The sequence below is a fragment of the Uloborus diversus genome, chromosome 2 (genome assembly GCF_026930045.1).
Source record: "Uloborus diversus isolate 005 chromosome 2, Udiv.v.3.1, whole genome shotgun sequence".
Taxonomy (NCBI): domain Eukaryota; kingdom Metazoa; phylum Arthropoda; class Arachnida; order Araneae; family Uloboridae; genus Uloborus; species Uloborus diversus.
Genome location: NC_072732.1, coordinates 57,087,814 through 57,376,171, shown reverse-complemented (window position 1 = coordinate 57,376,171; position 288,358 = coordinate 57,087,814). Strand labels below are relative to the sequence as shown.

Below are 288,358 nucleotides of genomic sequence, written 5' to 3'. Positions count from 1 at the left end.
TACAAATTAATGATGTTCAAATGCGATTTGCATATAATCCAATGATCGGATATGGAGCAAATTCTGATAAACCAGTGATAAGCAATCGAGTGAATATTTCAAATAATTTCAGAATAGAATGAACTTTTTAAATACTTTTACACAAATCTTTCGATTAGACTCAACACTGCCACCATTGGAGAAGCAGCGTCTCACAAAGGATAGTTTTACTAAGTAATTAGCAAAACGTAAAAGATTGGCATAACTTATATGGCAATATTAGCTTCAAGTTTGCAGGAGGAGAAGAATGGGCAGTAGTCAAAATATTTTTAAAGGATTAAAAGCTGAAAAAAGAAAAAATCTCCGAAAGAGTAAGAAAAGCTGTACATTTTGCCAAAAAGAAGAATCTCGATACTGTGCAGTCAGGCCTATCATTTGACAAATTTCCAGGGAGAAGCAAAAGGAATATACAGTAAGCACCGCTTAATGTGATCACTTTGGGACAGACGCAGTTTGATAACAATAACCGAAAAGAATCCAGGAGACACAAAATGATTAGTTTTTCAATTATTTCAAGCATTTATTTTTACATGCAAATTAAAATTACAATGTCTCAACAAAACGCAGTTTTAAATTATAAACTAGCAGAATGAAACAGTTCTTTTTCCCATTGATTAAACGTTGAAACATCCGTTCGGTTTGACAAATTTTTTTTTTGCCCACTTTAAAAGCAAGATCTTCTGCTTTTGCAGCATTAACAGACCATTTACGCACATCCTTTTCCCTGACATTCGTTAACCAGTTTCAAAGCAGCTTCAACTTCACCATCTTGTCCAGCATGGTTTCGCTTGATGTTCAATAAGTTTTCATTTAGCTTCACTTTGTTTTCAACCTCCTCACGATTTTTTAGTAACATACAAAGTAATGGCTGAGAAATGTTTTTTTGTTCTGCGACATTTCTCTGACTCATCACAGTTAAATTGTCAAAGCGTTTTAAAATGTCAATTTTTTCCTGGCCAATGAAATTATTGCCCTTTTTCTCCAAGCTTAGCTAAAATGTTGGACCGTTTAGAGTGAAGTTTTTAGAGTAACTGACCAGGGAGAAAAATTCTTCCTCTTTAAATTCTTGAGAAGGGAACTTGTTTTCCCAGATGCCTTTCTATTTCTTTTGATTGAGGAACAAAAAAAGAGAAAAAATTTGAAACTTTATGAAAAAGTGATAACAATAAACGAAGACGCTGATTACAATATCCGACTTTTTTAGCACATGTTAACACACAAGTGCTTCAGGACTTCGTGATTATGATAACATTAAGCAAATTATAACATTTACCGTGATCACATTAAGCGGCGCCTACTGTATGCTTTTTGCTTCTTTCTGCTTTTGATTTTCAATATCGAAAAGCAATAAAAATTAGGCTCACATATATGTAAATTCATTCAATTTCTCAAAGTAAGGAGAGGGGATTGCCATCTCCCGAATCGCCTAGATAACAGGAATGCAGGTATTTTAGAATTGTTTTACATTTCAAAAAATTTAATAAAATATTGCAGTTAAAAAAAAGATCACTTTATGCATTAAAATAACTTAAAAATCCCCTAACAAATTTGGTTTGATAAACTATAAAAAGGGGTGACCAACTATATATATATATATAATCTATTGTATAGATTGACTTATTTTAATTTTATTAAAATATGTCTCTGAAATATTTCATTCAGTTAGTAATGAAGAGGTAGGAATAAAAAAAATTGTTCTAGTAGCAACCATACAAAAAATGTAACAAAAACAAACCTTTTGTCAGTAGTTGAGTAAAGAAGACGTGTAGTAAAATAGTAATTCAACAGCTTATACTGATCCACTACAAATTTTCCTACAATCTAATTGTTGGTTGCCACTTGAACTATGAGATCAAAAGGAAAAAAAGAAAAGTGGAACACAAAAACTATTAAATTTGATAACTAAGAAAAATAAAATAAAGAACCCAATACTTTAGATTTTTCAACACATTAGGAGTTTGAAAACTGGCTTAAATATAATGAAACTGTAAACTTAATGGAAAACTTGAATGGGTAACAATAGTAGAAGAAAACACAAATGTAAAATTATCATAGAGAACAAACCATGTGATTACATTTGCATAATTTAAAAATATATTTGGGATAAAAATAATTCAAACAATCCAAGAAATAATACATTTAATATTCATACATCACAAGTCATATCAGTTAAAAATTCTTTTGCATTTGAAATTGTAATTGAGAATATTCTTGAAGCTTTAGAACATGCTTTGATTGGCATGTTTCACAAAATATAAAGTTTTATTTACAAAATCGTAATGGCTATTTAATTTAAAAAATACATCAAAGATTATTAATAACTATGGAATTTCACATCATACATGAATGCCTAATTATGAAAAGACAAAGACCTGCATGATTTACACTATTTTTGTGCAAAACGATGAAAGTATATAATGAAGCATCAACAATGCATGAAAATTCAAGCATATTACTTGAAAAATCTTGACACATTCACATGTATGTTTTAAAGTCAAGTGCAAAGTAAACTTGTGAAAAGCGCTTGTTTACAATTGTACTTTGATATCATATAATGGCAAATGATATTGCAGTTTTAGTACAAAATTCATTGAAAATTACACATATACTTTACTTAAAAATGTTCAGTAAATACCACAAACATTAATTTCATTTTAAAATGCATCAATAAGACATCTAGCTATGAGATGGAATTCATAACCTCAGCACTGGGGCAAGAAAATTTATAGAAAAGCCAGCACCTAATAAAGACCAAATGAATACCGTTGGAGCAATAGTTTTAATATAGGTTCTGATCTTGAATAAGGCTTTTTTCAGGAATGCATTTGTCACTCGCAAGTACCGAGTCTTCTCCTAAAAAGAAAGATTTAAATTAAAAAGCTATATAATAAAAGTTAAAATGAAAGAGTTAGTGGAAAAAATTCAAAATTTTAAAGAAAAACATCATGAATTTTTCAAAATTCACAATTCTAAATCATGGGTACTGAATCATACTGTAGCACTAAAATTTTAGGGGCATTTTTCTTTTTGGGGAGCTCTCCTTTTTTTTGGTGGTATTTAGCAAAGGAGTGAGTGATTGGTTTTGGGTGGAGTGGGGGCACCCTGAATAAATTACTTAAATGTGTTCTAAGAATAGGAACATAAATGACTTTCTCATTAAAAAAAAAAGTTTAAAAAAAAAAATTAACAAAATAAGATAAAATCAAGAATCAATTAAGAAATTTTTAAAGCTTATAACATTATAACAGTAAGTTATGCATTCAAAATTACTGAAGTTGATGTTTCATCAAATATTTATAAATACAACAATATTCAGGCAAGAGGGGGGGGGGACCATATGTCCTAAACCGATAAAACAGTCATAATTACACAAGTTTTGTAGATTTATAAATTCAAATAAGTCAGTCAAATTCCATTCAAAACAGTCATCACAGTTTGCATATTAGTCTTTGAATTGAGAAAAGGGGAGAAAGAAACTTCACAAAAGTGCAAAAATGTTCTTAAAGTTGATACAAAACACCCTTAATAAAGTCTTCATTTCTGTGTTTTAACAGTCACTTTGAAGCTTAACTAGTGTTTTTCAATTTTACGAAACAAACAAAAATTTAGAAAGAAAAGTTCTGGCAAAATCAATGTAAAGCAAAAAGTCTTTGATTTTCTATAATGCAACACTCCCATTATACAGTTTTAACAACTTCAAATTAAGCAATTTCATAAGTTGAGATACTGACTGACATGAATTCTAAATGGTTAGTTATAACAGATTAAGTGCATGGAGTTTACAGTCTATGATATGCAGCAGCAGAGAGTGATTGAGTTGATTGAGTTTGGATGTTAAAGGCAAGTGCAAATGCAAGGTTTTTTTTCTCTTTTTTTTTTCTTGTCTGTAGATCTGCCACTGTGCCAGCTCCTTTTCAAAATGTCTTCATGCACCGGGTTAGCTAGTTTTGAGAGGATTTTTTTTTCTTTTTTGACTCTTCAAAATTTGTTAGTAATTATTGAGGCTCATGATCCTTCTTTTGCCTACATGCAAACACTAAATGCATAAAGTTGCTAATTAATCGAGGAAGCTTTTTCCACCGAGTGGCCTGAACAAGATTGCTTTACTCTGCCTGATTAGCTTCAATTGCAACTCTTGTTAAAAGTGCCAATTTAAAGCAAGACTACAAACTAATTCATCAGCAGTTCCGTAAAAATTTTCCTCTGGATACTGAAGCTCATCAAGAAAAGTTCCAGCCATATCTAATCAAGCTTCTTAAAGTACAGATTGACTCTTTTGTTCTAAGAGCAAGCAAAAATCTACAGAAGGATTTGTTACATGTGTTAAGCACTAAATGTATATCAAACTTTTGGAGATGATAAAATAAATGCTAGTACTAGCCGTTGCAACTTTTTGTAAGGAAAAGGATATTGTAGCAAAGCAATTCATAGTTGACAAGAAGCAACACTAGATATGCCAAAATATTGGCTGTTGAGGTTTGCTATGTCATAGCACTCAGTGAATCATGTGCCATTTTCAACTAACACAGCAATCTACTTTGGTGCTAAATTTGATGTTGAAAATAAAGTATTTAGAAATAACTGCTAGTATTATTGCCACAGAAAGGCAAGACTTACGAACCAAGACTTTTGATAACTTTATGATAAAATTAAGCATTAATTATGATAAAATGGGTCTAGCTCTATTTTCCACCCCTTTTTTTTGCAGGATTTCTCTAACATGGAATCATATAAAAATACTTTAAAGCAGTACTTGAATTCTTACCAGTGGAATTCCTGCAGCACTCAAAAATTCAGTCATTTGTTTATCATCTAGATTAGCACTGTTGAAGTATTCTCGTACTTTACGGCGGGTCCACCAATCAGAGTTTTTCCTAGAAAAAGTTACAGTCACTATAGTAAAATCAAGTTTAGAAGTCTGCATACCAGATTGGCAAGGTTTTGGACACTACTGTAAAAACCGTGGTTTTCCTGTCAAAACCCTTGAGTCCAAAACTATTCAAAAGTGTCCAAAACTAAACTTTCAGAAAAACTGTATATTGCAATAAAATATCAAAATCAGAACAAAAATGTTTTATATTGAATATTTATTCAATGTGAACATTAAAGCATAAATATATATGTAACTTACTTATACAGTTGATTCTAATCTAGTTACATAGAATTTGAATTCTTCAATCTGTATGCATGATTTTTTTTCCCATAATAGTAACCCAATTTTTTGACATTTATGCATGTGCGCAAATGAAAGTGTTCAAAATATAGTGCAATAATTCATTTAAATGCAATAAATGACAATTTTTTGTAGTTACAGGTTAAATTACATTAAAAACATGAATTAAAAAAAGAAAGTGCACAAGTTTTAAACTATAAGTGCATACATTCAATCATCAATTTATTGTTCTTTAATCTGATTTAAAAAATAATTTTTGTTAAAACATCAAGTAAAACTTATACGCAAAAATGAAATTTTTTTAAAGCCTTTTTTTTACACCTAAATATTACACATTTAATAACATTCCTTCGAGTTATAAATGGAACTGAAATTAGTCGTTTTGGTACTGATGTGAATTTCTTTAATTCTACCAACTGTTACATAGGGAAGTTTTTATGTAACCAAGTTATTGGCGTAAAATATTTTTAAATGAAAATTTTGGAGAATAATATTTCAAATACTCATTACGACAATTGCAGTAAATACGAAAGGATTAGATTGCACTCCTTTAGCTTTAGCACACTTTTGGAAGGTAAAAACCACTTTTCTCGTTCTAAAACAGTTTTGGAAACTGGAGAGATGTCATTTATGTCATTATATTCCTTTTCAAAATAAAACAACCTTTGAGTTGAAAAATCAAGTTTCGCTGCAGAAACAAATCCTCAATCTCTATGAAATCCAAGTGGTATGTTACTTAAATGCTAAATAGCTGATAAGATAAAAGTAAAAGTAATGCACTTGAGTCAATTCAATTTATTGCAAACAGATAAGGTGGGAAAATGGTTCTTTTCTGGAAGTTTTTAAGAATTATTCCGTTAGAAGTCAGTAGACTTCAAAACATTTGAATGGACTCAACACTGATTAAGTTTTTAAAGGCTCATACATAAAAACTACTTACTTTCCTGATTCATTTGGAGATGTATATGAGTATTTATAAAGTATTGCTCTGATATGTTTAGGAGGTTTGTTGGCAGGAAAAGGTAGACGATCTTTATCCAAAAGTTCTAAAACTGTAATAAAAAAATTCTAAAATGAAATATTTTTTATTTTTGTTTCATTGAATGAAATGATTGAGAAGATTATAAAATCTTACCACTTTTTTCTCCTTCAAGCAAACGATAAATAAAGCTGACAAACCATGGATTGTGCTCATAAGTTCCCAAGGCAGCAAACCACATCTGCCAGTCTAGTCGAGGCTGATGAGGAACTGTTCAATTATGTAAAGAAAAAGTCATGGAAGAATCAAAACGAATACAGTAAAACCTGTGTAAGTTGACCACTTGCGGTGCAGTACTTTGGTGGTCAACTTATGAAGAGGGGTAATGATTTTTTTTTGTCATTTCTTACACCACATATTCTTTTTTTGACTAATTGACACTAACTCTTTCCGCTCAACTCACTTTCATTGTTTAACATTACTTTGAAACAATAATTTAAAATGCTATTCAAATATTTTTAGAGGTTATTTTCTCAGAATGACGTATAATGTGTCATGTAAATTTAAAAATTTCAGTAAATTGATCAAAAAATAAATAAATAAAAATAAATCATTGTTTATAAAAAGTTATTTGGTATTAATAGTTCCTAAAAAATTATTGCTAATCAAAAATAAAAAATTTTTTGCTTATTATTTTTTTTCTCATATACATTTAATACATTTATAACCATGATGACCTACTTTTCAACAAAATAACTCCCTATTGAAGTTTGTAGTTTTGGAAATTCCATATGTGTCAGCTAATTTTCTCTGGATTTCTCCCTTTTCAATTAATTTTAATACTTCATATTTTTTTATCAATCTCAAGTTCAACTAACTTTCTTTTTGAAGCCATTTTATGTAAAACTATAACACAAAGAGCAACAAGCTGGACTCTTAATAGTTCTAAAAGGCAGTTGAAAATAAATGTCCTAGTTCTTAATCCCTTGCACCAGAAATACTGCAATGCAAGTAACTTTTACTTTAGCACAATTCCAGTGCTGCCACAAAATATTGCAACTGGAAAAAAAATACTTTGTACTTTTCTACTGACACATGTTTTCATTGAACAGAGAGTACAAAAGGTAATCTCAAATAGAACAACAAAAGAAAAACAAGTTTGGAGAATAAAAGGGTTCTTAGTATTTTTCCAATGTGGGTTAAACTTACAAGGAGCTTTAGTTATGCTGCTGTTTTATTTAGTTGGTAAAATGCTGGTCTGGCATCAAAAATATTCTTGGAAAGCTATAAAAAAATAATAAAATAATTTGCTAAATTAAGTTTTAAAAAACAATCCAAGTGGTCAACTTACAAAGGGTTTTTTACAATACTCCAAACCAAATTTGAGGTACATTAGTGGTCAAGATAGACAGGTGGTCAAGATAGAAAGGTGGTCAAGTTACAGAGGTTTTCCTTCATTATACGAGAAAGGACTAATTTCGTTCCTGACAAAAGCGGTCAACATAGACAGGTGGTCAACTTACAAAGGTGGTCAACTTTACAGGTTTTACTGTAGCATCAAATTAATGCAGAAGAACATGCTAGACAATAACTTACTAAGGACAGGTGGTCTTTCAGACACAGCTCCAGGTTTATACAAAAAGTGATATTCCTTCCATCCAGTAGTGCCTGTATAGCTACCTTCTATCACAATTTCTGGTCGACCATCAACACCAGTCATCCTTTACAAAATGGAATCATTTTAATTACTCATTCTTTAAATTTGCTTTCTAATGTTTTGCCATTTGAAAAAATAAACTAAGCAAAGAATTGTACATCCAGGCAATGTAAATGGAAACAAATAACATATTTATTTTCTTGAAATTATAAAAGAACTGTGGTGATCTGTTTTAACACATCCCATAAAAAGGAAATCCCCCCCCCCACCACCACACTGCCCCTAAGCCAGGGCCAAGGCAGAACTACATGCGATATACCAGACAGCCCAGCTATCATATCCTCAGGGCCGATCCTAGCAGGTGTGCAGAGTGTGCACCGCACAAGGGCAGCCAAAGCAAGGGGCGGCCGCAGGCCGCATCATGTAGTTCTTATATTCAAGAAAAAATCCTCAAGAATTTCTCACAAGATAACTTATAATAAGTCAAATAAATATGCTGAATTTTTAATGTTAAATTATCAAAGTAAGTGTCGATTTTCCGATAGCATATAGCATAGCTTAAGAAAAATAACATGTTTGGGAACATTGCGTTGGTTCATTGTCCATTAATATTTACTCTTTACACACATGCTTCATTTGGTTGCAAAATTTGTGACAGAACCGGCATGGATACAGGGGAGGGGAAATGAGGGAAATGCCCCCTCCCCTGAAGCAAGAAAGGGTGCCTTTTGAAAGGAACACCGAGGGCGGTCACTAATGTTTACCCGGCAAGCTTTTATAGACCTAAACAAGACATTTTTTATTTATTTATATATTATATATATATATATATATATATATACAGGGTGAGTTCGATCGAATCTGCCATACGAAAAGGGGTGATAGATGAGCCCAAGTGGAGCATAGAACCACCCATTATCGTGTCCAATCCTTAACCGTAACCGAGTTTTGGTAAATTTAAGGAAAATGAGGGAAAAAACAAAATTCTGAGAAAACGGCCGATTCCTGAAATTCTTGTAGGACATACAAGGAAAATAAGTACATATTTGGAAAGAGCAGACTAAATCCTACAAAATGATACCTTTCGCATTAAGATAGTCGCATTTTACCGAGAGCTACAAGCTTTGAAATATTGGACACACTCAGAATTAAAATGGTGCCAACATTTTTAATCGGCATTTTCAAAAACAACCGTAAGAGCTACAATCGGGCAAATCTAACAAAAACCGGCCTATTCCATTAGCTTTCAGATGATACAACAACAAATCATATTGTGCTTCATGTTCAGCTGAAATTCAGGCCTTTTGTTTGAAACAGTGTAAAAATCTGCATTCGTTAAAAAAAGGAAAACCAGCGAAGAGTCGCACTTTTCTGTTTTGAATTTTCTGTTTCACGATAGCATGTTGCTTTCTTTGTTTAAGAAAATAATATTTTTATATAAAAATAACAGTTTTAACAGTTTAATAAAAAGAAAAAACACACGAGATAACGATTCGTAGAAATAAAAGAAGCATTACTTTCCCGTGCTTTTCACAAAGGGAAAATCAAGAACAAAAAATGTTACACCAACTTCAATTAGTACATTTAATAAACCTACAAAATTTGCAATAGCTGCTGAAATTGGTCACCGCCACACCTGATACACGCTCTTGCCCTTTTGCGAACGGAAACAACCGTTGCTCTTAAAGAAATTTCATTCCTTAGTTTCCCTACTGCTTCAGCAAGCCGGTCGCTCAATCCTTGCAAACTTGCTACTTCTGTTTTGTAAACTTCTTGTTTTAAGAATCCCCAAACAAAGAAGTCCACTGGCGTCAGGTCTGGGGATCTAGGGGGGCAAGGGATGGGGCCCATACAACCAATCCATTGGGGATACTGTTCAGTTAGAAATTCCGGAACGGCATTTGAAGAATGTGCAAGGGCTCCATCGTGTTGGAAAATGATTTCCGCTCTCTCCTGAACAGGAATAGTATCAAGAAGGTCAGGCAAATGATGTTCAATGAACTCTAAATATAGAGCTTCCTGCATTATAAGACCTTAAAACGTATACAGACCCATCAAAAGACTTCCGATTACGATTTATGATTGTGAAAAATATCGTCTGAAAATAAAAAGCATTTGTTTAACAAAACAATTAATGATAAAAACTAAACAGAATTATTCATTTGTCATAATATTTTATGTATTGTTTGCTTCTTTCTGATATTTTGTAAATGTGTTTTGAAAATTGCTAGAATTATGATTCTTTTTACAGTAAGTCAGTAGAGAGTGTGTTTTTAGTTTTTGAAAGTTTTCGTTAAAGTTTCTAAAGATAAGTTGCTATATTCTTTTCTCGATTTTTGGGTATGTCTCGATTTTTTAACGAAGAGTATGCTGATATGCATTTCGTGTACGGATTTTGTGATGGTAATGCTCGCAGAGCCGAGAAAGAATACTGGCTCCGTTACCCACATCGTTCTGCATCTAATAGATGTGTTTGCCTCTATACATCGAAAGCTCAGAGAGACAGGTTCATTTGGTACGTTGTTCGAGAGGGGACAGGATCACCGTTCTGCCAATGTTGAGGAGTATGTGCTGTACCGAGTAGTGGAAAACCAAAATGTGAGTTCACGCTCGATTGCTATAGAAAATGGACTATCACAACGTAAAGTGATGAAAACATTGCACCAAAACAAGTATCGCCTGTATCATTTTACTCTAGTACAAGAACTGTGCAATTCAGATTTAGAAAAGCGGGTAACATTTTGCAGATGGCTACTAGCCCGAGACACTGAAGATCACCATTTTCTAAGAAAGATATTGTGGACAGATGAGTCGTGTTGGCCTAGAGCCATTATTTTTTTTTCTTGGAGAAATTCCTAAAGTTTTAGAAGGATTAGAAAAGTTTCCAGAACTTACTTCCTTCTTTTTTCGAACTTTGAAAGTCATCCCGTTATTTTACCGGCGCTCGAATCGTTCCCCAGAGCCAACATTCCCTGCATGTGTAGCATGCGTTTGTTGACCCGCCACGATGATGTGACGTCATAGGAAAGATGTTGAGTAGATTCTTGCTGTATGCATGTGGGAAACAATTTTAAAGAATTTAGTTTTAAACTGTAAACTGTGTTGAGTTGTTTCCTCAATGTAATTTATGCATGCTTTTTGATATACGTCACGCCATCGCGTAGGGAGATAGGGAATGCTATTTAAGTGTGAACTCTCAATCAATCATTCTCTTATTGTTTCACCTCTTGTTTTACTATGTTGTGACTGCAGTCCGATGTTTTTCTGAGGTGCTGAGATTGTACCTGGGAGCTGTGTGCTCCGGAGTTCCACGTAGTATAGTGGATTCTTTTTAAAAGATGTAGGAAGTTTTGTCGTTGAGCCCAGCTAGAAATGCGGGCATGTTCCAGCTGTTGCCTTGAGATGAGTTTCTAAGTGAGGGATTTTCTCTCTAAAATTGAGAGTTTAAATAAAGTTGTTTTTTTTTTTGCTGTGAAAAGGCCTAACAAACAGGACCATGGAAGGTCCACGCTCGAGAGCTGGATTGGATGTTCATTAGATGGACGGATGGTTCCTGTTGTCCAGGAGGACAGGTTTCTTTTCTGAATTCAGCATGGTGGCATGGAATGGTCACGGACAATTTTGATATGGGATCCAAATTGGTGGATCGTGCCCTCACATGTTGTGCCAACTTTTAAGGAAGGAATAGCTTGTTTGGTATGAACTTTTTAACTCGTTCGTATGAATTATTCTGTTTATGGCATTGTACTCAAGGTTGTACTTATATTAATCAAGTCCTATCAATTTTACTGGAACTTTAAACGATACTATTTTTAAGAAATGTTTCCTACTGATATTTTTGGGGGGATTTTTTATTCAATCGTTGGGGAATGTGAATTTTATTTACACTTGTTATTATTTCCATGTTTTGACATATTTATTGTTTAATACAATGTTTATTTAATTGTTAAATATGTGTCTGTATGTCCTTTCTTCCCGAGCAGATCATTCCACAAATTTTCAGTTGGGTTTGCTAGCTTAAAACCTACTTTTAGTTCTTTGAACTTCGGGTTTTGATTGAGCTATCAGTTTGAATTGCCCAACAAGTCGTTGTTCACTACAGGGGGCATCATATATTTGCATAACTGGCATCATTATACTGAACATAATCCTTTCTTAACCCAAAACTCATCATTCCAAATTCGATTCAGCATAAATGTTTGGATTGGCGTAATAGGAGATCATTTAATTGGTACGTATGTGTTTCGAGGTAACCTAAAAGGAAACACATATTTAGAGTTCATTGAACATCATTTGCCTGACCTTCTTGATGCTATTCCTGTTCAGGAGAGGGCAGAAATCATTTTCCAACACGATGGAGCCCCTGCACATTCTTCAAATGCCGTTCGGGAATTTCTAACTGAACAGTATCCCCAATGGATTGGTCGTATGGGCCCCATCCCTTGGCCCCCTAGATCCCCAGACCTGACGCCAGTGGACTTCTTTGTTTAGGGATTCTTAAAACAAGAAGTTTACAAAATAGAAGTAGCAAGTTTGAAAGAATTGAGCGACCGGCTTGTTGAAGCAGTAGGGAAACTAAGGAATGAAATTTCTCTAAGAGCAACGGTTGTTTCCGTTCGCAAAAGGGCAAGAGCGTGTATCAGATGTGGCGGCGACCAATTTCAGCAGCTATTGTAAATTTTGCAGGTTTATTAAATGTACTAATCGATGTTGGTGTAACATTTTTTTGTTATTGATTTTCCCTTTGTGAAAAGCACGGGAAAGTAATGCTTCTTTCATTTCAACGAAACGTTATCTCATGTGTTTTTTCTCTAAATTAAATGTTAAAACTATTATTTTTATATAAAAATATCATTTTCTTAAACAAAGAAAGCAACATGCTATCGTGAAACAGAAAATTCAAAACAGAAAAGTGCGACTCTTTGCTGGTTTTCCCTTTTTAACGAATGCAGATTTTTACACTGTTTCAAACAAAAGCCTGACTTTCAGCTGAACTTGAAGCCCAATATGATTTGTTGTTGTATCATCTGAAAGCCAATAAAATGGGCCAGTTTTTGGTAGATTTGCCCGATTGTAGCTCTTACGGTTGTTTTTGAAAATGTCGATTAAAGACGTTGGCACTATTTTAATTCTGAGTGTGTCCAATGTTTCAAAGCTTGTAGCTCTCAGTAAAATGCGACTATCTTAACGCGAAAGGTATCATTTTGTAGGATTTAGTCTGCTCTTTCCAAATATGTACTTATTTTCTTTGTAGGTCCTACAGGAATTTCAGAAATCAGTCGTTTTCTCAGAATTTTGTTTTTTTACTCATTTTCCTTAAATTTACCAAAACTCGGTTACTGTTAAGGATTGGACACGATAATGGGTGGTTCTATGCTCCGCTTGGGCTCTTCTATCACCCTTTTTCGTATGGCAGATTCGATCGAACTCACCCTGTATATATATAGCTATACTGTTTAGATACTCTCATCATAAGCATTTCAAACAACAAAATCTGTGTTCAATAATCGTGGATGCATGTGAAGAAAGTGGAAAATTGCGACTCCTTTGAGGGTCAAACATATATGAATGATAAACTAAACTTTTGTAATTTTCCCACTTTACTGCAATTTTTTCTAATTAAAATCCCGAATGAACTGCCCGGTTTCAAATCAGGTAGGAGGACAGGGCTCTTAAGGATGCCATGACCTCCTTGGTGAGACTAAAGAAGACTTAAAATTGCGTTTCTAGGACTTTGATTTCGGAACATTTCACTGGTTGAACCACTGATCTTAAGAATCCAATTAAGTCTCTGATTCATCCCTTCCACCTTCACTTAATCAAACATAGCCTAAAAATGTTGGCTTCGAAATCTAAAATGTGATTTTAGATTACAGCCTTTCCTAATGTTTTTAAAAATTGCTTAATGACATTTTTCGGATTTCGTTTTCGAAATTTTTGCGATGGACTTTTTGCAATTACTACCGAAGACAGTCTTTCGAGAAGCCCCTAATCCCACCCCCTCTCACTTAATTTATTGAAAAACAAACTAAAATTGCGTTTTTCAGACATTAGTTTCAAGAACTTTCGAGGAAGGACCCCGGATCCCCTTTTTCTCCAATGCAATCATTATACCTCAAAATTTCGTTTTTAGACTGTTCCGTGGAGCCACAGAACATTTCCTGCCTAAAATAGCCTGAAATTGACTTCAGTTTCTAAAAACAGCTCGTGAGAGCGTACTGAACCCCCGCACGCTCTTAGTCCCATCGTTATCAAACAATGACTAAAATACATTTTTGGATTTTCAATTTCTAAAAAATTCCGGAGGAGAACTGCTTGGCTTATGTAACTTTTTACCGCGCTAGTGCATATCCATCAATCGTCGAGGTAAGGTGGACTATAGTTTTATTTTTCAGATATTAATATCGAAAAATATCCGCAAGATCCACCAAAGCTTCCCAGTTTCGCTAACGTCACCAAAGTTAGTATAAAATTGCTTCTAGAAACATCCGCTTGGAACCCCAAAACCCATCCTTCTAACAAATAGCCTATTCTGGATTTTAGTCCCGAAAAATATTTCGGTGCGGAATATTTTCACGTTTCCCCTATGGTTTTCAAATATAGCCAAAAATGGGTTTTTGAAACAATAGTGCCGAGAAATTACCGCAGGAAAGCCGCCAGATCTCCTACCGTCACCAAAGACAGCCTAAATTTGCGTTTTAAACTTTAATTTCGAAAACCTTTGATGAAAAACGATTGAATCTCCCTCCCTCTAGCAACGTCAACAAAGATAACCCAAAATTGCGTGTTTAGAACTTCAGTTTCGGAAAAAGCACCGATCCTTCTTACGCTGCGGTCACAAAAAATAGCTTCAAACTGATTTCAATTTGGAAAGAACTTTAGGAAAGAGCATCAACATTACTATCTCCTGAAGTCTCGAAAAAGTTCCTAAAATTGCGATGTTTGACGTCAATTTCGAAAATTTCTCTTTGCACCTTGAGTATACCCGACTCTTTTGTCTTACAACCGAACACAACCAGAGATTAACTAAAACTATTTTTCATACACCAATTTCAATAATTTTCTTGGAGTACTCCCCCCTCCCCTGATTCCCCCCCCCCCCCCGCTTCCCCCCTCCTCCGTCCTTCCTCTGATGTCACCGAAGACAGCTAATAAAATGGGTTTTTAAGACTAGTAAATTTTGGTATCTATTACTTTCTTCAAAGATATACGTAAATTATACCTAAGGAGTTTCTTACTATAAAACTTTTCTTCCTTTCTTTTTTATAAGTTAATCATTCTTCTGTTTTTTTTCTCCTTTCTTTTTTAAATTAGAAATTGGTATGAAAATTTGAAGAAAGATTTATATGGAGATTAAAGATGAGTCAAAACATGCAAATTACTCTTGAGGGGTGGCATGTTAGGTCTTTGCACACGGGCGGCCGATACCCTAGGATTGGCCCTGCATATCCTGAGACTGCAGTTTCGTTCTTATTACTTCTCATTTAAGGAATAGTAAAAAAACTGAGCTGGAGGCAGATGTCCTCTTATTGAAGCTGGGAGTGTCAACAAACTGGTGGATAAAGTGGTAAATTCACTTTATCTGCCATTTTGTTGGCATAAATTTGTTGTAAAAATTTTATTCAGAACAGATTTCTTCATGACACAGACTTGGAGCACTTTTCAACAACTTAATATGCAATTTCAAATATCCATCGAATTAACTTTTTTAGCACTAAATGAATTTTCAAACAAATACTAAAAAAATTACAGCAACAGCAATATATATAAGCACAAAATATAATTAGCACTTTCAAATTCATGAAACTTACCTTCTGAATAGACCATAATTATTTGACAGTTGGAATTCTTCAACTCGCTTGTGCCACTGGTAAATGACAGGCCACAGGTTATCACGAGTCTGGGTATCAAGAGCAGAATGAGGCACCTAAAATAAAATTGTATTATTACACTCAAATTACAATCTAAACTTTTGAACTTGATGCCTTTCTTTATTAAAAAATCAGACAGTATACAGGGTGTCCACCCTTAAAGTGGATCAACAGCCGATTCCTAAACCGTTAGAGATAAGCAAATAGTTGCATTTTGAAAAAATCTTTAAATTAGGCAAGGACTCAAAATTCATGAAATTTGTCAAAAAATCAAATTTTGAAAAAGTTAAAATTTAACTTTTTATACAGTCCCCTAGTTTTAGCAATGATATTTAGTAAAACATTCCAGATGCACTAACATTTACAACTTAAAAAAAAAAAAAATCGCTCTTCTACGACCAAAAACCAAAATTGACTGAGTTATGAAGTTTTGTAAAATCGAGATTTTCACGTCAGCAAGATAGCTCTTAAGGGAATGTATGTGAATTGACAAAGTGTGTTAATAGGTTTGAATTCATTTTGGTTCTTGTTATCAAGGGGCAATATTAACGGTTCAAAAGATTAAGCATGCACTATTTATAAGCTCAAATTCTTTATTTTTAAAAGGGTAGGGGGTGGGGTATCGAAGTGGTTTGTCGTTTTGTTTTAAGAACCTCTAATTTCTATCCCCCAAATATCGTTAAGTAAATGGACATTTTTTTTAAAACTCAAATTAATTATTATTATTATTTTTTTTTTTTTACAATTATATTCTTTTTTTATTTTTGTTGCAAAAAATGTTTTTCTTTAATATCAGGAAATTTTTTAGGCAATCACGAGTTCAAAAACATTTTGTTTTCGTGCAAAATGCAGCATTAGCATTATCATTCTGAAAATCAAAAGCAGACACAGGGTTGATAAAGTAAATTACAGATCACTCCCCCTCCCCCACTTATCGATACGTCAATGAAGTTATCAGGGAACTGTTTTTTCGGACTTAAAAACATGCTGATTTCATAATTCATTGAAGAATAAATAAATATTCAGAATAAATTTTAGAATTAGCAAAGCATTTGAAAACATAAATTAAATTTGTTTCAAACAAAGTTTTTGCAATAAATTTTTTTTTTGAATTTATTCAAAGTACAGCGGATTTATCTATATTTTTAAAAGTAATAGTTTTGAAAAAATTTCAGGTTTTCTTTTCAGATATTTTGTTTACGCTAAATGTTTCACGAAGAACCTAATGAATTGAAACAGTGCAAAAGTAAAACCATAAGAACAGTGATTAATGAGGACTATAAAATAGCGCCTTTTTCTATCTGTAAACTTCAACAAAATGCATGTAAATAACGTTTTAGCGAAAAAAAATCAGTAAGATGTGGGTGCGTGCTCCTCCCTTCTGGGAACATGACAATTCTAAAAGGGGCATGAGCAAAAAAAAAAAGGTTGAAAAATTGTTAAATTTTCTGAAGGAAAAGTAAAACAACATATATTCTGACGTAATGAGATGTCAAACACATATTCACATTTATAATAAAATAATCCTCCTATTAACTACCAGATGGTCTAAAAATGCATTCCTAACAAAAAATTTCAGGGAGTGCCTGCAAACTCTCCTACTACTCTCTTACTTATGAGCGAATGTTAAACAGCTCAAACAAAAAAATCAATAACTATCTTCAAATTTTATTTACAAATGCAATATTTGTATTTCATTGTTGTTCGATACAAAGACTGGTAGAAAAGGAGCCATCTTGACACTGCAACCTTTCGTTCATAAGGAAAAAAGTACAATTGAGGACCTAAATGGCTACTGAAAATACTTCACGAGTCCTCAAACAAATTAAGAAGTTGGAGGGTTTAATTTGGATGATGGATCCTGATCCAGACCAGTATCTAGAACATTAGTAGGAGAAATCTTCCTTTTTTTTCTTTCAATTTATTATTCTTCGTGCTTGAAACACTTACAACTTTCTTCAAACCCTTCGAATCATTACATATTTTGAAAAAAAAAAAAAAAAAAAACCACGTCATGCTTCAGTTAATAAAGTTTGGGAAAATTTTATTTTCAAAGGTCACCTCCCCCCTCTATACTACATGACTCATTCATCGCTCCCAACAGGATCGTCTGGATCCGCTACTGAGATCATGCGGTATGTATTTTATCACTCATTCGAATGCTATGAGCGGCCCCCAATGACAAGACAACACAACTTACCCCCTGTCAATTTCAGGGGAAAAGACTGCACTTGTACCCCCTTGTGGACCCAAATCAGAAGTATTTCCCCAGATGTCTCTCAAAATGCTATGGAGCAATGCTATGGTGACGACCCGGGCAACAAGACCCCCCCCCCAAATGAGATTTTATAAATTTTTAAAATCTCTCCCCCTCAAGCAATTTCTGCCAGGAGTCCCCATCGTGGCATTCCTATCTTTTTCCACACAGAAATGAACTATCTCAAGATCATACATCTTTTTATCAGAACCACTCTTCAAGTTTTTAGTTTTACCTTTTTAGATAGTACAGGATAGATATAGCGTGGGATTTGTTAGGAGAGCCCACTGGGGCTCATAACTGAGATTGCACTATAAAAAGCCTTCAAAAGTTACCCACCTTCCCTTCTCCGGAAAATAATAAGATCAATGAGGCAATCTCCTTTAATAACCCGCTTGCTTTAGGAGGGTCATTTTAGAGGGTTTGGACAGCTTTGTTCTTTGGGAGTGTTTCATAGCAATTGAGAGGTCTGTATAGGGCGGATGGGCTTTGTAGTAGCAGTAAAATAAGATTGAAAACCTTCTAAAATTACCCCCCCCCCCAAAAAAAAAAACAACAACTAAGAAACAGCGGTGCTGTCTCTTTGTGTCAGAAGTGCCTATGAAGGGGGCACTCATGGTGCCAATTCCGGCATTCTAATTTTGAAGGAGGATAATTTTATAGGGGAGCTAATTCCATCAGTCCTGTAGGGGGGGGGGGCGTTGGGATCCCTGTGGCCATGTATATGTACTGAATAAAATTGCTTAATAACATCACATCTTATGCTTTGGCATAGGCTTTCTTTTAAGCTCTAAAATTCAAAATGTATTTAAAATAAAAAATATTCGCACCTCTTTAAAAACATTAAATTTTAAGGGGGGAGCAGGAGGGGACGATCATCCCGCTAATTTAGTAGAGAGATTTTACAGTTGCTTTTCTGTTTCTCCTACCCTCTGAAATAGCGGACCTATCAAGATAATCAAAATTTTCATTTTTTAGTGAGAATCCAAGCCAATCAGGGGTGCCCCCTCCCCCACTACCAAATTAAAAAATCTCGACCCTTTGTTCCTTTTTTATTGCTCTTGTTTTTTCCTGAAATTTATATATTTTTTTGAATATTTTTATTTACTTACTTATGAGTAATGTACTATTATAATTATTGCTTTATTCGAAAAGTTCTGTGCCAATGACATACCACAAATACCGGCACACAAACACGCAAACTAAAAAATTAAATGAAATAAAATGTAAACAATAAAATAAAAAAATAAAATGGAGTAATAAATAAATAATTAAAAAATCCCCCCTCGATGCCAATTACAATTAATATGACTAAGACACACAGTTGAAATTATCTATATTTGCTTTAGCTCCCAAAGAAAAATTTACACTTTAAAAGTGGAAATCTATATATAATCTTAGCATAGATTTGGCTCTAGGCACTAGAGTCAAATCTATACTAATATTATAAAGAAGAGGACGAATTTTTGTGTGTTTATATGTTCAAGGTACTCTGCGGAAGTATTGCAACTATTTGAAAAATTCTTTCAATGTGTGAAAGGTGCCTTCTTACTGAGTAACATAGGCTATAATTCGAAAAAAATCCGATAAATAGTTCTTTTTTTATTTCAATTTAGGCCCAAATTTCACGTAAATTGCCTATTATTGGCTATTAAAGGGGTGAAAAATTACTTGCACATATTAATATTTTATATTGTTGGAAAGGGCAGAATTTTCCACGTTTTATGTTCTTTTTTCCACGTTGTTTCAATGCTCTAACTTTATTACGACGGGAGCAATTTGCGTTTTTATCTTAAACTTTTTTAGGCTTAGCTGAAATTTTGGCGATACTTTCTTCATTAAATCTATCAATAAAAAGTGAAGGAATTGTCCTACAGTTTTCTTTTTGACACCGATGGAAAAAGCGACATTTTTTACTCCAGAAATATCTTGATTTTTGGTATAAAAATAACCTTCTATCTCCAAAGGAAAAAAAAGTTACAAGTCGTTAAAAATAAAGTTCGAATAAATCTAATCTCCATTAAAATTACTGATGTTTTGTTTCGCATTGCCATGGTTATGTCTTTTAGCTTTGCTTCATTTTCATTTCTTAAAGGTCCACAAACTTGGCGTCACGGAATTATAAGCAATGGGGAAATGTTTTCGCCAATTCTGCATATTTTATGATCTACGTTATGATAATTGCCCCAGACAATGCAGAAATTGCGGGAAGAGTTTGAAAACTAAGAGTCTTAGAAATTTTCCCAATTGTCGCCAAATTTCTGGAGGCCAAAAATAAGGGCTAATGCACTTCGGCCATGGCTTTGCTGATAGTGACAGAAGCAAACAATTGTAGCCCATAACTGACAATAGCGTTACCCCCCCCCCCCCCAGTTATTGAAATATCTTCGAAATTACTAATGAAAAGAAACCAGGGCATCATAAAAGCAGGGGGGATGGAAGTTGTGTTTGTATGCGCTTTTACATTTAACTCTAAAGAAGAACATTACTATTATTTAGCTTTCAAAACTTAATGATATCCAAACAAAATATGAATGTGAAAAGTAGCCAAGTTCGATCGAAATAAGGTTATGGGTAGACGGTGTCATCGACAAGATTCTAATCTCAACGGATAACAAATTCCATAACAGTTCCTCATGGAAATTGGACTGCCCCGTGTCCTTCAATTCATTTTGAAAACATTTTTTTACTTTCTTTGATCCCAGATTTAAACTTGGCAAGTTACTGTATAATTGAAGCAGTCAAATGTTTTGGAAATTGTTTATTGATGACCAAAACTTGCCGCAAGTTTAAAAAAGTCAAAGAAAAATGATCATTTTACATCAGAGAGAAAGGGGGCGTCAATTTTTTTTATTCAACGAACTTCCATTAAATTTTTAGCACGGGCATCACTGTGCGGGTAATGCTAGTTATCAATAAATTGAGAAATTGAAACAAATGTCAATTATCAATTTTTTGAAAATTCATGCTTTATTTTAAAACATGTTTTCCAATTTAAAGGTACGGCTGTCCTCCCTTGCCGCCCTCTAGATACGCTCATAGTAATAATGCAATTTGATTTAAAATATGTTTTTATTTTACGTAATTTAAAAATGTGTAACGGGTTGGGTCTGATAAAACATTTCCTTTAAAGCACTATTTAAAACTTATTATGAACATTATTTGGAGGGATATTCTTTTATTGACGTACTTTCGAAGCTGAACTTTAAAGTATCCAACAATATTTCCTTTCAGCTTCAATTTTATCAATTATTTGCTCTTCAAAGCGAAAGCAAAACCTCGTTTTTTAACACGCAAACAAATGCAATAGCGCGGTTTGTTGGTAACGCTAAAAACTTCATCTATCGGTTCAAACTGAACTATATTTCTGGTCAAATTTCAGCTTCGGAAATCGGTCGAAAATTGCAGGCTCCTCAAACAGCGCAGCGTTGCATCCTCGTAAGCTATGGAAGTAGTCCCTATACACTCCATTTTGATGAGAAAAAACTTATGTGAATTCCTGAGTATCAAAGGACCTCTCTGCCATATTTGGCAAAAATCTGACGAAACTGAATTTGCATTAATAAAATCGTTATTCGGTTAATTAAAATATATAATAAATTGAAAACTATTGTGTTTTAATGATACACATATTTTAATATTGATTTTTAAAATGCAATTAATTTTTCTTCAGCAGATCCAATCTATAATCCATATTATTAGGTAAATCAATTATCTCATCAATGTCATTATTTCACAAGCAATTTAACCCAAAAACGAATACGAAAATTTCTTCACTTTTTCAATTCCGGTATTTGATGACGACTCTTAAACGGAAGTCAAAAAATACCAAACAAAAGAGCTGCAATGAACTACCGACGTAAAGTAAAACCGTAAGTATGCTTGGATTCGCTTTGCTATAATATTTATGACTTCAAATACGTTAATGTGTAGAACTTACATAAAAACCTTATTTTCGTGCATGCCCCAGAAGTTCTGTCAACTCATATGTGCGACTTCTCTGGCGAAATTGGAAAGTTTCAGTTTCGTGGTTGCAAGTGAAACAAGATTTCTTCAGCTCGTTCGTGTGTTATGAAGGGCATTAATATTTTTTCTCTTAATATCAAAATTAAAGTTATATTCCTTCGAAATTCAAAAAATTGAGTTGCGCTCCCTTTTGTGCGATAAATGTGCGACCAAAGGATTCTTATTAGGATTTTTTGTTTTTCCTTTTTTTCAAATGAAATACTTCTGTTTAGTATTTTTCTTAAACATTTTATTCAGCGCAATATGAACAGTTTATGTTTTATTTGAACTATGAATTGTGTTGATACCTCGATGGTTAACTTTTAATTGTTGCATTAGGATGCTTTCTTAACCAATACACGTTCACTTTTATGGGCCTACGAGAGGCCATGTCAGCTTTGTCAGAAAGAGAGCAGGGGGTCCTTGGAAGGACCCCGTTCTGAATGGTAGTAGTATAAGTTTTGAAAACTTTATAGGGGAGGGTATCCGGAGACCTAACTGACAAAGGGGCCCACATTTACCTTTGGTGGAATTGTGAATTATTCCCTTTTACTATAATTCAAAATTAAATCATTGTTTAAAGAATGCAGAAAATATCTTGAAATTTAAAACACTCACCCATCACACAGAGCCATGAAATATTATGTATTTTTAAGTCAGTATTTTAATTTCTCCGCAATTAAGTCCCTTATTTTATTTTCAAACGATATATCGGACGGATAGAAATCTAAATATCGTTATCGAGGTGCTAGATACATATTCATATATTGCACAGCCCTAACTGGACAACCCTGAACTGAATTGGGAAAGAGGGCAGGAAGTCCTAATTAAGGGTATAAATTTCAAGTATGCTTTTCAGCTGATGAGAGCTAGAACTTTTTCTGTATTTTATCTAATTTTCACTCGTTTAATAGTTACAAAATTAAGAACAAAAAACTTTGTTATTTTCCTTTTCTGACATTAGAAATGAAAAAAATATTTCCTTCTGTTATATGGTACAAAACATTTTGGTTTTCCCGGGGGAGGGGTGCCGGGCTCCCCCTCTGGATATGGCCCTGCTGATCATAATCATTACAATTTCAGCTAAGCCTTCCCATTGGGATAATATATCCCTAATATTATTTAAATTAATCTCAATTTACAAGTAATCTCTCAGGTGAATTCTTCTTAAATTTTTCCAGGTTCTTTACATGTTGGTTCGGTTAAATATTACTCGTTTACCGATTTTTTTTTAAATTTTTTTTTCACAGATGCTTTAAAAGTTAATTAGAAACACTTCAATTTTTCTCCCTATAGTCTTTATAAGTTGATTTATAGCTAATTCAACATTATTTTTTGTGGTTAATATTGAGTATAATTTTACTATGCAAATAATTCTTTCTAGTCACATGTTTAACAACTTAAACTAGACAACAAAAATCAAAGTTAAATGGGTGTTAATATCCACTGCTTGACAATCTTATCAAAAACTATCTTCATAGAATAAATTCAACGGATGAAATAATAAACTTACCAAGCTAATAATAAATAGCCATAAGGAAGCACAGGATACAAAAATTGTTCCTGTTAGGGCAAATAATTTTCTAAACACACCAACTTCTGTGATTGATCTAATGGGAGAAAAAAAGACAAACAGTCAGACCTTGATATAACAGGGTGGCAACAGGAACTGAAAAAAATTTCCTTGACTTTCCCCTGAAAGTGTTCACCAAATTTCGCTGATTTACGTTACCAGTGATTATGGTTTCCTCTCTTTGACCTACTTGAAAACCATTGCATGTTTATATGAAATGCAATATTAAAATGGTTTAAGCTGATAATTAAAAATATATTTCAAAATGATGCTTTTTTTTTTTTTTGAAGAAGTAATTCAAAAAAAAAAAAAAAAAACCTGTCAAGTGAACTTTATTGGGGGGGGGATAAAACTATAAAATAGTCTATTAAATTATCTACATGAAAATATTGTATCATATTTAAAACAAATGATTTACTTCCAGTAATCATTTAGCATAAGAATTCTAAGAAACTATTAAAATCACTCTCAAAGACATATGTCTGATTATAATAAAACTAAAAATTTAATCTCTACATAGTGTAAAATGAAGTCTCCAAAAAGCGTCTGTTTGTTTAAAAGCACAAAACTCGAGAACTACCCAGCCAATTTCACTGAAATTTTCACAGTATCTTTCTTTCAGCACCGGAAAGGTTTATAGACCTGTTCAAAAAAAATTCGACGAGTAGTTCTTTTTTTATTCCAATTTAGGCCCAATTTTCACATTAATTCCCAAATATGGGAGTGAAAAATTATTTGCATATATTAATACAGTCGACGCTCATTATAACGACCACACATTATAAAGACCGTCCCATTATAACGACCAGTGGTAAAAGTCCCAACTTTGTTCCTATGAACTCTACGTTAATTTGCTTTCGTTATAACGACCGTTTTGTATCGTCTAATCCAATACAACGACCGAATTCACGGACGCTATTTCTGGTGTTCTTTCCAATAAAATAAGTTTGTAGCTTGAAATGACCTTGATTATTGTTTACGGACATCTGCCTGAAGTTTTCAATGTCAAATACAACTTTTAGAGGGGGTGGGGGGAGGAATTACCATTTACCACAACTAGCACAGAAAAGTAATGGGAGGAAAAATCGAGAAATTTCCAGATTCCTAAGAAAAGGGAGTTGACAGACGTGTTGGTAGTTTGGTGTTTAAATCTAGTGGTTTTTAAGATTTGGGGTTCTCGAGGGACTTTTAAATGTTTCTTAGAAAAGCAAAAAAAAAAAAAAAAAAAAAACACAATTTATCACCTATATCTGAAACGGAAAATAATGTTTTGCAAAAATCACGTCTGCTAAAGAGGCAAACGTCTGTTTTATCTTCAGAAAGTGTAGTGGTAGCAGATTTGTAAGTGTGTAACATTTTCCTCCCTATATTTTCTACTTTAAAAGTTCTTTAATATCCTGTCATAGTATTTTGCACACGATTTTTCTAAAAAACCTATGATAAAAATAATTTGGGCATTTAACTCGAATGTTTGAAAAAGTACCTTTTTTTTAATGGAACAACGGGGCATGCATGATGACTGTGTTTATTTTTTAAAATTACACCTCTTATAACGACCACTCGTTATAAAGACCTTTTTATCTGGAACGGAGATGGTCGTTATATCGAGCGTCGACTGTATTACATATCATTGGAAAGGGTAGAATTTTCTGCATTCTACGTAATTTGTTTTAATGCTCTAACTTAATTACGGCAGGAGTTATTTAGGTTTTTAGCTTGAATTTTTTTAGGCTTAGCTGAAATTTAGGCACTACTTTCTTCAATAAAAATTTTTCAATAAAAAGTGAAGGAGTTGTCTGATAGTTTTCCTTTTGACAACATTGGAAAGATCTGCTTATTTTACTCCAGATCTAACTCGACCTATGGTCGAAAGTTTAACCCTCTATCTCCATTAGAAAAAAGTTACAAGGGAGTTTAAATGGAGTTCAAAAATCTATTCTGTATTCAAGTTTTTAATCATTTTATTTTGTGTTTTCACAGTAATGCTTTTTGAATTCATTTTTTATTTCCATCTTTCTCATTTTATTTTAATTTCTTAAAAGTATTTTAATATCTGTCGCCATTGTTTGGAGTTGAAGTTTTGCAGGATGTTTTTTTTCTTTTCTTTTATTTAAGCCTGATTTTTGAATATACATCACTTGACACAATTTTATTTTTCAAGTAGACAGGGCAAAGCTGGGCAACGCAGTTAGAACTGAAATAATTTTGAATTAAATTTTCAAGCAATATAAGAACTTCTGCATAAATTAAAAGTAATAGTGAAAATATAGAAGTAATGTAATTGTGTAATTTTACTTATGTATATAATAGATATATTTATGTAAAACAAATTGAAACTTTTCATAGGGAGTTATTTAAATCAAGAACTTAGGTTTTAATGACTAAATACAGCATTTTACCTATTAAAAAATAAAAGATTTTACATATATACACACAGTAACTCCATTTCAAACGATTTCATTATGTAGTGAAAAAAATCTTAGATTACGTAGATAACAAAATACTTCGAATTGTAAAAATATATAACAATTAATTTCTATAAAAGAATTTTTAAAGTCTGAAGGGAAAAAAACCTTTGTATAATCTGCGGCGGCAGCAAATAATATGATCAGTGATGCTCCCATCTGTTTTTTTGACGGTATACTCCCAGTAATCCATCACGCACAATATGTGTTTGTGATCATATATGTAATACTAGCTGCGTTGCCCGGCTTTGCCCGGTCCACCTTAAAAATAAAAATTGTGTCAAGTGACCACAATCAGGCGTAAAAAATAAATTAAAAAAAAAACATTATATCCTTTCCAAACAACGACGGCAGATATTAAAATACTTTTAAGAAATTAAATCCAGAAAGATGGATTTAAAATGCGTAACCATGGAAACACAAAATAAGTTTAAGGAATTAAAATGCGAAAGAAAATGGTTCACAATTTGAATGGAATCGAGATTTCTTAAATTTGATTTAAAAATGCTTGTAACTTATTTTCCTTTCGAGATAAAAGCTTATTTTTTTGACCAAAGGTCGAGTTATACAGTCGACTCCCGCTACAACGTGATCCATCTTACGCGAAATGGCTATAACGCGAGTTTTTCAGGAGCAACCAATTTTAGAGCTAAAGCGAATTTCTTGCTCTCAACACGAAAATATTCGGAAAGGAATTATGATGCTGAATTTCGGCTTTGTTATTAACTACCAAACATTGACTTCGTGAATCTACTTTCATCCTTTCAGCATCCCTGACTGTGCAATCGCACTATAAACATAGCTTGATTAGTGTATATATATTACCACTCCTCATTTTACATTTATTTATTAGAAATATGAAAGGCGATGAAATATTGTGGCACCTAGGCACGCTGTTTCATCTAAAGTTTGAAGATGAAAACAAAATGCGAAAGTTGGCGACGATTTAAGAAAAGGTAAAGATTTTTGATCTAGAAAATGGATCGAAGGTAGCACGACAATTTATTGGGGCATGAGTGAATCTTTCATATACGTATAGTTAAAAGTCAAGAGAAGGCAATTTGTATAAGTTCAGACCTTAGTTTTAATATGATGCTCGCAGAGTAGCTTTTAAGCAAAATGCAAATATGAAAGTGGAGTCTGCTCTTGTATTGTAGATTATAGAGACCCAGAAAGAGGGGTGTTACCAAAGATGTAAATGTTATAAAGGTAAATGCGAAGCTGTATTTAAAAATATATTACAATGACGATCAGAGATTGCGCAGCATAAGTCATCTTCAATTTTTAAGACATAAATGTAACTTATTGTATCTACTGTATCTCTCTACTGTAAAACTCTTACAGTGCAGTGCTTTATTATTGCTACATACTGTACGTACCATACTGTTTTAATGTCTCTCTCTCCCAATGACAACTGATTTTGTGCATTGTAACAATATTTTAGGTTGAATAATGCCACTTTTTAAAAAATACGGTCAAAATTCAGCTCTTTATATAAGAAACGGTGATATATAGTTAAAAACGGTCTAAAACAGTTTAAAAGGTGTTGGAAATGTTTAAAATTATTGGGTTAGTTAATAAAAAATCATATACACAACACTTTTCCACAACGCAAAATTTCGACTTACGCGAGGAGTCCTGGAACGCATCCCTCGCGTAAGTCAGGATTCAACTGTATCTGGAGTAAAAAAGGTCGCTTTTTCCAATGGCGTCAAAAAGAAAGCTGTGGGACAATTCCTTGACTTTTTACTGATTTGTTTAATGAAGAAAGTAGTGCCTAAATTTCAGCTAAGCCTAAAAAAATTCGAGCTAAAAACGCAAATAACTCCTGCCGTAATAAAGTTAGAGCATTGAAACAAATTGTGTAAAACACGGTAAATTCTACCCTTTCTAACGATAGGTAATATTAATATGTGCAAGTAATTCTTCACCCCAATATTTGAGAATTTATGTGAAAATTGGACGTAAATTGGAATAAAAAAAGAACTATTCATCAAATTTTATTCGAACTGGTCTGCAAACCTTTTCAGGACTTAAAGGAACAAACTGTGAAAATTTCAGCCCAATCGGCTGGGTAGCTCTCGAGTTTTGCGAGTTCAAACACACAGAGGCTTTTTGAGGTCTTCATTTTATACTATGTAGAGATATCATTATATGGAAATTTTTGAAGCTTGAGAGTATACGCAATATGTCTAAAACATATTTGAGAGTATATGGCATACATGGAGTATACACTATGGAACACCACTGAATATGATAGCAAAAAACAAAGTTAATTTGGATTTAACATTTAGTTTCAGCAATTAAATTTAAAAGGTAAAGAAGTAATAACTGTAAAACTTATATCAAAATTAGTTTAAAAAAATTCTTGAAATTGTGAGCATAGTACGCTAATTACTTTAAGAGGGTGAGCAAAGGCACTAAGGCAGTAATGACCGCTTCTTCTTTGCCTGTAGGGTTCTTTATTTTAGGTAGCATAAAACTTATGAAAGGAAAATTCAAGCTATTGTAAAATAAACAACCCTAAAAGCATGGAAGCAGTCGTAGTTATCGAATCCTGGTAGATTGAGGTTCAATACTTAAGACGTTGAGGAAAAAAAGATACACAAAGATAATTGGTGGATAAAGAGCAGGGAATTACAGTACTTAATTTTTCATAGCATGAAAAAAAAGGAAAAAAAAAACAATCGAATTTCCGTGTATTTTTGTTATTTTTCGCAATTTCCTGACATTTCTCCAATTTTTAGGTTCTGTCGCCGCCGTGTAATAGGTCCCTTGCACATAAAGTTAGTTTACTTTAATCCCGTTTCATTGAATAGCAATCCTATGTTATTAATGAATTATAGGATATATAGCATTGGTCAGGTCTTGAAAACCGTAATCACTTATAAGATCACTTTTGTCTGACTTTCTTCAATGATTTCAGTATCACACAGATTCAATTTTAAGACTTTTCTGTGGTACATGATCTTCTAGAGGTGAAAAGTTATTTTTTCTACAAATGTAACATAAAGTGCAGGTAATGTAGTAGAAGGTGGATATAATGAAAGTGATACTGAAGTGTTGACACAAGCAAACACTCACACAAACCATAAATGTCTTAAGACATTTTGTAAAAATCAAATACACAGTCGAGGCTCGTTATAACCACTCTTGTCCTCCAAACAAAATAGGTTGCCATAAAGAGAGGTCGTTATAATGTATTGCATATTATTCATTCATTTTTTAAAATGCACTAATAATTTCTCATAGTCATGCATCCAAGGGCACCCATATAGGGGGGCAAAGGGAGGGGGCTCAAGCCCCCCCCCTTAGAAATGAGAACTTCCTTGCTTTTAGAGCTTTTTTCTTTGAAAAAATGTATAAAAATATTTCCAGCCATTAATGAATAAGTTATTAAAAATGTCAAATTTTAATATCTCTAATCTGTACTGAAATTGATATTCATTGGTAAAATATTCTGTTAAACAACGGGGAAAATTTTTGAGCCCCCCCCCCCCCTTTAAAATTTTGCATATGGGCACCCTTGCTTGCATCATTTTAAAGAAGAATATATAAAAAAAAAAACTAATGAAAAACTTTTTAAAAAAAATTGCTAGTTTCTTTTTTTAAAAATCTTATTCTGCAATTATTGTAGAAGCTTTCCACTTTTTTGACTTTTTCAAAAGAAAAATATAATTTGTAATGTTTACCATTTGTCTGTGGTACTCATCACTTCTTTGATTGTATACCAACAAAATTCTTTTCAAATGAAATATTTTACCTTTAGAAACATAAAATGTTTAACTATTACTTTTCGAATAGTTAGTTCTGAGGATAATACAAAAATTGAAACTTAGTTTTGGACCTTATATTGGAATGAACGGTTCAGTTTGGACGCTCTAATGGACGGTAAAATAATCTTGCATCTATGGAATGGGAAATGTGACTTCATGTATTGGTCGCTATAACGGAAGGGTCGCAGTAATAGAAGGATGTTCTATAGAGTTGACAGTATGGAGGTATTTTTTTACTTTAGAAAATATGAAGCTTGGAAACATTGTACAACAAATGGAAAAATTGTGGCAGTCCTGTATTTTGGATCATTTTGAGTAAGGCAAGTTGTACTTCAGTACTTTGCTTGAACAATCATATACACCTTGATTCTAAGTTAAATTAAAAAAAAAAATTGATTTTGTTACTTTGAATTGGCTCAACTTATTTAAAAGTTATAATAAACTGATAGTTTTGAACATTAAATTTTACAGAGAATTATATTATTTATATGCAGTAAAACCCCTCTAAAGCAGCCACTAACAGGACAAACATTTTCGTCCATAACAGAGGGGTATCTTCAGGAGAGAGATTTTGCAGTTTTATTTGTTTACTTTACAGTATTCCAGGGTTCATACTCTATTTGGATGAAAAAATTCCATGACTTTTCCAAGACTTTTTCATGACTTCAATGAAAATTTTCATGACCACGTTACACGAAGAGAATAGCACTGTTTAATCTCAAACTTGGTAATATTTGGAAACTACCATTAGCAAAATGTCTATATGAATGCCATAGCCTCATTGAAGCACTTACTTGTAATGGAAAAAATATAAGTGCACACTTAAAAAACTAAACACAATTCTTATTTGTCTTCATCATATAAATTAAAGTAAAGCAAAAATGCTGTGAAGCAAATATGATGATGCTTAAATGTCTGATATTTTTTTTTAAAAACAGGCAGAATGATATTGAATAGGACAAAGGTTGAATGAGTCATCACTAAGTTTCAATAAATTTGCTTCAAAAGTTACCTTTTAGTGTCAACAGTGCCTGTAATCATCCACGTAACTTGACAGTATTTTGGTTCTTTAAAGTAAAGTCATATAGTTTAGTTCTTTATGTTTCTAAACCAGATCTTTTTTGAAAAAACCATTCAGTAATGAATCAATCTTCTGATTCAAAAGTATATTTGTTTTGTTTACAAATTTGCATATTTTCAAATGCATATAATTTACTAGGTTTAGAAATTCCAGAACACGTTTAATTCCCGACATTGAACGTAGCAGTGGGTCGCATGGATTAGTTTTGCGTGCCGTACGTTGGGCACTACTGTTTTAGAGATTAGAATTCCTCTTTTTCTGTATTCTATCGCCTGACTTAAGATCTTTATTTCCTAAAACATTCAACAAATTAAGAAAAACTCTGATAAATTTGATAATAAATTCCTTACGAGTGATGGAATCGAACTCGCATGCAATTGAATTGTTTTTTTTTTTTTTTTTTTGAGTGGGCGTGGCAAAACTAAGATCGTGAAATTTTGCTACTACAGAATATGAAACATAAGAAAAATTGAAAATAACAGAAAATTCAAAATAAGTGATGTCCAGGCAGTAAAATCACATCGCAAAAAATGGCACGTGGCTGTGACAGAAGTGGATGCAATGAAATTTCAAAATTCAGATTTGATTTTTGGATCGTTCAATTTTCCACTTTTAATAGCTTTTATGTGCTATACTGTTAAATCACTCAAGATTTCTAATGCTCCTTTAGCTACTGTTCCTTATTCTCTTTGTCCAGGACATTTTTTCATGACTTGGAATAAATTTCCATGACTTTCAATGAAAATTTCAATTTTCCATGACTTTTCCAGGTCTGAAATTCTGTTATTTTTTTTCCATGACTTTCCAGGATTTCCATGACCCGTACGAACCCTGGTATTCATTTTTTACACCCAACTTAAATATTTTTATAATATACACTTTAAGGTGTCTCTAACGAGATAGTAATGATCTGGCGACGAGATAGTAATGATCAACGCTATTTTATCAGATAACGTTACATCAAGTTGTGTTTATAAAACTTAATAGATGCACTATCGACTGCAAACTTTCAGATTTATCATCGCCACAAAATTTTCCACTCTGACAAACTCTTTTTTTGAACTCAACACAATGAAAGCAATTTGCTATTGTTTCAGTTATAATCCCCCTCCAACTGTATTTTACACAGCTGATTGCATGCGAAACGTCAACAGTTTTGAGCACTTCACTCATTCTTTGTTTTGTTGGTCAAATGCGTTAAATCTAGCATATTTTTCTAGCATTAAATTCCGCCGTCCATAAGTTGACATTTTGAGGTTGTGTTTGCTAACAATAAGATAGTCTCTATATTGTTAACCAATGTGTTGAGTCTCATTGGTCTATTAAGATAACATGCCTCTTTCTATAGCAATTATTTTATCCAAAATCAAATGCCAATCTGACAAAATACTGGTTCACTGGTTGTCATCCCTCCAGGTTCATTCATTTGAATGCCAGTCAATTTGTAAATGATTTAAATCCAGACATTTAAAGCACTGGAGTCTGGTTCTTTCTGGATGAAAAAAGGTTTCAATTTCATGGTATTTATGGTGCTCATAAAAATTGTTAAATGTCTTTAGAAAATTTTTCACCAGAGTAGCTTTTTGTCTGCTAAGATGGTTTTATCCTGCCAAACTCTATAAATCAATGTGTCAGGAGGGATTTTACTGCACATGCTTATGATATGAATTGGTTATAAGGCCAGTTTTGGGAAGTCCAGAGGGATGATCTTATGTCGAGGTCCAACTGTATGTGGCATTAATTCAACCAAACTAAATGTGGAACATTTTTCAAAATATGTTATCATTAAAGTATAAAAAAACTTCACTTACCTGTACAGAGCTATGACAATGTTTAAAGAAAGGGATATTACTCCAATGGATATGGAAATAGGAATAATTTCTTTTAAAAAGGTACGAAATTCAGCTGCAGAAAATGCTAAGGGTAAAAAGAAAACATATATTACATAACTAAACAGATAAAATTAGAATGAATTAAGAATGCAAAGCTAGAGGAGTTATTGCATTTCTTTAAAGGATAGCATAAAATTAGATGGTAATTTTGACAGAAAACATTTTAAAGTACACTCTAAGTATCGTATTACCTCGCATTATCCGGCATGCCGCAAAATTCGGGGGTCACGAGATTTTCTATAACACTTGCCTAGTCTTTTCCGGTATGCCGGAAAAATTGAGGTTAAGGGGGAAAACCCATAAAATATATATGTTCAGCTTAAAAATAATATAAGTTCTACACATATCTTATTAGTATTAATAAACAGTTTAATTTTGTAAAATATTTACTAACAATGCCATTTGTTATTTTAACAAGAAAGATATTTTTTAATAAAGAATAATTTGAATTAATAAAAATTAAATTAAATCTAAGCAAACATTTAAGCAGTAATTTACCGCCCCTAAACCAGTGTTAAAGAATTCACCATAGCTATTCAATAAATAAAAATGAAACTTACCTGTCTAAAAGGAATCACCTAAAATAATTTATTAAAAAAATTTTGAACATTTTGCAGTACAATCATTTTTTCTGAATTGATTACTTTACTGGCATATAATTAAATCCATTAATAATGACCTACCATAAATAACAAGCACATATTTAAGCAATACACAATTTTTTGAAAGAAGGTTACTTTCGGGATTTATTATTTTTTCCTTACAGGGGTTTGCTTACTGATTGGAACTGAATAGGGAAGTTTACTTTTGTTTTGTTGCAAAATAAACCTCAAATTATCGGGCATGCCATAAAATTCGAAATTCCTGGCATGCTGGTCAACCTCGCTTTTTTCCGGCATGCTGGTTAATGCGGAGTAATACTGTAGTAACATATGGAACATCTGCAGTAGTAAAAATTTTTAAAATATATATCCATAATAATAGAACAAAACCAAATAATTATATACTGATCTCATTTTTAAGATTTGATATTTATTTTGACTTTAAACTTAAGATAGAATCACGCAGAAAACAGAATTCACTTTCAAAATAACTACTTATATTAAACAAAAACAACAAAAATATATACGTATATTAGAACTAAGGAACCTTTGTTTTAAAAAGAAAAATAAATATATATAATGTTAAATAAAGACAAATTTTTCCTTGCAAAACACATGCAATCTGAAGATATGCACCCCAATAGATGAAACACATTAATCAAACTCATTTTGTTGGTTGTCTACATCTAAAAACTTACATCTAGCGATTGCAATACAGGAACAAAAATACAATACGATATTAGGTATTTTTTTAATGTGATGCCAGAATACAGATACTAGAAATTTCTCTCTCTCAAAAAAAAGGGGGATAAAAAATATACATGTTTTGTTGCCACATTTCATAATTTTATGCAAAAATGCATAAAACTATGCAAAAACTATTTTAATGCGATTAAATATAAAATAGGAAAATCTCTCAACAGCTGCTTGCCAGTATCATGGGGAAAATTATTGGAAAATTATGAGGAAAAGCATTACGAAAAAAAGAAAAGTGCTCCAAAGAAGAACCGATAAGAGAGAATATTAGGTTTTTAATCTTTTAATAAATACTTCCGCCAATTTAAGCTACACAGCTATACCACATTGCTAAACATGTAGCCTAGAAAATTACGAAGCTGTTGATACTTAGTTTAATGCTCAGTTTTCTGTCGTTCACCAGGTGTAGCAATGAGATAGTCACATGAATCAATGTTTATTACAGTCGAACCTGTCTATTTCAAATTTTACGGGAAAGAAAAAACATTCGAGATATAGAGGTTTTGAGATACAGAGGTTTTGAGAAACTTATTGAAATTAGGAATCTGATGATGAAAATTTGAATTTTATACATGCGAAAGATTAAAATTCTTCCGTATTAGTTTTATAAGGAATTTATTCTACTATTTTATACTAAGCACTTTATTGCAAGTTTAAGGAATCATTTTGACAGTAATGAAATTTTAAGCATACCTTTTGCAAGCAAAATAGTCTTTTATTGTTTTTCGGTGCCTGATTGTTTTAGATTCAACCATCCTCTTGAGGTTGGCAATGGCTGAAAATCCATCTTGGCCTATACATACTTCACTTTGGCGGCAATTTCATTTTTCTTATTAATAGATTGCCATCCAAAAATTCAAGAATTTTCACTTTTTCGTCATTTGAAAAAATCTTAAGCTTTCTTTTCAAGCCTATCATCTCGGGTTTTCTACGCAATCACAACTTCAAGCAAGAGATCAATCACGGAACAGTACCTAAACCAGATAGTGAAACGGGTTTTAATTTGAATGACCTTTAACCACGAACTTGAAAAAGTCACCCCACATGTCAAATCTGTCAAGCCAAGGCCTCTCCTCATTGTCCCATTCTCTGCCCTCTGCTCTGCTACCAAGAAAGCGCTCGAAATGACTGTCCCTTCGTTAGTCTTCTTTGAAAAAATAATACCTGGGCGCATTTCTCTTTTTTTACACTGCCCTCTCTGCCCTTGAGGACAATGCTACTGTTTCTGTGTTTAAGGAAAGTTGTTGTTTTGAAGATTGCTAGACTTCGAATTCAAAAATGTCAACATTGCTGGAATTCAAGATACAGAGGTATTCGGGATTTTTTTCGAGATAAACATGGGAAATACATTGAATTTTAGCTGCAAATGCAGGAAAATTAAAAAATTTCGGCACGGCTTTGCACGTAGTAGAAAATTAAAGGGTATTTTCGTTCGCCTGTATATTTACAAAAGATGCACGGTGAATTTTTTGCTGAATGATTTGCCCATGTTACGGTTCCACGTAATGATAACTTGGTAATTTACTCGTCCATCTTATGATAATATTGCTCGGGAAAATGTTCTTAAAATTGGAATAGAAAAAGAATAAAATTGAATTTTCGAAAAATTGCTTTGAGGTGCACACCCCCATACTACAGACTAACTTTGTGCCAAATTTCATGAAAATCGGCCAAAGGGTCTAGGCGTCATGCGCGTCACAGTGATCCAGACATCCTCCAGACAGAGAGACTTTCAGCTTTATTATTAGTAAAGATAAAGAAGATGAGCAATACCATGGGTAACTGATTGTCATTTTTAGAGCAAAATTGTATTTTTCAACATTCAATGCGAAATATACATTATGCAACCCAATCTTTTCTCCTGGATTATTGTATTTTTTAAGCTGAATTTAATGGTATAATTGAAGTCTTGATATATACGCAGGTCAGTCAGAAAGTTAGTTGCACTTCTTCGTAAATCTGTTCCATCTAAAACAATTTTGACGAAATTCTGTGGCAATACTTCAGACATGTACCTTTATTGTGTGATGTAGCCGCTTCTCCAAGACAAGTTCAGTTTTTCTGATTATCAGTCGCAAACATGTCTCGACAGCTGCAAGTAGTGTCCAAATTGGAAATGCGTGAAGTGATTCAATTTTGTGTGGACGTACAGATATTGATAAGGCTGAGCGCGAGAAAAGACCAAGTTTAGGTGGGAAGTGTGGGATCACCTTCCCAAGTCAACCTAACCTTTCACCTCCTGACTTTGACGTTTTTGGTCCCATAAAACAGGAACTTTCAAAGTGATGATGCCATTCCGATGACGAAGTGAAAGCTGCAACCCAACAATGGGACATTGGACGGGATTTCTTTGCAAAAGGCACCTAAAAACTTGTAAGCCTCGACAAATGCTTAAATAACTGAGGTGGTTACGTTTAAAGGTAGATTTTGAATGGGACTTTAAGATAACAATAAGTTATTGTAAAATTTCAATCCTGTTTTTGTTTTCTTGAGCAATGCAACTAACTTTCTGACTGACCCTCGTATTTTGGATGAAATATATATAAAAAGCACGGTAACTGACTGATATTATACTTTTTAAAATGTCCATCAATTACCTAGTTTTTAACAAATTTTTAAAAACCAACCAAAACACATTTCCAGAATTCAATTATACCATTAAATTTAGCTTAAAAAATAAAATAATCCAGCAGAAAAGATCGTTTGCACAACGTATATTTACTTATTTGCTCTAAAAATTCAGTCAGATCCCCATGGAATTCCCCATATGCAGTGGACTCTCTCTATTCTGAACACTCAGGGGACCAAACAAAAATGTTCAGATCATAGAGGTGTTCATTATAGAGGGAGACTAGATAATGCATATGTATTCACCGGGACCATCAAAATGTGTTCAGAATATTGGGGCGTTCACATTAGAGTGTATTCTGATAGGGGAAGTCGATTGAATATGTATAATAATGAATTGCTGTATCGTTGTAATAAGTTATTCATAGTACAAACCCATTTGTAATTATACTTTAAATTAACTTATACTGAAGAGTAAGTGAGTAATCAAGGAAGTGGAAAAAAATTTAAAAAAAAGGTGCACATAAACCCACGAAAATGAGAGACATCACTTGTATTCTTTACCACAAAAAACAACCATCAAGTAATATCTCTCTCTCTCTTTTCTTTGCAATATAGTACATTGTGTGAAAACTTTCAAACTACATTATGACATTCGAATAACATACATACCTATTTTGCTATCTACAGACCAATCTGGTAAAATTTTCAATGAGAAATATTTCACAGTTCCATAACAAATAGCAAGGATTACAACAGTTTCTACAGCAAAGCATAGAATTCTTTTAGTCCACTTTAATGCTGTACTTCCACTTGTTTTGCTAGCTAAATAGAAAGAGAAAATGTTTTTTTTCTCTTTTTAAATCAAAATTTCTAAGTTATTTCCATAAATTCTTTGGCATGATATAACAGGAATGGTTAAAATCAATTCCAACTAATTTGTAAAAGTAAAATTCAACCCAAAACTACAAAACAACAAAAACAATAAACATTTTAAAATAAAATTTAAGAATTTCCAACATTTTGTGCATAAAACATCATCAGAGCAATTAAAAAGATTTTCAAGGAATCAGACAGTGAGTTATTGTGAACTATTCATGTGACTTCTTGGACAAAATTTAAGTTTCATGATTTTTTGACCTGAACTCACGTTAATGCTCTTTGTACTTTTCCACATTGAAAAGTATGTTAAACAGTTCAAGTTTTCACGAATGAAAAAAAAAAACTTAAAACATATTTCAAATAAAATATTTTTAAAAAATACAAAGCATGCAAAAAAGATTAAATGTTTTGATACAAACCTGGAGTAGGTCGCCCAACTAAACTTAACAGAAAGTCATCATCAACCAAGGAAAGACACATTACAATGGTTAATAAGTTGAAAAAATTGAAGTTTCCAGTTAATATTATTAGAAATTGGAAAAATATCTGAAAAAAGAAGTAAGCTTTAGATTTCGAAAATCAAAAAAATATTAATAAAATATTTCAGCAACAATAAGACATTCAAAATATTTAAGTAAATTACTTTTGTATTTTTATAAGTGTAAAAGAAAAAAATCTTACTACTATTATATAAGTGAAAGTTTGTCTGTATGGATGTTTGTTACTCTTTCACGCAAAATCTTACTACTATTATATATGCAAAAGTTTGTCTGTATGGATGTTTGTTACTCTTTCACGCAAAATCTTACTACTATTATATATGCGGAAGTTTGTCTGTATGGATGTTTGTTACTCTTTCACGCAAAAACTACCGAATGGATTTTGATGAAACTTTACAATAATATAGCTTATGCATCAGAATAACACTTAGAGTATGTTTCGTCCCGTTATGGGGGGCAAACCCCCATTTGTGTATTATTGCCCCCCATAGGGAGGCAATAATACACAAATTTCATACAAATTCTCTAATATGAGAGTGAAAAAATACTTGCACATACTAACATTATATGTCCACCGAAAGCTCTGATTTTTCTGCTGAAGATGGCACCTGTTCCAAATTTCTAAGTAGAATAAAAAACTAATTGTGAGCTTTTTAGCTCCATGCTCGAAGGCTTTCCTCAACTCAATATAGTATTTAGTGTATCATCTCAACTCCGTGTCGATAGCGAAAATTGTATTGTCGACTATTTTTGCTTTTCGTCTGACTGTTCAAGGCTTTTTTCAAGTTAAATCTTAAAGTAACATCTTTGCACAAGATTAGAAAATGATACATGGATTTGGCTGATTATTTTCCAGTTTAACGCACCTTTGAGGCAATTAATGTTTTTTTTTTTTACTTTATTTGTGTTGACTGGGTGCTTGATCGACCAACAGGAATTTCGCCAAACTTTTTTCGCGGAATCATTTCAATAGCTAAAGCATTAGACAATTTTTTGAATTGTCGCTGTTTTTGAAGCTAAAAACTATGCGAATACTGTTTCTCGGTTTTCCCCATGTAACCAAAACATCGTCATTTCATTAATATTTCTTTCTTTATATTATTTGTTAACATGTAAAATGATCCACCAACTAAATTAGCAAACTCATAATCAGCACACATTTGCGCACCATTTCAAATAATTGCCAAATTTTACTACTTATTTTGGAAACATTTCAGGTAGCATCATTTTATAGTCACCAGAAGTATTTCAGTATTTGGCGACACTATCTCTTCGGTGAAAATTAGTAACACACAGTTTTACAAAATAGGGAGGGGGAAAATTATCAAAGGTATCCCAAAACGATTACCGCAAATTTGTTAACATTTTGAATCACGGTAAGGGATTACAGGCGGCTACATTTTTTTTAAAGTTTGTACTTCAATAGCAATATAGAGAATTTTAGAATATGTTCAAAAAAAAAAAAAAAAGAATCTTTTGAAACAAGTGAAATTTAATTTCATATTTTGGAAATTTCTCAAATTTGTATGTTCTTAACTGTCGTTTTTTCATTTCTAAAAGAGTACAATTTTGTTCTTCATACTTATTGCCATTTTACTTTTATGGGTAAGGAAGAAGCTCGATTCATAATCATGTCAAACCGGTGTGCTTTGATTTTATCAGTTACAGAAGAAAACGAATAAAAGTAGCTATTGTTTTTCATAATTATTACTGACCCAGGCAACGCCGGATATTTTTGCTATGCGCAATAATCTGGTAACTAAATAAAGAAAGTTATTAAACAGTCTGCCCCACCTACCCCCAGTTACCGTCGAAAGAAGATTTATTTTTCGCCAGGAACTGCCAAATGCATGCAAAATATTTTCTTCATAGCGTCTTCTGTTCGGAATTAAAAATCATTCTTATGAATATAGATTTTAAGCAAACATTTTACGCAGTTTTATAAAGTTGGCAAGTCTCTGGCAAATGTCTAGTTGGTGTATATATTTATTTGTGGTCCTTTGGCGACAAATAATGGATTTATTATTTTACATTTTACACTGCTTTTAATTGCAAAAATAGAAAATGAAATTAAACAAAATGATATTTTAAAAACTTATTCGATAGGCAGAGTTATGATAACGTGGTCGGGACGTGTTCAAAAATCTTGGCGTTACAAGCATCACAAAAGTTGCATTAAAATGTAAAAATTTTGCAAAATTAATTTTCGTTAAAAAATTTCATTAAATACTATGTGTCAGGTATTGAAGTTAAAATTAATCCGCCAAATTAGTGAAACAACACGCTCAAATGACATTAAAACTACTAATCAAATGTAAATTAATTCGCCAAATATTTTTTTATCATCTCCAGTCTCATTAGGCGACTACTTTAGCGCATTGCCGAAATATTGTAAACTTTTATGAAACTTTTAAATTTCCTTTTTTCATTTGTGTGTGTGTTTCTGAGGATAAATGATGTTAATTAGGATGTTGTGGACTTAATATCCCTACTTGAATGACAACAATGGATAATATTGTTCTGTCTTTTTTTTCCCTTTTTTAAAATTTTTTTATTTGTTTTTTACGCTATCGGACCTGTACTGATGAAGATTTTTGGAATTAATCATGACGGAGATCTTCAGAGGGAGATGTTATTTGAAAACACTGATATCATCATTCTAATAGAGATTTTAGGGAATGTTTCTCTTTACGAAACGAAAAGATTTTTGTACCAATGTACTCATTTAAATGGGAAATTAAAAAAAGAAACTTACTCTGATTTTAGTGGTATTTTTACTCCGAACTTTTTAGTACTTTAATCAGGACCGTTTACGTTATTTAAAAACAGTTGATTTAATTCTGATGGGGATTTTAAAGGTTTGATGTTCTCACTCTAAAGGGAAATTATTTAAATCCGGATTTGTAGTGACTGTTAACCCTTTTTCGAGACGATTTCTCCGGTAAGAAGCTATATAGTAATTTAAATAGCCGGTGTAGCGTTGAACATCATTTGATGGGGATTGGAATTATAAGGGAAATGTTCGACTTTATTCAAGAATTTTTGACCTCACCAATTGGAATTTTTGAGAATTACCCAAACTAACTTCTTTAACAACTCCTGAACTTTTTCCTAATTTATATTGTGTGGTTTTTTTGGGTGTCTTCCCAGTTTTGCTGAAATTTCATTTGTCCCTCCCCCCTCCCCCCTGATTTTCAGTTTTAATCGTACCTTTTGATATATTAAAGGGGGGAGGCAATTTGAAATGTCGGCGAAACTGGGGACAAACCATTTTTTGGTAACTTCTTGACCTCTGCCTGTGTTGATTATGAACTTGAATCGATTGAAAAAAAAAACTACATCGACATGAGCGAAGCCGCGGGTAAAAGCTAGTTTTATTTAATCTAAGAAGCAGAATTCTACTTTACTACAACGTGGTCCTTGACTTGGTATTTTCGTTTCTTTATTTTTTTATATCACTTGTTAAGTTTGTTTACGTTTTGCAGCTCCATATTGAACAGTTATTGTACATTGCAAAAAACATCAGTGTTGGAAATCTTCGTCGTCGATTTATTTACAATTAGACATTGCCATGCAACAATAAGTACTGAGCTCAAACACTGTGGCACATACATTACAGAAATTCACAGATATATTATTAGACAATTTCTGGTTTCAAGGATTCAGTCCACACAAACTTTTAAATTAAATATAGTTTGTGTATACCTTAACAAACAATATTTTATGTAACTAAAATTGCCAAATGAACATTCAGGTTACTGAATTTTCAGACAGGTTACTGAAGCTTTGTTCTATTTATAATCAAAATGTTTCCTTTTAAAACTTTTCACACACCATCTTTTGCTACAATATAACACTAAGGCTGAGAATTTCTAGCAGTCAAAATAATTATCCCATGCACATGCCTAACTATGTTTTGTTGTTTGCTATGTGGTTATGGTTTGAGGGCTCAAAAACATGCGAATTTATAAAGCAATTTCCACTGTTACAAGGTGTAACTGCAGCCCACTTTGTCTAGTGGTCAGTGGAGTCTGACTGCAATAGGGAGGCCCTGGGTTTGAATCCCGACTCGGGCATGGATGTATTTTCTCTTTCCTGTCCTTTTCCTTTCTTTTTTACTGTGCTGTGAATGGTTGTTTACCCTATAAATGGGTCCTTATCTCTTTATGGCTGGTGTGTGTACTGTTACTGTGGAAGTCGAACTTTACACTAAATTACAGTACAGTAAGAAAAGTGAACCAGCGCACCACAAATTGCAAGCCTAGCTGTCACACGTCAACAAGAAGTAATCTTCAGAGAGCTACTCCGAGCTAGATTTATATTTTCAAACTTTTCAATTTTTATTCCATATCATACCTCGCTTGCAAAAGGACACAGAGTTTCCTAGCTCGGTAATAATCACAAGTTTTTTTTTTTACTCCTTGCTAGTATACATATCATTGTTTCATAAAGAAAAAAATGGAACCAAGAAAACTTACTTACCTGAGCATAAAAGCTGAATAATCTTAAAGAACGAATTGGGGAAAAAAATAGGAATGGCAGAGGAATTTCAGTAACATAAGTTGCAACTACTCCAAACTTCAAAAGCCAGGTTGGTAGATGGTGAGCATACCAAGCAAGAGGTGTAGGAATGCACTGACTTTCAAAATGATAGTTCAGAGCTATAAAAAGTTTAAAACAATATGCTTAAAATACTAAGAATAATTTACAGCAAGTTTGACATTATGCATGAAATAAATTCAGATACAAGCAAAATTTTGCTTCAACACTGAGAAAAGGTCTACAAGCATTTAATAGAATCAAATACAGTTGTAATAATAAGTTCTATCTATAACAAAACAAGTCTACTTTCCTGTATACCAAAATCTATTTCCTAGCATCAGATCAGTATTCGCTCAACTAGCTAGGGTTGTATATTATTTCAAATATACCTTTTTATGACTTAAAACCAAAAGTATGATTTGCTCATTCAAAAAACTACTTCAACTTATTTTATGAAATTGTTAGGCATTAGGGTAAGATCACCACTAACAAACAGACAAGGGTCCAATAACAGACAATCACTAGTCTGGATTTAAATAATAAGCCCTTTAGGTTGTTGTGGCTCATCAATATGGTGCAAACAACCAGTGTTATCAGAGTGAATTTTATGAACCAGTTGGTATTTACAAAGCAGTGGTGGAAGGTTATGAACAGCTACCTCGAGGTCAGCTGGTGTTTCATGTTCATTTGAATTTAATAAGATTTTAGTTCTAAAAATAAAGAACTTTTCCATATTTTGAAGAGAAAAAGGGAATTTTGTCTGATGCTCATCCTTTTCTCATCCTGTCTAATGCTGGATATCATCAGATTTTTTGGTGGCTGTTACTGGGGGTTGGATCGTTTTTTGAAATTGAGCAAATAAAAATAGAATCAATTGTATCAGAGGACCCAGAAGTAGCCAAACGTTGGATGAAATGTTTTTGCACGAGAGAAAAACAATTTAAACAGTCTAAATTCACTCAAAGGCTGAGAAAATTGAATTAACCGGAGAGCAATGTCTTAAGTATTCTGCAATTTTGTCTAAAGCCTGGGCATATGATTCTACATTAGACATACAATTCTACATTAAAAAACAGCATTACACAAACACATTCCTCCCAACGTCCCAACATCAAATTTTAAGTCGGAATAGGTGAATAATAAAAAGATTAAACAAGAGCACTTTTTGTAAAATACCAAACAAATTAATATTTTAGACTTTTTGTATTGAAAAAAATCTTTAATGTTTTCAAAATAAAAAAGAAAAAAAATACTTTTAAAAAGTACTTTTCATCAAAATAAAATCATTTTCAGCTCTTTGAGTAAACATAAAGATGGATATGTAATAGCAGTTATTTCTAATTTTAGTTTATGATGCTTATCCTTATATTAAGTTTTTATTTCATAAATTCTGATAGTGTTATTAAAAAGATGAGAACGTATTTACTTGAGCCTGCTTGCTTCAGAGTTATGTTTATAATTTTTGATACATTAAATACCATAATTTATGCAAATATTGCTACTTCAAAGAGAGAAATAGATTATGTAGCAGAAGGAATCATGTATTCAAAATTACTAGTGTTTGAATGAACAATAATTATATTTATGTTCGAGAAAACCCCGATTATTTTTTAAGTGGTCCGTTTTTGCGAATTTCTGTTATCTGTCGCTTTTATGTTGTACTAACATCAACACAATATGTACATTGTACAAGTTTTTCATTTTTTGCTTCCTTATGTTCCTTTTATGGTTTTTCACTGCCTTTCTGTTTAAATAGAGCTCCATTTCACTTGTAATCATACAAAAAATTGGCGAATAGGAAATTCAGTTTTTCCCGCATTTTTTGAACAGTCTGCTGCTTACTTTAATTAAAGCTTCTAACTGATGGGTAAATAACATATAATTGCATAAGAATGTCCAGTATCTATTTTTTATAGTTTCGTTAAAACAGTAGGACTAAAGTCGGGGCAATAAAAAGAAAAGTCGATCATAAACACCGCAACAGCAAAAAAGTCACTTGCGAAAATTTAACTTTTAAACACACAAACGCCGCGGCATTCCTTCCAGAAATTCTGTAGTCATTCAATGGAAAGCTAAGGATCCGTTTGGTCCTTTTACTTTTCAAAATCAAAACATACAGAAAATTATCGGTGCGGCATTGTAAAAATAAGAATCAGTGCACAATTAGAAGTGCTATACTAAAGAAAGAAGAAGTAGGAAAAAAAGGGAAAAAGTAGGAAAATAAGGAGAGAGCTCAAAAAAGTAGGAAAAATAGGAACTCTTCGGGGTCTGGAAATTTTAAAAGCATTTTTTCTGAAAGAGCATGCTAAAAAACATAGGTGTTAACCATTTTTTAAGTAATTGGAAAAAATTTAATATACTTTTAACAATTATTTTAATTGATGTGCATATTAAAATTTATTTCTTACGCTTCTGCACATCGCACCAAAAGCGATGAAATGCCATTCACTGATGCCATTAGCGCACAGCACAAATCATAACCTGGAAACGAGGTTGACAGCAAAGCGTAAACATTTAGTGTGGCAATAGAGTAGCGCACCAAAGTACACCCCTTGTAACATCATAAAGACCATGCTTTATTTCAAAAATCAGACACTTTAAAAAATTAATAAAAAATAACTGTCGGGAAAGTAAAAGTTTTTTCTGGCTCCACGCTTTTTTTTTTTACTTATTCTATCAATTTCAGTGATTAAAAGTAGTACTTTTGACTGAAGGAAAGAACTCTATTGAGAAATAGGTGTGGTTGTCAAATTCTTGGCTTGAATAATTTTATTTTGGATGCCATGCTGCTGTGTGCTAACCCTATGCAAATAGATATTACCCTACTCTTAGTTTATGTATGCAAATGAGAAACAGTCATTGCACTGGCATTGCTGCCAAAAATATGATGCCAATGGATAAAAATCGCCAATTATCCAATATTCTAAATCTTTCCGTATGAAGTGAAGCATCACAAAATTCAGTTTATGTGTAAAACTTCTTTGTGAACAATATTACTCATAAAACGTCTACTATTTGAGTTCTTTCAGTTAAAACAGAAAACGAAAGAAAGTAGAGATTGTTTCTTACATTTATTACTGACCCTGGCAACGCTGGGTATTTTTGCTAGTTAGAAATATAAATTTCCAAGTATCAAATGAATGAACTCTATGCGTGGCAACATATAACTGTCCGTTCGAAAACATTGGACGTTGCAATAATAGTACAATTTTTTAAAAAAGGTTGTCTTTGTGATTTGCTTATGGTTAAGGACTGTGCATAACTGATGTTACACTTTTCAGCTTTTTTCACTTCTCACTTCACCATACCCCCTCTTCTCCTTGTCACATGTCATGCTGTTTTTATAAACATTCCTATTAAAAAAAAAGCTTGTCGTCACATTCTCTCCCACTGTATGTCCCAATTGTCATTTCTTTCCTCTCCCTTGTCACAAACTGTTACTGTTTCGTGAACTCCACCTTAAAGCGAGACTTCATTTGTGGACAGCCCGTTTAGTGGTAACCGTATATAACCCAAATAACATATATTTCCCTGCTCTTTGTTTACGTATTCAAAGAAAAAACATTTCTCTTGCTGCAATTGCTGCCAAAAATTTGACTCCAATAAATAACGAGTGCCAATTTCTCAATTGTCGAAATCTTACCGAATAAAATGAATAAATTAGATTATACGTAAAACTTCTGCATGAGCAATATTTCTTTTAAAAAGTTCAATTTTATTCAGTAAGTTACCTTGACCTCTGCCATAAGAAATATATAATTTCAAACAATCAAATGAACGAATCCTACTTGCTACATTAAAAATTGTCCATTCAAAAGCACTGTATGTCGCAATAGCTGCAATTTTCTTTTTAAAAAAATCATTTTTTTGATTTGTTTACGGTTTAGGGGATAACTGACTAATGTACTTTTCAAAATTTTTGATCCTTCTCTCCTTTGTCGAAGTTTCACACTTCACCATACCCCTTCTTCCCTTTTCCACACATCATACTGTTTTTAATAAATGAACGTTCTAATCAAAAAAAGGCTTAATGTCACATTTTCCCCATTGTATGTCCCTCTTGTCATTATTTCCTTCCCCTTGTCACAAACCGTTAATTTAATGAACCACTTCATTTGTAGTCAGTCCTTGCAAATAGACATTTCTCTGCTCTTTTTTTACGAACGCAAAAGAAAACTATTTCTCGCGCTGGTATTGGTGCCAAAAATTTGACACCAATGGATAAAGTTTGCCAATTTCACAGAAGTCTTCCTAGATGAAATGATACCGCGAAACTCCTTTTTTACGTAAAACTTCTGCACAAACAATATTCCTAGTAAAAGTAGGCATGACTTCAGCCGTTAGAAATATAAAATTTCTAACAGTCAAATAAACGAACTGTACTCACAGCAACATATAAATGTTCATGCAAAAGCACTGGACGTCGTAATAATAAGCCAATTTTATCAAATGTTTCAGCTTGAGATTTGTTGCTGGTGATAGCAAATGCAAGTATTATTGTGAGAAGAAGGTAATGTTATCGAAACTGAAAGTCCTCCCACACTCCGTAAAATGATTTAAATATTAAAATCGCAATAACATAATCAAAATGAAAATATTTTAAATTCCCGTAGTCACCCAAAAACCCTCAATAATAAAAACAAATGCAAGAATTTCATTTCTTTGGTGCTCAAGCGAGAAATGGCAATGCATAATATTATCCAGCAATTTCTTCACGCTAACTATGTCGCATGAAAAAGCAAATAAAAATGAATTTTTGCTATTTTATAATTGCTTTTAGCTCATCTTCGAATTTTCGTTTCTGGGTCGTAAAACGAAGGGGGGGGGGGGGGGGTCAACGTCTTTTGAAGTATTTTTCAGGATCCTTTCCAACCATACCAAACTCGAAGCACTAAAATGCATTTTTCATGTAGAAAAAGCAGTTTTTAAAATGAATTAAAACTTAATGTTTCACGCTTCCAACAATGAGTTTCAACAATGGAAAAGAGATAAATATAAAATTATAGAGTTTTGCTAACTAAAAAACGCTTAAAACTTTTTCTAGTGGATTTAGGTTATTGGACCTCGGGCGCCCTGACAATTTCTTCGGTAGGAGTATTTTTTAAAGACCTTTCCAACCATATCAAATTCGAAAAAATTGGACCATTGTTCGCGTAGAAAGAGCCATTTAGGATGAAAATGCATTTTTAATCAATATCTCCGTTAATTAGCGTTTGATTTGAAAATGTTTTATTGATGACACTAAAAATCGTCAATAGCTACTGAACAAAAAAAGAATGAAGGAAATTGGTTCACAAACAGAGGAGAAATCGGTACTGAAAGAAAGCGGCTTGCCTATTAATATATAAAGATTAGTACTCATTATAATTTTCTTTTAACTAGATAACAAAGCAAAGCAAATTCAAATACCTGTTAATCCCCACCATGTAGGGCACATGTTTGTGAGTTTCACAACACCAGAAGAAAACATGAATCTAAACAGCAACCATTTCACAAGCCACATTGAGATTATATCATGAGGACGATGCGGTAAGGATGACAAAAACCCACTTTTGATGGAGTTTTGTAAAAATCCAAGAGGAGCAAGTATTATGGCTACAAATCCACATTCTAATAATAAAACATCCCTGAAAACGATAATGGTATTATGAGTGCCAAATTATTTAGAAAATGGACTGAATTGATGTGCTTATTTACACTGATGAAACAGTCAGCTTATTGGAAGTAGTCAGGTCGAACCTATATATATTGAAGTAGCAAATTGCCAGAACATTTTTTAAACATAGAAGAAGTTTTAATTTTGACATAATTACTCATAAAACATTAAAAACAAGGCAAATTTTTTGGTACAAAACTTCATTCAAATGCTAATCACATTATATGTAAGTTACTAATTAAAGTACGAATTATAAAAAAATTTTGAGAAGTACTGGAATTTTTTTCATACACAATAATTGCAAAAGTGATTATTCTTAAAAAAAGAAGAAAAAAAAGAGGCAAAAGGTCTAAAGTGAAATAAAATCTGCAATCTTAGGAAAATTATTTTGATGCATAGAGAATTTCTTTAATGTAGGGTTTTGCCAAACTGGGCCCAACTTGAAAAGTTAAAAGGTTTTCTTTGGGTTGGCCCACTTGAAAAAACCCACCATCCAGGTAAAGCGACTTTTTTTTACAATTAAATGCACATTAACTTCAAAGATAAAAATAATATTAGTTACAATATTTATCATAACCAAGACTTGAAATTACCATTTTCCTGTTTGTGGATGATTTAGCTCTTTCTTGTGTAGGTATTTATAAAGTTATTAGGGATAAACTTTGAATATTCATGGAGATTTATTTTATTCATTTATTTATTTTATCATTGTTTCAACTATGGGAAATTACATAGATTTTACAACTAATTTTTTTTATAAAATACTTGTAAGACCAACTATTTCATTCAAATTAAAAAAATTAAATTTTTTTTTTCCACTGATGTGAAAAATATCCTATGATTAACTGTAACAGGGGATCTTTTTTTTATTAATAACAGTTATGATGCAAGCTGCAATGTGGAAAAGGCATTACAATAATTACATGAATTTAATCAAACATAGCCAACCTGTGTGAAAACTACATCATCTTCCTTATATTTTAACTTTACTTGAACAATAATCGGTGGTGGATCCACAGGGGCTGGGGGTTGGGGCGATTGCCCTCCCTCAAAAAATCTTGAAAATACGAAAAATTTCTGGGAGAAGACCACCAAACCACTCAGAGAGGTTTCACTATATATTCCTTGTACAGTAAAACCTGTGAAGTTGACCATCCTTGTAAGTAGACCACCTGTCTAAGTTGACCGCTTTTATCAGGCACGGAATTAGCCATTACCACATAAATCAACCTCTGTAAAAGTTGACCACTAAAGTAGTGCAATGCAAGTAGTCAACTTAAACAGGTTTCACTGTAATTTTAAACCCAAGATTTATGCTGTGACTTAATATTATTGGTTTATTATTGCTATCTCCCCCCCCCCCCCTTATTTTCTATCTTCTCAAGTAAATCACTTTTTAAATTACTTGTTAGTATCCATGTTTATGATTTATGCTGTAACCTTTTCCTTCATTCTTAACCTTTGTCATAAGTTGTTAGAAAACCACATAGTGAAGAACAAATTCCTGAACATAGTATTACAATAATGTAATCAGGGAATCACTTTTTCAAAGTGTTATTCACATAATTTGCTTTCAAACAAAAGTAACTGTTTACCTCTTATACAGAATTTTAATTGAAAAATTTATTTTAGTACACAGTTCGTATAAATTTTCTACTGGTTTAAATTTATATTTGATTTTTTTTTATTAATTTAATCACGTTTACCTATATTTGAGTAAAAATTAGATACATAAATTAAAAATTATAACCAGGTTAAAAAAGTTAAAAAATTCTAAAATATTTTACATACCACTGAAACCACAGGAATGTTTGCCCAACCTACAGGAGAGAGTAATTTAAAAAAAAATTACACAAAATATTGTTCATTCATAACGCATTACAAAATATATACTTAAAGCAAAATAGTAACTGTTTATAATGAAACAGAAAAGTAAAATAGGAATGTTGATTTTTTTATTTTTAAGAATAATGTGTTAAGTAGACTTTGAAAAAGACTCTGAAAAAGTAAAAGCAGACATTGAAGATATAAAATAGGGAATATTTTAATATCAATTCTCATGGACCAGCAGAAAAACAACTTTGGAGATACGGATAATATGTAAAAAATACAATGTAAAATCGAGGCTCATTGTAATTCACATTTGAATATAAAGAGAAGTAGATAATAAATTCACTCAATAGTTAATAGACAGCAAAAAAATACAAAAAGAATTTTTAACTTTATAAACAATAATGTGGCATTTAAAAATATTTTTTCATTTTGTTTTATCTTTACACACGCAAGAAAAGAGGTGGGGGGGGGGGGAGAGAGAGAGAGAGAGAGAAAGAAATGAACATTAACAACATTAACATATTGTCGCAATAAGTAGAGTAAAACAATGTTTAGTAGCATAAGTTAAAATAAATTTAAACTTCAGAGCAATTTAAAATACTTACAGGATGCAAAAGGATTGAAATCTCAAACACAGAAGCAAATTTTCCATGAAATATGTGTTTAATGTGGGCATATTTCCAAAAAACAATAGGTTTTTACCAAAAAAGTAAACTTTTCCTCGACAACAATTTAATAAATCATATGAAAATTCAAAAAATCTGTGTTTAATTGAATGTTAGTATTTTATAACTCTATCCAATATGTAAATTTAGCCTTTCTTTTTGTTCATACTATTTGGGTAAAAAACTGACTTTGACTTATAGAGTTACGTTAGTAAGGAAAATCTAATAAAGGTCATGAAATAAAATTCGGCTTATCGAATATTTCGACTCCATGAAATTTGGCTAATCGAAAAAAAATAACAATAATTCCCCATTCAGTTAGACAGGAATAAAGATTCACTTTGGCTTATCGTAGTTTTCAGCTCATCGATGTTCAACTTATCGAAGTTTCAATGTAGTTTTAAGTTTCTCCTGTTACATTTATATCAATTATTTCCTATCCAGGAAAGTATAAATTATTCCTTTTCCTTGACAAATGTAGATCAATTACTTTACACAGAATTGTTCTAAAAAGAACCTGAAAGTATCTTTGATTACCTGTGACATTTTATAAAAATACTAACCTGAAACAGAGAAAAATAGAGCATCCATAACAGCGTAAAGTTTGTCATATCTCTCATGCGACCCCATACCATGCAACCAAATGCTACAATGATTCCAAGAAGTGCAATGAGGTCCATCATCAGAGGCACATCTATACCCAATGCTGGAGCTAACCATAGTAGTGTTGGAATTTCTTTTGCCTTTTCATGAACAATATCAGCTTCAGCTTCTGCATTTAAGTTAACAAAAGGCAAAAATTAGATTGGAACTATAGTTACTAGATGCAGAAAAATCCAATACCCATTTTTTATTCTTGGGAGAAAAAATAGAAACAGCAGATTTTCCAGAAAAATGGAATGGACAAAGCCACTCGGCAGCTGCTACTAGGCGTTATTCTAACCTTGGTCCATGGACCAAAAAAGCTTGTACCACAAAAATTTGGTCGTAAAGAAAGGTGGCCGCTAAAAGTTTTTACTGAGGTCAAATTCTGAAAAATGATACAAATTTGTTTTTACTGGAGTTCTCAAAGCCAGTTCAGAGAAAGTATATTAATCACATGAATAAGGTACATAAAAATAATACTTTTTCAATGCAAAAAGATGCAAGTTATTAGATGTAAAGACATCTGACAAAGTTTTTAACAAATATGACAGTCAGCAAGAGGCTCTGTGCCCAGCTAGGCTGGTTGGTCCTAGTCAGTTTGTTAGCCCCCAATAAAGATCAGGGCTGGCTTTAAGGCCCTCACTAAAGTAATATATTTTTTTTAATTTCTAGATTAGCCTAAGATTTGAATAGCTTAACATAATGACCCCTCATTCTGTTTTGCAAGCAAAAATTTAACCTATTAATACCTTTCATTTTGATAAATTTAAACAACTGAATCATGTCCACTCTGGCCTTCTTTTGATCCAGGCTATATATATTAAGACTCCCAAGTCTGAAATAATAGTCTAAATCTGAAGCCTATCAATCACTAGTCTAGTAACGTTAAAAGAACAAGTCATAACTTCTGCTTTACACTGGGGGAAGGTTACTATTGCTTGCCTGATTCAAATATGTGACGATTTTTATTTCAGCCCACTTCTAAAAGACTTTATTTTAAAGATTTCTGATCAGGGCCAGATAAGGCATGGGCACATGAGGCACGGGGCCCAGGAAACCAACATCTGGGGGGGGGGGGCACCAAATCTGCGGGCAAAGTTTTAATTGGCACTTAAAGTTGAAAATTTTCATATTGCACTATAGCAAGAAGTAAATATTAAGTCTGAAAAAAATCCCCTTAAAATTTTAATCTCTTTCGCAAATTACAAAACCATTACAAGTTTAGCCGATATTTACGGCTTACTGCAATGGGCAAAGTTTGACGATATTTTATATTATGTGTAATTGTTATATACTACAGGGTGGGGTGCAGAAACTTCCTTTTGGGAAAATAAAACTTTTTTACAAATCTAAAAAATTTTTTTTTTTTTGATCTTTTTCCTGTCACGCATTATGGGAGATAATGCTATACTGTTTGGAAAACAATATCTTGTAAGTGTTGCCCTCCATTGTCAATACACTGACTCAGTCGAAATCGGAAGTTTTGATCAACTATTTGAAGCATGTCAACCGGTATATTGGCTTGTTTCGGCTTGGATGCGGTTCTTCAGGTCCTCCAGGGTTTGTAGACGATCGTTATAAACCCGCGACTTCAGATAACCTCACAGAAAATAATGACAGGGGGCTAAATCAGGCGAGCGTGCAGGCCAGTTTAAGTCCCCATTCCAAATGAGCGGGTGTTAACAAAATGTGCCTCCACATAAAAGCGTGATGCTGTCTCGACCAAAGCATGTTGGCAACTGAAAGCATGATGTAACAATATTTCCCATTCAGATCTTTTCGTTGAGCCTCTCCCCACCACTCTGTGATGCTCCACACTTTTTTGTGCACCAAATTTAAAAAAGAAAGTTCCTGCACTCTACTCTGTATAACACTTCTATTTTTTTGTAATGAATATAATCAGAGGGCCTGTGCACAGGGTCACAAGGGGTACCCCCCATGTGGCTCAAAAAAAAAAAAAAAAGAAAGAAAGACGAGAAGTCCAGAGCACCATATGTTTTGCTGTAATGTGCAGGCTGCTGAAATGAGACTGAGGTGATTCTATGAAAGCTTCTCATAACCAGTCTTCATCATTTCTTCTTCAAGTATATGCGTTTCAGTTATGTTGTATTACAGACTTTTTGATAACTTTGTTTTTAAAAAAATGTCTTCATGAAACGATGCTGTAGAGAGGAAGAACTTATATTTTGTGTGAAATAAAGTCAGGTTCTAAATTTTAATGGGAGCTCTTTTTGACATCCTTCAAATGCATGTCCTCGGCTGAAAATGATTGAGCTGGCGATGTATTTCATGTCATCATACATTATTTGTAAATATACAGACGAACCAAAAGACCTTTTAATTTTCTACTACGGGCAAAGCCATGTGGGTGCCACTAGTATAGAATAAGTACTGGGGAAGGGGGGGCACCAAATAAATTGCATCCCCAGTGTCTTCCAAAATCATAGTCGGGTTCTGTTTCTGATTTAACTACATGAACTAAATTAACACACAGTGCAATCCTCTTAAAACATACTAATATCTGTTTCAGTGAAATCAGTTTTCATTCCTGATTTACTTGTCAATGAGGCATTCCACGGTATTTTTGACATTATGTAGAGTCCGTAACGTGACCTTTTTTTTTGCCATAACTTTTAATTTACCGTTTGATTTGCAAATTATTTTAATATTGAGCTGGTGTGTTGGTAGGAAAAGATCAAAATAAAATAATATGCTAATCAAACAGTAAATTAAAAAGTTATGGCAAAAAAGGTCACGTTACGGACTCTACATAAATGTCAAAAATACCGTGGAATGCCCCCAATACATTGCTTGAATTTCATTACATTCAATGAAATCCCATTACAATGGGGTTTCATTCTAAAGTATAAAATTTGAGGTCTCTAGAAGTTCATTGTAACTGGATTTCACTGCATTTCTACATTAGAAAGCAATATTTTTTAACACTTCAAATTTTCTAAAAAACCGAATTACTATTATTTTCACTTTTTTAATGGAGACCTTTTGAATCCATTCCCCCCTCCCCCCTTTTTTGGAACCATGAACATAAAAGTTAAATAAATTGACATAATGCCCTAAAACAACTTACCAATTGATATTATGGCTCGAGCAGGCAAAATACCACTGTCCCCAAAAAGACCTAAAAGAAATTTGAATCATTAATAATTTTTAATTCACTTCATTAAAAGCTTTTGAATCAAGAATAAGAACTAAGAAGAGATAGAATTATATTTATCATAATTTCAAATATCTATCAATAGCCCAGTAGCAGAAACGACAATCCAAATACCTTAAGAAGTTTTGCAGACTATTTCTTAGTTAGGGACAGACTTAGATAAAATGAAAAGCTTTCTGTGAACGCAAATCCTAACTGGAAAATATTCTGCAAATAATTATTTTGCCTAACTCACCCTTGAATAAAAAATTAAATTCATATTCAAATATGAAAGAGACAAAAAAAAAAAAAGTGCTTTAAATAATTTAATTTTTTTTTATACAATAACATATAGGCTACAGTAAAACCTGTAAAGTTGACCACCCTTGTAAGTTGATTACCTGTCTATGTTGACCACCAATATGCACCAAATTTGGCTGAGAATCATATAACAAACCCTTTGTAAGTTGACCACCTGTCTAAGTTGACCACTTAAGTACTGCACCGCAAGTGGTCAACTTACAGGTTTCATCAAGTGTAGAAAACTGCCAAAACCATTTTTTTTACACATCTGCTTTAAAAGGCTTTTGGAGAAAGGCTTTAACAGAAATAAACTCTGGGATTTTCTTAAAAATTCCCTTAAAAAAAATAATATTTTTCTTTAAATCAACGTTAGCAGTTTGAAAAAAAATTTCTGCAGAGCCAAAAATTTTCTGCGAATGCCGTTCGCCTATATTATGCAAGACTGGTTAAGGAAAAGAATAAACTATTTTAAGCAAAAAAAAACTTTTAGAATAGAGCACCATATTAAACTAAGAAGGGAAAAAAACTAAATATTAGTGGAATACTAAAAACAAAATCTGCAGAAAACTTTTTAGTGGCATAATTGGAACTGCATATTGCGACTTGTTACTAAGCACAGGGGTGCACAAGTAGGGGGGAGCAGCTTTTGCTTTTTGGGGGTGGGGTTTCTGCAATTTAGTGGGGATGTATTTTTACCCAGTGGCGGATGTAGAACACGAGGAAAGAGGATGCTAACCTCGGTCCAAATAGGGAGTCACCTTTTTAGAGGATTTTTATCCTCGTTTTTGGGGATACTCTCAATCTTGGGGGAGGGGGGGGGGCATCGCTCAAAGAGGGACATACACCCTTATTTAAACAATTGGAAATTTTCTCTACAAGGCGTCCCCTCTCCCGAAAAATTTAGGACTTTATTATACGTTTTACTTGAAATAAATTTATATAGTGTACTAAAGAATATAACTAATTTCGCGAACATTTTAAAGGTCTGAAAACACTATATGCACCTCAGCTGGATATAAAACTACAAATTACTGCCCCATGGCCAGAGCTAAGACAGAACTGAAAGCAAACACCAAAAGTGTCGGTTACAGCATCCAGAGATTGCAGCTGCACTCTAGCTTTATGCTCATGAGTCTGGAGTAGCTAAAATTAGCTCAGGCAATAATCTCTTATAAAGCTGAGTAGATTATGACATTGGTAGATAAAATACATTCGCATAACAGAAAGAGGTGTGCAAACATGGTATGGCTCCCTTTCGAAAAAACAAAGATACAAGCTAGGGTATAAACATATAGCAGCCCCAGCTATTGCTAGAGAAAGGTAGCAAAAAGTAGCGGCTGCGTGAAGGGGTCAGGACCCTCCCATAGAAAATAAAAAAATTGATGCCAAAAATGCAATTTTCGGAACGTTTTGGTGGTAAAGTTAGGTGAGATGGGGTTGAGGTTGCTTCCCGAGTATTTTCCCTTACTATAGTCCAATTTCAAGCTTTCCTTTAGAGATATTAGGGAATCGAATGCTCTTTCCAGAAATTTGCACAAATAAAAGGTTAAAAACGCAATTTTATGCTATCTGTGATGGCCCAAAGCAGACCCGGATCTACGTACCCGCAGGCCCCGTGGTGCGGGGTACGTCCTTAAGGGGCCCAACGGCCTAAAAAATTGAAAAAAACTAGCATTAAGACTTCGTAACATTGCAAATATACACTGCTGGCCTCTGGGGAGGGGCCCTAGATATTTTGGTGCAGATGGGCTCAAAATTTGTAGATGCGGGCATGGTTTTTTAAAACCAAACCAACTTTTTTTTTTGGTTTTTTGGTGGTTGGAAAGTTTTTTTCTGTAGAACTCGGGAAATCACGATTATAAACTATCTTTGGGGATGTTAAGAGAGGAATTCTTTGGTGATTTACTTTGAAAATTTTTCAAAATTTGAGTCTTTAAGAGTTTTACGCAACTTCTGGAGAATTTACATTACTAAGCCACTCTCCCTCGGAAGTCTTCTGACATTGAACACTCCAATTTAGGCTGTAACTGGGGACGTTTGGGAAATGAAGAGGGTTTGGAGACCCTCTCTTGAAAAGCTTCGTCAGTGAAATCTGAAAGACGCAATTTTAGTGGATGATTGGTTAAGTTTAGAAAATGGGAATTTTTGGAGGCTCTCTACGGAAATATTTTAGCATCAAGTCTTCAAAAGGCTGTCCTTGGAGGCGGTTTTGTTTCAGAAACAGAAAAAGTTCACGTGCTATCTATGGAAGTTTTATGACCCTAAAGATTGAAAAAAACTCGACTTTACGCCTTCTTCGACAACGTTAGAGGGATCTCTTGCTTAACGTCACAAAAGTGATGTCAGGTCTTTATTCCGAGTTTTTTCAGAATTGATGTCCTACCTAAGGGTGTGACTTAAGGTTTAGGTTTGGGAAAGATAGAGGAAAGAGGACCCTCTGCCTCTTCTCGACTCTATCGGCCACCTTCCCTCCCGAAACCTCTTTCAAGAAGTAATTTTTAGGTTGCATGTGAAGAAAAAAGGTTTGAGGATTCTCCGAACCCCTTAAAGCTATCTGTGCTGACCCCTGGCTACAGTCTCCTAGCCCCTTTCCATTAACATGCTGCTATACAGGGTGTTCCGTCTTAACCTGCAAGACCTTTATTTTCGCAACTGTTAGTCCTAGATGTATACTTAAAGTTGCAAAAATGTTCAAAATCAGATGCAGAGTTAAGATATTAAAAGTTTGAAGCGAAAATAAAAATGAGTTAAAACATACAAAATTTAACTTTTTATATGGGCCCTAGGTCCCCTAAGTAATATTTAGAGAAGTAATCTCCATTGAAAAATAATTCCAACAGAAAACGTTTGACATTAGTACAACCAATATTCACCGAGCTATGAAACAACGCAGCATTTTCTGACTTACACCACTTTATACACGCCATCACAGGGGTCTGTCCAGGATTTTTCACAGGGTCCGTTTTTTGTGAAAAATCAAAAAATTTCGCAAAAAAAAAAAAAAAATTGTTAAAACGAAATTTTAGAATTTAGAGATGGCACAAACTGCATCAATTAAACTTAAAGTTGAGTGTTTTCCTCTTCTATGACGAGAAAATCATTCTGGATTTTTTTTCTGCTATTTTTCGGAAGGGGTGGGGGGCATCGCTCTTTCAAATATCAATATTTATCTACCATTCTGCATTATGTTAAATTATACTAGATATATTTCTGTACAGTATTTAAAATAATTGTAACAAAAATATAAATAAATAAAACAAAATTCAGAATAGGGTTCAGCATTCAACTTGACCCAAGACACTCTTAAAAAGCACAGAATTTCGTTTAAAACTTATAAATTCCGTGATTTTAACAAAATTAAAAAGATATTGCAATTGTTTACCTCTTAACAAAGCGTAATAATCATCAAAAATTCGAAAAATCGGATTCCCATAGCGGATGCAGAGATCGCAATTCTCAAAGTGAAGGCATCAAAAGTATAAAAACGGCTTGTAAAAGAAATATTTTTGATAAAAATTATTTTAAATTGCATTTTAGAGTCCTATGATAACATATCATTAATATCTGTGGACACAGTTGACCAAAAAAAAAAAAAAATAAAATAAAATAAAAAAATAAATAAATAAATAACAGAAATAAAGAGACTTTTCATTTATTTGAATCCTAATAAAGCGAAGTTAGCTTGAAAAAAGAACAAAATGTGATTCTCATATCGGATGTTAAAAGATTGCGTTTTTCAAAATGTAGACATCTTAAGAAAAAAAAAACGGTAATTAAAAGAGTTAATTTAAAGTTCATCATCCTTGTTAGCATCGAAAAATCAAAACCCATATAATTTTCTCCCAAAATAACAATTAAACATCGCACCCGCACCGTAAAAACGCAAATATTGACAAGCCAACAAAATGATGAGAATATTTTCTAATCAAGTCATTATAAAGGTTCAACGCCAGACGCTAAGTGGTGATAGTTTTAAAGTTGGTAACCCTATCTGAAGCGATCATATTTTTTCCTCACCCTTACTATCCCTTTGCAGTTCTAAGTTCATTTCGCAGATATATATTATTATTGTTTATTAAATCATGAGCGGAGAAAAGTGCTTACCAATGCCTTTTCAAAAAAGTTTACAACAACACCGCTGCTAATTAGCTGTGATAAAACAAACAACCATTATATTTACTTGGCAGTAGCAATTATTTATCGCTTGCAGGAGCATCGCAAGAGTGCCGATTTTTTTTTTTCAAAATTAGCCGATTTTGTATAAGCTGATCCCTCTAATTTGACTTAAAAAAAGGTTCCAAAAATTATCGGTTTATACACAGAAATATGCATTATTTTGCTTTCAGATTTGCTCTTTCAATAAACAATTTGTGACAGATCCGATCTTGTTTATCAGAATTTTGTGAAGGGTCCGTTTTGTTTGATCGGGATTTTGTGAAAGGTCCGTTTTGTTTGATCGGGATTTTGTGAAAGGTCCGTTTTGTTTGATCGGGATTTTGTGAAAGGTCCGTTTTGTTTGATCGGGATTTTGTGAAAGGTCCGTTTTGGTTGATCGGATTTTTGTGAAGGGTCCGTTAACGGACCCAAATATCCTCTGGCCAGACCCCTGCATCAATAATACCTTTTGGGGGAAACTATAGCGGTTAACAAGGGTTTAAAATTATATGAGTGCATATAGTGTGATCTTTCATTTTGCGCGAGGTTTTGAAGTATGCTTTTCCGTATCATGGCATAACATTTGCATTTATTTTTGGATAGCAAAGAAAAATATAAATACTTATTTTATTTACTTTGAAAACCTGACATTCCTCTGAAAGGGCGATAAGTTCCAATCTCATCTTCTGTATGATCCCTTAAAATTTTAAATTGGAATATCTCCTTGAGTTTTGATCGCACAAGTGTCAAGTTTTTTGTGTCGGTGATAGGTTTCTAATGGAGTTAATTTTTCTAAATATTAGAAGACCTGGGGCCCCTTTAAAAAGTTAAATTTTTTATTTTTCGACCCTTTTTTTTACTTCTAACTTTCAATACCTTAATTCTGCATCTGATTTTGAACATTTTTGCAATTGGAAGTATACATCTAGGACTAACGACAAATGCATATACGGACTGATGCATATTTTAATTCGCAAATGTACACAGCAATATTAAACGTCTCTGAAATTTCGATTTTATTTAGTGTATGTTCGGATCTCAAGGGGGAGGGCTATAACCCCCTCCTTGGATCCGCCATTGTCCTTAACCCTTTGGGAGGGGGGGGGGGCACCCCTGCTAAGCATACCAGGACAAATTTTAATGGGATTTTTTAGGGCAATTGCCCACACAGTCAAATAAAATTGGCCCCACAGTCAAACAAAATTGCCCACCTACATTTTCCTAAATTTTTCCATCGGTTATGTGTTTTTATATATTTTTAATTTTTCTGTAAAAAAATGGAAACGTGACCCCTAACCATTCCCACAAGCAAAAGTTTTTAAAATAAATAAAAGTATTAAACAACGATGTCTTGCACTGCAAAGCTCATAGATGGCAACACGTAAAACATAAACAGAGTTTTATGGATTAACGTAGCGTAATCTTCCGTAGCCATTTTTTTAGATGACACCGGCCCCATGTGTCCTGTACAAAGCTTGTAGTACGTGGTCATTTGAAGCATTGGTTTTTACGCTCTCTATTATATTCTGTGTTGCAGTTGCATTCAATAGAGTATACAAGTGAGAGTGCTAAAAGAAAATCACAGCAGCAAATTTCTATTAAAGATGCCTTTTTCGGTGAACCTAAGAAAAAGAAACTAGATTCAAATGGTTCTAATGAATGGTTCTTTACTCTTTTCCTATCGAACAAAACGACCATTAGCAATAATTTCCCTAATTCCAATTTTCACACCCCAACTCTTTTTCGACGATTATTCAACTAACATAAACTGCACATTTACAACCCCCCCCCCCTTCCGAGAAAGTTGGAGTTGCCCACACAGTCAAATTTCCTTAAAATATGCTCTGAAGCATACCAATACTTGGAATAAATAAGTTGTACCTACTTGTTCTGAAAAAAAGCTTTGCTACACAATTCAATCATACGAATAAAAATATAATGCAAGGCATGAACCCAATTTCAAAATTTGTACTTTCAAAAAGTTTTTGGAAAAAAATATTTTCCTTTTCAAGAACATTTGGAGAACAAATAAACTTTCCAGAACAGTAAAATTTTCAAAATTTCAGTAAAATTGAGGCCTTTGGGATCCAACCAAAGCAAGATCCTCCATTCAACAATAAGGACTGCAGTTTCATTTTTGGCCTTGAGGTGACATATCCACAATTTAGTCATAGTTCTGAAGGTGAGGGTAACTCTCCATCTCCAAGAACCTTGCATTTATAGTAACTATTTGTGACTAGCCATAGATTTAATAAGCGCGTATTCCGTTCCGTATATGTTCTTTAATTGGATATTTAGCTCTCTACCCAGGATTCGCCAACTCCAAGTTTGATGCCCTTTACTGTGCTATCTAAGGCTCAAAATAGTGAACAATTATATGCAGGGGTCTGGCCAGGGGATATTTGGGTCCGTTAACGGACCCTTCACAAAAATCCGATCAACCAAAACGGACCTTTCACAAAATCCCGATCAAACAAAACGGACCTTTCACAAAATCCCGATCAAACAAAACGGACCCTTCACAAAATTCTGATAAACAAGATCCGATCTGTCAAATTGTTCATTGAAAAAGCAAATCTGAAAGCAAAATAACGCATATTTCTGTGTATAAACCGATAATTTTTGGAACCTTTTTTTACGTCAAATTAGAGGGATCAGCTTATACAAAATAATTGCTATCGCCAAATAAATATAATGGTTGTTTGTTTTATCACAGCTAATTAGCAGCGGTGTTTTTGTAAACTTTTCTGAAAAGGCATTGGTAAGCACTTTTCTCCGCTCATGATTTAATAAATACACATAATAATATATATCTGCGAAATGAACTTAGAACTGCAAAGGGATAGTAAGGGTGAGGAAAAAATATGATCGCTTCAGATAGTGTTACCAACTTCAAAATTATCACCACTTAGTGTCTGGCGACCTTTATAATGACTTGATTAGAAAATATTCTCATCATTTTGCCAGCTTGTCAATATTTGCTTTTTTAAGGTGCAGTGCGATGTTTAATTGTTATTTTGGGAGAAAATTATATGGGTTTTGATTTTTCGATGCTAACACAAGGATGATTAACTTTAAATAAACTCTTTTAATTACCGTTTTTTTTTAGATGTTTACATTTTGAAAAATGCAATCTTTTAACATCCGATATGAGAATCATATTTTGTTCTTTTTTCAAGCTAACTTCGCTTTATTAGGATTCAAATAAATGAAAAGTCTCTTTATTTCTATTAGAACTCTCATTTCAAGTTTTTAAAGCAAAATTCCATTTTCTGTTATGAGTCAAAAATTAAAATGCTAAATAGATGGTTTTATTTTATTTTATTTTTTGGGTCAACTGTGTCCACAGATATTAATATGTTTATCATAGGACTCTGAAACGCAATTTAAAAATAATTTTATCAAAAATATTTCTTTTACAAGCCGTTTTTATACTTTTGATGCCTTCACTTTGAGAATTGCGATATCTTTGCATCCGCTATGGGAATCCGATTTTTCGATTTTTTAATGATTATTACGCTTTGTTAAGAGGTAAACAATTGAAATATCTTTTTATTTTTGTTAAAATCATGGAATTTATAAGTTTTAAACGAAATTCTGTGCTTTTTAAGAGTGTCTTGGGTCAAAAAGTTGAATGCTGAACCCTATTCTGAATTTTATTTTATTTATTTATATTTTTGTTAAAACTATTTAAGTATTGTACAGAAATATATCTAGTATAATTTAACATAATGTAGAATGGTAGATAAATATCGATACTTGAAAGAGCGATTCCCCCCCCCCCCACCAAATATCATAAAAAAAAATCCAGAATGATTTTCTCGACGTAGAAGGGGAAAACACTCAACTTTAAGTTTTTTTGATGCAGTTTGTGCCGTCTATAAATTCTAAAATTTCGTTTTAACAATTTTTTTTTTTTTTTTTTTTTTTGCAAAATTTTTTGATTTTTTCACAAAATTAATTCATTTTTCACAAAATTATTTGATTTTTCACAAAAAACGGACCCTGTGAAAAATCCTGGACAGACCCCTGATATGCCAGACAAAATGTTCCCATCAAGTAATAAGTTAAGAAGGTTATAAAAACGTTAGAAAGCACAAATAGAAGTCAAAGTTGCAGAAATATCTCGGGGTTAAAATGAACGTCTTTTCAATGTAAAAAAATTAGCTGATGGATGATAACTTTTCGTAATGTACTTCATTTTATAACCTTTCTCTCCCTTTTCGTTCCCTTTTGGGAACTTTAACCCCGAAAAAGTCTGCATCACATTGTTATTCGAACAATTTTAAGTGACTTAATTTTTAATTTATGTTCTTCTCAAACATTTGTGAAAGAGTTTTAAGTTTGAAAAAACTCACCAGGAATTTGGACATATAAAGAACTAAACGCCGACAAATATATGACAGACATGCACCATAAAAAGAAATTTCTAGTTAATTTTATTTCCTTCATCATTACAATAAAGTAACTTTAACGAAGGAAAGCAAATGTATTTCAAAATTTCAAACACATGAAAACACGTAAATCTCCAGAAGAAGCCTTTCACCGGAATTTTCTTGAAATTGATGCCACAGCATTTAAAACCCCCATCAAGTTTCGTGTTGACGTGTTTGGCGGTTCCCGAGTTTCATGTTTCGTATTAAATTTCACTGTGCAGAAACTATCTTTAATGAAACTAATCAATGCTCTAAATTCACAATAGCAATCTTTGGTGATATTTTTACTAACATTAGCAAATAAAATACAATATTTAATTATTTATTGTAACTGCGGTCACGAGTTTCGTTTTTAACTGCAGCTAATTGAGCCGGCAACCACCTGGTTAAATAGCCTGACTATTTTACATGAGAAGAAAATACAGCGTTCTTATTGGCTGAACTGAACTGATCACGCGGTCATTGTACCCTGGCAGAAGAGAAATCTCGCCAAACGTCAGGTAAAGTTGTCTTCTAAAAACAGTAAACATGCGGGCAGTGCAGTAAAAGCAATATTGTCGGTCGGTTCACTGTCGATGTTGATGGTGAAATTTATTTTTGTTGATTAAGCGCGGTTTTACATGTTATTTCAGTTTTAAAAAAACTGCATTTTTGTGTTAAAATTTAATACTTCAAGATTTCATTTGCTGAAATTACGCCAAAATTTGTAAGTTTCTTTTTTGTCAGAGTAACATTTTTCGTCTGCTCAGTTGAAAAGAAAAATAATTTTGCACAGTTAAAAAACATTTCTCTGTTTATACTTATTCTGTTGTTTAGAAAATACTGCATCGAATGTTTCCAATTATTTTTTGGTTTTTCTAGATTTTTTATGGATTTCTTTCTTCCTACATTTGTCTCAATCAGTGAATAGGCGTGTCTTATTGATATAATCACAGAAGTATGATTCATTTAGTTGGTTTTTGGTTTCCTATTCCCATAATTCTTATGACAGGCAGTAGCGAATTCTGAGGAAGGGAGGAGGTGTGCCCCGAAATATTTGGTTTTTTACTATTAACATAACACAAATTTAATGTTAGAGTATGAAACCCCTGATAAAAAAGTGACAATATTTGAAGGCGTATAATTAATCTTATCTGAACAGAACAATCCGAGGGCTATGCATAATACAAATTAAACACAAAACACTGAATCTGTTGTGTTAAAAATCCAAATATGTATCCAGTAAAATGTTATCCCACGAGATAAAAACAAACAATTAAAACTGAATTAGTTACTCATATTGATGAAGCTAAGAACACGAATAAATTATTTGCTGATAAATGTATTTATCAAAATAAATTACATCAAAATTTAATTTCGGTCTGGACTCATCCAATCATTCTTTTCAAGAGTTTTTTGGTTTTACTTGTGCAAACTTAATACCAGTTTTCATATATGTTAAAAACAAAGGTGTCATTCTTTCGATCAAATATTTGTAAGTTTTAGGGGAAAGTCCCCTAATACTCAACAACATCAAAAATCGTTCAGAATTGCGTTTTTGGAGCTTTAATTTCTAAAAAGTGTTGGCCCTAATATTACAAAATATGGCCTTACAATTGTATTTTAAGTTTAACAAAATATTCGGGCAAGGGTTCCCTTACCGCCTATCTTTAATGTCACAAGCAATGGGTTTTTAAACGACGCTTACAAAAAATATAAGTGGTATAGCCCTTGAATGTAAAACATTGCTTAAGTTTTTGGACCATAATTTTGAAAAAAATTCCTGGGAAATGCTTCAGACCCTCCTTTCCATAAAATCTTCACAGTTTAAAGTTGCGTTTTTGCAACTTAAATTTCGAAAATTTGCAGGGTTGACAAAGAATTGATTTCAATCTATTTTTTGCAAAAATCAATCAGAAACGGTCTCTGAGCTCCCTTCCTTTCCTTAACGTCAATAAACATGGCATACAATCATGTTTTTAAGGCTTCAATTTCTAGAATTTTCCACTGAGACCTTTCTATCTCCCTACCCCCCCCCCCCCCCCCTCCCATAGCATCTGAGAAGAAAGCATAGCAAAGAAAGTATAAAAATGCGTTTTTGAAACTAAAAGTTTAAAAATTTCGATCGCCCCCCACCCTCCTTTTTTATCAGATCAAGAAGAAATTTTTTTTTTGCTTTTTGCTTGCCCACTAAAACTTTTTCCGGTTACGTCACAGAACACGGGCAGATTTCCAAGAAATTTCGAGGGAGCTAGACATAAGAGATGTGTCTTTTGTTTGATTCTAAGCAGTTATTTTCTGAGGAATTGTATCTGCTTGAATGATACAAAGGAAATGAATGTTTTGGAGATAGAGAGGAATATTTTCATGCCCTTGGAAAAAATAGAGAATCATTGCAATGATTTTTTATTTTGTGTGTCTATGACTGTGCATCTGTGGTACAGGAATGAGGGAGCGCCTTGGGGCGTCCAATCATTTCATGGCACCTGGGGCGGTGCCCCCCCCCTTTGGATGGCCCTGAGTAAAGGAAAACTTGATATGTCTTTCACTCTAAGCTACTCTTAAATTATTTGAAAGAAACTAATAACTTTTCACATTGAAAAAGATATTTCTTGCAACATTAAAACACATCACTTTAAAAGATAAAAAAATACCTTTTTGCTAAAAAGTAGTGTAAGAAATAACTTCAAAAAAGCACAAATTGCTGATTATTGCAGACACATGTTTCGGCGTTACAAGGAACGCCTTTTTCAATGCAAAAAGTAATTAGCTTATGGATGAAAATACATCCGACAAAAGAAGCTCGTTACTTTTTGCATTGAAAAAGGCGTTCCTTGTAACGCCAAAACATGTCTGCAGTAATCTGCAATTTGTGCTTTTTTGACGTTGTTAATTCTTACATTACATCACTTTATATCTTGTAATATTTATACCTCAGAATGTCTCTTTTAACAATCATTGTTTGTAACTTTTCAAATCATTTTACTAACAAATAACAATATTTAAAAGCACAAAATTTGCAAAAAATAAAAGGGGTGCACTCATGCTGTAAAAAGCAGTGAAAAGCTTATAATTCTTGATGACGTCCAACACGTTTTTTTTTTTTGAATAAGAAAAGGGATTTCTTCTAACCTTGAAATTTCTTGCAAATTTGCATTCTTAACATGTTTTATATGTTTTCTTTTTGCTCAAATGTATTAAAAAACATTTTTAAAATGATTCTTGCTGGCAATATCCATAATTAAAATCTAAATTTTAGCAGGTACAATTATTTTTCATCATTTTTTTTCAGTTTTCTTGTTGAAAAATATCTCAGTCTTACTAAGATGTGGCGAGACAGGATTGGAATTTTTCCAATAAAAATCATATGGTAAATGATTAAAATCTGGCAACAACTATTAATCCCTGTTCATTTACTGGAAAACAGTTTTTTATTATCTTTAACTAATAAAGCATGAGGCAGTAGTAGCATACATGAACTTTAGTGCACCCTCAGGCAGGATTTATAAGTTCGCCCTCCTCACCCCATACAAATTTTAAATTTTAACATATGGTTATTTTTCAGTGTGCTACCCAGTGGCGGCTCGTGCCTTAAATTAGTGGGTGGGCCTGCAGTTATGTTTATGGGTCATTCTTCAAAAAGTGTAACTTTTCTGTCACACGGCTTTTACAGTAAAAACTTTAGGGAACAATTCATTTAACGATGATTTTTAATGTCATCAAAAATATATCTATTTAAACCTGACAACAATTTTTTAATTTTTTTTTTATTTTTTTAGAAAATTGTTGGTTCACAACCTTTGTGGCGTGTCATACACTTTGTGCGACTGTTTTTGTTGCTTAATAACTTGTTTAATTAAAAGCAGTGATGTTCCCATCAATTTTCCTGAGAGTATACTCCCAGTAATCTACTAAGCACAATTTGTGTAATGTGAACATATACATAGTACAGTGGCGTAGCTAGATCCGACTTTCGGGGGGGGTTACTTCTTTTATATATATATATATATATATATATATATATATATATATATATATATATATATATATATATATATATGTATAATCGCTTGGATTTTTTTCCTTTTCTTCTTTTTTTTCTTTCTCTTCTCTCTTCTTTTTCTCTTTTTTTTTTGAGACTAACTTTTCGGGGGGGGTTTTGTCCCCAAAACCCCCCCCTTAGCTACGCCCTTGACATAGTATGTCATAATATGAAAATTTATGATTTTTATTTTTTTTATTTATGAGTAAAATAATTGGAACTTAGCTGGGCCATTGTTTATGGTTATTTCTAGAAAGTAACAATTTCTTGTAAGAATGAAAAAAAAAATAGAAAACAAAAGGTTTCGAAATTGAAAAATATTTGCGTTCAAAAGTTACGTTTTCTGGAGAATGACCCTTATATGTTTACACAGATAAAATGATGAAAACAATGGTTGGTAAACTAATGCTGAGGAACATAAAATGATACTTAAATCAGTTAATATAAACTTCGGATAGCCCTACAAAATTATACCACTTGATTTAATACTCCCAAACCTGTTTTTGTGCAGTGGATAAGAACCTCGTAAAAACAAATTGTTCGTTTTAAAGATAACTTCATTCATTTTAAAAAACATAACTTCATTCATTTTAAAAAACATTTTGTCTGTTTCATAAATAATTTCATCAATTGAGTCCCAATCTGATTGAAATTTTCATATATCGCGGGAAAAAAAATCACACAAAAAAATTGTACAAAAAGAAAGACCGCACAAAAACAGGTTTGTGTGTACATAGATTATACAGGGTGTTCCGTTTTAACCAATAAAGACCTTTTTTGCAACCGTTTGTCCAAGATGCATACTTCTAATTGCAAAAATGTTCAAAATCAGGTGCAAGGTTAAGGAATTGAAAGTTTGAAGCAAAAATAAGAATGAGTCAAATGATACAAAATTCAATTTTTTTTACGGGCCCTAGGTTCTCCAACTTATATTCAGGGAAGTCATCACCATTAAAATGTAATTCCAACACAAAAAGTTTGACAGCACGACCAATGTTCATCCAGCAGCGTTTCGTGACTTACACCACTTCACACCCTAACATCTATGATAAAACACGACCTTATTAAGGCCCCTGGTGGTGCTGGTTATAAAATCCTTTCTGTGATTATCACTGAGCCAAAACTGACTGGTGACCCAAGAATTACTCGTTGGAACTTAAAAAAGGCAAACTGGAAGCAATATGCAGAGTTAACAGATTCTCTTTTAGGAAACTGTCCTTTGAATGAAAATATTGATAAGGCCCTTGACCAGATTGTTTTCACAATTTTGGAGTGTGCCAATGTTTGTGTCGCTAGGGGTCATATTAAAAATGCAAAACCTTTTTGGAATGATAAGCTTCAAGACCTTAAAGAAGATAAAGACAGAGCAAGAGCTGAAGCGGAATCTACTGGCCTTATGGAGGATTGTATTGCTTTAAGAAAAAGCCAAGCTATTTTGAAGAAAGAGATTCTAAGAGCAAAACGCTCATCTTTTGGCAAGTTTCTGGAGGGCATTGACTACCGAAAAGACGGACCAAAGGCCTTTAGATTTTTACCTGCGTTAAATGGTAAGCACACATAGCCTTGCAAACAACCTTTGAAAATTGGCACAAGAACTTTGATCTCAGAGCAAGATATTGCTAAGGGGCAATTCCATTGTGACGGGTGTGACGTTGAGACGCTATTTTTAAGAGTTGTATCCGAGTTTTACCCAATTAATAACTTAGTAAACACCAACAAACTTTTAAATGATGTTAACCTATGCATTTGCTTAAATAATTAAGCTAAAATGAAACTGTGGAAGTTTTCAATTTTTTTAAAACAATATTTTAAATTTTGTGACGGGTGTGACGTTTTCGGGACATGAGTTTTCACTTACCTTTGCATTTGTACAATTTCCTGTGAATTTAATGTTTCATTTCTGTAGCATTTTTTTATCTATTGAATGAGATTCAGATGAAACTTAAAACACAAGATTTATAGTACAATTAAATTTTTTTACCTCGTAGGAATTTTTTTTCTGGCGTGACAGGTGTGACAGAATTTGTGACAGTGTGCCAAGTTGTGAATTTGAGAAGCAAATTTTTGAAGACCAGTGATCAGTACAACTATTAAACTGGACAATACTTAACATATACTTAAATTTTATTGGAAATAACACCTATATAAACATACATATAACTGTTTTAGAACTTTCACTAGCCTGTACTTGTTACAAGAGCTTGTGGAGCAACTTTTTAAAGAAGAGTACACACAAACAGAAGAGCACATACAAATAGTGAGCTTGACAATAGTTAATATATACTTACATTTTATAAGAAATTAAATCCTATAACTATATGTACCATTGTTTTAGAACTTATACTGGCCTCTACTTGTTACAAGGGCTGGTGGAGCAATTTTTTTAATAATTACCGATATTTTTCCAGATGAAATATATAATGATCTTTTTCTGGCAAAATCCAATGGGATCCACTAGCCTGCATATATTTTAAACTTACTTCTTCTTTCGTGATGTCAATGTCCAAAACAGTAGCATAATAAAATTTATTTATGCAGTGCTTCGTACTGCTGCCTGTAGTGGTAAGTGAAACCAAAACAAAATCACCAATTGTAAGCTCAGGTGGTTGTAGGATCCTGCTAGGAGGAAGATCTACTGTTTTTGAGTTGAAGTGACAGCTATTTTTTTTCAATGTAGACTTAGCAATCTTTCCTATTAAAAGATTTGTAGAATCGCACACCTGAAAGTGGTGAAACGATTTTATGCCTTCTATTGCGATACATTTGTCCCATCTTGATGACAACATTGCCTTTGAGCTGTGACGTAAAAAGATGTAATACCTTTTATCTTGACAGCACAATTGAAAAAATCAAGAGCAGAATCTATGATTACTTGTCTCGATTTAATCATACACCAAACTTTTGACTTTATAAGCCCCCCAATGCATCAACTGCCCCTTTTCCATGTGAAGTGGCGAGAAAGTTCCACTCGCAGGACAATTTAAAATCTTCTTCAAAAAAGCACAAGTTTGAAGCATTATATTTGTTTTTAAATTGTGCTGATGAGCCATCAGAAAATATTTTTACTTTTTGCAGTAGATGAAACTCTGTTTTCAAACTTGTTAAAATAACATTCAAATAGGCCCATACAGCACATTTGTCATGCTGTAGTTCATCACTAACAACTACAATGGAGCGAATCACGTTATCTTTTAACCACACGCAGCATGTGAATAGTGTATTTTCTGGCTGAGCCCTGTGGGCACTTTGAATTTCATCTTGAGCAATTGTAAGATAATTTTCTGCGAAATCTACTTGTAGCACTGCTTCACTGTCCCCAATATTATTTTTACTCTCTTCAAAATAGCTTGATTGCGCTGTTTTTACAAAGCAATGTAGCTTATACAAAGGCAGCTGCTTTCAGCTCCTTTAGAGCATCTAGAACCGAACAATTAGTCTCTACTACTTTTTAACCGACTTCAAAATGGAGGCGGTAATCAGTTCATACCGTATGTATGCTTTTTTTTTTTGTCCACTCACAGCGTCTCACCTAGTGAACCGATTTTGATGATTCTTTTTTTAATGCATAGGGGATGGGTCAACTTAGGTCCCCTTACTTTGTTTGACCATATTTGTTCTTTAGAAAAAAAGTTATGGGCAAAAAACAGTAAATTTCATTCAATTTCCTTATTAAATGATTAAATATGAAACCCATTGTTATAAAAGTTTGGTGCCAAATCAGAGAATGGATATTTTGGGTGTGAGGTATACTTCTAATAATGATATCCCGTAAGTTCTCTGAAATTGTATGTAGAATTTCATGTTAAAAAAAAAAGAAAAATGCTTGCACAATTTTGCTTAATTGATTTAAAATTCTCTTAAACAAACATGATTCATTTTAGCGACGGTGGGTACAAAAATTCATTTGCTTTCTTATCTGTGACTCATGCAAAATAGAATTGTATTGATACTGGTGCTCTGTTTTTTTATACAGTGCTCCAAACATATTATATGCTACACTTTTTTGAAATTCCTATATATTTTTCTACAAAACTCCTATATTTTTCCTTTTAAACTCCTATATTTTCCTTTTAAACTCCTATATTTTTCCTTTTAAACTCCTATATTTTTCCTTTTAAACTCCTATATATTTTGCTATCAAACTCCTATATATATTTTTTTAAACTCCTATATATTTTTCCCCGCTTGCTATGAGCCCTGTATTTACCTATATCTTTCACAGAAATTTCCTCCAAACCTAGTTCAAGTGTTCAGGTGTATTCTGCAGATAACGTATCAGTCATTAGTTCGTTTATTTCATTTTGATATTTTGACTTTCTCTTTTTATTATATTTCAAGCATAGTGTGAGAAAAAATAGAGATGTTACAGCTGTTTTACAATTTTTTCATTTAAAGAACAAAATAATTTAATACTAAAAATAAATGCAGTACAACATAAATATTAGCATAAAAATACTTGATCATTCCTTTTTCAGTAAAATGTGTTTGGAGATTACGGTTTATGTTTTTTAAAAAGAAAATCATCACCTTTTGATACCACCTTATTTTTTTTTTGCAAAATGCGCAATTACTAGGGGATTTACCCTGCCCTCGGATAAATACCCAAAAAAATATTGACTTTCCCATCCTACATTACTATTTGCGTGTATTAAAAATAGTTTGAATAAATTTTCATCATAAAGTACCGAGGAGCAAATGCAAAGGAGCAAGGCAACAAAAAACAATATTTGATTTTTTTTTTTGCTTATTAACTTTATTTTGCTGTAAAAACTGTTTCTATGTTTGCCACGTTATCACTTAAACAGCAATAAAAAAAATAAATAACATCATAATCTTAATTTTCATTTTATTTCAGTTTATTCTTCCAAACATCCTTCATGCTCCTTTTTTTTTTTTTCCTTTTGTATATGACTAACCAAGATTGTGATTTTGAAATCTTGAAGTTCATCATTGAATTGCTTATACTTCTCCAATTATGACATTGAACAGAAAGATTCTTTGTTTCACCATATGTTTCTTTCATAATTTCATCAAATCTTTCAATAAAAAATATTATAAACTGTGTAATACATATGTATGCATCAGTTTTACCAATTATTTCATATTTAGATTTTTAAAAAATATTTCCCATTCACATTTTGCATTTTTTTGTAAAATACCCAGTTTTTGGGTATTTACCCAGGCCTTGGGTAAATACCCAAAAAATATTTACCTACCCGCTGGGTATTTACCCAATCCACATCACTACCTCAAAACAATAAAAAGTAAAAATCCTTTTACTTAAAAGATTAGCAATCAAGGTCAAATCTAAAGCAAAATTTATCATAAAAAACAATGGTACTTCGTTGTGAACGAACTGCAGTCGGATGAATTATGTAGGCTCATCTGTGCTTTCAAAGTTTTTTGGCGGAGGGGGGAGGGACAATGAATTCAGCTCATTTTAAAGGAAAAAAGCATCAAAATACAAGCAAAAATGCCTAATTGCATTATGTTGTCAAAATCCAGCGGGGTCAATTGCCCCCCCCCCCTCTGCCCCCATTGATTGCCAAGTGATGGGCTTGAATGTAGGTAAATTGAAAATTCAGACATTTGGGGTGTCATGAAGATAATCATGCATCCTTCAACAAGAATATTAGTGAACGATGAATGAACTAAAATGAAATTAGTAGTTACGTAAAGTAATTTTGAAGCTAAGTCAGCATTATTTTAAACAAGAAATAAATTTTGATTTCCTGGAGAAGAAAACTCAAGGAAATAAATATTTCATTATGGAAGCAGTAATAAAAAGTGTTACCAACATTTAAAATAATTAGCCTTAGTAAAATCAAACCATAAACATAAGATGGTTTGATAAGAAAGACGATAAATCACCATTTGGTAATGGCATGTTAAAAGTAATAGAACCTTTATTCTAAACCCAACGACGAACTGAATTTACAACACCAGTTTTCAAGAATTCTAAGTTAAAATCAACATTAGAGGCAATACAATGACAAAATAACCCCTTTTTGTCAAAAAAAGTTTGGGCAGAAAGTTTAAACATTTTCTTTAGAAGAAATAACGTTAGAAAGGGAATTTTTTCTCAAAACAGCTAAATTGCCGCTAAGTCAATATTTTATTTCAAATAGTATTTGATGGATATTAGAAAATCCATATTAGTTACACAGTTAACTATTGGGTAGATCAACAAAACGGTATAGAACCAGTGGTCAATCTGCCATAGCCGACTATTGGAAATGCATAAAAATTCAGTACCCAATGGTCGGCCACCCCTATAAAAAATAATTGAGTCAAGGAAGTAGTTTATTTTTCAATTGAAACGTAATGTTACACTCTCCATTAAAACATAAGTAAAAGCAAATTTACATCTGATTGAAAAGAATAAGGGTACTTAACATTTAAAGAGGAAGTGTCTTCTTAAGAAAAAAATAAGCAGAATCGCAAACTAGGATGATGGGTACACCATTTAAAATTAAATAACTCATTACTACTTTATAAAACGTACTTACAACTTCACTGTTGTTGGATGGTAGTTGGGGACAAGTGAAGGAATGTGGGAATGCATCATATCCGATTTTGAGTTATACATATCTTATTTATAGGCAGTTTTATGTTTTTCTGGCCGATTACTGGAGCACTTACCCTACTTAATGTTTCAAAATTTAAAATTTTTTGTTTGGCAATAAAACATTTAAACCTGGTGTCTTAAACAGTGAAGTGTATAGTTTGAAAACCAATTTCATTAAGCAACCCTTAAAATCGACTACCAAAAAGTGGAGAATTTAATTTGACCATTATTAGTTAGTTTGTTTAGTTTCAGGGTATAATAAATTGCCAAACATCGGCTAAACTAATGCTTTTGAGTTTTTTCTAGCCAATTGTAATCAGAAATAGCCAGCGGTTGGTGGTCCCACGAACCACTGATTTTTTTCTAATGGTGGTCCGAGGCAAGTTTCACTGGTCTGGGACCAGTGGACCAGCACTAATTTCTAACACTGTTTAAAAGTTTAAATTTTCTTTTAAAAATTATCAGTTTTATATTTCATGTATTTGTTCAACAATGCTCTAGCATTTATTTCATTTGTGATGCAAAAAATATTTAAATTTTTAGTAACATGCATGATCTCTTTCAGGAAATATATTTTTACTTTCTAACACAGCTGGTATATTCTTGCATGTTGGAGGAATCAAGCCTTATCATTCCAGGGAGGAAGATTCTAATACTCATAGCTTTGTGTTGGATTATTGTACCAATTTCATGTTCTTATGGAGACAGATCAAATTTATTCCAAAGCTGTATGCATTGGTGTGGTATTAAAAACTGCTCAAATACTTCCAGTTTGGCTTATTTCAAGGCAACACGACCATGGTATCTAACTTTACTGCAGTGGGAATGTTGGGACGAATGCGATTATTATTGTATGTGGCATGCTGTAAAAATATTTCAGCATAATGGTCAAGTTGTACCGCAATTTCATGGGAAAGTAAGTTGAAGTACTAATCATTTATTTTGCTAAAGACTTTATTAAATGCAAGTGTAATTCTGTTTTCCTCTTGATAAACTTTTAGACAGCAGTTTCCTTTGTATAATTTTTGATTGAATATGTTAAAAAACCGTGATAGTAATGCATAAATGACAGGCACGTGTGTTTTCCTAAGCAGCTGTAATGTATCCAATTGTCTTTATACTATTACTTATACTTTATAATATTTGTCTGTAGTAAATCTGTTTTCGGAGTAAAGCGGGTTAATTCTAGTAACTGCCAGGGGCGTGCAAAAGGGGGGGGGGAAGGGGAGATAGGGACGTAACTAGAGGGGGGCAGACAGGGCTTGTGCCCAGGGCGCAAGATTTTAGGGGCGCTGAACTGACAAAGTAAATGCTCAAATTAATTTAAAAAAAAAAAAAGAAAAAAAATTATTAGAAGTCCAAAAAAAAAACTCAGTGCGGACGAGGCAGAAAGCTTGCATGGTTTAATGTGGATAAAGAATGGTAGAGGTAGATCGAAAAAGAGTGAGGAGGGTGCAGTAAACAGCATGAAAGTATTTTCTTAGAGTGACTAGTACCTGTTCTTTGGTTATATCTTATTTAAAGAACCTGCCTCTCGGAGGAGGAATATAGAAACAAAGCTATGCGAAGTACAAAACAACTGAAATGCTCAAATATCATTTTTCTACAATTAAACGTCATAAAAGCTGCCAACATGATGTCTTCCTCTCATTTACAATGATGAGAGCTTGTCTACTCCACTGGCCTAAGGGAAAAACGTTACACTGTTCCATTGGCCTAGTTTAGTTTACAATTTTTCTCATTCTTGGTGAAAAATCTCGTACTATAATAATGGAGATTCAATTTAAATTGCTGCCCAGTTTTCTTTAGAAAATACTACGGTATTTAGAGATAAATTTAGCTAAAATGAGAAATTTTAGACTTAGTTTCGACATGTTTTTGCCACCCACACAATATTTTAAATATGCTTAAATCATCTACTTCAATTAATGTGTTAGAAATCAACTATTTTTTACACCTCTCAAATTTTGCTTTACTACTTTTGATGCATATTTATATTTACAGTAGAAACTCGTTTATCTGGCTCCCGTTGATCCTGACCTCCGGCTTATCCGGATCAAATTTGTAGAGTTAAAAAATATATTCACTAAAAGGATAATTCCTAAATTGATTGCAGTAAGAACAAAACTATAAATGTGCCAAATATTCGCTTATTTTGATTAAATACACAACTGCTATAAGTCGTGCAATAAATTATAGGCATCTAATGAATTACGTGACGTATTTGGAATGTCAGCCTGACACCACTGCAGCTGAACTATTAATGACCAAGTATTTGCAAATTAGAATCCTGTGTAATTTTGCTGCAAAAAATCGTTTTTCGCTGCTAATAAAAGATTGCGAATTAATTACTGCTTATTATCCGTACTATCCGGATTTTTGTTTATTCAAATTGCCTTCGGTCCAAGTTAGTCCAGATAAATAAGGTTGTACTTTAAATGGAAATAACCTGAAAAGAAACTTACTGTGTGTGAAAACATGTAATGTTAATATGTTTAAGGTTTGTGTTTTTTAAAAGAGGTTAGTAGAAAGAGTTTTGATTTCAAGCACATTAGGTATCTGTTTTTCTAAAAAATGTTTTTCAGATGTATACTAAATACCAGAGTTGGGGAACGTGCATCCTTTATAAAAATTAGCTTTTTTAATAATTAATTCTAACTATACAGATTGCGACAATTTAAAATGTGTTGAACATAAAATTTTCAAGATAATATTTAAATAAGATAATCTGTTCGATTAGAGCTATTGTAAGTTGTCGGATTAAAGTTTATATACTAAGTAGTAGCAATATTCAATTAATTTCACGTGAGAAACAAAAACAAATAGCCCACTAAATTTTTCATCGGAGTTGAAATTATTTCACACGTTTTTGCGACATATTGTTGAATACTGTTGTTTTTCTTACAAATTTCTTCACAGTAGTATAATATAAATACTTAAAAATAAATGATTGAAAACATTTCTGTTTTATTGTTTTCATTTGAAGTAGTAATTTTAAATTCGCATCTCGATACATTTATTAAAAAAGTAACGTCAAAGAAATTCTGAAAAGATGCCTGTGGTGGGCCTGCGTCCAGGAGACCTCAGAGCACCTACAGTCTTAAAATTTTGTACAAAATTACTTCGTGCCCCAAGGATTTTAACCTGGGGTTGTTTACTTCAATTTTCTAATTAGTTTTTTCTTTTTTATTGTATTTTTTAAGCTAAAATTTCACATAAATTGCCTTTAAAGGGATGAAAGATTTCTCACATCCCTTAATATTTCATGTTGTTCCAAAAAGATTTTTTCTGCATCAAATAAAGCTTGTAACAATTTTATCAATAAATTAGAACAGCAGGTATAAGGGTTTCTATTTAAGCAAAAAGTCCTATGCCCAGTCCGGAGCTAAAGAGCAAAATGTATTACCACAGACCACGAACTTAAAAGCAGTTTTTCAAGCGTACAAAACTGCGGTTTGGCAATGCTCAGGAGCCCCTTTAGCACCAACACCTATAACTGTGCAAGTTGGTTCAAGTTAGTTTGGAACGAGGGTAAATGCTGTTCAAAGCGATTTTTTTTTTTTTTTGAAATATCATCCCATTTATGCATATTTCTATCAAATTATTTTTATATTTTCGGGTAGGAGTGGGATTATGTTCAAAAAATTATCTCCTCTCTTAAACTCTTATTTTCTATGGGTGAGAAAGGAAAATTTTCAATTTGTTCGAAACGGAACTCGTAACTTGTTTTTCAATCTGCTTCTTTCTGACAGACGATTTAAATCTTCGCGAATCAAATAAGGTTGCGAAGCAATCTTCGGGGGTTGGTATGCGTCAGCGAGCAGGGGGCAGAGTCACCTGATAAAAAAAATAATGCAACAAGTTGTTAATTACTCCCTAGTGGAAATACAAAATAGTTTTCCTTGAAAAACTTTGTATGTAAAATAATAAATAAAATATTTAATTTTTTTACCCACTATCGAAATTTTACAAAATGCAATCCAGTGATAAAACTGCATAAAAACTTATAACTACATGAAAGTCGCAGTTATAGTCTTATCAACACATGCAGTCTCCTTATCACTGCCTAATTTAAATTTATATTTTAAAAATAATATGTTTTTTTGTATTTTTTTTATGGGGGGATGGGGGGGGGGGGAGCGCCGAAACGAGGTCTTGCCCCTGCTCGAAAATGACCTAGTTACGTCCCTGAGGGGAGAAGGGGCACCTGTTGGCCTGCGCAAGAGGATGAAGGGGGCTTGTAAAAGGTATTTTTGACAGGACCCAAAATTTCTGTGCTCGTCCCTGGTTACTGCCATGTTGAATAGAAAATATTTTATGCAGCAAAAACAAATATGTAATACATAATTCTGATTAATTATAAAAATACATTAGAAAGACATGTAGAGTATTGCTCATTAGAGTGAACTGTAGAGCAGTTGTATTATTTCAGAAAGGCCACTTAAGCTATGAAAGCATGATGGGATCTAACCAGTGGTGTAACTACAGTGTTTGCCGCCCAGGGTGATTCCTCAATTATCCACCCTTCTGTTGGAAATAACTAATACATTAAATTGTCAAAGGTGTTAAAACTGAAACCATAAATCTAATTAAAGAAAAAAAAGACATAATTTCTATATACTTGCAAAAGAAAAGAAGGGGTAGGGATAAGGGCTCACTAATGGAGAAAACTGCTAAATTTAAGTCAAAAATTGCACTTTTAGGCAATTTTTAGTAAAATTAAGAGAAATGGAAGGTTAGGTTTGTTTTCGATTTTTTTTCAAAGTTAGTCTCTTTTAGTGTTTCTTTGTTGACGTAGGGTGTCGGCAGTCACCAAAAGGAAATTTTCTGAAATCAAAGTTTTAAAATGCAGCTTAGGCTAGTTTGAAGAAGTTAAGGAAATCAGAAATGGTTGGATACTCAATTCAAAAATTTTAAGCTCTGAAATATGCAATTTTAAACTAGCTTTGGCAACCCAATTCCAATTGCATGCATATTTTAATGCAGTTGTAGGCGTTAGGGAAGAAATGGGCGCTGAGCTATCTTACTGAAATATTTTTTTTATTGAAATCAATTTTAAGGGCATTTTTGGTTCTTCGGAAATTTTTCGCACCGAAGTCTCAAAAACCTAATTCTAATCTATTTTTAGTGACGTTAAAGGGTTCCCTAATGCCTAATGGCATCAAAAATGTTGTGAAGTCAGGCAGCTCTCTCCTGGAGAATTTCCGTAATTGACGTCCGACTAGGCTTTGTTTGATTATGTTAAGAGGGGGCAGGAGGAGGTTTCCCTCCCAAAATCTTTCTTAAAGCTGAAGTTCATTTTAGACTATCTTTCAGAAGGAACAGTTAGCGAACTTTCCTACGCACGTAAATTTCTAAGAACAAAATTTTTAGAAATCTTTGGGGACGTTAGGAAAAAGGACGAGGAGCGGCGTTCTCCTCCCTCAGAAAATTTTCAAAATTGAAGCTTTAATAACACAGTTTTAATCTTTGGAGGCATTAAGGGAGAGGGGGAGGGCGATTAAAGCATCTTTCTCAGAAAATTTCCGATATTGAAGTCCTAAAAACGTATTTTAGGCTATCTGTGATCACGTTGGGAGATCAAGGGTACTCAGGATTCAAATGCTGTTTTCAAATTGATATGGAGGTACCGATGTTTTAAAAGCACAATTTTAGGCTATATGTTGAGGCTTTAGAAGAGAGGGTGGGAGTTTTCTCCGGGAAATTTTTCAGAATTAATGGCCTAAATATGTACTTTTTGGTTGTGTTTGCTACATTGGAGGAAAGGGCATGGTTAGGAGCCCTGTTCAGACATTTTTTAACATTGAGCTCTAAAATCATATTTCTGAGCTATCTTTGGTGATATCAGGGAAAGGGATGAGAGATTCGAGCGCTCTTCGGCCTAAAAACATTTTGAAGCTATCTGTCACAATGTTAAACTATAGGGTGGGGGTGGGAGAGGTTCCTAACAACCTGGGAATTATTTGAAACTGAATGCGATAAAGCCCATTTTTAGACTGTTTGGCCAAGTTGAGAGCATAAACCAAATATTGAAAAGTGAAGTTCCCTTACCTTCCATAAGGCTAAACATGTGATGTAGGACTAACATGTGATCCAAAGTTTTCGGATAGATTTTCGACTCTCAAAATCGAGAAAACAGAAATAAATCCATTTTACTTCTTTTGAAGTAGAGAACTCTTGTAATGAATGAGAAATCAAAGGAAACTGTGAAACATATTAAGCCGTCCCTGTGAAAAGCAATAAATTTTTTCGTGTACCATCATTTCACACCTCCTCCTCATTCTTAACCTTGTTACCATTTTCCTGAAGTTAAAAGAAAAAGGAAGTTTTTGTTTCACGAAGAGGTTTTCTAGAAACTCTCTTAAAATCCAGTGTTAACTTTTTATTATAATGAAAATTGTAAAAATTCATTGTTTTCTTTCTCATAGTGTTAACCACTACAGTTAAAAAGAACATTGGTCCCATGAACTTTCCACTGCAGATCCCTCAGAGAAAAAACAAGGAACTGTACTGATATGTTATAAAGAAAAACACTTGTTCTGTATCAAAGTTATTTAAATCTGGTAGTGATACAAAAGTCCTAGATTTCGAAGAGATTTTCTTTTTACCTGCAGGAACAGATTAAAACCATAATTTCCTCATTTGAAAAATGGGTTTATTTTTTCCACATCAAAAGGGTCAATTTGCCGCCCTTAGGAGTGCCACCCAGGGCTGACCGCTCCATCCTAGCTATGCCACTGGATCTAACCTAAAAATATCTAATTTAGTTTTTGCTATTGTGCTATCTTGCTTTTTTCAAAAAAAGTTCTTTTTTCAATACACTTCATGTCATGTTATTAAAAAAAACTTTTGTTATTTTCTCAGTTTGTTGCTGTTTCCCTAAATGCATGGGCCATTTAATTTTTATTGGAAAATGACAGCTGGAGCATACTTTTTATGTGACAAAAGTTATAGAACAAGTAAGGCAGTGAGCAGCAAAGGGGTGTAAATGGACTTTTTAAAGTTTTGAGTAAAATGCGTTGAAAGTTCAGGTCCTAGGTAGGCTTTCATTGAAATTTTTTTCTAAATCACTGAATATTAGCACCTACCTGAGCTTGAAAAGCGATAGCTCTGTACAAGGTAAATTGAATAAAAATGAAACAACGTTTAAAAGCACAGAAAGGATAAAAAGTTTATAAAAACGCAGACATGTTTTGGAGGCAATAGCCTCCTTCCTCAGTGCAAAATGTACAAATGGATGAATCAAGGTCAAGGGGAAAGTTTAAATTGCGTAACCGGAAAAACATTGACCAATCAGCTATCAGCGAGTGCTGAGGCAAAAGATGACGTATTCTAACATGTAAGATTGAATAAGATTGGAGAAAAATGCGGAACAGCAAAAGACTCATTGCAAAGATTATTTAAGTTTTTATGAATGTAAAAGGATTTCAGAAAATCTAATTCACCTACTGTTGTAGGTCTGCAAATGATCTTGGCTTCCGAAAAGAGAAAATTGTGCCGTGTCCCAACAATGTTTAGCAATTAAAGATTTTTCAGTTCCTGTTTTTTAACGTGGTTTTCATGTTCTTTCAAACGAATTTTAAGTGAACGCCTTGTCCGTCCCACGTCCTGATATTACATTGACAAGGAATGTGATATATGCCCCACTGATCAAGTGGTTGGATTGGGTCCTTCAGTTTGGAAAAAGAAAGTTTATTTATGGGTCTGTAAATTACGCAAAAGTCAAATTTACTGAGAATTCTAGAAATTTTTCTAGATCAATGTAATATCGGTTACGTGGGACAGATGATCACTTAAATTTCGTTTGAAAGACCATGAAAACCACGTTAAAAAACAGGAACTGAACAAATCTTCAATTGCTAAATATTGTTGGGACACAGGGCACAATTTTCTCTTTTCGGAAGTCAAGATAATTTGAAGACCTACAACAGTAGGTGAATTAGATTTTCTGGAATCCTTTTACATTCATAAAAACTTAAATAATCTTTGCAATGAGTCTTTTGCTGTTCCGCATTTTTCTCCAATCTTATTCAATCTTACATGTTAGAATAGTCATATTTTGCCTCAGCACTCGCTGATAGCTGATTGGTCAATGTTTTTCCGGTTACGCAATTTAAACTTTCCCTTGACCTTGATTCATCCATTTGTACATTTTGCACTGACGAAGGAGGCTATTGCCTCCGAAACATGTCTGTGTTTTTATAATTTTTTATCCTTTCTGTGCTTTTAAACGTTGTTTCATTTTTATCCAACCTACCTGAGCTACTAGTACTGTCTCTTGCCCCAAAGCAAAGGAGTTCTCCTAACACTTGTACTAATTGTCTCCAACTTTTTAATTTTGACACTTGCATCCCTTTGCTACTCACTTACCTCGATTGGTCGCTCATTTTTGGAGAAACCCATAAAAATATGAATTTTTGAAAGTGTCCTAATAATTTTTGGTGATATAGTGTATTATTTCACTCTAGGTTGATTTTCATATGACATACTGTGCGTTTTCCCCTGTAGTGAAAGTGCATTACTATTGAATTTATATTAAACTGAATTTAAATTAAAAATCCAACTATGTTTTAAAAAAAAACATGATTTTTTCACACCCTGTTGAAAAGATCTTTTTAAATACTGCCTAATGTCAGGAGCTCAAATATTTTTCTACATTGTAAAAAAGCTTCTTATAACCCTGAAATTTTATAATAAAGTATAAGTAATGGTATTCAATATTCAGTAATGAACTTAATAAATAATTCTGTAACTAACATATAATTATTTCCTTATTTAACTTATAAATAAATTATTTGAAATGTAGTGTAATTCTGAAACATTCTTTTATTTTCACTAGTGGCCTTTCTATCGTTTTTGGGGCATTCAAGAACCAGCGTCAGTTTTATTTTCTATCCTAAATGGACTTGTGCATTTTGTTATGTGGCAAAAGTTTCGACAATCTGTAACAAACTGCCCATTTTCAACTTTGTGGAATGTACAAGCTTTGGTAAGATAATTCTACACTTGTATCTTGTAATCAACATTTTCAATGTTGTGACTAGAGATCAATTTTTAAAATGGAAATCAGATCAAATATGTTTGTAAAATTTGCTTGTTTTAGCATGAATCATTGAATAGTTTTTATTTCATTGATAAGCAAAAGTAATAAGTGCAGATATCTAAAAATGTTAATGATCCTAATAGCTACTTTTTATGTAAATGATTTTTATACAAATTTTTCAATATGAGGTGGGTATATTGAAAAACTTTTAAAATATAGTATTCAACGAAATACAATAGACTCTCTACCTGAACACTCTCTAATGTGAACACCCCAATATTTTGCACACATTTTGATGGTCCCGGCAAATGCATATGCATTATCCAGTCTCCCTCTATAATGAACACCTCCATATGCTGAACATTTTTGTTTGGTCCCTTAAGTGTTCAGAATAGAGAGAGTCCACTGTATATTTATATTTAAACTCAATTACAATATTTATGCAATTGATCCTCGTTATCACAACACCTTTGGGACTGTCAACAAAGTGTCGTCATAGCCGGAGCGACGTCATAACCGGAATAGTTTAAAAATTCGTAATTAGACATTAGTTAACAACAAAATTAGATTTAATGAAGAATATAATAGTGTTTATGTTTTTAATTAGATTAAACTAATGCAAATTTGAATTATTGGTACATATAACAAAAATTATTTTAAGAAAAACTTCACTTTTTTCCCCAAATTCTAAAATTCTTTCCAATAAGTGTTTGCTAAACTTTTGAATAAGGTAGAATCTATGTCAATTCAACAAGGCCTGTAGCATGATGTCTCAGATTTTTTTGAATTTAACATATGTTAAAATTCAGAAAAAATTAAGAAATACATTTTTTTTTTTGCCTAAAAAAAATCTTGGGCTGAGATACGGGCTGCCAAAGATGGCTGTCCTCTCATGATTTCTCACTTGGGATTTTCGTCAAAATTTTTAAAGTATGTTATCTCAGGAACAGTAAAACATATTTTGTTGCAATTTTTTTTATTTAAAAAAGTATTTTTTCTTGTTTAAAAAACATATGCAACATTTTGAAATATGTGCTTTATTTTTTTTCCCACAATCTTTTGAAAAAAAAAAAATTAAATAATGTTTTTTTTTTTTTTCAAATATGTCAATTTCAAAAACTTTTTTTTTTACAGTTTGTAAGTACTACTCATACAGCACTAAGTTCCCTGAAAAGGAAAGCTTCCACTTTTTCGTTAAACAGATTTTAGAGGCACTTGAAAAAATAAGGGTTTTTAAGGAACTCTTTACGTAAATGTAGACCTGAAAAGTCAAAAAACAAAATTTCGCAGCAAGTGGCCAGAAAACTTTTAATTAAGTTATATAAGGAAAATTTCATTTTGAGTCTCTACTTTATCCAGGAGTTTTATTTTTTATGAAAAAAACGCGGTTTCCAGTCGAAAAGCTGTATTTCCCATCACAACCTTTCAGCGTAGTGCCGAAAGTATCGGTAAGCGCAGTGCCATCTTGTTCTCACTAAATTTCATATCCTGATAAAAATGGCGACTCAAAAAAAAAAGTTTCGCTATGTCACTGTATTAGGAGTGTGTTCTGACCACTTGTTGCAAAGTTTTTTTTTTTGAAATTTCAGGTCTGCAATTATGTAAAGAGTTCCTTAAAACCCTCATTTTTTAAAATGCCTCTAAACTCTGTTAAACAAAAAACTCTCCTTTTCAGGGAATGTAGTGCTCGGTAGTGCTAATAAACTGTAAAAAAGTGAATTTTTTTAAAATTGACATTTTTTAGAAAAATTAAAAACATTATTTTAAACTTTTTGTTTTTTCAAAAAACTGTAGAAAACAAACTAAAGCACATATTTCAAAATGTTTCATGTATTTTTAAACAAGAAAAAATATCCTTTTAAATACAACAAACCACAACAAAATATGTTCTACCGTTCCTGAGATAATGTACTTTTAAAAAATTTTGACGAAAATCCCAAGTGAGAAATTATGACAGAACCGCCATCTTTGGCGGTCTGTATTTTAACATATGTTAAAATCCTTTTCACGAAATTATCAGCAAGAAAGAAACCAATTCAAGACTCTTCACTTTTCTTTGCAATTTGATTAGATTTTGACGGCTAAGCCTCGCCTTTTGAAGGTGAAAAAACCCTTTGTAATTCTTTTATCCACTTTAGAGTTGTGTGTCCCTTTTCAATCTAATGAGGAGCTCTTATCTCTTTTTCTCTCATGGGAGAAGCTTTTAGTGACCACCTACAGCTTCAGGTAGCTATGGTCTTTCTCTTCTTCTGCTGTTTCCCTCGTCCAGTATTACAATCCACTTGCTTTGAATTCCTTTCTATTGTCCCTCATCTTGCCAAAATCTGAAACCTGTACCTTTCAGAGCTTATCTATTTGCCCCCGCCATTCTCGAGGTGTCATGCCTGATCAAATCTCTTGTCAGAGTCCGAAGTTCCTACAACAAACATTTCCAGGTGTTTTCATTATTTTACTGAAAATTTATCTGTTGCAAAGAAATATTTGATCTAGTCTGCGCAGCTCCACGTGTCGTCGTAACCGGAGTTGCACCAAAAAAAAAAACTGTCATAAAATCCGGAGCCACTTAATATTAAAATAATACGCATAAGTTTAAGGGACTTTGAAAATGTGACGTGACATCCGGAGTGTCGTGAAATCTGGGTGTCGCGATAATGAGGTTTAACTGTATATAGTGAAACAACATTTACACCAGAAATGTGCCGATTATTTGGCCACTTTGCTGATTATTTATAACCGGCGGAAAAAATAATTTTCAAAATAATATTTTTTTTAAGTATAGGGTAACAGCACCAGTAACAGACAGGCTTAAGACATCGTTCTCAGGTTAGCTCAATTTTCTGAGCCTTCTAATGTATTTGAACTTTTTAAACTATTTTTCTTGACTGCTTCTGGATCCTCTGAACTAGTTTTTATTTTTATTTGCTCAATTTCGAGAAAGGATCCAATCCTCAGTAACAAATACTGACAATTTACTGATGATACCGGACAGGTAGGATAAGTAATGGAAGAATTTCCCTTTTCTCTTCAAAATGTGCACAATTTCTTTATTTTTAGATCTAAAACCTTATTAAATTCAAATTAGCATGAAACCAGACCTTGTGGTGGCTGTTCATAACCTTTCACCACTGCCTTGTAAATACCAATTGGCTCATAAAATTCACTCTGATAACACTAAATGGTTACACCGTATTCATGGGTTGCAGCAACATCAGTTTTACCCACCTAAAATTCTTATTATTTAAATCCAAACTTACGACTGTCTGTTACTGGACCCTTGTCTGTTACTGGTGCCGTTACCCTACTTTCAACAAGAAACTATGATGAATATATTTGTTAACAATAAATAAATATAATTCTCTGCAAACATTACTACAACATGTAGTATGAAAGTGTACAGAGTAAAAATAAAACGAATAGTTTAGAAAGTGCAGAAAATTGAATGAAATATAGAATGAATAACCCTCACATCTGATATTCACATGACACAATTATGAATAATTATATTCCAGGACTTTTAAATTGCAATTTAAAAAACCTGAGTAAGACCCCCCCCCCCCCCCTTCAGCCGCATATTTGCAATGAATGGAAGAAACTTTCAATCAGCATCCATATAAAGTCAATATTTATCCTCTCCAAGGCATTGCTATGCCTCCTTCTTTCTTTTCACATCACTTGCCCTGCAGCTACTGTTTGATTTTATGTTAAATGTTTTTTTCTATTTATCTTTTGAAGAACAGAAATGTTACAAAAATAAACAAATGAGTATATGATCTCAATGCAACCTCCTCTTAACTCTAACAAAAAAAAAAAAAAAAAAAAAGCTTCCTTGTTCTATTTCTCAAAGGAAATCTGGATGATTTTTTAGGTTCATGTTAGAATACCCTAACACCTGTGTTTTACTGTGCGTTTTTTTTTTTTTTTTGTATTTTGTTTCTTATCACTATACATATTTATTACGATTACATTATACATTTTACAACTTGCTCTTTAAATTATTAATTTTGATTCAACAAAATTTTTTTATTATTAAATATAATTTGATTTTTAAAAAAATCACCCAAATTTTTTTAAAATTATGACACATGTCACGTAAAACAATTTTACTCATTTGCTCTATACTACAGATTTTAGTGACGCAATGAAATTTTTGAAAATGAAATTACGCTTAAATGTTCTGTTACTGGTCGGTTTGCCCTACACCAGCGATTCCCAACCCATGGGCCGCGGCCCACTTGTGGGCCGCGAACAGCGTGTTACTGGGCCGTGGACACTGGTCTAGAATCTGGACCAAAATAAATCTTGGGATCTTAATTTCGTTCTCTGCGAAAATTTTGATGCACCGTCGTTCAAAACCTCTCCCTAGCTCATCGCCAATAAGGAACTTTAAGATTAAGATTTTTCATATTTCTTAGGAACTTTCCCTTATAATTAAAAATGAAATCTAATGAATCAGAAACTCCTTTAAAGAGAATTGCCAAAAAAAAAATAGTATTAGTTTCAAACTTTGAAGTTAAAAATGCTCCTCCTTTACTGAACTGGCATGACTAACCAATGAATTGAGACACTTAAGGGGCTTTTCGAGAACTTACCTATTTGAACGAGACTTTTCGTTGCAATTAAAAAAAAAATGTATAGAAATGCATTTAATGTTGCGAGTTATTTGAGACTAGAACGATTCAGTTTCAATGCAGATATCAGTTCCCTTGTTTTTTTCCTTAAAAATTAGTTAGAAAATTGTTCTTGTGCAGGACGTTATTACCAGTAGTGCTGCATTAGAGGAGAAAGGTATTAACATCTCCGGAACTTTTGTTTTTAACACTTTCAGGCCTAGTACGGTATATTATTTACACTTAAGTGGCAGTTATGTGAGCAGATTATCCCCCCCCCCCTCCGCAGAAAGTACATTTTGGCTGTACCAGTAATATCTAGTAGTTAGTGGGCCTCAATGATATTTTCTACAAAACTGGAGGGCCGCAAAACTAAAAAGGTTGGGAACCGCTGCCCTACACAATTAGTAAAAATGAACCTCCTCGCCCCAGTGTAAAGTTTCTTGCTATGTTACTGGTTCAGCTATAATAAAAAATGTGACATTTTGTTTATTAACTATTGACAGCTCTTTTTATTTTTCACAGCTTGTTTTTGTTTATGCTGAAAGTTTTATTTCTTTTAGCTTTCAATCAATGCTTGGTTTTGGTCAGCAGTTTTTCATACACGTGATACTCCTTTAACAGAGGTAGGTTAACACTTTCTCATAACAGGTTTTTTAGAACTGAAAAATCTTCATTTTTAACCAAGGTATGATGAAGACAAAAAGTACTAGGCGGCCATCTTTGATCCGCCATTTTGGATATGGAAGCTCCCATTCGAACTTAAGGGATTTTTTAGGATTTACTCTACACACTATGCTTACGTTCGACGAGCTCGACCGGTAGCGCCCGGTTAGTTAATCACGTGACTGCTAAAAATCACGTGCTCCAATCCACCAATCAACAGCTTAAAATGGTAACTGGTGAGGTAACCGATAGATGATAGAACGCTGCAGTTTCGACCAGTGAGGTCCGGCGGTCGACCGGTGAGGTTCGTCGAACGCAACCTATGAGGAACTTATTCTGAAAATATTTCTTATTTATAAATTTGTGGTGCAAAAAATCCTTAATTTACTGGGCTATTATTTTTTATCTCAAAATATTGAAGCATAACTCAGAACTGTAAACATGTTTTTTTATGCTAGCCTTGATTGAAGACTCATAAAATTGCAGTCAATAAATAAAAGAAAAATTTGTGATTGTCAACCCTTAATCTTATTCTTTTGAAGCATTTATCTGGTTTTTAGGGAACAGATGATACTTCCTTCTGATAATTATCGGGCACTAATAAAGAGTTTGTCCAAGTTATTTATTGGGATCAAGGGCGTATATAAGGGAGGGGCTGAGGGGGCCCAGGGCCCCTCCAAAATGTGGAAAAATTTTAAATAAAGGTAGTTATTTTTGCTTTTAGTTGCTCACAAGCAATTTCCAAACTACAAAAAAAAAAAAAATAAATAAATAAATAAATAAATAATAATAATAATTAATAAATATGATAGTGTCCATGGTAACATAATGATATATATAATATACAGTATAAAACTAGACTAGGATGCCGTGAGAAAATTCTAATTCTTCAAAGGGTGCTGCAAATCGTTATTTGAAGTTTGGGAATTCAGCGTTAGAGGGCACCAGGCAATGGTGTACAGAAGGGGTCAGGGGATCCGTATCCTTTACTCAAGAAAAGAACGTGTCTTGGGAAAGCAAAGTTATTTTAACAAAAAGAAAAGAAAATAATGTTGGGAAAAAATCTTAATTGTATCAAAAATAAATCTTTAAATTAAAATTTTTTTTTAACAGATGCAGTTAATTGCTTAGCAAATTGAGTTCCCCTCTCTTTCTTTCACACCCCTCCCCATTTTTTTTTCTTCCTAGTCAGTCTGAAAAGAAGGGTCTTCAAAATGTTTCTCTCCTTAACTCTCGTCCCCTGCAAGAAATTTAAAATTGTTCGGTTGGAGCAATAATGAAATTGATGTCCTAAAAACGCATTTATTTAGGTGTTTTTCGGACATCAATTTCAAAACATTTCTGGAGGAGGGTCCCCGAACCAACACCTTTTCACTAAAGTTACTACCAAAAATGATCTGAAATTGCACCTTTTAGATTTCAATTTTGAAAAGGTTTGGAGGAAGATCCGCAAAACCACTTTCTACCTCTAAACGTCTACAAAGATGACCTGAAATTGCGTTTTGGCTTTCAGAGGAGGATTCTCGAATTCTTCCTTAGTTCCAAAAATTGTCTAATGTTGGAAAAAATCTGAACTGTTTTTGAAAAGAACCTTAAAATGAAAAATTTCAAAAGCTACTGACTATTGATCAGGTAATTACGTCCAACACCTCTTATTTCTTTTACAACCCCCCCCCCCCCCCCCCCGCTCCCACCCCTTTCTTTTCCTTTTTTCTAGTCGATCTAAAAATAAGAAAGTTTTCAAGATGCTACACTTCGAAGCCCCCTCCATCCACTAAAACCATTAAAGAGCTTCTCAAACCTCGTTTTCAAGGCTTCAATGTCGAAAGATTTTCAGGAGATAAATATTAAACGCCTTGCCTTCTGAAAGCAGCGAAAATCGTTTAAGATTGCTTTTATAGAGCTTCAGTTTTGAAAAATGGACGAATCCCTAACGTTACCAAACATGGTCCACAGTCGCACTTTTAAGACTTTAATCATGAAAAAATTTCAGAGGAGGGTCCATCGAAGTTAGTCTGAAACTGCTTTTATAGAACTTAAATTTCGAAAAACTGGGCGGAGGGGTGATGGATTTCGCTCTATTTTTGAAAAAAATCAAGCGGGGGAAACTTTAAAAAGTCTCAATCCTTTCATTACACTAACATCAACAAATATAGCCTAATATGGCAATTTAAGAATTCAATTTCTAAAAATTTCCGCAGAAGGCCCCTCAATTTTTTCTCTCGTAGCATCACCAGAGGCCCTATAAAACTAGGTTCTTACTGTTACAATTTCGAAAAAATTCCGGGGGAAAACCATCGCCCCCCCCCCCAACTAGAAGCGGGTATTTCCTAACAGTGTCCTCCTAAAATTATTTTTTGGTAGCGACACGGGATGACAGTATGAAGTCTTTGCCCTGCCTCGAAAAAAAGGAGAAGATCAGGGCACTGTTGCTCCTCCCCCCTAAAAAAATTAAAATTACAAAAAAAGTGAGGGGGGGGGTTATCTTGGTTATATGGGCCCCCTCCAAAAGAAAAACATATATACGCCATGATTGGAATGGACTCCTTTTACTTCTCAGGAATCATTATATTTTCATGCCAGTAAGAATATTTGAAAGAGAAATGAAAAAATATCATTGCTTTTTTTCACCATTCATGAAAAGTTTGATATAATTATCGTCATTAATGAGGTAAAATTTTACTGATTCCTCCGTTGACTCACGGCATGTATTTGCTAACTGATGTTTCGCTAAAAATTAATGTTCTAGAAGGAGCTTACATATTTGGTTTGTATTTTAGGATTTTGTTATAAATTTATTTTGTTTTGACCTAATTTTAATTTTCATTGTGTATTTGCTATTTTTCAATATCTGCTTGTTAAGTATCATTGCTTGTTAAGTTCTCACATTGTTAAGCAAAATAAATTTTTATAATGCATTCAGTGTAGGTTTTTCTATTCAGAAAGTTAAGATTTAACAAAAAAAAAAAAAAAAAAAAACATGATCTAATCTGATCTCCTTTCTTTTGAAATGACATTTTACCTTTATAAGCTTAAAAAATGATATTATAATAATTTTCTTAAAAATAAGTTTTGTTTACACATTGATTTTATGTTTCCTAACTCTTTGCAGAAACTGGACTACTTCTGTGCATTTTCTCTAGTGATCTATTCATTTTATTCTTTATTTGTAAGGTAAGATCATTTTAACGACATTACTTTTACACCAAAAGTAGCAACCTGAAATTTTTATAAGAAGTTTTAAAATGTGTCAAAATATTTTAGTCACATTTTACTTAATATGTGTATATTTGCAGGTCATGCTCAAATGTTCGAACTTGGATGCCGCTAACAATAGCTGTGCCATTTATTTCTTATTTTGGATACCATATTTATTATTTAACCTTTGTTAGATTTGACTATGGATACAATTTAAAGGCTAACATCATTATTGGTAAGATCTATTTGTTCTGAATTTCTCATCATAATACTGCTATGTGGCTATAGTGATGTAAAATACCCGGGTATTTATTTTTAGGGGTAAATACCCAGGGTATATACCCGGGTAAATACCCAAAATGGGTATTTATTTCAAAAATTTATATTCAACTAACAAATACTTTTCTGGAGGTATTCCACTATGTATATATATATAGGGTCTATTCCAAAAGTAATGCAATTATTTTTTAAAGTAATTTATTGAATAGAGTTGCACAAAACACTTAAATTTCTTCAAAGTAATATCCTTGGGCTTCCGCGCAATTTTTTCTTTCTTCTCTGCCATGCCTAGTAAGTGCCCTCAAAGGCATTTTTGAGGGCCTCCCCTAAGGTCTTCATCACGGCTGATTGGATTTCTTCTAGGGATGAAAAATGGGTTCATTTTAGGCCTGCCTTAATCTGAGAGAACAAAAAGAAGTCTGCTGGGGCAACGTCAGGACTATAGGGGCTGGGACAGCGTTTTCACCTAGTGTTTAGCCAGGAACTCATGGATTCACAGTGCGCTATAGCAAGGTGCTTCTGCATGAACTTGCCTCACACTTCTCTCATCGCTAAATCTTGAGGAATGCGAAGCACAGCAGTAGATGACATGTTCAGTTCCTTTTAACCATCTTTATAGTCAATTAAGGGTAAAAGTCCAACAATTGAGGAACACGAGCCAAATTGTTGTCGGTTTCACTGGTTGACGGCCGCCCAGAGCGTTGTTCACCTTGAACCTCTTCCCGGCCCTCTTTAGAGGTCTTTAACCACCTCAAAACTTGTGAATAGGACACAGAAGAGTCGCTGTAAGCCTCACAAATCATTTTGTTAGTCTTCTCAAGAGATTTTATTGGTTACGCAACAAAACTTAGTTGCGTACCATTTTTCCCGTGACACGGTCGATGTGCAGAGGTTAACATTAACTTACGTCCGGCCACTTCCACAGCTCGGAGAACATTGAGACTGGTTTTCAGGAAAACCTTAGGGTTCCCCTGTCCCCTCACTTAAACCAAGTAATTCTATTACACTCCGACCAATAAAAGCGGCCTGGAAAAAAACCATTGCATTACTTTCGGGAAACATATTGTATAACCAACCATATACAAAACAATAAATTTTTGCCCAAAAATTATATTTTGTTCTCATATTTAAAGAATTATTGTGTGAAACAAATTAGCAATCTAATATGACATTTACATTAAGTGTGTTGGATATGCCTAATCAATGTTGATAGCCAAATTTCAGATATAAAAAGCCATTCTAGAAAAAGTAAAAAGCTCAACTGGTTACAAAAAAAAAGCAAACATCTACAATTATGACATTGAAAAGGAAGATTCTTTGGTTTACGATATGTTTCTTTCATAATTTCATCAAGTCTTTCAATAAGAAATATTATAAACTGTGTAATACATATGTATGTACCAGTTTTACCAATTTTTTCATATTTAGATTTTTTTTAAAATTTCCCATTCATTTTTTGCATTTTTTTTGTAAAATACCCAGTTTTTGGGTATTTACCCAGGCCTTGGGTAAATACCCAAAAAATATTTACCCACCCGCTGGGTATTTACCCGATCCACATCACTATTTGGCTAACTATTTCTTGTAAAATTTAATGTTGTTGAAATGGAATCATATTGTTAATGTAATATAAAATTTGAGGTTTTACACTCTCCCTCATTTTTTTATAAACCTAAACAGTAAATAATTTTCTGATCCTCCCCCCCTTGCCCATTTGTTACTGGGATTTCCAGGAACCAGGTAAAAATCCCCATGATACGTAAAGTATAAAAAAAATTGCACATGTTGATATTTCAAATGTATAAAATGGTAGAAAAGTAGAAAAATCATATAAAATTGGTTTGTGCAGTTGATACTACTACATAGTTTGGTGCATTGCTTGTAAAACAGCTGTTTGTTGAGTTTTAAAACTATGTAATGGACTTAAGTATTGTTGTTTTTTTGAAGGCTTATTAAATTCTTTTGGTTGGATCCTCTGGTGCTACAAATATCGCCAAAAGAAATATGTATGGAAGTGTGCGGCATCAGTCATTGCAGTAAACATCCTTCTTCTCTTAGAGCTCTGTGATTTTCCTCCTTGGAAATTTCTAATAGATGCTCATGCTTTATGGCACTTGGGAACCATACCAGTGCCATTACTTTGGTACAGGTAAAAACATATTATGTACTTATATTTCATGAATTATTTGTTTAGTTACTAGATATGTCAATCAATAATTTTATTTTTAGAAAATCAACCATAATTGGGTGTAAATATGTTGGTAATAAATGAAGTTTCTAAAAAAAAAAAACTCAACACCATCATGCAAAATGTTTTTTTTTTTTTTTTTTTTTCAGGGTTGATGAGTTTGAGGAATAAATATTATTTTATTTATTTATTTAAAAAAATATTCAGCTTTGTTGAAAGGCAAATAAATAAAGCTGTTTTTTTTAAAATTGAAATTTCATTATAAAAATTTCAAAAGTGAAATTCAGAGTTGCTACTGGTGAAGTTATCTTCTTGAAAGTATGTATAGCATTTCAAGTTAGTCAACATGTAAATACCTTTTGTTATTTATTGCATAATACACATATACTATGTAATAACTCTTTTTACACAAATAAACACTTTCCTTTTTCGATGTTTAGTTCATAAGAGAGACGAATTGGCGCAACAACATTTTGCTTGCTTGAATTTAGTTCCAAGTTTCCCTCATGGCGCATTCGCTGGAGTTTCGAGACTGGGTTCAAACTATCAAATGTTATAAAATAGAATACTGAAATGCTGGTTTAACTTCATTTTTGTTACAACTTATTAAGCTCTGTAATGTTTCAAAAATGTTTCTAATTGTTAAAGAAAACTTGAAATGAAGAATAAAACTGATAAAAATTAGTACTTACAAATGAAAATATTAAATTAAAAAAAAATTATTTAAAAACATTATTTAATCTTAATAAAGATTAAAATATTACAGAGACCCTTGTTTTATGCGAGGGTTACGTTCTACGGAAATTCCTTATGAATTAAGACTTAGTACTGTTAAAATGGGGACTCAGTTCCATAAAAGAAAAAAAAACTGTGTTCTAGTGATAGATAAATATATCCAGAACATATGCGCAATGTGTATAAAGATAACATGAACTCACATAGGATTTATGAAAAAGAGCTGGGAATGATATTCGTCTGGCAGTCATCAAATTATTTTTCTTCATATTTCTTTGTTGGGCATTAACACTTCCGGAATCACTCGGGTCACTTTTATGACAAGATCTTTCTTGACTAACAAATCAGATAGATCATTTGCCATTGTCAAGGACTGCCTCAAAATTTTCAGGGTGAAAGCTTTCGGTTGTGTGTCATTGATGTCAGTATCCTCGTTGGTTTCGTTCTTCTTTGTCACTTCTGAAAGCTGTTCTCCAGTGGGCTCTGAATTGTTTGAGTTCAATGATTTTACTTCTGGAAAGAGATCTGGAGCCAATCTCAAAAAATGTCTCCAGTGGCCCAAGCTCACCAAAAAGCAGTTTATTACGGGTTATCTGCAAGCTCAGGAATTTCAATGCCAAAAAAGAAGAAAATTTTATTTGTTTGCAATGCTGCATCCGCGTAATATAAAAGTTCATCCGCGTAAAATAATATTCATTTAAGGTGTCAAATCTTAAACCAGGTATAATCAAATCCGCGTAAAACGAATGTTTACTGTATTTGTCTTAAAATGTTTGAAAATAAACATCATTGACTCCGTACAAGCTACTTCCTCATTGCAACAATCATTCTGAAGATCATGTATTCATCAGTATTAAATTGCTCATCTTAAGAATCCATTAAATGTCTGATATTTGTCATTAAAAGTTAAGGTTTCTTTCAGTTATCTTCAATTTTGGACTCAATTATCATTCTATAGATTAACAGATCTGCCTATTGCATCTACTTTAATGTTGTTACTATGTATGTTCAAAAAAATGTAATTTAATGCATCTGAAAGTTTATATTTCCAAGCATTTTTTTTTTAGAATTTTGCATTTGCTGTGAGGATGAAATTTTTTAAAATTTAAATTATGCACATTTTTTGAAAACTAGTTCTGGAAACTTCTAAAACAACCATCTATCTTCATTCAGTATTAAGAACAATTACTGTATTTTCGCAGTGAAATGGTTAGAAATTGGTTTCTAGAATATTCTAGCATGTTGAAATAATAATAGCAAGTTTTGATTCGTAATTTACCTCCTTTTTTTATTGTTATTTAAAAGAGAAAAAGTCAAATAAATTTAAGTTTTGTATGTGTTCTGGCCTGCAAGCTTCATCTTAAAATGCAGTGCGGCCCTCTGGTAAAAAAGGTAGGGTCCAATGCTCTAAGGTTTTGAATGATTTCAGTTGTAAAATGGCATTATTTTACAGTGAATGTTAAATAATAATAACAATAATTCATTTCACTGTATTGTTATCCATTATGATTAAATTCTTATACTAAAGTCTCCTACCGTAATGTTCCCTGTGGTTCATATATATTTCCAAATTATACTTCTTAAAATATATAAAATTGCTGCAGTCTTTTTGTGTTTTATTTATATTGTTTTTTATTATCTATGTTGAATGAAAAAAAAAATCTTGATTTTATTTAGTTTTCTGATAGAAGATTGCCTGAGTGAAGTAAGAGAGCTTGATTATTGCATCAATGTGTTGAAGAAAGTTGGCTGAAAAGAGCTTCATTGCTTTGCTTACTTGTGATATTGTTAGGTCCCTTTCTTGTGCCAATATATTGTTTTATCTTGAAAATTTTATATATCTGCATTTGCCTAAGTGCCACTGATCAAAATTTATACATAAAAAAAAAGTTATTACGTTACATATTATTCATATAAAAACATGTCATAAAAAATGTTTCTGGAAAAAAAAATACTGAGGAAGGGTTTTTTTTTTTTTTAATGTTATTTATTGAATTCAGTTGGTGAAAAACAGCTTTGATTGCGGGAGGTTGTAAAGAGATTCCTTTTTTCAGTAATCATTCCTTGAAATTTCTTTGAAACTCTATAGCCTTTTGAATTGAGGGTATAAGTTTAAAAAGATATAATTTATAATTAATTTCTAGTTATCTTGGAGGGTTAAGGATGATAGTTTTCTCTCTTATTACTAAACGTTAGCATAAATATATTGCTTCATTGTAAAAAGTATTTATTTATAACCAATGCACACACATTTTTGTTGTGACTTTAGTGGTGCTGATATCTTTAGCTTGTTAATTATTGTTGCACATAAAAAAAATTGTTGGATTCATTTTATTGTTATGATGTTAATGTTCATGGCAGTGATAGTAAAATATTGAAATTGTTCTGTACCTGTATAAAGATTTATATATAAATTTTATTAGTGTTATGCAAGTTCCCTTAACTGTGCAATATGATACATTTCGAAATGAATCTTCAACATAATTACATATCATGTAATAAGCAATAAATTTTCAAAAATATTACACATTAATGGCATAAACTAATTTTACTGTGATAAAATCATCTGTTAAAGTTTGCTTTTTCTTTTAAATACATTCTTATGTGAGCAGTTTCAGGAGTAGAAAAGTCTTTTTTACTGTTGAAAAATGGTTTGGAAATACAGTGGCGGCCGCTTATATGAATCACATTTGTTCTAAACTGTTTTGATTCTATAAATAAGCTGATTCAATAAAGCGGTTAATCCAATAAAGCTGGATTGTGCTCTGTTTTTGACAATTTGATTCATTAAAGTGGTTGATTCAACTAACCGGTGTCCACTGTATATTAACTACTGAAGTATTTTTGGGGAATTATTGCTAATAAATGCATTTCACCACTAAGCAATCTCAGCTTGATGAAAAATATGTTGGATATTTTTTGTAATTTAGGCACTAGGTGCCGAGGAACGATATATATTTATGTAATATTCACTGAAACAATATAATACTATACGCTATTTTAAGGACTTTCGTAAACATTTAGAAATTATTTTGATTTATAGAAAGCTTTCTCCTTTCTTTCTCTTTGTCATACAAACTGTTGAGAAAGATATTTAACTAACTAGATTTAAGCATTGACATAGAAATAAATATCAAGTGTTCATAAAAAATAAACAAGAAATACAAATAATTTAGAGGCTTAGAGAAAAAATGATTTAAATAAGCATAAAGGCTGCAATATGTTAAGTAAAGTCAATGAGAAAACTAAAAAACTGGATTGCAAAAAATACCCAAGTACTTTAGTTACAAATTTTTGCTTTTCCTTTGGAAGAATGGTCCCACTGCAAAAGTTTATTGGAGAAAAATGTGTAAGTTGTTTTTTTTTTAGAATATACACAGTGACTCAACTACAAAATACGATTCTATTTTAAAACTAAACGTGTTCAAGTAGTAAACCTAATATTGTACATAACAAATTATAAAAAATTGCAACAGTTTTTGGTATTTATTTATTGCAAATTTATTTTAAAAAATGTTAACTGCTGTTATAGTTCTTAATATACAAAGAAGAAAAAAAAAACCTTGCCATTCAAAAATAACTCACTGAGTTAAGAGTTTTTACACATACTTATTTTTTTGATTTGATACATATTTATGATGGCTTTATTTGTTAGTAAATGAAGGACATAACAAGTTAATATCATTGACATTTTAAATGAGCTTGCAAAAAAAAAAAAACACCTTTGCCTGGACATCAAAATTTAGCCTTAGTCTAACAGTAGGTATGCTTTTGATTTTGTGCCTAAATTTAGTTACCAGTAATTTGTGTATCAATTCAAACAATATATTTTGCTGTTAGTCAAATGCATTTCATTTAAATTAGATTAAACATTTGATATGAGATTTCACTTTGTATAGGGTCTGGTGGGGGGAAGTGGTCAATGGGGTAAAGTGGTCATACGTCAAATAAATAGCTATAGCTTGGAAATACATGTTTGAATGAATGTGAAAATTTTATTTTAGAGTAGCACAGTTTGAAACTACATTTTGAATACAAAATTTTTCAACTGGCAAATTTTTTTTTTGCATAAGCGACCATAAGTTTATGATTCTTGGCTTCTTATCCTCCTCTCTCACACCCCTTAGATTTTCGCCCAAGAACTTGGATTCACCCTGTAGGCATATATGTATACAAGCATATATACTCGCGGTATACATACGTGCACTAGTGTATACACGTCTGTACAGGTATATAAGCATGTTTACACATATACGTACCTATATACTCGTGCTTCCATACATAATATATGTATAAATGTGAGAAGACACGTACCCCCCCCCCCCACCAAACATGCACTGGATGTATCCAGGAATTAACTCGTGTATACCCGTATATGTATGCATACTTATATATGCGTTTATACGTCTGCTATACACGTATATACTCAGTTATGCTTGTATATTCTCGAGATACCAGTGCATACACTTATATCACTTTCATTTATACGCGTATATACACGTGACACGCATATACTCGTGTAGAAACGTATGCACTCCTGGCGGTAATCATGTATACATGCTTATATACTCGTGTATTCACGCATATACTTGAGTAGGCACGTTCATGCATGTATCTGACTTATACATGCATCTTCTCATATATGAACGTGTTTACTCATGTTTACACAACACGTATATATTCGTGTATACACACATCTACTTGTGCATTTACTTGTAACTATAAAAATAACTGAAATATACAATGGTTATTTATAATGGTTTTGCATCTATTTTTAACTATGACCACTTTACCCCCATGCTATAACCACTTTCCCCCCACCCCATGGGGTTGAAGTGATCATAAATACATAGGGAAAGGATAGTTATAAAACGTAAATTAATATTTTTTTCTTAAAATTCAATGTACCATGTTCTTTAATAATGCAATGTAAAATAACAGCAAAAAAATTTGAAATGTTTAAAGAATTTATTGTACTTATTATCCACCTAAGTCGAAAATCTACGATTTTCTGATCACTTTACCCCACCAGACCCTACTAGTAATAGGTGGTAAAACGGTAATTTTGTAAATTTTCAGTCATTTTGGACATACATTTTTTTATTTTTTTCTAATGCTAAAGTTTTTATCACTAATGCATTTTCTTTTTCGAATATCTTTTAAAAATGTTTCAAAAATGGTGCAGTAGAACTCCAACTATCCGAATCGCTGATTAATCTTAATCACGTTACTGGTAAAATTTCTCAAAACTTCTCTTAGTGTGCTTGTTGTAATGTAAATTTTAATGCTGTCAGACTGCAATTGTTATGAATATTAATCAAAAAAAAAGAATTTTAAAACTTTGTTATGTTTTGCATCGCAGTTTAAAGGAAATATTTCAAATAATGTTACTTTGTTAATATTTTCTTCATGATGTGCAGAAAGTGATAAAAAATCTCTTATTTATTGATTTAACTAGACTGCACTGTTTGTAATTTTTTTCTGAAATCATTTTGTTATTCACATGAAATACTGTAAATAGTAAGACTTTCTAATAAAAGATTTTAGTAACATATTTGGTTATTGTTTTGGAAAAATATTAAAAGGAGAAGGATATAAAAATGCAACTTGTTACGAAAGTGATTGCAGTCTTCATAGCCAAAAGTCACTGGAAACTTCCAACATTACACATTTGCTTAAGACAACTGCATAACGCATTGTTATGTAGTTTAATCATTCAAAGCGAATCCTTCTGCTCAGCACTTAGCTATAAAAATTAAATCATGCATACATTTTGGGGATAAAAAACAAAAGGAAGAATGAATGTTTTCCTCCTTCATGTAAAAATTGGAAATAAGTTGTAAATTTCATAAAACAGATAACTATTCTTGTACTTTCTTAAAATATATAATCAAAAATAGCAAATTGTCGAACATGCAGTTTTTCACCTAATTTCTCGAAAATTCTCAGCAAATTTGAAAACACACAAAAGAAACTATACTGTAATTTGGAATAAAAACACTGAATAATTGATAGAATATGAGGAATAAAAGGAATTAATATTTAGCACATGCAAAAAATTTAGAAATTGTTATCTTTAATGAAGTACATATGAGGCAGTGAGAAGCAAAGGGATGCAAGTGGTAAAATTAAAAATTTGGAAATATGGTAGGTGAACCCCTCCTATATCTTGGGCAAGATAAAGGATCCTGGTAGGTTCCGGTATACAGCTTAATTTAGAAAAAAATTTCAACGAAAGCCTACCTAGGATCTGATCTTTAAACGTGTTTTACTCAAAATTTCAAAATGTCCACTTGCATCCCTTTGCTTCTCACTGCCTCATATGGCAACTGTCGGGTGTCCCAAAATTAATGCAAGATTTGAATTTGCCTTAAATTGTGACATATATAAATATATACAAGTTGTTTCCAAAATAATGGAAACACCTATGAATAAAAGTAACATTTTTAAATGTGCTTCGTAAGTGATGAAGAAAAAAAATTAGGTATCTTTTTTTTATATATATAAATAGCAATAAACATATTCTTGTGGTACAGGGTGACTTAATTAAAGTTCTGGAAGACTTGCATTTTTTTCAAGCATGTGAAATGTTCAGAACTCTCAAACTTTAAATGAGGCCAAATTGTTGGAGCGCATCTAACTGGAGCAAGTGCAACTGAAATATCTCAACTTTAAGGTGTTTTAAGAGGTACAGTATGACAGCATACACACAACACGGTACGACAAGCTCGGCAAAGAAAAAGAGAAGCTCAAGTAAAAGAAACAGATGAATATTGAAGCGACTGGAGCAATTTTGATCATTTTTTTTTTTTTTTGTGTAGCATGGTAGTTTGTGGTGAGCATGGTTTATATAGAAGTGCGATAAATCGAATCGGAAACGTTTTTCTTAATTAATTTAAACATTGGATGGTTATATCTCCCAAATGATCGATATTTATTTTAACTTATTATTGAGCGAGAACTGAAATAAATATTCAACCCTTTGCCAAAGGACAATAAGAAAGCCAGCTCTGTTTTTTGTAACGAAATTTCCTACTGTCATATGTCGATTGAGAATAGATAAAATGTAAAGAGAAAGTGAAGCCTTCATTTTTTGAAAGCAACGATTTTAGGAATAGGTGGATTTAGAACTGAGTTTCTGGGGGGGGGGGGCAGCTCTTTTTTTTTTTGAGCATTATTAGTTGTATTGATTACAACTGGCTGGATTTAGACTTAGCGTGCCCCAAGCTATTTCAGGGTTTCAGACTTTTTAGTAATTTAGTCAACTTTTCAATCGGTGGCAAAAAGGGCCATTTTTTAAAGCCTCCCCCCACCCCCCTGCATTAAACATAAGGTCTAAGGTGGAAAATGGAGTCCTTTTTAAGTAGGGGATAGGATATCTCCAATTTTAGGGGGTCCGGGGGTTTTTGTAAAATAGATATAAAATTCTGCATTTTGAAGTCTTAGAAGAGGTAATTGGAATTACTCAAATCTCGAAGACAAATAGCATAACACTCTTTTGCAAATTACGATAATACACAGTAAAAATTGTTTTCGGGTTGACAAATCAATTACAGCAGTCCTCAGAGAGAAAGAAGAGAAGATTATGCATTGTTATTTGCTTACTTTGGCTGTTGGTTCAATTCAATCAGTTTTTGATCACGCCTCCAAACCACCGACAAATACAACAATGAATTAAATACAAAATGATCAATAATAAAAAAAATGCTTTAAAAGAAATGAAGTATAGATTTAGAAAATAGGCCTATTTGGAAAATTCATAATTTATACACTTGATAAGAAATAAAGTTGAAGTACACTTTGCTTAGGAATTTCAAAGACTCATCTAATCTGTTTGAAGGACTCGAGAACAATTAAAATTATTTAAGGCACTTAAATTGGCCTTTCCAGTCTCTGAAATTTAGTACTTGATTGTACTGTTTTACAGTATTGTTCTAACTTTGTAAGAAACAACTATTTTAAGTTTGGGGCCTAGGTGGCCGAGCGGTATTGCTTAGCAACTGCTTGCCTGCAGAGAGACACGGGTTCGATTCCTGCCCACTGCCCTGAGTGTTCTCCTGATTTCCTTGTATTGTAATAAATCTGAATTATGTTATCTGTCCTATGTGTCTGAGCAAAAGTTGGACTTCCACCTAAAATGGGGCTCAGTCAAACGGAAGCCGCTCATATTAGCCTCAAAAGCGGATTAACGCCTTCATTATTCATTACCTTGGGTGCTCCAAGGGGCATCAGGAACAACAACAACATTTTAAGTTTAAAAGAAAAAAAAACTTCAGATTTCTCACCACAAAAACTTTTTATTTTCAATTACAAGTAGTGCACAAAACGAAAAAAAATAGGGGGTAGTGTTTTTTTTTTTCCCCCATCTGGGCTGAACAGATTAACAATGTGCAGAAGAAGAAAGATAAATGCAAGTAATACAAAAATAATTTTCAAAATTACTGCATTCGGGATTAAATAAACAACAATATATGAAAAATGTGAGTCATAAAAATTTATCTCAAGTAATATGCTACAGAAACGTGAGAACCGTGATTTTTATATTTTTGATGCAGGATGTGGCAAGGAGCTCAATTGGATACATTTCGGCATTTCTACCCCCAACCCCTCATCATTTGCTATAACAATTTTTAATTTATGGTTTGTATGCACACTTTTCCAAATTTTCAAGCACTTTAAAATGAAATTTATTTTTTCAAGTACTTTTCTTCTTTTCTTTAAAAAACAAATCATGAAATTTTACGGAGTTGGGGGCCTTCAACAAAGCGGGTGCCCTAAACCATAACTTGTTTAGTTTCTTGGAAAATCCTTTTTTTTAAATCTTTGTTTTAGTTTCCAATTTGTTGAAGCAGTCGTTGATTATTTTAAGTATTGCAGCCGATTACTCATATTTTCACTCATATACTTGCTCCAATGGTTTTAAATTCAAAGTAGTCATTTTCAACACATTTCAACAACCGGTGACAGCTTTACTCTTTGTAATACAGTGTACGCTGCTTCCCCCCCCCCCCCCCCATCAGAAAAAGACAGTCGCCATTCTCTTCATTTTGACTTCTGAACTTTTCAAAAAAGGGAAAAAAATCATGATCTTTTCTTTTCACATTTTGGAAGGCGTATTGTTACCATGTATAAAGTCCTCCCAAGACTGGGGGGGGGGGGCATTGACCCCCTCCCCCCCATAAATCCGCCCATGATTTTAGGGTCCCGTGATAAAGTTAAAGTACTGGAAGAAATTGGGGTTTCTTTCACTAACAAAAAGTACCGTACCTAGCAACATTTGTTTCTCGTCTCAAATCCATCTGCTTTTGAAACCAATGGCAAGAATACTTTAAGGATTATCAAACTAATCAGTATATTATTAAAGGAAAAGACGGTGGAATTTAAAGATGAAACAAAGTTTATTTTTGTTCAGATAAATTACAACAGGGTAGTTCTGTACTCAAAAGATCAATGCAGTGGAAGATTTTTATCTATGCCGGAAAGAACAAATTAGGCAATGTGTGAAGATTATTCAAGTACGCAAGGAAAGATAGTGAGACAAATGCTCAGTGAGAAAGCTGGATTAAAAAAATTTTCCTTCAAAAGATCGGACTGCTAATTGGTTGGAGTTCGCTTCGCTCACTGATTGGCTGGATTATAGTAACGTGGTGGCTTAGCGACTTTGGCCATAAAACAATAGTGTTGTGGGATTATTTGTTTGCAAGTTAAAGCTAGTGTAATGTAATTTACTGTATTTTTTTTTGTTTACTAGAGGACCCGAAAAACATTGTTCTGTTCAAACTGTGCAAATTGAAAAGTTAAAAAATTCAATAAACTATCAAGTGTTTGAACCGTTTTGTTAAAAAAAAATAAGTAAAAGGAAAATGATTTAAGCTGCTTGGTGTCAGAATGCATATATTTATTACAACCTGATTTATCTAATGCCCACTGAGCAGTTCTTTTATTAACTACTAGTGGTACCCGCACAGCTTTGCCCATAGTTGAAAATTAAAAGGTCATTCAGTTCGCCTGTATATTTACAAATAATTAATACGAATTTCTCGCTAATTGGCTATGTTCATTCGCTCTCCCCATTCCTTGTCATGCTAATGTCATAATTTACTCGTTCATCTTATTATAATTTTGCTCTGGAAAATGTTCTTAAAATTGAAATAGAAAAAGAACAAAATCGAATTTTGGAAAAATCGTTTCGAGGTGCACACCCCCATGCTACAAACTAACTTTGTGCCAAATTTCATGAAAATCGGGCCGAACGGTCTAAGAGACTTTGAGCTTTATTTATTAGCAAAGATTTTTTCTCCCGTACTTGATAGCTTGTTCCTTCAGCCATACTCAAATAATAAAAAGCGTCCTCAGATACTAAATGTAAAAAACTAACTACCCATCTAGAACAAAAGGGGAAATCCCACTGCAACATCCCCCATATGAAAAAGAATAAAACAATCAAAAGTATATCGTTTTAAAAAAATCCGATCTTTTGAACAAAAACTTTTAAAACTTCATATATTGCCTAATAATTTGTTCTTTCCACCAAAGATAAAGATCTTCCACTGCACTGATCTTTTGCGTACAGATTTGCTTGTTGTAATTTATCTGGACGAAAATAAAAATTGTTTCGGCTTTAAATTCAATCATCTTTTCCTTTAATCATGTACTGATTAGTTAGATAATGCTTAACGTATTCTTGACATTGATCCGATAGATTTGATCCGAGAAATAAATGTTGCTAGGTATGGTACTTTCTGATCATTTGGGTTAGGAAAACCTCAAGCAACGATCCGGTCACATGTTCAACTACGACGACAGAACACACATTTTGCTTGAACCTTCCAGTACTTTACTTTAAAATATTCGCAACTCCAATAAACTATAAAGTGCGCAGCAACCACTGTCTAATGGCAGATGAAAAAGGTAAAACAAACAAATTCCGTATCTTATAACTTGTTTTGACGCTTAGTGAATTTTTTTCAGGAACATTTCCGTGAAATTGTCAAACTTTATCCATTGGTGTCAAATTTTTGGCACCAATTCCAGCGCGAGAAATAGTTTTCTTTTGCATTCGTAAAGAGCAGAGAAATGTCTATTTACAAGGAGGTGATTATGAATGAAGTCCCTTTTAAAGGTTTGGTTAATTAAATTGTAACCGTTCGTGACAAGAGGAACAAAAGAAATGACAAGAGGGACATGCATGTTCAATGGGAAGAATGTGACAACAAGCATTTTTTTTAATAGGAACGTTTATGAAAAACAGCGTGACATATGACAAAGGGAAGAGGGGGTATGGTGAAGTGCAAAACTTTGTGACAAAGAGGGGAGAGGGTCGAAAATGTTTAAAAGTGTGACATCAGTTATGCACCGCCTTTGACCATAAACCAATCACAAAGATGACCTTTTAAAAATTGTACTAGTATTGTGATGTCCAGTGTTTCTGAATGGAGTTATATGTTGCCACGAGTAGAGTTTGTTCATTTGGTACTTGGAAATTTATATTTCTAATGACGAAGAAGCAACTTACTCAATAATAGTAAACATTTTATAAGTAATATTGTTCACACAGAAGTTTTACGTATAAACTGAGTTTTGATGCTGCATTTCATACGGGAAGATTTCAAAAATTGGATAATTGGCAATTTTTATCTATTGGCGTGAAATTTTGTGTTTCAAATGCTAGCGCGAAAAATGCTTTTCCTTTGCATACGTAAACAAAGAGGAGGGAAATATCTATTTGCATAGGGTAAGCACAAAGCAACATGGTATCCAAAATAAAATTATTCAAGCCAAGAAATTGATGACCATACCAATTTCTCAATGGGGTTGTTCCCTTCAGTCAAACATACTACTTTTAGTCACGTGGTCTTTATGATGTCACAAGTGATGTACTTTGGCACGCTACTCCATTAACGGCCTAAATGTTTATGCTTTGCTGTCAACCGTGTTTCCAGGTTATGACAATTTGCGATGTGTGCTAATGCCATCAGTGAATAGTATTTCATCGCTTTTGATGCCATGTTCAGAAGCGTAAAAAATGAATTTCAATCTGCCAACCAATTAAAATAGAATGTTGGAAATATCATTTTTTTTTTCAAATTACTTAAAATGTGGTTAAAACCCATGTTTTTAAGTATGCTCTTTCAGAAAAAATACTTTTAAAATTTCGGAAACGACCCGATTACCGAAATTCATTTAATATATTTGTTTTCATCCATTTTTTTTATCCATTTGTTTTGAGATTAACAGACAAAAAGCAAAATTGGAATAAATTATTACTGTTTGGTATTGTGTGTACATATAAAAATTGTATGTTTCCAGATATGCAGTAAACATGAGTAAAAGTAGAAAAAAAATGTTGGAAATAGTTAAATTTATACAAGTTTTCTCAAATATTCATTTATGAATGTGGTCGAATTTCGACCACTAGGCGAACACTAGTTGTTCATAAAGCAGCAATATTGAACCTGCAGCCCATTGAGCTTTTGCAAGTCGCCTCGATAAAAAAAAATCTACATTTTATGCAGATTCTCTTTTAATAGTAAGGGAATATGGGGCAAAATGAAAAAAAGAAATATTTACTCTGAAATACACCGCAAGCTCAGTCATTTCCAGTTGAGAACTGCAGTTTCATGCTTATTAACACTCATCAGCCCGGCATAGGAAAGTGACTGAGCTGGAGATGGAAAACCTCTTTAGGAAGCCAAGAGTGCCAAAGGAACTGGTAGCTAATATAGAATTAGCGGAGACCAGACAAGTGACCCTTTAGCCCTGGCTATTGGGTGGTAATTTACTGAATATATTTACTCTGAGTTTAGCACCACCTATCTGGTAATATTTTATTAATGAAATTGCACATGTAGAGTACTCTAGTCAGGATTAAAACACCACCAAATACAAAGCATATGATAATACAGGCAATTTTCAAAAATTGATCCTCTTATTATAATAATTGTTGAAAGTCCAAAATCATTTTTATAATTTAAAATAATGAAGTTATTGTGATTAACATTAAAAGCATTAATTGAGACCTTCTACTACGCAGTGCAATATTTATTTAGTTAATATTAAGCTTATTTGCGTTTTAAATAATTTAGTCAAGTAGTCGAGTACATGTGGGGCAAAGTGAAATAGCTTATTTTGTTTACTCACTCAACCATTGACTAAAACATTTACGTACTCATGTATTAATTGAATTATTTACATTCCTTTCTTTAGTAATTCACTTATTTATTCATTCATTCTCTTATTTTCTTATTCATTCACTCTATTATTCACTCAATTATTTTTTTCATATATTAATTAATTAACTTTATTATCCATTTATTGTTCCATTTTCTTTGTATTTATTCATTCAAAATTTTATTTACTGATTAATTTGATAAAAAGTACTTTTTGCAATTGAATAGAAAATTTTTCATTATACAAATATTTCATTTTTCACTTTGCTCCATGAAAAAAAAAAAATTTTTCCACTATTTTTTTGAAAGCTCAAAATTAATACCAAAAAAAAAAAAAAGATTTTACAATGGCAGTTTTATTACAAAATACAATGTTCCTTCTTTTTGGACTGTAATTTTTGAAACAAATTTCTAATTTGCTCATTTTGAAAAAGCTCAGACTTCTTTGGCATTTCACTTTGCCCCACATTCCCCTACATTTTTTTTGCTTCAACCGAAATGATTGTGGATTGGTTTAGCACTGAAAAGGACTTTGATGTATGAGTTCAGTGACAATACCAAATAAATTCAATTAATTCTCATTATTATTTATTTCGCAAAAAAGAAGAAAGTTAAATTGTTGTGTAAAATAATTTTTGAGCACACAAGCACTCATTTTTCAAGTCTTTAATTTTTGAGAGCTCATCATAATCACAGACATTTAAGCCTCATTAAATTTTTTACGCAGGTGATTTTTCAACTCTCAGTTATGTTCATATAAACTTGTGAAGCTTGAGCTTGCTAAGTCACCGGTATCTTCGTTTTTACAAAAATGAATTGCTTTTACAGTATCTATTTAATAGCAATAATTTTGACGAATTGCAAAATATTTCCCAAGAAAAAGCTCAACAAAGTTATTTAAAATAAATTACAATAAAAATGCTCCTTTTATAAAGAAATATTTAAAACTTAACATAATTTAAAACAGTGAGAATATACAAAAATGTAACTTTGTTACACAATATTGCATGCTTTGTAGTACATATTTTATTTTTTAATATTATAACTTTATAAAACAGAAAGTCCTCATTCAACAATAAAAATCAAAGACACTACAAACACTTACATTTTATCTAAAACATAAATACATGAATTTGTGTAATACTTCAAACATAAAATAAAAAGCAACAAACAAAAACACTTGCACAGTTCCGCAAATCAAATAGTGAATAAATATTTTGATATCGATTTTATACATTAAAAACAGAAAACAGTGCAAGAAATGTATCTAACAGTAAAACCCTCAACTTTGCCAATTTTCAAAGTGATCAAGATTTAAAAAAAAAGAACTGGTTATTTTTCCTTAGTTTGCTGAAATATTTTAGCTAACAGTATGAAGACGTACTCAGTTTCACAGTCCGAATCAGAGTCGGAATGAGTCAGTTATTTTCCCTCCGAGTCTGTATTTCTGCAAAGGTTGCAGAGTCAGAGATGAAGTTGAGAGCTGAAGGTTTTAAAATGCAGAGTCAGAATCGGTCATTTTTCTTCCGAGTCTGCAGATCAGAGTCTGAATCAGGCCAATTTTGTGGTAGAGGAGTCGAAGTCGAAGGCCCTAAAATTCTAAGAGTTGGAGTTGGGAGATGGATCTTTTCCCACTCTGCAGCCCTGGTAAAAACATTTGTGCTGGGTATTTATTTCATTTTGATTCAGGCATATTTATCTCTGACTTGAGTCAATGTTAAGTTTACAGAGCATAGTGTTTCAACTTTTATTGATACAATTTATTTTTAAAATTTTTAAAATCAAAAATCGAGAATATATATGTAGAATCTGCAATATTTTTTCAATTTTTTGGGGCTAAAAAAATTATTTTTCATGTTGTTGTCAAAGCTAAAAAATTTTAAATGGTGCAAAAAAAAAAAAAAATATTTTCAATACATATTTTTTATCAAGAGCTTTTTTCAACAAAGTTTGTTCAAGCAAATTCACCTTTATGTTTAGGATAAATATTGTCAGTTAAGTTTCCCGTTAGGATTTTCTAACTATTCGAAACTGAATGAAAAATAGTTCAAATCAAAGAGATCTTTTTTTTTACATGTCATCATCAAGAGATTTTCAAAACAAAGTTTGTTTCTAGCAAATTGGCTTTTAAGTTTGGTATTCATATTTCCCTTAATTTCCCAGTAGGCACTATTCCTAAGTTCTGAACTGCTCTGAATTGAACAAGAAGTTGTTCAAACCAAAAAGTGAAATATGGGAGTGAGGTGTCTTTGCCGAGATCTTTCAAACATAAAAATCTGTTCGAATTGATCTCTTCACTCAAAAGGATTAGGCTTTTGAGGGGGGGGGGGGGGTCAGATTGACAGATACACATTTTCTCCCATTTCAAAACTTTTTTACCTTCTATTTTTTAATTTTTTGATATTTATTTCATTACATTATTTTCGACTCTTTTTTGATTTTAGCGATATTTTTAAAATGCATTAAGCAGGGTTCCCATTAGAGGGAAAAATGTGGGTGAGAAAATCTCCCCCTTTTTGTTAAAATTAAGAACAAGCTTTTTAAAAACTGAGAGATGTTTTTAAAAGTCTCATTATTCAATAAAACAGACATGACAAAACTGCAAAAGCCATGCATCAAAACATTTTTTGAGCGAGATTTCTTTTAAAAGTGCACGATTCTCACGATCAATCGGGAACCTTGCATTTAGCCTTCTTTTGCGCCTATTTCCTTTATTTTTATGGTAAAGTAGGATAAAACAAAGTATAACAAGTAAAATTTGTCCCCATAGGTATTTGCCACTCTTGGCAACTACCTAAAATTTAGCACTAACTTTTAACAACGTTTTTGAAACCATTTCTAAGTACTTCTGTAAGGTTGAACTGTTGTAAATTATTTTGGCAAAGACTATCTCTTCAATATAATGCACACACACACAATGAAAAGGTTAAATACTTTCTCTCTGAAACAGATTTTAATCTCCCAGAAATTCAATCGTGAGCAAAATACTCACATCAAGAAGAAAAAAAATTTTCGTTTTCTTTTGTTCCATAAAATATTTCATTTGTTTCAGCAAGTGCTATTATTTCGTATAACGTGCAGTGCTTAGGATAAAACGCTAATGAAATATATTTTCAACTGAAAGACATTTTGCCAGATCAATAGGTGGTGTGAAAAAAATTCTCACACACAGAGTTTTCTAGTCTCTCATTTTGAGGAAAGCTCTGTAGGTTTAACTATGGAAAGTTAATTAATTTCTGTGCTGAAATTAAGGAAAATTATAACATATATCAGAATGAACTTCATAATTTTATATTCAACTTGCGCCTGGTAATGCATATCAAAGTTTAATTGTTTTCAATTTTCATTTTTATAAGAATTTGTGATAGTATGAAGAAGACCAATATCTCCTATAACGTTTTTAAATTTAAGCATAGAGTAATACTGTCGTAACTTTAGCAAAGGAGCATTATCATCTTTTTAATTTTTTACTAAAAGTACAGTTGGAATGTGTAGTCATACTAAAACTATGGACAGAAAAAGAATAATAAATAAATTAGACAACAACATATGGTATTCGTTAACAACAATGAAGAACAATTCATAGCTATAAAATTATAAAAAAATATACACAACATTCGCTTTTATTACACTATTTCTTAACAATACTTTTTAAAAAGATGAGAGTGTTCTATTTACATCAGAAATCAAGGAACATACAGAATTCAGAACCAAATTACTCATTGTCCACCTGGCCCGCACTTTTAAACAGCGTTTTCCTGTGCAGGACTGTCTTGCAATGCTTCTTCTCTTTCCTGTTTTTCTTGCTGCTGAGGTACATTGAAGCTTGACCACCATGATGAGACCACAGATTTTTGCGCTAGTAATTGCACCACCTATCAATTATTTTAAAAGGTTTTAAGCACATACATTAGAAATATTATTATGATAAAGAAAAATTTGTCTTTGATTTTAAAACCAGGTTCTTTATTCCAATTTATACCGTATTACCCTGCATTATCCGGCATACCGCAAAATTCAGGGGTCACCAGATTTTCAAAAACACTTGCATGGTCCTTTCCGGCATACCGGAAAAATCGAGGTCAAGGAAAAAATTAATGCTATTAAAAATATATGTTCAGCTTAAAAATGAATATAAGTTCTAAACAGTATAATTTTGCCAAAAATATTTACTAACAATGTCATTTGTTATTTTACCAGGAAAAATATTGTTTAAGAACGAATAATTTTATAAAAATTAAATTAAAACTTCGAAGCAAACATTTAAATAGTAAGTTACCGTCCCTAAACCAGTGCTAAAGGATTTACCATAGCTATTCAATAAATAAAAATTAAGCTTACCTCTCAAAAAAGAACCTAAAGTAATTTATTTAAAAAAAATTATGAACAAATCGCGGTAATGATGATTGCTTCTGAATTGATTATTTCATTGGCAAATGACTAAATCCATTAATAATGACCTACCATTAATTACAAGCACATATTATATGCAATACAAATTTTTTTGGGAAGAAAGTTATTTTCAGGATTTGTTTATATTTTTCCTTACAATGGTTTGCTTTCTGATTGGAACTGAATGCTGAAATTTACTTTTGTTTTGTTGCTAAATAAACCTCGAATTATCCGGCATGCCGGAAAATTCGAATTTCTCTGTATGTTGGTCCACCTCGCTTTTTTTTGCAGCATGCTGGATAATATGGGGTAATACAGTAATTAAAAGGGTTTCTTTTTCCTCCAATGGCTGGCAGTAAGAAGAAGTGACAAAGAACAAAATAGAAAATACAAACACAATACACAGAACAAAGAATGCAGAAATATTAGCTGCCCATACACTCTCTTGCCTTCTAATAACGGTTGCATAGGCTCCGCTTGAAAAGCCCAGTACAAGTGTGCAGGTGGCGAATGTCCATTTCTTGATTTGAGTTACAAAGAGGACAATTGGGACTATCAACAAATCTCCAACTGCTGTTCAACAAAACTTCTGCTCTTGGAGCTATTGGGGCAAAATTACGGTTTATAAACCAAATTTTTTGATTGCTTGTACATTTGAAGTCTTGCCAAAAAACATACCCTGATTTTTTTCTGATATATAATTTTATTTCATTAAACGAGGCTGGCTCATTTTATATTTGAATAACACCAGACCCCTTCTTTGCTAGAACATCAGTTTCCCTTACTGTAGTTTAAAGTGCATGAGTAGTAAAATGTCTCTATCTTATGTTTATCAGCCTATGCAAATCATCAGTTTTTTTTAGTTTTAATATTAATTAATTCGGAAATCATGTTAGAGATTTATTCAATGCAACATACTTTGAATCCTTAGCAAATGGATGCCTTCACAACAGTATTCAATGATATTTTAAAAAAGGGTATACTGTCCTGCTATGCACAAAAGTCACATTTTTTTAAAAATCAAAATTGAGTTATTGTCACGAAATGTTTCTTCACAACATATTTAACCTATATAAAATGTTTTATGGTCATTTCTGAATGGGAAATATTTTTACAAAGTTTCTGAAAAAGTAGAATCTGAATCAAACATATGGAGGAATAAAACTTTAAATAGCAGTTTCTCATTTTGAGCTCAACCACTTTTGTGCTTCTCACGGCAGTATAATGTTTTTCAAAATAGTCAGTAAGTAAACAATACTTTTTTCATTTTCATTATCCATCAGATGAGATATAATTTTGCAAAACTAACACAAGGCATAATAGGGCAATTCCACGTCAAATCAACCAAAAAACATAAGTTTTTGACCTCATTATTTCTGATTTTTACGAAAATTGATGTGAGGGACACATATGACAAGATGAGTAATCCAGCCAATTTTTAGAATTCTACTTTAGAAATTTTACAAAACTGAAAAACTGTTAAAAACTTAAAAAACTGAAAAAGTACGAAAAAAACGAAAAGTTGTGACATACAAATGACTAACTTCTCTCCCAATTGTAATAGAATAAACATTCAAAAACCCTTGTAAAGCTATAGAATAGAGCTTTCTATTGATATAAAACATGACTACATGACTTAAGTTTCAAGGTCATTCACCGTGACTTTTGACCTTGAATATCTCAAAACATGCCTCCTTAGATTTTTTTCAAAAAAATATATTTTATAGCTCTAACACTTTTCTTTCACTACACCAAAACTTAGACTGGGATTGCAACGGCAAGGCACTCAAAAAAAAAAATCAGGAATGTTCAAATGTTTTACATTGCGGAATTCCATATGTCACATACTTGACCTCCTCATCATTTCCGATTTTAATGAAATTTTGTGTGAAGGACACATATGACAAGATAAGTAATCCTGCCAATTTTCAGGACTCTACTTCAAAAATTTTACAAAATACTGGGCTGTTCAAAACTTAAAAAAGTGCGAAATAAACGAAAAGTTGTGTAACATCTATCCTAATTATAGTAGAATAGAGATTCAAAAACCATTGCAAAGATAAAAAATAGAGCTTCCAATTGATATAAAACAAAACTTTCTCACCACAGGTTTAAGTTTTAAGGTTATTCACCATAACTTTTGACCTTGAATATCTCAAAACATGCCCAAGATTTTATTTCCAAGATTTGTTGCTAAGTACAGATAAAAAAGTTCTGTCATATTCTAGCTCAAATTTAAGAAACCTATCGATTTGTCAAAATATGCATACTTTATGAAGAATACGCCCAGAAAAAATAAAACAATAATATTATTACAGAAATAATGTAATATATCTTATAAAAATGTGTAAACATTCCTGTTTTTTTGCATTCAGTTGCCATTGCGGTCCCAGCCTAAATTTTGGTGTAGTGGAAGAACGGGGTTGGAGCTATAAAATATATATGTTTTTTTAAAAATTCTAAGGGGACGTGTTTTGAGATATTCAAGGTCAAAAGTCACAGTGAATGACCTTGAAACTTAAAACCTGTGGAAAGAAAGTTATGTTTTATATCAATTGAAAGCTCTGTTCTTAACCTTTTCAATGATTTTTGAATTTCTAATCTACTATAATTAGGATAGAAGTTACAGTCATTTGCATGTCACAACTTACCGTTTATTTCCCACTTTTTAAGTTTTTAACAGCCATGTATTTCGTAAAATTTTTGAAGTAAAATTCTGAAAATTGGCATGATTACTTATCTTGTGATATGTGTCCTTCACACAAAATTTCATTTAAATAGGAAATGGTGAGGAGGTCAAGAAGGTGACTGACCCGACTTATGGAATTTCACAATGTAAAACATATGAACATTCCTGATTTTTTTCCAGTACCTTGCTATTGCGATCCCAGTCTAAGTTTTGGTGTAGTGCAGGGGTGCCCACAGGGGGGGATTATGGCGCAAGTTGCGCCATCAACATTTTTGGGGGGGATTTTTTTTCCAGAAGGTTTTTCTTCTTTAGAACATGAAATTTTTGAATTTTGGAATGAAAAAATATTAAAACTCATTCAATAATAAATAGATGCATTGATAATACTTTTTTCACGTACTCTCTTAAGGGCCGTCGCAGTAGCTAGCACCCCCCCCCCTAGTTTTTTAGAAGTAGGGCTGCCAATTTCACTTTAGCGATGCAACTAACGAAGAAAAAGGGAAACCCTTCGTTGTTTTACAAAATTAAAACTAATTATAAATGAACAATTGAAATAATAGTGAAAAAAAGTATTTTTTCTGTAAAATTTGAATAGCAAATGTAATCTTAAAATACAATTTAGGAGCATCCATGATTCTCTTTTATTAGGAGTATCTAAGTAAAGGCCGCAAAAATGTACGCTTCAAACATTTTTATTAACGCAAAAAAAAAAGTATTCAGTACAGTACACTCTTCACTTGGCAGCAGAGTGGGTATTTCTACCTAGTCGGAAACTATGGGCTCGGCTCAGATTAAAGTATTGCGCATAGAGTAAAATTAGCTTAATGGGAGGGATGACCGGCGACAAAACTAACATGGTGCACGCCTTGTCTCTCGGAGGTCCTGGTTATACAAAATCATGCTTCATGGTTCTTCAGTTAAAAAAATAAAAACAAAACACATAAATAAATAGGACAGCTTCATTAGGACAGCCCAAAGGATAGGGGTCGCCGAAACATTCCCATGTGTATTTTTTTTTTTGATGAAAAATGTTGTAATGAAAATCATTGCTAAGTGGAGAAAAATGTATGGGTCGCCGAAATAAATTTCAAATAGAGAGAGAGTGAGGAAAGAAAAACAGTTAAATGTAAAGAGAGATTAAAAGTATTGTAATGAATACTCACACCAAAAGTTCTAAATGTTTGAATGTAAAAATCGTAAGTAAATCAAAGCTTGATCAAGGGATGCAAGTTGCATATTTAAAATAAAATGAAGTGGAATAGAGACCTAAGGTATCGCAGAAAATTACCACATCCCGTTCAAATTGTTAAAAGTCCTTTCTCTAAAGCCGCAAACGCTTGTATTGCAAGGAAACAAAAATATATTCGGCGGGAAATTGAAAACTTTATTATGGAAAATCCAAGCAAATAATCGTGTTTCGCAAAGGGAAATTAGAAAAAAAAAAATCACAATGTGTTTATCAATAATTAAAATTTACAATGAAGATAGGAGGGACCATACTGAAAGGAAGAGTGGAGAACTCCAAACCCTTCTTTTTACCTCCCCTAAGCTGGCCTGGAAGTGAGTTTTTAAAAATTTGGTTTTGAAACCATCCCGAGAAAACGTTCTCCAACCCAAATTCTTATCCTAACGTCATTTAAGATGGCCTAGACCTGAGTATTTAGGACTGCAATTTCGAAAAACCGTGAGAGAGCTCCCAACCTAACCTCCGAGAAACGCCCTCTCAATTAATCATTCACATCATTCAAGGTCGAATAAATTTCGTTTTTGGACTTTAATTAAAAAAAAAACTTCCTAAGGTTTTCCGAAACTGTCGTCCTCCAAATATTACCGAAGATCCTCAAAAATTTCATTGTTAAGGCTTAAATTCAGAAAATTTTTCGGAAGAGACCTACAAAACCTTCTACCCTTCTAACAGTATTTAAAATCGTCTACGATTGCGTTAATTAAATTTCACTTTGTAAAAATTTGCCAGGGATTACTCCGAATATCTCCACCCATTAACATCAACAAAAATCTTCTAAAACTGCGGTTTCAACAGATCGAAATTTTTTCAAGAGAATGCCTTCCCCTTCAAAACTCCCCCCGCCCCCTTTCATCGAAGGTAGGCTTAAATTCGTCTTCGGAGCTTTAATTTCAAGAAACTGCCGGTGCACTAAATTTTTAACAAAAAATGTCTCCAATTGTGTTTTTAAGGCTTCAAATTTTCGGGGGGGGGGGGGGGGCACATCCCTCTTCTCCTTAATATAACTATAGATCGTCTAAAACTGAATTTTTCGAACAACAATTTTGAAAATTTTCCCGGGGGTGAGCCCCCGGATTCCCCTTTACGTAATCAGAAATAATTCCCAATTGGGAATGCGTGCTTGAAGTTTACATTTTGAAAAATTATAGAATGATGACCCCGAGTCTCTTCCTCTCTTAACATCACCATAGATCATCTAAAACTGTACTTTTTAAATAACAATCTTGAAAATTCCCGGGGAAGAGACCCCGAACCCCTTCTTTGTAACATAGTTAAATATAACGTACGATTGTGTTGGGAACTTAAATTTGGAAAAATTATCGGGAAAGGTTATCCTGGACCTCCCTTCCTCACAAACTTAAAATATACTCTAAAACTGCATTTTTTATATCTTCAATTTCAAAATGATGCAAGAAGGTAGCCCTCCGACACCCCCTAATTCTGATTGAATATTATCCTTTACGATTAAATTTATATTGCTAGTAATGAGGTCTAGTAATATGACTATCATTGCTAAATCAGAAGCCAAATCTTCTCTCTCTCTCTCTCTGCGTATTGGAATGGAACATGCGTTCGAAACAATTAAGGGGCCGCCAAAAGCGTCGCCCCCCCCCCCCTTTTTTTTGACCTAGCGACGGCTCCGGTACTCTTTCCAAAATTTAATAACCTTGTCTCCTTTTCAATGAAGGGAATATCACAGACGGCAATGAGTTGGTGTCCGTTTCAAAGCTGGAAAAGACGATTTGATATCTTTTCAATTTTTTATAAATTTTCTGGAAGTAGCACAATTTTGCATGATGGATACGTGTGACAGTGATGAGAGGGAGAGAGGTTAAAAATATTTTAGTGTTTGTAATAATTCTGACTATATGCTCTAGTTACCATTGATTCATTTGCACCTTGACAATCGTTAAGAACCAGTTTTGAATTTTGCGAATAACGTATTTTTTATCACTCCAATCGATAATTAATATATTTTATTCATTAACTATCTTAAGCTTATAAAGAATTTTTCTCTTTTCACTTTACTCCCATCTTCTCTACCATTTTTAAACTGATTGTTTCAATTTATCATTAGATCATTTTTATTAAAACTTTCAGTGATGTTGGTTTTCGCTCATGGAAGTAGAAGTTAAGTGTTTAAATTATTTTTCGTAAATCATATTTACTTTCTTCCATATCTGATATGTATAGAAGGATATTTGATTCGTTAAAATTTCCGAGTTCTGATTTTCGATTTATGCTGAATAGCTGAATCCATTTTTGAGGATTTCCGACAAAGATCTGTCATAATGTGTGTGATCCATCTTTTTTGGCTATGCGACTTCAATTTTGGAAAACTTCCAGAAGAGCTCCCCCACTGTAACGCCAGAATAACACTCTCTTTATCATCAAGAGTCATCTAAAACTTCGTTTCTAGTACTGCAGTTTTGAAAAATTTATAGGAGAAAGCACCCGACTCCCACCTTTTTTCTTAGCACGATCAAAGAAAAGCCTAGTATTGCGTTTCTGGAATATCAATTTTAAAAAATTGCCGTAGGAATGGCACTGAAATTCACCTTTCACTAATATTATCAAGATGTATCAAAACTACGTTTTTAAAGCTACAAGTTCGAAAATTTAAGTGGAGAGCCCCTCTTCCCCCCCCCCCCCCAATCTCGTCAACATTATTTAAAAAATCGTCTTATATTTGGTTTTTAGGGCTTCAATTTCGAGAAAATTACGGGAGAGCTTCCGAAAACTCTTTTTCTTAACGTTACAAAGGTCAGCTACAATTGCGATTTTAGAGCTTCAATTTCAGAAAACTGCTTTTCCCTCAACCATAGATAACATTTTTAAGACTTTAATTTTAAATATTTTCCTGGGGCGAGCCCTAGGATCTCTTCTTTATCTAACATTACCACAAATAGTCTAAAACTCGTTTTTAGAACCACAATTTTGAAAACAAAGGAGAGCCCTCCTTAACACAACGCTAAATTATCTACAGTTGCACTTTTAAAGTTTCAATATTGAAAAATTACCGGGAAGGGGTAACCAACCCTTTTGTCCCCCTAACATCACCAGAGATCGTCTAAAACTGGTTTTAAAACTGCAAGTTCGAAAATTTTCCGGGGGAGAAACCCACGGGCTATCTAAGTGACAATAACATAGGATTCATATTGTATAGATTCATATTATATACATTTAATAATGACTCCATCCCAAGCCAGAAAGTTGAATCCACTCTCCCTGTAATTATTCATACGTTTGAAAAAAAAAGGTGAAGCAAAATTCAGAGGCACCCAAAACTTGTTTACTCAAGGTCCACGTTGTAAAATTTGGGGAGGCAAGGCGGGTCAGTAATTCAATAATATTTCAGTTCAAATGGTATTTTTTAGCGCTAATCCCTCCCCCCCCCCCTTGAATTTGACTGGAAATTATACACTCCAAAAACTTATGTTTGACCCAATTCGAAAGTGAGAAAATTTTTGGGGGGGAATTTGCGCCATTGCGCTTGGGGGGGATGGGCACCCCTGGTGTAGTGGAAGAATAGTGTTAGAGCTAAAAAATATATTTTTTTGAAAAAAATCTAATGAGGCATGCTTTAAGATATTCAAAGTCAAAAGTTACACTAAATGACCTTGAAACTCAGACCTGTCGTGAAATAGTCATATTTTATATGAATAGAAAGCTCTACTCCTTAACTTTACAACAATTTTTGAATTTTTATTCTACTACAATTGGGAGAGAAGTTACAGTCATTTGTACAGGTTTCAATACTCTGTTTGGATGAAAAAATTCCATGACTTTTCCAAGATTTCATAAAATTTTTCATGACCTTGTTACAAGAAGGGAATTACTATTTAATATCAAATTTGCCAATTTTTTCAGAAAAAAGCATTAGCAAAACTCCTACGTGAGTGCCACTACCTCATTGAAGCACTTGTAATTGCAAAATTATTAATGTACATCTAAAAATCGATTGTTATTTGTCTTCATCACATAAATTTAAAATCTCAAAGCAAAGTAAAGTAAAAATACAGTGAATGGAATATAGTGATTCTTAAATGTCTCTTAATTTTATTAACAGGCAGAAAGATAATGAATGGGACAAAGGTTGAATGAGTTATTATTGAGTTTCAATAGATTTGTTCAAAAGTTACCTTTTAATGTCAACTGCGCATTTAACCATGCACATAATCTGACAGTATTTTTGCTTTTTAAAGAAAAGCCACATTCTTTAGTAAATTGATGTTTCTAAACCAGATATTTGTTTTTGAAAAAAAAAACTTTTTAGTAGTGAATACATTTTCCGATTCATAACTACTTGTTAACTTATTTGCAAATTTTTAAATGCATATAAATTAATAGGTTCAGAAATTCCAGAACATTGTGTTTGATTCCTGACATTGAATGTAGCAGTGAGTAGCAGGGATTAGTTTTGTGGGCTGCATGTTGGGTACTACTGTTTTAGAGTGTACTAGAATTCCCCTATTTCTGTATCCCAATGTCTAATCTAGATCTTTATTTTCTAAAACCTTCAACAATTTAAGATAAACTATGATGAGTTTAATAATAAAATAATAAAGTTTTTACAAGTGATGGAAAATTCGGATGCAATTGAATCGCATTTTTTGAGTGGGCGAAATCAAAAATCTGCAAGTTTGATTCTATAGAATATATAAGAAGTGCTGAAAATAATGGCAAATTAAAAATGAGTAATGGTCCAAGTAGAAAATTCCATTGCAAAAAAAGACAAATGGCTACTACAGAAGTGGATGCAATGAGATTTCAAAATTCAGACTTGTTTTTGGAATCGTTGAATTTTCCAGTTTTAATAGCTTTTATGTGCAATGCTGTTAAATCACTCAAGATTTCTAATGCTCTTTTAGCTACCGTTACTTTCTCTTTGGTCAGGACATTTTTCCATGACTTCAAATAAATTTCCATGACTTGGAAAGAAAATTTGAATTTTCCATGACTTTTCCAGGTCTGAAATTTGCTAATTTTTTTTCCATGACTTTCCAGGATTTCCATGACCCGTACAAACCCTGTTTGAATGTCACAACTTTTTGTTTTTTTCGCACTTTCAGTTTTTTAACACAGCCCTGTATTTTGTAAAATTTTCATAGTAGAATTCGAAAAATTGGCAGGATTACTTATCTTGCCCTGTGTCCCTCACACCAAATCTCGTGAAAATCGGAAATGGTGAGGTCAAGAAGCTGATTGATCTGACATAGAATTATCCAATAGCTATATAACTTTCATATCCCCTTACATGGTAAAGGGGCAATATCTGATTCAAAAAATTTTCACGTGATTGTGAAAGGTTAAAAAAAAATCCTGACCCTGATTGTCGACCTCATGTTAAGATGAACTTTGCTGGTCATGAATTTTAAATACATCCAAAATTGTCAAATTAAACACAATTTTCATTACAAGTCAGAAAAAGCATTTAAGACTATTTCATCTGCAATATCCTAACTGTGATGAATTAACTTTATACTCAACACTTCAATAATCTCAGAAAAAAAATTTAATATATTTATTTGCAAAGCTAGAAAAAAAAAAATGTGTACAAAACCTTAGTTATACATCAATTAATAAATGTTTTTAGCAGTAAAACAGATTCTTGTAAGGCAAGTGTGATTATTATATCCCCCCCCCCCCCCGGGAAACCATAATTTTAAAAGATATAAAAAACATGAAATTTATATTATATTTCAGATTTATTAATCAGCATATTGAACTGAAAAATATATTTGAAGTTTGTTATACCTTCAGTGATGTGAGAAGTGAGAATTTTTTAAAACTTGATTCACATGAATATGTTTTCAAGCATAATGATGAAACTAAAAATACCTCAGGCATTACTATGCGCAATCCTTTTGTCAAGGGAACTTAGGAAGAATGAAGAAAATTTAATGAGCATATCAATCATGGACAAACCCACAAATACAAAAGCAAAGACAGATAATTATTTCCACACACAAAATGCTAAATTAGCTGTACATTTGCTTTTAGATAAAGTACTTAAAATCATAAAATGTTTTTAATTTTTTTCAGCTATAAGCCAGCTAAAAACTCTCATAATATTTTTTCATACTGCTTGTTATTTATGTGTTTATAAATCTGATACATCTAAAATAAAAAAATATTTGGTTTTAGACAAGCACAAATCTGCACTGTCTGCTATAAAGCAAATATTTCGTACAGGATAGATAAAATTGTTGCTGTTGCTGAAAAGAGAACGTACTAAGAACCAATATGACTAGAAATGGACATATCATCCAAGTAACAACTAAAAAAGTCTAAAAAGACATTAATAAATAAGCATCAATAGTAGCATTAAATTGAATCATACCACAACAAATTATAAAAATTAAAAAAAAAATGGTTTTTTGAGGGAAAATCTTTTTTTTTTATCCTTTTTGTTTTTATGTTAAGTTACACAGTACAAAAACCCAAGAAAACAATACAAAAAAAAAATCCGTGTGGTGACCGGAGCAGAATAGCCTCAACATAGTCCATGTGTGTCGTAAAAGGCGACTAAAATGGATACCCAATCTAAGGCACCCTGCTAATGGATGGATGGCATCTGGGTTGTATGGTGTCTAAACGGTCCCCTCGAGGAACCGGGAGAAACCTCGTTGTAATTTGCCTTGCACTCGTACAAGGTGGTTGTGCGAGTGATCACTATTTACCACTGCCCGGATCTCGGCTCCTTTGGAGCTGAATACTGGCTTGAAGGAGAGAACCTTACTGCTGGAAGAGGTGAGGGAGGGTACAAGTCTGCAACCCACCGACTGGTGAGGGGGCATTTCTGCAATGCACCGACATCGCAGTGGGGGGGGGGGGGCATGGAGTACTCATTTATACACAAAAATTCAATAGGCGCAGGCAGGAGAGGGGAGGCTGTTACAGAAGGCAAAAGCCACTGGGCCAGCCATTCCTGAGAAGGTAGAAGAAACCAAACGTCTTCCATCGGAGGTTTCAACTCCTTCCCCTGCACAAACTGCTGCATCTTAAAGAGTAAGGTCTGGTAAACCACAGTCCTATGCTCAAGCAGTGCATATGTTTAAGATGGCTGTTGTGAAAGAAACCTTCCCTTCGGAGAGGTTATCTCATGATGACACTGAACATAATTCAGCTTGTCTTTCTAAGGAAGACACACCTCATTCTCTCTGAGGATCACATGCCAGAAATGCAATAGGCTTCTTAACAAAATTAGTATTAGGAAGGCTTTTGGTCTTCTTACTGCACTCTACACCTTAAAGTGGCACCTTGCTTAAATGCGTGTCAGTAATGATTCAATTTGCAGAGGTTACCTCTTTAAGGAGGAAACTATTACTCACACCTTCTGTGATTGTGAAGTGCTTTCTGACTATAGGTTTGAACACCTTCGTCATCATTTGCTAGAACCATGCGTGATTCATGATATTCTTATTACATGTTTGCTGAATTCTGCTTCAACTACTGGTCTGTTTTAAGACTTCTGTTTGGAGACTAGTACAATAGACCTCTGGTCGCAGTGCTTGGTTCGGTTGAGCCCCCTTTCTTTCATTTCATTTCATACAAAAAAATTTAGAAGACTGAAAAGGGATAAAAAGAGAACAATAATGCATTTTCTAATTTATAGTTAACTAGTGGTACCCGTAATAGAAAATTATAAGGTCTTTTGTTTCACCTGCATATTTACAAATAATGTATGGTGAATTTTCTAGCCAATTGGATTGTGCCCATGTTACGGTTCCACGTTATGAGAATTTTGTAATTTACTCGTCCATCTCATGATAATTTTGTTCTTAAAATTGGAATAGAAAAAGAACTACATCGAATTTTCGAAAAATCGCTTCGAGGTGCAAACCCCCATGCTACAAACTAACATTGTGCCAAATTCACGAAAATCGGCCGAATGGTCTAGGCGCTATGCGTGTCACAGAGATCCTGACAGACAGAGATCCGGACAGAGAAACTTTCAGCTTTATTATTAGTAAAGAAAACAATGTTTAATCTTAAAACTGGAACTTAATATCATATAACTTGAATGAGTTGACATAAAATCAAAGATGAGAAAAAAAAAAAAGCCCATAAATTTAAGCATTTTTGGCAGGCACTTTCTCGGCTTTTTTTTTTTTTTAGCAGACAAGAATATGAAAGGATCTCAACATGGGGTAGAAATCAAGAAATGTTTTTTAAGGAAGGAAAAAATAGCAGTAGGAAGGAGTTATAGCACTTAATGGAAACAATTCTGCTAATGAAATATTCTTGAAGATGTTTTTTGAAAAGTAATACTATTATTTTACTTATATACCATTGCTTTTAGAAAGTACATTACTCTAAGTAAGTCAACTATAAACTATGAACGATATATTCACACATGAGCTACAATTATCCTTTAAATTAAGCATTTGAAAACAGTTTTATTAAAATTTGAAAGGACTGGCACACTTGGGTCTGAACTTGTTATTGATTGTATTTCTTCTGCTTGTATTCTAATGAATAATGCCACAACAATTAAACCTAAGTTAAAGACTACTTGAGATTACAAGTACTTTGAAACTTTAATTAGATTTTCAAAGAAAAAAACTTTTATAAGCTCAAGCTAAATTTGAATACACACTTTTAAGGTTGACAAAAAAGCTTCAAATATTTCATTTCTTGGATAATGAATTTAGAATTCTTTTTTTATCATTCACGAAAAAGAAAAGAAAAGAAAAATGCTCAAGAATTCATAAAGTAGCATGAGCATTAAGTCTTGCATACGCAAATTTTTTGCAGTTCAGCATTTACCAATATGAACTTAGTTAATGTTTAAATCATAAGAATTTTTGTAAGAAGCATTTGAAGTGTCCACATTTTTAAATACAAAATAAAAATTTCCTGATGAAGCTGAGGAACATATTTAACTATCTAAAACAAAAATATTATTAAATTTGATCAGTATATTGTAAGATATTTCGCATGAATTTCTTCTTTTTCATCAGTTTTCAGATCTTAACAATTCTACAAAGAGTTAAATACGTTTACTATATGCAGCGTAACTTACATATTTTGCACATAGCAATGATACCATAGCTCTTGGAAATCATTTGGCATTTTATATACAGTATAACTTCGATTTAACGATACCGGATTTAACAAATTTCCTTAATTCAATGATACTGGTCCGGATTGACTGCATTGAATGTATGCTCCTCGATTTAAGGATAACTTTTTCCAGTCCCTTGACAATCGTTAAATCGGATTTCTACTGTATAAAAAGATTGCTAGTTATAAATATGAATATATAGAAACGAATTTTAAGAAAGTGATAAAATATTAGAATTGGAATGATTCTTTTAAAATCCCTAAACGGTTCTATGACATTAATTTCATAAAGAAAGTCTCTAGACAAAATATATTTACTAACTAAAATCTTTTGAAACTTAACTAAATATGTAAATAACAAAATTAGTCTTAAAAAAGTACTACAAATCCCATTTCCTTTTCAAACTCAGCAAAATTAGCAAACGGATGAATTTGCACGAACCTTACCTACAGCTTTCCCAGTTTGCACCACAGCTTTTCCCGTATTGACAACAGCAGTGTTCAAGCGTCGACCCCTCTCTGAACTCTGCATTGTGCTGTGGAGAGATTACTACAGTATAATTATTCATTTTTATTCCATTAGAGAGAAAAATCAAGGATACAACAGCCAATAGTTTGATTAACATTTGTTGGAACTTTTTTGTAGTTGATTTTTTTATTTACTGTAAAAAAGTAGACTTGCCTTTACAGATAGTTCAAATATACATTCCTAAAAGGACTCCCATAATACAGTGTGCTGAAATTTTATGAAGTTAAATAATATTTAGAAAGTCGTGTTTCATCTTTTATCTGTATGCACTTCTTTTCAATAAGAACTATGCTTCACAGAGTTTTGGGTGTTTTACAAAAACAACCATAAAATTTGGGCTGCGCAATTTTTCTTAACTTCACTATTTGCAAAAATAAAACTCATTTCACAAAAAGAAGGCTAAGAAAAAAGTCTGTGCTGATGAAACAAGTGTCTGTGGGAAAATGGTCAGTCATATACACTTGTAATTTATAAGCGGGTTTGATTCAAAAATCGGCAATTTTTTAATGTTAAAGCCGGATTTCGTTCTGTTTTTGAGAATTTGGCTCATGAAAGTGGCTGATTCAATTAACCATTGATTCAATTACTCGGCGCTCACTGTATATAATTCCAGTCTAGATCCATTGAAATAGCTAAAAGAGATACTGCTTTTAGCTTTAAACAATCAAATTAGGATTTTCCACAAAGCTATTAATATTATTGATCAATATTCTAAGATTTCTATCAAATTTTCCACTTTTAACACTAAATGCAAAAATAATGTTCAATAAGTTTATTGTAATTATTGATAATTTATCACCAATTTTTCTAAACTAATTATTTAAAACTCTGGTCTACTTTGGCACATGAAATTATGATCATCACTCAATGGTTAAAATATTTCAAAGCAGAATAATAAAATTAGTTTCATGACAAAAAGAGTTAGTGAGGTTTTAAGACTAAGCAGTGTAAACACAAAAGAGAAAAATGCAAAGGATGGAAAAATTTGAAATAATAGGTTAAACAAAATACAAACAGAATTGTTTAGTGCAATACATAAATTGGAAAAAAAAAAAAAAAAAAAAACTAGTGAATTAATCTACCAGCCGCATTGGGTGACCAGTTTCATTGTTCTGTATATTACTGTTCACAGTACCTGCAGAGTGCTCTATGACATGATGAAACATGAACAGAAAACAATTTCTAATTGCAAAATCAAAAACTAGTGTGTAAAACAGCAGCGTTTGAGGAAAAAAAAATCTTAAAAGGAAAAATTAATGCAAAAATATGATAAGGAAAATATATGAAACGCTCAAAAATATTCAAGAAAAAAATTAAAACATCTCAGAAGGGAGAGAGAGAGAGAAAAGCTTTATGAAACAGGACATCAACTCCAGCTTGGCTGTTAAGTTCCCTCTTTTACGTACCCAGTACAAAAAAATTCCACGTGTAATGCATTTGCAATTTTTTTGATAAGGCACATTAAAAGTTTCAAAAATTTATTTTAAAAGCATTAATTTAAGTTTTTGATGAGTTATTCTTAACTTATTGTAGTTGAAAGTTGTATTTATATGTTGTTCTACTTATTCTATATTTCCTTATATATATTTAAGAAAAAACTAAGCTAAAACTTATTAAGTTTAACTTAAGTTAACACCTATGGCTTAATATGTTAGCTTAAGCATATTATAACTTAAGTTACTTTATTAAAGGTTTCAACTAACATTTCCACAATATTTAAGGTTATATTTAACAACCATTTTTAAGGCTTATAATTTAGTGACAACAAATTTACTTTTAAAATGTTTCCTGTAAATGAAAACTCAAGCAAAAACTAAGCTTACTAGCATAAATACAATTTTAAACTTGAATATATTTAATAAATATTGCAAGCAATTTTTAAAATGTATTTTGACTAATTGCCTTTTGTTGTTTTGTGAGTTTACTCAAGAACATTTAATTGATATCTAATAAAAGCATACAGTAAAACTTACTGCGAAAACTTCAATTTCATATCTGCCATGCTAAGTTGCCCTTGAAATGGATGGCTGTCAAAAATAATTCTTATTAATATTTTCATACAATAACAATAACTTTTGTTATACAGAAAGTTTTTTAATACAGTGAAGCACTGTTCATACATTTTTCTTTTATACGTTTTTTAAATTGGTCATCGCAGAGTCTAATACAAGTTAGCCTATATCTATCATACGTTTTTTCACTTGTATGCTTTTTTCATACAGTCCCTTCAAAAACGTATAAACGGTGTTTCACTGTATTTTTTTTAAAATCAGATTTAAATGTACTTCATGCCTTCTAAGTATGCTTTATCAATATCTTCAATTTCTTATGCACTTAGCAATTTATGCAAATGCACTTAGTGAAATTTGCTCAACCATATCTTTTAAAATGTACTAAGCATAAATAATAGGAATTGAAATTATCTGCCACTTACAACAACTTATTGTAAATTGTACATGCATTTTACTTTAGAAAAATATTAACTTAGTAGAAAAAGATTCAAATGACTGTTAATAGGAAAAGTAGATTTTAAAACTACCACTAAACTTAAAATGCTCAGTATGTACATCTTTGTCAATGCAGTGATTTAAATTCAATAAATGGAAGTTGTTGATAGGTAGTATTTTTGTACAAAAGGCAGAACCAGAGGTCACTCTATGAAATTTTCAAAATCTCAGGTTGATCCTGAAATAAGAAAAGAATACTACTTGAAAAACTGTAGGTTTTTGGAATAATTTATCACAAGCAGTTGTCACTTGCCAACGGGATGAAAAAATTGTTTTAAGAGGTTCTTTATTAAATGTTGATCTAGTTGGCCATAGAGCTTGTTGTCGGTCATTGTGATAGTATCACTGCAGATATTAAAAACACACATGTACATATACTTTAGAATCTCACTATAATAAAACTACAGGGTGCGGTAAAAATACCTCCCACATTTGCCACCGTAGTTTTTCTGGTAATCATAGTGTTGCGTGAATCATTTTTGCTGACTTGAGTAGTGTAAAGTTTACCATTTTAATTGATGCCATGGAACTGAATTTGCATTTATGTGTGTCTGTAATACTGTCACATTACTGTGAAGTAACAAAACAGTCTTTCACATAGGTGTGCGCAGGGCTACAGAATTGGGGGTACCACTGTACCAGGAGGTTCAAATTATTTTTCGAAAGGCACCCAAGCTTGCTCGCTAAAGGAAAATTTTCAAATATTGAGAGCAAAAAAGCATTTTTAAAGCATATGAGGTAAGAAATTAATGAACTAAAAATGTAAAATTTTCGCAACTTTTGTATTAACTTTCATTTTTATGTGCTAATTGGGGTACCATGGTACTCCTGGTGACCCCCGTGTGCACGCCTATGGTCTTTCATCTGTTAAGCTGGGTCAACAAGTCACTGGGTCGACAGGTCAATGTCTGACCACTCCACAGCCAACTTGTTACTCCATGGTGTCCTGCTGCTGATTTTGACTTTTTTTTTTTTTTTTTGAAGGTACGAAAAGAACAGCAACAATAATTTTCACTCATTAAAAATGCACTTCAAGAGAAGGCATTCTATGGTCAGCACATTACCCTGCTCTTGCAGAAATTGCAACAAAATCACCAGAATTGACGGAAAAAGAAATGCAGAACCTCAGAGAGAGCTCTAATGCGTAGAATATGAAGATTGGCATTTGGAGATGTTTCAGTTTCAAAACAAAGTGATTCAGAGTAGATAACATACAAATAGGTGACAAAATAATACAATGAAAAAGGCATGGTCCAATTCAAATAAGCTGAACAAGCATGACACCTTTGCACCTAATTCTGCTACTTAGTGGTTACAAAAGATAAGGTATCAGTAACTCAACATCATTCAAATGTGTTGTATTCATCTACCTCACTCTATGAAAAACACTAATAGCCACTGACCTATAAGTTTGAAAAATACATGATTGTTGGAATGCGGCATGTTGGTTTCTCAGTAACACAAACAGCCAACTACTTGAAGAGTGCTGTGTCAACCGTAATGTCAGCATGCACAAAATGCTTTCTGATAGGGAAAAAAAAGAGCATTGGCCTGGAAAAGTAGCCTCAATCTGCAATCAATCTTTATCACAAACAACGTCATATATCAATATCATCTCCACAATCTCATTTTATAAAGAACTGTCTAAAGGGAACTTCATGCTTTTAACATTTGATGAAGAGCCGCAATTTATAAACCATTGGTGACCACAGTCCTTTGCTCAAGCAGGGAGTGTTTATGAAGTCATTCTTTTCAGCTACGCCAATGGTGTTAAAACTCACAAAAAACTGAACTTTTCAACAGAGGCCACAAGTTATCTGGTCTGATGAATCAATTTTCACCATATATCAGATGATAACTGGACGTGTTTATTCTTAGAATGGAATCACAACCACACTATATTTCTCATTCGTCTTTTCTGTTTTTACTTTTATTATTCCTTTTGTTAATGGAAAAATTGAGTAAGAAATAAATTTTCACAACTGTAGTCTACCATTCATTTAACACCTGAAACAAAAATTTTGCTTTCCTACGGAAAAAAAGTATGACAGTTTTATATGGCTATATCAAAAAGCTGTCGGAGAGAACTCACAATTGAAAATTAATTTTTGTTCACATTTAATAGAAAATTTCACTATCACACTCCATATTTGGCAATTCAAATAGCAGTAATTTATAATGCTGTATTATTCCTGCGTTTTCATTGAAAATGCAATAACATTTTGCATGTGTTTTTAATTCTTAATACAAATCCTCCAGGATTAGAGAATTGTGAAAATGAAAAATGCTTAGAGAATTAAAATGATAATCAAAACAAACTAATGGCGACAAACTGCAAATAGCATTTCTTACCTTGGCTGAACATTATAAATTCCAGAATGATTTGAACTGCACCACATTTTGTAGTTATGTGTTGCTTTCCAAGCATTCAAAAAACTGAGATTGAATGATTCAGCTTCTTTCACAGAACCTATGCAATAACAGCAAAAATACTTAAACAAAATAAATATCACAGGTACATAAATAGCTTTAGCATACAAGCATAAATTCCTGTATGTTTAGTGTGTGTGGCCTGTTTTAAAATGAAAAATTAATTAAAATCACTATACTACAAAAGGCACATTTCTATTCCCATCTTTCTAAGTTGGGTCATTAAATGCAAAATGAGCAAATCAGCTGTGGCTGACATGTCACAGATTTCAATGAAAAATTTTATTTAGGTAAACCATACATATCTATGAGGGAATGCAAAGTATGGAAGTTTAAAAACTGTTTGTTGCTTTGTTATTGAAATTAGAAGTTGATGCTTACACTGAGCCTAAATTTTCAGAGTCCATTGCTACCAGTTTGTGACTCAGTACTTCCATAAGTTATAAACGTACACTTAAAAAATAAATATTTCCGCATTCTATAAAAAATTCTGTATTGAGAATGAGCAAAGAAAAATTTATTTGGATCTTTTTTTGAATCTGAGATATTAACAGAGATGGAAATTTTGCCAATTTACTTCAGATTTTAAATCACTCTTCTAGCTCTTTTAATGAAAAACTAACAGTAAAAATGATTCAGATTGAAAAACTATCTGTAACTAACTATCTGTTCTAATTTAGTAACTGTTTATAAATTTCTTGATGAGGAAATTGAACTTTAAAAAATCGAAAATTTCCAAAAATTTAATTTTTTCCTCTGTTTCAGATGTTTTTTTGAAGATGAGGGAATGCTCTAAATTTACTCAATTTTTTTTTACGTAACATATTGAAGTGTCTTTTAGATGCTACTAAATTTTAATCATTGGTATCAGCGCATTTTTGTTACTAGAGTAACTTGAACTGAGGTAAAATTTCATTAGTTACTTCTTTTTCTTTTGTAAGTTTAGCAAAACTAACCATTTCTTTCGTGTTTCATTTTCTCAAAAGCATGTTTATGAAGTACAGTCTGAAATGTAAATTTTTTTAATTGAAATAAATGTTAGTTTTACTTGTTTTTGCATCATTTAGTCGTTTATCTAATTCTTTGAATTCTCGTAATTTCACTTAAGGGTCAATCTATGCAGGTTCCATACAGTATAAACTACTCATTCAAGTTCAAATATTTCTAAGTTATCAAATTAAAATAGTTATTTTGAAAATTACAATATGTTTTTTCAGTATAATGTATTATATAGGGCACAATATACGTAATTTAAGAAGGTGCCATGACGTTTTCACACTTTTTATTTCTGTTTTAGTGTGTGAATTGACTAGCAAAATTGCTTACTTTCAAAGACATGTATCTTTTTTACAAACCGAATACAAAAAACAATATGTATCACATTTATAGTACTTGAACGGAATATTCAATTGGCCAGGAAATTTAATTTTTAATTCCATCCCCTTTTGGTTTATAGGGGTCTAAAAATGTCATTTTCGTCATTTTTCCCATTTTTGAGGGGCTGTAATCTATAAAGGGTGCACAAACACACAGCAACAGTTACATATTCCTTTTAGCATGGTTCCAGTGATTAGTTTTTGTCTTATTTCATCTTGTGTTTCCGTCCCCTACGTGAGTTATCCCCCTTTGAAATGAGTAAAATTTTTACATTTGGCCTTGAAATTGAACCTGTTGCCATTATTTTAACTATTAACTTACAGTTACGTAACTCAGCATTTAAGACTATCAACTTATGCACTTTAACATCAAAGCGTTAAATTAACTGTCATAAATGTAATTCAAATAGATTTCGGCCAAAATGCAAAGGTCTATAAGTCCCATTTTTGACTACGAAAATCACTTTTGATGACTTCTAAAAAATCAAAGGTCCAGTTTAGAGAAAAAGTAAAAGTGGTTTTAAACATCTTTCATATGCAGCTTTTAGGAATATGAATTTCAAAAAAAAAAATTAAAAATGGTCGAGCGCACCCATCTGTCGAACCTGTATGGATTGACCCATAAAACAAAAAAAAGAAGCTGTTTTTCTGAATTTTATCTTACGTTTGAAAATCAAAAACCAATTTCGAGTTTCTTTAAGCAAATAGTAGAAACACAGCTCTATATTCTTGTAAAATTTTAAAGGTGTCTGAATTTTCCCTCATTTGAATTTTTGCATGTATGTGAAGGGGAAAATCACCATTTTACAAAATGTCACTAAGTTTAAAACTGATTTTGAAGACAAAAGAGTTAAAATACAACTTGAAAAGTAAGGTATTTCTTCTATGATACTTAGCACATTATTGGGTATTAATTTCATCAAAGCTAATGCATTCTTTAAAGATTGAGATTAAAAAATAAAGTGCTTAATTATGAGAAAATTGAAATACTTTCAGTTTTTGAAACTCGGTTAAAAGTTAACTATAATAACTCTGAAAATTTTACTGATATCAGATTAATTACCCTACTCCATAGATTGCAACAACATATAACTTTTATGTCTTCATTAAATAGTTAATAAGATACAAGCCTTCAAAAGTGCAATATTTAGCATTTATGAGAATGCTGTTCAATTTGACAAATTTTCAATCGCATGTAACTATTCAAATAAAAATTTTTAAGCAAAAATATTTTAGATATTTTTATATAGGCATAAAAGGAACCTGTATATCAAATTTCATAAAAATCTGTTACCATGCGACCACCACTTTTTTGCGAATTTTGCTCATTTCGTATGGAATGACCCAGTTACTACTTTTAGCTATTTGCTAGAAAATAAGTGAAGTTTTTCAGTCGAAAAATGAATACGCAAGGTAAGAATGTAAAACAATAAGACGGAAAAGAAAGTGGATAAATACCTACTTCCAGTATGACAATTTTCAAAATTGAAATAAATTTTAAAAAATATTGTAATGTTGATCAATGAGTTGTTTGATTCACATGATCTGGAGATGGGCATTTGAAGAGCATATCATCACCTCAAAGCAAGAAGTGATGGGAATATCTTACTGTTGTTTCTGGGATTAGATGTCTTACGGTTGCTCTGAGGCAACAATATGCAGTTTGTATGAGATGAAGTGTAGGACATTCAAAATCTTTTATTGCAGAAAAGTACATAAATTTAGAAAATATAATCAAGTTGATTGAAAAGAACTTAAATTTTCAGAAAACATTTAGTTGAACCAAAAATGCATTTAGCTACAATGCAAAAGGCTAGGGGTATTACTACCCCTAGCTACAACCAAATTTAGCACGAAAGAACCAAGTCATTGTGTCATCAAATAATTTTGATTGCAAATACTGTTTAAGTACTGTGTAAATATACAGTACTTAAGCAATGTGAAAAATTGAATGAAAGAATGCTATGCAATGAGTTTATTACCTGAAAGAGGGAAAATAACTGAGATTTTATGGGCTAAGAGTGCAATGGATACACAGTTTAAAATTATACGAATAATAATCCTGAATAGAAAACTAATTTTTTAAAAAACTGTTAATCATAATCACTTTGAAAAATACGGAAGACTTATATACCGGACAAAATACCGGAGACTTGGCAGGTACACATAATGTTAGATGCATAATAGGAAGAAAATTAAGATATTGAACAGAGATCATAGAAAATGAGTGAAAAGAAGATAAGAAACATATTTAGACTAGATAAACCAGAACATATTTTGTAAAAATGGTAAATTTTGCAGTGTAAAGCTTTGCAAATATGTGTTATAAAAGCAGTTAAGTTTTAACTTTAACCAAGAATGATGTAGTAGAATTGAAATGTTCATATTTTCAGAAGTTAAGCTATTTCCACTTAATCATTAGACATAAAATATTTATTTTGTTTGTCTGTTTTTATTTTATTTATTTATTTTGTTTTTGTATTCCAGGCGTGTTTTAACTTAGATGTTTACAAAGTTAAAACACGCCTGGAGCTTTGAGCCAAATTCAACTAAGATCATGAGACTTTTATACATAAAAAATAAAGGGAACATCGATAGTTAATACATTATTTGTCATTTACAATTGTTTTTTTTTTTTTTTTTTAATTCTCTTAAATCAACCCACTTCTTGGGGTTTTTTTTTTAGTCCCTTATTTCAAAATAAGCCCCAAAAGAGAACATGATCAGGCTTCGCCATCAACTACGGACAAAAACTTATACTTTAGTGATACATTTCATTCTCAGCTACTGCTTTGCTTAATCAGTCTAAAACATACATTTTCTACAACACATTCCATTCTCAGCTATGGCTTTGCTTAATCAATCAATTATACACACTGTAGAAATTAACAATCACTTTTTTTAGCAAATCATAGTTCAACGGGACATATGTGCCCTATTGGTACTATATTACTCATTGAAATATAATTAACAGTTAAGTGTTCAATCAGGTGTAACCCATAGAGCCATTTCATATGTGTTGGTGGTGCGTAAAGGATTAAGTAACACACATTTAGTCTTTTATGAACTTTATATCTTTAACAAATGCAAACAATTGAATGCCAGCTTTAAACTCAAGTTTTCAACTTAAAAATTATGCACACAAGTTCGTTTACCATATGTTTCAACTATAAGAAAGAAAATGGGAATTACCTTCTAATTCGGATATCCCCATAAAACTTAAAAGGTAGAGCTTAAATTGAGATCGTAACCATTCATCACCACCTTCCCAACCTAAAAGTAAAACAACATATTTTCATTTGCATATGTAACCAAGTAGTTATCATGTTTATATTTTTTAAAGTTTTGAACCCAGTGTTAAAACAATCAACAAAATCTTCTTAGAATTAATTTAAAGATTCCTTTTTAAACGTAACTTATGAAATAAAATCACATGTTGGCAAATCTCAATAGTATGTACTACTTTCTTTTGTAATGGTAGAATTTAGTTAAGTTAAAATAATAATGCATTTTAATTTCTCCAATCAGACTAGTCTGCAAATTTTAACGATTTGCTTCAAAAAAATTGTGACTTTATACAATGAAGATGTATATAGTACAGTGCAATTAGACCCAAACCTCAACATCCAAAGTAGAAGTTTTTTACAAACTCCAAATTGTTCTACACTAATACTGTCCACATATTCTTTGATAAAAAGTTACACCGTTTTAACCGACCGGTTTTAGGGAGAGGGGGGAGAAAAGTTGGTAAATTAGTAGTTTTTATCAGTTTTTCGGATATATTTAAAAAACTATTCCATTTAGCAAGAAAAGTGCAATATACAAAATAATCTACATTAAATTGCAAACAGAATGGTCCTGTGCATAAACTTGTTAAGCGAATGATTCCAGAGTTACAAAAGGTGTAAAAGTAGGCATTTTTTGTATTTTTTCAGATTTTTGGAAAAATGAACTATGTAAACAGAAACAACTAAACAATCTCATGAAAAAGTAATTGTACCCTTGTACCTGTATTTTAGTTTTAATCTAACTTTTAATATATTAACGGGGGAGGAAATTTGAAATATCGGTGAAACTGGGGATACAACATTACAACAATACGTTCTGCAGCTAACCAGGAATAACATTCCTTCATAGTGTGCGCTTGCAAAGACGAATGCCTCTGTAACTGCAAAGTACAAAAACAGTGGTCTAAATCAGTGTTTTTCAATCGGTGTGCCGCAACATGGTCATTGGTGTGTTGAGGTATTTTCAGAGTTCTAGAAAAAGGAAGAACAGTGATACATTTTACTTGTGCAAGAAATCAGATACAATGTTGCTTGCTTAATTAACTGCCATCCTGCATTGAAAATCGCACACCAACCGTGAAAGATTTATTTCACCAGCGTGTAATGAAATAGTAAGGGGGGAAAGATAGTTTCCGATGCAATAAATGAGGAGGTGGACCAGAATATCAACTTTAGACAATGCTTGCAAGCGACAAATTAATGACATGACAGCCACAACAATAAAATATTTGTTTATAATCCACTAATAGATGGAATTTCTTTATTCAATGTTGATGAATCAACACACATAAAAGGTACACTACTCTTGCTAATAATGACAGCATTCAAGATCATTATATTTTTGCAAAGAATTTTCTCAGCTTGCAACTGGAGATAAAATACTACAGCCAAATAAATAAACTCCAACGGGATCCATTGTTATAACTGCACTGGTGTTCCAATGATGGAGCAGTTGCAATAATGGTAAATGTCGAAGGGTTCAAGCTGAGTTCATAAAATCGAAATCCAAGTGTTCAAATCAGTTTTATCCATTGTGAAACTCTCCTGGCAAACAATATGCCGGATCAGTTGAAGTCAGTTGTGGTTGAAGCCATAAAAACCGTCAAATTACAATCAAGACTACTAAATTCTCACATTGGCATTGTATTTTCTGAAAGCGCCCTCTCCCCCCCCCCCCCCCGCCTGAAAAATTGGTGGTTGTGGTGGCTCTTTGGTGAAAAAGTTATCACAGGGGTGCAGAACACCACTCCCTGCTTCATCACACGGTGGTTCGTTGGTTTTTGAGAAGCAAGTTCAAGCTAAGAATTTTTGAGTTGAGGGAACAAAGTACAAATTTCTGATGATTCATGACAACACGAAACATAGCAGTTTGCTACAAGGCAAATTTTGTCTGAAAAAACAAGCATACTTGACTGATATTTTTGAGAATCTTAACCAACTGAATAGAAGAATTCAAGGACGCGGTGAGACAGGGCCGTCCGAAGAGCTGATGGCGCCCAAGGTGAAAGTTTAATCCCCCCCCCCCCACTATACACACAGAGAAACCAAGTTAGTTGTAACATTAGTGCATAATATGCGTGAACACGTCATACTTGACTTTTTTACATATTAATGAACAGAACAATCAGAGGGCTATGCATAATGCAAATTAAAACACAAGCAACGAATCTGTTTCTAATATTTGTGAAACATTAATACCCAAAACCTTTTCGAAAAATGAAAATATTAAAAATTCCAAATATTTATCTTGTAAAATGTTATCCCACTAGATAAAAAACAAACAATTAAAACTGAATTAGTTTCTCATATTAAGCAAACTAAGAACACGAATAAATAATTTGCTGATTATAAGTAGAAAATGCATTTATTGAAGAGTTTTTTTAGTTTTACTTGTACCAACTTAATACCTTCTTCATATATGTTAAAAATAAAGATGTCATTCTCTTGCATTAAATATTTCAGTTTTAGGGGAAAGCCCACACATACTCAACAACATCGAAAATTGCTCACAATTGCGTGTTTGGAGCTCTAATTTCAAAAATTACTGGCCCTAATATTACAAAATGTGGCCTCACAATTGCATTTAAAGACTTGAGTTTAAGACAATATTCGTGCAAGGGTCTCCATACCGCTTTTCTTTATAATAACACAAGCAATGGGTTTTTTAAACAACACTTACAAAACATTTAAGTTGAATAGCCCCTGAATGTTAAACATTGTTTAAATTTTTTGGACCATAATTTTGAAAAAAATTCCAGGGAAATGCTCCAGATCCTCCTATCCATAAAATCTTCAAAGTTTGTCTAAAGTTGCATTTTTGAAACTTCCATTTTGAAAACTTGCAGGTGCGAGAAGGAATTGATTTTAATCTAATTAAAAAACAATCGATCAGAAAGTCTCAGAGTCCCTTACCCCAACGTCAATAATCATGGCCCAAAATCGCGTTTTTAAGGCTAAAATTGTGTTTTTAAAACTTGAAGATTCAAAATTTTGACCAGACCCACCCCCCCTTTTTATTATGAAAAAAAATTTTTTTTTTGTTTTTAGTTCTCTCAATGTGCCCCCCCCCCCCCCTCCTAAAACTTTCTCTGGTTAGTCCATGCACACAGGGAAAAAATTCAAGCAAATTGGGTGGGAACTCGACAAAGGCTGCTTCAATGATACAATGGAAACAAATGTTTTGGTGACTTAGAGAGAGGAGTATTTTTGCGCCCTATGAGACACAAAATGAGGGGGCGCCGCAAAGCGCCCCTCATTTTATACGATTGGGGCATTTTATATGATGAGGGGTGCTGTAAGGTACAGCCCTGCGGTGAGATTGTTTTTATGTATGGCCAAGCTAAATATATTAAAATCAAAAATTCAGCTGTGCAGAGAGGGATTAGAGCATGGCTCACTGGACATGTTCAAATGGACCAGCTACACACATTCTGAAAGAAAAGCTATTGAATGTGGAGACAGAACATTTTGCAATGATTTTAGAACAATATGACTGGATTTGTGATCCATTGAAGCATTAGCAAAGAACTTTCTTGAAGGCATGAGAAAAATTTATATAGACCTCAGGAGCAACTGCTCTTTAAAACTGAGGTGCAGCAAAGTGCCTTTGGATGCATATTGGCTGTTAGTAAAAAAAGTACCTAAAAATCTCTGATCACGCTGCTCACAAGCTGTTACTCTTAACATTTTAAAAGAGCACATATTTGTGAAGTGGGGTTCTTAGCATTGTACTTTTCAAGAACAAAATATCATGTCTAGATCCTTGATTTAAAAACTATCTGTAGCTCTTGCCAACATAAAATTGGGTAAGAAGCGCCACTGTCCCTCAGGAATGGCACTTGTGTCTCAGTCATGCTAAGTGAACGTTTGGGACTTGCTGGCCATAATAAGCACGAAAATTTATGATGAACTTTAAATCAATTTCTAAAGAAACTGAAATGTTTCAAATATTTAAAAGATTAATTGTTATATCCATATGGAACAATATTACGGATGGAATTGTTATATCCATATGGAGCACGATCCATATTGACATATGAAATTTAGTTTAGTATGCCGCAAGGATTGAGCCAACTATCAAGTGTGCCTTAAAGAAAAAAAGGTTGAGAAGCACTGGTCTAAAATGCTTAAGAATGTGTGGTAATTGCTCAGGCCTAGGATGTGATAACAGGGACACTAATATCATAAACGAAGGTCTTAAAGAGGAGGGTGCAATGTTTGAAGAGGGCTGAATACTGGAGGACACTTTCAATTAAGAAGTCCCATTTAATATTCTACATTTTCTATTCAGTATTACTACTAAACTAAGTTTACAAATTTCAAAACGTTTTAAAAAATATGGTTGTAATACACAGTAAAGTATGCCTCTTTTCCAAAGAAAAACCTTCAAAAAGCTGCACTTACAAAATAATATGATTAAAAATAACTTAATTGTAAACGTAATTATTATGCAGGTGAAATTTTTATATTTTAAAATCATCTATGTTGAAAAGATATTCATTCTTAATGCGGCACTAGGTTCGGGTTTCTCCGTACCGCTGGCGCTGTGGACATCTCTTTTCCCTTAAAAAAAAGCACCCCTTGAGTAGGCGGTGAGGTTGTCGTTCCTTCAAGGGCTTATCACTAACATACCTGCGACCCTAAAATTGCAATTTGCACTTACAAAGCAAAATCAATATAAAAAAAAATTGTTTCCTTAGTGATAATGAATATTTTTTCAAAAAAAAAACCTAAAAAAATACAAAATTTTTCTACTTTTACATCCTCCGTAACTCTGGAACCATTCACTTAGCAAGATTATGCACAGGATCATTTTGTTAGCATTTTATTGTAGATTACTTTGTATATTGCACTTCTCATGCTTAGTGGCATAGTTTCCTAAATATTTCAGAAAAGCTGATGAAAACTACCAATTTGCCAACCTCTTCCCCCCCCCCCCCCAAACCCAACGCTCAAAATGGTGTAACTTTTTACCAAACAATATGTGGATTGTATAGAACGATTTGAAGTTGGAGGAAAACTTTTACTATGGATGTTGAGGTTAGGCCGTTTTTTGGACTTATTGCACTGTACTAAAGGACTGAATCAATTTTCAACCCCTTCACATCTATCACTAAAAAGTTTTCTTGAAGTGAAATCACTTTACACCATTTATAGTTATGGAAGTTTCATCATAAATGCTTTCATAATGCATTTTTATTTTAAAGAAAAAATAATTTTTAACAAGCGTAACTTGCTAAAATTAGGGTGTATGTTTGTTACTACAGTTCACTAGTGAGCATTTGCTTTTATTGTCAAGTTTACTTAACTAGTAGAAAGTATTGATAAGAAACATCTGGTGCTCTCAGAGTTCACTATAAACACATTAAAGCATTTTAAATACATTTGCATAGCTTCCAAGATTGAAAAATTAAAATTAGGGAGACTTAAGTGAAACATTAGGGAAATTTTGCATAAATCAGTTAAAAGATAAAAGTTTGAGCGCAAAAAGAATTTTCAAAATTTAAGTGGAGATCTCAGAAATCACAGGACCCAAAATTCGGCGTTCAGAAATTTGCCAGGACAATTTTCATACATGTGTATGAAAACGTTTCGTTTTTTTAAAAGCAATTATTTTATGGTACAGATTTTTTCAAAAATTCTAATCATTGGAAAATCCCTTTTTTGGGAGGGGGGAGGATTGGGGGTTGGGGGTCCTTGTTTTGATGAAAATTTTGAGACATCTTATCAAAATTTGGGAGTCTTTCAAACGCTGGGATAGTTGGCAGCTATGATAACTCTCCCAAATCCTGACATCGTAAAACTACATGTGGTAAAGAACAGTCGGACCGTAATTTAGCAAATTTATCGAGACCATAACTTTCATAATATTGGGGTACGATTTTTTTTTTAATTGCACTTACTTTATCTAAAAGCCCTAATGAGTAACTGCACAAAAATATCCATACTACATAGTTAGAAAGTCTACAATTTTTATTCAACATTCCGCAACTTATTACACACTAGTTAATTAAAAAATTTGTTGTACTGAGTAATAGATATTACCAATTTCCTTGATACTTGACTTGAATTTGACGTTATGGAGAGAAGAAAATATTTTGTCACTTACAGCCTGCTGCATGAGATATGTTTTTACGGTTTCCATTCTATGAAAAGCATTAGAAAAAGTAAGTTTTAATGCGAGTTTCATTATTGCTTTCTGCGACCGAATGGATATTCATTGGTTGCCCACTCGTTCATCAAACATTGCTGATTACAAGAAAAGTCTTTTTCTGCTTCCCACAAGATATATATATCATTTGGAAAGCAATACAATATTTCCTAAATCAAATTAACAAAAAAAAATTTTTTTTTTTTTTTTGGCTGTTAAAATAATTTGTTAATTCAGGGTTTATTATTCGGTACATAGGGAGTTTTGCCTTCATTTAAGGGAAAAAGAAAAATTGGCTAAAATGCGAAATTCGTTAAATCGGGGTCTGACTGTATTACAGTTAAGCGATTACTCTTTAGACATATAAAAACTATGCTACACGCAAAATATATATTTTTTCTTTTTAATAGTCCATGATAGAAACTGTGGCTTTGAACTTGATTTCAGCATGCTAAAAATGCACCAAAAACTTTTAGTCCGTGAGTTCTTTTGATTTTTATCTTTTATCTGTCTACAACTTTATTCTTTTACTTTAATTGTAAAAGCAGAAATGGAAAAAAAAAAAAAATACGTTTTTTGAGGACTTTTCTTAAACAGTTCAGTAACTTTAAATTTCTTCAATTATACTTCAAAATTAGCGGAAAGGGGGGCTCATGTGGACCTTTGTTATTGTATACAAAAAACTAACATTTTTCATGTTATTTTTTGAAATCTTGTTGCAAATCATAATCTTACACCCAATCCTTTCAAAAATACATGGATTTGACAACATTATGTTTAAAACATGCAAAAATCGTCCACATGTGCCCCTACATAGGTTACATTTGGGCACGCTTGGGGCATATTTGGACACCATAAATAAAACATTATAAATAATTTAAAATGTCAATGAAAAATGCCTGAAATTCACATGAATTCACTCTTTTATTCCTTGGTCTTGAAAGAAGAAAGATTTAAACCTCATATAGCTATTTGTCTTTCTTCAGTTGATTTTATTATTTCTCCAAGCATTAGGAAACTTTTTGTTTAAAACTTCTGCACAGCTAATTGCAAGCATTCAGGCTTAAACATGGAACAAGACAGATCATACCTATTTGAAGCGATTTTATAAAGTACAAGGATGATATTGACTGCCATACTTCCATCCAAATAAAACTAAACAGCTTATACACAAGCAAAGAATGAAAACGGATCTTTGTTAAGTTATTCAAAAATTATTTTAAGCACTCTATTTCTTCAAATTTGTGTAATAACTTATAGATATAACATTAAGGGAACATTTAGACTGTCCATATGCAGACTGTCCCCTCCTCAAAGCAGTGTCCAAATGTGCCCATTGTTAGATGCTTATAATTTTGTTAAACCCAGCCTAGTAGAAATTCCTTTTGACAAATTTGATTAATAAATCCTTACATTCAAAAAATAAGTTATTTACTTTTACATAGTTAATTTTTATAAATCAACATAAAGGTGTTTTAATTAGCATCAAAAGAAATCGAGCATAAATCACTTTTTAAGTTTAAAAACAGCTTGATTGATATAACTAGGCAAATTTTCCTGCCACTTGCTTTAAATTTTCTAGGGAAGTGAATCATAGTGATAGCATTAAAGTATAATTCTTCTCATAATTTTTGTGAGCAATCACGATTGCTTATTGTTCTCATTTGACCGTTTTTGTGTCCGTGCCTTTTTCAGCTTGGACCAGGTGGCGTCTGCAGCACCACCGCCCACCGAACTCTGCAGGCGCGGCTCCGAGCACTGCCTCCTGGAATCCGTTTCTCTTGGTCGGTAGCGTCCATGTCCTACACACACGCACACTCATACACACACACGCTCATACACACACACGCCTACGTGCATACACACAGCTCTACAAACAAACACAAGCCTACACATGCACGCACGCGCGCCTTCACACGCACACACACACACAACTATACACACGTAACCGCCCAGGAGGAGGGGCAGGCTTGAGGGGACAGGAGCTGTTTCTAGAAACAATAACCCCCAATGGGCAGGGTCCTGTCGCAACTCATGATTGCGAAAAACATAACTTGAATTCAAAATTTCAGAATTCAAGTTCATTTTCATTTTTTTTTTGAGCTATCACGATTGCTTATTGTTCTCATGTGACTGTTTTTTGGCGTCCTATCATTTTATTTCCCCGCCAGCACCCTCTGCAGCGCCACCGTCCACTGGCCGCCTCACGTTGCTGCTCCTATAGCGAAAACAGTCTCCAGGTTGTGCTCATATCCTACACGCACACACATACATACACACACCTACACACACATACACCCACCTGCACACACACACACAAACACACATCAACACACACACATGCACACACACTCATGCTTGCACACAGACACAAACATACACGCATACATACACACACACACACCTACTCACACATGCACACACACTCATGCCTGCATACAGACACAAACACACACGCACGCATACACATACCCACACACTTATGCCTGGGCACAAACACACACCCCTACATACACACACACACTTGTGATTGCAAAAAACATAATTTAAATTCAAGAACCCAAAATTCAAATTAATTTTTTTTAGCAATCACGATTGCTTATTGCTTTTATTTGACCGTCCTTGGCGTCTGGTTCCTTTTTCAGCTGGGATCAGGGACACCAGCATCACCGCCCACTGGCCTCTGCAGGCGGCACGGCGCGGCTGCTCCGGTCCTGAGCTATACGCTTCTGGTCGGAGGCGTCCACGTCCTACGCACATGCGCGCTCATACACACACACACACGTCTTTACACACATACACACAAGCCTACACATGCATGCACGCGTGCTCATACACACACAAGTCTTTACACACATACACACAAGCCTACACATGCATGCACGCGCGCCCACACATACACACACGCTTGCACGCACACACACAACTATACACACGTAACCGCCTAGGAGGAGGGACATGCTTGGGGGGGACAAGAGCTGTTTCTAGAAATAATAGCCCCCAATGAGTAGGGCCTTGTCGCAACTCGTGATTGCGAAAAATATAATTTGAATTCAAAATTTTAGAATTCAAATTAATTTTGAAAATTCGAAAAGTTTTTTTTTTTTTTTTTTCAATTTAGAAAAATTGAGCTATTGCTCCTGTTCAAATGTGCTCTTTCACCCCTATAGTAAAAGCATATTCTATCTCTTTTGAAGTTAACTTTGAAAAAAAATTATCTCAAACAAATCATAATAGAAGTAATGTGAGAAAAATCAGATTGAAAACCAACCATGAATGTTCAAGAACGGCCTCCACTTACAGTAGAGTGATCTAAGAATATAAGAATAACTGTACGTGTTGCACCTCATTACTAAATGAGTTTAAAAGATTTATTCATTTTAAACATTAAAAAATTGAAAAATACCTGTTCCATCCAGGAAAACATCTTGTTTATCTTCCATAACATGACGCACTAAATGATCAGCAAATCTAAGGTCTTCTGTAGTTAAATGCAATTGTTTTTTTAATTCGGGATCTACAATTTCTATTTTACCATCCTCAACCTGCATAAAACAAATAATTTTGTATACTTAATATTATTATTGTTTGTGGGTTCAGTTGTGTATTCTTTATATAAATGTTACACTTAAAAAAAGACATAATTACACACAAAAAAAAGCAGAAAAAATATGAAGCAATATTTTACATCAAACAACTGTTTTGTCGCAACTGATCAAGGTTAGCCTTGAACTTTTATTTTTCAACTTTTCCTCCCGCCCACCGCTTTCCGGATTTGAAGTGAACTGAGCGAGAAATAAAAATAAATAAAATTGATGGAACACAAAAAAGATTTTTTATGCAGTCCAATTTGTAAATTTGTTATTTGAAGCTGTAAATATTTTGTTAATATATTGAGTTTTCTTTTAGATAGTACTGTGCATTTTCTTTAGTCAATTTCAATAACTCTTTAAGCAATTAAAGATGCAAACGCATAAAAAGAATAAGCAAAGGGTAAGATTTTTACCAACAATTTCAATTTAAGATACCAATTAGTACATTTTAAAGATTTCAATGGCAAGATGAAAAAGCATTTTTAAGCTACTGAATGAAAATTAAAAAAAAAAGGCTTAACAGAAATCCTTGACACTGGCTTTAGGCACAATATAAAGGAATAAAAGGAGAGAGCAAAATTGAAAACTTTGTGCCAGCAAAAATATACTGTTTCAAAATCTTAAGATTTTACAGATCAATGAACTACAGAGTCCCAAAATTCAAAAGACCCAAACCCCAGAGAAAACTTTTATTTGCTCAACTGTAATTATCATTAATCAATTTTAACTGTCAATAATCAACTATTATTTGTTGAAAACACAGTATTTACAAATTAATTCAATATTTCTTTGATGCCTCAAGTCATGCACAATATTTGCGTTTTCCTGCAATTGTACAGCAATCTTTTAGCATCTGCTTTCAGATTAGATACTACTTTCCTCTTCCTCATTAGTATGCAATATTGAGATAAATTTTAAAACTATTTTAGCATAAATATGATTTATTTGCTGTTTTAATCAGCATAAGCTACATTTGTCCCACAATACATTCATTTTCACTATTTTTCTGAGTTAGGTTTAAAAATCCTAAAAGTTCAGAAACCCAGTTATGCCGTAGTCCCAAGTATTCCCAATTTGGGGTCCCATACTGTCTTGGATATTACAATTAAGTGCTTGGCTGTTTAAAGCAAGGATAACTTATGTTATGACTAGTATAAAGTTAATCTTCAAAAGAAATTTGTTAACTGCCAAAAACAGCCACTCCAGCAAAAAAAAGTGATATTGACTGTTGCCAAAACAGGCCCTGAAATGTACGTTCAAAACATTTTTTTCCTCACAATCTGATTTGAGTGGACTAATATCTTTAACCGAAATATATGCACACTAGGGTTAAGACTTAAAAGTTTTTGCATTTTTTTTATCTGCTGCTGTGGTTGCAATAGTTGAACTTTTGTATCCTAATTAGTAAAAAATTGTTATTGCAGCTGTGCCTGAAAAAACTTAGTTAAGTGAAGTAAAAGTATGGTGCTGTATCCTGTAGCAAATTAAAATATAGAATCCATAATAGAATAGTTTTGTTCATGAGAAAATGGCTAATAAAATCTGTTGAATAGCTTTGAAAAAACATCATTTAAAACTTTATGAGAAATTTTTATAAGAGGACAGAAAAAATCTCCCAGGTACTTGACTCCGAGACATTTGACAGTGTGGCAGAATCAAGGAGGAGTAATTGATGGTTTCTGAATTTTGAGGGTTAACAAATTCCATTCTTTTAATATTGATCTTATTACTATTGCTTACTTATTTAAGGTTTTCTTCAAATGATATAATTTTTAAAAACTCATGCCTGCTCTCAGAAACAAGCTGTTGCTTAAGTAAAACAGAACGAAAGCTGAAAAAATATTCCATAAAGAAGCTTTTTTGGGATTTGTACTTATTAGAACGACAAAAAGTTCAGTTTTCTGCCACATGTGAAAAAAAATTGTTTTTTAAATCATAAGCTTGATGCACACGTATTATTAGCAATATCAATGCAAATTGATCATGAGATCTAGGCGTAAATCGACATACAAAGAGTAAATTGCAATTATAGAATAAAATTATAAGAATTCTCAAAAACAAAATTAATACATTTTTGAAAAGACATTGTAGTAACATCTTTTCTAATACTTAATAGGAATATAAGAACTTTTTTCCAGAATTTATACTTAAAGAAAAGTTTATATGGGTCAAAATTTTGCTTTTGGATGCATATTAAAAACTACATGTACAGTTTGTGTACACGACAATTTAAATACACAACAACTTGTTCATGCAAAACAAATGCGTTATTTTGACTTTCTACTTGAAATTAGCTGAGGAAATCTCAAAACATTTAATCTTAAATCTATGTATATATATAAATATTAGGGTGGTCCTTATTTTTGAAGTTGCAGATATTTTACGCGATGCCCGCTCAATTTGTTCCATTATACAAATAAATGATCCTTGCAAAATTTTAAGTCAATCCATGAATATTAACACGTGCCCCTAGGGCCCCGTCCTTTTAGTTTCGAAGGAAAAATTGGATTTTTCTCATTTTTATGTAAAAATATTCTAACGTTTTATATGTAAAGTAATTTTGAACCTCAATAGGTGCTGCTACTTCCAGACTAACCATTCTCTCACTTTCATTCTGTAAAATTTAACATGTTACAGAGGGTACATGTACACCAATGGCCTTGGGTCAAGTGTACCGCTTTTCTGCGCTTGTTCCAACCAAGCGGCAGGGGAATGTTTCCTCCCACCAATATGGACACAAGGGATTCCATAGGCCATTAATGAATGGCCTAGGCCATTAATGAATGATCTTTGACAACAACAAATTGCCTCCTCCAGGCTTTGGGGGTGTTGATTTACAAAATTCCCTGTGTATGTAATAAGTGTGGCAAATAGAGTCGCAAGGTTTCAATGCTATAAATATAACTAATTGCAATTATATTTTAATTCGCTGTTCTTTAGTTATAAACATACCTAAATTCTTATGCAAATTTCAATTTTTAAAATATAAATTTCGAAAAATCCTCGATTACTCCTAACATAAAAATATACTGTATTTTACATAGCTAAAATACAAATTTAAAAAAAATATCCAGACCGGAACAATGTAGAAATCTATAAACTAATTTTCTTCTATTTTAGTACATAGTTCTTTATTATCATCAAATTCTTGTGATTCACAAGATTTAGAAACCGAAATGGGTATCTTTCCTAACCTGTTGAACTTTTATTACCACAATGCAAAAAAGCTTGCCAACTATTGATATCATCTCTCCTTTCATCACTGTTAGACAAATACCATATTAAGCAGACTTGCCAACCTTATGAAAAGAAAAAACGGGAGATCCAGTCAAAGCTTTAAGGGAGAAAGAGGGAGATTTTAAACGATGCTATAATAAGTAAAAAACACTGTTATAACAAGTATTTATTTAATTTTTTCATGAAAGAGAATTCACTCGTATAATCGCTCTTTTTGTTTGTAGATTTTTTTTTTTCAGACATCGCTAAAGATGAATGTTAAACTACAACGCACGCTGTAGATCAAGATGAAAACACGCGGCGCAGTTAGCATGCGTCTGAAAACTGAATGATACCGCGAAAACAGCAACGGCGCATGCGTGAGATAGAAGTGGAAGTGCGAACGTAGAGTTAAACCAAAATACCATCTCCGGAAGCATTTCGGTCGACACTCCGAACGCACCCATCGGATGTTTGCCACTCACCTTGCGTTCGACGAACCTCACCGGTCGATCGGTAAGTAACCGGTTACTAACTGCAGCGTTCTATGATCAACCGGTTACCGCATCCGTTGCCATTCTAAGCAGTTGATTGGTTGATTGGAGCACGTGATCATTAGCTGTCACGTGATTAACTAACCGGTCGTGCTCGTCGAATGTGAGCTCACTGAGCAGTGCGGGTTTGCTCTGCTAGCCACGCCATCTATTAGGGCTGTGAGTAACTATTTTAAGGAAGAAAATTAAGTTTAATTTAAAAAAAAAGAAAAAAAACAAAAAAAATTAAAAAAACGGGAGAAATGGATACTCAAACGTACAACCGGGAGAATGGAGTAAAAAACGGGAGTCTCCCGTGAAAAACGGGAGAGTTGGCAGGTCTGTATTAAGGATAAAGATTTTGTTCATTTATTTACAGTCTATGTAGATGCAGAAAATTTAAATCCAAATGACCTAGTGATCAATCGTACATTCCTTAAGAGAGCAAAAGAAAATCTTCGAGAGGTAAAATTAAATTTCATGAATTTAAATTTAGATTTTGTAGTTATTCACTGGGATACAAAGCTACATCCATATGTATCTGGGAAAAGAACGCTGACAGGATTACTGTGATAGCTTCAGGTCCTAATATTGAACAGCTACTCGGAATTCCTTAGATATTTCTTCAGTTGTATACGATATCTTAGATGATAGCTCTTTATTGCTAACTTCTCTAGCTGTAGTGTTAGATACAACGATTTGCAATACCAACTGTATAAATGTATAAATTGCGCATGCAATTTTTTAGAGCAAAAACGGAACGGTGATATATTACATTTGGATTGCCATCATCATACACTTAAAATCGTACTGCACAGTGTGTCCTTAAAGTCTTTCTCATTTCTAGATTAGATATTCAATTATTTAAGAGCTTCAAAACTTTGTGGATAGATCTCCATCATTCTGATTTTATAACATTTCAATCAAGTACACATAACACTTAAATTCTAAATGACAAAGTTGATGACATATTATTGTTCGTAAAAAGCGGAATTGAGAAAGATTACAGAGAATTCTCGTAACTTGTAATAAAATTTCCTGGTGCATTTCCTCCAACAGGGATATTGGCAGGTTTTCGGCAACCTGGAGCTTATCCCTGAGCCACATAGGTGGCTAAAGGAATTTTTGTTTGAAAATTTTTATATTTAGGAAACAATTTAAATTGACCTTACATGAAAAGAAAGCCCTTCAATGCTGTTTTACAAAGCTGTTTTAAATTAAATGCTGTATGAAGATATGGTTTTTCGCAGCAACCCAATCGAAGCTCCTTTGAATAATATAATATGTCTGAAAAACTAGCAGCATACAAAACGATGACAAGCATGCAGCAGAAGCAGATTGGAAAATTCATAAATCACTTATGGTATTTAGGGGATAAACTAGTAGCTTTGTCGGTAATAGATGAAGGAATTAACCTTGAAGATAGGAAATGACTAGTCTAAAAAATGCTTGTAATAAGGAACACGTCTCTAATGACTGTTCTAATATAATAACTAATTTCAGATAACAGTAGATGATTTGGAATACTTTTTTAGGAAAGATCTTCTTTATAGAATCAATTACGAGTCAACAAAACTGTTTGATAAGTTACAAATACTAAAAGGTTTTTTTCCTATTTGAGCCTGATTACGGCAAAATGAAGAAAGCTATTTAAAGGGAAGAGAGATCGTTAAAATACTGAAAATTGTGAATGATACAATTGAAAGAGGAGCACAATATTAATCGAAGAATTTCACAACTAATTTACCAAATATGAGTCACAAAAACAATTGATTTTACAAACCGTCCAAGACTAGCGGGAAAAATACACACTATCGAGATACATTGAGAAAAGCATACGATTAAGGAACGTTTCTAAAGCATTATTTCATTCTTATTTAACATAAAAACTTTAGATGATATAAAGTAATTAAAAAGATTAATTTTAGTGCTACCTCACTGTAAAAATATTTTGCAAACCTAGGAAAAACTATGTACTGGGTCTGAAGAAAAAAACTCGAAGATTTGTGAGAAAATTATCAAAAGTGTTAACGGCCTAGAGGCACGTGTTATTATTGACTGATCGAGTTCAAATTTTGCACACGTTACTTTTTATTTTAATGTCACAAAACTAGGGGGCGTCACTTGTTGAATTCCGAAAAAAAAAATTTCCCATATAAATAAGGACCACCCTAATATATATATATATATATAAATGAATGTTTGTCTGTATGTCATCCATGAACTCAAAAACTACCCGGCAGATTTGGCTGAAACTTTCACCGTTTGTTATTTTTGGTACAGGGAATGTTTATAGACCAGTTTGAAAAAAATCTGATCGATAGTTCCTTTTTTTATTCCAATTTAAGTCACAATCCATTGGATAAATACGAATAAAATTATCGGCTGCAGAAATTAATTCACATGAAAGATCTCATTGATAAGAAGTTAGCTGTTGCCATTTTTCTTGAGTTTGAACAAATAAATTCTTTCTTTATTGTTTTATGGCTTTTCATGCAACGGGGGGATTTAAAACTTTTTCTATTTGATATTTTTAGCGATTGATTGATCTTGCAAACTGCGTGAGTACAAAATTTGAGTATAGTCACGGCTTCACTTGATACCTGGACCGATTATTATGAAAATTGCTATATATATATATGTATTTTTCCACTGAGAAGGTGCATAATATGCTCATTGAAGCCACTCGCCACCAGGTGGCACTGCAGAGTAGCAACTTCTGCCCCGTTCAACCGATTGTCATGAAAATCAGTATAATGATGTATTTTTTTGTTGGCGTAGCAAAGCGCGTCGGGTACAGTTAGTGTGTGTATATATATATATATATAGACACTTGTTTTGGGGTTATAAGGAATGGACCAAAATTGAGCTTATTTATGTAACTTAACAAACAAAAGCTCATGTCAGATTTTGTATTTACAGAGTTTTTTTGACACATGCATTGCTGGGTCCATTATGATACCACCAAAAGGGCATAATCCATTGTGAACTAAACCCCCAGGTGAAACATAAGTACTGTCACACAGAGTATTAAAAAATGAAAAAATAAAGAAAAAGAAATGTTTAAAAGCGTAAAAACAAATCATGACTTACTTCAATAATGACATCAAACAAATGTTTCTTTTGTCTAAAAAGTATATTAGTAGCTCCAACAATGTAACCACGAATGGAGAGATCACTTAAAATATCCAAGAAAGGTAAGGATAAATATGGATGACAAAGCATACCCTGTTGAAAAGCACAACAAGTTATTTTTTGAAAGCCGAAAAAAGCATACTACAAATACTATGCATAGAGAATTAAAAGAACACAAATTTTTCTACTGAATTTCAAAACAGTATATTTATCAGTAGAAAAAGCAAAAATGGCTTCATTTCATAAAGTACAAATATGCAAAATAGTAAACAATTTGTGCATAATTTGATGTCTAGTAATAATTAAATATTTTAACTTTAATGAAAGTACAGTTGACTGAATTTTTGAACAAACATTCAACGTTCTGGGGGAATTTCAGGTTTCAAAATTTTTTGTACTACTGAAGGGATGTACAAATTGACTGCAATGGGCTACTTGTAGTCAATAATGCTGTTGCTGAGTTATCAAAGGTTTATCAAGTATCATGTAAATGTCAATTATATGTTTAGTTGAAAACAAAGGGTGTCATTCTAGGGGATCTATGGAGAATCAGGTTAGTAACTGATTTGGAAAACATAAGGTTACTACAACATGTCCTAAAATAGACTGAAGGTGTTTTTTTTTTCAAACTCATAACAGGAAAATGGTTAAGGTTCAAAAAAAAAAAAAAAACTGCAGAAAATTCATGAGACACGACATACTTTTTTCCACCCACAGTTTCTGGTTTTAGTTCAAAACATTTCAACATATGGTGCATCAAATACCATGAATATAAATCAAAGAAAAACTGAAAATCACTTCCCAATTTTTCGAAATTTTTAAGAAATGAAGGTACATTATGATATTTTCAAAGTGCCCACCATCGTTTCCAATTACTTGCTGGTCGACAAAACGGTTTTCAAAAATTCATAATGGAAAATGCTTAAGGGCAGATTTATTTGGTTTAAACCAAGTGTTTTTTTTTTTTTTTAACCATGCAGTTTTTTTCAAAAACTTCATCATTTTCCCCCAAATGCTTTCATAAATTTTACATATTATTGCAAAAAGTAAAATCTAATTGATGCAAAGTAACTAGCAAAGTTTTATAGATAAATTACAGATTTAATAAATGTAGGAACTTATATTTTTTTAAGGTAATGCAAGTTTGCTAAATAGCTTTTACTCTTTGTTTTGTTTTTTCTTTTTTTTAATCAAAGCAGCTTTTCTATTAGGTACATAAATATACAAGGTAGTTTTTCTAAAATAAGTAAAAATAGGTTTTCCAAAAAGATAAGTTTTTAAGTGTTTAAGCCAAGTAGCTCTTTTTTTTAAATTAATCAACTATCATTATTTTTCAGTACTTTGCATTTTAAAATAGTCCAAAAAGCATATTTCAGCCAAAACTTCATTTACTCCAGGGTTGCCACAGAAGTTCAAGAATGAAATTCCCTGACATTTCCAGGTTTTCCAGTCAATTTTAGAAAAAATTCCAGGATAATGAATGTTAAGTTACGTTATTTAATATCGACACAATATAATTTTTACTGTAAATAAACTTAATTTATTAACCATATAATGCTTTAAAACATTATCAAAATTTGGGTTAAGTTAAGACAAACTTAAAATTTAATTACAAATGCTTCGAAAGACCAGATATTTCGATATTAATACTTTTATTTTTAAAGCTCTGCAATTGTGTTGTGCAAAAGTTTGTTTCCCTTTCAATGCAAAAATTTTATTTTACTCAAAACTTTTCTGAATACTTTTTTTTAATTACTTTTATCTTTTAGATACTCATCGCTCCCCTATTGCTTCTCAAGAATTAATCTCCCGAAAAGGGGGGGGGGGAGCCCAGGGGCGGCATTTCAGCATTTCATTCAGGGGGTCGAGTGTTTTAAATATGAATTACCTAGTATGGAACAAAACACATATTGGCTAACAACAAGTAATCATGATATGGGGGGGGGGGGGGGGGAGAGCCCAGAAAAGGTATTTATTGATGTGAGATATTTTTTCAAAAAAAGTATGTATTTTTAAAGAGTATCAATGAAAACATACTATGCATTGAGAAGCTGAAATGTGTTTCTAACAGAAGAAAGTGATGAACACTCATTAAATAGAAACACTTAAAATATGAGCGTAACAATAGATGTAAAATACCAAGGCATTTTCTTGAGAAAATCATGCAGCCACACCACTGCACGGGCCTCTCATAACCAGGCTTGCCAAATGTCCCGGTTTTCAGAAAAAATCCCGGTGACCCAGCCGGTTTACCTTACGTCCAAGAAAAAGATAAATTGATTACAAATGACCAAAAAGAGTTTTAAAATAATTAACCGTGAAGGTATATTTAGGATAGTTACTTTATCATTTGTAATTTTAACTTGTAAAATTAATACCAGATTAGCTTATGAGGATTTTTACAAGATTAAAACCGTAAAAGACTCTAAAAAAGTACCATAAAATGAAAAGTATATCTAAATATTTGTAACTTTTTATTCTTCATTCAAAGTGTTTTTTCTAAATCAAACAAATTGTAAATATTTACATATAAGAAGTGAAATGTTCAAATTTTATCTGCTTATGGCATTTTTTTATCACCCCTGTTTTAGGCTCACAATTAGTAACCACTTATTCATAGCATTGGTAATAAACTGCATTATAAAACACTCCAAAAATCAACCAGGGGTGCGTACCATTTTGAATACTAGTGATGCTGAGGGAGGGGGGAGCATTCAGGTGTCCCGGTTGAACATTTCAGAAATCCGGCAAGCCTGCTCATAACCATTGGTACATCACACAAGAACGAGAGCATACAAGAACGAGATAATGGGGTCGTTTCCAAAATTTTAAAAGTATTTTTTTCTGAAAGAACGTGCTTAAAAACATAGGATCTAACCATTTTTTAAATAATTTGTTAAGTACAAAGTTACATCACAAATGGTGAAATGCTATTCTGTGTTGCCATTCACAGAGCAAAATATTTAACTCGCATCTTTACTCACGTGTATTGGCAATGATATGGTTGATAGCAAGCGTAGAGCACAATTTTATTTCGCTTCTTGATTATCATAACGTGGAAACACGATACAAAACGAGCCAAAGAGCATCATTTGTGACATCATCAAAACCACGCCTTATTTGCGAAATCGGACATTTTAAAAAAATTGTTGGGAAAATGAAAGAATTTTCTGGGTCCATGTAATTTTTTTTTGCTTATTCTATGAATTTCAGTGACTATAAGTACTACTTTTGACTGAAGGAAACAACCCCATTAGCCAATATGAGGAAATTAAGTCTTAAGACAAAATTAACCATGATTTTTCAGTTTTTTCTATTCTGAAAATGCCGGTCGAGGCTTGATAAATTTCTAATAATTTAAAAAACGGGAAACGCTTATGTCTGAAAATGTTTCGGGTTGCATCAACCATTACGGGAGTACCAGCAAGATTGTTTTTCTTGAACATTGATTTGCAGTTTACGTAAATTGAATTTGCTCATTTTTTATTATTCTTCTCGAAAAATTTGGGGGTGCCACCGCCCCCCTATCGACCCCCCCCCTATTTGCCACCCCTGGGGGAGCCAAAATATCCTCCTTGGGGTCGATCTCCCCCAAGTTGAGAACCGCTACGCTAAGGTCTACCTGTGGACTAATTTTGTATAAATTTGTGCAGTACTTCTTCAGATACAGCAATCACAAATAATGAGAAAAAATGTTTGATTGCTCAACCTCCCCTCTCCCTTTCTTTTGAGATATTGGCACCAAAATTGATTCCCCCTTTACGGTCATAGGTCATAAGAACCAATCTTTGTTTCATAATGCCCGTTACTTCCTGAGATATAGCAGTCACACATAACAGAGAAAACATTTGATTGCTCCACGTCCCTTGGAGGAATTTGCGGCAAAAACTGATGAGTTACCATTCACATGTGTACCGAATTTCCTTTGATTTCATGCAATAGTTTTTGAGCTAGAGTGACCACAAAAAGCCAGTCACACACATACAGACAGACATCTTCCAAAAATCATTAAAATGGACTCAGTACACCTCAAAATGTGCAAATCTGTTAAAATTCAAAAATGTTAAAGAATCGAATTTTTTTTCGACATATTAGCAACAAGAGAAAGGTTTTCCTTAAGCAACATTCCAAAAGTTTAATGAGCATGATTCATTTAAATTTCTAACTTATAAGAAAAATATAATTAAAAATACCTTAGTAAAAATGCAAAGAGGTAAGCCACACTCAGTGGATTCAATATCCAATATGCTTAAAGAATCTTGGATAGAATCGGCTACATCAAAAGTTTTTTGGTTCTGAGAGTTGGAAGCACTCCATCTTCTCACTTCATGGCTTTCATCAATTCTTTCTGATACAGTTGGCAAAACTGTAGATTTGCTACCACGCAAAGAAGAGACAACATTAGATATTCCATCACTAACAGCAGAAGCATTCTGATGATGACTAGCTTGTTTCACAAAGCTGGAGTCATCTTGAAATTCCAGAGATGAGTTCTTTAATTTGGTTTTGTCATCACCTTCTAATAATTCATTAATGGCATGAATCAATTTGTCTTCATCATTCACTTTGGTTTCTGTACCAGTTGAAGAAGTAATACTTGTTGCACTAGAACCAATATCAGGTGTTATATGATTGACTTTCACCCAACTGTCACCTTCAGTATCGCTACTGTTCTGACTGGATTTACTAGAAGTTTCAGAGTCTACAAATCCTAGTTTTTTGGTGGAGAGTGACTTAGGCCTAGAAATATTGCTACATTTTTGATCAATGTTTTCAGATTTATCATTTTTTTCACCAGTTTTATTTGATATCACAGGAATAGTGTCATTGTTATTTTTTGAATTACTAACATGATTGATACAGTCTAATGAGTCCTGCAAACCAGCACTAAGATTTGAAATGTTTGAGCATTGGTCGAAATTTTCAATATTATCTTGGCATGTCTCATTATTATTTTCTTTATATACTACTTCTATGTATTCATCAGTATCATTTATGGTTAAAAGTGGTGTGCTCCTTGATGACAGAGATATTGCAGATTCATTTAAACCTTTTTCAATCATTCCTACCAGCAAAAGAAAATATATTTTACAAACAAATCATATAATTTCTTAAGCATACAAAATTTATGATAAATCAGAAATATTTCAATGCACTAATTTTTTCACACTGCAATAATCATTGCAACTAAACTAGACACACTTGATTAAAAAAAATAACAATAAAAAATTCAGTGCAAATAAGATAACTAAGAATTCATGTTGGTTTTTTTAAAAATGCTATAATAGCGATACTCGCAAACCGCTTAAGCTGTGTTTAAAATTTAATGGAAGATACATGCAAGCCCATTTTTGCTTCTGTCACTGCCTGCATGATGTTTACGAATTTCACACATTAACGAGTACAATGTTTAATTGTAGTGTAAAGTGAAATCTTACCAAACTACTTCTAACGGTATTGGGAAAAAAAGACACTTTTAAAAAATACCAATTAACTCAAATTTGTTTCTGGAGAATTCAAATCACATAATTCACAACTGAGAATGATATAGAAACTTTTCAAAAACAAACAAAAGTAGCAGGGTCGTGTTGGTAAACGAAAACTTAAACACTTGCTGAGATTAGCAATAACTAGCAGAGCTTTTATTTATTTTTTTAAATATAATTATTTAACATTTTAAATGAAGTTAAACCAAATTTTGTGGCCTATTTTATTTACTCAGTGGTTTATTTTCAGTTTTAGTGAAACTTTTCAAGAAAATAGCAAAAGCAAGGAACATGACAAATTGGCAGTAAACTAACCACCCACTATTTTTCATAAAATTAGACTTAGTTCAAAAAAAAAAAAAAAAGTTTAAGTCAGTTGTCCTATTAGACCCTTGGCAAGTCCCATTAGACTCAAGATTTGAGGTCCAGTGGACAAAATGCATTTTATCAAAATAAATTAAATTCTTGTCATAAAAAATGCTATAATATCAAGTATTTATCTATGAAAAGAGACAAATTTGTATTATCTGCAAAAAAAAAAAAATTAAGAACATAAGATTTAGCCATTCTATGGTAAAAAATGCGTATGTCCAGTTAGTCTACAGTTTCCCCCTACAATTTAATTTTATTAAAATGTCTTACTTTACATCAATTAATAGATATCACTCAATATTCAAGCATTCAACATTGCTAAAAAAGGACAGAGAAAGTCACAAGACATAACCTTATTTCTTAAAGCTTTTAATCCAATGGATGAATTCAAACATATCACTTAAAAGAACATTGACAAATACGTCGTTCTGCAGTGTTCAGTTAGATGAAGGTCTACTTTAGGTAGGTGATGTTATACGAGAATGATGATATGGTAGATGATGGTATAGCATTTTGATTTTGTTTCAAAAATTAGATGATTTCTTGAGATTTCTTGTTGGATGATTGGTAAACAGTATACTTTTAAGTAATACCATGTAATTTAAGAAACATATTAAATTTATGTTTAAAAAGTCAAAATTCTTAATTTGATAAGAAAAAAGTATGTAACAATGCTTATTCTAATTAAATTACATGAAATATCCATTCACTTTAATCTTCACCATATTTTTCAGGTTCCTTCACTTAAATGTAAAAATGCGTAATCGAGGAACTTTAAATAATAATTTCACGTATGTTCTCATTGTAACCTTCATGGTATAACAATATTTCATTCCTTGAAGTAAAATTTCTCTTAAAATGCATTATGCTTTCGTTATTTTAAAATCTTTTTTACACCATAAAATGCTGGCCACATTTGTGTAATGTACAATTATGAATTTCAATACTTACCAGGCATCAGAGAGCACAGTGTGAGTATAGTAGAACATAAGTTTTTAACAGGTGCTTTGTAAAACAGGACCTACAGAAAAATGAAATATCAAACGATTTTAGTGTAACAAAAGAAAAAGAACCAGATCACGTTGACACAAAAATTTTGCAAAGAAATGCAAGATACAATTTTCCTCTTTATATATACATCAGTGGAACTCCAATTTTACATTTTTGTCCGACTAGTGATACAAGACCTAACAAACAGGAAAATCTAAAGTTGGGGGAGGGGGCTAAAAATCAATGAATACTGTTTAAAAATTTATTCTTACTTATGAAATGAATGTATGATTTCTTAAGCAAAAGTTTTTGTCATTACTTTTTAAAATAATTACTTTTTATTGAAATAACTGTCACATGCGGGACAAAGTGACTATTTTCATGGAATGGCCCAATACATAATTTTTTTCAATGGTTTAAACTTTTGTTTCTCTACAAATGAGATATGTTTCCTTTGCGCTCAAAATCTACAATTTATTTTAACATTAATATAGTAATACAGCAAAAATATTAACTGATTCATTCCCAAGTTACAAGAGGTTGACTTGGGATGTCTAGCATGTAACGCATGCAAATGAATTAAATTTTTAAAAAACAAAACAGCTTAATAAAAATATAACTCTGTCAAGAGTATCTTTTGATCAAATTTAAAGATTCAAAAAAAAAAAAAAAAAGGCCTAAACCTGTTTAATTAAAACATTAAGAGATATGACAAAAAAGTTAATGAAATTTAAGCATCTTTTTGTCCTGCATGTGACGGTGGAATGGCCCTCTTATTATTTTTTTGTTTTTAGCACCCTTTGTATCAACAACTTTTTCATGAATTTGCTTTTAAATTTAGTTGCAAATTTGCTTCTTAGTTGGCATTTGCAAATAAAAATTACTTTAGAGTTTAGTAGATGGATGGTAAGGGACTGTCCGCAAATAATCTGTTTGAAGTTTGAACTATAGCACTCAAATAGTCAAGAATTGCAACTAAGTATTATTGTTCTCTGAAGGATAACTTATGATTTATTATTGGTTCAAGAATCAAGAAAGGACAGCTCATTAGAAGTAGGTACTCTTTTTGTTCCTCTTTGAATTTTACATGAGATATAAGTAACTACAACTTTGACCCTATACCCAAACTAGTTTTATTTTAAATTTAGTTTTGAACTCTTTTTTTTTTTCACATTTTTTATATGAAAAAATATTATTTCAAATGACTATTATAAAAGTGATTTTTCAATTAGAGTCACATTTATATTTACCTTTTATTTCCATTTTCTATAAACTTTTAATTTTTCATTCTCCCTACAATTTCTGATGTTTAGTTCTTCTAACCTAACCACTAAAAAGCTTCAAACAGATCCATCTAACATGAAAAAATCCACTCATTGGATCAGTATGAAATTTTTTAAATGCATACCCTTACTTTACCGCCGAATTCGCCGAATTGGCAAAAGAATGTTAATTGTCTTTTTAATTAATACCTTCATTAATTAGTCCTATACAGCTGATACAGAAATTATTAAATTTTTAGGTAAATTTTGAATTCTTTGATACCTGTCTTGAACAATAACTTCTGGCTGTTCTCCAGGACATGGAACATATTTTTGCTTATTTCATGTTACTCAGGAACTACCAAATCAATGACAAAACAAATAAACCTGCAAGCAAGGCTACAGCAAAGAACAATAAGCAATCATGATTGCTCAAAAATGGAGGATAAAATGCTTACTTTTATATGCAAAACTAATATTGTTTTAACCAATGAAATGGCTTATGCTCACATAAAACACTAATCTGTATCACTATGTCTAATGCAAATTCATTTAGCCAATGTATTGATTAGGTAGATAAGATTTAAAAAACTCACACTACAAGAACAAAAGATCTGGATGATTTCATAATAAAATTCATTTTGAAAGATTTTATAATAAAGAGAGAGACATCAAATTTGAATAATTCAATACTTAAAAATGTTTAAAAATATATTAACTTTTTATAAAATATACAAACCTTTTTCTCCAATAGAAGAAGCTTAAAAAGAAGTAACACTTTATGCTTGAACCGAAGAACGAAGTCTCGAACAGACAGACCTATTGAGAATAAATTTACACTTATCACTTCAAAGGTATGTACTCTGAATTGCAATATGGTCACATATTTCAATTGATACTAAAGTACTACAGGTACCAACTTATTTGAAAGAAAAAATAATACATTGAAAAGAAAAAACATGTAATACATGAGCAATCAATAATTTTTAATCTGATCGCATTTTTGTATAAATATGCTAATTCTTCAAAAAAGAAAATCTTTGACAACCTTTTTTCAAAAAAGACAAATCAATGACATTGTTGCCTTCTCCTTGATTCTGCCAAGGGGAAGGTCTGATTTATCAAGAGTTGCTTGTGATCAAGGGCAAAACTCATCTCAGAATTTTATGTTTTTTTGCTTTGCATAATATGAGATTTTCAAGCAATAAAAACTGGGGAAAAAATATTTAAACAGCAACTATATAATACCAAAATTTAGCTCAGATTCAAACTTATGCTTTTCCCAAAACACTGGACTTTTAAATCACTTCTTTTAGCCTCCCCCCCCCCCACCCTCATCAAAAAAAAAAAAAAAAATGCAATAAAATCCACAGCATAAAATGTAATTAATTAAACCACTTTCTTGTAAACTATAAGGTATTTTAAACCACTTTTATCGTCTTGGCTATAAAATCACATACTGAACTGCAGAACATAATCACCCAGAATATATAAACCCACTCTCTCACCTTCCATATCCTTTTAACCATACTTGGTAGCAAGCAGGTGCCTGACCAGTGGACAAAACATTAAATGAAATATTTCTAAGCAAAAACTTAAAATATGGTCTATAGCAACAACATCTGGACTAGCTACAACATCTGGACTTACAGAATACTTATAATTGCAAAATGTGCTGCATATGAAACTCGTGCTAGCATTTTTTTTTTTTTTTTTTGCATTTTGAGCAGCACAATGCAATTCTCTTACATTTAGTTTCCATGCAAAGGTTTACACAATACTTAAAATAGTTTAAGTTATATAAAAAAAAACATAACTTACCTAAAAATGTTTGCTGTCCATCGGTTAAATCCTTTGGCAGAGAACTATTTAAGTTCTTGAAAGTTTTTTCCAAAAGAGAAACTTGGCTAAAATCTCTTTCATTAAAATAAGCATGAGTAATTAATTCCAGTTTTGCTTGAATTAATCCATATAATGGAACTTTGCTCAAGACACAAACACTCTTCTGTACAGTTTCTCTTGTTATATCAGAACTGCGTCGAATGAGATTCTAAAATGTTATTTGCATATTAATATGTGCAGAGAGAGAAACATTAAAAATTTGAGAAAAATTTACAACTGTCTATAAAAAATGCTAATAAATTTAGTTTACCTCTATAAAATAAGAAACTTAAAAAATTAATGTAACTAAAAGAAAACACAAGGGAGCAATTTTTAACAAATTTTCTGTTGAGATTTAGTTTTGACTACATAGTTGATTTGAAAAAAAAAAAAAAAAAAACAGAACATAATATACAAAAAAAAAAAAGGACACTTTTAATATTCTTTAATGTGTGTGCTTATATTTACATTAAACTTTTTATTATCTCAATGTATCAATGAAAGATCTCAATAATAGTGCTATATCATCAGTTTAATAATATTTCTTGAGAGAGTTAGAAAGGTGTTGGAAATACTACACCTTAAATTACATAAGTAAAAACAAAAAGGTAGCATGAAATCATTGGCCAATGCATTAGTCAACAAAATCAACTAACCCTTTTGACATAATACATCTCAAAAGAAAAGTCAGAGGGTAAATCATTTGGCACTTTTGCCGAAATTAGTCTCTTTCACTGTCTTCTCAAGTTCATCAAAAGTAAAATTACTATTAAAAAAAATTTTGTCTTCTTGACTCAAGCAGTAAGAAGGTTTTTTCAAGGTCTTAAAAACTGGATGTGATACACTAAAACCAAAATCTTTTTTGGACCCAGAAGCAATAAGTTTTCAAAAATCAAGTCACAGACAGCTAAATCGTTGTTTCACAGTATAATTTAATGACTTTTTGAGATGGCTTTTTTGTCTATTCTGCAAAGCCATTTTATTCCTTTAACGTTAAAATTTTGGTTAAATATTATAAATAGTTTCACAGAAAATACCTACAGAAACTAAAAAAATATAATAAAAGAAGATAAAGACCTTATAATTAAAGAAGAGACCGAGGGGACATGATTCAGTTGTTTAAATTTATTAAAATGAAAGATGTTACAGTGCTGAAGTTTAGCACTGAAAACAGGACAAGGGAAGCTATTTAAATCTCAGGCTAACATGGATATTAGGAAAAATTATTATTATAGCAGGGTAGTGGAACCTTGGTACAGCTTACCAGAAGAGGTGGTAATGAGCACGGAAGTAGATAGTTTTAAGAGGGTCATTGATCTTCACTGGGGATTGGAAATTGACTAGGACCAGTATAGCTGGGCCCAGAGCCTGTTGCTGGTTGTCACTTTTGTATTTGTATTTGTATACTTCTCTTTAAAAAATAAACAATATAAGGTAAATGGTCGGATAACTGCTTTGGAATTTCAAGTACATCATCTGATACACAATAAAAGGAGCAAGAAATATTGTAATAAGCATCTAATTACATAAGTAAAAGCAGTACAGTAAAACCTGTAAAGTTGACCACTCTTGTAAGTTGATCACCTGTCTATCTTGACCCCCAATATGCACCAAATTTGGCTGAGAGTCATATAACAAATCCTTTGTAAGTTGACCACCTGTCTAAGTTGACCACTAAAGTACTGCATTGCAAGTGATCAACTTACACAGGTTTCACTGTATAAGAAAAATACAAAGGAACTGAAGTTAAGACAGAAACAAAATAAATACCTGTGCATTCATTTGGCGATAGCATGATATCCCATACACAGTCTGATGCGGATCTTCTAAAGATGGCAAATGAAAGTATATTGTGTCTGAAAAGGAAATAAAGTAAAATTATTTAATGTGTATTCAAAATATAAATCAATATTTAATTAATTATGAACATAATTATTGAACAACGAAAGACAGTGTTTTAACACAACATAAATTTTGAAGGAGGAAGTTCTTTTAAGGAGTTATATTGAGAAAGGATAAAGCTGCAAACTAAAACTTTACTGGTACTATATTACAAATGTATAATGATTTTTAGTAGTCAATAATATATTGTACAAGAGTAAACAAGTCTGAAATTGCTGAAAAAAAGAAAATTTATGCAAAACAGAAACTATGAAAAATCATTAAAAAAAAAGTGCACACAAATTACAAAATGACTGAAATTGCAAACTCAAATTTGTTAGGCATTTTTGTAGGAGACCAAATTCATAACACAATTACAACTGTTTCAGAACTAAAGATACTATGCACAGTAGTTTCTGAACCTTGTGAAAAATAAACAAGAAATCACTCTTTATAATTATCTCCTATTTTTATATCTAATTATTCAAAAAATATTTGACAAAACTTCATGTGGGAAATTATAGCATATAGAATTGTAGGTGTTTAGAGAAAGAGTTTATTTCATTGTTGAAAGTAACGTTTCATTGTTTTAGTTTCATGGAAAAACAGGATTCTCTTATTTTAGTACCATGATTCCAGGATTTGAATTTCACAAATTGTGGCAAAGATTTTCCGCCTCTGAATATTTTTTTAATCTATTAAAACTATGTAAATGATCTAAATTTCAATAAACTGTTAAACTCATGCTACCAAATTTAAATTTCACTTTGGGTTTACATTGATTCTTTGCTGTAAGAACAGGACTTATACTTATTTTGCTTCAACAAATATGAAAAGTTTTAAAATCTAGAATAAATGAGAATAATATTCAAAAATATTAGTCTACACTTTGAAGACAATTGATGAATGCACTGAAGGTAAAAATTTCAAACCCTGCCAAGGATGCAAAAAGATGCACATTTCAATATGTAGGTGCTATGACTTGATCAAGAAAGGAAATCTTTGAAGCCTCTTTACCCACTATTTTCGTTCATAAAGCAAACGCTTATGATCGAAAATAGCGGGGAGAAGAGATGAAATTAAAAATTGGGATTACACAAGATAAAGACGGTGGGAAAGAAAATCAACTTCGAGTAAACTAGAAAGCATATCTCTAGAAAGCACTAGAAAGCATATCTCTTATTCTATACTTCTGTCTTAAATTTATATGTTAAAAATGTTTTTTGAACAGCTGCCGCGTAATGGAAAAGAATAAACCATTTTACATATACTACCAAGGAAATGAATTCCGGAAAAAAATTACAGAAATAATGAAAAATAGAAAAAAAGTGAAAAATTACGGATCTGAGGAAGAATCTCATACCTGAGTAAAGAAGAAAAGATCTTTCCATTTTTGTGTTTTCCTTTTTAAAATTTGTGATACACACATATGCATATAGAGACATTCAAAACAATGAATTGAGAAAGGGGAAAAGCAAAATGAACATTTATTTCAAAATGTACAAAAGCAGCAATAGATTAGTAAAAATTCTAATTAAAGCAAACAAATCGCCAAACTATGAAATAAAGACAATTTACCAAAATATTTTAAAAGTTTAAAAGTTAAAGTGATTCAACATTTGAACTCTCAAAGGTACACTGGTAACAAACAAAGCTGGTCGAGTATATTCTCGACTAACATATCTAGGAAAAGTATATTGACCTTCTTCATAATTATGTGCTCCATCAGGAAGTGCTAGTGTAGGTAGATGTTTCCATGGTTCAGGAAGATCAGTACCTTTGATATTATCTTCCTCAAAAACTGGAGGATATGAATATTCAACCTAAAAAAAAAAAATTAGAAGATCATTACTTTAATATTCTTGAAATAAGTTTTATAATGTGAATGTGAATACAGTAGAATCTCAAAAAACAGAGATAATTGCTCCTTTGAAGTATTCAGAAAATTCTTCCCAATGATTTTTTTAACTAATCGTACAACATAAGGACGAGCCCCTTGTACGTACTTCCTTTGTACTAAGAATAGGATTTGTCTTCATAAAAAGTTTATTTTTCAAATTTCATCATAAATTTCCCTTTTAATAACCCCTAAATGTGATTTAATTTTTTTAAAACTGACTATGTCTGCTCTGTACACATTCATGTTTGTAAATGTGTAGGTAACCAAAAAATACATCTTGACTGTGCCCGAATCAATTTCAACGAGTGTTGCCGACCTACTTTTCCATTTACCAACTTTGATTTTCTAACATCGGCTAAATCTCTTCTGCAGTTAGATTAGATTGTAAATTATTTCAAACCTACCTTTTTAACAACCAGAACAATTTTTGAAATCTGAAAGTAAAATATGGCTCTTTTGTATGTACAGTGGTGGACATAATTATAAGACACCTATCTAATTTGACAGATAATAAAAGAAACAATTCAGAGCTTAAAAATAGTTTATCAAATATGTCAAAAACATCAATTTATTATGTTATCATATGTTAATTATTTTACAATAATATCTTGATACAATTTAATGAAAATATATAAAACCATAGTGGACAAAATTATAAGACACCAACTGTTTTCCCCAAATACAGTGGTCAACATAATTAGCAGCCACTAATGTTCTAAAAGAAAATCCTCGAACATGATTATTCGATAGTATTTGGTGGAGCCGCCATTGTTTGATGCAAACTGTACTAGGTGAAAACACACTATTCACAGCTTAATTTTATATTTCTTCAGTGCAACATATCAAGCATAACATTAACGATTTGGTGTAATTATGCAATGACATTACAGCATTCACTTTCAATCTATATTTCCTTTTATTTCCTCCAAATACAAAACATATTGAGCAAAGATACATAAATATGATTTATCCCAATTATATTGATCAGCATATCAATACATAAAAACAAAAAGCAAAATGTGTGAACTAAACATTTTTTAGGACAACTACCAAAGAAGACTTCTACCCATATTGATAAACAAAGAAAATAAAAATTTTGCTGTTCACATTTAGCAAATTTTGGAAAAACATGCCAAATAAAACACAATAAATTGTTTCAGTCAGGATCCAAAATCTGAAAAATTCTCAAATCCAGAAAAGTTGTAATCAAGAGCATAGTAGATTTGGGACCTCATACTGTACAAGGATATTTTAAGACATTTTTTTTTAAATTAGGAATTTCAGGAAAATTAGGTTGTCTCTGAATCCAGTCAAGGTAGTGACATGTAGCTAATGTGGATCCAAATGGGTTTTTTAAAACTTATTTTCCTTCATGTAAGTGAACTTGTTCTAAAATTGTTTTTAAAAATTAAATTGTTTTAAGGCAGCTTGCTATTATTAATATTTCTGAATTAATTTCTAAAAAAAAGATTTATTGAGAGTTCCTCACTTTTCTTAAAATCATAATTACTGAATTCAAATACTTACTACACAGCCTTTCTTGTGATGAAATCCAACAACAAATACATGTATTATGGGCGATTCAAAACTACTACTATGATCAGCACTGGCCGACATACTGATTAGAAAAACTAAAAGAAAAATTCCCCACAAATTAGACAAAATATACAAATTTTTATAAATGCTGTATCATATAGCAAAATAAACACATGTATACTATTCAAACTCAATGCAAGAATTTTATTTATTATGCTTTTATTTATTTATTTATTTATTATAAAAAACTATCAATATGAGAAAATTAATTTACAAAATTTTGGTCTAGGTTATTTATACCTAACTAACTGTGTTGCCCAGCTTTGCCCGGTCTACCTTGAAAATAAAAATTGTGTCAATAGGAGTATATTCAACAATCAGGCTTAAATAAAAGAAAAAAAAAACATCATGCAAAATTTCCCTTCCAAACAATTATGTCAGACATTAAAATACTTTTAAGAAATCAAAATGAGAAAGATTGACTACTTGTGAGGATATGATATCAAAAGATTTTGCTCTCAATTATTTAGTTTATAAAAAAAAGAAATTAGGTACAAATGTGAACATTATATATTTATTAACAATTAATTCATAAACTCTTTATGAATAGAAAAATGAAACTGTTTTTCTTAAATGGTTTTAATAAAAACGATTTAAGCCAAAAAAGAGGAGTTTTTTGGCTTTTTTCAAAAAATTGCTGTTTTTTTTTTTTTTTTACGCCAACCCTGAACATTACTCGTATGTGAATCCCTTTCAGAAATATGTAATCAGTCTTGCTGTCCCACATTCATAAGCAAGACAAGAATCTCTTTTAAAAACTATTGCAAACTTTGGGTTGAAAATAAGAGGAAGCATCATAAATCAATTTTAATTGATAAAACTGAACTTAGTCAACGTGTTTATTTTTTAATTTATAAACTAAACATTTACTTGAGATCAATTTAAAGGCAGTATTATTAGGTTTTTTTTTTCCTTTTTTATATTTCATTTCTTAAGGTATGGGTGGGATCGGGAATTGCTCAAACTTGAAATTGGGCTAAGGGACAAGGACACGAAGGAAAAAAAAAAGCTGAATCTCGGTAGCACTTAATTTTAAATTAAATGCTTACTTGAAGAGTAATTTACAGCGTTTTTAATGGAGGGAATGAATAAAAGCTCTTACAACAAATATAAAATTTTTAAAAGGAAAAAAAGAAATGATGTAATTAGAAATGTTAAAACACGTGTGCTATATTTTGATATATTTTATTTCAATGTTATTATCATTTAATCTGAATGATATGAATACAGATGCTCTTTAGCGGCAAAAGTTAGATATAAAGTTCAAACTAAGAGACATGAAACTCGTAAAGCTGACAAAACTTCTAACCAGTAATATATTTCAAAAATATTTATCGCTGAAAAAAGTTCATAAAACAAATTACTACCTTATTGACCATGGTACAAAGTTTCTCTATACCAAATAATGTATATATAATTATGAATAATTTCAATTTTCAATTGCAAACACCGAGAAATCAAAACAAGGCAGCCATAGTAAACAGAAGTCGAAGTTAAAAAAGTTTACTCTTGCCATTTATTAATTTTTTTTTAATTAAAATGAACAGAATACATGAACGGACATACAACAAACTGATATGATTTTTTCACAAGTTTTTGAATCCAACGAATAACTAAATATTGAATATGACATAAAAGTGTATGCTATTTCTATTAAGTAGTTTCGGTTTTCGACAAAACTGCATTTCTGCCTTCGCAATACTTATTATAATGAATGCGGTGGCTATAAATACCATTTGAAGAGTTTTATGAATGTTTTTATAGACTAATTTAAAAGCAAATATTTTGATTTAAAACTTAACAGCTGAAGCCAGCCTGTGAACATCCCAACTCAAAATTTGCGCTCCAGTATGACGTCACGAGAGAAATGAAGCTCGAGCTCTCTTGGCTCTGGCTGTGTGTGAGGTTATGAATGCTGTGAATGTTGTGGTGGAACTGAAATACATTAAAATTTTACAATAAAGATTATAAATACATGTATGAAATCCTTTCTGGATCTAGAAGGACACCCCATTAATAGATACACATTTTCTTAGAATTTTCCATCTGTACATATAAAATGCCCTTTTATAAGATAAATCCAAATAAAAACAATGATTTTATTAATGTGAGGATATAGGGTTCTCGGTGTGAAGTGCACATCATCTGTGATTGGTGTTCGACAATAAATTTTGGGTTTGTGGCTGGGCTTACGGTGACGGTGAGAAAGGGGTAGTGTTATCTATATGTTTTGAACTATGTATTATTTATTTCAAATGTGCGAAAGTAAACTTGATTATATGAAAATTCGCCATTTTGATAGTTTAAAGTGTAAATAACATTAAGTGCAAAGACAAGAGAAACTTTTATTGTTTTTCTTCGGGAATGATAAAGATGGAGAAAAGAAACTGAGACGAACCACCGTTAAGGGTAAGCGACATGTAAATGTCTGTTAATAAATATATTTAATTAAGAATTATAAATTTTTTAAGGAATATATCTTGTCGTTTTAAACCTTTTTAAATGGATGTATGCATTTCAGCGATTTATAGGCTATTTAATTTCAGTATTGCCAAGTTTAAGGATATTTTCATGATAGTCACATACTTTTTTTTATTATTATTATTTGCGTTTAGGTATAGTTAACGAAATAAGCTAGGGAGGTAGTATATAATTTATTTATTGCAATCGAGATGTGTTTTGATGTTTGGGATTACAAATTAGAAAAGTTAAAGGGAGTAATGTTTGCTTTGTTATAGGATTGATGAAAATTTAATAGATTTTTAGGTAATGAGTAGTTATTAAGCCAAACTCGTCAGTCTTCTGTTGTATAGATTAAGGAATGACACTGGTAATGAAAGAAATTTCATTTATATGATTGTTAAAATATGAATTAAAAAACAAATACTGACGTAAAAATATTTAGTTCTTGTTTAAACTAAGGTAATTATTAATTGCAGATGTGTTTGTTTACCAATTGAGTATGTCAATAATTTATGATGTTAGTTATGGTAAAGTTAAGGGATCTTTTAAAGCAGATTAGTGCGTTTGATTGTTCATTTATTTAGTTATTATTTTTTTTTATTTCTTCTAGAAATTTGCAACATGAGATTTTTTATTGTATTTTATTTGCATCATTATAATTTCTGAACAAATGATGCTTATTTGAAAAAAACATTTTTATAATCTGTTAATTCTGTTCTTTTATTTTCTGTATTGTGCTTGCCAAGTATCAATGTTACGATGTTTCGATGTTGATTTGAAGATTTAGTTTTATTTATATTAAACTGCCAAGCTCAGGACTAAAAAGTGAAACTTGTCACTTTGTCAATAAATTGTTGTGCAGTGTTGAAATGAACAAGATTATTTCAAAAATTTTAGCATCCTTTTGAGTACATGCATTGTAAATTAGATGAATTAGTTAAGAAATAAATTCCCCCCCCCCCCAAAAAAAAGCCTGGTTTTACTGTTGATTTTTTTTTTTTTTTTTTTTTTATTGGTATTTGGAAATTTGATTCAAATGTCTTTACAATTACAAAAAAAAAAACCTGCTTTAAACTATGTTTAATGCTGAAAATATTAAACTTAATAAGGTTATATAATAAATAAACATTGTAATTTCATGTTATTATGTAAAAAATGACCTTTTTGTTAGTCAAAAAAAATTGGATTGAAAACAAAAACATAATTTTGAAAACTGAGCTATCTAAGTAAGTTGATGTTTTTAATTCTATTTAGGTGGATATTCCATTATGGATAATATACATAGTTTAGACCCAAGGAAACAGGAACTTCTTGAAGCCAGATTTCTTGGAAATAGAGTTAGTACATAATGTTCTTCCTTTATTCAGAATTGAATTCATATTTTATCATTGTTGCTTGTTTCTCATTAGATACTTTTTGCTTTCTTTCTTAACAAGAAATTCTCTGTCTTGCTTAGCAAGAAATGTTAAGCAGATTTTATGAAAATAACTTAAGACAAAAAACTTGGTATGCTACTTTTTTTAAATTTCAAAACATATAGCATAGTATTGAACATAGTTACATTAAGACGTTGAACATAACAATGCTACATAATATTGAAAAAAAATAGTTGCTGTTTTAAAGGGGATTTGGGGCTCACTAGACCTAGGGGCACATTGGACCAGTCTCAATTATTTTAATACTTCTTTTTAATATTCCTTCCATTCAGCCGATTCCTAACCCAAAGTAAAGTTTTCCCTTCCATTCCTATTTCAGCTAGTTTGCTGAGAAGATTTGGTAATAAATTTAATATTGGTAATCAAAATTATTTCCATGCTTAAAAATCACATTTTTTTTTTTTTTTTTCAAAGTTTGCAAAATAATTCAGCTTACCTATAAAGCTGCTAAAGCAGCCTAGTTTTACTCACATAGCTTCCAAAATAACTATTCATTTTGATGCAACATCATTTACCTTCTTATTAGTAGAATAGTGACATATGTACATAGCGTTTTTAAAAAAATGTCCCAAGTTAGAGTGCTGTCCCAAGGTCTCAAGTATGTTATTTTGGCTATATAATCGCTCAATTATTGTAATGTATACATCACTAAGAAATTAGTATCAACAGCTGCTAACCATAAGCGTGCGCAAGGCTTCAGAAATGAATACCAGGAGGCAAGGGCACCCTTATGGGAGGGCAAGGGGGGTTCAAGCACCCCTTTTGAAATTAGAACTTCCTTGCTTTTAGTACTTTTTTCTCTGCAAAAATGTAAAAACATTTCTTTTCAGCAATTAATGAATAAGTTATTAAAAATGTCAAATTTTAATAACTGTAATTTGTACTGAAATCGGTTTCTATGGGGAAAATATCCTGCTAAACTATGGGCAAAATATCTGAGCCCCCCCCCCCTTAAAATTTTGCATATGGGCGCCCTTGCCAGGAGGTTGAAATTGCGCTTGGAAAGGCCCCCAGACTTGCTCGCTTAAGGAACATTTTCAAATATTGTGAGTAAAAAAGCATTTTTAAACCGTGTGAGGTAAGAAATTAATGAACCCAAAAATGTAACATTTTAGCTACTTTCGTATTAACTTTCATTTTTATGTGCTAATGGGAGTACCACAGTGCCCCTGGTAACCACCGTGCACACTCCTATGCTGCTAACTATCACAAATATTCTCAAAAGCTGATCTCTTGGATGTAAAAAAGAGCCATGCAATTTTACTTACTTCTTCATCAATAGTTTTATATTGCAATTATGAAATTTAAATTTCATTAAATTGAAATTATTACATAGTGCATTATGAAGCATAGAAGGTATTACCCATGGTTTTAAATAAAGACGTTCCACAAACATACCATATCATTTTGCAATCCAATATTTTCTACTAAAATGACTGAAGTAGTAGTTAAACATTTATGTTTTCAAACATTACAAGATTTTTAACGTTCATTGAGTGCGGTGCATAGCTCTAGGTACAATAAGTCTGATTCCAGGAGAAGGGATTTTATTCTGAACTTAAAATCAGTTCAAGAAATTCTCGATAATCATCTCTTGAGTGGGAGTCCTACGAGAACTTTTAACAGATTGTATTCTATAGTCCTTTAGATCAGTCACTTTTCCTTATTATTGAGTCTTGTAATGCATTTATCCTTATCAATGAACTCCCAGCAGGAGAAGTAACTTTGGTGCAGAAGAGAACCCTACACATTTATTAAAAATGGCACCAATACTCAATTCTATAATGTGGTGCTGACATTCCAGATTTGATTATTTCTTAATTTTTTTTGTACCAGTAAAACAGATGAAATTGCTATTGCCAGTATTGATGCTTTTTAGGTTAAAGCACAACACTTTGTCAATTTACTAAGAATTGTGCAGAATTGCATGAACTGCGACCAGGGTTGCCAGATTTCAGAACAGTAAATATGGGACAGGCTTCTAAGAGTGAAGGGGGGGGGGATATTTTTTAAGGTTACTGGATATGGTGTATTTTTAAGGGGTGCTTTCTGACGTAGAATGTTTCTTTATGAAAAATTTGAGAAATTCAATCGTATCAAAGCATTAAACTTTACAAAATGTTGCCGATCAAAGTATAAAAATCGTTTTCATTGTGATTGCCGACGCATGCGCAGGGATATATTGCCAACATTAGTCAATGAGCAAAGAGGAAGTAATCATTGGTCTGCCGCCCATGCCAAAGCAAAAAACAAATTGAAACAAAAATAATTTTTTCGTTTGCTGCCACATGTTTTTTTTTTTTTTTTTGCTCTTTTTTTTTTTCACATTTTTTGCTTAACTAAATTTTTTTCCTTAAAATAATGCCTCGTTTTGTATAATATTGTAACAAGCTAGAATACGGGGCTTTAGTCGTCTCATATGGAAGTTCCCCGGGACGCGGGACACTTTTTCAAAATACGGGACTGTCCCTTGAAATCCGGGACGTCTGGCAACCCTGACTGCGACATACATATTGCAAAAGACATTTGCAAATTTACAGAATATATTTCATGGCAAATGAAATTAATTATTCATGGCAGTTGAAACTGTACATTAAAAAAACATCTTTGCAATGTAATTAATTTCTGTTAATGGGTAAAGCAATTATATGTGTGGTAACTTTAATCCTTTGTCTTATATTCTGTCCACTTATACTCGGCAATAAAACAAACTTCATGTGCTTTGAGCTGCCTCGATATATAATTCAAATATTATAAAATTTTGCCCCAATTATTTTCTAATTTATTGGAAATAAATGGGAGGGTAAAACTCAAAAATTTTCCCCTTCAAAATTTTGGATCACCCCAATAGTCAAATAATTTAAAGTGCAAATATAGAAAATATATACACAAATAAAATAGTAAGGACATTAGAATGCATTACAAAATGATTTAAATTAAGTAGATGAAGCCAGAACTCATCAGTAGTAGAAGCTTCATCCTAGGGTCAAAATATATTAAATGTTTAATGTGGTTCATGTTTATCTACAATTCTGCTTAAATGGATTACTAATTTTTTTCTTCATATATGATTTGATAAAATGATAATCATTGTAACATGTTACATCATAAATAAAGAATCTTGCATGCATTTACGTCACATACAAATACAAACCCAATTGCTTAAAATATCATTACAAATTACAATTTATTCAAGTGATTTTCTGCTATGTTAGTCTCTTCAGTAACTGATAAAAAAAATTTAACATTAAAATTAAGGAAGGAAATTCAAACATAGCCAGATATAAAAAATAAATCAATACCTTTGTGCGAAAAGTAAATGGTGATCAACAATGTTTTGATGCACAAAATTGGCAGATTACTGTATACATGTGTTTTGAGGTTTCAGGAAACCTTTTTTCAATGCAAATAGTGGCTAGAAAAGATCCACTGCAAATAGTGGATGGATAAGATAGTGGGGAAATTTTGAATAAAAAGACTTTCAGTAAAAATATGTGTTTTTTTTTTTTAATCATTAATTTCTAAGATAAAAAAAAACTTTGATTACAATGATTTATTTTAATTAGGTTGTATTTAAACAACATTTTATATGGTGCAAAACAGGGATTTCTAACTTGGTAAGTGTTTGAGGGCTGCATCTAAAACCCAAAACTCTTTGGCAGGCCGCAACTTAACTATAACCGTAGTCAAAATACTCTTTAGAGGAGTGAGTGGGAGAAAACACTGTACATTGTAATGAATATATTACAAAATGAAGATTTTAAAAAAAAATCTGAAAAATATAGGATGTGTTCAGTAGAAAAACTGAGGTTGTCGGCTTGCAAACACTGAAAATGTTGTTCACCTCAAGCTCAGTCTTTCAGATTGTCAACGATTTTATGTATAAGTAGGGGGATGTGGGGCAAAGTGAAATGTTTAAGGTAACTAATTTTTTCAAAATTAACAAATAGGAAATTTGTTCTGAAAATTATGTTACATAAAGAGAGAACAATGTATTTTACAATAACACTTGCATTGAAACATTATTCTTATTTTTGATAGTAAATTTTTACCTCCAAAAAAAGGTGCAAATTTCCCCCCGTTTTTTTTTTTTTTTCCATTGGGACAAGTAAAAAATTACATATTTTTCTAATTATTTTTTATTCCTTCATTAAAGATATTTTTATTAAATAAATGTGTAAATAAAAGAATTAATGAATAAATAAAATAATAAACAAGCTTATAAAGAAATAAAGAAGTTAATATATGAGAAAAAATAAATGCATAAGGAAAATAGTGAATGAATCAATAAATAAGGGAGATATTAAATGAAAGAATGTACATGAACTAATTAATAAATGCATATGTAATTCCTTTGATAAAAGACTGAATTAGTAACTGAAATCAACTCTCTTTCCCCCATCCATTTTGCCCAGCAAGCACTTGACGAACTGTACAAGGCATTTAAAATACAAATAAGCCTAATATTAAATAAAAAATACTGCCTCTAATATTAGTAGGCCTACATCATTATTAAAAATCTTACAAACAAAATCTTTGAATAAATTAGAAGTGCATCTTATGGTCCGTGAAGTATGGTATTCACAGGACCAAAAACAAGTGGGTTTTTAGGGTTCAAACTTCTCAGAAATTTTTAATACTATTCCAAAAAATGCTTTTCAAAATACTTTTTTTTGCCGAAACATTTATTATTACTATTTATTTTTTATTGTACTTTTTCTCTCAATTTCATCTGAAAAATAAAATTATTGTTACTGAAAAATTGTACAATCTCACGTAGTTATTGAGAACCTCATTTCTTACGAAACAATACAGAATTTTCCTTCAGATTTTGGATACTTGAAGGTAACAGAATTGCCAAATTCTTTGATTTTGAAAGTACAAAACACTTATTTAACATATTTTAAATGTGTCAAAAAGTATTAATTTTGGAGGTGCATATATTCAAATGTGCATTCATGGATGTACACATCTATTCCTTTGAGTTATTAAAAAGACATTGATCATTTAAAAGGGGTAATGTAGCATATGCATCAGTTTCTTTTTTTTTTTCCTTCATTTAACAGACACCTCATCTTTCACATTTGCTCCTACTATTGAACTTAAAGCAGTACTCCCTCATTTAAATAAACTATTGTAACAAAGATCAATAGGCTATAGGAATGAAATCAAATTTTATTGATACAAACATTGATGTCACGAGAAAATGTGTATATGGCAAAACCCTTCCCAAAACAAAAATCTGGTTATGACCTTGGATATTCATCAGACAGTCTGCGGTACTAACCACAAAATTCGTATCTGTTTTTTTTTACCAAAATTGAGTTACAGTCAATTAGGTGGTTCTAAGTCGTATATTTCGCTTAAATACAATGTTTTGTAATCATTTGTCAATAGAAAATATATTCTTTTTAATTCTGAAAAAGTTGCATCTGAATCAAATTTATGGAGAAGCAAAACTTTGAGTGGCCAATTTCTCATTTTAAACTCCGCTGCAGATACGACTTTTATGCTTAGCATGGCAGTGGTATTCATTTTCTTAAAAACTTTTTCTTGCTTAGGAGCATGAAATATTAACTGTGCAAATTATTTTTCCAAAAGGCTTGGTGGGCCGCAGAAATTAAGCTTGCAGACCATCATTTGGAAAACCCTGGTGTAAAACTTAAGTGCTGTAAAATTTTATATCCAAGTGTTTTCAATTTGTTTTAAGCTGCATATTTTATATGAAAAATTACTAGTTAATGTTAAATAGATGTAAATTGAATATATGTTTCTAACTACTTAACATTATGATTTTTTCTGTTTCTGGTTTACTGTCTCATTTTTAAATAAGTTTGTAGTAATAAGGTAAATGTAAAGTATCCTAAGATTTAAGAAAAATTGAAAAGCAGCAATATTTAAACTGATTGCTTTCTCTTACGTTAAAATTACTTTGAATGTGATTAAATTAGTAAGAAATAATTTGAATTACTTTTGTATACTAACTTTCATTCAATGTATATAAAAATATATTTTTTTATCAAGTATTGAACATTAAAATTTGTTTGCTGATCAGTTTGCCGAATATTGAAGTATTCAGCCAAACCAAATATTTGGTTTGTCTGCCCAAATATGCTGCATACCGAATACCAACTGAATATTCGGTGCATCTCTAGTTGAAACCCTTATTGTAAAAGACATGAATGGTGCGACAGACTTGTCATCATTTAATGTTTATATCGATCATCAAAATGTTGAATTTATTTTCAAAATTTTTATGAACTCTTTCTTTTGGCTGATAAAAATAGAAAATAAAGTGATAATAATTTTTATTAAGTAAATTTTGTTTAAAATAAAAGAAAATCCACCTTTTCTGTGACAGACATGACATGAAGACTATACCAAGTTTGGAGGGATAAGCAAAATAACTAAATGGTTTCTAGTTAAAATTTAAATGCTTTAAAGAATAAAGTAAACCAATCTTTCAAATAACTATGTTTGTTAAAAAATCTATGTGGTATTTATAAGCATCAGAGTTTGTTGATTTAAATCAGCTTGATTTAAACATTGATTAAAATCAGTTGATTTTATATTTATAAATTAATTTTGCATTTTTAGAATGCATTGCTCTAAATTTAACTGCCCTGCATTATACAATTTCAACCGTGTATGAACAGATTTTCAGACTCTTGCAATATTGTTTTTACTCCAAAATTACAGTTCATAACAAAATAAAAATTTGCAAGTTTTTTTTTCATACATCATGACTAATATAGTTAGGAAAAGTAATTGTTCAACATATTATTTTAAACTGGAATCGTACATGATGATGAAAACCTTATATAAAACAAAGTCACTTTTTATCTAAACATTATAACCAATTGATAAAACGTAAAAAAATATTGAATATTTATCGAAAGATATCTTAGTTTTTTTGGCTAAAAGTTTTTTTTTTCCCAATAACACTTTAAAATAGTGGTAGAAGAAAGAATCTTTATGCATAATTATACCATCTATGTTGTTTGTAGTTAAAACTGCATTAGCATGCTTTCAGCAAAAAAAAAATCAATAAAATTTTCTTTTTTATAGAGTTTTAGTAACAATGTACAAGAGCAAATGCTTCAACAAGTCAGTCAGAATGCTAGTCTACTGCAGAGTTCTAGTGGGCTAAATCTTGCCATTGGTGCTAGTAATAGTAACAGCAATAATAATCAAGACTCTAATTTAAGTGCAGCCAGTGGTGGTTCTGTAAATAGTGACAAAGAAACAGAGGTATGTTTAATCTAGTATGTTGTAACTAACAATCTAAATTATATAACAGAATAAATACTTTTGTGCTTGAAAATTGAATGAATTACCAACGTTTTGATGCACGAAAATTGCAAATTGTGCATTAAAATATTGGTAATTCATTCATTTAATCTGAATTATAGTTCAACATAAAATTTTGTACTTTTATACTTTTGAATGTTTTGTTATATAATTTAAAACCTCAAAGAATTCTTTTCTCAGTATTGCTCAATTTTAATAATTAATCCTTGAATTTTCCTGTACCTCAGTATGATGAGTGGATGTGAGCCAATGTATGACTAAATGTTTGAACAGTATGTAAATGTAAAGTGGAAATGAACACCTGATGAAAGTTATAGTTGTTCTTTGTTGTTAATAATTGAACCGATTATTGCAGAAAAGACATAAGTCACATTTTTTTTCAAAATTGAGTTAGCTGTGGTTTTTTCATGCTTGTATGTAGAGACATCAACTAGTGTAGCATTGAAGTCAATTCTTGTGCATCAAAGCACTTGATTTAGGGGTCACATTTTTCGTTTAGTGCAGAAAGGGCGTAAGTCCCAGACTTATGCCCTTTCTGCACTAAACGCAAGGAAGAAATAGTAAGACGCAATGGGAAGTTCATAGAGGAACTAGATTTTTTGACGTAATGAAGTAAAAAATAACTCCTTTGATCTAACATAATTTCAGTAATGGTAGGTTCGTCAGTTCGGGAGAGAATTCAAAATCACCGAATCCAAATGAAATTCGCTAACTTCTCAGGGGTTTTATTATCATCACTCTAGGAACTGTGAAAAAACTGTATGCTTTCAGTGAAATGTATGCTGATCCAAACAAGAACAACACTGCAGGAGACTTTTTCTAGAAATAACATTGATGAAATTTAACAAGATTGCTGATGACGTTCCTCTGAGAGGACATTTGTTTTTCCTTTTCGACCGGGATCTTGGGACAGTAAAGCAAATGTTAAACAGATATGACAGATTAATTATAACCATGTGAAATCCAATCTCTTTTAAGTGAAATCCTGAAATTACATCAAGATTCACCGTCAAATCTGTTGAAAACAATGATATCTGTAGCTGCGTAAACAGGTGCCCTCCATTTTTTAAAAGGACTTTGAGTTAAGTCCTTTAAAAAAAAAAAAAAATGAGTCCCAAATTGAGATTTTGGAAAAAGATTTTACTGGGCGACAAATGTTTTCAATTATCAACATGCATGATGCTTAAATATTCTATAGAACATCAAAGGAACGGTTTCATGCTAGCTATTTTATAAATGGTTTTCAAGAGAATATTGCAAAGTAACGCTTTTTGGCTGAACTGCCTTTGCCAACATTGAGTATAAAGAGAAAATTTTTCATATTGTTGAAAGAAATAACAAATATCAAGATGATTATTCAGTGCAATTTTGAACATAGTCATACTAATATGTACACCGAACTTGGTACACACAAAACTAGACAAGAGAAAAATAGAAAAAAAGATTTCCACGGAGGATGTATTTGATGAGTATGAATATGAATACAGTTTTATACACACACATGTAAAAGTTTTGCTTTTTATCTCAGCTTGTTGGTTTAGTTTTTTTGCGCCAGACTATGTTATTTCACTACATCAAGACAAGAGAAAGGGGAAAATACACGATGTATTTTCTTAAGATGATGAACTTATGAATATGGGCTTCACTAATTATTTTTGTCACTTTGTAATATTTTTTATTATCACAAATCAGTTTGAAACAAATCTATTTTACTTGACTTAGATTTTCATCACTGTAAACTAATCTTTCAGGATAGTTATTGCAGAAAGGGCAAAATTCCAAATTTAAAAAAAATTTAATTAATTTCAGTGACGAAATGAAACATAATTTAAGGTGAGGTAAAGATCCTACATGTAGCTATATTAGTCATAAAAATTTTTGTAGAATTTAGTTCATTTCTGAATGAGATAAGCATTTTTTATTGATTCCTGAAAAGTTGCATTAGTTGGACTTATGCCCTTTCTGAAATAATCAATTCAATTAGAATTGCATTTGCTGGTGATTTTGCCAGATTTTGGATATCCTACACATCCCTTGTCTGCCAGATTTGGATATCCAGAGTGGATATTCAAGCTCAACTGGACATTTATAAAGCCATATATCTACCACAGATTTGCTTTAAGTAGTATTATTCATTTATTTATTTTTTTATATAATGCTGCTTTGATACTATAAATCTTGCAATTGAAGAGGTATTTCTAAGCTTAAGGACAATTTTTGAGGCACAAAGTGCAAACGCATGCTTCTTATCGTTATCTTGATAAAAGACAAAATTGTTTGCAATTACCAATTCTTGTTTCCAATTCTTGCTTTGAGGGCAGCTCGTTTGATATGTTGTATCAAATTATCTGCATTGGAAGGAATATTTTCAATTGCTGTATTGTTTCCTGTAGATAAAACTCGTTTGCAGCCATTGATATTCTGAAGACTTGATGTTTGATCGCAGAGATAGATATTTTTTACCATTCACTAATCAACTGAAAAATAATTTAAGAACCGATGTCGTATTCGTCAGGTATGTTAGTAACAGTTTGAAGGCCAGTACCAGAGAAAGTAAAGAAAGTTGCATTAGTATAAAAGTCTCAGACTCAACTGCAATTCCAAAAAAAATCTTAACAAATCCTATGTGTCAATGAAAACAAAGCACAATTGTTCGAGTTGCTTGCTAAGAAAACAGTGGGAGACCAGTATCTGGGAACATTTGTCTGTACTTATGATAATTGAGTCCTGACGTCAACAACTATGGATGTTTCAAGCATTTCTTCTGCCTCACAGAAGTAGATGACCACCTACTTCTCCATGTTCAGCATGCAGTAGGGTGTGGACATACTCACATCCTAATACGCACTGTGGACTCAGATGATGTGGTTATTTCAATATCACTGTTCCCACAAATACTTAAATACAAAGTATTTGTGAACAATGAATTGAGTATGGTTTGGTAAAATACAAAAAATTCATTCCAGTTCCCGAGATTTGTGTCACACTCTCACCGAAGATTTGCAGAAATTTGTTATCTTTTCATTCTGTAACTGGTTGTGACAAAGTTGCCATATTTTGTGGCATTGGAAAGAAGACTGCTTGGAAGATCTGCATGTCATTTCGCGAAATTGATTGCACATGGCATTGACTCTCTACAGACACTTCTGATATTGATGATGAATGTCATGATCTGTTCAGTGTTTTGTTATTCTATTCTATGATCAAACATCAAGTCTTCAGAAGATCAATGACTGCAGATGAGTTTTATTTACAATAAACAATGGAGCAATTGAAAATATTCCTTCCACTGTAGATGCTTTGATACAACATATCAAACAAGCTGCCCCCAAGCAAGAATTTAGAACAATGGTCTCGATTCTCATTATACAATACCATCGCCAACCAAATGGGGATGGAGACTAACTTTAGAAGGTTTATATCAACCTTGCTGGACAACAATTCCAGAGCTCTCAAAACACTCTATACAACTTATCTACTGCAAGCGATGCACATCTTGTGAATGTGTATTAAAATGGGCATACGACGTACGAAACTTTATCTATATTAAGGCCAGTGTTCCGAAAGTGATTGATGATTTACAAGAAAATTTTCACAAATCATTTTGTTATCATTGCATTCAAAAATTGATTAATTACTTCTGTGCTTGAAAAATAAAAGAGTATAAAACAGCGTATAATGGCATGAATTAAGGGTAGTTTACACTACAGCCGTTTGTCCCGTTTTTTGACGTGACAGACTGCCGACGAAAAAAGAATAGCATTCACATACGATCGAAGTACGTCAATCACGTGGCTGAATTCACCCACCAGAGAGAAGAGCGCACTGCTTGGCGGAAGCCAATGAAATGCTGTCCTACATTTGATGGCCGTCAGATATCAAGGTTCTTCTGATCGAAACCTGTCTCATCCAAGATGGTTTGCTGTCATGGCAATCAGCAAAGAAAACTTGTTTCGGGTGGAAAAATCGGTACAAACGTGGCAGATGGCCGATATGTGAACAGGCCCTTAGTAGAAAAACCGTATACAGATGTTTCAAGGTTACAAGGAACCCTCTTTTCACCCATCCGACAAAACTTTTGTCAGATGTCTTTTCTTCCATAAGCTCAGATCTTTAGCATGGAAAAGCATTCCTTGTAACCCCGAAACACGTGTATATGGTTTTCCTGTATGCCTTGTTTTAACTTCTTGTATTACTGCATAATATCATCAAGATGCTGTTTTATTTAGCTGTTTTACATTTCTGTCTGTGACAATGTATTGTTGACTCTGGATAATAGTGTACTTTCTTTTGTTTCTTATTCTTATAATTGTTTGAAACCAATCCTACAATCCTACAAATACCCCTAAATAAGCAAGAATTTATTTACATATACATCAAAGATTGGAATAATTACATTTGTTTCTTAAGCATTATTGAAGTTACTTTCTTGAAATGAGCATTAAATTTCATTGATGCCATATTGACTTTATGTGCTATGCTCTGTCACTTTAAACGGCAACTGTTTGTAGTATAATAAAAGTTGTATATACCATTCGAAAGGTAATTTTTTGATGAGCAAAAAGTAAAATACTTTTTCAGTTACACATACCGAATTCCAAGTTATCTTGCAAAATGTCTCAAAAAAGAAAAAGAAAAATCAAATGTTTTTAAAAACTTTCAAATATTTCTGTCTTTTGGAACATGAATGGTAATGTCAAACATACCCTTAAGAAGCACGAATTCCCCTGATTTAGAATCACTAATAAAATATGTTGATATCAAAATACAAATGTGAGTTACAGAGGGAAATGTCGACTCGCATCACAAAACTTGACCTCCATATTAATGACGTCATCAACGCCGCTAGAGGGCCAGAAAAATTTGCCCCGCGCTTTTTGGACTTGTCTACCCATATACTATCTGAATCCAGAAGGGTGTACTGGTAGCCAGCTGTGAAATTTTTTTCAGCTACCTGACCCCACTACAGGCTCTGGGCCTGGCTAGACCCGGCCATTTCGACCTCGCTGCCTACAGCGGCTTGTGCGACCTGTTTGCGGCGGATTGGTGTAAATATCTTAAGCACAGGTCTTATACCTGGCCTATGTACACCCCCCTAAAAGTTTTTTTTTTTTTTAATTCACAGCCATAAGACTAAATAGTTTAAATCTCAATGTATTTTCCCTTATTTCTTTCAAAATAATTACAGTAAAACCCCTCCTAACGGACACCTCTCTTATGTGGACAGTTTTTAATTCTCTGATTCTAAGGCAAATAACATTATTTGCTTTGGTCCTGTCCTGTCCCTTGCCCTGTCCTGCTGACACCCCTCTATTGTGAACAAAAAACTTCGTCCCATTAGTGTCCACATTAGAGGGGTTTTACTGTAGTTTTAAATCTCAATTTTCCTGTTTACCTTTTCATTTTATTTATTCTCTCATATTTTCCCACTTTTGTAGAAATTTGCCCCTACACTGGTCATAAATGGCTTTCAAGTATAACTTTTTTACCATTCTTAATGACCATTTTATATAAACAATAAAAGCTGTTAAAAAGCTAGCTTTTTTGGTTTTGACAAAATGTCTGATAGTAATGGCTTTTCTATAATTTTCAAAATATGTTTTGTAAAATTTTGTTCAGTTTCAAATGTTATTTGTAAGCTGATAATGTATTGATTAATTGAGAGATGTGTGGACCTTTCTCATCTTAATTTAAAAATTCCACTACTGCACTGTGCTTCAATATTATGTCATATATAAAAATCATGCCATGAAATGTGCTTTAATATACAGGTGACAAAAAGTTGAAGGTTATGAATTAGAAAAAGGATTATTTCGAAACCGAAAAAAAAAATAAAATTAGGACTAACTACTCTGTCTATCTTTGGATTTTAATATGCAAATTTAAAAAAATGTTTCAGGTTAAGATTCATTCTACTGTTTTTTGTGTTGGCTAATTTTGTTTTCATTTTAACTTTAAAATAAAAATTTATAAATTTTTCCTTTGTTTTATCTGCATGAGCATTGTAGAAAACTTTTGATTTTATCATCAATTTTTGCTCTCTTAGTCTCCTGACAAATATCCCCAACATAGAGCACAAACAGGTGAAAGGAAAAGAAAAAGAAAAGAAGATGCTCAAACTGTTTCAGGTATGGTAATGATTTGTAGCGAAATTTGTTAGCTCTGTCAACGGTACTATTATGATTGTGATGTAAGTGGAATGAAAGTATGCATGTATATTTGCTCTTTCATGTTGTAAGATATTGAGTATGCTTGTTAAGTTTGATTTTTTGCATCATGTCCCTTCAGGGGCGGCATTTCAACATTTCATTTGGGGGGTCGAGTTTTTTAAACATGAATTTTCTCAATGTGGAATAAAATGCGAGTACATTTTTTTTTAAGTAAGGTCATTAAAGAAATTCAAATTTTAATATCCACACTTTTAATTTATTTTATAGTCAGCTATAACAGAAAAGATCTTGATACTACCGTTTCTAAAGTAAATTTTTAATGCACGATTTTTGGAATCCAGAAGAAGAGGAAATCTTGGTACTATATTCCGTCAATATCCAGCGGCATGCTCTTGGCAGTATAGCTGAAGATGAAAGTCTCGCTTGTCCCATCATGCAACAAAAAAAAAAAAAAAATTCTCTAACCTTCCGAGACACGAAAATGATCTTTCACAGTTAGCTGAGTTGATTGGAATCGGTGAAAAAATAATTGAAGCTACAAAGTCGTTAGAAAACGCATCTTTAAAATTTTTCTCTTTAAAAAAAAGCATGCAAGTTTAAAATTTGTGCTCTAGTCTTCATTTTTCATCACTGAAGTACACTGGCTTTTCGCAAAACAATTCTTTTTGCTTCGTTCTACAACTTTTACTTGTAACTGAAATATTTTATTTATCTTGTTCAATAACCTGCACATATAATATTGAACTTAGATTTATCACTAAATCTTGTGTTAATTTCATTAGAAACTGAATGAATCTATTATTTGATACAAAATATTGAGTCAATCATTTGACTTTGCATCATCATGTGGATTTTTGTCACTTTTTTATTTATTTACTTTTTAATATGTCCAATAAATCCAAATTAACAAGAAGCTCCTAATAGGAGCTCAATCAAGAGTTCTAGCTTTAACTTTTGAAGACCATTTTGTACCTCATCCAGCAAAAGTATCTGTTGATGCACGAATATTTTTCAAAAATAGCGTGTCTTTTGTAAGAAGTTTCCATGAAAGTATACAACGTATTGAACTGCTAAATATGCCTCTTAACAGGAGGAATCAATGTTTACTCACTAATTGAACGTATATTTAAAATATGAGCGCAACAATGAACTCAAAATACCAAGAAACTTCTCGTAACAATCGGGCCAGTCACACTGCACTGCCCTTTCACATTGGAAGCAGAAGCATCATCTTAACACTGCACTTACAAGTATGAGGCATATAAACCATATGAGGAAATTTCTTCTTTAGTTGAAACAAATTTATTCTCCATCTATTTTTTTATTATGAAAGTTCTGGAAATGATTCATGAATTTCAAAGTTTTTATCCAAATAGCGAAAAACACTTGCTCGTGGCTGGACAGGTCTCGAGTTTCATCAACTTTTACTAAAGATCATCTGCTGATTTTTTTTTTTTTTTAACTTCCTATTGCATATGATCACTGATTTGCGCGTTAGGTAAATTGAATTTCCTGATTTCTTAATATTCTGTGCAAAATATTTGGGGGTGCAAACGCCCCCTCTTGCTCCCCCTATTTGCCGCCCCTGTGTCCCTTAAATGTTACCTAGAACTCTTTTGCATTAAAAAATAAGTAAATTGTACTTCTGTTCTTTACTTTAAGTTGCTATGTTTTTAAGTTACTTCATGTGTTGCTGTTTTTAATGTTACTTTTTGTTATGTATATTATTTTTTGTTAACAGTACCACTTTATTTAATATAATACCTCATATTAATTTAAAGTCATGGGTGCTACTTCTCCGTCTTGAGAACTGAATTCTGTCGTTTAAAAAAATCTGCAGATTTCGGTACTTCAATTCTGATTAATTTAGTACAAAGGCAGAATCTAGTGATATCTATTGGTAAAAGTAATTTTGTTAATACATTTTAATTAAATTGGCTTACAATTTTTTTTTCAGCGTAGGACCCTTTTTTTTTTGACAATGTTAGCATCAGTATAATTATAGACTAAGCTGATTTTTATATTGCCACTGAAACAACTTTAAAACCTTATTTTTACAAGGAGTTTACCTTTTTTTTTTTATAGGAGAGGCATTTGCCCGACTATAGGAATTAAAAAATAATAATTTCCATTCCTATGTTAATATTTTGTAAAATTGTAATTGAAGAGGGAAGAGAGATATAGCACGGCAGCAAGAGTTCAAAACTGGTGATTGATAATCTTAATTTATGCCCAAAACTTTATTTAATAAGCAGGACTTACCTAAATGTGTGACTTATTTCTTTTGGTCTTATGAAAATATGAAATTCCATTCTAAAACGTATGAAAAGAGAAATGGAAGAAACTATTCATAATGCCTGTATATTTTATGTTAAATTTAAGAATCGTCCTAATTTTTGTAAAAGAAGGAAAAAACCATCTAGCTTTTTTGGAAGGAGGAAGTTGTAGCCCAATAACAAAGTTAAGGGGAAAAAATTTCAAATTGAGAAAATTAAATTCTCAAAATAACATTTTTTTTTAAAAAAATATTTCTTGATATTTGTTGTCCTAAAAAGAGTTCTATCAAAATTGTGTCCTAGTTTTTTTTAATATTCCCACTCTGATCCCTGCCTGATACATTCAATTACTTAATTGACTGTTTAAATTTCTAAACAAAAATGCATTTTACTTGTGTGCTTGTTTGCTATTGACATGTATTTTATGTAAAAAAAATTATCTTGATTTTCTTTTTTAGTCAATCTGTATCAGTTTTGCAGCTTTTTTTTTTAAATATTCTCCAGTTGTGGCTTACACTATAAGTCTCAATTATGCATGCTTTTTGCACTAATTTATGTTTCGTGTTACCCTTCTTTGTGAAGATAAATCTAAAACTAGTTTTCTCACATAGACATGGTTTATTCAGGAAAAAATACCAGGCCTGAATCAGCAAAGAAAATAAATGAATATTTCAAAGTAAGTAAATTTCCCTATTTTCTTGAAACTAATGCTTATCTGATACAATAGTAATTATTTAAATGTGTGTAACATACCTGTTGAAGCTAATGTTTTTGTAGTAGCTTCCTGATTTTTTATACTCTTTCGTGGTTTCCCTCTTAAGTATGATTCTCTTCCACTTTTTAAAATTTAGTTAATGTTTTTTAAGAAATTACTACCAGCCCTCTAGAACAGCGGTTCCCAAACTTTTAAGGTCACCGAACCCTTAGAAATTTGCCTGTACCTCAAAGAACCCCATCATTGTTTTTAACTTAAAGACAAGCTTTTAACAATTAGGGAGGTGATGATGAAAAATCATTCGAATGGTTTCTCTTACATAGAAATAACTATTAATCACATGAAACGTTTTGTATTTTAAAAGCTTATCAAGCTTTAAGGTGTGTTAACATTGAACTTATTTTGACCATTTTTGGGAAAAAATCTGTCCTCTATCTATTTGTTTTTGCATCTGTCTGACCAATTTATTGTGGGCGTTCGAGTTGAACTAAATGTGCACCCCCAAGTGAACTGATAATGATTAGTTTTGGCACCTTCTGAGTGTGGGCAATCCGATTGATTTCCACTATTATTTTGACTGCTGTATTTGAAACAATAATACAAGGATTCACATAAAAATTGGAGCTCATATGCATCTCAATTGGAGAGGAACTGATAAAGGTTTGCCGTCATTCACTTCCAAGGGGCTTCAGAACAGAAAGATGGCTTTTTTCTCGAAAAATAATGCAGTATTTTTTTTTTAAAAAAGCTGAAGTGCAAGGCAACCTCAATTGAAACATTTGTAGATTAGTTTTGAGTTGACTTTAACATCAATGAATTGCTCAAAGAAGGAAGGTGCATCGAGTGCTTTTGTTGTCCTATGTAACAGATGTTCTCTTGCATGATTCAGGCCTTGTGCATTATTAGAACTAGAATTGTGGCCAAGACACTTAATCTATGAAACTTCGATGCGATAAAAATTAATTTGAAATTCCTCCGATAATAAAAATTGCACCAACCTGGTTAATATAGTACGCAAAGTTCAAATATCACCATAACTAAAAATTTTGGTTAATGCGAAAGTCCGTAAATATCCATTACTCAAGTGAAATTTCCAAAAGAAAGTTTATTGATGTCTACTACATACTTCACTTCCCACTGCAAGATTCTCCTGTGCTTGTTATAGAGGTGATTTTGCCGGTTGATAGGGTACTGAAGTAAGCTCTGTTTTTTGATCCAGACCAGGAGGCAAATAACTCCAGATTCAAAAAGCCCAGAAGTATTGATTTGTTTTGAAAGGTGATAGTCAACTGCGACAGATTTATCGAGCACATGTTAAATTAGCTCACAAGGTGCATCTGCAACTGTATTTGTTATCGAACCTGTAATCCTTATGCCACAAATCTGGTGCCTTAGCGCTAGGGATACCTTGACCCGTGTTCACAGTATGCTAGTTAACTTTGTACGAAAATCAACATCTTAAACACTGAAGCTGTGTCAGTGCCTATACATGAAAATAAAATTGAATTTGCATGAAATTGTTTTAACAGTCTACAATTGTCTTATAGTTGTCTTTGCAAGAAATGATATTAATATGAAGAATGAAATTGATTCAATGTATAACTGATAATGACCGTAAACTCTGACTATTTGTTGAAAAGTTGAGTATGTACAGCAAAGAACAGAATGAATTTCAGAAATGAATTGTTTTTCATGTACACATTGGATGAAATGTTTTAATTGCATTGATAATTTGTTATGTGTAGGAGCTGTTTTAAGATATAATGTTAAGAGCTTTCTTAGCCAGTAACTAGTATTTCTCTTCAACACCAACCCAAGATTAATTGAGTGAAACAGAATCAAACAAGTTTTTTCATGCAGAAAATATCTGAAGTTGTCTTAATTGTTCAACTGTGGCATGAACAGTGTCATTTGGTAAACGAATTTTGTGTAGCTGATTCAGAGTCATTATGAGTGAGTGGGAAGTATTACGCAAGGATTTTATAAGGTCTCTCAAACGACCAATGATGCTTTTTTAACCATCACGAAATAGTTGCACTGCGTTTTCTTCACCGAGATGGTTTTCTTACAGAACTTCACTTTAGGTGAGGAAAATATTGTACAATGAAATGTACAGAATACAAAAACTCAGCTTTCCTATTGCTGTATAATTTTATCTCTCACAACAAAAGGGGTAACTTTCTCCTTGAATGAAAATACAGAATTAGTTTAGTTCTCTAAAAATATAGGTAACAGGCTGACTATACCAACCGACATCATGTAAAACATTAAAAACTAGTAAAGGGCGATTCTCGAAGAAAAGTCCCGTGCGTGATGCTAAGTTTTTTATTTTTTCCAGCTAACCAAGGCCTTCAAAAAAATAATGCTGTTTGGGGAATAATACATGCTTTAATGTACTATCAAAGCGTAACAGTTAATTCTATATTTAATTAATAAGTACTTGAATAAAATAAAAAACTTAGTGCTACGCTCGGGACAATTTTGAGAGAATCGCCCTAAAGACATTGTCTTTCGCTGCAGCTGAAAAATCGCCAGTTCATCTGTAAGTTCATACGATTTTTCAAAAGTTTGTTTTATATAGCCATTGTGTATTTCGTATGAAAAAGTAATGATTTGTGATGATTACTCATATCTTGCTTAATAGTGTTGATCAGAGATAAAGAGAATTGAAAAAATCAACTACTTCTGAAGCTTCATCAAGAACTTTCTTTAAATCAGTTTTTTTGTTTGTTTGTTTGTTTTTGTTTAACTGATGGCATATACAATGACACCTACTACTTCAATTAAGAGCAATATTTTTTCTCCCTAAAAGTTCCCCCAAGGGTTCCCGTGGAACAAACACACTTTGGGAATCGCTGCTCTAGAAATAGAACAAACAAGAAAAGATAAAAAAAATTCCCCAAATTAAGATATTTTTCTTTCCATTATTTTTTAAATTACTCAAAAGTGCTATTGTCAGTAATCATTAATGCTGTTCATCATAGCAGATTAAAATGTATTTCTTTAAATTATTATATTAAAAATTCTTTTTATTTTTCTTTTTACTTACAAAAAAAAAAAAGATTTTTGCAACTGTGTTTGAAATAAGATTTTCTTCCTTTTTTAATTTTTGGTTATTATTAAGCTTTGTTAAAATACTAGCAAATAAAATTTGTGTTTCTTTTCCTCAAAATCCTAAATTCAGAAGTGGTTAAATGTTATCACTTTCAGTGCAAGTTTACAAATGTCGTGAACTTTAAATGCCAAATCAAGTAAAATTTTTCATTTAAAAATCTTACCTCAAAATATTTTTAATGTAAAATCTTACTTAAGCAGCAAAAGTGGATAGTGAATCCGAAAGAAAGTATGGAGCATGCACTTTTTTCCTTTAAAAATTATTATACTGCACCAAATAATATTGCAGACAAAACAGTCCTTTTAAATTTTTGAGTTTTTCTGAAGTATGAAGAGAGCATGAATGAAATCCCTTTGGCCCTATATATGTGGTTGTATAGTAGTTAACATTCTGGAATTCTGAATGTATTCTGCATTTCATGTACCCCACAAAGGTTTGAAAATACAATAAAACTTCTATGAACAACCATCTGAATTTAGCAAACAACCAGAAATTTTCCAAGACGCTGATATTATCTCCTATTTCATTGAGTTCAAAGGTTGCTTATTGCATGTATTCTCAAGCTGTGATTAAAAAAAAAATTCTCTATGGTGAGAGGGAAAAAAGGATCATTGCAGGTAGAATTTTCAATCTACTCCTTACCAGCTGTAAGGCAGGTTAGTTTAATACTATAGATTTGATGTTGAACTAATGTAAGTTGTAATAGATAGTCAAAAGTTTCAAACAAGGGGCTTAGAATATTTTGTGGCATTTAAGCTTTGACTTAAAATCAAGAAGTCTGTGATGACTACATTCAGCAGATGAAAGCTATGGTGACAGCCCAGCAGGGTACTTTCAAACAAAGAAGGTGTCATGACACATTACAAGAGCAGGTAAAACGCTAATATAAATGCTTTTTTTTTTCTTAATTAAACTATAAGTTGAAAATAATTTCTTTCAGAAGAATTGAAAAAAATTGAAAAAGATTAAACCAACTCAAAATTTTCTCATACATTTAAAAGGGCTAAGTATTTTTCGTTATATAATTGTTCCTTTGAGCTGGTTTCAGTAAGGAAAAGTACCAACAATTGTTTTAAGTATTTCATGCCAATAATAGTTACTAATTCTTAAATTAAGTTGGTATGTGATAACTGAGACCTTAGATTTTTAATAATAATCAATTTAATTCTTCATACTGTTTCAAAAAAATAATAATTAATTTGAATTTTGACATCTTGAATTCAAAATATGTTTTTCGCAATCACGTGTGCGTGTGTCGGGTGTGTATGTAGCCGTTTGTGTCTGTGTGCAGGCATGAGTGTGAGGGTATGTGTGTGTAGGTATGTGTGTATATATATGTGTGTTTAGGTGGGCATGTATGCATGTGTGTGTCTGTAGAATATGGACGCAACCTGGAGACGGTTTTCGCTAGAGGAGCAGCATCATGAGGCCGGTTGACCGTGGTGCTGCAGAGGGAGGCAGGGGGAAAATAAAATTAAAGGATGCCAAAACAGTCAAATGAGAACAATAAGCAATGTGATTGCTCAAAAAAAAATTCCATTTAAGTTTCATGCTACATTAATAGAGGTTTTTTGCTTAGAAATTATCTCCTTTGTAGTTTATTCCAATAACAAATTAGTTTTAAACATTTAGTAGTTACAGATAATAATATTTAAACTCAAAAGGCTTAATGTGATGTGTTCTTTTGCTTCGAATTATTCTCTCCAAGCTTTATGGTGAGCTTTGTCCCTTCTTTGAAATTGCACTCTTGTTGTTCATTTTGAATTTAAACCCTTCTCTTGAACTGATAGATACCTTAAAAAGAATCTCTGCGTTCTAGTTTTTCTGCTTTTTATACATAGACTGGTAATGTATAAATTTAATGTACAATATTGGTTTAAACAGTGATGTAATTTCCTTTTAGGTATTATAGTGAGTAGATTAAACCAAATTTATGTTTCTTTTTACTTTACAATGTTTAATGATCAATTCCATCTGAACCGAACCATTGCTTCGGTCACTCGTCTGGTCAATGCTAATTCTATATTAGCTACCAGTTTGTTTGGCACTCTTGGCTTCCTTAAGAGATTTTCCACCTCCAGCTCATTCACTTCCTATGAAGGGCTGATGAGTGCTAATAAGCACGAAACTGTAGTCCTCGGCTGGAATTGATTGAGCTGGCGGTGTATTTCTGCCTTAGCCCTGGCTATAGGGCGATAACTTACTGAACATAATTTGGTGTTAAAACTTTATTTCCAGTACCCTCCATCTCCTCAAGCATCATCTCTACAGTCTCCTCTAGCAGTGATGGGCACAAATATGGACTATACTCAATTAGCTTATCAAACCCCTATGCGAGGTTCTCAAATGTTTCACAGAGCAGTACAAACAGACCTTACAATCAATAAAATAAAAGAACTAGAAAGCAAATCTGCAATGGATCTGGAAATTAGGGATAACAGAATTGATGAACTTCAAAGAGTAAGTAGCATTTATATATAACCGGTCTAGGAAAACCCTGACTCGTCAGGGAATTTTACTCAGTTCAACAAAGCCAGGAAAAAGAATTGATTTTTGTCAAAAACCTGAAATATAGTGAAAACAAGCCTTGAAAAATTTTGTCTTTTGCATCATTAACTTATGCAATAAATAGAATATTATGTTTCTAAGCTACTTCATCCTAATCAGAATGATCATGTGTATTCTCGTACGAAACCAGTTCTTCCTCAGAGACTTAATTTTTCGGAGGAAAGAAGTATTAAAGATTGAACATTAAAATTTTGATGTTAAAAGTTTTTGCATATACTTCAAAGGAAATTATGACTTTTAGATTCGCAAAGCTGCAGATTTGAAAACTAAATTTGGAAGTTTATGGATTTTTTTACTGGAAAAGCTGGGAAAATCAGGATATTTATTTCTAAAACTGAGTGGGAATGAGAACTCTGATATGATTTCTGATATTGTGTTAATCATACAAGTTTATAACTTTGTGTTAAACTTGAAAAAATCTTGCTGGAAAAAAATATTAAGATTTGGTTGCTGATCCTGAAAATTTTTTTTGCCAAATTTTGCTCAGCAATCAAAGTAAAAAGAAATAGAAAATTGTAGAACAAAGAAGAAAAGTATTAAATTCTTCCAAATAAGAACTTTTTTTTATTGATTTTTTTTTTTAATTTCAAAGCTTCTTAAAGTGAGTATTGTCTTTCATACGTTTATGTATGTATTTAATTTTACTTCAATATTCCAAGTTAGGTAGCAAAGAAATTCACTGCTTTCATTAAGAAACTGAATGTATATTAGTTTTTGAGTCAGTAGCATACATAGACTTCAGTATGAATCCCCCCCCCCATGCACACAAGATTTCAAAGAGCCCCCTCTACCCATCAGATTTGTTTTTTTAATTTTAACACATATTTTTTCAGAGCTTGTGCCCTCATACCTCTTACGTCTCCCCGCAACCAGGGGCGGCATTACACCATTTCATTTGGGGGGGGGGGGTCGAGTTTCTTAATCCTAGCGTCAATGACCGGGTACCCGGGTATCTTTTTGTGACTTTTATCATAGTTTTTACCCTTTCTAACTAGGTCTTGGTAAAATTGCTTTTAATCCTTGTTATTTACATGAATGTGAACTAAAGAAAGTTGTAACCATGTTTTCAGAAAAAATTTTGTGGGGAGATTTTTAGCATTTAAAATTTTTATACCTATATTCAGTAACCGGGTACCCATTACACTGCACATCAAAAAATACCCCTTCAAAATGCTTTCGACACCTTTTTTGATGATTCTCATGTAAAATGTGCCCTTGAATCAAAATATGATCACTGTTTTCCCCCATCACTCCCCCCCCCCCTTGATATTGCACTCCCTAATTTTATTCTGTTTTCGGCAGTTACATAGCTATTATTTATATTTGATAGGAAAAACAGCTTTGTATTCACCATTATTCTTCTTCTGAAGGATTAGAGAAGTGTATAGTTCAAAAGCATGAACATTTGTTGCAAATTGGGACACTCAAGCAAGAACCCCCCCCCCCCCCCCCCCCCCCCCAAAAAAAAAAAAATCTAAAAAATCCTCACAAACCATTTTTTTTTTTTTTTTTTTGATAGAGGTTCGTTTTTCAATTTTTTCACTTATTTTCTTGGTGTAAAACCAAAGTATTGGACTCACTTCCCATGCCCGAAAAACTTTTCACGCTATAAAAAAATAAAAATTAATAGCACTTGAAAACATTGCATATTACATACCAGTCACACTGCAGATCTTAGAAGCAAAGAAACTTTTTGCATTATTGACATTTATTCCAATTAAATTTACAGATATAATTAAGATTTTAAATGAAATTAAGTATACTCATAATATGGATAAATATATTTTTATATTTCAGAGGGTATTGCACCCATTGTTTATTACCATTTGATCAAATGCTTCGAAATTATCGAAACATTTGATCAATCATGTCAACATCAGATTTTGTGTTGTCATAAAACAAAATGGGTATGACTTTTGGTTGCTCCAGAGTTGCTTTTGTTATGATGTGAAGTGGAAAACAATATTACAGCTTTTTTTTCTTTTTATTGATGTACATATAGTTACATCGTCAGTGATACCGAATTAGGAACTTCGTATCTCTCGATATGTGGACAATAATATTTCAGTTGAATATATGTTCAGTTTTTTTTTTTTTTTTTTTGAGTACGCCTACGAATGTCAAACAGCATGACAGCAAAGGTTGAGGAAATGACAGAGAAGATATAAATTACAGATAATATTTTTCGATGCAACGGGCCACGTGTATGAGCTTTGCATGTCCCATGTGGTCCGCAGGCCGTACGTTGAACATCATTGGTATAAATAAATGAAATCATCATGAAATACCAAAGCGTAAGACCTAATGCATCTAGTATAACAAAAGAAACTGGAGAAACACATTTTTTCTTCTAACGGACCATTTAGCGTGTAACGGTTGTTAGGAAACCAATAAGCCATTTTGTTTTTTGGCAAAAACAAGCTACACACATTTCCTAAGATGAGGGTGAAAGAAAACTTTTCAAATAAATAGAAGAGGTGTCAGAAAAAAAAATATTTTCCTGCTCTAAATCTTCGAAATTCAACATGGGTACCCAGTTATTGAAAGTAAGGGAAAATTTTGGTCATTGACGCTAGGGTTAAACATGTATAACCCCAAAGCGAAACCAAGCACACATTAGTTAACACAGGACGGTGACAGATCAGGGAAATCAAGGAGATCAGGGAAAAGTCAGGGAACTTTATTGATCAGGGACATATCAGGGAATTTCGAAAAAATAATAAAAATTCAGGGAAAATTGATCAAATGAAGAAAAAAAATTTTTTATTGCTTTGCAAAATTAAATACCCTTCTTTCCTGTGCATTTTATGCCAGATATTTATTTAAAAAACGTAAAATTAGTGATGTGCGATTATACACAATGCACCTTTTTTCCTCAAGGTATTGAATCTTAAGTTATTAACCACAGGATGAACTTCCTAAGCTTCTGTGTCTGTAAAGAAGTTTACTTTACATAGCTTGAATTTTTCTACCGCTCACCCCTTGCTACATAAAATAAACAACCCTATAAGCAAAGAGGAAGCCGTCGTTGATGACTTGTCTCCTTTGCTTTTACTCATTGCCTTGAAGTTATTAGCGTACTGGTATCACGATTTCAAGAAAATTTCTTTGTTTTTCTAACCTGATACCGCTAAAAGCTTAAAAAGTATTACTTGGCGTTTTCAATTTAATTGCTAAAATTGAGTGTCTAATGAAAATCAACTTTGTTTCTTTGCCACGGTATAATTCGCTGTCGCCTCAGGTTATACAAAGGGTGTTTTTTTTCCTCTCCAGATTTAAAAATTCTTTTATTTTAAAACCAATTTATGTACTGTATATTTTGAAACTTATACTTGTTTTCAGGGGCGGATCCAGAACGAATTCTCGGAGGGGGCCATTTGGAAAACTATGAGGTTTTGGAAAATTTTTGAATTTTTCAAATATTAGTATAGCCCACCTTTAACTAGAGCATTTTTTAAGGGATTTTCACTAGGCGACGCAAGTTTAACCTAAAGGCTGTAACCTTTGCAATAATTTTCCTCTTTTCTTAATAAACGTGTGCATATATCATCGCCTCAAAGAGTGGTATTCCTGTAATCAGTACTGTATTCTGATTCGACTGTATCAGATTTTTTATTTAAGAGGAAGCCGATATGAAGCAACCGTAAGTAAATTTTTCGAATTTGTAGTCTTAAAAACGCATTTTAGATTATCTTTGATAATGGTAGGGGAGAAGAGGTTTGGAGTGCTAGCTAAACCCCCCCCCCCCCCGAAATTATAGTTCTAAAAAGGCTGATGTTTTTCCACGATTTTTGGTGATGTTAAGGAGAAAAAAGATGAAAAGGTCCATCCCTGGAGAAAATTACTAATTTATAGACTTAAAAACGCATTCTAGACTATCTTTGGTAAGGTTAGGGGTTGAAGAGATTCTGAGGTCCACTCCCAAATTTGTTTTTAATTGTACTCTTTAAATTGCAAATGTAGGCAATCCATGATTCATGAGTAACTTTTAGAGGACGAGCAATTTTTCGAAATCATCGAAGACTTTCAATGATGTTAGGGAGGGAGGAGTTCTCCCCCGGAAACATTTTGAAACTCAAGCGCTTAAAACAAAATTTAGGCCGATTTTGAACGATGTTGGTGAAAAGGAGAGTTGGGGGACACTCTCCTGGAAACTTTTACAAATTATTTTTTAAAACGTGGTTTGTAGACGGTCTTTGGTAGTATTAACAAGAGGAAGAGGAGTGGTTTGGAGGGTCTCATATATTAAAAAGGGAATGAAGAATAATTACATAGCAATGCATAAAGCCAGGTTAAAACTTAAATCTAATTTTAACTTAATGCGCAATCATTAAATGTATAACTTTTTATCGGAAACATACTAACACATATTCCTTTTCTTTTCCCCATGGGGAAGTAAACACAACAAGACGAACTCATTATGCTAAATAAACCCAAATATTTGGTATACACTTGATGTTTTTGAAAATTTCGTGGGGTGGCTATGCCCTCCTTCTAGCATTGTTTCCATTCTTGTTAGACTTCACGTGAATTTCAATGAAGTTTTTTTTTTCAATTTAGGCTAGGAAAGAGGGTTTAAAAAACTAGACTTGAAACCAGTGATGTTCCCACCAATTCTTTGGAGGGTATACTTCCAGTAATCCATTACGCCCAATTTGTATATGTGATCATATACTTAATATGTCACAATATGAAAATTGATGAATCTTGAGAATATACGCTATACGTCTAAAAAATGTTTGAGAGTATACGGCGTATATGGAGGGAAACACCACTGCTTGAAACTTCCTCATTGTGGTTTTATAGTTTCCCGGCGTCTTTTTTATTATTGTTAGACTTGGAGGAATAATAAGGATTTTTTAATATTTAGCTCTAAAAAGGTTTTTAAATATTTTTGAATCTTTCTCAGGATTGCCATGACCCCCTTTCTCATTGTTTTCCTTATTGTTAGACTTTGTATTATAAGGGTAATTTTTTGCATTTTTGCTCAAAAAAGGGGGATTTTAGCTATTCTTGAAATTTTCTCGGAGGGGGCCATGGCCCCCTCCCTGATCCGCCCATGCTTGTTTTTTGCATTTCAATGTTGTTTGTTATAAAAGATTTTTTTTTTTTTTCGACTAATACTGAAATCATTTGAAATTGAGTTGTGTACATACATGTAAGTAAATATTTGCTGTATTCCTTCATTGAAACCTAAGTTCTTGATCAGAGAATAGCTCAATATGACTGGTTGTTAAAAGGTTTCAATTTGTTTTGCATAAATATTTCTATTATTTACGTAAGTAAAACTGCATTACTTCTGTACTTTCATTATTACTTGTTATTCTCGCAGCAACAATTACACTGCTTGAAAATTCAGTTAAAAGTTATTTCCAAATAAACTTTTTAGTTTTATCATGATTAGATATGTCTTTAAGAGTGGATTTAATAATCTCTTAGAATTCTTATGTTAACTGGTTCCTGGAAGTTAAGTATTTGTTTTAGATTTCCTGGAATATTTTGCTGTGGATAATTTAACATACTATTTTTACTAAAAAAGGTTGCTTCTTTTTAAAATATATTTTTAATTAACAGTTTAAAACGTTTTAAACACTGCATTTTATTTAATATGCAATGGTTTTCAGGTAATATGAAGGAAAGAAACTATTATCATTGGTAACGTAAATCAGGGAAATTCAGTGAACTTAATCAGGGAAAAGTCGGGGAACTTTTTTTCCCAGTTTCTGTCGCCACCCTGTAACAAGAAATTGTCATAAAATTGGTTTAGTATGAATAAAATTAGTGTTTACAAACAATTAATATTTTGATTCATTGACTAAAAAGTTATCATACAAAACATCTCGTTACTAAAGTTTTTATACCTTTTGGAAAAGTTATAACTCATGATTTTTTGGAATTCGGAAGTGCAGGGAATCGTGTTACTAATCTATCAGCAGGGGTCTGGTCAGAGGATATTTGGGTCCGTTAACGGACCCTTTACAAAAATCCGATCAGCCAAAACGGACCTTTCACAAAATCCCGGTCAAACAAAACGGACCTTTCAAAAAATCCCGATCAAACAAAACAGACCTTTCATAAAATCTCGATCAAACAAAACGGACCCTTCACAAAATTCTGATAAACAAGATCGGATCTTTCACAAATTGTTTATTGAAAGAGCAAATCTGAAAGCAAAATAACGCATATTTCTGTGTATAAACCGATAATTTTTGGAACCTTTTTTTAAGTCAAATTAGAGGGATCAGCTTTTACAAAATCAGCTAATTTTGAAAAAAAAAAAAAAAAAATGGCACTCTTGCGATGCTCCTGCAAGCAATAAATAATTGCTACTGCCAAATAAATATAATGGTTGTTTGTTTTATCACAGCTAATTAGCAGCGGTGTTGTTGTAAACTTTTCTGAAAAGGCATTGGTAAGCACTTTTCTCCCCCCCCCCCCCCCGCTCATGATTCATGATTTAATAAACAATAATAATATATATCTGCTAATGCGAAATGAACTTAGAACTGCAAAGGGATAGTAAGGGTGGGGGAAAAATATGATAGCTTCAGATAGGGTTACCAACTTCAAAATTATCACCATTTCTGGCGTTGAACCTTTATAATGACTTGACTCGAAAATATTCTCATCATTTTACCAGCTTGTCAATATTTGCGTTTTTACGGGTGCGGTGCAGTGCTGTGTTTACTTGTTATTTTGGGAGAAAATTATATGGGTTTTGATTTTTCGATGCTAACAAGGATGATTAACTTTAAATAAACTCTTTTAATTACCGTTTTTTTTTCTTTAGATGTCTACATTTTGAAAAATGCAATCTTTTAACATCCGATATGAGAATCATATTTTGTTCTTTTTTCAAGCTAACTTCGCTTTATTAGGATGCAAATAAATGAAAAGTCTCTTTATTTCTGTTAGAACTCTCATTTCAAGTTCAAGTAAAGCAAAATTCCATTTTCTGTTATGAGTCAAAAATTAAAATGCTTAATAGATGGTTTATTTTATTTTATTTATTTATTTTTTTTTCTTTTTGCATCAACTGTGTCCACAGATATTAATGAAATGTTTATCAAAGGACTCTAAAATGCAATTTTAAAATAATTTTATCAAAAATATTTTTTTTACGAGCCGTTTTTATACTTTTGATGCCTTTACTTTGAGAATTGCGATCTCTTTGCATCCGCTATGGGAATCCGATTTTTCGAATTTTTGATGATTATTACGCTTTGTTAAGAGGTAAACAATTAAAATATCCTTTTATTTTTGTTAAAATCACGGAATTTATAAGTTTTAAACGAAATTCTGTGCTTTTTAAGAGTGTCTTGGGTCAAAAAGTTAAATGCTGAACCCCCTATTCTGAATTTTATGTTATTTATTTTTTTGTTACAATTATTTTAAATGCTGTACAGAAATATTTCTAGTATAATTTAACGCAATGTAGAAGGGTAGATAAATATTGATACTTGAGAGGGCGATGCCCCCCCCCCCCCCCGGGCCAAATATCGGAAAAACACTCCAGAATGATTTTCTCGACATAGAAGAGGAAAACACTCAACTTTAAGTTCAATTGATGCAGTTCGTGCCATCTCTAAATTCTAAAATTTCGTTTTAACAAACATTTTTTTGTTTGCGAAGTTATTTGATTTTTCACAAAATTAATTCATTTTTCACAAAATTAATTGATTTTTCACAAAAAACGGATCCTGTGAAAAATCCTGGACAGACCCCTGATCAGTGCCCAAGGTCGTACTGTTTTGCCAGTTCAGCTAAATGGAAAAGGTATCCCTCCCCCCCTTTGTGCTTCGAAAATATTTTTCTAACCTCCCGAGACATTTTAAAAAAATCTTTCTCTACTAGCTGAGCTGATTGTAATAGTTAAAAAATAATTGAAGTAACACAAAGTTATGTATGAAAACACTTTTTATATCTTGCTCTTCAAAATCACCCAGGCTACTTCAAAAACTGTGAGGGACTTAAACTTTTCATCATTGAATAATCTAGTCATGTCGGTGCTCTCCACTTCAATGAAATATCATCTGCCTCCAGCTCTGTTATTCATTATTCCAGACTGATGACTCTATAACAAGGACGAAGCTGCAGTCTCTGGATGTAAAAACCATTCTGTCGGTATATTGCTTGTAATTTTTCATGCCTCATGCTAAAAATTTTACTCAGTTGAAACATTTTATTTTTCATTTTCAAAATTCAATCCAAATAACCATGATCCCAGCCAACCATACAGAAAAATAATTATCATCAAATCTTGCGTTAATTACATTCGAAACTGAATCTATGACTTCATACAAAATATTCAAAAATCAATGTTTGACTTCGCATCATGATGTGGATTTTTTTTTTTTTTTTTTTTTTTTTTTTTTTTGCACCTTTTTAAAATTGGCTCGGAGGAAGAATTTTTTTGAAAAATTTCATGATTGATTGAAATATACATCTATAAAAAATCTATTTCTAGTTTCAATTGTAGCTTGAACTCAGGGGTCTGGCCAGAGGATATTTGGGTCCGTTAACGGACCCTTCACAAAAATCCGATCAACCAAAACGGACCTTTCACAAAATCCCGATCAAACAAAACGGACCTTTCACAAAATCCCGATCAAACAAAACGGACCCTTCACAAAATTCTGATAAACAAGATCGGATCTTTCACAAAATGTTAATTGAAAGAGCAAATCTGAAAGCAAAACAATGCATATTTCTGTGTATAAACCGATAATTTTTGGAACCTTTTTTGAAGTCAAATTAGAGGGATCAGCTTATACAAAATCGGCTAATTTTGAAAGAAAAAAATGGGCACTCTTGCGATGCTCCTGCAAGGGATAAATAATTGCTACTGCCAAATAAATATAATGGTTGTTTGTTTTATCACAGCTAATTAGCAGCGGTGTTGTTGTAAACTTTTCTGAAAAGGCATTGGTAAGCACTTTTCTCCCCGCTCATGATTTAATAAACAATAATAATATATATCTGTGAAATGAACTTAGAACTGCAAAAGGGTAGTAAGTGTGGGGAAAAAATATGATCGCTTCAGATAGGGTTACCAACTTCAAAATTATCACCACTTAGCATCTGGCGTTGAACCTTTATAATGACTTGATTAGAAAATATTCTCATTTTACTAGCTTGTCAATATTTGCGTTTTTGCAGTGCGGGTGCGATGTTTAATTGTTATTTTGGGAGAAAATTATATGGGTTTTGATTTTTCGATGCTAACAAGGATGATTAACTTTAAAAAAACTCTTTTAATTACCGTTTTTTTTTCTTTAGATGTCTACATTTTGAAAAATGCAATCCTTTAAATCTGATATGAGAGTCATATTTTGTTCTTTTTTCGAGCTAACTTCGCTTTATTAGGATGCAAATAAATGAAAAGTATCTTTATTTCTGTTAGAACTCTCATTTCAAGTTTTTAAAGCAAAATTCCATTTTCTGTTATGAGTCAAAAATTAAAATGCTGAATAGATGGTTTATTTTATTTCATTTATTTATTTATTTTTTTTTTTTTTTTTTTTTTTTTTTTTTTTTTTTTTTTTTTTTTTTTGCTTCAACTGTGTCCACAGATGTTAATGAAATGTTTATCATAGGACTCTAAAATGCAATTTTAAAATAATTTTATCAAAAATATTTCTTTTACAAGTTTTTATACTTTTGATGCCTTCACTTTGAGAATTGCGATCTCTTTGCATCCGCTATCGGAATCCGATTTTTCGAATTTTTGATGTTTATTACCCTTTGTTAAGAGGTAAACAATTAAAATAACTTTTTATTTTCGTTAAAATCACGGAATTTATACGTTTTAAACGAAATTCTGTGCTTTTTAAGAGTGTCTTGGGTCACAAAGTTAAATGCTGAACCCTATTGTGAATTTTATTTATTTATTTATTTATTTATTTTTTGTTACAATTATTTTAAATACTGAACAGAAATATTTGTAGTATGATTTAACAAAATGTAGAATGGTAGATAAATATTGATACTTGAGAGAGCGATGCCCCCCCCCCCCTGCCAAATATCAGAAAAACACTCCAGAATGATATTCTTGACATAGAAGAGGAAAACACTCAACTTTAAGTTTAATTGATGCAGTTTGTGCCATCTCTAAATTATAAAATTTCGTTTTAACAAAAAAATTTTTTTTTCTTGCGAAATTAATTATTTTTCACAAAATTTGTTCATTTTTCACAAAATTATTTAATTTTTCACAAAAAACGGACCCTGTGAAAAATCCTGGACAGACCCCTGGAACTGTGGTTTGAATAGTCGAGTAGCGGATTGAAGATATAGATTTTGATAGAGTAAAGCATTTTTCAAAAACCTTTTCCCGATGCAAACAAATTGGATAAAAATTCAAACAAAGTCATACATGCTAAAGGGCATGAGCGTTTTCACCATTGAAAGAATCGTTTTGCAATAATTCTTCCAGTCAAATCACTACTTTAAAGTTATAGGGAAATGTTTTTATCGTTTTAACTCTTGAAGACTATCTTGTGTCACTCCGCGATTGCATAATTATAGAGCCCCATAAAAGGTATTTGGTTGATATGTCTTTTTTTGTTCAATAATCACATGCATTTTTAAGAAGTTTCTATGAAAGCATTATAATCTATTGAGCAGCTGAGACGTGTTTCTAGCAGAAGAAAGCGATGAACACTCATTAAATAAATATACACTTAAAAAATGAGCTTAAAAGTGAATGTAAAATATCAAAGAATTTTCTTGTGAAAACCATGCTGCTACACCACTTTTCACGAGCCTCTCATATTGGACATACTATCGTTACACTGGGCACACAGGTGTGAAATATTTAGCCTATATGAGTCAATGTCTTCTTTAGTTAAAATTAACTATGGTTCTCTATCAGTTTTCTATGTTCTGATAAAGCCGAAAATACTTCATGAATTTCTAGGTCATCATCCAAATAACGAAAAACACTTTTTCTTGTCTAACATAAATTGAATTCACCCATTTTCTATCATTCTGTTCAAAAAATTTGAGGGTGTGACCGCCCCCTCTTGACTCCCCTATTTGCCACTCCTGCCTGCAACACTGGGGTGCTATGTACGTGACTGTCTTGCGTTATGTCTCTCTCCCCAATGTTAGACCTCATTTTTTGTCATAAATTGCTTGACTTTTTGCAAATACACCCACTATTTAGTTCTTGCAGTTGATACATGAAAAAAAGTTTCCAAGAAGTTGTTGGATGTTACGAATGTTACTAGCATTTTGACAGCAAAATTCAACTTTCCATTAGAAGAAACATTTGAAAAAGCTATTAAAATTTTTCTGCTCAAGGAAAAACAAATTGCCTTTCCTAAGAAGAATATTATGTAAAAGAATAATTGTGTTTTAACCTTTTCTTAATTTAATTTTTTCGAAAAATGTATTTGATCCTATATTTAAATTTAGTCATTTGTTGATTCCTCATTTTTTTAAAAAAGAGAAAAGACTAGGGTATACCTACCAGTTAATGAACACCTTGTAATGTTTTTGAAAAAAATAGGTTTTAAAACATTTTTTAAAGATAAATTGGCAGTAGTCACTTCCTTAAACCACTTTTCCAGAAAGAAAACGACAGAAAATGCTTTGTTTATCCACTGGTTGGGATGTCAGGGCACTTTTTTTTTATTTCAACCCCCCAAAAAAACCTGAATCAGAACCACAAAAGTTCTTGAAATTTCTTCTATAATAATTACATATATCATTAAAGTGTTTTTGCTGTCATGTGAGAAATACTACAATTCTTAACAATGCTATGAATTTTTGAAAATAAAATTTCTTTTAAGTGTTCATTTACTGGGTCTACCCTACCTTGATAAGGAAAAATACAGGGAGGGGGAGAAAGACTCTCAGAAAAAAAAAATGTGAACTTTAAATTAAGTCAATAAAACTTTTTTAAACATATAAACATTTAAAAAGCGACCAAAAACTTTTAACTTTGTGTTTTAAGTTTAATTTTCAGAGACTCAGCTGGATACTAATATTTGAAGAAGTACTAAAGTTATAATTTTTAGCCATACAAAATAAATACTTACTTATGCAGAAATTTTTGCTGTTTATAATCAGTATTGGATATTAAATAATCGTTTTTGAATAGATGTTTTACTCACCAATATGTAAACTGTATGTGAATGAGAACATTTTAAACAGCAGTGGTTTCCATTGATCAAAATTAGGAACCTATAAATTTATACTTTTTAGGATCATCTTTTTTTTTCCCCAGATATGTGACTACAAGTCCTAGATCCTAGCTTGTTAAATGCGCTTTAGTTGAATGTTGAACTTAAGAAAAGGAAGAGCATACAATGCAACACACATAGAAAGCATTATTTACAAATTATCATATTTAAAATTCATCTGACGTTAGGAATATGTCATATAATCATGTTATGGAATAATTTAGTCATATTAAGACATATAAATTACTTTTTATCTATTACAAAGTATTGCAAAAATGTTTAAGAGTTACAAGTTAGCAGTGCTTTATACAAGAGGAAAAAAGATTCATTTGAGGGTGAGTAAAATGTTGAATTTTGGGTGAAAATTTTTTCGCGAATACAGTACTTCCTTTTTTGTAAAAGGAAGTAAAAAGAAAAAAAGAAGATAAATTGCCAAATAATAATCAAAAGAGGAAATTTTTACCTCAAAACAAAATTAAATTTTATTTAGTTACAGCTGAGAAAAAAGTGGTAACCTTCTGAATGCTGATTTAAAATGAGATTGCGAAAATGATAGTTTTCCGATATGAAAATAGAGTTCCATTAGATATAAAAGTGCTTTTAAATTTTTTTTCCCGGTGGTTTTACAGCCTTTTTTTTTTCTTTTGAAATTTGCAGGAAGTGAATGAACTCTATGGGTATTTTTCGCAAGCTTTCAAATGGTGTTAAAATCAAACTGATCAGATAATTATTTCGGGTAGAAAGAGCCATTTAATGCCATTTTCGGGCCCTAAAATTAAAATTTGAATGGTTAAATTCTTTTTTGGCATTTGAGAACTCCCCTCTGTTTCTTCTCGAGTGCCCAAGTTCCTCCTTGCCAAATTTGGTCAAGATCCGACATAAACTGTTTGATTTGTACTTTGAACATACACACACACATATATAATCTCTGGTTTATTTATATAGATTAAAAAATTTCATACTTGTAAATGGATACACTAGAAATTTTATAAATGAACCAGTCTTATCATCCCTTCAAAGTTGATATGTGCTTTGATGTAATTCACCAATGTAAAATAATAAAAATTAACCTGAGACTTTGTTTACACTTCTTAAAAAGCTGTGCTTAAATTGAAATATAAATAGTCCTCTTGTGAAAATTCGGGGGAAAAGCCCCCTTTTTTCTGGATCTTTTTATTTGCCATTTATACAATGTGCTATCAGTTTTGTTTTCTTTAATATTTGTATTTGTTTTCATTCAGACTGCAGATGAATATAAAAGGCAAGTCAGTGCTCACCAAAAAGTGATTGATAAGCAAAAAGAACAGTTAGCAAAATGTTTGGGTGTTACTAAGCAACTTTTAATTGAAAAGGTAATAATCATATTTGTATATTTAACATCTCTTAGTATGCTTAACATCTCTGTGATTTTAATATTGTTTATTCACAATAATTTAAACTTATTTCTAGCATTCTTGTGTTTTTGAAGTTGATTGCATTCAAAAGGTAAATTGGAAATTGCTTGTCAATGTAAAAGTTTACAAAACTACTAACTTCTTAATATACATAATTACAATCCCTGTGGGAATTTTGTTTTATATATTTTAACCATTACATTTTACAACATAACATGATTTAACTCCAATTTCTTATTTTTTTAAAAAACATTTAATTACTCTTTGGTGTATGGATTGTAATTTGTATTTAAGATCAGTTTCTCAGTAAGTAAATAAACCAAAATAGTTTCTATAAAATTACATCATAGTTATATGTATTGCCTTACTAAGATGGGACACACCAAGAAATGCTTGAATCCAAAGTTTTACTTACAGCATTTATTTTATGTGAACCAATATTTATGTGTGAAATTATCAGCTTTACTGATGAAGTTATCAAGAAAACTGTCTTTGAGACCTTTTTCTCCTCATACTTGTTTTGTTCAATCAAGTACTCAGAGCTTAAAAATAAAGTATATGTACAGCAGGGCATATTTTAAGGAAATTTGACTGTGTGGGCAACTCCAGCTTTATCGGAATGGGGGAGGGATTGTAAATGTGCAGTTTATGTTAGTTGAATAAGTGTCAAAAAAAAAGTTGGGGTGTGAAAGTCTTATTTATTTAAAAAACTTTTGCTTGTGGGAACGGTTTGGGGTCACGCTTCCATTCTTTTACAGAAAAATAAAAATATATATAGGAACACATAACCAATGGGAAAATTTAGGAAAATGTAAGTGGGAAATTTAATTTGACTATGGGACCAATTTTATTTGACTGTGTGGGCAATTGCCCCCAAAAAAACCCCATTAAAATATGCCCTGATGAACAGTTGGCACTCTGTTTAACGACTTTCAAGGGACCACAAAAAATCGTTCTTAAGTAGAAAGCGTCCTTAAATAGAATGCTAACACTATAGTAGACCATCTGGGACCGGGAAATGCCGTCGTTAAATAGAGAAAATTGTTAAATAGAGCGTCGTTAAACAGAGAGCCAACTGTATTTGTCTATGATCATATTGTATTTCACTTGTAAAATTCACATGTATCTCATATTAGAAGTGAAGGAAATTCTCACAGTAAATATAAAGTTGAAATTCTTGTAGGAAATTAATATTTTCTAGTATGGTTTATATTTTTATTGCATTTTTCTTGAAGATTGTCTTTTCTTTAAAATCCTTGTTTGTCTAAAAATATTCTATTAATATTTCATTGTTACTTTTTCAACTTTAAGGAAAATTTGATATCAAATTTTAATCAACAGAGTACAATGGAGAAAAAAGCTGCTAGGCAGAAATGTATGCAGAACAGGCTGCGCTTAGGCCAATTTATTACACAACGTCAAGGAGCTTCGTTTGTTGAAAATTGGGTTGATGGTTATGCCTTCACTGAACTCATCAAGTATGTTTAAATTGCATTTTTGTGTCTTATGCTTTTTTTTTTTTTTTTTTTTTTGAAAGTTTTTTGTTGCAATTATGTTTTTTTCTCCCCTCTCTTTGCTGTTGTAGCACGTTTTATGTCAAATGCTCTTGTTTGAAAAGTTAATGTTACGAAATTTTAACTCATTTCATTTCATTTTCCAGAAAACAAGAGCAGATTGCTACTGAAAGGGAAGAAATTGAAAGGCAAAGAAAACTACTTGGCAAAAGAAAACCTAGTACTGCGCAGCCAAAAGGACGGGCTAATAATGGTACAGCAGGGGCTGTAGCAAATGGAGATTTCGCTAAACCTGATCCACCAAAAGAGTAAGATTTATTTTTTTTTTTAAATCTAATTTCATTAAAAAAAAGTATTTTCTGTTCATATAAAGATCTGTATGTGTTGATTGTTCCTTTTTGAGTTTTTCACTTGAAACCGGGTTTTTTTCCGGTTGTCCTGACAGCTTGCTAATTTAACAGGCAGATAATTGTAATTATTTTGTGCTGCTTCTTCCAATTTGAGTTACAAAGATTTGCCCTCAAGAAGAGATGCAGGAATGCCACTCCTTCTGCTTGCTTAATCTAGCAATCACAAGCCACAGACTAAATGCAGATCTAGCCAAAACATCCGTAACAATTGAAAGGTAGAAGTTTAGCTTGGCTTACGCCGCATCACATGGAGGCCTAAAAGTTACGGTCAATGTTGACAAGGAGAAGCAAGCGAAAGATAATTTATGTCAGAAAGTGGGCAGTAAAAGAGGGTGTCTTATTCAATCTTGAATAATGTCAAGAGACTCATGTAGGTCACGGAGATAACTTTCTATGTTGTTACGAGTTCAGCCACTTCAAGAAATTCTTTAAATGACGACACAGTTCTTGAGAAAACACAGATTTATTTACAACTATGTACAAGAAATATCGTTAGCAACTACTAAATTAACCATAGCAATTAGGCAAATATCAATTAACACCATGAACTCAACAGTCACACACGTATTTACATCAAAATACGTGAAAACACAGCGCAAAGGCGAATACACACCGAGCTAAATACATGCTCTCCAGCGCACGTCTGATACAGTACGATGCAAAAGTTTAGACAATGTGCAAATTCACACAGATTTCGAAATCTATTTATTCAGTTTTCCTAAGACTACTTTAGTCTAAGGTGCTATGCATACTCTATAATATTTATAGCAATGAAAAGTTGACTTGTGCATTTTACAAGTTTTTACATTGTAACAAAAAATTAACATTCTCAAAAGTTTAGACACAAACAAAATAAAAATTAAATAAAACAGTTTTAAAACCTGCTTGTGCATCCATTCTTCTTTATTAGTACATAAATACGAGTTTCCATCGAAGAAACTAAATCTTGCATGGTTTGGGGCTCAATTTCGTACCATACTTCCTCAATAGATCTCTTAAATTCCGATACATAAGTGTATTGTCTACCATTGCTGTAAACTTTGCGACACATGATGCCCCAAAGATTCTCTATAGGGTTGAGGTCTGGGCTACACGCTGGCCAATTGAGAACTTTTATATTATTTGAATTAAACCAAGATTTTGTGTTTCCTGCAGTGTGAATCGAAGCATTGTCTTGCTGAAATTCCCCCTGAGGGCCCCCTTTAAGCTCAGCAAATGGCAGGAGATTATCCTCTAGTGTCTTAGTGTAATACTGTGATGTTTGGCGACCACTGGTAAAGGTCAAAGACACTTGTCCATTGTAGCAAAATGCTGCCCAAACCATCACAGAGCCACCACCTTGTTGGCGACTAAAAAAGCATCTGGGTTTCTTCTGTAAGTCATTCCAGTACGATGTCCAGCCATCTGGACCATCCAGATTCCACTTTTTTTCGTCGCTAAATATTACTGATATCCATTTCGATCCATATGACATATGATTTCGAGCCCACAACATTCGTTGTGATTTATGATGTGACTTTAGAGCTGGTTTCTTTTTCATTTTTGCAGTGAACCATTGTCCCTGTTTCCAAAATTTGACGACGAATTGTATCTTTTGATACCAAAAGCCCCAAGGAGCTTTGAACTTCATGAACTGTCATTTGTTGGGTACTTACTAGTCTTTGGATCTGACCATCATCCCGTTTATTCGTCACACGCGGCCTCCCAGATCTGCGTTTTGCTTTATAATTGCAGTGACTTGATAAAACTCTATAAATAGATTTCTTTGATCTATTAACAATAGCCGAAATTTCAGGAACAAGCTTACCTTCAGCTTTCTACTGCCAAATCTTAGTTACCTCATCCATTTTAATCTGCTCAGCTCGCGGCATCTCGACTACCAAGTGTTATCGTTGGCAGACCTTAAGTACAAGAGGTCTGTGATGTCATCTCTTTTAAATTTGCATATACGAAAAAAAATTCACAGAAACTCGTAATAGTGTCTAAACTTTTGCAACAAGCAAATTTGTATTTTTATCCAAAACAGTATTGTTAAAGCAGGTCAAACAATTGTATTTTGGTTATAGTATTTCAAAAGAGTTTTTGAATATGTTTGCAGACTTTTGTATTTCTACTATCGCAATTCTAAATTCTGCAGCTGAAGAACCTCATTGTCTAAACTTTTGCATCACAGTGTACAATTCACAAGCATAACTAACTTTCCCACTCAAATGCCACACAGCTTTTACACTGCTTTGGAAAGTTCGACAAATGCCTACAACTTTCTCATATTTTCTTTTTATTCCATTCACAAAGCTAATCATTCAGAAATGGGGGGACCGTATACTTCAGTCGAATGTTAGGGGGTTGTATGTACATTACAAGAAACTATTTTCTGGTTACGTTACTAAGATAAATTTAGATGAAAAATAATTTAATTAACGCCTAATTTAGCCAGATTACAACAAATTAATCAAAAAAATAATTATTATTTACAGAATTTGTAACAATATGATAGATGCAGGGATGTACTGATCATTATTTTCAACCTTTGTTATCTTTTGTTTTCAGTATACAAGGACTTGTAAATTCGTCTTCTTGACACGCCCACTCAAAAATGTCAATCTAGTTGCATCCAAATTGATTTAAGCAAATGCCATCTGTAAAAATTAATACTGTTCACCAGTTTTTAATTTTGGGTTTTTTAAGATTTTAGGACAGAAAATTGATTTCTAGTTTTGGTTGGAGACACTTAAGATAGCGTAAATCTGAGAATTCTAATGCTCTGGTAATGAATATGCAGACATTTCAAGTTCCTCAGATTCAGGCATTTTTTCCGTAGTCTTAGTCTGTCTTAAAATTTTTATTTATTTTTTTTTTTCACGTGTATTTAAAAATTCCTTTTCTGTGTCATCATTTTCTAAAAATCTTTTTTTTTTTTTCATTTTAATTTCATTATTAATTTTGTGATTAAATATCAAACAGTTAAAAATAAGAGGTTTTAATGTTGTCTTTGCTTGATCTTTAAATTTTTTAATCAAGTAGTTCAGTATATAAACATACATGCCAAGAAAAAAAAATAATAAGGTCAAATATAAGTGAATAACTTAAACATACCAAAAAAAAATAAGAAAGAAAGAAAAACTATCTTATAGCTCTTTAAAACTCACTTGTAACATATTGAGGTAAAGTTTTTAAATGCAACCATTCTTTTGTGCTTTTTTTAAAAGCCTTTTTGAATATGTTACATAAATGCAAACAAATTTTAAAAATAGGTATCAAAGCACTCTAACTGAAATGTGCACTAAAGCAGTGATGTATTAAGCAAAGTAAATGTGTGCACTAAATTTAAATCAAAAGAAGTGTAAGAAAAAAGTAGAGCAAGACAGGACTTGTCTTTTGTGAAAAGTATTAGACAAAAAATAGACAGTATTAACCTGCATTATCCGGCATTCCGCGAAATTTGGGGGTCACCCGATTTTTAATAACACTTGCCTGGTCCCTTCCGGCATGCCGGAAAAATCAAGGTTGGGAACAAAAAATGAATACTAAAAATATGTTCAGCTTAAAGATGAATATAAGTTCCATACATTTCTTATTAGCATTAACGAACAGTTTAATTTTGTAAAAATATTTACTAACAATGTCATTTGTGATTTTAACGAAAAAATATCGTTTAATAACGAATAATTTTATAAAAATTAAATTAAAACTAAGCAAGCAAACATTTAAGCCTGTAAGTTACCACCCCTAAACCAGTGCTAAAGAATTTACCATAGCTGTTCAATTAATAAATTTAAACTTACCTCTCTAAAAAGAACCTAAAATAATTTATTTAAAAAAAATATGAATAAATCGCAGTAGATCGGTTCTGAATTAATTACTTTATTGGCATATAATTAAATCCATTAATAATGATTTACCATAAATAACAAGCACATATTATGTGTAATACACATTTTTTTTTTTTTGAAAGAAGGTTACTTTTGGGATTTACTTATTTTTTCCCTTACAGTGGTTTGCTTTCTGATTGGAACTGAATGAGGAAATTTACTTTTGTTTTGTTGCGAAATAAACCTGAAATTATCCAGCATGCTGGAAAATTCGAATTTCACGGCATGCTGGTCAATTTTGCCTTTTTCGGGTATGCCGAATAATGTGGGGTAATACGGTATAAGGTTCATTCAAATGAAATCAGGTCAGTGCGTCTAACTTCATATTAGACGTTAGACGATGCCACATAGCTGCATGTATGGAGACACCATCTATTGGTAGAGAGACTGATGCATCCGCAACGTTTCATGTTGCACATCAACAGTGTGGTTTAACGCCGAAGAGAAAGTGGTCACACAAGTTATCGCCCACTGTGAAACATGTCCCTTTTTGACCACAAGGGCCCACTCGGGGGAGGAGGGCCACTGTTGTTGAGTTCTGAAATGCAAAACTGATAACTTGCGATGTTTAAACGAAAAGCCAAAAGGCTAAGTTCCGTAAGTCAGTCAACAATATTACTTGCTTATACAAGCAGAGATAATACCACACAGTAGAAGATGCAGAATTAATATCAATGTGAAGAAATGAACATTGGAAACTTGTTTAAAATCTTACCAAAATTTATTAGTCCATAGAAAGTAAAATAAATAAACTAACAAAATAAGTTTATAAAAATAAACCCTGGCCATAAGCGGAGGTGGAGTTCGCAACTACCCAACACCTACCGGACCTAACTCTCACAAGGCTGACGAGCGAAAAAGAGAGAGAACGATTGGAATCGTTCACTACTTATACCTGCCTCGTTTGCATGCGATTGGGCATCAAAGGATGCCAACCTAAAACTGAAACTTTACAAGTGCCAAAAGAGTTGAGAAGTTAATCTAATTTGAATAAAGTCGATTTTACATTACATTACATTAGGAATGAGAACACGGTTGAATATTGTTTACTGATGTCTATCAGAAACCACCGTCAATCAAGCCGCGTTATCAAGCCACTCTTACAGAGCATTAGACGAGCCATTAAGTCGAAACTGCCAGGCATATTGTCCAAGGGAGTCCACATACGGCCAATGCCGTGAAAACAACATTGCAGTAGTTTTGGTGGGAAACGCTGGAGCTAGAACATTCACCCTTTCACCATACAGACCTTTTACTGTGTGACTTTCATGTTTTTGGACATCTAAAACAAGCTATACGCAAACAACCCACTGGATATCGCGGATATCACAATGGACGACGAAGTGTGTGACTAGGATCTCACACACACACACAATCCTGGATCTGAATGCAACCTACTAGCTTCTTCAGAGATGGAATTGATTGCCTAATGTTGGAATGGGATAAATGTGCCAACAGTTTTAACGACCATTTTTGAGTTAATAAAATCGCTACCGTTACTTTACACTAGTGACCTGGTTTCATTTGGATGCCCCTATTAATTAAGAGAGCTTCAATTTGTAGTTGTAGTTATGATGTTTTTGCATCCTCAGTCTCCTTTTTTATTATTACTTTCTTCTATATCTAATATATAGAAGAAAGTATTGGATTCGTGCAAATTTTCGAATTTCTTATTTTGACGGATTCGAACGTTTTGAGGTGTGCTGAGTCCATTTCGACTATTTTTGGAAAATGTCTGTGTGTGTGTGTATGTGTGTGTGTGTGTCACGTCTGTGTGTGACCAGTTTTTTGTGGCCGCTCTACAGCAAAAACTACCGCATGAAATCGAACGAAACTTGGTACACATATGTGCCCCTATGTGAACTTGTGCCCATTGGTTTTTGGCGCGAATTCCTCCAAGGGGGGTGGAGCAATGGGACGTTTTTTGAGTTACGCGTGATTGCTATTCCTCAGGAAGTAACTGGCGGAATCAAAAAAAATTTGGTTCATATGTTGCCATTAACAGAAACAGGTGCTGATTCAATTTTGGTGTCAATAACTCAAACGAGGGTTGAGCTATAGAATGTTTTTTGTCGTCAATTGTGACTGCTGTATCTCAAGAAATAATGAACGGAATGAAAGAAAATTTATCGGCAAGTAGCCCTTAGTAGGTATAAGAGCTGATTTTGTTTTGGTGTCAACAGCTAAAAAGGGGGTAGCGCAATCGTCCGTTCTTTTTTTCCATTGTGAGTGCCCTATCTCAAGAAGTAATGCTACGTTCTGGTTGAAATTTGGAATATATGTGAATCCATATGTAAACAGGCTTTGGTTCAATTTTGGCGCCAATCGCGCCAAGAGGTGCTGATTTATTTTTATTATCATTATTTTTTAGCAAATAAAAACAGTTTTATTAATGCAACAATAAGAAAGATAAATCGTAATAGATTGTCGTCTGCGTATTTCTCGTGATTTTAATTGTATGGAAATAATCGGAAATATTATCTCAGTGATTTAAAATTTTTAACTGTTGCCATCTTATGTTTGTTAACAAATAAAATATTTGTAATTAATTAAAGCAAGGCTTTTAAAATAACTTTCAATTTTCGCTCTTTGCTTTGCTTTTGCAATAATTCAGACATTGGAATGGTGGTCAAGTTTTTGCATGTGTAATTTCGTTTTTGATGGGAATATTGCTTCCTCGTCAAGCATGGGGAGGGATCAGAAAAAAAAAGAAAAATATAGAAGAAAGTTTCGTGATGGTCACAACATACTAGTTTTATCTTGTCACACGTGTTTCTGTGTGTGAAATAAACATAGTTCCTCTAAATTGATGCAAAATTAAATTTTTGCTGCTGCAAGCTGCTCAAAATTTGCAATTTTACTGCTCCAGGCTGCTCCAAATTTGCAATTTTGCTGCTCCAGACTGCTCCAAATTCACTGTTTTGCTGCTCCAAACTCACTGTTTTCCTGCTCCCAAAATTGCTCCAAATGCAAGTTTTGGTGGTCGCATCCCTGTAGATGTTGTAAGTTAAAATCGTAAACACAATTAGTACCAAAATATTCAAAAGTTTTTGATTGAAAAAATTAAACAGAAAGTTAAAATATTATAAGTAGTATTCTCCAGCTCAGTCAGTCCCTTCCTATGCCTATAAGCACAAAATTGCAGTCCTCGGCTGGAAATGACTGAGCTGGCGGTGTATTTCATGTATTTGGGGCATAGTTACAATTTAAGATATTGATAATATCTGGAAGGTTTTGCAATTACCTCACGTGTTGACTATGTTTGGATATTTTCACTGCTTTTCATAGTTCCAGTGCAAGCAGGAGTGTGCAGAGTAAAACTTCCTGGCTCAATAAAAAATAACCTTTTTGGATTATCATCTTTAAATCTAAATAGGATGCTGGAGCCTAAACTGTGTTCAAAGAAAAATCCAAATTTCTGGTAAAAACATACACTGGGGTGATTTGTTCAGTTGGGCCCTGGATCTGCTTTTGGGATTGATAAAGATACCTGAATAGGACCATCCTAGTTGATCCTGTTGCTTATCATCTCTTGTATCCATCCCTCTTTATGTTTATTTAGTTTTTGATTTATATTTTGTGATTATGATTGTTGAATGCATGTTTAACTTATGTGTTATTTGTGTATTTCTATTATATAGTATGCTTCAAAAGTTAACATGGATAGAATATTATGAACATGAAGAAATCCTAAAACTTCGGCAAGCTTCGTTAAAAAAAGAAGATACAGACTTACAAGTGGAATTAGAGAAATTGGAAAGAGAAAGAAATCTGCATATTAGGGAATTGAAACGTATACATAATGAAGATCAATCTAGGTAATCAGTTTTATTTCTTCAAAATATAAAATTATTTTTAATATGGATACATGACTTTGTAATGCAACATTTTCAGTTAAAAAAAAGGCAATCCTATAGATAGACAGTTAAATCTTTTTGCAGTGAGGTATTTATAAGATGACCATATGCCTCCTATTAAACAGGACGTTTTTACTTTCAGGTAACTTGCCCCTTTAGTCCCGCATATAATTGCGGGATGCTGAAATGTCCTGTTTTCTGATGTGACAAAACCGAACGAATGTTCCAGCAAAAACCCATTGGCTCAATTTTTTTAAGAATATTGTTTTTGTCATGTGAACTTTCGCATAATTATTGGATACATTTATGTTTGCCCAGCACTAATATACCAATAGAATAATTAGTACAAGGGCAGAAAATTGCAGTTGCAAATCATGTTTCTTAAAATGATGTTGATTGTGAAAGTAAATTGTATGAAATCCTGCAGAGAAAATGTCAGTTAAAATTAAAATCAGCACTGAATGTAGTCAAGCAAATATGCAGTAAAATATAGCACTACATCAGTTCTTCTTTTCTCATTTTTTTTTTCTCTCTCTCTCTTTTAGGGTTTATTTCTGTTCTGCTGGGGAGAACAGGGAAAAAGCTTAGAAAAACTCTTTAGATAATTAAAAGATGCTGCAATATAGGTGTTACAGAAAGATAACTGGAAATACAATATTATAAAAAAGCAGGATCGAAGAGTTATGTTTCAATTTTTTATAAAAGAAATATAAATTTAAAAAAATTAAAAAAAAAAAAAACATGGGGAGGACAATTTTACCATTTGCGATGAATTCTGCAGATAGTAGAAGCAAGGCTGTTAGAGGGGGGAAGAACGATCACTTTTCGTGACCAATTTTTATGTTCTGCCGAGAAAGCAACCGTAGAAACGGAACCTATAATGCACACAAAATCCAACATTTAGGAATTTAGGAACAGCTGACATGCATTCATTGCCAATGTTGAACTGGAGTTTCTTGGAACTTGTGGAGGGGTTGCCGTTGCCTTCATCTCCTAATGCCAAGAAAACCGAGGGGCATGAATTTGTTAGGGGATAAGAGATGACGGGATACTATCCATTTTTAATTTCGGCCTCCTGTGGTATTGGAGTTTCGAACAGGGCTGTGGAGTCAGAGTCGGACTGATTTAGGGGTAAAGGAGTTGGAGTCGGAGTCGTTAGAAAACATGCCGACTCTGACTCCGGGCTTCTTTTTTTCTTTCCTTTTCACTGACTCTCCTTGTATTTTTTAAAAACTGACTACCAATTGGTTCGATTACATGTATAAAAAGATACTAATGAGAAAATAACTGCCATTATGGCAATCAGCTAGCTTGAGTGCTTACCGAACTTTCTGTAGCCGTCCCCTAGTTTGCTTGCTTTTTAACTTAACTAATAGCAACTGTCAGCAAACGGTTTTGTTGCCTAACATTTTCAAGTAATCACTTTCAAATAAAAATAGAAATATAGTGTTTTGTTCGATCTCGGTTATAAAATAATAAAATAAACGTAACAAATTAGTAAGTCGAGGCCCGTAGCTATAAGGTTAAAACATTTAAGGGTGATCGGCAAATTCAAAGAAGTTCTGTCGCGAAAGCACGAATCCAAAAGATTCGATGAAACAATCTAATGTTTTTCTCTTTATTAAGACTATTTCTATAAGCTTGGTTCTCACTAAAAAGTGTGGAACAAAACAAGTGTAAATGATTTCTTGATTAAAACACTCAATAATTGCAGTTAATCTTAAAATCTTCATATTGAGATTAATTCAACAGCAGCCAATAAAATTTAAATTAAAAATTTAGCGAAGAAGAAATGTAGGTATAGTAAAAGCTATTCGTACAAATTTGTATACCGCCGCATTTTGTGTAAAATTAGCTCCTGGCGTATATGTGCCTTATTTTCATAGAAATTTTATTGATGAAATACAATTTAAAATATATTTGCGAAAATTTTCAGAATTAAAGTATTTATATATTTTTTTAAACTCTGAAATTAACTTTGGGTGTCATCTACCAAATGGATGTCACCCGGGGCAAACCACCCCTCTTAAGAACTTGGATTTAGAAAAAAAGCTTTTTTCTCTCAAGTTACAACTTTCAAAAATTGAAAGAACATGATTTGATCAATATCTATTTGTTAAACATTAAAGGGGGCAAATTACAGATAATTCTTTTCAAATTTTTTAAAAGGGATTTTTAAGTCATCTCACTTTTTAACTCGTAACTATTGGAGAATTTTATTTTTAAATTGAATTTCTAACGTTGTATGCGTCTTGGGTTTACAATTAAAAAAAAAATGCAAAATTTTCATAAAAAGGAATTAATATTTCAATCTCTGTTTAGAGGTTTTCCCCCTTTCCCTAAAGGGAGAGAGGGAGTTGAAAAAAATACAATTTAAAATTTTTTTTAAAAAATCTGGAGTCGGGGTCAGAGTTGGCAATTTTCCTTCTGACTCCACAGCTCTGGTTTCGAAAGCCTTTTGTACCCAAAGATTTGAAGATAATCACAAAGTAGTTCCATATGCAACCTTTCTTTTCCCCATTACTATGTACTAAAGCTGACTGAATTAGTTACTGTTAAAAAATTGCGATTGATGCGTATAGACTTACTTAGTATAAATTTGTGGGGTTTTTTTAATCCCTTACTGATCATCTCCCTTTGAGTTTAATTAAAGAAATATTAAGGGATTATAACATTATTCATTTTGACTTTTGACCACTTATATCACTTTACCTATGAGAAATTGACTCTCTAAAGCCTCCTCCAAATAAGATATGATATGAAAGAACAAAAAACAATATTTTTTTCTCTCTCCCAATATTATTTGACCTATAATTAGATTGAATTTTAAATCATATGTTCAGGCATATTTCAGAGTTCAGTTTTAGCTTGTGTCATAACTCAAGTATGCATTAACTATTTTTTCTTAAAACCTTGATTGAACTAATTGAAACTTTATAAATTGCTAGATGTTGAAAAAAAGACAAGTACTTTTTACCAAAAAATTAAAAAATAAAATCATTAATCGCTCAAAAGGCTCGTTTTGTGATAATATACGTAAGGAGTATTTATTTCCAAGTGTTAAATCTGAAAGCCGTGATGAAGTAAAGATTTCTATCTTAGAACCACAATTCCATGTGACCAGTTCAGTGTCATTTACTTCTGAAATCTCAAGTACCCCATGGATGACACAGAAAGCAATGAAAAACCGCAATAGTTTCTGAATGATTGTAAGAAAATGTTTGAGTATTGAAATGTTTTATTTCCAAAAAACCTTATCACATCTATTTCCATGATGATAAAAGGATTTCCAATTGTTAGCTAAATTGTAGTTTGGACAAAAAATGGACTAAAAATTCAAAATGAACTTCTCTCATGTTATTTGGAAACTGAAGTTTCAGTTGGGGGAAAGGATGGAGTCTAAGGGGGACATCCGTCCTTAATAAGCATGTTTTGTGTAGGGTCATATGACGCGCTGCATGCACACAAAGTCGGGAAATGATGGATGAGATACATTTAACATATTTACTACATTAAGACGAAAGTTTTTAAGGGTGTTGTTTCGACCACTGCTTCTTTCAGGCCTTTTTCTTCAGGGGGCATTTTAAGAATTAAGTACCCAATGAGAAAAAAGGTGATCACCTTCCCTTCTCCGTAATAAAAAGGAATCGACCTTCTCTAAACAAAAAAAGCCTGTTTTCAATGCGCTGTAACTCAGTTTTTCTCCCTGCATCTTCTGTTCTTCATAGTCTAAGATTCCTCTTTAGTTGACCTACACTGCTAAAAAATACCTGATATCTGAGGTAAATTTTTGACTGATTTTTACAGATTTTCGTAATGCTTCGAAACGTATTTCTTCCGTGTAAAAACGGAAGTATCGTTGACGAAAATGTCTAAATCTTTTTTTATGCCTGTGCATTTTAGGATTATAGGCTTGGAAAATGTCCACCCTAATCTCAGACAAGCATATGTGTTTTGATCTCCCTGGTGATCTGATGTTGGTTTCACTGAGTGTTAAAATGTTTTGGTGGTATATTATTTTTTCTCAAAGCTTCGAACTGTAGCAGGGCCCTAAGATATTTCAGCTATGGGGGCCCCTTTTGTAGTTTGAGCAACGTTTCTCTCGGTGTGTCAGAGGCAATTTTTTATTTTTATTGCCCTTGATTATGTGTTGTCTATTTTCTCTGATACATACAGCAATACTTCACTTTTTTGATTGTGTTTTAATGTGTTTTTCCCTGATGTACTTTTTTGATTGACTTTAAGATTGGGAATGATATCAAAAGCCGAATTGTAGGGGACCCGGGGGTTTAGCCCGTGAAAAATTTTGAAAATAGATATTAAATTCTGAATTTTGAAGCTTTTTATGATGTAGTTGGAGCTACAAAAATACCAGGACAGAAATAGGCAAACAAAACTTTTTTGAAGTTACATACTCTTTTGCAAATTCAGATAATATGCAGTAAAATTGTTTTTGATTTGACGAATCAATGACAGCAGTTGACAGAGAGAAAGTGCAGGAAGAGAAAATAATGCATTGTTACTTGCTCACATTGGCTTTCGGTACAATTAGTTTTTAATCACCCCTCCAACTCACCGACAAATATAACAGTAAATTAAATATAAAATGATCAATAGTACTAAATGCTTTATAAGAAAAAATGTACAGCTCTAGAAAATAGGTAACAAGAGAGTAACATACTGCCCATTTGAACAATTCATAATTTATACACTTGATAAGAAATAAAATTAGGGTCCACTTTGCTTAGTATTTTCAAAGACTTATCTAATTATTTTCAAAGACTGTAGAACAATTAAAATTATTTAACGCACTTCATTTGTACTTTCTAGCCTCTAATATTTTAGTACTTGATTGTAAATTTTTACAGCCCTGTTCTAATTTTGTAAGAAACAGCTATTTTAAATTTAAAAGAAATTCGGAATTATATAAATAGCAAGATAGGAAACATGTAGTCACAAAAATTTGTAATATCATCGCCTCAGAGCAACAGTAAGATATCTAATCCCAGAAATAATACTAAGATGTCTTATATTGCTCTGAGGCAACAATATAATCGACAACCTCATTTATCCAAAAGTTAGTGATGAGTCACAAATCCTGAAAACAACTGATAGGCAAGTGATTTAATAAGAACTTTTTTGTTTTACAGTAGCAAAATTAGCTTTTGACAATGCAGAAAAATATACTAATATAAAATTACACTTAATGGTTACATTTGCGTACTATGAATACAATTTTGAAAAAAAAAAACAATCCCACACTCAATGACCAACACTTGTTTTCCTCCAATCTCAAAACTATAATTGAAGAACGACCATTAAGAATCCGAGAATCCCCCCCCCCTCAAAAAAAAAACTCACACACAGAATATATATTGCAAGTGAAGACTCGTATTAAACTTGAGAAACACTGGCGGAAAGCTTGTTATGGCACAGAAAACAACGTATAGGCGCTAAACCTTCTGACAGAAATGTACGGCAATTTCTCCTTTTGTGAATTGCTGTTGTGATTTGCCGCTGCATTTAACTGTTCTATTTTCAGAAGCTTTTATTATATTTATTTTCATGGTGTTAAAGGGAATTCCAATTGTTAGTTAAACAAAATACACTATAATATTAAATCTATTTAGAAGACTTTTTTTTTTCATCTTAAAAGAGAGCAACCGTAAGAAAATGTTTTAGTGTAATATTACGTTAAAGCTTCTACTCTTAAAAACTGTGAAGCTTTCTAGAATCGTAAAGGGGGTCTTTTTGCATGTGTTTTTGAATGTAAAAATTTTCTGTGTTTCGTTCGATTTTTAAATAGTGGGACTTGGGAATTTATTTTATTTAATCGCAGAAGCAAACCTGTTTAATCGCATCGTAACGAGTGACCACTGAACACTGAACAGTATCACATCTAGTTTAAATATGCGCACATGCAGTGAAAAAAACACAACTATTTCAACAAACAAAAAAAAGGGGAGATGGGAATGTACGGCGAAAATTTCTTCATAATGATGGTTTTGATTGTATTTTATCGTAGAGCACTTATTTCTAAACTGGAAAACGGAAATGCGCGATCAGAAAACATTTCTAATCCAGAATCGCCCATGAGTTTCTCATCAATTTTTTTGCTACAATTAATTAATGTAAAATTAATCGCATATTAATCTCGTAAAATTCGCCCGACACAAAATTTCTTTTAGTAGGTAACTGTAAATGTTAAGAACACTCTCCCCCCCCCCTCTTTTTTCCAAGGCAATTCATATCATGGGTGAAATCTCGCACATTTAAACTCAAAAGAAACCCTTTTGAAATCTGAATCGGCAATTCATATTCACCAACTGAAATTGCTCTGCTGCTATATTGTTTAATATTACCAGTAATTCATAGCATTTCTAACACCTTTTTTGTCTTGAAGAAGTACTACTTTTACTGGTTAAATAGAATATGATTGAAGCCCGGATTAAAATATAAATGCATATGTGCTTGTGCCATTGCATATTTCTACTTCTGCATACATGTGCATCTACTTGTTAATATTGCATGGTGCATAGCAGTGTATCAAAACATTTTTTTTAATAGTTTTTTTAATAAACGCATGCTACTGTGTTCTACACTTGTTTTTAGTTTTTTAACGTAAATAAAGTTAAAAGCATTTTTTTTAATACTGCAATCCTTTTGCAACTTAAAATTAGCATTATATTTAAATAAATATATATACTATGTATAATGGGGTATTAAAGAAAGGGATGGAAGGGGGGCGAGGGAACTGTAGCCACATCTTCCGTTTGATTAAAACTGAAAACACATTAAATTGTGATTTCCAATAGAATGGAAAGGCTTGGAGGAAATAGCTTCGTTCTGCTTTCGGGGTTTTGTAATCTGAAAGTTATTACTTTTAATTAAACCAACCATGTATATTATACTTCGTTTACAGTCTAAGGAGCCCATAGCTCCCCTCCCCCCTCCATGAGGTCAAAACTTACCCCAGACCGAATTTTAAAATCCGAAATTTTGAAGATTTTAAATACTTTTTTTTTCTAATTTAAGAATGCATTGTAATTAAAAAACGTATACATTTTTATGATGGCTTATTAATGTTGGTTTTGTGGGGGAGGGAACTAAAGGAAATATAGTCCCTTCTCCCATTTCGTCAAAACTTACAAGAGATTACAATGTGATTTGCATTGGAATGGAAAGGCTTGGAAGAATAGCTTATTCCTATTGTCGAGGTTTTTTAATCTATTACTTTCAAATTAACACAGTCGCATATTTTACTTCGTTCAAAGGATAAAGGGGCAATAGCCCTTCTCCCTGAGATTAGAACTTACACTAGATAAAACCGAATTATCGGAAATTTTACAACCTGCAATACTTTTACAAAGAGAACTTAAAATTTTTTAGACCTCTCATTTTGGAAAATTTTAGGGGAGAGCCCCCGATTGCCCCTAATGTCACCAAAAATTACTTAAAATTGCATTTTTTGTACTCTAAATTCAATTATTTCTGGAGGAAATTCTTTACCTTTTTTTCAAATTGTGTGCCCTCATACATTTTGCACACATACGCCACTGGGCTAGCCTCCTCCCCTCCCCCTTCGAGTTCTAGATCCGCCACTGATTTAGCGTATTTGTTTCGTTTCAGATCAAGTGTAATAGGTTTAGCGAGTGAGATGTTTTAAATGCAAAACCATGGTATCCTTCACCTTCTTTAGTTACTCAAATTTTCCCGCATAGATATATTTAAAGCAGTAAACATATACTCACAGGCATATCTATTCTTTTCAAGCGACGGTATGTACCAAACTTTAAACAAATGGTTTTTGGTTTTTTAAGTAGCTAAAATAAAATATTCAGATATTTAGTTCTGGTGGGTTGCAAATTAGTATATTGATTACCCTATGTGTTGAAATTTGTTTATTGTGAAATTAAAACGTAAAAACAGGGCATATTTCCTTTTTTGCTGTGAAATTTATTGTAAGAACTCAAAATTTCTGAACAACGAATGGAATAAATTTTGCACTTGTCGGTACTGCTCGCTCTTTTTTTTCCTCTTAACCGCGAACTCTCTTTCCTCTCCTGCAGAAAAAAAAGGGCTTGAGGCTTAATTACTTCCTTTTCAGATTTTTCAGAGAACAGGAGACGAGATAAGCAATTCATACTTTAAATACAGTGCCATCTGCATTGGCGATTTACTGCCTTTGCAATTACTCAAGTATGCTTTTTTCCAAAATTGCCTTGACAAGCTATACCTAGATGTTGCCTTTTTTGTCAAGAATTAGTTCCAACAAGGCTGGCGAAACTTTTAATAATAGGTTTCTACCCGAGTGATCGATCTTTATGAGTTGGAATATCGCTGGTAGAAGTACATATTGATGAAAGAATATGAGTGGAATCATGGCTTTTCTTTTCAGTTGGTAAAAAGAGTTAAAAGAGAAAGGGTTTACAGTTACTTTTTGAAAAATAAACTATTAATAAATTAAAATGATCTGTGGTTGTTTGAATATTTATTAGTGACCGCTTAGGAATTTTGTGTAGTCGCCAAAAGTATAGTTTAATGATCTGGTAATCTGGGATTATGTTCTAGTCTTACCCATTTTCACTTTTACAAATTTTTTTTATTAGTGATTTTTTTTTTCTACAATATCAGTTAGACTGCATGTCTTTTGATCTTATTTTCTAGGTTTAACAATCATGCTGTTCTACATGATAGATATCTTTTGCTAATATTACTAGGCAAAGGAGGTTTTAGTGAAGTTCATAAAGTAAGTACATTATGTTTTCCCCTCATTAATTAAACATTATTGTTAGCTAGAATCGTTTTATAGTCTTTTGAATAAAAATTCTGAAACTTTTTTTATAAAGTTGCAAGTGGAAATGTATTGCAAATTTTAAATAGAATTCATTATTTTTATTACACTGGTACATGTCTAAAAAAATCTAAAACTGTTGCATACAATTTGTTTTGTAAGTGGTCATAAATCTCATAAAAGTAGCATTAATAAAAACTAGTTTGCTTTGGCTATCATAAAAATTTCTTATGAATGCTTGTTTCTTACATATTAACATAACTACAAGGATTTGGCATCTTAGTCACATTTCAAATCTACATATTTGTACAACTTGGTTGGTGTAATTTACTGTGTTGACAGACAGTTTCTTAAAATGATATCATTACATGAAAAATGTAGATGTTAAAATTGTTTATATGTATATCTTTAGTACTTTTTTAAACTTTTTTTTAAAAACATTTTTAGTTAAAGTTTTATGACTTTAATTTGCTTATAATCCAAGCAGTTCCAAATCTAAGAAATTGGCATTGCATCAAAACATCCCTGCAATACATGAAATACACCGCCAGCTCAGTCATTCCAGCCGAGGACGGCAGTTTCATGCTTATTAGCACTCATTAGCCCGGCATAGGAAGTTACTGAGCTGGAGGTGGAAAACTTTTCCATCTCCAGCTAAGTGTTTGCGAGACGACTCTTCTTTCCCCCTTTCCCATGTCTATTTACACAACAAATCAAATTCGGAAGCACTCATATGATAAAGGTCTTAGTATAACAGGGTTGCCACGCCACATGGAAACCTGAAGAAACAGGGAAAACACAGGGAATCCAAAAATCAACAAAAAAAAACAGAAAATCCAGGGGATTTCGAAAATTTCCTCAAAAACCTGGAAAATACAGGGATTTTTTTTTCCTTCTTAAATTAAAGTTACAAAAATCAATTCCCAAATATATAAACTACCAAAAATTAAATAAATAGTAATAATTATAATGAGAATATTAATAAAGTTCAGAAATAAAGTAAAATAAAAAATGGTAATTTTGCTTGAAAGTTTTTTTTTTAAAGTAAATATTAAAATATTTATCATAAAAATAGAATCTTGAATTTCATGATAATTTAGAGTGTATGAAATTAGTCGGCAATAATCATTGTTCTGGGTCACTTATACACTTTTAGGTCCATGGCTAAGAGAAGTTTTTTTTTTGAATAAAAAGTTGAATATATTCAACCACCATGCTATTATTTCAGTTATTATGAATTCTTATTTATTTTCCCTTATTTAATTAGAAATTTGTGTTTCGTTTTTTTACCCTGTGGTGAAATTATCAAGATATTAACGTTCTTTTCCAAATAATCAGTGCTCGCTCGTTTGTAATGTTTTATTTTCATACAGGGAAAACACAGGGAATTTTTTTTCTAAAATTGAGTGGCAACCCTGTATAAGAACTTCAAAAACATAAGGGGTGTACAAAAATACATTCCACAATTCAATTCCTGTGCCTTGCTCTAAGGCTGCTCAACTATGTGCAATCTCTAGCTCTTTAGAGGGGCAGGATCACTGGCAAGAATTTTTTCAGGTTTTGCAGGTGATATACCTACAGGAGATAGTAATATTTTCTGCACTATTAGCAGTTGGTAGGGAATATGACTTAATAATGGATGATACTAAATAATGAACTAGTAATGAAAGGATTGGATTTAAAACTTTTTTATAATAAGTCTTGGGCATTGTTTTAAAAAACAGCAGTTTCTTCTGAAGACATCTTATTGGCAATGTGAAAGAGGAACTTTGGAAAGGAAAAACAGGTATTGTCATGATTTCTGGAGAATTGGAGGTGAATAGAAACAAGAAAAAACTAATACTGAGAAAGCAAGATCTCCATCACATGAACTTATGTAAAATTTGATCATTACTAAGTTTTGACAAAACAACAGCTTGGAAAATTGGTTCTCCCCGAGAATTATAACTCATTTAAGATGGGTTGTGCTGAGAAGACCTGTATTCACTCTTAATTATTATTTTTTTCTCTGAACCGTCTTTTGTGGACATAAACTATTCTCTGTCATGTTACATTTTCAAAGTCCCAAACTTATTGCATATAGGGTAGTGGCACTAGTAACAGACAGTTGTAAGTTTGGATTTAAATTATAAGCCTTTTAGGCAGGAAAAAGTGATGTTGCTTTAACCCATAAATATGGTGACCCCATCTAGTGTTATCGGGGTGAATTTTCTTAGCCAGTTGGTATTTAGAAGGCAGTGGTGGACTGTTATGAATAACTACCATGAGGTCTGCCAGTGTTTCTTGTTCATTTGAATTTTATAAGGTTTTTTATTTAAAAGTAAAGAACTTTTACACATTTTGAAGAGAAAGGGGGAATTATTATTTCTTTTTTAACTTTAAAAATCACTTTTGTCAAAAGTTTGATTGTTTATTGTTGTTAAGTTCTTGTTCTAGAAGTAATCAAATCCTTATTGAAAAAATGGAACAGTTGATTTGTGGAACCGGAACAGTTATTTTCTTGTGATTTTAACCTTGCTCTCCAGTAATTCATACTACACTAATTGAACCTAATTAAAAGCATTGAGTTATTAGTTAATGTATTAAATATAATTTTACTACAAACTAATTTTTAATTATACATTTTTAAACTATTCCGAATAAGATGTTGCTCCAGCTATTACAACTCATTGTTAACATTTCTAAAGGTGACATTTTACCCCCCCCCCCCTCAAGTCCTAAACATTTTCAACACATAGTTTTTTTACTACTAGAATATGTTCTGTATGAAAGTACACCTAGATTAGAGGGGAAGGTGGTGTAATGAGTGTGGAAATAAAATTCTGGAAAAAGTAATTTTTTTAACATTCCACTTTCATTCATTAAAATTTTTAGAATTTTAATTGCCAATTAAAAAGCATCTACTATTCAACATTCAACTTATGTTCTAAATAAATGGGTTCATTGAACTAAACAAATAAGGCAGTGAGAAGCAAAGGGTGTAAGTGGACATTTGCAGGTTTTGAGTAAAACACATTTAAAGATAACATCTTAGGTAGGCTTTTATTGAAATTTTTTTCTAAATCATGCTGTATAGCAGCACCTACTAGGGCTGCTAGTACCATCTCTTGCCCCAAGACAAAGGATAGGTTCACCTACCATGTGTACTGGTTATCTCCAAATTTTTAATTTTGCTACTTATATCCCTTTGCTTCTCACTGCCTCAAATGTGATATGATATTTTTACAATTATTGAAAATAGTTCTGTAAATTCATAAAAACAATTTTAACATCAAGAGAGAAAATGAAGTAAAACAAAAAAAATTACAGTATCTTTAATTGTCCATGAGTTTTCTAATGGTATATGACTTCCACTTGTTTTATGCATTTTTACAGTTTTCACTCAAGTTTTCTCTAAAATATTAGTTTTAAAAATTGTATGGTGCTTTATTTCATTTTATTATTTTATTTATTTTTTTCAAAATGAACCATTAACATTTTGAAGGGCTGTGATTTTCAATACTAACTGCATATTTTGTGGTATCTTATTTTCAAATTTTGTGATAATTGGCATTGTTAACCACAGTTAATTCATAGATTTGAGTCTCATAATGAATTGCTTTACTTGAAACAAACTAAAATGACATTAACAATTTTATTGGTTTATTTTAATAAGATTTTCTGCCCTTTTAAAGAATTAATTCAGAATCAATTTTGAGCAAATGTATCAATTTTGAGCAAAATGTATTAATTTTGACTGAGTCTCCTTTTGATATGACAACTGTATGTATTGTTTGAATATTGTGATTTATGTAACAGTTGATATGGGTTTGTTCTAGGCATTTGATTTAATAGATCAAAGGTATGTTGCGTGTAAAATTCATCAATTAAATAAAGATTGGAAAGATGACAAAAAAGCAAATTATATTAAGTAAGTACATTATAGATTTTCAGACTTAATTTGAAATTTTCTACCCTGACGTGTCTTTTAAATGTTCTATACCAGTGGCCTTGAAATTAATGCTGTGTATATCATTATTGATAGCAATTGTGTTTCAAAAGAGAAATAAGATTTTAAAATGGTTCTAAATAGTTCTATTTTGGCATCCAAAAAATGGTTGATCTACTTAAAGCCTTTTAAGGAAATTAAAATGGTAAAAATTGATGCAAAAATTTATAAAGAATTTTACTAACCTTAAGTTTCTTTAAACCTTTACTATTCATTAAAAAAAATCTTTTTTTTTTTTTTTTTTCTTTTTTTCTTTTTTTTTTTTTTTTTTTGCGTTAAATATCTTTCTGTAATTTGCTTTGTAAATGCACACTTTATTTTTGTTTAGTGTTAGTTCTCATTGATAAAAAAATTTTGCCTCTTGAATTAAATCAATAGTTATAATCAGGGCTGTCCCAAGAGATGTTGATGGTACCCGGAGCGAATATTTTCTGCCCCCCCCCCCCACCCCACAACACATAATGGTGAATGTATAATGAAGAAGCACTGAAAATTTTTATAATAATTATTATATAATTGAATGTGTATCATAGATGGTAAGAATTAAATCTAATGTTTTAGCTTTTAAAAACTATTTTAAAAAATAATAATCCAAAAAACAATTGAAACGCAGCTCAAGCTTAGTTTATGGCACTCTCTCATATCTTGGCCTCGCTCACCTCCCCCTTCCCCCTTTCCCTCTTTGGTCGGCCCTGATAGTAATCTCTGAAACATGATGTTTAATTTTGAACTGCTAAAAATCTTTCATTCCTTCAAACTTTTTTTTCAAGTGGCATTAATGACAAAATTAAATTGTTCTGATACAAAACTTCTAGTCCTGGATACAAAATCACAATTTTTACAGAGGCGAAGTTGATAGAGACATGAAAGTTTATTTTTCAGAACATTCAGAAGAAACAAATTGCTCATTTGGCGATGCCATATAAGATTTTGTCTTTTCAATGGAGGATTAAGATTTCCTTTATTTTCCTGCTGCCACCAAAGTAGCAAGTAAACATGTCCCCCATGTATTGATGTACCCCTCCTTCTGCGCTTTCACCAAACATTTTTTCCTTTCTTCTTTTTCTTCATTAGCTTTATTTCATCATGAAATGTAATTATTATTTAAAGTTGTAGATACTTTTAGGATTTTTATGAAGACATAATAATATTCCTTGAAATCTTTTAGAAGCGTGAAATGCATTATGAGGAGTGAAATATACAAAAACAAAGATCATAATAATTACAAATTCCATATTTCTAAAGTTGAAATGTAAAATTGCCGAGAAAGATGACATACACGGTATTTCAAATTTCTACACTTAGGATGTTTGAACTTTTGTATTTAAAAGTAATAAAATGTACAAATGCAATGTTTTAAAAACTTAACATTCCTTTTTTCCATTTTTCCGAGATTCCAAAAACAAATCTTTTTAAATACCAATCTTGAAAATTTTTAGAACTTGCACCCTTGGATTGCTTTTACCCATAAGAGAACAATTCAGGTTTGTAATAATAAGTTCTTTCCACAATCTTTTACTTGAAATACACCGCCAGCTCAGTCAATTCCAGCCCAGGACTGCCATTTCAGGCTTATTAGCACTCGTCAGCCCGGCATAAGAAGTGACTGAACTGTAGGTGGAAAACCTCTTAAGGAAGCCAAGAATGATAAACAAACTAACTGGTAGCTAATATAGAATTAGCGCTGAACAGACGAGTGACTGAAGCAATGATTCGGTTCAACTCGATACTGAATATACCAATCTTTTACTTGTTCTGACTAGGTGCAATTAGTTGGGTCTAAAGTGGTCAATGAGGAGAAGTGGTCATGCATCAAATAAATGGCTGTAGCTTAGAAATAAATGTTCAAGGAAGTTAAGTCCCTTGTGGTCTACTTCGATTCCAAGTTAAACTAGAAAAAAAAAATTTCACTTATAGTCTGGATAAGACTTGTAAAATCTTTTGATCCTGTGAGAAAGCTACTGGGAGAACCTTGGGGCTAAATCCCAGGGCTTTCTATAGGGTCTATAAGATAGTCATATGTCCTATCATCACCTAAAGTTCCATTGCTTGTCTGTCTAGAATCATGCTAGATTATGTTCCCTCTATACAGTACTTTCTCTTGATTCTGAACACTCATTGGACTAAACAAAAATGTTCAGATTATGAGGGCGTTCATTATAGAGGGAGACTGGATAATATATATGTATTCGCTGGTATCATCAAAATATGTTTGGAATATTGTGGTGTTCACATTGGGAGTGGTCAGATAGAGAACGCCCACTGTATAACCATTGAAACTGAGGCTTTTATGCACATGGAGAGGCTTAAGCACTCAGGTCACTGAATGTCCTATTCTGGGTATGTTTCCTGAAAAAAATTTGATAGGGATGTACTTGGGCATCCTTTTCCTGACCTGCCTAGCAATAACATGCGCAGTGACTATTTTTTACAGGGCTTTTCGAGTAATATTTTTCTCTTGGAATGACTGGAGAGATGTTCCTTTGCATCATAGCATAAGTTCACTTCTAATACACTCGGGGTTCTAGAATGAACAAGAACACGGGGTGAGTCTTTTTGTCCAAGCAATAGTATTAAATACTCTTGTCCTTTGGGCAGGTTCACCACTGTCATTCATGCTGAGGTATATGCGATCCTTTTGTGTTCAGGGCAGCCGAGAGCCAAAACAAGCCCCTTATTTAGTTTGGTCTTCGGGCCCCCTTCCACCTCTAAAACTTGCCAAACTTATACTACTCCGATTTCGAACCGGGCAACCAGTTTCCGACTAGGCTGACATCTCTTTGGTTCTGGATGTTTTGCAATGTGTTTAAATGAAGGCTATCAAAATGGATACCTTCACAAATGCTCTGATAGTCAAGCTGCCTTAAAGGCCTTGAATAAGTTTTAGGAATGCTATGGATTATACTTTGCACTCTTGCAAATCTGAATAAGTTCACTCTGCTGGGTACCTGGGCACTCTAGTATTAAAGGTAATGAAATAGCTGATAACCTTGATAGGAAAGGTTATGACACTCCTTTTGTTGGTCATGAACCAGCAATTGGGATTTCAAAGAATCTTTTGAGGACTGCTGTTTTTTTATTTTTGGGCAACAAAGGTACCGTGACTGGCATAACTTAGATGAGTAATGCAAAGCTAAGGAGCTTAATAGGGGTTGTCCTAGTATTAAGGCAAAAAAACTCTTTAAATCTTAATAGAAATACTATTAGAAGGCTATTGATCTTCTTACCGGTCATTGCACCTTACTGTAATTTGTGTCAGTCATGATCGAACTTACTGTGATTGCCTCTTTCGTGAGGAAACTGTTCTCTCATCGTGTGATTGTAGCCCCCCTGTCTCTCATTTCACCTTATTCAGGCTTGAAAATACTCTTGACAATTCTTGAGGCATTTTTCCAAATCTCAATGTGTAAGGAATGCTTGTAGCAGGGTGGCGACAGATCAGGGAGATCAGGGAAAAGTCAGGGAACTTTATCACTCAGGGAAATATCAGGGAATTTTGAAAAAATAACAAAAAATCAGGGAAAATTGATCAAATGAAAAAAAAAAAAATTTCCTTGCAAAATGAAGTACTTTAACTCCCTACGAATTTTCCGCCAATTATTTGTTTTAAAGAAGTAAAATTAATGAGGTGCAATTATACAGTGCCGAATATTTGTGCATCTTTTTTCCACAAGGTCAAAGTATTCAATCTTAGGATGAGCTTCCTAAGATTGATTCTGTGTTGTAAAGTTGTTTATATATTTTACCTAGCTTGAATTTTTCCTTCACTTTTTCCGTCATTAATGACTTAGCTCCCTTGCTTTTACTCATTGTCTTGAAGTAATTAGCATACTGTTAACGATTTAAAGAAAGGATTTTTGTTTTCTAAATTAATGCTGAAAAAATCTTTAAAGTTATCACTTGGCATTTTAAATTTAATTGCTAAAATTAATTTTGACTTAAAATCAATTTTTTTTTTTTTTTTTGCCATGTTACTATTCCCTGTTACTTCAAATTACTCGAAGGGTTTTTTTTTCAGACTTTAAAACTCTTTTATTTTAAAACCATATACATTTTGAAATTAATAATTGGTTTTGCATTTCAATGTTGTTTGTAACTAAAGTAATCTAAGATTTTTTTTTTCGACAACTAATGAAATCATTTGAAATCGAGTTGTGTACATAAGTAAATATTTTTATTATTTTTTAATAGTTAAAATACTGTTCATTCATTAAAACCTAAGATTTTGATTAGAGAATAGCTCAATATGACTGGTTGTTGGAAGATTTCAATTTGTTTTATATAAATATGTCTATTCTGCCACGTGCAGGTTTTTTTCTTTCTTTTTTTTTTTTTTTTTTTTTTCATTTTTGTCATCTATGGTACGTTACCTTTATTGCACAAGTCGCTTATTTGGTTTCTGCTGAAAAGAGGTGCGAAAAAAGTTCTAATTACAACATTTCCCCATTGTAAAAACTGAATCCATCATACATTTCTTCAAATATCTCGAAAACTAATTTCTGCAAATGCTGCCGTTTACCTGCACACGGTGCAGTATTTTTTATGTAAGTAAAACTACATTACTTCTCTACTTTAACTATCACTTGTTACTCTTGCAGTAACAATTACACTGCTTGAAAGTTCAGTTCAATATTATTTCCATTTACATTTTTTAGTTTTATCATGATTAGATATGTCTTTGAGAGTGGGTTTTAATAAGTTCTTAGAATTCTTATGTTAACTGGTTCCTGGAAGTGAAGTATTTGTTTTAGATTTTCTATAATATTTCTCTGTCGATAATTTAATAACTATTTTAACAAAAAAAGGAGCATCTTTTCAAAATATATTTTTAATTAACAGCTTAAACCGTTTTAAACACTGCATTTTATTTAATATGCAATGCTTTTCAAGTAGGGCAAAGAAAGGAAACCATTATCATTGGTAACGTAAATCAGGGAAATTTGGTGAATTTAATCAGGGAAAAGTCAGGGAACTTTTTTTTCTTGTTTCTGTCGCCACCCTGTTGTAGAGACCTTAAAAATATATTTCTGTTTGTAGTAATTATTTTTCTTGTAACTGATAGTCTGATTTTTCTTAATATTTAGGCATGCTCTTAGGGAATACAATATTCATAAGTCACTTGATCATCCAAGAGTTGTTAAGTTATATGATGTTTTTGAAATTGATCCTAATTCGTAAGTATCAAATTCATAACTAATATTTATTTAAAGTATAATTTCAGTAACAAAGAAGTTTAGGAAGATCTTAAAAAAGGGGTTTTAAATTTTAATTCATTACTTTGTACTTTTGATTTCATATGTGTTGTTTTTTGTGCTAAAAAAATTCCAGTTGATGAATTTTGAAAGAACTTGAAAAGTATGTATTACTATTTACAAATTACTTTGAAAATTCTCTTGAGATATATAATATGCTTGCCACCTCTTCCGTCCTCAGTTGAATAATGAAGGCCTGTGTTCATGCAAATCATTATTAGAGCTTAGCCATAATTGTTTGATTCCTGCAATGGAAGGTGAGTCGGGGCACTACAATAGAACTTGATATTTAAGCTGGTGTTAGCCTGCAATGAAACCTTTTTCATACACTACTTTTAATTGAAATGCAGGGTGACAGGAAATAACTTGGACATACATAATGGATCTTTAGTTCAAATTTTTGAAGTGACTGCCTTTAGCCTTAATACAGAGCTTTGAACATGTCACAAAATTTTCACCTGTGGGCAGCAACTCACTTACTGATATTGTATCCCGTTCCTTGCATAAGGATTTCTTTAGGAATGCCAAATTTTTATGAGGTTTAGCACACACTCTTGGCTCTAAGATGGACTAAACATTATTTATATACATATATATAAGAAGTAACCCCCCCCCCCCCCCAAAAAAAAAAAAAAAAAGTCGGGTCTAGCTACGCCTCTGTAACGGGGCCCTAAGCTTTTTCAGGTATGGGGCCCCCTTTTGTAGTTTGAACGTTTCTCTCGGAGGTGTAAGAGGCAATTTTTTGTTTTTTCCCCCTTTTCTATGGTTATCTCTTTCCTCTGATACATACAGTAATACTTTTACTTTTTTGATCAGTTTTTCCCTGATGTCCTTTTTGGATTGACCTTAAGAGGGGGAGTAGTATCAATAGAGTGACCCATGACTCCCCTATAAGTGGAGTATAGAATATCCTTAATTGAAGAAGGTCCGGGGGTTTCTCCCCCAAAGGAAATTTTGAAAAATGGGTGTAAAATTCTGCATTTTAAAGCCTTATAAGATGTAGTTGGAACTACAAAAATATCAGGCCAGATGTATTGGCAAACAAAACTTTTTTTGAAGTTATATACTCTTTTGCCAATTAAGATAATGCACAGTAAAATTTGTTTTTGATTTGGCAAATCATTGACAGCAGTTGACGGAGAGAAAGAGCACAGGAAGAGAAAGGACAATGCATTGTTACTTGCTCACATTGGCTTTCGGTGCAATTAGTTTTTAATCACTCCTCCAACCCACCAACAAATACAACAATGAATTAAATATAAAATGATCAATTGCAAAAAAAATGCTTTAAAAGAAGTGGTGTACCGATTTAGAAAATAGGTAACAAGAGAGTAACATACTGCTCATTTGAAAAATTCATAATTTATAAACTTGATATAAAATTGGAGCCCAACTTTGCGTTGGATTTCTTGAGACTTACCTAATTATTTGCAAGGACTCTTGAACAATTAAAATTATTTAACTCCCTTCATTTGTACTTTCCATTCTTTGATATTTTAGTACTAGATTGTAAATTTTTATACTCCTGTTAAAACTTTGTAAGAAACGGCTATTTTTAATTTAAAAGTTGAAAAAAACTATAGATTTCTCATGACAACACCTTATTTTCATCTGCAAGTGGGACAGAAAATGAAAAGGAATAGAGGTAGTGTATTTTTCCGTGCTAAACAGATTGACAATATGCAGAAAAAGTAAAATAAAAGCAAGCCAAAAAATTTCCAAAATACTGCATTCGGAATTATACAAATAGCAAGATATGAAACATGCGAGTCACAAAAATTTGTAATATGATTCATAAATGTAAGAACCATGGTTTTTCCATTTTTGGTGCAGGATAAGGAAAGGAGCCAGGGCACACGCAGACTGCGCCAATGAAATTTTTAGGGAGGGTGTTTTTAGGGGCATTTTTCTCATTTTTGGGGGGCTCTTGTTTTTTTGGAGGGATCTCCGCGATATTGAGGGGTGGTGCGCCCTTGCCCTTAGGGGGTGCACTCCTGAAAAAATTAAATTTGACACATATTGGCATTCCTTCTCCCTACCCTCTCTCATTTGTGGTTTGTAGTTACGCTTTTCCAAATGTTCAAGGTTTTCAAGCACTAGAAAATGAAATTGATTTTTTCAAGTACTTTTTTTTTTGGAATGAATCATACTAATTTCTGGGAGTTGGGGGCCCCTAGCAAAGATGGGGCCCTAAACTATAGCTTGCTTAGCTTGTAGGTAAATCCAGGCCTGATCCCACCCCATTAGATTTGAATCGTTGATGCAATTTAACAATGCAAAAAAGGTCTTGGAGACAAGAATGGGTGCTAAACCTCTAAAAACTTTGACATCCCTAAAGAAATCCATATGCAAGGATTGGGATAAAATATCAGAAAGTGAGTTACGGCCCATAGTTGAAAATTTTGTGACAGGTTTAAAGCTCTGTATTAAGGCTAAAGGTAACCACTTTGAAAATTTGTAAATATATCAGACGAAGTAATGTATTCATATAATTTTGAAGTTTGGTCGTAATATTTTCATTAACATTAAAGTTATGATGTATTATGTGTGTCTAAGTTATTTCTTGTCATCCTGTATTCAGGGGGCGGGAAAACCTACTCCAATTGTGAAATTCTGCTCCAAAACCTATGAAATCTGCAATTTTGCGCCAGGCTGCACTTAAGTTAAAATACCAAAGTGCCTTTTTAAAAAATTCATCAAAGCTGGGCATACAATACCAAAGGTTTCTACATTCTGCTTCAGAAACTGAAATTGATTTTGGGCAGTCCTGCCCAAAATCCCGGAAAAAAAGAATCGGAAGTATCAGATTTAAAAACCTGACAAAACGGTTTTTTCAATCACAAATCTTCTACCTTTTAGCAACATTATGAAAATTTTATCAAGTGTTCCCTACTTTTTCATTACAATTCAAAATTAACTTAGTTAGGTTTTAGGGTTGTATTAATCATACCTACAGAGCCGGCCTTAGCGAATGCGGGGCCTAACTGAAGAATTTGGGGGGGCCCTTTACAAAATGATTGCATTCAATAGACACAAAAGCCAAATTAGAGTGAATTTAAAAAACTTAAGACAAATTAACACAAAGAAATTCATCATGCACAATTTAGTGCTTTGACAGAGAAGTTATAGACCAAATGCTACATGACCTAAAACCAAAATTCAGATTAGCTTTGGTGACACCCGCCAGCAGAACAAAGGTTAAGACCCCCCCCCCCCCCCCCCCCCCCCCCCAAGAAGACGAAAATTTTAGAAAATGAAGTAGTATTATAAAGATTGCCATAGGTGAATAAAAAAACAACTCTTTTCAGTTTAAAGGGACAATCAGTTTTTTTTTCCAATAAAGATTAAAACAACATTTATTTTCCCAAAAAGGCAGCTATTATGCTTCTTTTTTTAATTTCTGGAAAATTTCTTTTATTCAGTAGTGCAACAAAACATATTTTTCTAAGAAAAATATTTTAGTTTCATTCCACAAAGAATTGCTCTGTAACTCTCAAATACATTTGAAGATGGCTTAATATACCCATAGAGAATGGAGTAATCCTATAAGCACCTGCTATTCACTGACATATGGTGGGGAACCAAAAAAAAAAACTCATTCCTTGTCCCTCGTTGTACAAAAAGGCTTTTTTAATCTGCATTTGGAATGCCAGCACTTAGTTTGAATTAATCTGCTGATCTTCTGCCCAGTGTCATGCTTCTGGGCGATTCTAGCTGTTTCCTGTGTATTTGTATTTACTTCTCCATCAAACTTGCAGCATTCGACTAGAAATCCATTTTTTGTTGTTATTTTCTCTGATTATTCACCTTTAAACCAAGGCTCATAAGTTTTCAGAAGTAGAAAACCAAATATTCAGATTTTCAAGCAGTTAAGTTTTAATAATTGCTAATTCAAACTAGCCAAGACCTATTTTTAGGAACTTTCCCAACACTGAGCTGAGCATGACATTCACCAAAATCTGAGATTTCAATTCTTTTGCTTTTTTTTTCAAATTGAACTATTTTTAAAAGGTTTTTTAACATATGTCACTAGGGTGCGTCTTATTTTTGAAGATGTTATTTTTTCATGAGGCACCCTCTCATTTTGTTATTTTGGATGAAAAAACAATTCGCATATCTTAAAAATAAAAATTGAATGAAATTTAGAAGTTGCTACCATTGTTGCAAAATTTGAAATCTAATTTTCTTTTTTTGTTGCATTGATTATTATAACAGTTATTTATGTTATATTTTTGTCATTAATTTAAATTAGTAATAAATTAGATCGTTACTGACTTTGAAATTATTTCATATTTTACTAAATCATGTAATTTAACTGTAGCTACAATCAACTCTCTACCTATTAACTAACTGTAGGTTATCAACTCAAAGAAACACAAGTTGTCAGTTAAGAACTCAAAAAGAAAATTGAAGGAGTTCTATTTCAATAATCAAGAACCAGGGGTCTGGCCAGGGGAAATTTGGGTCCGTTAACGGACCCTTCACAAAAATACGATCACTCAAAACGGACCCTTCACAAAATTCCGATCAACCAAAACGGACCCTTCACAAAATTCCGATCAACCAAAACGGACCCTTCACAAAATTCTAATCATTAAAAAAGGATCTTTCACAAATCATTTACTGTAAAAGCAAATTTAAAATCAAAATAACGGCTAATTTTTCAAAAGAAATGTCTGCATATTTCTGTGATGCTTACTGTTTCTTTTATCACAGCAGAATAAAAATAGCCTGCAACGATGTTGTTGTTATAGATTTTTCTGAAAATGTTATGGCCTCTGCATATTGATATTGCTGCCTCAGCACCTTTCTCCCTCGGCTCTCAATCTAAACAATAATAACACATACCAGCGAATTGAACTTGGTACTGCTAACAAATAGAATAGCTATAGGTTGGGGAAGAAATGTGATCGCTTCAGATATGGTTACCAACTATAAAATTAACATTAACGCTAAATAAATAAACGTCTAGTAAACCTTTCACAGGGACTTGGAAAATATTCCTAACATTTTCCAGCTTGGTAATTTTTGTGCCTTTATGGTGTGATGTTTTAACGTTATCTTAAGAAGAAATTATATTAGTTTTGAATTTTTTATGCTAACAGGGGTGCTCGTGTATCGGTTATAAACCGGAATTCCTGTATTTTTTTCCCATATCCATATCGGGAATCTGGTATTATCCATTGTTTTACATTACCCCACCTCCTTTTTTTTTTTTCTTTTCTAACTACGAATTTTCGGCGAAAATGTCGGTGGTTATCAATAATATTCATCATGTAAACCTTTTTAAAATGCAATTCTAAAATTGTTTTACTTAAATAAACTCTTTTATTTGCTGTTTTTCACTCTTGATGCCTTCATTTTGAAAAACGCGATCTCTTTGCATCCGGTATGACAATCAAATCTTACTCATTTTTCATGCTAACTAAGCTTTGTTACGAGGCAAATAAATAAAAATTCTCATTATTTTTAGTGAAATCATTAGTTTAAGCAGAATTTCGTGTTCTTTTAAAAGTGTCAAGACGGTTCGATGGTTTAATTTTATTTTTGCTTCAACTATGTCGATAGACATTATCAATATGTTTATCATTAACCTTTAATATGCAATTTGAAAAGATTTTACTAACATAAATTCTTTTATATTCCGTTCTTATACTTTTGATGCCTTCACTTCAAAAATTTCAATCTTTTTGCATCCGCTATAGGAATGGAATTTTTTGCATTTTTTTAAATGCTTACTACGCTTTATTCAGAGGTAAACAAATAAAATTTATACTTATTTTTGTTAAAATTACAAATTTAAACCGAAATTTCGTGCTCTGTAAAAATTTCATGCGCCAAAAAGCCAAATACTGAACAACTGCCTGATTTTTTTTTTTTTTTTTTTCAATTATTTTATGATTTTACTCTTTATACAAAATCTTCAGAAAAAATTTCTAGTACAATTTAACAAGATGTGGAACGGTATATAGATACTGATACATCTAGGTTGACCATCCGCTGGAGAATGATACCTCCCTATTGCTATGATAACCTTCGAAAATGCCCTAGAAAAGACAAAAAAATATTGTAAAACTTCCAACAAATTATTTCAATGCCGTAGTTTGCTCCATGAGCCTCCCCCTCCCCCAAACGCATTTATTAATGTTTATAAATTTAAATTTTTAGTTTTTACAAAATAATTTTATTTTACAACAAAAAAAAAAAAAAAAAAAAAAAAACGATCTTTTATAAAAAAAATTTTTGATTTTTCACAAAAAAATTTCGTTTTTCACAAAAATATTTGATTTTTCACAAAAAACGGACCCTGTGAAAAACCCTGGACAGACCCCTGAGAACAAAATTATTGGAATCCATCATTAGATTACTTGTTTGACCTTGCTGTGATATAGTAATCACATATATTTTCTTAGATTCGCGTTTTTAATTCGTGTGTTCGCATTTTCTGATTTAATGGCGTCTTTTCAGAGTTTTTGGCGGCCATATTTTCCCTTCCTCCCGCGATGCGTTGTCTCCTGCCTCTTTCGTTCATTGGCCGTAGACGTGGTCTAGTTGGTGATGTCATTTTCCCACGTTCCCATTCGCTGCTCTAGGTGATGCCGCGTATGGATATCTGTTTTTCACGCGACCACGTGAGTTTTTAGCTGGGATGTCTCAAAAATTTTTGGAGTTAGTCATGTGCTAGCCGTGATATGTGACGGAGTGTTGTGTAGTGAGGAGCGCGGACGCTAGACCTGTGAAGGGTCGTAGGAAATGGCGACGACAGCAATACGAAGTGTTAATGCATCGGCCTGAAAAACGATGTAAAGTGTAAAATACAGTGAAACCGCTCTATTACGGACACTAACGGGACAAACTTTTTTGTCCGTAAGAGAGGGGTGTCCGCTTTACAGAGGTTTTTTTAATTTAATTAACTTTAGTTATTTGTTTATGTTTTTTGAAATCTTAAATGAAATATGTGTGAATTCTACTCTTTCATATGCATAGATTTTTTTTAATTTACTAGTTTTTACCAACATATACATAATAAACAATTATTTTATCAGGTTAAATTCAAATATTACAGTTTTGCACACTCAAAGAGATTTAAATAACAGGTTCGCATAAAAATTACATACCTAATTTGTACTTTTAAAAAATTGTTCGATTGATGTCTGTTGATATGTTTTGATCGATGAAAGTCTTTCATTTTCGAAATGTATCTTAAGTTCTTGTACCAAGTCTAGTCCTTTAGGATCGTTGTGTTTAATTGAAAATTCCCTGAGTCCATCTAATACGCTTAAAGCTTCGTTAACATTTTTAATTGTTTTAACGTCTTCTTTTACGGACAGTTCATCTTCATCGTCATCCTCAACTGTATGATCTTCGTTAATTTCGCGCACTATGCTTGCAATTTCTGTTTCGCTTTCTTCAGTGAAAACTTGGTCGTCGATGGGAGCATAGTCTTCAGCGGTCACATTTGTGAACCCTGCTTGTTGCATTAACGACTGCAAATCGGATCCATCATTGTCACAATCAACTTCGTTGTCAATTTCCTCTGTGGCAGATCCTTTTTTGAATCCAACGCGATTAAAGCAACTTACTATTGTTAACTTCCTTCCATGCGTGCTTAACCCAGCTGATTGCATCTAACACATCAATTGTTTTGGACAATTCGCTACTTGTTTTAGTTTCTTCCATTTTACTGATTAAATGCTTCATAACTAGTTGTCTGTATTGAATTTTAAATGCTTGAATTATCCCAGCATCCATAGGTTGGCCTTTCGATGTTGTGTTTGCTGGCAAGAAGACTATTTCTATATTTTTCAAGTGAAAGTATTTGGGATGGGAGGGCGCGTTGTCCATAAAAATAACAATATGCCTTTTTTCTCTCCCCAACTTCTTATCAAAAGTTACAAGCCAATCAGATATGACACTGGTTGTCATCCACGCTCTTCTATTTGAATACCAGTCTACAGGTAATTTTTTTATATCCAGTCCTTTAAAACACCGAGGTCTGGCTGCTTTTCCGATGACAACTGGTTTTAATTTTGTACCATCCATGCTGGCACCCAACAAAACTGTTAAGCGTTCTTTGGAGATTTTGCCACCAGAGCAGTTTTCTTTCCGTAAAGTTAAGTTTTTATCTGGCAGAGCTCTATAAAACAAACCGGTCTCATCAATGTTATAAATGTCACATGGCTCGTAATTTTCAATCAAACTAGGCACTTTCTCAAACCATTTCTCGCAAACGTCAGCATCCACATCCATGGATTCACCACATATTTTTTTAAAAACGATATCATGTCTCGTTCGAAAAGGATCTAACCATCCATTGGAAGCTTTGAAATTTTCTATACCCATTTCAGTAGCTGCTTCTTTCGCCTTTTCTTGTAAAATAGGGCCAGAAATCGGAATATTTTTGCTTCTTGCGGACACAAACCATTTCAACACAATTTCATCCACTGCAAGGGCATTACTTTTAGGAAAATCTTTTTTCTTCTCTTGGTTTCCATTTATGAACCATTCTTTCTTAAACTTCTCTTTTCCTTTTAATATACAGCAAATTTGTGTGCGTCCCACACCAAACTTTTCAGCAATGTTCCGTATTCCAATTTTATTTTTTTCTGCGAAATCTATAACTTCAATTTTTTCTTTAAGAGAAAGAGTACGACGCTGACGATGAGTATTCATAGCCATTTCAATGAGAACGATGAAACAACTGAATGCTTTTACCCTTAAATTTACTTTATGATATTGCATTGGCTTTACTTTTACTCTCTATAAAATATTTTTGTTAGATGGCGCGTCAACTCGGCTCCACTTAGACACAACACGCCTGCTTGTTAGTCATCTGAAAAGGAACAAGGCAACGGGGGAGGGTGGGGGTATACAGACAGAAACTTGCAGAATAATCATTTTCTCTTTTCTTTTCTTTTATTTTTGACGATTTGATGATGTTTTTTGGAATGAAAAATGCATTTCGGTGTCAAGCTGAAAATTTTTTGCTACGCAGTAGATGCAAAGTAAAATTGCAAAGAAATATTTTTTTTATCTCCGTATAAGCTGGTCGACTTTGCATTAAATGAAGCCTTTCAATGGAGTAGCTATTTAATTCTCAAGTTTTAAATACTATCCGCAAAAAAGGATATATCAATGTAAATGACTTCGAAAAGGGTGTCCGTGTCCGTATTTGAGGGTGTCCGTACGAGAGAGGTTCCTTATACATTAGGTTTAATGTCTCTCTGCCGGGGAATTAAAAACTGTCCGCATAAGAGGGGTGTCCGCATTAAAGGGGTGTCCGTTAGGAGGGGTTTCACTGTAATTACACAGGAGCCATGAACCCCTGTGTCTTTCAACAAATGACGGTTTAATTCCAAGGTTGATCCTGTATTTATCCAAGATTTTCTTTAAAAAAATTGAAAAATGTTCGCGTCCACGTGGAAGTAGCTCCGATCATGCACGGATGAAAATCTTTTCTTTTTTTCACACGGTGACCATTGCATAAGATCAAATGGGCTGGTGATGCACTTGTAACTGGTGAGACCAGGATAGTGAAAGCGGTACGCGAGGTCGACATGAATTTAGTTCTGATTCCCGCTGCGCCATTTTCTTCCTGAGTAAATGAGATTTCTCAGTCATCGCCGTGGTAGAGCGGCCAGCTCCATGTGGTTTAACATCATCTCCCTCACTGATGTCTCTACGATGAGTTCTTTTGCTGCAACAACAAGCCACGCCTTTTTTTAGCCTCCCCATGTACGATGCACATCCCTCTGCTGTGACCACCTAATTCCCCGCAATAGACTGGACTTTGAACTTAACTTACCTTAATTTTTTCACATTTTAATCTTTTATTCCCTTCCATGTTTTGATTACTCCGCGGGAGCTCCCTAGGATCTTGATATTCGTCGTGTAAGTGATGATCATCGGAATAAATTTTCACATGTGACGCGATAAAGTTGTTCTTATTTGTGTCTCCACTACATTGGGGTAAGTCAAACTTTTTCTCTGTGTTCCACGCAGGCACCAAACATTGAGACGTCCTGGAGTTTTGCGGAAACACTTAAAATACAATCGGCCTAAATTTTTCCTCATTTTTTTTTTTTTTTTAATTTAAGTTGGTGGTTTGTTTTCTAACAATTCGAGATATTTACCCACTTTTCCACCACACTTGTTCTTTCTGATGATACTTTACGCAAGATTTCACTTCCAAGCGAGAAATTATTTCTAACTGAAAGAAAACTAGGAGGACAAGGCGAAATTGGTAACAAATAAATCTCTATTTAAAAAGGCAATAGAACTTGCGTGAAAAGAAGAAATTTTGAAAAAAAGAAAATCATAAAGAATCTGAAAGTGAAAGTTTTTTTTTTTTTTCTTTTTTTAGCCTCTGTTGTAACTGATGTACTTTAACTGATTCTGAAGAACAAGAATTTGCAATCAAGTTTATCTAGATTTGGTCTTTTGTTGTTGAAAAGCATTTTCAATTACAAGAAGGAAACTGTTGCTTCAAGTAATTTTATTTGACATCTACGTGTCATTTCTGAAGAGACACAAACTCCAAATTGGTCTCTTTCTTAAAGAAACCTAAAAGAACAATTCCTCCAATGAAACACTGAACAGCAGATGTTGTGGAACTAAAACTAAAGGAAAAAAAATAGAGGCTTTCATTACTGACATTCAGATTTTTCACCATAAAGGTCTTTTCATCAAGTTTTTTTGAAGAGACATTATCAAATAGTTTGGATGCTGAGTAGCAAGCAGAAAAAGGCTTGTATATTTCACATTACTAGAAGCAAAGGGGAAAAAATTGCGGTATTGGTGAATGTAAAAGAATGAAATTGTAAACCGATGATATGAATGGCGTAGTGGAACTTTTGCATGATTTTTGTTTGACATTATTACACATCATAGCAACCATGAAATGCTTATTATTTTTTTGTATGTATAGGAAATAAGTATTTGGGTTATGTTTCTACCTTAACCAACCCAATTTCATGTTGATGTCAAATATTGCAATAGAAAATTTGGAAAATATTTTACTCTATTTTTTCATAATGAACGTAATTTTAATCGCTAGTAGCAACCTCTAAATTTAGTTCAAATTCTATGAAACTTTTAATTGGGTGTTTTTTCATCAAAAGGAAGCAATTAAATGGGTGCCCCATAAGAAATTCAAAAAATTTTCAAAAAGTGCGTTATAAGACGCATCCTAATATGTCACATTTAAACAGAATAATTTTTTTTTTATAATTTTGCTGCCTTTCAATTATTAGAAGTTACTTATTTCTAAGGAACTACTTCATTTCATGTTATTGCTTTTTCTTTATTGTTCCAATAATTCATTGAATAGACAAACTTGAACAAAGTAGACAGATAATGATGTTTAAAGGGTTAAAACACCAAATGTTATGCAGTTGCTAATATATTAAGTTGCTTAATTTTGCAATGTTATATTTCAGATTTTGTACAGTATTAGAGTATTGTGATGGACATGACCTAGATTTTTATCTTAAGCAACACAAAAGTATTCCAGAGAGAGAAGCAAGATGTATTATAATGCAAGTTGTTCATGCCCTTAAATATTTAAATGAAATAAAACCTCCAGTCATACATTACGATTTAAAACCAGGTAAGAAATACTTTTTGAAGTCTTGTGTATCAAATACTAGCTGTACTCGTACGGCGATGCCTGTGCTAAAAATTTAAAAGAAATCCCTCGAATAAATAAAAATAATCTCTTCCCCTGCCACTCCCTCTGATGCAAAATAACTAAAATGCGTGCACTGCACACCTTTAAAAACATTTTAAATAAATAAGCAGCTTTGGATTGTGACAAATTGAAAAAAAAAAAATGTTAAAAACAGTATCGCGTTTTGTATAAAACAAAAACTCTGATATCTCTCCCCTCCCCCTCCTAAAGTAGTAAATATAATTTTCTGGAAAACAGCATTAAATCCACAACAAAGCGAAAAGCTCCCCCCCCCCCTCCCCCGTCCTTCCCATATGCATACTATAGTTTAGGAAGCGGAAATTTGAAAATTCATATAATCTTAACTATAGATTCTCACTCAAAAAGACAAAATAAAATAAAACCTTCAAACATGAATTCGTTTAAAAGATGTTTGGTGCATGAAAAAATTGGATGTTTACATTTAAATTGTAAAATATGTACTGTAATTGTATGTTAATCAGTGAATACATCTAAATGGAGGGGGGGTGCTCTGTTTAGAGTGTTCCATCACAGGGAGGGGAGAGAGTCAGATACATACCTCTATTTTATAGCCACTTTCTGAAAAATAAATTCTGTTTGTTTTTAATTTTTGTTTAAGGGGGCCTTGATAACATTCAATATTCTAGTTAACAGTGTGTTTTAAAAAAGGATTTATAACTTTTCTCTATTGTATGTACTTCTTCAGGCAACTAATTATAGAAAGCTTTGTCCAATGTGAAAGATATGGTGATCATTGATTCATGATCTAGTTTTCATCATTACGTGTATTTGCATAAACATAATTAATCCTTTTTTATATACTAGGGTTCGCCGAGCGGTCAAAATTTATTTTTACTCTTATACATTCGTTTACTTTACAACTGGAAACATATAATTTTTACATGTACTCGCAATACCAAACAGTAATAATTTATTCCAACTTTGCTTTCTGTATGTGGCACAGCATAGCCTATTAAAGCTTTTTGTATGTTAATCACAAAATAAATAAATAAAATAATAGTTTAAAAAACTAAAAAAAAACATGCTTTTTTAGCAAAATGAACTAAAAAGTAAAAAATAATCTTTGAATGAAAAGTATATAACGTAATTGACCAAACACTTAATTTTAATGTAGTACAAAAAACCGTGGAGTGTTGTTTGTTTACATTTTTTCATAGACAACAAATAGAAGAAATTCAAGACAATTGATAAGAAGCCCCCTATACTTTTTACTTCCTTTTACAAAGAAGGAAGTATTGTATTCGCAAAAAAAATTTCACTCAAAAATCAACCTTAATTTCCATTTTACTCTCCCCCGAATGAATGATGAGTTTTTTTTCGACTCGACCACACGTGGATAAGTGCCTAAGAACGTATAGACACGCGAAGTATCCGTTTTGACGATTTCCGAGTTAATTACAACGCGTTTTCTAGTGACATATGTATGTACGTATGTGTATATGTGCGTATGTATGTTGCATAACTCAAGAATGGTATGTCCTAGAAAGTTGAAATTTGGTACTTAGACTCCTAATGGGGTCCAGTTGTGCACCTCCCTTTTGGTTGCGTTTGGGTGATTCTAAAGGGGTCTTTTGCCCCTTTTTGGGGGGAAATCATTGTTAATTTCAATGTAAACTCAAGTGGTGTTATAATTTGTCAGACACGTGGCGATAGATCGCCAGTCTTTTGGTTGCCAAGTTTAGTTGCCGACTTGGCGACAAATTTGGCAATTTTTTTTTCTTTTTTAAATAAATCTGATTTCAATTCGGCCATTGTTGGTGATATTTAGAGAGTAAACTATTGAATCACATTAAAATTGCCAGTAATGGGGGAATGACATTAAATTGGGGTAAAAGGAAGTCATGTGATGCACACATCAGCTTGTTTTGTATTAGATGAAAATTAAGTGTTTGATCAATTACTTTATATACTTATCATCCAAAGATTATTTTTTACTTTTTTAGTTCATTTTGCTACAAAAGCGTGCGTTTTTTAGTTTTTTAAACTATTATTTTATTTTTTATTTTTCTTCTTTTTTACTGTTTAGTTTAGCTTGTTTTACAAAAAAAATATTTATTTTAACATAATTCAATATCTTTTAGCTTTATGAAATTTTCCCAAAAAAAAGCTACTAAGGTCTCAGGCAGCATTCGAAACACGGTCTCTTGAACTCCCAAAAGAGTAATTATACTCCTTAAAACGTGATAGATTTCTACATTCAACTACCCCGATAAATTGCCTGTCAAGTATTTGTCTAATCCAGCTAATCCACCTCAGTCATAGATGCATGTGTGCGGAAATCATATTTATATTACTTTGAAAATTTGAGATGCATTTAAATAAAAGTTTTGTTCAAAAATGGCCTGATCTACAAAAAATTGCCAATTGGAGTCTCACCTAAATTTTGGCATGAAATGAGTTAAAAAGAATTATATTTCATGTTACAATTTCCTTGGAACATTGGAACAAATTTGTCTGATGCAGAAAAATCAAGGATTTTTATATATATTTTAAAATAACTTTTAACGAGCATTTTTTAATGTTTTTTTTTTCTTTTTTACATTGTTGGATTTATGCCAAATTATTGATTAAAATTGGAATAAACTAACAATTAATAGTTAATTAATGAATTTGATTATAGAATATTGTATTGTCATCGGGTCTGAGGTCGCGTGCCAAATTTCAAAAGAATCCGAATGCAGGAAGTGGGCGAAATGTAAGTTGCAAGATTCCGTTACAAGATGCATGCATACATATACATACATACAGGTGAAGCTAATAAAAGCCTGTTTAAAAAAAACGGGATTTTTCGTATATTTGGGAAATTGGCGTAGCCATCAAATTCCTGGCAGGTATAATTTCATTTCAGATGCCATGTTGCCCTCTGATAACCCTATATATATTAGGACTCGACCGATGCATCGGCGCCGATGGTTCAATAATTTAGCCATCGGCATCGGCGGCCAATGCTAACTTGCAGGAAACATCGGCCCATCGCCCTTAAAAAACATCGAAAAGCCGATGGAATTGGCCGATGTTTTCGGAAAAAAAGGACCTTTGATGTTTTACTTTTTATTACAAAGTAAAGGGAGTTATTTTTTTCATATAAAATTGGTTACTTAAATTTCAGTATGAATTTCTATTTCAGCCCCGTTTGAAAGAGTTTTTAATACTGCATTCAGGTACCAAACAAGTTAATTATTGCTTTGTTTCTTGCAGCTGGATGTACGTATGTATCTCTCATAAGTCATAACTCACAAATGCTAAGCTGTAGAAGAATAAATTTTCGCATGTGGGTTGTGCGTACGTTCCAGTTGTGCACTTTCCTTTTTGTTTTCGATCGGGTATTCTCAAAAGCCTCTTTACTCATTTTTTGTGGCTAAACTAATATAGCGTCTCAGACCGACGATCATTTAGTGGTATATTGCCGAATTGGAGACTATGGAAACAAATATGAGATGGCGAAACCGGTTTTTGTGTCATTTTTTTAGATTCCCGTTGAGCCGACGGTAATTTTTAATTTTTCGATATTTGTAATATAAATCACAGTAATGCAGTCTTTTCTGTATCGCTTCGGCGGAGTTATAAGTTTGAGGCCCGTCGAAATACACTATGGGGCCCTATTTCTCTATCACACAAGTTGTAAAACATTTATCATAAGCAGTTTTGTAACTCCTACGGTGCCCCTATGGTTATGGGGCCTCTCGCGCAATTGCAACATTTGCTATATTTTAAATCCGCCACTGCACGTCAAAACAAACTCGGGTGCAAATTTTGAAAGGGTTTTTCCGCTCAATGTTTATGATTATTTTGAACTCTATTTTTTCGACTATTTTTTGAATTTCCGAGAACACTTGCGTGCTCCTCCTCCTACTCCCTCAATTTCTGAAATTAAACTCTAGTTGTACTTCTGAGTCGTTTAAAAGTAACACCATTCATAAAATTAGAGATTTTTCTTTCAAACTTTATCTATTGTTTAGAAAGAATTTAGAGCATTAATGTTAGAAATTGATTAAAGACGTTTTGAATGGTGACATAATTCGGAAATCGAAGGGACTTTTGAATTTTTTCTTCGGAAGTGCTGGAATAGATTCAGAAACTCTTCCGAGGCGTTGGTTTTAGCGGTTCTTTACTAAAAAATTTAAGTCGAGGTTGGGGCCGAAGTGTGAATTACTCCAAAATCAGAGAGTGACCCCCCCCCCCCCTAACCCTCTCTCGAGGTTTCAAGTATTTCTTAAATATTTAGCAATTATTTATTTTGGTCAAGAAATGTCATTTTGCATATTTCTCATACTTGTTTCACCTATATTTCGTAATGCGCCATCTTTTCATCATTAATAGGGATCGATTTTTTTTTGTTGTCAGTAACTATTTTTCTGTATTTATATAAAATCAATGAATAAGTTATTTTCGTTTTTTGTAGAAAAGTTTCAAGGATTTTTTATTATGCAATTTTTTAAATTTCAGAAAATTATTGTTAAATTGAAAAGTTTAATTTGAACTTATTTGTAAAGCTTCATAAAAGTTTAAACAATCAAATTGTTCAATATTATGTGTGCAAACATCAGATTAAGTAGTATATGTATTCAGTTATTAACTTGGTGTAAATATTGAGTTTGTTTATTGTAGCTGCGTTTTAAAAACATCGCTCTCTTCATGGCGATTTTTTTCAGCAAAATTTATGTCACTGTTATAGCTTTTATGAAAAACGCAAACTTTTCTATTCATAAATTTTAAATAAGTATAAAAATATTCCCATTATGATTTAATATTGTAATATCTGTTACATTTTTTGTTTAATTTGATGAGTAAAAAATGTCTACGTGCAATATTTTCCACTTTAATTGCGTAATTTGTTGACTGTTTCATAGTTTTATTCTTATTTTTTTTAATGATTAATCAACATAATTTAATGTTTTTTAACTATGTTTAATGTATCTAAATCCATACATGAGTACGATATTACTGAAATCTTAGTAAATATTCAATTAAAAAACAAACAAACAAAATTAAACAATCTCTTTGGTTTTTCTTCCTTCTTTTCTTTTCTTTTTTTTTTTTTTTTTGGCTGTTGTTCTTTCTCTTTCATCATACAGCAGTCAAAAAAAGGAGAAGCATAGCTACACCCTATAAAGATTGTACGTAGTACGATCCAAAAGCTCGGGGACAAGCTGCATAAAACCTTACCTAGAATAGTTCACATTACCGAAGCACATCCACCTTCAAAGGGTTACCTTGAGGGACTATGTACTTCTGCCAGTGTTCATATAACTTTTGGAAACACTCCTGGAAGCCATTTTTCGATGAGCCTTCTATAATGCAGCTTTATCTTCTTCTGACGGAAGAAAGCGGCGTCCATGCAAATGTTTTTTTTTGCTGGGAACAGGTAAAAGTCACACGGAGCTAAGTCCGACGAAACGTTATGTTATTTGTTTGTCATATCAGAGTATTGACCAATCGAACCGTGCATCCTCAACATGAAAGTCGCCTTCTTCCCCACGATGAAGTTAAAGCAGCAGCACAAGAGGCCTTACAGGAGGTTGCGAAAAATGTCTTTCAGGAGTGCTTCTAAAAGCTATACGAACGTTGGCAGAAGTGCATAGTCGTTCGAGGTGACTATTTTGTAGATAGATGTGCTTCGGTAATGTGAACTATTCAGTTTAAGGTTTTATACAACTTGTGCTCGAACTTTTAGATCATACTACGTACGTATGAGTTTTCAACTTACTATTTCATAACGTTTTTGAGTGACGCAAGTTTACGCGCATGAAGAGATCACAAGAGAATTTGCGATAATTAACTGAGGAGACGTTCAAAATGGATATTTCGATCATCTATATGTTCTTAGGTACATATGCATGTACAAATGTGCCGAAAAATCTTGTGAAGTTTAAATTGGGTGATCGTAAAATAGAAATTTAGGTCAAAATCTGTTTTTTTTTTTTTTTTTGTGATTACAATTTTTTATTCGTAGAAAGGAAGTAAAGTGAAATGAATCAAAGATCCTTTAAATTCCTGATAATTTTATCAATTTATTTCTGTTTTATTTATTTATTTCTTTATTTTTTTTTTTGCCATCGGCCAAAGGCATCGGCCATCGGCCATCGGCCATTTGGAGGAAAACTATCGGCCATCGGCCATCCTTGAACAATCGGCCAACAATCGGCATCGGCCCATCGGCCAAAAAATGCCATCAGTCGAGCCCTAATATATATTACTCTACTCTTTGTTTATGTTTGCCAAGGAAAAGCATTTCTCACGCTGGCATTGGTGTGAAAAAAATTGATGCCAATGGATAAAGATCGCAATTTCCCAATTATCGAAATCCCCCCGAATAAAATAATGCCGCAAAACTCAGTTTATAGGTAAAACTTCTGTATAAAAAAAACTTCATATAAAAAGTAGACTATCATTGATTAAGTTACCTTCATTTTTGCCATCAGAAGAGTAAATTTTTGAGCAGTCAAATGAACCAACCCTACTTGCTGCATTACAAATTGTCCACCCGAAAGCACTGGACATCGCAATAATACAATTTTAAAAAGTTTGTGATTTGTGTATGGTTAAGGGCTGTGCATCTGATGTCACACTTCCTTTTTTCACTTTCTTTCTTTTTTTTTTTTTTTTTTGACATATTTGAACCCCTCCCCCCCTTGTCACTGTTTCACGCTTCACCATGCTTCTTTTCTTTTTGGCATGTGTCACTCAGTTTTTCATAAACATTCTTCTTTTAAAAAAATGTGTGATGTCACATTCTTCCCATTGTATATCTCTTTTATCATTTCTTTCCTCCCCCTTGTCACAAACTGCTACAATTTCATGAAAGGGACACTTAAAGCATGATTTCATTCTTGGACAGCACCCTGCTTTGTGATAACCCTGTGCAAGTAGATATTTCCCTACTATTTGTTTATGTATGCAATGCAAAAACAATTCACGCGCTGGCATTGGTGCCAAAAATTTGACACCAATGGATAATGATCGCCAATATCCCAGCAAAATCGAAAGCTTCCTGAATAAAAAGATATCACAGAATTTAGTTAATATATAAAAATTCTGTATAAACAATATTCTTTGTAAAAAGATTACTTAATCATGCCAACTTATTCAATATTATTGAGTGTATAAACAAACTCTACTCGCGACAGCGTATAAATAATTAAATATTAAAGTTGTGAAAAGTAATCAAAAGGGAAAGATTTTAAATGTTCGTAGTTACCTACAAAGCCTCATAATAAAAATTAATGTAAGAATTTCATTTCTTTACGCTCAAGAAAGAAAGGGCAACACATAATATTATCCAGCAAATTCTTCACACTAATTATTGTTGGCATAGTTAGAATTTAAGTAAAAATATCCAATATTCTATTTAAGAACATTAAACTAAACCAACATTCAATGGCCGTGAAATGTCAAGTTGGAGACAAGTAAAGAGCATATTTCAGAAAAAATCATTTATTTAAATATGACTAGAAAAATATAACGAACATCCCCGTTGGAACGACCCCCAAAATATCACAGCAAAGAAGTTCCATAGATTAAAGAATAAAAAAGTCACCAGTCTGCAGATGATATCACAAGTTAGTCCCGAGTCTGTAATCCTAGGCGCGCACTAAGTTGATCGGATTAAACTCCAGGAACACAACACTTATTTTGACAGGTAATCCACATGAGATGATTCGGTGTGAGCTATCCAATAGAACATCTGGAACTCCTTTCCCCAGCAATGTCAATTTGCCGGACACAAAATAAGCATTACTTCACCTGGTCTCATTTCATTACCACTACTTTCAATTTAAAACTTGAAAGCAGTTCGACTAGTATGTCACACAAATGACACGCCACAAACTCCCACTACCATAGCGGGGATAAAAAACACCCACATGTGAGCCGAGCTGGGCCTCACGACACAACCAAAACAACCGGGGATCGAAGAGAAAAGAGCGAGCGAGTGTTGCCACTCACCTCTATATATATATATATATATACCATCAGCCAATGGAATTGCGTGCCTCAATGACATCAGGATATTAACTTCAACTACAACTCATTTGTTTATTCCACATACGCGAATTTTAGCATTTCCTCTATGGTACATGCGGTCTTAACAAGTAGAATTAAATTAAAATCATCATGTTACAGCTCAACTTTTTCATATTGATTTATCGAAACACACAATCTGCTATGGATTAAGAAAACAGTGGTCATTAATTATGGTGTAGGGAAAATGTCGGTTGAAGTGTTTACTTTGACTAGTTGAATTACACTTTTACCAGACTGGGCCAAATGTAGGTTACAATATTCAACCTTAAATGTTCTTTAAATTATCAGCTGTGGGCCGAGAATAAATAAAATAATATTTTATGCCAACAATTATGTTGCGCGAAAAAGCAAATAAAAATGAATTTTTGCTAACTTATAATTGCATCTAGCACTTTTTCTAGTCAATTTAGCTTGTTTGCGTTTTCGAACAGTAACAGGGAGATAAACGACCTTAAAAGTATCTTTCACAAGCTTTCCAACCCTATCACGCTCGAAGCACTAAAATGTATTTTTCATGTGGAAAGAGTGGTTTAAAAATTCAGTTGAAACTTAATGTTTCATGCTTCCAACAATGAATTTCATCAATGAAAAAGAGTCAAAATGTAAATTTTTGAGTTTCGCTAACTAAAAAACGTTCATAACTTCTTTTCTAGTGGATTTAGGTTATTGAAACTTAGGCGCTCTGACAATTTTTTCATTACGAGTATTTTTTAATGACCTTTCCAAACGTCAAATTCGAAAAAGTTGACCATCCATTCGCGTAGAAAGAGCCATTTAGTTTGAAAATACGTTTTAATTAATGTCTCCTTAATGAGCGTCTGGTTTAAAAAAAAAATTGATGATGACACTAAAACTCGGCAATAGCTACTGAACAAAAAAAGAATGGAGAAAACACACGCCTACATTTTTTTCTTCATGAAAAATTGTTTCAAGTTTAATAGGTGCCCTATAGTCAGTGTTGCCAGATTGGAGAAAATTTCCCCATTTTGGGGAAATCTGGTGCTCTCTGGGAAAATGAGTTTTGAGGGGAATTTTTTTTTGGAAAAATTTTTTTCTTGGGGAAAACCTGGGGAAAAAAATACTTCGGGGAAAAAAGTTTTTTTTCGTGTTTAGATTCATGACACGAAGTAGTAGTTACAATGTTTGTATCAAATAGCGTTGGTTTAGCTTTGCTCAACTTTATGGAATTCGCATTATGTGGAATATTATGCTATGGAATTCGCATTAATGTTCTGCATGAGTAACTAGTTGATACGTGAAACAGGTACAAATAAGTGTGATGAAGAATGTTCTTGGATGAATATATACAAAAATCATAGTTTAAATGTACATACAGAAGCAGAGTAGTAAATGCAAGTAGAAAAATAAACATTTGGCTATTTCTTATCTTTCAGTCAGGCGCTTGTATTTATGAATAGCGGTACCCGCACGGCTTTGCCCGCAGTAGAAAATTAAAAGGTGTTTTGGTTCCCCTGTATATTTACAAATAATGCATGATGAATTTCTCGCCAATTGGCTTGCCCACGTTACGGTTCCACGTTATGATAGCTTGGTAATTTACTCGTCCATCATATGATAATTTTGCTCGGGAAAATGTTCTTAAAATTGGAATAGAAAAAGAACAAAATCGAATTTTCGAAAAATCGCTTCAAGGTGCACACTTTTATGCTACAAACTAATTTTGTGCCAAATTTCATGAAAATCGGCGGAACGGTCTCGGTACTATGCACGTCACAGAGATCCTGACAGACAGAGAGACTTTCAGCTTTATTATTAGTAAAGATAAAGATAAAGAAAGATAAAGATAAAGAAGAAAAAAAAAAGCGAAAATGGGAAGAAAAAAAAAGTTGGGGAATTTTATAAGAAAATTTGGCTATTTGGGGAAAAAAAAATTTTCAAGAGACAAAAATATTAAAGGAAATCGATTCATTTTAAGAAAATATTAGTGGAAAAATAATTTTTGAATCTGGGGAATTTTGATAGAAAACATCGTTTTTTGGTGAAAAGTTTGAAGGAAATTGGGGAAATCTGGATTTGACCATTTGGCAACACTGCCTATAGTAAATGGGATGTGCTGATCACAAATCTGAGATTAATTTTTTACCAGCAGGTCAGGTTTTCAAGAAAAAGTGTGTTTGAAATTTTACAAAGGATCTGCAAAAAATACTGAGAGAATATTTATTGGAACTACATTTAATAGAAAATTCCTACAAAATTGAGTAGTTCATAAAAAGAAACAATGCAGCTTTATCTATATTAGAAAATCGTTGTTGTTTTTTTTTTATAAAATCGGGGTTTTTTTTTTTTTTTTTTTTTTTTTTTTTTCGCTTTTTCTTCATTGGTTTTGTAGTTTAAACTTTCATCTGATGATTGTTGATAAATAGTTGGAAAAGGTGGAAAAATGGGAATTCCTGGTTCGCGAGGTACAGGTCGTGTAGCAGATGGTAAATCAGGATACTGAATTGTATGTTTATTTTTCGAATTGAAACCCTGGAAATCGCAGAAGCAAAAGTAACTGTTGTCTTCATGATTTTTTGGTTCCCTATATACCATAAAAATGCCAAAGGGTAAAGAGCTAGATATACCTTTTGTCCATTTTTTCAGTAGCTAAGCACACTTTGTGTGGAGCTCAATATTTGTCCTAATCACCGAGCTTTACACCGTAGTAAGCGCGATAAGCTTTCTTGATAAATACTGTTATGTTTTGTTGATGCTTTGTTATTGTTAAATCCCCACACATGTAACAAAATGTATCATAACTTTTTTTACACTTTCTTGATGACATTATAATGCACTAAACACTCAGAAAACAAAACACAACTCGATGCTACAAACAACTGAGAGTAACTATTTTGTAAACAACTGCCGATGCCGTCAAATTCACTTTGACAGATTGGAAAAATGAAAAAAGTGTTGCCATTAAAATAAAATAAACATAACGTTATACTAAAATATTTTTAATCGTTGCATCAAGGCTTTGTCAGGGGTCACTAGAGATTGAGTATACCAAAAATCAACTTCATAAGGCTGAGATACAGATAGGTGAAAACCCCAACTTGTTCTGTCATGTAAACTGCCCTTATTAGCGTGTTTATTTTTTTTTTTTCCTCTGTTTTGGCAGTGGATATTAGGTTTTTTTGTTGGCTATCATTTGGTTTTCTTGGCGGTAGGACATTTTAAAGAAATAATATCAATGCAATTTAGGAAATATCAATAAGATACTTTTTTGCTTTGTTATAAAATATCTCATAAGGTTTTTTTAATTTTGTGAAAAATCCTGACGTGATGGGCTCAAACCAAATTCATATTCGGAATCAGCTTACTCGTATTAGCTAAGGACTTATCAAATTCAAAACACCAAAAAACATGTAGGCCTGTGAAATCGATTCACAAACAGAGGAGAAAAAGGTACCGAAAAAAACGGCTTGCCAATTAATATATAAAGATATATTTTCGGTTCAATTATAAAACATAGACATCAAAGAAACACTGGACACAAAACATTGAAGTTGAGAAAAGCAAAGTTTTCGAAATCATGTCTCAGCACTACTCTGGTTAGGTGAAAACCCTAGATATTTGCCCCAGCTAAAAACCCAGGTATTTTACATCTATAGTCCTGACCTCAAGATTCTCTTGTTATGTCTAGAACTATTGTAGAGTTTTGTAGGCTTTTAATATCAATTGTTTGTAATGTTTAAGTGATGCTCATTTCAACTCTGTATTTTTGTTGAAATTTCTCTTAGTAAAAATTAACATAATTTTAGGCAATATTTTACTCGGAAGTGGAACATTGAGCAATGAAATTAAAATCACAGATTTTGGACTCAGTAAAATTATGGATGATGAAAGTTATAGTCCTGAAATAGGGATGGATCTTACTTCACAAGGAGCAGGGACATATTGGTAAGGAAAATTTTGTTCAATGCTAAGGCCATTGAGAAGTTCTTTAATTCACATGTTGGTGCAGTTTCAAACCATGTGTTAATAAGAAAATATTTTTCTGAGTACAATTTTAAAATAATTATCATGCCATCAGTAGATTAATCCTCTTATTTGAAAAATTTTACCTTAAATGTGTTAAAAAACATTTTCTCAAAAGAAAAAGTTAAAAATGAGTTGAAAAGGGAAATTTTTCTTTAATCGTGATATTTTTTTCAAAAGGTACAGAAACAACTTGCTGCCCAGCTTTCTTTCTTCTAATATAAATGAATGTTTAAAGCATAATAATAATAATAATTTCTTATGCTAATCCAGGGAGTGTATTTAAAATTGTAAATCCTGTTATTTCTCTTAGTAATAAAGATTAATGTAATTACGATTAACAGTACTTATATATATGTATTTTTTTTTTAATTGTATCAAGATATGTTTTCTAATTCTAAGCCAATAATTTGTGAGCTTTGCAGCAGTAAAATTAATTTGCTAATGTTTAGATAACATTTATGCATTTTTAAATTTAAGTTTGACATGCATCATATGCAACTTTAATTTTATGATGTATATTCTGATTATTTCAGTTTTACAGATACTTTAATTGTAGTTATTCTTCAATTAGGTATTTACCTCCTGAATGCTTCGTTGTTGGGAAAAATCCTCCAAAAATATCATCAAAAGTTGATGTTTGGAGCGTTGGAGTCATATTTTATCAGTGTCTGTATGGGAAAAAGGTAAGTAGAATGTGTGTAAAGAAGTTTGCCCTAAACTGTTATTTACTATATCAGATTTATATTTTTAATTTTAAGATCAAGTTTACAATAAATTTCATTGAAACTCTTGCACTGCTTTGGCCAAATGTACATTATGTTTCATGTTCATCCTACTTCCCTGACAAAAAAAACAAATCAAAAGCAATGCCCTAAGAAGATGAATAAATAATGAAATCAAAGCATTAAAATTAGGCTAGTGAGACTGAAAGATTTTTCTGATTCTCTCTCTCTCTCTCTCTCTCTCTCTCTATATATATATATATATATATACATATATATATATATATATATATATATATATATATATATATATATATATATATATATATATATATATACACATATATACAGGGTCCATACTAAAAAGGGTGATATACCTTGCCAAAAGAAACCACTTTCACAATGCAATGTGGGGTCAGAAAAAGAATAGTGGGCCTGAAGCGGGTACTTGGTTTGTAAAAAAAAAAGGGTATGCAATAAAGACCAGGAACAAAAATATGATGACAAAGAACCTTTACAAATGCTCAAATGAGCATCCTCCAGCTCCAAAACAAGCGTCACATCAGCGTTGTATTGAACAACGCACATGTTAGAATATTCATGTCATATCACAAAGGTCTGCATCTGCAGTGCATTTTTGAGAAAGGTCCTCTGGTTACGCGATGGGTTTCTCCTACACGACTTTTTAGCTGTTTCGAGAGACAAAAATCTAAGGACAAATCGGAAGATCTGGGAGGCCAAGAGACTCGCCCTGCATAGCCAATCATCTGTTCGGAAAGGCAGTATCCAAGTAGTTTCACACATTCCTGGAAAAATCAGCTGGTGCTACAACTTGTTGGATGATATGATGCCTCGAACATATCCTGGTACATGTTCATAAATCGGGCAACACCTGCTGAAGGAAGATACAGTACTTATTTGATCTAAATAATGTAGTTATAAAGTTGTAACTATAGTTATTTGTATTCATATTGTTGTTCTTGGTCTTTATTGCATTCCCCATTTTTCTGCAAACTAAGTACCCTCTCCCGGTCCCACCGTTTGCGGCCACCACATTGCATTGTGAAAGTTGCTTGTTTTGGCAAGGTCTACACTCCTTTTAGTATGGACCATTAGTTTTGCAACACTGTGTATATATCTATATATCTATCTATCTATATACAGTGAAACCTCCTTAACGGACACCCCCGAATAACGAACATTTTTGCAAGTCCCAGTCCCTCAATATAGGCCATTCCATGTAATTCACTCTGAATAACGGACACTCCGAATACCGGACAGTTATTTCACAAAAAATTTCCCTTGCGATCGTAGCACTTCCGTTTTTTTTTCTTTTCACAGAATATCTTAGTAACTGCTTGCCTTACAAAGCTTTTCATCCTCCACAACTGATATCCCCCCCTCCCCGTCATTTCCTTATCACTGTTTCTTGGAATTAAAAGGGTGGTAATGGGCAGAGGCAGCGATTGGGGCTTAAAAGTTGGGGGCAGAAAAAAAAGAACTAAAAGACATGATACTTTTTTCGGGCAGCAAAAAATGAAAAAGAAAAAAAGTCATAATTTTGGTACGGCGAGTTTTGATAGTATTGAAGCAGATAAGTGAAAACTGATGTCAGTCTAACAATTAACGTACGTTTTTCTGAAGATTTTAATGAATTTTGTACACAATAACTATTCAAAAGTTAAGATAAAAAAGAGGAAACTGTGCGCTTTTTCTAACTGGGACTCTTGTGACATGCAATTGAGCAGACCGGCGCCGGTAGTAGTCGGCTTTATGGCTCCGTGGTTTTGTTGGGTTGTTTAATTTTTAGACATGAAAAAGATTTACCCATATTCAAGGTCATATTGCCAACTGTCAATCGTGCAATAGTGATACTCGAGATAAATAAATTAATCATAAAAAGTGGGGGGGGCGGGGGGGTTTCCGCCAAATCGCCGTCGTTAGTAATGGGATATTCATACCCTGAGATGAATTGATAGGCAAGCGAACCTGCTTTTCATGCAGCAATCGTAGCTTTGCAGTTGCAAACTTTCCTAAAGGCGTGTTGATTTAGTTGGGTTTTTTTGTGTGACAATATTATTTGAGTTTTAAAATGGCAACTAAAAGAAAGAGACTGACATTAAAAGAAAAAATTAATGTTTTGGATGTTGCCGAAAAAGAAAAAATAAGTGTGCGTTGTCTTGCCGATCGTTTTCAAGTTGGGAAAATTCAAATCAGCGAAATTTTAAAAGATAAAGACGAAATTAGAAAATTGTGGATTGTGAGTTCAAATGAAAATTTAAAAAATATAAAATTTCGCAAAACAGAAACCAGTGAAATCGACGAGGTTGTAATGAAATGGTTCAGAGCTGCTCGTGCAAAGAACGTCCCAATAAGCGGGGTATTACTCCAAGAGAAAGCCAGAGAAGTCGGGAAAACTTTGGGGATAGACTCTTTTAAGGCGTCAAATGGATGGCTTGAAAAATTCCGAACACGGCACAACATTTCTTTTAAATCCATTTGTAGTGAAGAGAAGTCCGTAGACCCAGCTCATGTCATGGATTGGATAGAGAAATTGAAATCGGTGTGCGAAGGATATGATGAGAAAAATATTTTCAATGCCGATGAAACTGGTCTTTTTTGTCGCATTCTTCCAAACAAAACCTTATGCTTAAAGGGAGACAAATGTAGTGGAAGAAAGATATCTAAAGAACGTCTCACTGTTTTGCTGTGTTGCAATATGATCGGCGAGTTTGAAACTCCTCTTGTTATTGGAAAAGCGAGATAACCGAGATTTTTCAAAAACATTGATGTAGATAAACTTAGGGTGTCCTGGAAATCAAATAAGAAAGCGTAGATGATGACTGAAATAATGAAAGATTGGTTAGTGGATTTGGATAAAAGGATGAAGAAGAAAGCTGGAAAAATAATTCTCTTTCTGGATAACGCCACATCTCATCCTGATGACTTAAAATTGCAAAATGTTAAGTTAGAATTTTTGCCACCGAACACCACCTCTGTATTACAACCCTTGGATCAGAGTATTATTCGGAGTTTTAAAGTAGGTTACAGAAAGCTTTTACTCAGGCACATTCTTTCACATTTTTCTTCGTGTAAATCTAGTGAAGAATTAGCAAAATCTGTATCAGTTTTGGATTCTGTTTCATGGATCACGTCAGCTCTCAAAAAAGTGGAACCTGGAAGCATTTCAAAATGTTTTAAAAAGGCAGGATTTTCGTTCAGGAGTAAAATGATACCTGACAGTGCATTAGGAGAAGCAGAAGAGGAAAAAGAACTTAATGAGCTACTGGTTCATTTGGATTCAAAAGCCAGTGCTGAAGACTACGTTCAAATTGATGAAGACTTGTGGATTGAGGAAGAGAACTTGAATGTTTCAAATTTCATTTCTCACAACACAACTGAACTATGTGTTCTTTCTGACGATTGTGAAGATGAACTTCCTGTGGTTGAAAATGATGTTTGCACAATTAGAGACTTTTCGGAAGCACTGAAATACAGTAAAGAATTGAAAAACTTTTTCCTGAGCAAAGGGGACACTGAAAGACTTGCTAAGGTAAATGATTTAAATATTTATATTGAGAAACAGGTTTGTAATGCAAAAAAGAGATGTCAAACTGTTTTAACTGATTACTTTAATTGATTAAATGCTTTTTAAGACAAGTGTGTGCTGTCAGTATACCTTTATTAAGAAAAAACAGATTAATTACACTTGACATAAAATGTAGTAAACCTTTCGCAATTGTTTCGATTGTGTTCTACAAAGGGAACAACAGCCCATATTGAAAAAGGTAAATTAAGTAGTTCCTCCTAATAGCGGACACCTCCCAATAACGGACAAAACTTCTAGTCCCTTGACTGTCCGCTATTCGGAGGTTTTACTGTATATATATATATTGAGAGAGAGAGAGTTTCAACATCATTCTTTAACATAAAAACATTGATAGAAATAATGCATCTTCAAAAAAATAAGAGTTTTGAAACTCCATTTTACTCCCCCTCCGCTTTTTTTGTCCATAGTTACCTCTAATCAATGTCCTTACAGTGAACTCAGTTTTAAAGTGAGCATGTTAATGAATCATGTTTATTAATTGTTAAGGTTGACAGCATCAAAATATTAATTTGTACAATCAAAAATCTGTTGTTATCAAATTAAATAAATGAATTCAAACTAAATAAGAAAAATGTGTACCTAAAAGACATACAGTGGACTCTCTCTATATGAACTCTCTAATGGGAACACCCCAATATCCTAAACACATGTTGACGGCACCTGCAAAGATCCATAGACTAAGCGTAAGATGAACTAACTCTATATTCTGAACACTCCAGTATTGTGAACGCTATTTTTACTCCCCGTTCAATTGCTAAACGACAGATGTTATTTGGGACAATTGGAGCAATGTCAATGGAATTGCGTGAAGCTGCACGGACAAAAAACTTATAGGCATTCTCTCTGCTCACCCTTATTTTGCAACTGAACTCATTCAGGTAGCACATGCGTTTTTGCACCCACTGCCGTGCCTGTTAATGCTCCTTTTCTCCCACAGGAAATGAAGAGCAGAACTGTTAGTGCTCGCTTTTCTCCCACGGCATTTCAGAATTCTTTCCTTTTTTTCTTTTTCTTTTCTTTTTTTTTTTTTTTTGCAGGGGTGCCTTGGGAGAGGGAGGGGGGTTGGCTGGAAATAATACTTCTTCAATGTACAATTTTCATATGAATTCTGAGACACATCCTTACACCTTAAAAGCATGGTAAAAATCAAGAATAGCCCTTACAAATTTAAGAAAATTATATTTTTGCTGGTTTCTGAAATTGCAATGATGAGAACTAACTAGAATGTGGAAGAGTAATGTCAGAACATTTAATTGTGACTAGTGATGTTTCGGATATCCGCGAATATCCGAGGGAAAATAAGGACCTGCATCCTTATCCGTTACTTTTTTTGGCGGATCTTAAACTGATCTTTTCTATTCTAAAAATTCTTAAATATTTGAATTAAAGACTCTTAAATTCCATTTTAATTAGGTTTTGTTCCCTGTCTAAATTATAAGTTATAATTTCCAAAGCCAATTCACCCCCCGTCCCAAAAAGGAAGGGATAATAAGTTTTAAAAGTGTGCATCTGTGTGTCTATTTGTGGCATCGTAGCTCCTAAACAGATGAACCGATTTTGATAGTTATTTTTTTCGTTCAAAGGTGACTTGATCAAAAGTGTTCTTAGCTTGACCTTGTTTTTGTAGAAGTTAAACTACCGGAGATATTAATTTAAAACGACTTAATGTTTTTTTACAATTAATGGTAGTAAAAGGTTACCCGTTGGTTAAAAATAATGACCCTAATTGAGAGAACGAAGTTTTCTGTGTTTGATATTTATTTGGAACTTCCAAGTTATATACAGTAGGAGCTATAATCTTGTTAAGTAAATTTTAATGCTGTTCTAACTCTTTATACGCGTGATTGGTAGCGATTTCATAGTCGGAAGATAAAGAGAAAAAACTTGACGATTTAAAATTTCTATCTCCTGTCAGTTCACATATGTTAACAATATGTGTTCTGACCCATGAAATTCTTCTTAATATGAGGTCAGCTCTCTGAGGAATGTTTTTTTTTTTTAATTTTTAATATAATATTGGTTTTTGTTATTGACCTGGGGTTTGTGTAATTCTTCATTTTGGTTTTTCTCAGCATCCTTCAAAAAAAAGTGAGACTAAATTATCTATTTACTAGTTGTAAAGGTGTTCCCGACTCAGTTATTTCATCGGTCGGGGTAAGTTGGGTGGAATGGGTCAGAGCTGCATTTACATTGAAATAAAATACAAAAAATTATTTCTAGCCTGTCCAGAAGCAGCTTTACACTCTTTCTCCTGTATCCTACATCTGCCAGTCTATCTAGAAATAATTTTTCATATTCTATCTAAGCATTAATGTAGCACTGACCCACTTATTTTCACCTCAGTTTTAACGGAGATTTAAAGAGTAAATAATCGAGCCTTGTTTATACACTGCTCAAAACAATTATAGGGTATTGAGGTTTTGGGTTGATTTGGAACCTGGAGAACTTTTTGCATAATTGATACATTATCGACAGGCGTTAGTAAACTATTTGAGACAAAAATTACATTTGTATGGCATTAAAAAATACTTTTTTTCAACTTTTGGGTACAAAAGGGAAAAAAACGCACTTTGTGCGTATGAGAAAAGCGATAAAAAATTGGGGTTTTCTTAAAAGAAAATCACTTCTAGTAGGGGCTATGGTAACTCCGGACGGCCAGCAATGTAAAACACCTCTAAGTCATGGAATTAATGAGGAATTATTCTGCCCCACTCCTCCTGAAGCGCTCTTTCCGGTTCTTGGAGAGATTGAGAAGGTGGTAGGCGTCCAAAAAATTGGTGGCTAGAATGTCCCAAACATGCTCTATTGGGTTCATATCTGGAGAACACACTGGCCATTCCATTCGTATGATTCCTTCCGCCAAAAGAAAATCATTCATCAAGTAAGAACGATGTGGTCTGCAATTTTCGTCCATTAACATGAAGTCACCTCCAATTGCTGCAGGGTAAGGGACTACAATAGGTGTGAAGATCTCATCCCTACTTTGACAACCGGTCAGAGTTCCATTCGTAATGACATGCAGATTGGTGCGCCCATCAATGGAGATGCCAGCATGCACTATCACACCACCACCACCAAATCTGACACTTTCGGGCACGAAAGCTGAATTGTTTCTTGTGGCAAGTTCTCCCCAGATGAAAATACGCCATTATATGGATAAAGACATGAACGGGATTCGTCAGATAAAAAACTATTGCTCCATTCATTTCTTCACCAATTCACATGCTCTGTTACCCACTCCCTGTATCGCGACGGTGTCTCGCAGCTAATGTGACACAGACCATTGGTCGACGAGCATACAGACTTACAGTGTGAAGGCGATTTTTGACAGTTTGTGTCAAAATTGTGGTGCCTACCCGAGCAAAGGTGTCATTGTAATGGGGCGGCATTCATACTTCGGTGCCTCAGAGCCGTTAAAGGTAAATAACAGTCTTCGTTGAGCGTTGTTGACCATCTACGACCTTGCCCTAATCTTCAACCAGCATTTCCAGTCTCTAAAAACCGTTTCCACCTCGTAGAAATCACACTTTGCAAAACTCCAATAGCTTCTTTTGACTTGGCTTGTGTTAGGCTTTCCTCTAGCCTGACAACCACTTTAGAAGCTTCTGATTCCGTTAAATGAGTTCATTGAGGCATCGCATTCATCGAAACAACTCGCTTACTGAATACTGATCACAGGGCTCCCAAATGGTCCGCTTTTCCCTCCAAAGTCCGTTTTTTAGGGTTAAGTCTGCTTTAGACCGCTTTTTAACATTTTGGTCCGATTAATCCGCTTTTATATTGTTTTAACTTAAAAATCAGATTTTAAAAGTTTTCAATTACGTTAAAAGATTCTGTACACCCAAACACGCGGCCGCGGCACCTTAACCTGACATTCCCGTATTATTTCAATTCAGATTAACGTCATTATACTCCTTCAACCGCTGCAGCATGGAAATCCATAAAGAAGAAGTTTGGGGGAAGAGTTATGATGTCCAAACGCGGGAGCAGGGTGCTACAGATATTTCTCGGAATTTCAGCCTTACGTTTGCAATAACGAATGAACTTTCAGATCTCGATAACTCGAATATTCCTTTATCTCAAATTTTTCATTGGATCCCAAGCTCTTGAGACTGTTGTGGAAACTTCCCATAACTTGGAACATTTTAGCCGGTCCCTTAGGACTTAGAGTTGTCGCGCGTTGACTGTAATAGTAACGCTGCTATGAACCACCCCTTTTGCAAATGAATTCGGAAGGTATTTCGTGGCGCATGCGCCATTTTTTTTACAGGCGCATATGTTCGTAAATTTTACGCCCTTGAAAAGTTCCTGAAAAAAAAAGTTTATTTTCCAAGTACTTGAAAGCCTTGAAAAAGTATGAAAAGTTTCTTTATTGCTTGAATTCCTTCAAAAATCATTACAAGCAATCTAAAGCATTCGTGGAAAACTGCTTCTCGCATTTGAAATTTCAATCCTTTTGCCTCTTGTAAATATTTTGATCTTTTTGACAAGGAAGTTATTTTGATATATGCTACTTTAGATTAGCTTATTTTTCGTTTAATTTCAATAATTAACGAAGGAATTAGTTTGGAAACCATGACAAGATTAAACTTACTCAGACTTCGTGGAAAACTGCTTCTCGTGCTTGAAATTTCAATCCTTTTGCATCTTGTAAATATTTTGATGTTTTTGACAGCAGGAAGTTATTTTGACATATGGGTCATTTTCTCTAAACTACTAAATTCTTGTCCTTGCTCCAAAAATAACAAACTAACTAGTATAGAAATAAAACTGACGCTAGAATGCTTTAACAACATGTTTTTATATTTAAAATAAGTTAAAACAAACACTCTATTATTATTATACATTTAAATAATTTTTTGACATGATAAATGTCATTCCCCTGTGTGTCCCTACCTCCACCTTAAAGCAAAATCAGCTCTAAAGATTCAGGAAGCCATGCATATTTGTACAGAAATTGTTGTTTAACCTCTTAACAAGTGTTATGCAATGTTGTAAAATAGAAAAATAAAAACTTTTCAAGGTTTGCACTATTTAAAAAAAATAGTAAAAAATGTCCTTTGATTTTTTGTCATTCCCCTGTCGAGGAATGGAATGAATGTTTCTCACACCTGGTAATAGTTGTATTAACTCATAATTTAATCTTTGAACTCTGGTCTCATCATAGAAAATCTTAATTAGTTCTTTTTGAATAAATACACGGTGTCGAGTATATTCGGGTGATCTCAAGTTAAATCTTGATAAGTATTTTTAATGACTGTCATTACCCTGTCTCTGATAATTCATTTAATTTTGTAATAATCGCTCAATGAATGATTGACTCTTGTTTGTATAGAGTTTCCCCCCTTACTTTTAGTGACATTGATATTTGTTGTTTGCAGTTATGACAATATATAAGTTAACTTTAAATTTTGTCATTCCTCTGTCGTCCTTCCCCTGTAAAATGTAAGGGAAACAAATAACCACAATAACTACTTTTTAGACACCACGACACTGGATCTTTTTCTATTTCATAAAAGAAGTGTTTCCTTTTCCCACATAAATTATAATATTGTCAATAAAACGCATTATTTCCTCTAAGTGTCATTCCCCTGGCACAGTGAATGCAATTCCTTGCCCTGTCCAAATTGCGCTGTTTAGGGAAAATGACCCATATACTACTTTAGATTAGCTTATTTTTCGTTTAATTTCAGCAATTAACGAAGGAATTAGTTTGGAAACCAACATTGAACTTACTCGGACTTCGCGGAAAACTGCTTCTCGCATTTGAAATTTCAATCCTTTTGCATCTTGTAAATATTTTGATGTTTATGACAATAGGAAGTTATTTTGACATTTGCTACTTTAGATTAGCTTATTTTTCGTTCAATTTCAATAATTAACGAAGTAAATATTTTGGAAACCATGACAACATTGAACTTACTCAGACTTCGCGGAAGATGAGTTTTAGTGTTTGAAATTTCAATCTTTTTGCATCATGAAAATATTTTGCCCAATCGAATGTTATTTTCTTAAATGCTACCTTAGATTAGCATGTTTTATGTTTAATTTAGTAGAAAATAAATAATTTTATTTTATGGGAAATTTGCCAAAATTGAACTTGGTTCGTGAAAATTTGCTTATCTGAGCTTTCAATCGTTTTGCATCTAAAAAATATTTTTATATTTTTGGAAATTTGAAGTTGTTTTGACATGTTACATTGGATTAACTCGTTTTAATTTTTATTCAAATAACTAAAAAATTAATATTTTTTTAAATTCAAATTTCTAGTTTTGCAAACTTAGTTTTAATTATCATTAGCTTATTTTCGGTTATTACTGTTTCTTTATATTTTTTGTAGGGGGGGATATTAAATGTAAACAATTGAGTGCATAACGTTTTAATTTTTTGTCTGTATTTACAAAAAAGTTTAAATATAAAATTTTATGAAGTTGAATTTATGCACATCATTTCATTGTCATGATGCCTGCCAAAGAGGAGAATTAGCTCCCCTCCCCCACCCCCATAAAAGTTCAATGCACTCATGACCTTGCAATCATGGAGGTTTGTTTGTTTTTTTTTAATCTAAGGTTTATTATTTTTTTGAAAATATACTTTGAATATGAAAGTTGCAAAACAAACCTCATGTGATCTGCTTTTTTTTTTTTGTGATTAAGCATTTCAGACATTTTTAGGAAAACTTTCAACACAATAAATCTTTTATCAAAGTGTCTCTTGTAGGAAAAAAAGTTTGTTTTCCTATACTTTTTAAATTACTTTCTTTTATTTATATGTTAGCATTAAATGAAATAAACTATTTTTTTACTCTTGAAAAGTGCTTAATTTTTTTTCTCCCTAAAGGGTATGAATCTGGTGATAAGAGATTAAATTTAAAATTCAAATATAAAATAATTTTTTTATAAATTCAGTTGTAGTTTTGTGTAAAATCAAAACAATATTTTTTAGGTTTCAGTGTGAGTCATGAGGAAGTGCAAATTTCTCAGCAAATAGTTAAATGAAACTGATGAAGATGGGAACAAAATTAGACTGGGGAAAACAACAAGAGAATAACGTTTTTTTTGTTTGTTGTATGATAACGCTATATTACAAAGCATTAAAAGACAGAAAAACATAAAAAATAATTTTAAACTAAATAAAGATGAAGCGCAGCTTCATCTATCCGTCAGCGAGACTATCAGCATCCCTGGTTCAAGTCAAAAGGTATCATTATGCCTATTTAGTTCTAAAAAGGCTGCCTTAAAAGCTGAAGTGCCCCCCCCCCCATCCAAATATTTGTGTAAATAATTATTCAATGGATAAAAAGATCAGTTTCGCAGGTGATAAAATAATTGTATCTTATTGTTATAGTTAATTAACAAATTATCTTCACGAATTTAGCTGCTGACAACTAATTTGCCTTTTGGTGTTTCCCTGAGTTTAACTATGAGTGGTCCTCCCAAGGTCCTCTTTTTGATCCTAACTGGCCCTCTTTAATCCCCTTTTTGATTGAAAATGGTCCTCTTTTACCCTTTTCTATGGCTAAAATGTGTTGGGAGCCCTGTGATCATTATTTTCTGCTTTGTCTTACAATAAGTTAAGAGCGAAATCTCATTCGCCGCCACTGAAACGTCGTTTTCGACGTCAAACTCAAAATTTACATACTGAAATGCTTGAAATTAAGAAGAATTTGCATTTTTAACTCCCTTCTTCGATTCTATGCAAAAAAATATTTGCTCATACCTTTTTTTGTACAAACTCTTACAATATCCTTTAATTGTTTTGAGCAGTATATTTTCGCCATAGATGACATTTTTTGAAGAAGCAGCTCCATTACCCTAACGGGAATACTTTCCGTCACAAATTTTACACTTGAGTAGTTAATTTGGGTTAAAAAAAATTTGAGATCCGTATCTGCGGATCTTGACACTAATGATCCGGGTTGGGATCTGTATCCGCGGATCTACCTTTTTAATGATCCAGCACATCACTAATTGTGACCAAGAGAAAATCCCAACTAAGCCTCATGTATACTGTAAGTATGAAATCGCAACTTTCTACAGGGCCTGTTTTTGAGTTATGCGAGATACATACAGATCTCAGAAAGTAGCTTATAATAATTAAACCAGGAATGTGCAAAATAGATATTTTTGTCTTCAAATACAACACTTCATTCATATGCAGTTTGGATGTGCCCAAAGACAGGAGTGTGCACCCCCTTAGAACAAGGGCGCACCCCTCCCTAATATGGCAAAGGCCCCTGCCAAAAGCAAGCGCCTCCCTCCCCACTCAAAAAAAAAGTTTTAAAATTCTCAAATACCCCTCAAAAGAACCCCCCTCCTAAAAATGTCAATGGCTCAGTCCGCACCATAACCCCTCCCCCCCCTCCAAGATAGGCACCCCTGCCAAGGACTGGTAAACATTTATTCAGGGGTGATTAAAATGAAAATTTAGGCTGAAATTTGAGGAGGAAATATTTTGGTGAATAAAATTCTTTCTTTACTGCATACAAGAAGGTAAAAAACGTGTTTAATAAATTGCTAAAACTGTAAAATATGTCATTTTATATTTACATCGAATTTTTTAAGCTGTTGCTTGATTTTTATGACTTGTTTTTTGTTGTTTTAGTAATTTATCTTGTTTTAGTAATCTTTTAGTAATTTCCTGTAATCTAATGGAATATGTATTGACTAAATGAAATGTAACTAAAACTGTTGGTATGAATGCTATTATCTCTTGTGAAAAGATCATTTCCCCAGCCAAAATGAGCCTGTTGTATAACGCAGGGCATGTTTTTATAATCAAACCCGCAGGTTGTTTGAACCAAAATAATTGTACCCCTGTGTAATTTGATTGATTGAAATTAACTGTATTTGTTTTAGATCACCTCTTAGTGTTTTTTTTTCTTTAGCCATTTGGACATAATCAATCTCAAGCTACTATATTAGAAGAAAATACAATATTGAAAGCAAAGGAAGTTGAATTTCCCCCAAAACCTGTTGTTAGCAATGAAGCAAAAGTGAGTTGATTGGTATTCATTTGTTGTATATTATTTTTAAATAGAATCAATCTGTTCTATTTTTAATTCAAAGTTTTTATCATGAGTGGTAATATTTTTGCGCATAAAACTGCATGCTATTTTATTTGTTTGTAATTTCTTTCAGCAATTCATTCGGAGATGTCTGCAATACAGGAAAGAAGATAGGATTGATGTGTTTAGTTTGTCAAGTGAGGATTACTTAAAACCTAATTATCCAAAACACAGTCGGCAATCAAATGCAGAAAAATCATAGCACTCCCTTACCTGAGTCTTGCTTCTTTAAGAACTCAATTATTAAGTTTATGTAAGCATTTTTCAAGTGTATATTCTATGAACTACTTTTTTTAGACTTTGCAAAGGCATCTCTGGAACAAAGTGCAAATGCAATTGCCTGGTGCAAATATAGTTGTGTACAGTAATATAAATATGTTTATAAATACAATCCAGTGTTCCTAGATTTTTTTTCACTACTGGACTGCACTGGCCTGGGAACTTTGCAACTTGTAATATTTATATCAAATTTTCGTTGTAGTTAAGGCAAGTGCTTCTTGTATATTTTATAGTTGGATCTACTCTAATCAGTTGATGAAGGCAAAGTGAGAAATTATGTAGGCAAGTTGTGAATACAGCTGTGTGTAAAATATTAGGAAATCATTTTAATGAAAAATCAAAATTCCTCAGGTTGAGGAATGGACTTATTAAGATTGCCATATGAAATTGATTATGTACATTTCTTGTTTTTAAAAGCCAAATGAATGTTAAAACAAACCTCAACTGTGTACATATTTTAATGATGACTTCTCATTTGTGGGCAAGCAATGCGACATATCTCCTTGTAAAAAGTCCGAACTGGAAATGAAAAAGACAAATTTCTGTTATTAAAAGAAAGTAGATTTTTGTGTTTTCTGTGACTGTTGTCTTTTTGAGTTCTTTCAAACACTCATCACATCTTCATTAAGTTTTTAGAATGTAACAATTGATATTTTTTTCTTTCCTGTGAACAAAAATTAAAACATTAGACTAAGTTTAATACTTATGATTACTTTAAGATAAAGCGCATTTTGTATTTCTTAACTTTTGGGAGAAATTTTTAAATTTTAAATCACTTAATTTTTCTTGTGTGCCATAATATCACGATTGGAAAACCATGAATGAATTAATTCTGAAATACCTATTAAATTTTCTTTGTACTAATAACTCGTATTTTAAGTTGATATTGCTATAGTTTACGGTACTCCTTCCGACATCGACAAAAGAACATTGTTCAACAACTCATGGTGTTAAACTCATTTCATTACTATTTCTATTAATAACGTTTTTGTATAAGTTAATAAAAAAAAAAGAAATCCTGAATTTTTAACTGCAAAAAAAAAAAAAAAAAAAAACTTGCCTAGCTGTCTGATATGCAGCTTTTGGTCTGTTAACAGACTTTACAGGATTTTTTTGGAGAAGTGAAGAATGCATTCCAAGCAATGACAGGATCAATTACATAAAGACACACTTTGGCAATTATCTTGATGCATGAATAAGTTCCCACACATTCTTTGCTTTGTCTTTTATAGAATGGTTAGTTTTTATTCTAAACCGGGATGGAGAACATATAGTGGACCCTCGTTTTACGCGGCGTTGATTATATGCGGTTTAAGATTTGACACCTTTGTTTTATTTTATAAGGATGAGTTTCGGTTTTATGCGGATGCGGCAATGCAAACAAATAACTTTTTTCCCTCTTTTAAAACCCAAAGTCCTAAAGATTGCAGATTACACATAATCAACCGCATTTTGGCGTGCTAATAATCGAGCTTGGGCCACTGGAGACATTTTATGCGATTGGTTCGAGAGCTCTTTCCAGAAGTAAAGTTATTAAACTCACACAGTTCAGAGCTCACTGGAAGAAGAGCGTTTAGGAGTGACAAAGGAGACCAAAACAATGAGGATACCGATGTTGGTGACGCACAACTGAAAACATTCACATCAAAAATTCTGAGCCATTCCTAGATAATAGAAATGATCATTCTGATTTGTAAGTGAAGGAAGATTCTATTATGGAAATGACGCAAGTGATCATGGATGCGTTAATGCTCTGCAAAGAATTACAGAGAAAAATTCTTAATGATTGCCAAAAGACTATCATATCCAGCTCCTCTTTATAAACAAAAAACAAAATTAATTTATGTTTTCTTTATGCATGTTATGCATAGAAGTCGATATAAGTACACATTAAATTTATTGCACAATTAGTTATCACTGGAATGAAGTATTTTGTTATCTACAGTACCAAACCCCTATTTTAATACCAGCATTAGGTCTAAATTTACACGGTTTCTATTTATGCGGCATTTCCGTGGAACGAAAACCCCGCTACTGTACATTTAAAATAAACTTGACCAAGATTTGCAACTGATTATGCACAATCTCAAGATTCTGTTACCTGTTCTCAACCAGTGATACATATTTATTGCACCCACAGTTAGCAGGATCCGGAGAGTATAAGCCTAATTTTATGGCATGTGATATTTGCAATAAATGCTGTTGGTCTTTATTCAACCTCACTGGGTCAACGTCGGGAAATTAGCAAACCTGTTGGCTTAAAACTAACTAGGAGGCTTTTCATGGCTGCACAGGCTTTTTTAAACATTTTCAGAGTAAGATTTTAGGCCTGACGTTTTACCACCGACAAACTGGAAGAGATGCCGCAATAGGAGTTCGTTAAAATATAAAAGGCAAATAGCCCACTAAAGTAGTCTGTGAAGATTTTGCTTTTAAAGGCGAATGATTCCAACTTTCAATCCAGTGAATTTAAAATATTTTGAATTATGCATAGGACACAACAGATTAACTGTTAACAAATATTTAAATCCTATAACTTACTCATCATATTCCCCGTATAAACAACGCAGAAGAGTCCCTTTCAGTTCAAGGTAGACCCGATATTTCAAATTTTGTCCAAGAGGGGGGGGGGGGTAAAGGGTGTGAACTCAATGCAAATTTTATCGGAAAATCACAGAAAGTAAGCCCACTTGCATGTAAAAGCATTAGTTTTTCAAAGTAAAGGGCCGGGTGGCCTTTTCCCCCTAAATGGCCGGACAATGGCATTCAACATTCAAGGGGCGGTCCGATGTTGTCATTGAGGTGATTAAAAATTTGAAGTATGACACTGTATTAGGTATGTAGCTAATTTGTAATGTATCACTTGTATTAAAAGTTTTTCTTTGTAGAATACTCAAAATTAAGGGGGGGGGGGGAGGAACTAGTTTAGAAAGCTAAAATTTTAGTGTTTTTCATGATTGTTTTTAGCAGGAAAGAAGTAATCAGATTTTCTTTAAACTTGAAAGATATTTTATTCATCTTTTGAAGTACACCTTGTAATTTTTTAAAGTCATTTCCATCAGAATTAGTGGAGTTAGAAGCTGCTGTCCATGGGCGGTCACCATCAGAGCTTGTTCCTGGTGTGCATTACTGAAGTCACAATTTTTGTCTGTAATCATTACAATTTTTCTTTCTTGTAAGCAACATATTTCCCTAGAATATAAACCTAAGTGTGATCAACAATCTTGAAAATTGCATGTTTTTGAGGTGTTTGATTACAATGTTATGATGTTTTTCTACCACTTTTTTATTTTTTCCATTAAAAAAAAATATTTTTAGTAATAATATCATCAAAGAGTTAGGTTCATAAAGAGTATAATTGAATAAAGAATATTCACACAAATTTTCAGAACGATTGGTCAAAAACTCTAAGCTTGAATGCCTACCAGTTGAGAAACAGTTGTTTCGAGAAAAACAAGTTTAAAAAGAAAATGCTGTGTGAACGTTTTCAAATCTCCATGGTCACTGTTAGTGCTCATAACATCGGAACTCATCAGAAATTTTTCACTGAAATTTTGGCAACATAATCTTGAATGGTTTTATTAACATTTTATGATATTAAAAAAAAGTGGATTTTTTTTTGACCAATTTGAATTGGTTTCCCCCCTTAAGGCCAGAAATAATTAACTCACAGGCTCTCCCTCAAGTCCTACAGGCTGCCTCATAGTGTGCACTAGCAGCCTTGTGCTCTAGTTGCCGGCGTGGGAGTGTTCCTGGGCGGAGTGGGTGAAGAACGTCGGGAGAGTATTCTCCTGGTAGGGTCACCCAAGGCGTGAAGGCCACTCCAATATGCTCAGCTAAAGCCTGGGGCAACCGTGCTAAGTCAGTCCTCCACCTGTTTTTTGGTGCTCAAGTTCTTGCAACTAACCGAGGCTACTTTCTTTCCCCACCCATGAGTGATACACTTTTACCTGTTGATGCTGCATCGGTCGTCACGCAGTCAAAAAGGGCCCGCATTCCTGGTTTAGGCAGAGGACCAAGTTCGATAAGTAATCGACGGTCTCCAAATAATGAGATAGCGGATACCTTGGCGAAAGCTGGTGCTGCTGAGGTCTCAGAGCCAACGGCATCACTCACCTTTCAGGAGATCCACTCATCACTCATAATATCACTTGGATTGTCCAGACAGAACACCATTGGTACAGATGTTCACGACCTGGTGACTCCCTGACCCCTTTGTTTGACAGACAGGAACAAACAACTCTTGCCCGTTTTCGTAGTGGACATCTTAAAACTTTAAAATTTTCGGAGGGATCGAAGACCTTTCAGACTTGTTCCAAGTGTTCCGTTGAGCAGGCTTCACCTGACCATATACTGTCGTGCCTGGGGCTCTCCAGCAGGGACTTGACTGAAGACCCAGTGACGGTGCTGGATTTCTTGAGGGTAAACAAACTCTTAGACCTGATCTAGCACTGCTGACCATGGGGGCATGCAACAACAACAACTCACAGGCTTGAAATTTTATGTAACAGTTTCATAACTCCGCACTAAAGCTGAAAGTTCTGCATAATTTGAAATGTTTTTAAATATTCTCTTTATTTAATTTTCTTTTCTAAAAAGCTCTAACATTTAAGTCTTGCCAGTGCATAAACATTAACTCAGAGTCGCAAAGTTTTGCACAGTAATTATAGTGTTATGGAATCACAAATTTTCCGTACTAAGGCAAAGTGCTCTGCAAAACTTTGATTTTTTTGAACCCACCATATTGCAGATTTTGATTCAAATTTAAATTTGAGTGTTTCCAGTGTTCAAAACTTGCAGCTCATTAAAATAGACTATCTTGTTCAACAAAGTCTCTTTAAATAGGATTTTGTCCGCTCTTTCCAAATATCCAGACCCATATCCCTCTTCTTTGCCCTAATTTAACCAAAAAGTGCCTAAAACTTGCAATTTTCAATGCCAGTTTTGAATATTATTCCTGGGGCAGGTACTAATTAGAAATCTAGCGTTTGTTACATAAAAAATTCAATCTTTTTCAAGTATGGGACTTATAATGCAGTTTTCTTTTTTGAACAATTGGTAAAAGGTTTGTTTTCCACTTTTAATTGTTAAGGTAATTCATACTTTTAAAATTTGTTCGCGTTCGTCTGTCTGTCCATCTGAAGATCGATCTTATTGAGAGTCGAACGAGATACCGACCAATTAGAAATTTTCCAAAGAAAACAATAAGACCAATCTTGTAATTTTATGACTTTAATTAGTGGAGATCTTAATTAAAATGTTAATTAACATAACGTTATTCAGGAATTTTTATTTCTTTCCTGTTGCCGTTTTGCATATGGGTGAGCAAATAAAATTCTAATGTTTTAAAAGAGATTTTTTTGGCTGCTGTGGAAATCTTAAAATGTTTCCATTTAGAATTCTATTTTGAATTAGTTTAAAATCGGTTGCTCTATTCGGACATAACCTTTATTTTATCGTCTGACCTTTTTTCATTTTTTACAGCCAACGTTCTTGACTCTTTTCAGCATATAAAAGCTGTTTCTTTAGTTATGTTCATTTATTTTGGTGTAAGTTTATCATTCCCAGCCTCATATTTTGGTAAATTTAGGATGTGCGACTAATTTATTATTTTGTTGAACTGTTTCCCTTCACATGGGTGAGTTTTTGAATTGTAATAACTCTCTTTTTTCTTCCAGTTTTTACTTTTGAAATACATTTTGTATTTTTAAAAGAACACGTTAAATTAAGATTGTTTGGATTTCTTTAAGTGAAACGGAGTTGAACGAAAAAAGATTGTTTTTAAGGATTTTAACTAAAGCTGAATTGGAATCTGATGACTTGGCAATAAATTAATAATAAATTAATGCTTATTGGTATTTATTAAGTCTTGATGCTTTAGTTTCACATAATGATTTGTAATGTAAATCATTTCATGTAAAAGGCTGATTGTAATTGTATATAAATATTTCAGATATAGTCTATCAATTGTAATTCAGTTTTAACCTAAGCACAAATTATAGTTGATAATGCTTATATTTTCATCTTTTGTGCTAATTGAAAATACTCATTACTTGTGGCATTCATAACTATGATTAAAGTTAATGAGATTTTTGCCAGAAATATGCTCAACTGGTGTTTTGCAAACCTTGCATTTACGCGCATTCATTTATTCCTTAATGCATTAGAAACTGATGTCAGAGTACTACAAAAATATCAACTGGACATCTCTTTCGTTTTTTAGGTAGCCCGTGCAACGCCAGGCACGCAGCTAGTGTTATTATAATTAAAAAATATTTTTTGTGATAATTTTCAAAAATAAAACGTCTTTTGTTTTTAATGACGGTAATCAAAAGGAGTAAATTATTTTTGTTTTTGAAATTTTAAACATCACTTAATTTTTCAGTTACAAACAGAAACGTATTGAGGGTAAATAGGAATGAGTTTTCAGATTTTTAGTGGCAGAAAAAAATATGTACTCTGTGTAAGTTATACCAGGGGTGACAAATAGGGGGGTCGAGAGGGGGCGGTCGCACCCCCAAATTTTTTGAGAGGAATGATAAAAATGAGCATATTTAATTTACGTAAATCGCAAATCAATGTTCAAGAAAAACAATCTTGCTTGTTATCCATAATGGTTGATGAAACTCGACCCATTTCCAAACATGAGCAAGTGTTTTCCGTTTTTTAAATTATTAGAAATTCATCAAGCTTTTACCGGCTTTTTCAGAACAGAAAAAAAAAAAAACTGATGAGAAATCATGGTTAATTCTAACTAAAGACTTAATTTCCTATATAGGCTAAATAGTTCGTTCTTGTGTGCTCTGTGTAACGATGGCTGCATGATTTTCACAGAAAAATGCCTTGGTATTTTACATTCATTGTTACACTCATGTTTTGAGTGTGTCTATTTAATGAGTGTTCATCACTTTCTTCTGCTAGAAACACATTTCAGCTGCTCAATGCATAATATGCTTTCATAAATACTCTTTAGAAATACATATTATTTTTGAAAAAAAAAATCTCACATCAATAAATATCTTTTCTGGGGCTCTTTAACTATACAATCCCCCCCCCCTATCATGATTACTAGCCAATATGTGTTTTGTTCTATACTGAGTTAATTCATGTTTAAGAAACTCGACCCCCCAAATGAAATAATGAAATGCCGCCACTGAGTTATACCAAAAACCAGTAAAAGCCATGCTTACTAACATGTAAATGCATTTATTTCCTAAAGCCCCCCCCCCCGGGGGGGAAGGACGACCCTGTCAATAGATATTTGAAAATTGAAAGTTAAAGCATTTTTCAACTACTGCGCCATCCAGGACCGTCGCCAAGGGGGAAGGGTGCTGGGGGGGGCCGCCAATTTCATTTTAGCGATGCAACAAATGAAGAAAAAGGTAAACCCTTTTGTGTTTTAAAAAATAAAATAGTAATTATAAATGAGCAATTGAAACAATAGTGATAAAAAGTTATTTTTTCTGTAAAATTTGAATAGAAATGTATTCTTAAAGTACAATTTAGGAACGTCCATGACGGCACGCCTTCTCTCTCGGCTGCCCTGGTTATTAAAAAAGACATGCTTCACGGTTCTTCAGTAAAAAATTAAGATAAAAAAATAGGATAGCTTCATAGGGGCCGCCAAAACATTCTCATACGTTATTTTTTTGATGAAAACTGTCTTGAAAATCATTACTAAGTGAAACAAAATGCATGGGTCGCCGAAATATATTTGAAATAGAGCAAAAAAAGGTTAAATGCAAAGATGCAAAGAGATATTCGTAGTATTGTAATGAATACATACTCGGGTTCTAAACGTTTGTACGTATAAATCGTAAGTAAATCAAAGCTTGATCAAGAGATGCAGGCCTAAGATCGCAGAAAACTGCCAACATCCGTTCAAAATGTTATAAGTTCTTTGTATGGGGCCGCAGACGCTTGTGTTTCAAGAAAACAAAAATATTAGGCTAGAAATTGAAAATATTATTTTGAAAAATCCCAGCAAATAATCGTGTTTGGCAAATACCACAATTCTTTTTCAATAATTAAAAGTTAAAATGATGATAGGGATGTAGCCAAACTGACAGGGCCCAATTAACTAAAAGTGAGGCCCTAGACCCACAATAATTTCAAGGCCCATTGGGGACTGATTTTTTGGGGATTTGTCTATCACAGAATTATGTAAATCATTTATCACTTGCATTCCTGAATCCCCTTCAGGGAATCTCCTAATTGCGACATGGTAAACTTGCTACTGGTAGAATTAATAAAAATTATCCTTTGAGTAAGTTCTTTTCCAACTAAAAAGTAGTTTCTTTTTTCAATAATTACTTTAAAAACTTACGTATTTTTCGCATCGTTGTAATGCTAAGCATAATTCTTTAAGTAATTTGGGGCCCCAGGCCCAGGCCTAGTTGGCCTGTGCGGTAAACAGGCCCTGCAAACTGAGGGAAGAGTGGGGAATTCCAAACCCTTCTTTTTACGTCCCCAAATCTGGCCTGGAAGCATAGGCGTCGGAAGCGGGGGAGCTGGGGGAGCTTGAGCTCCCTCTATAATATTTCAGACCGGCTCAGCTCCCCCGGAAAAATTCTAACCGTATAGCTTTTTGCAGTACATTGTCTATCTCAAACCTGATTTCAAAAATGAGATCTACCTTTTTTAGGAATTTCCACATAATAACCAACAAAGAAAGGGGAGAGATTGAGTGGTCAGTACGGTCAGTACATTTGTGTTTCCCTCTTTTCAAACCTCTCGATTCCCGGAAGAAAAAAAAAGTATTAAAGACAAGTTATCTACATAGGGGTGTTTTCCGCCCTCTCCACTTTGAGCTCGTCTTTCGCAAGTGTATTTATTACACATTACACTGTAGCTCAGTTTAATGTTCTTAGTTTTGCATGCTATTTGTATCTCACACTTCCACTAAAAAGAGATAATCGTGAGCCAGTTTTGTATTTAAATATGAAGGTGCTCCAGACACGTATCAAAAAGAGGGTTTCTAAGGTAAAAAACATCTGACCTTCCGGACGCTATTTAAAGAATCTCCGGCGAATCCTTTTAAATTCGTTGATTAAAACAAACTTGCAAAATATGAAACGAAAGTTAAATTAAAATACTGAGTGATCATATAATATTTTTGTTTGTTGCAATTATCAAAAAAAAAAAAAAAAGAAAAGAAAAGAAAGAAAGGAAAAAAAAAAAAACTATGCAGAGGAAGAAAAGAAAAAAGTCCAATTTACAAACAAATTTATTTAGCATTTTTATCCATCGTTTCTTTCTCTTTTTTATTTTTTTCATTTCTTCATAAAAAGTTCAGCCCCGATCAAAGAAAATTCTTTAGCGAGTTCTCAAAAGTTTAGCAATGTAGTTATAGAACAAAAGATAGTTCTAAACTAATTTTCGAGGAATTATGATCGTTTGTTTCGGGTGTTAAATTCCACGTTTCGATCAAAAGATACGATCGGATTGCGAAAATATCATTATTCGATGGTTTATCGAAACCAAAAGTGATCTTCTGTCAGGGGACATAGACTAAAAGCCTGATATACATATTTTTCGAACAAATTTTTAAAATTCTATAAAAGTTATATTTATTATTTTTGATTGAAAATATTGTCAGAAGAAGCAACCTAAATCAGTAACATACCCAGAAATTTCTTTTGCGGATACATATCATTGCTGTGATAAAAGAAAAAAATCCAGAACTATTCCACGGTAGAAACTAAAAAAAAAAAAACTTTTTATCCATTATTTTGTTATATATAAACCATGAGGGATTGATTTTTTCATGAAGTTAAAAATTTGCAAAGATAAATATAATTTAAAGAATTCTAAGGTATATTAGGTATTTATAAGGTATTCTAAGGTAACAACACAGAAACAAAAATTCTCATTAATCAAAATCGGTAGTGAAATTTCCATTAGAATATTTATATAAAAAAAAAACTTTAATAATTGTAAACACTGTTACGATGTTAAAAACTGCGAGTTTATTGAAAACAAATTTTTTTTTTGAACATTTAGACTTTATGAAGTTACATTTATTCTTTTTTTTTTTTTGTTTTCTCAAAATTAAGGTTTTTTTTTTTTTTTTTTTTTTTGTCACAGATATGTTTTTATGCTAAAAAAAATGCATGTGGAAGAGAGCACTTGAGCACTCCTCAAAATGTTTGAGGTTCTGGGAAACATTTCGTATCCATTTTCACGATTAAAAACGTTCCTTTTCACTTATTATTGTTAAAAAAAAAAGCAACAATAATATTTCATAGTTTCTCTGAAGTACTTTTACTAACATTTATCTGCACTATACAACGAACGTTTTATTTTAACACATTTCAGGCGCACTGTCTCTCTTCTCCTCTGTTTCTAGTTCTCATAAAAGAAAGTCTTCTAAATGCTACGCCGCAGAAGTCCTCCCCTACCTCCTAAATTATTAAAAAGCATTGCAATGTTCGTTTTTAGAGAGCGATGTCCTGAAAATTCGCGGAAGAGAACCCATGACTGAACACCTTGCCCTCTACAATATGATAGATTATATAATATTCCGTTCAATTTCAAAACATTGCTATGCCTCTAACATTACAAATATGATCTATCTCGAATAATTTTCGGAGAGCGACACCCGAAACTCCTATCTGATATCAAAAAAGAAGGATGAAAATTCAGTTTTTAAAACTACAATTTCTAAAACTTTAAGGGGAAGGAATCTTTTCCAATAACCTCATTGAGGAACGCTCTCTAAGACTTCAATTTCTAAAAAAGTCCTGAGAGCCCTAGAACCTCCCCCTTTCCCTGACATCATTGAAGACTGTCTTCAATTGCGTTTTTGGAACTTCAATTTTGAAATATTGGGAAAGAGATGTAAATCGATTGAGGACAATCCTTGAGTCATACCATTTTCTCTAACGTCATAAATATGGTCTGAATTCGCGCTTTAAAGACATAAATTCCGAAAAATTTCCAGGGAGGGCATTCGAATATTTTCTCTCCTTAACATTACCAAAGACCGTCTAAACTACGTTTTTAGAACCAAGATTTCGGAAATTTTCCGGGACTGAAGCCCCAGGACCCCCCTATTGATATGTGCTCATCTTCGAGAACTGACCAACCCCCTTCCAAAAAAACCAGAAGTTTTCTCACCTCATTCTCTCCATATACTATTGAGGCGGTGAGAAGCAAGAGGATGTAAGTAGCAAAATTAAAAATTTGGGGATAACCAGTACAAATAGTAGAGGAACCTTTCCTCTGTCTTGGGGTGAGAGATAATACTAGTAGCGCTGGTTGGTGCTGCTGTACAGCATGATTTAGAAAAAATATCAATGAAGGCTTACCTGAGACGTTATCTTTAAACGCGTTTTTCTCAAAACTTGAAAATATCCACTTACATCCCTTTGTTTCTCACTGCCTCAATTTATATGTTAGATATGATTGAAAACATTACTGGGAAAGGGAGAGGAAGACGAAAGGATCGACAGTCATTTCAAATAAGAAAATTTTTTCAAGTGCTCCTCCCCCTTCCCCGCCAAAAAAAAAAAAAAAATCTGGTGGCTCTACTGCTTCTGTCCCTTGGATCCCTATCATGAGCCCCAGCTCCCCCTACGTTTATATACTTCCTACGCCTCTGCCTGGAAGTGAGTTTTTAAAACTTAGTTTTGAAAAAAAATCTGGGAAACTGTTCTCAAACCACATTCCTTGCTCTAACGTCATTAAAGATGCCCTTCAAATGAGCATTTAAGACTGCAGTTTCGAAAAACAATGAGAGTGCATAATCCCCGAAAAACGCCCTCTCAATTAATCATTCGACATCGTTCAAGGTCGAATAAAGTTCGTCTTTGGGCCTTTAACCTAAAAAAACTCCATGAAATCTCCCGAACCTGTCCTCCTCCTAATATTACCGAAGATCCTCAAAAATTTCATTGTTAAGGCTTCAATTCAGAACATTTTTGGGGGGAGGTCTCCCAAACTTCATACCCTACTAAACCTCCTACCTATTTAAAATCGCCTACAATTGCGAAATTGAATTTAAATTTTGAAAATTTGCTAGGGTAGGACGCTGAATTTCTCCAACCATTAACATTATCAAAAATTTCCCAAAACTGCGTTCTCTGCAGATCGAAAATATTTCGATAGAATGCCCCTCTCTCTCGGCAACATCATCGGAAAATGTCTTAAATCTCGCTTTTAGTGCTTCAATTACAAAATATATCTAGTCGCGAGCCATTTCAAAACTCCCCCCCCCCCCTCCCCTTCATCGAAGATTCGCTTACATAACGTTTTCTGAGCTTTAATTTTAAGAAACTAACGGTGCACTAAATTTTAACAAAAAAAAAAAAAAAAACTACAACTGCGTTTTTAAGGCTTCCATTTCAAAAAATTTCGGGGGATGGCCCCCGCATCTCTCTTTCCATTAATATTACCATAGAACGTCTAAAACTGCATTTTTCAAGCTACAATTTTCAAATTTTTCCCGGAGGGAGAGCACCTGGACCCCCCCTTTACTGGCACAATCACAAATAATTCACAATTGCGTGCTTGGAGTTTGAATTTTGAAAAATTAGCGGGGGACGACTCCGAGTTTTTCCTCCCTTAACACCGCCATCAAAAACGTCTAAATCTGTTTTTTCAAATAACAATCTTTAAAAATTCCCGGGGGAGAGCCCCCCCCCCCCCCCCCCCCCCCCGGAGCTCCCTCTCCTGAACATAACCAATTTAACGCACAATTGCGTTTTGGGCACTTAAATTTGAAAAAAATATTGGAGAGGGCTATCCTGCTCCTCTCCCCTTCCTCCTCAACTTAAAATATAGTCTAAAACTGCGTTTTTATATCTTCAATTTCGAAAAAATGCCTGGATGTAGCCCTCCGACACTCCCTATTTCTGATTGAATATTATCTTTACGATTAAATATATATTGCTAACTAAGAGTAACATGACTATCCCTGCTAAACCAGTAGCTAAATTTTCTCTCTCTCTCTCCCTCCCTCTGCATATTGGAACATGCGTTTAAAACAATTAAGGGCCCGCCATTATTATTACTTTCAACGGGCCACTCGGATCAGTCTCGCGGGGTCGTAGGTTGGCCACCATTAGCTTATAGGATTTGGCGATGAGCGGGTTCAACCAGATGACACTATCTGAACGTATGGGATATGCTGACTTGGTCGGTGAGGCGTCGAATTCGTAACTAGGCCTAAGCTATTTCAGGTATGCAGACCCTTTTTTTATTCCGGACCACTTTTCTTTGGGTAACAAAAGAAGTTTTTTTTTTTTTTTTTTTTGCGACCCCTTCCCCAATATGTTGGTCTTTCTCCTGTGATGCATAAAGCTGTGCTTAACTTTTTTTGTTCATTTTTTGAATGTGTTGTCTGCTGTCCTTTTTTGGATTGACCTCAAGAAGGGGAATGGTATCTAGGGAGTGATGCAGGACTCCCTTTTAAGTAGGGTATAGAATATCCCAAATTTTATGGGGTTCGGGATTTTCTCTCCTGGAGGAAATTTTGAATAATAGGTTAAAAAATTCTGCATTTTGAAGGGCCAATTGGAATTACAAAAATATCGGGAAAAAAAATAAACAAAATTTCATGATAAGGTATACACACTCAGGCAAATTAAGATAAAGACAATAAAAATTCTCTTGGGGGGGGGGAGACATGACAAGTCAATGATAGCAGTCGACAGGGAGAAAGAGTGAGGGAGGAGAAAAGAAAATGCATTGTTACTTTCTCACATCGGCTTTTGGTAAAATTAGTTTTTGATCAACCCATCGACAAATACAACAATCTATACTAATTATATAAAGCTGAAGAATTTGTTTGTTTAAACGCGCTAATCTCAGGAACTACTGGTTTGAATTGAAAAATTCTTTTTTGTTAAATAGTTCATTTATTGAGGAAGACTATAGAATTTTTTTTTTAAATTTGATTGACCGATATAATTGCTAATTGTTTAATTAATTGTTTATTTCTATGAATTTCTAATAGATGGCGAAATAAGTTTAGTTCTATGAATTCCTAATAGATGATGAGGTAATTTAACTCATCTAGATGGCGCTGGCCGACAATGTTGATAGCTGTGAGGAACTATGCCACGCTATTATGGTCAGGAACTGATTTTTAAATGCTTTTTATTTTCTTTATTCCAGGTACATAATTTGATTTTGTAGGATTTTTCTATTGGGTTTCGTTTTCCTTATTTCTTCAACGTTTGTTTTTGTTCTTATACAGAGACAACTCTCAATTCGATAGTTTCGTAGGGGTTCCCAAGGGAGATGGCGCACACCCTCATATGCTACGGAACATTCCCCCTCCAAATGAAAGTTGAAAACGACTACTTTGAACTGAAAGCTATTAGGGCAAGTATATAAGCGAAAATATTGAGTGAACGAGCTATGTATTCAGCTGCAATACTTAAAATAATCAAGGATTATTTCAACAAATTAGAAACTGAAACAAAGATTTTAAAAATGCGGATTTGCCTATAAACTAAACAAGCTATATAGCTTAGGACACCCGCTTTGTTGAAGGCTCCCAACTTCAGAAAATTTCATGATTTATTCCTTACCAAAAAAAGGAGGGGGGGAGGACTTGAAGAAAAAATTTCATTTTAAAGTGCTTGAAAACCTTAAAAATTTTGGAAAAGTACGGATACAAACCATAAATTTAAACATTTATAACAAATGGGAGGGGATAAACGGTAGAGGAATAAATCCCGAAATTTGTTAAATTCAGTTCCTTGCCTCATATCCTGCATCAAATTGTAATAATCACGTTTTTGTAACATAGTACTTGAGCTAAATTTTTGGGACTCACATGTTTCACATCTTGCTGTTTATTAAATCCCAAATGCAGTGCAGTATTTTGAAAACTCTTTTGTATTGCTTGCTTCTATCTTACTTCTACTGCATATTGTTAATCTGTTCAGCACGGGGGGGGGGGGGGACACCACCTCTATTCCTTTTCGTTTTCTGCACTGCTTGTAATTAAATAATTTTAGTTGTTCTCAAGTCCTTGAAACGGATTAGATGAGTCTTTGAAATTCCTAAGCAAAGGGTGCTTCAATTTAATTTCTTATCAAATGTATAAATTATGAATTGTCCAAATGGGCAGCATGGTACTCTCCTGTTATCTATTTTCTAAATCTGTACACCATTTTTTTAAAGCATTTTTACTATTGATCATTTTGTATTTAATTCAATGTTGTATTTGTGGGTGGGTTAAGGGAACAAGGGACTTTTGAATTTTACTTTTCAATTTTATAATTTTACACCATGTATTTGAAGTAATAGAACAAAAATAATATTTTCATATCAATATTAGACATTTTAAATGTTAATTTAAAAATTTTAGGGTTAAAAAAGGTGTTTTGTGAGGCATATGGAACGCAACATGGGCAGAATTGAAAACACTCCAGGCGCAATTCATGTAAACGAAAACCAACAATATTTTTTTTCCAGATGTAGTTTATCCGTATGAACATAAATGGGCATTGAATTCAATCTATGTGCGTATATAAACTAGAAAAAAAAAAGCAAATTATGAATAGAATTTTACGTTTTTTTAATACGTATGCTACTTTGCTAACAGCGGATAAATAGTAAATTTTTGTATTTGGGTAAAGTAATGCCCAGTTTTATGAAGTATAAGACTGTTAATGTGCTCAAAAAATTTTGAAGCGATACAGTGAAAAATAATGCGGTGGGAGCATTTCGAGCCAAAAATGATGATTAAAAACGTGTAAACAAAAATCAGCTGATACTTTTATCCCTTGAAATACCACGCCCCCTTTTTTAAAAATGTAAATAAAATGCGTAAAAATCATAATATCGCAAAAATGAAAATGGATTATCAAAGCTGGTACTAAGCTCTATTTTTTTGGCGCAAAAACAATTTTTGTGAAATTTGGTTGATTTTCCGAATGTATAAGGTCCCTTGTCCCCTTAAAGGCTTGACCAAAAACTTATTGAATTGAACCGACAGCCCGATGTAAGCAAATAACAAAACATAATCTTATCTTCTCCCTCGCTTTTTCTCTGTGAGGAGTGCTGCCACTGATTTGTCCACCCAAAAACAATTTTTATTGTGTATTATCGTAATTAGCAAAAGAGTATTTTGCTATTTTTTTCAGAGATCTTTGTAGTTCGAATTGCAGAAGGCTTCAAAATGCAGAATTTTATGTCTATTTTACAAAAATTCTTACGGGGAGAAA

General features: G+C 32.6%; 4 protein-coding genes across 8 annotated transcripts in view; 2 read left to right on the top strand and 2 right to left on the bottom strand.

The window, feature by feature from the left end:
* The window catches only part of LOC129217058 (lipase maturation factor 2-like), a 64,901-nt gene extending 1,338 nt beyond the window's left edge, over window positions 1-63,563 (bottom strand). The window contains exons 1-16 of the mRNA XM_054851303.1: window positions 63,388-63,563; window positions 54,506-54,556; window positions 51,336-51,544; window positions 50,066-50,094; window positions 48,028-48,245; window positions 42,559-42,737; window positions 37,996-38,122; window positions 37,367-37,519; window positions 32,688-32,793; window positions 23,495-23,591; window positions 15,660-15,775; window positions 7,788-7,912; window positions 6,348-6,461; window positions 6,153-6,264; window positions 4,805-4,913; window positions 1-2,892 (exon numbers count right to left, since the gene is read on the bottom strand). The exon at window positions 1-2,892 is cut by the window's left edge and continues 1,338 nt beyond it. Coding sequence (XP_054707278.1) covers window positions 2,734-2,892; window positions 4,805-4,913; window positions 6,153-6,264; window positions 6,348-6,461; window positions 7,788-7,912; window positions 15,660-15,775; window positions 23,495-23,591; window positions 32,688-32,793; window positions 37,367-37,519; window positions 37,996-38,122; window positions 42,559-42,737; window positions 48,028-48,245; window positions 50,066-50,094; window positions 51,336-51,544; window positions 54,506-54,556; window positions 63,388-63,484 — 2,001 coding nt within the window. The 5' untranslated portion in view covers window positions 63,485-63,563 and the 3' untranslated portion in view covers window positions 1-2,733. The remainder of the gene's footprint in view (window positions 2,893-4,804; window positions 4,914-6,152; window positions 6,265-6,347; window positions 6,462-7,787; window positions 7,913-15,659; window positions 15,776-23,494; window positions 23,592-32,687; window positions 32,794-37,366; window positions 37,520-37,995; window positions 38,123-42,558; window positions 42,738-48,027; window positions 48,246-50,065; window positions 50,095-51,335; window positions 51,545-54,505; window positions 54,557-63,387) is intronic.
* A 439-nt stretch (window positions 63,564-64,002) lies between these two features.
* LOC129217057 (post-GPI attachment to proteins factor 3-like) lies at window positions 64,003-100,308 on the top strand. The gene is made up of 8 exons (XM_054851302.1): window positions 64,003-64,171; window positions 74,620-74,970; window positions 82,894-83,043; window positions 88,268-88,330; window positions 91,483-91,544; window positions 91,667-91,803; window positions 93,795-93,996; window positions 96,448-100,308. The coding sequence occupies exons 2-8, from the start codon at window positions 74,662-74,664 to the stop codon at window positions 96,521-96,523; spliced, it is 999 nt and encodes a 332-aa protein (XP_054707277.1). The 5' UTR covers window positions 64,003-64,171; window positions 74,620-74,661; the 3' UTR covers window positions 96,524-100,308.
* An 8,278-nt stretch (window positions 100,309-108,586) lies between these two features.
* Window positions 108,587-168,934, bottom strand: LOC129217056 (late secretory pathway protein AVL9 homolog). Its single transcript, XM_054851301.1, is given in 16 exon segments — window positions 108,587-111,793; window positions 111,795-111,814; window positions 125,783-125,871; window positions 127,838-127,891; window positions 130,724-130,841; window positions 135,370-135,450; window positions 145,022-145,160; window positions 152,051-152,185; window positions 156,286-157,157; window positions 158,902-158,971; window positions 160,942-161,021; window positions 162,024-162,252; window positions 163,854-163,939; window positions 165,667-165,787; window positions 167,392-167,495; window positions 168,828-168,934. Coding segments are annotated over 15 exon segments (2,295 nt in total). The 5' UTR covers window positions 167,482-167,495; window positions 168,828-168,934; the 3' UTR covers window positions 108,587-111,682.
* A 439-nt stretch (window positions 168,935-169,373) lies between these two features.
* On the top strand, window positions 169,374-272,756 carry LOC129217054 (serine/threonine-protein kinase tousled-like 1). Of its 5 annotated transcripts, none has more exons than XM_054851295.1 (19): window positions 169,374-169,869; window positions 171,178-171,260; window positions 178,428-178,610; window positions 184,717-184,798; window positions 187,728-187,792; window positions 193,185-193,406; window positions 206,944-207,054; window positions 207,152-207,187; window positions 208,438-208,574; window positions 208,757-208,918; window positions 216,534-216,710; window positions 225,417-225,498; window positions 229,362-229,453; window positions 234,616-234,705; window positions 246,222-246,391; window positions 258,280-258,418; window positions 259,071-259,182; window positions 271,719-271,826; window positions 271,972-272,756. In XM_054851295.1, exons 2-19 carry the CDS (start codon window positions 171,192-171,194, stop codon window positions 272,098-272,100), a joined length of 2,166 nt encoding a protein of 721 aa, XP_054707270.1. In that variant the 5' UTR covers window positions 169,374-169,869; window positions 171,178-171,191; the 3' UTR covers window positions 272,101-272,756. The 5 variants fall into 5 exon arrangements, with proteins under 5 accessions (XP_054707270.1, XP_054707271.1, XP_054707274.1 ...); XM_054851296.1 differs by having other exon boundaries at window positions 169,374-169,880; XM_054851298.1 differs by lacking the exon at window positions 169,374-169,869 and adding an exon at window positions 170,183-170,290.
* The last annotated feature ends 15,602 nt before the right edge of the window (window positions 272,757-288,358 follow it).

Bases quoted from the DNA above. Each gene is read 5' to 3' on its own strand.
- LOC129217057 (XM_054851302.1), top strand. From the start codon at position 74,662: ATGTTGGAGGAATCAAGCCTTATCATTCCAGGGAGGAAGATTCTAATA. The intron at 74,971-82,893 runs GTAAGTTGAAGT...TATTTTCACTAG, and splicing joins TACCGCAATTTCATGGGAAA to TGGCCTTTCTATCGTTTTTG. The intron at 91,545-91,666 runs GTAAGATCATTT...GTATATTTGCAG, and splicing joins TTTTATTCTTTATTTGTAAG to GTCATGCTCAAATGTTCGAA.
- LOC129217054 (XM_054851295.1), top strand. From the start codon at position 171,192: ATGGATAATATACATAGTTTAGACCCAAGGAAACAGGAACTTCTTGAA. The intron at 193,407-206,943 runs GTAAGTAGCATT...GTTTTCATTCAG, and splicing joins GAATTGATGAACTTCAAAGA to ACTGCAGATGAATATAAAAG. The intron at 259,183-271,718 runs GTAAGTAGAATG...TTTTTTCTTTAG, and splicing joins AGTGTCTGTATGGGAAAAAG to CCATTTGGACATAATCAATC.